Source organism: Eschrichtius robustus, chromosome 2, assembly GCF_028021215.1.
Source record: "Eschrichtius robustus isolate mEscRob2 chromosome 2, mEscRob2.pri, whole genome shotgun sequence".
Taxonomy (NCBI): domain Eukaryota; kingdom Metazoa; phylum Chordata; class Mammalia; order Artiodactyla; family Eschrichtiidae; genus Eschrichtius; species Eschrichtius robustus.
The window spans coordinates 101466665-101755022 of NC_090825.1; the positions used below are offsets into that span (position 1 = coordinate 101466665).

General features: G+C 38.7%; 3 protein-coding genes across 4 annotated transcripts; 2 read left to right on the top strand and 1 right to left on the bottom strand.

Moving 5' to 3' along the window:
- The first annotated feature begins 1755 nt into the window (after nt 1-1755).
- Nucleotides 1756-56418, top strand: SNX2 (sorting nexin 2). The gene is made up of 15 exons (XM_068535767.1): nt 1756-1904; nt 24824-24941; nt 29683-29846; nt 31216-31282; nt 31614-31657; nt 33086-33227; nt 37323-37401; nt 43129-43204; nt 44142-44255; nt 44510-44603; nt 45933-46138; nt 52894-53037; nt 54243-54323; nt 54448-54519; nt 56258-56418. Exons 1-15 carry the CDS (start codon nt 1797-1799, stop codon nt 56306-56308), a joined length of 1560 nt encoding a protein of 519 aa, XP_068391868.1. The 5' UTR covers nt 1756-1796; the 3' UTR covers nt 56309-56418.
- Nucleotides 56419-81022: 24604 nt separating this feature from the next.
- On the top strand, nt 81023-241401 carry SNX24 (sorting nexin 24). The gene is made up of 7 exons (XM_068535768.1): nt 81023-81144; nt 165161-165244; nt 178899-179003; nt 232518-232612; nt 233986-234018; nt 234539-234603; nt 239989-241401. The coding sequence occupies exons 1-7, from the start codon at nt 81085-81087 to the stop codon at nt 240054-240056; spliced, it is 510 nt and encodes a 169-aa protein (XP_068391869.1). The 5' UTR covers nt 81023-81084; the 3' UTR covers nt 240057-241401.
- Nucleotides 241402-253461: 12060 nt separating this feature from the next.
- PPIC (peptidylprolyl isomerase C) lies at nt 253462-267420 on the bottom strand. 2 transcript variants are annotated; one of them, XM_068535770.1, is made up of 5 exons: nt 267216-267420; nt 260816-260929; nt 260261-260354; nt 257185-257369; nt 253462-254107 (listed from the first exon to the last, which is right to left on the bottom strand). In XM_068535770.1, exons 1-5 carry the CDS (start codon nt 267330-267332, stop codon nt 253979-253981), a joined length of 639 nt encoding a protein of 212 aa, XP_068391871.1. In that variant the 5' UTR covers nt 267333-267420; the 3' UTR covers nt 253462-253978. The 2 variants fall into 2 exon arrangements, with proteins under 2 accessions (XP_068391871.1, XP_068391870.1); XM_068535769.1 differs by lacking the exon at nt 253462-254107 and adding an exon at nt 256186-256353.
- Nucleotides 267421-288358: the final 20938 nt, after the last annotated feature.

Below are 288358 nucleotides of genomic sequence, written 5' to 3' on the forward strand. Positions count from 1 at the left end.
CGTGGACCATGAGGAAGAGATTCCACCCTAGGGAGAGGAGGACCAAAGAAGGAGCCTGCAATCCCTGGATGAGCTCATGGAGCCTTCATCCTCCCACATGAGGGATAATTACACTGCATTTTTCTAAAGCCACTTTGAATGTGGTTCTCTGTTACAAGCGGCTGGACCTATATTTCAACTAATCCAAATGTCCAATAAAAAAGATATGCTGGGAATATAAATGACCATAGCATAAGACAGAAAGCAGTAAGCAATAAACAGAGGCACAGGTAAAAAGGATACAGAGAAGAATCACCTCAAGCCACAATGTGAGCTTTCAAAAGAGATTAAAGTTTCTGATCAGTGACAGGCCACAGACTGTCCATAGGTGGTGGAATGCAGGCCAGGGAATGTGCCTCAACATCTGATTGCCGACAGGCCGACGGCAGTGGCAATGGTGATGGGAGCATGACAGTGACAACTGGCCCATGCGTCCAACTCAGCCAGGCAACATTTGATACCAAGCAATGACTTGGTATACTTACTTAAATTAGTTATGGTTTGGGTTGATACTTCTTGACAATAATCATAGAAATTCAGAAATTTAGGGGTGGAAGAAATCCTAGCGACTAGAAAACCTTCTGCTCCAATACCCTTAAAAAAATAATAATTACAGTGATGCTAAGTAAGTCTGGCACATAGCCAGTAGAACCCAGGCCTTTTAACTCCCAGGCCAGTGAGGGCTGAGGGCTTCTATATACTTAATTTATAAAGAATCCCTGTGAAGATTTCTTCTCCAGCAAAATTGTAACTTCAGGTTGCTACCTGCAATGCCCTTTTATTTTTCCATGAACAAGCCTTGCATTGGCATAGCAATCTTTAGCTTTCAGAATAATTTCACATTTTTTCTCATTTGATCCTGACAGTAATCCTATGCAGTGAGGTGAGGAAATTGAAGCTGAAAGTCTTCAAGAGACCCTCCGACAATGAAGATCTATTAATTGGCAGAGGGAATTGCGTATGATGCTCTTACCAATCATCCACTAATTTTCCTAATTGTCATTTTTCCAGCCTTTCTGACTCTTACTTTATTGAGGAAAAATATTGTGTTCTGCCTTGTGATGAAATTGGAGTAAATCTCAGACAAGTTATTCAGGGTGGTTTCTGTTATTTGGAGCTGCATTGTCCAATAGGTAGCCTCTATCCACATGCAGACTATTTAGATTTAAATTAATTAAAATTAAGTACAACTTAAAACTCAGTTCTCAGTCACACTAGTCTCATTTCAAGTGCTCGGCCACCGGCTACTCTACTGGATGCTACTGATATAGAACATTTCTATCACGTCATAAAGTTCTATGGGACAGCCTAGAGTCTAAGAGACGCGTCTCTCTTCCGCCAATCCTCAATCTTGCCCTCAGTCTGTGCATAATCCAAGCCCAAAGACTGGTCCCCAAGCTCTCCCACTTCCTAAAGGAGATTTTAAAACTGGTAACGACAACAGAAATCGTTTGGCCTAGTCCTGCTAAGAAAGGGACATGGCAATAAACGTCCAAGATTCTTCCACAAAAGTCAGTACAGCAAGTGGGCGGTGAAAAGGTGGCCGCGACCCAGACGTGGAGGTGGAAAGAGAAGCAAACGGGCGGGGCTGAGCGCGGCGCGCGCCGGGCGGGCGCAGTCTCGAGGCCGGGGGCGGGGCCGCGCGCGGCGGGCCGGGGAGGCGGGGGAGCCCAGCGGCCCGCGCGCCAGCCTAGCCGTGCGTGCTCACGTGACAGGTCCGCGAGGTCTCGCTCGCGCAGTAGTCTGGGCGAGCGAAGATGGCGGCTGAGAGGGAACCTCCTCCGCTGGGGGTCGGGAAACCCACCGACTTTGAGGAGCTGGAGGACGGAGAGGACCTGTTCACCAGCACTGTCTCCACCTTAGAGGTGAGACCGCGTCGCCGTGGGTGCTGCGCTCCGTCGCTGCCGCGCGTCTCACCTTTCGGTGCCTTTGCCGTACCCCGACTTGTCCCTCCCCACCCCCCACCCCCAGGTTTGCAAGGACCTGGTTGGGGCGACACCTGTGACGCGGGCCCCACCTCGGGGACCTGTCACTGGGCTGGAGTTGGCCTGGGCGGCTGGGCCTGCTTAAGAGAGCAAACTGCGGGCCGGGGGGCCGACCTGATGCCCTGAGGGGCCGGGACCGGACAGAGCATCGCAGTGCCCTTTCCCCGTTAAGCTGGCCCTCGTCAGTGTCACTTGCACCTCTTCTTCCAGAGCAGAGAAGGTTTTGCCCTGGGTTCCCGCAAACCTCTCGCCGCGCTGCCGGGCGACCTCCGCAGCCCCTTTTAAGAGGTGCTTGCTTTTCCCTTCCCAAGGGAGGGTGTGCCTCCGAAAGCGGAGAGCAGTGAAGAGAGTGCTCAGTGGCCGAGGCGCTGGAGGGAGCGTGTGGATGCACTTTTCCCGGTCCTGGTCCCCTTCAAGGGGACTGCTAGTTCCCCTTGAGGGAGGTACCTTTTTTGGACTGTTAAATAGGTAAATCCATTTGACCGGTTTTGCTTGTCTTCTTTAGTTCCTAAGCTTTTTAAGGATCATAGTGTTGATAAAATATAAAGTTGAAGGGAGGGAATAGTTCAGGAAACTGCTGGGCGGTGGGGGAGGTTTTTGTTTTTTGTTTTTTAAGTTACCAGGGGAGAAATAAAAACAGATCCTCACTCCTTTTTCCTCTTTTCTCGCATGATCAGCGATCTCTGAAGCTAAGTGTTCCTGTTTTTGTCAGAGGAAACGCCCTCTATGAACTTAACTGTACTGGGCCTCCTGTATCCAGTTCGTATTTGAATTGCTTTGCCTTTGATGAGCGCACACACACTTCATAGCCCAACTTTCAGTGTGTGTATGTGTATTAAAATATAAGCAAATTTCCCAGAGAATTGTTTATCTTGGGCTGTACTTCCTTATAAACTGCTTTTTAGTAAGCTTTCCTAGCTTGTTGAACTCTGCAGCAAATCAATTGGAAATTACTGTAAAATACCCATTATTTGGCATTCACTTAGCTGAAACTGGGAACTTCCGGCACCCGTTTTCAGTACTGACCACATTCTGCTAATTGTATATGCAGGTTCCTGCCCAAACCCCACCTGTCCTCAGGATTATATGCTTCCTGGGGCTAGGGATAGTGCCTTGATCATCTTTGTTTCCTCACAAAATCTTGACCATTGATTGTATTTAGCAAATGTTTGCTGAATTAATTGTCAAAACCAGCATCCCCTAAGAATTAGTAAAAATTATCTTGCACAGCAAATTACCTTTTGGGGCCAATATCCTTGTAGTCCTTTATGTATACTCTACAGGTACCTTAACACGTATTGAAAGTTAGTGTCTATGCATGATCCTAAGACCTGTATTCCCTGTGAGGGCTACAAAGGTTTTCCACCAGCAAGGATCAGAATAAACTTAATTAACATAGTGTAAACTAGAATATTGTGAACACTAAACATTCTGTTTAATTGAAGTCTTTTAAAGTTGAGTAAAAGGAACTATCATTTATATTTCCCATTTGGATGGGACTTTTTAATAAGATATTTGACTTTTTTTCAGTAGAAGTCTACAAAATTTTGAGTATGAATAAATTTATTTTGGTTACTGCGTTATGAAAACTTTTTAAAAAGTTGGTTTTGATTGTTCATCTAAACCCCTTATTTCATGAGACTCATTCAGGGTATTAATTTTAAGGTAGTATAACTGTGAGACTTACAAATTCAGAACTTTTTTTTGGCTTTTCAAACTATTTGGGGTAGGATATATAGCAGCATTTATTAGTACACCAAAGCTGCTCTAAAGGAATGTTTTTTCAGTATGCTCCTTTTCTTTTGAATAGTGCTTCTCAAACTTCAGTGTGTAGGGGAAACCATAGGGTTCTTGTTTAAAATGCAGATGCCTTTGCCTCCCTAGAGTCTGCATGTTTTATAAGTGTTCTAGATCATTGTTTTTCAAACATTATATGTAAGTTACCTAGAGATCTTGTTAAAGCAAATTCTGATTCTGTAGGTCTGGGATAAGCCAAATTCTGCATTTTTAACAAACTCTCCTCATGACATTGCTTCTAGTCCGAGGACAACAACGAGTTGCAGAGCCCCAGGTGATGCTGACACAGGTCATCTGCTTTGAATAGTTATTACCTAAGCCGTAAATTGTTAAGAAAGGCATAAAAATTAATGTCTTTCTATTTTTTAAAAAAGTAAGCCAGAGTTTTAAAAATATTATTCATGTAGAAACTTTTTCATTTGAGGGCATTTTGAGGAAAAAAATCAGTTGAAATCCATGTAAGTGAAAATCAAATTATACACAGCTTCCATGTCATAATTGTTAAGCTTGTAATGACTATACAACTTAGTGTATATGTATGCTATGAGTATGTTTTTATCCCAATACTAGACTCCTTTCCTTTCAAAATTAAGAACAGTCACATCAAGCTATGTTCAGTAGCTAAAGCATATTTAAAACCCCTAGTGTATGTTTCTGTTGTGACTATGAAACAGAGTGGAGAAGGGCTGGCATGGGGGCAGGGAAGGGAATGAGAAGGGAAAAAATCTGGCAAAAGCTTGTTCTTTTTTTGTACCTGAGAGGCTTTACATTGTTTAGGAATACCACTTTCACTGCCTTTTTTTTTTTTTTTTTTTAATGATATAGTCCTAAGCTTAAAAGGTGCTTGCCCTAAGGCAGCATGAAGTAGTAAGACAACACCTTAAAAAGGTCAGGAAATTTATATTATATGCCTGTTCTTTTTTTTTTCTTTTTTGAATTATAGTTGATTTACAATGTTGTGTTAGTTTCACCTGTTCTTTTTTTAAACAGCTTTATTGAGTTATAATTCACATATCATATAACTCATGCATTTAGTATGTACAATTTTATGGGTTTTAGTATATTCACAGATACTACAACATTTTCATCACCTCAGAAAGAAACCTCGTACCCTCTCACCCCCGTCCCCATTCCCTAAACTCCTCTGCCCCCAACCTTAGGCAACTACTGATTCACTTTCTGTCTCTATAGACGTCCCTATTCTAGACTTTACATGAATGAAATCATGTAACATGTGGTCTTTTGTGACTAACTTCTTTCACTTGGCATAATGTTTTCAAAGTCTATACTTAATTCTTTTTTATGCCTGAATAATAATCCATTGTATGGCTATACCACATTTTGTTTATCCATTTTGTCTATCCATTTTGTCATTCATTGGACATTTGCGTTGTTTCCACATTTTGACTATTATAAATAATGCTGCAATAAACATTTGTGTACAAGTAGAATTGCTGGGTTATATGGTGACTCTACATTTAATCATTTGAAGAATTGCTGGAGTGGTTTCCCATAATGGCCACACCATTTTACATTCCCACCAGCCATGTACGAGGGAACCAGTTTTTCCACATTTTCACCAACATTTGTTATTATTCGACTTTTTTATTCTATCCATCATAATGCATGTGAAATGGTATCTAGGTGTGGTTTTGATTATATTTTCTTGAAGACATCTTTGCATGTGCTTATTGGCCGTTTGTACATCTTTGGAGAAATGTCTGTTCAGAGCCTTTGCTCATTTTTCAGTTGGCTTGTCTTTTTATTTTTTTTTATAAATTTATTTATTTATTTAAGTTTTGGCTGCATTGGGTCTTTGTTGCTGCACGCAGGCTTTCTCTAGTTGCAGTGAGCGGGGGCTACTCTTCGTTGTGGGGCGTGGGCTTCTCATTGTGGCGACTTCTCGTTGCGGAGCATGGGCTCTAGGTGCGCAGGCTTCAGTAGTTGTGGCGTGCGGGCTCAGTAGTTGTGGCTCGTGGGCTCTAGAGCACAGGCTCAGTAGTTGTGGCACACGGGCTTAGTTGTTCTGTGGCATGTGGGATCTTCCCGGACCAGGGCTCGAACCGGTGTCCCCTGCATTGGCAGGCGGATTCTTAACCACTGCGCCACCAGGGAAGCCCTGTCTTTTTATTTATAAGAATTTTTTGTATATTGTAGATACAAGTTCTTTACCAGATACATGATTTGCAAAAATTTTCCCCCATTCTGTGGATTGTCTTTTCATGTTCTTGACAGTGTTCTCTGAAGCACAAATTTCTTAAAAATTTGATGAAGTCCAGTTTATCTGTTTTTTATTTTGTTGGTCATGCTTTCAACATCATATATAAGCATCCCCTACCCAATCCAACGTCATGAAGATTTATATCTGTTTTTTAAATTAATTTATTAATTCATTTCTAATAACAATAACCTATTACGTGTCAGCATAAATCACGTTTTTAACAGAAAATATCTATATTTTCCAAAACAAGAGAAAATATGTGAGAAGAATGGCATTGTTTTACATTAAGTTCTTTTTACATAAATTTATATCACTTTTTTTTATTCAAAAAGAAAGTCACAAAAATTATAATCATCCTCATCAGTTCACTCAGTCCCATGTAATTAATTTTTTTTTCATCTTGATCTTTTGTTAGCACTTTTATGAATTCATCAGTTTTCCATTAGAGTTCTGAAAATGCTTATTCATTCGGTTCAGCAGTATTGTCAGTTACCAGAAACCTGTACTTGTCAGAGTCTTTTCCATGAATTCCATGAATATCTGTTTTCTTCCAAGAGTTTTATAGTTTTGGCTCTTACATTTAGGGGTTTGATTCGTTTTGAATTAACTTTTGTATGTGGTATGAGGTAAAGTCCAACTTCATTGTTTTGCATGTGGCAATCCAGTTGTCACAGCACCATTTGATGAAAAGACTGTTTCTCCATTGAATGGTCTTGGCATCCTTTCTGAAAATTGGTTGACTGTAGATGTTTACAACTGGTTCTTGTACTAACCTCAAATCTTAAGGTCAGCTGAAGTTAAGTTGAGAACCACAGTTTCCCCAACACTGTCACATGATAGTTTATAGTGCATTTCAAATGAAATTTCCAGATGGGAGGTTCACAGGTCTTAGAATTCCTTTCCCACCATGTAACTCTATGCCATAATTGCTCAGAAGATACTGTACTTAGTTGACTTCAGTAAATACTTGAGTATTTACTGTCTACCATACTTTTTAGATGATAACGGGAGTGCAGATATTAGCAAGATAATGCAAATCTTTGAGGACAGAAAATCTCCAGTGGAGAAGAAAGATGTACAGAAAACTCTGATACAGACAGACTGTGACTATATGATCTGAAAACACTGAAAGTACCAGTGAAATGGGAGCGGTTCTAACTCCTATCAGCGTTCCTGACACATAGTAGATGAACAGTAAGTGTTTCTGTTGGCTAGGAAAAGCCATTGAGATGGTAATATTTAAGAGAGACTTTGAAGGGTGGAATGAAATTTCAATGTGGGAGAATGGCACGTGTCACTTAAGGTTCAGTCCATATTTTAGGGAACTAGAAATAATTCTGAGTGGCTGAATATAGGATGCTACAGGTTAATGTGGTGAGATTGTGAACAGCTTTGAAATTTGTTTTGTAGGCACGTAAGAGCTCTGGAAGATTTTCAGGGCAGTAACATGATCACCTAGGATGCTTAATGTGCTAGTGGTCTGAGGGATAAATTTGAGTGTGAGGTATCATTGGTAGGTTGATGAGCCAGAGGTTATTTTAAATCTGAGGTTAAAAGCCTCAAGAAGAAAAATGCAAATAATACAGGAGAGAAAGAAGTTGATGCAATAGCAGATTAAAAGATAGACATCTTAAGACTTACAGTGTCTAGGGGAAGGAATTATAAGTTTATTTCATTTGGGAATAAGTTACACCAATGCAGATACTATCAGACAGCTAGAAATACTGGATGGACTAGAGATACAGATTCAATACAATTTATTGAACGGTGACACTAAACCAAACTAGTTTAGTAGAAATCTAGTCCTTGCCCTTATGGAGTATATGAACCAACAGGAGTCAACATAATAAACACACCTGTGTGAACAAGCACCTGCAATACCAGGTGATACATGTGTAATTGAAATATGCACATGGTACAGAAATAGTATAGAAAACTGGAGTGACTTAATTGCATAGAGATGATCTTTGAAACCCTGAAAAGTGGGTGACATTATCAAGAGAGCAAGTAGAGTAAGACTAAAGAGTCTTTTGATAAAGAACTGAAGTTTAGTATCTATTGTTCTAACACAACAGGTAGTAACAGCATATATCTTGTTTTCCTAATTCTGTCTTCTAATCTTTGGGTTGGCATCCAACTTTAAATGTTTTAATTTTTTTGAAAATTTCATTATGAATTACCTATGTTTAAGAGGAAAGACATTTCATGACCAGGTATTTAAAGGCAACAACATGGAAAATACTAGAAAGAGATTTATGACGAGGTATAACTCTAACTGACTACTTTCCCTGGAAGCCATTAAATATAAGGGTTTTAGAATGAACTATTTTTAGTGCCTGTAAAAAATGTTGTTCTATGTAGTTGCTTGAGGCAGAGGTGCTCAATTTTTTTCAGTTTTTTTCTTAGAAAGAATTGTTTTGTTTTGTTCTGGTTTTTCTTTTGGCCATGCTGACGGCTTGTGAGATCTTAGTTCCCTGACCAGGGATTGAACCCAGGCCCTCAGCAGTGAAAGCTTGGAGTCCTAACCACTGGACTGCCAGGGAACTCCCCAGATTTGTCCTTAATGTTACTTTTCAAATGCCCACTTTCCTATAAAATTGAACTCTGGTGTTTTTTTCCTGTGATGATAGTTTTTAGTTGTGATAAAATTTACCTCAGTAAAGTTCACTACCACCTCAATCAAGATATAGGACACTTCCATCACCTCCTAAAAATACTCTCATGTAGTTAACGCCTCCCACTCCCAGCCTCTGGCACCTACTGATCTGTTTTTTGCCTATAGTTTTGTCTTTTCCAGAATTTCATGTAAATGGACTCATATAAATGGAATTATATTTTTTATAAATAAAACAGTACGAAACTTCCTGAATGTAGCTTCTTTAGCTTAACCTAAAGTATCTAATATTTATTGATGTTGTTGCATGTATCAGTAATTCATTCCTTTTTGTTGCTGAATTTAGTATTCCATTGTATTGTGTATCACAGTTGTTTGTTGTTGAAGAATGTTTATGTTGTTTACAGTTTTGGGCATTAATGACTAGAGACGACATAAACATCTATGTACAGATTTTTGTATGAACAGTTTTCATCTCCTTTGGGAAAATACTTAGAAGTAGGATTGCTGGTTGTGTGGTAAATACATGTTTAACTTTCTAAGAGACTGCCAAACTTTTTGCCAGAAAGGTTCAAGGGAGATAAAGCATAGGGAGATGAAGTTAATTACTTTTAGTCTTGCAAGTTAATGGCTCTAGTAATAATATAACTCAAGTTATAATAATAACTAGTAATATAACTCAAGACCATGTCCATTAGGACAGTGTTCTCCAAGTCTGAGAATTGATAATATATGGTTTCATTAAAATGAAAGCATGATGTTTCAAGACAAAAGTATGTTATGGTATTTCCTCCCATCATAGAAGTTATTTTAATATTGAAGTTTTAGGGACTTCCCTGGTGGCACAGTGGTTAAGAATCCGCCTACCAATGCAGGGGACATAGATTCGAGCCCTGGTCTGGGAAGATCCCACATGCCGTGGAGCAACTAAGCCCATGTGCCACAACTACTGAGCCTGCACTCTAGAGCCTGCAAGACACAACTACTGAGCTGGCATGCCACAACTGCTGAAGCCGCACGCCTAGAGCCCGTGCTCTGCAACAAGAGAAGCCACCGCAATGGGAAGCTCGTGCGCTGCAACGAAGGGTAGCCCCCGCTCACCACAACTAGAGAAAGCCTGCCTGCAACAACAAAGACCCAATGCAGCCAAAAATAAAATAAATAAATAAATTTCTTTAAAAATATATATATTGAAACTTTATTCCTATTCAAAGAGTCACACTTTGTATGTATTATTGAGTGTTTGAATCCTGAAGGCTAGTCCGAAGGAAACTTCAGTGCATCTGGATTTGCCTGTTTTAGTCTCTGGTCAGGTTTTCATTCATTTTATCTCTGAAATCTAAAAAAATTGTAAAAGATTCTAAGAAAGAAAGAGGAAGAAGAAAAAGATAACTGCCAGACTGTTTTCTTCAATGATTGAGAATTCAGTTTTTCCACATCCTTGTCAGCACTTGTTAGTGTCAGTTTTATTTCAGGCAGTGGCACGCTTGGGGCTGGCTTATACTGGCTTGAAAGAACTGATCTTTAAATTATCAGGAATTTTGTAAACTGGTTAGTAAACAGCCATTGTTAAAAATTAAATTATATAAACATAAATAAATTATAGTAAAAAAACAAAGGTAATAAATATATAAAACTTGCCGCTTCCTAATTCCTTTACTATGTTTTACTAGTTTCTATATATGTCTGTTGTATCCGTATGGTGGAAAGTAACATATCTTCCTAGCTCCACATTCAGTCGGGAGAAATCAGCCACAGAGGGTATGTTTATGCCACAGAAATCAGCAAAAGCTAAAATTCAGGGTCTTCTCTCCCAAAGACCTGATTGCTAAACATATACCAGCATACCAGTGATTTTTAGCCGTTCTGCAAGGTATGTAGTGTTATCTAATTGTGGTTTTAATACACATTCCTTAATGGTTAATGATGGTGCATATCTTTTCACATACGTGTTCACTATCTGAAAATTGTCTCCTTTGGTGAAGTGTTCTTTCGTATCTTTTAACCATTTTAAAATGGGTTTCCTTATTGAGTTTTGAGAATTCTTCATGTATTCTGAATACACATCCTTTGCCAGATGTGTGTTTTGAAGATATGTTTTCCCAATCTGTGGCTTGTTTTATCCTTTTTTAATTGATAGTACTTCATATGTTACATATGAAATCCTTGGCTAACATTAACGCAAGGTCACAAAGGTTTTGCTTATGTTTTTTCTATAATTTTTATAGTTTTAGCTTTTATATTTGGACTTCAGATTGATTTTGTGTTTTCTTATGAGTTGAGATTCATTTTTTTGAATATAAATATCTTGTTCAACCACCATTTATTGAAAGAATCATTTTACAGTTTGTTTTATGGCTCAGAATATGGTCTTCTGTGGTAAATATTATGTGTGCACTTGAAAAGAATGTATTTAGTGTGATATTGGGTGGAATGTTCTATAAATATTAAGTTAGTTGATAGTATTTTTCAGTACATGCAACAAACATCAGTGAATTTCAGATGTTTTATATTAAGTTAGAGAAGCTAGACTTTAAAATTTCTTCATTGGGTTGTCTTTGCATCTTTGTCAAAAATCAGTAGAGCATATATGTGTGGGTCTATTTCTGGACTCTTTCATTGATCTTTTGACTATCTTTTTGCCCGTTCTATGCGGTCTTGATTACCTTGATTAACTGAGTCTTGAAATCAGGTAGTGTGAATCCAGTGACTTTGTTCTTTTCAAAATAGTTTTGGCTATTCTAGTTCTTTTGCCTGTCCATATAATTTTAGAATCTATTTATTGATTTCTACCAAAAATTCCTGCTGAGATTTTAATTGAGAGTGTAATGAATCCATTGATTAGTTTGGGGGAGAATTAACTTATTAACAATATTGAGCCTTTAAGCCATAGGTATACTATTTCTCTCCTTTTTTTTTTTCTTTTAGGTCTGTCTTGATCTTTTTCATCAGTGTTCATAGTTATCAGCATACAGATCTAGTACATATTTTATTAGTTTATACCTATTTTATGGTTTTTTGGTGCCTTTATATCCTTTACATTTGCTCATTGGTGGCATATTTACCCTGTTTTCTGCAACTGTTGCTAAACATTCTAGTTCTAGTAGGTTTTTTTGTAGAACCTTTGGGATTTTCTATATAAACGATCATGTTGTCTCTGATTAGAGTTTTCTTTCTTTCCAATCTGTATGTCTTTCTTTTTCTTGTTTTAATGCACTAGCTGGAACCAATATTGTAATACTGAATAGAAATGGTGAGAGTGGGTATCTTTTCTCCTTTCGTGCTAATAGGAGGAAAATATTCATTTTTTTTCTCCCTTAAATATGATTTTTTTGGGTAGATGACCTTTATTGGGTTAAAGAAGTTTCCTTCTATTTCTGGTTTTCTGACTTTTGTATCTCTGAATGATGTTGATGTCGGCAAATGATTTTTCTGCATCTAATAAGATGTTCATATAATTCTCTTTAGTTTATTGATAAACTGGATTATATTGATTGATTTTCAAATGTTGAAACCTTGAATTCCTGGCATAAACCCCACACAGTCATAATGTATTTATCCTTTTTATATATTGCTGCATCCAGTTTGCCAGTGTTTTCCTGCTATTGTGTCTGTGTTTGTGACAGATATTTGTGTGTCGTTTTCTTTTACTCGTACTGTCTGATTTTGGTATCAGAAATGCTTACCTCATTAAATGAGTTGGAGAGTGTTTCCCCCTCTTCTATATTCTTGAAGAGGTTGTGTGGAATTAGTCATATGTCTGCCTTAAGCGTTGACAGAACTTGCTAGTAAAATCATCTGAACATGTTGTTTTGTTTGCTGGACGATTTTTAACTTCAAATTCAGTGTATCTGATAGATACAGAAGTATTTCTTCTTGTTGAACTTTGGTGGTATGTGACTTTCAAGGAATTTGTCCGTTCAGTGTAAGCTGTGAAATTCATGGGCATAGGTTTTTCATAATACTCCATTATCCTATTACCGTATCTGTGTAGTCTGGGTAATGCCCCTCCTTTTTCATTGCTTATATTGGTAATTTATGTCATCTCTTTGTTTATTTATTCATTCATTTTAATCTTGCTAAAGGTTTGTCATTTTATTGGAATCTTTCCAAAAAATCAGTTTTTGGTTTCTTGGTTTCTTTTTTATTTTTTGTTTTGTTTTTTAATTTCATTAATTTCCTTCTGCTTGCTGTCTGTTTAGTTTACTCTTCTGTTTTGTCAAGCTTTGATCATTGGTTTAAGACTTTTTGTTTTTGAGTGCTAGTATTTAGCTATGTATTTCTCTGTAAGCACTGCTTTAGCTGCATCCCACAAATTTTGATACTGTGTTTTTGTTTTTATTCAATTTAAACTATTTTCTAGTTTCCCTTGTGACTTCCTGTTTGACTTATAGGTTATTTAGAAGTGTGCTAATTTCCAAAATTTGAGGATTTTCCAGATAGTTTTCTGTTACTGATATAGGTTTGTTTTATTAGTGTCAGAGAATGTTTTATGGTTCCAGTTCTTTTAAATTTGTTAAGGTTTGTCTGATGGCCCAGAATGTGATCTGTTATGGTGAACAGTCTGTGTACACTTGAAAAACATGTATATAGTCTAATGTTATTGTTGAAGTGTTCTCTAAATGTTAAGTCAAGTTGATTGATATACTTTTCCAGGTCTTCTCTATCTTCCCTTATTATCTATTTATTGTATCAATTACTGTAATTTAGTAGTATTATAATTTCTTGGCAAATTGATCCTTTTATCACATGATACCTCTCTTTATTGCTGATAATACTCCTTATTCTTAAGTTTATTTTATCTGATGTTAATGTAACACTCCAGCTCTTCTTTGGTAGCATGACATGTTTTTTCCATTCTTTTACTTTTAACTTACCTATGTCTTTAAAGTAGGGTTTTGTAGGCAGCATATTGTTGTGCATTGTTATTTTTGTACACAATATGGCCACTTCTGTCTTTTAATTGGTGTGTTTAGAATATTTACATTTAATGTGATTATTGGTGTGATTGCATTAGATCTAGCATTTTATTTGATTACTGTTTTTCTCTTCTGTTTTTCCCTCTGAAAACAGAGGGAAATAGATACCTAAACATTTACAGTCCAATTAGAGTTAATATTGTACTTTGACAAACAAAATTCAGAGCCTTACAACCATATAGGTCCATTTATCTTCTTTCTTTCATGTTATATTTCTCATGTGTATTACATCTCCATTCATTGAAAACTTTACCATTGTTATAATTTTTGCTTTCATAGTTATACACATTTTAAATAACTTAAGAAAAGAAAAATGGTCTATTTTATATCCCCAGTTACCATTTCTTTGGTTCTTCTTTTATTTCTTTTTTTTTTTAAACATTTTTATTTATGTATTTATTTGGCTGCATAGGGTCTCAGTTGCGTCATGCGGGCTCTTCGTTGTGGCACGCGGGCTTCTCTCTAGATGCAATGTGTGAGCTCCAGAGTGTGTGGGCTTAGTAATTGCAGCACATGGGCTCTGTAGTTGTGGTACGCAGGCTCCAGAGCACAGGCTCAGTAGTTGTGGCACGCTGGCTCTCTAGTTGTGGTGCACGGGCTCCAGAGCCTGGGCTCAGTAGTTGCAGCACATGGGCTCTCTAGTTGTGGCACGTGGGCACAAGGGCTCTCTAGTTGTGGTGTGCGGGGTCTAGAGTGCACGGGTTTAGTTGCCCCACAGCATGTGGGATCTTAGTTCCCTGACCAGGGATCGAACCTGTGTCCCTTGCATTGAAAGGTGCATTCTTAACCACAGGACCACCAGGGAAGTCCCAGATAGCAGCCATTTTTAATAATGAGGCTGCATCTAGTTTTCTCTGAAGTTGTCCTGTTTGGAGTTTTCATTTTTTTGGATCTGTAAATTAATGTCTTGCACCAAATTTGGAGAGTTTTTAGCCATCATTTCTTGAAATATTGTTTTGTGTTGCTCTTTTTCTAGGACTTCAGTAACATGAATGTTAGACCTTTTTATACTGTTTCACAGATCCTTGGGGTTCTATTCATTTTCTTTATTTTTTCCTCTCTATTACTCAGATTGGAGATTTCCTAATGATTTATCTTCAAGGTCACTAATTTTTTCTTTCAAGAACTGTAAAGGGTAAACTTTACTCTCCTGGTAAGCTAACAGATTAACTTGTTTTATGGTTGCTGAAGTTGACATGATAAAGGACTTTCTTACTCAAAGCATAGCAAGTATTGGGTTAGCCAAAAAGTGCCTTCGGTTTTTAAGTAAAAATAAAAGACACGCTTTTCATTTTCACCAAAATCTTTATTGAGCAACGCATTCACCCTTTTGTTCCACTACCTTCTGCCATTTTTCAGGCAACTTCATAATTCCATCTTCCCAAAACTTTTTGTCTTTTTGAGCAAAGAACTGTTCTAGGTGCTTTTTACAGTCTTCCAGGGAATTGAAATTTTTTCCATTAAGAGAATTTTGTAAAGACCAAAATAAATGGAAGTCCGAAGGTGCAATGTCTGGTGAATACAATGGATGAATCAGAACTTCCCAGCCGAGCTGTAACAGTTTTTGCCTGGTCATCAAAGGAACATGCAGTCTTACGTTATCCTGATGGAAGATTATGTGCTTTCTGTTGACTAATTCTGGACGCTTTTCATCGAGTGCTGCTTTCTGTTGGTCTAAATGGGAGCAGTACTTGTTGGAATTAATCATTTGGTTTTCCGGAGGGAGCTCATAATAGAGGACTCCCTTCTAATTCCACCATATACACAACATCACCTTCTTTGAATGACGACCAGCCTTTGGTGTGGTTGGTGGTGGTTCATTTCACTTGCCCCACAATCTGTTCCGTTCCCCATTATTGTACAGTATCCAGTTTTCATCACCTGCCACAATTTGTTTTAAAAATGGAATGTTTTCATTACGTTTAAGTAGAGAATCGCATGCAGAAATATGGTCCAGAAGGTTTTTTTCTGCTTAACTTGTGTGGAACCCAAACATCAAAGTGATGAGCATAACCAAGCTGGTGCAAATGATTTTCACCGCTTGATTTGGATATTTTGAGTATGTCGGCTATCTCCCGTGTGGTATAACGTTGATTGTTCTCAGTTAATGTCTCGATTTGATCGCTATCAACTTCAACTGGTCTACCCCACCGTGGAGCATCGTCCAGTGAGAAATCTCCAGCATGAAACTTCGCAAACCACTTTTGACACATTTGATCAGTCACAGAACCTTCTCCATACACTGCACCAATCGGTTTTTGTGTTTCAGTTGCGTTTTTACTTTTCTTGAAATAATAAAGCAAAATATGCCGAAAACGTTGTTTTTTCTTCCATCTTCAGTATTAAAATGGCTACACAAAAATTCACCAATTTTGATGTCTTTTTTTCAAATGCACGCTGATATGACAGGTGTTACATACCATCTAACAAAATTGTTTTGAATGAAGTTAAAGACAACTAAGTGCTATGACAGCCATCTTGTGGAAAAAAACGAACGAACCTTTTGGCCAACCCAATAGCATGAATATGTTTGTGACCATTTCCCTTGCCCCTCTCTTGCCAGGATGATAAATGGAGGGGCCCAGGCCAGTGTTGCACCAGCCTTTGGTTTGTGTCACAGCTGAGGAACCTGAGCTTAGGGAACCCAAATCATTTATAATAGGCAATGTCTGCTTGATCTTTGCTCCAGAGGATGCTTATACTGGACAGTAAACAGACCTGGTCTTTTGAGGGGAAAGAGATGCTGATGTCTTTCTTCCAAGGCTGTTTCCCAGAAACATAGGCTTCTCTCAGAGTTTTAGCTGTCTGCACTGTCACATAGTGGACTGGAGCTCAGCTTGGGCTACCCTTGTAGCAAAGCAATGAAAGAAGGGAGAGAAAATACTAATGAAGATTTCTGTCTCCTGCTCTTCAGGCTACTGGGCCCCCTTTTCCTGGTTCAGCTGGCTAGAAAGTAGATTTTCTTTTGGGGTTTTAGATGCTTTGTCATGCAGCTAAGCAATTAGGTGTGGCTTCAGGGCAGGGACAGGAGAGGAAAGGTTTGGGAAGCAAGGGGGAGAAAAAAGAATTTTCCACCTATTTTCTCCAGGTTGTAGGGGCCCTGGTGTTATAGCTAGATAGACAAAGTTTTTTTGTTTTGTGTGGTGTGTTGTTGTTGTTGTTTTGAGTCTCTTCACATACTCCTAGTGTAGTTCTGCAGTTGGGGCCATCCTCAGGAAAAGGTGGGAGAGAGAAGAAAAAGAAAAATCATAAAATTCATCCCCATAAGGATCATTTTTCACATTTTTGGCTCCCTCCCCAACCTGCCTATTTTTTACTTTTAGATCATTGTTTCTGTATTCTAACCAGAGCTTTTAGTGTTAATCAGTGGGAGAAAGAGGCTTAGGTGGGCTTCTTTAGTCTTTGTTGCAATCCAAAGCACTAGTTGTTTTGGTTTGTTTTTGTTTTTTTGTTTTGGTTTGGTTTTTTTTGAAGAGATATTAGCAACCTTGAAACTTTTAATAAAAATAATCTCTAGCAAACTACTAAATGATGATATAGAGGAAGAAAAGAATATATATTTATTAAAAACACTGATGTCTCCTCATTGCCTATCTCGGACAACTATAATTCTGATCACCCAGAAGCTGTCACTGTACCCTTCCACCATCACTTCCTTGTTTGATGGACCAGTCTCTCCTTACTCCTTTCCATCCAGTGGAGAACAACTCTTCCTTCACTCGCTAGGAAACTGAAAGAGACATGGAGAGGCAGGGGCAGAGATAAGTGAGTCCTGAGAGCCTTTAGTGAGTGACTGCTCCATGACTGCTCTGTGAGCAGTGGAGCAGGGCACTCCATGCTGCTGATGGATGGGCACCAGTAGAAAGTGCATGCCTCATAGTCTCCCCACAGTGGGGTGACTGCTGCCACCACAGCCATTACTGGCGTTGCTCACCCGTCCACACCATTCCCATCTTGTTCTCCACTCTCAGGCACTGAACTATGATATAAAAGAGTCTTTTTTGTTACATAAACATGCCAGTTTTTCATTCTCTGACTTTGATGTCAGAGAACAATGAATACCCAAGATATTAGAGTAGTATAAACATTCAGTTATGATAAGAATACGTTATAGGTTGTTAATAGTCTACATGTATTATAACTATGGACTGTATTACAATTTTTACTTAGAATACACATATCTATTTTAGAGAATTGAAGAGGGAAAACGTAGTTTCTTTTTGTTCAGATATTTAGCATTTCTGTTGCTTTTTCTTCATTCATTGTTTCCTCTTGTATCATTTTTCTTAAGCGTAAAGAATTTCCTTTAGTGTTTTTTTTAGACCTGTTTTATTGGTGATGAATTATCTTATTTGTACTTCATCTGAATATTTTACCTTTATTCCTGAAGGGTATTTTTGCTGTTTATAGATTTGTGGGTAGACAGTTCTTTCTTCCATCACTTTGAAAGTATTCTTAGACTGTTTTCTTAGTCTTTGTGATTTCTGATGAGAAATCTACGGTCATTTTAATTGGTGTCCCCCTGTAAAAATGGGTTTTTTCTCTCACTACTTTCATTTGTTTCTCTAATACTTTTATTTTTAGCTGTGTGATGATGTGTGTAAACATAGTTTTCTCTGGTTTTATCCTCTTTCAGGTTTGCTCCTATAAATTTATGTCCTTCAACTTCAGGAATTTTCAACCATTTCTTCTGTAAATATTTCTGCAAAAATTTTTCATCTGTCCAGGAACTTCAGTGATATGAGTGTTAGACTTTTTGATATTATCTTACAGACTCCTGAGGCCTTGTTCATTTTTTTTAAATATTTACTTTTTTATTTATTTGGCTGCGTCGGGTCTTAGTTGCAGCATGTGGGATCTTTTGTTGTGGCGCACAGGCTCAGTAGTTGCAGCACAAGGGCTCTCTAGTTGTGGCATGTGGGCTTAGTTGCCCTGCAGCATGTGGGGTCTTAGTTCCCCAACCAGGGATCGAACCCGTGTCCCCTGCATTGGAAGGCGGATTCTTAACCACTGGACCACCAGGGAAGTCCCCCTTGTTCATTTTATTCAACTTTTGTTTCACTATTATTCAGATTGGATACTTTATGTGGATTTATTTTCAAGTTCAATGACACTTTTTTCTGTCATCTTCATTCTTTTATTGAACCCATTCTGCGAACTTTTTACTTTAGATAATTTTTTGCAGTTGTGAAAGTTTCCTTTTTTTTTTCCTTTTCTTTTTTTTTTGGTAGTTTCTGTTTCTTTGCTGTGAGCATCTTTCTTTTCATTCACTTCATAAGTATTTACCTTTATCTCATGGAGCATGGTTAGAAAAGCTTTTAAAAGTTTGTTTGATTAATACTTCCAACATCTGAGCTGTTTTGGGGTTGGGATCTGTTGATTGTCTTTTCTCTTGAGATTTGGTCACAGGTTCATTACACAGGCATTAAATTATAGCAGTGAGTTGAGACTGACTATTTTTAAAGTTGCGTTTAATTTTTACAAATTTTGTTGCTTTGTTTTTTCAAAGTTATTATCAAGCAAGGTTAAGAAATGCAAAAAGAAATCGAATTAGGTGATTTTAGATTTAGAAATTGTGAAATAGTAAAATGTGTAGGTAAAAAAGACTATTATAGCAATTCTGATGTATTTATTGATCTATTTATTCTCATTAAATAGACAAAAAATGGTACTCAAGGAAATTTATGTAACCATAGACAAGTTAGTGTGCAGGCAGAACTAGAATCCAGAGTTTTGATCCCCAGGAAATTTTGGTATTCAAAAATAAAATCTTTGTTCAAAATGAAGTTGAGGGTACAGGTATATTATATGTAGGTCCTTAATGCCTGTATCTTATTAAAAACAAGTACAGTTCTCCCTCAGTATCCCCAGGGGATTGGTTCCAGGACATCCCACAGATACCAAAATCCCTTTTATGGAAGTCTCTTATATAAAATGCCATAGTATTTGCATATAATCTATATACATCCTCTCCCATATACTTTAAATCATCTCTAGATTATTTATAATACCTATGTCAATGTAAATGCTTGTAAATAGTTGTAAGTACAAGGTACATGCTGTGTAAGTGGTTGCTGGTGTGTGGCAAATTCCAGTTTTGCTTTTTGGAACTTTCTGGAATTTACTTTTTTAATATTTTCAATCTTCAGTTGGTTGAATCTGTTGGAACCCCCAGAAACAGGGCCGACTGCTGAAAACATTTATTTTTAATGAGTAGTGTCAGGAAACTGGATCACATGTGTAACTATTTCTCTTTTATAATGGCATATTAAAAGCATCTTTCTGTGTCAGTAAATGCCACTCTGCTACTACATTGTTTGAAAACTAGACTACTTTTTAGAGCAGTTTTAAGTTCACAGCAAAATTGAATGGAAGGTATAGAGATTTCCCATATAATGCCCGTACACATGCATTTTCCTTCATGATCAGCATCCTCCACCATAGTGGTACATTTGCTTCAATTGGTCAAACCACTTTGACACATCATAATCACCCAAGATCCATAGTTTACATTAAGGTTCACTCTTAGTATTGTACATTCTCTGGGTTTGGACGAATGTATAATGACGTGTTCACTGTTATAATATCATACAGAGTAGTTTCACTGTCCTAAAAATCGTCTCTGCTCTGCCTATTCATCCCTTCCTTCCCCAACCCACTGATCTTTTTACTATCTCCATAGTTTTGCCTTTTCCACAGTGTCTTATAGTTGTAATTATACAATATGTAGCTTTTTCAGACTGGCTTCTTTCACTTAGTAATATTTAAGTTTCTTCTGTATTTTTTCATGGTTAGAAAGCTCATTTCCTTTTAGTTTGAATAATATTCCATTGTCTGTATGTACTGTAGTTTATTTACCCATTCACCTACTGAAGAACATCTTCATTGCTTCCAAGTTTTTGCAATTATGAATAAAGCTGCTGTAAACATTATGTGCATGTTTTTGTATGGGCATAAGTTTTCAGCTCCTCTGGATGAATACTAAAGATCACGGTTGCTGGAACGTATGATAAGAGTATGCTCATCTTCTAAATGTACTGCCAAATTGTCTTCTATAGTGGCTGTACCACTTTGCATTCCCACCAGCAATGAATGAGAGTTCCTGTTGCTCCACATCCTCATCAGCATTTGGTGTTGTCAGTGTTCCAAATTTTGACCACTTTAATAGGTATATAGAATGTACCACTATGAGGTATAGTGGTGTCTCGTTGTTGTAATTTGCATTTATCTGATGATATATGATGTGGGGCATGTTTTCATATGCTTATTTGCCATGCTTTTATCTTTGGTGAAGTATCTTGAAGGTTTTTGTCCTATTTTTAAACTGAGTTGTGCATTTTCTAATTGTTGAATTTTAAGAGTTCTTTGTATATTTTGGATAACAGTGCTTTATCAGCTGTGTGTTTTGCAGATATTTTCTCCCAGTCTACAGCTTGTTTTTCCATTTTCTTGACACTGTCTTTTGCAGAGCAGAAGTTTTCATTTTAATTTTAGTGGAGTCTGACTTATCAAATCTTTCTTTCATGGATTGTGCCTCTGTTGTATCTAAAAACTCATTATGAAACCCAAGGTCATCTGAATTTTCTCCTATGTTATCTTCTAGAAACTTTATACTTTTGTGCTTTACGTTTAGGTCTGTGATCCATTTTGAGTTGATTTTTGTGAAGGGTGTAAGGTCTGTGTCTAGATTCTTTTTTTTACATGTAGATTTCCAGTTGTTCCAGCACTATTTGTTGAAGAGACTAATTTTTCTCCATTGTATTGCCTTTGCTCATTTGTCAAAAAATCAATTGGCCATATTATGTGGATCTATGTCTGGGCTCTCTATTCTGTCCCATTAATCTATTCTTTCACCACTACCACACTGTGTTGATTATTGTAGCCTATGGTAAGTCTTGAAGTCAGGTAGCTTCAGTCCTCCCATTTTGTTCTTCTCCTTCAGTAATGTCTCTTCTGGGTTTTTTGCTTCTCCGTGTAAACTTTAGCATCATTTTATCGATAGTCACAAAATAACTTGCCGGGATTTTGATTGGTATTGCATTGAATCTGTGGATCAAGTCAGGAAGAACTGACATCTTGACAATATTGAATCTTCCTATTCATGAATATAGAATATCTCTTCATTTATTTAGTTCTTTAATTTTGTTCATTAGAGGTTTTTAGTTTTCCTCATATGGATATATTGATACATATTTTGTTAGATTTATTCCTAAAGTATTTAGTTGTTTTGGGTGCTGATGTAAATGGTTTTTTTTTTTTTTATTTCAAATTCTGTTTGTTTGTTGCTGGTATATAGAAGTGATTAACTTTTGTATGTTAACCTGTATCCTACAGCTTTGCTGTAATTGCTTATTAGTTCTGGGAGCCTTTTTTGTCAGTTCTTCTGGATTTTCTGCTTAGAGGATCATGTCATCTGTGAACACAGAGTTTTATTTCTTCCCAATCTATACACCTTTTATTTCCTTTTTTGTCTTACTGCATTAGCTTGGACTTGCAATATGATGTTGAAAAGCAGTAGTGACAGGGGAAATCCTTGCCTTGTTCCTGATCTTAGTGAGATAGCTCTGAGTTTCTCATTAAGTGTGATGTTAGCTCTAGGTATTTTGTAGCTATTTCTCAAATTGAGGAGGTTCCCCTGTATTCCTAGTTTACTGAGAGCTTTTATCATGAATGGGTGTTGGAGCCACTCTGCTATTTTTATGTAGCTGTGCTTTAGGGTATTTCAGACCTTTCAGTATTATAGACAATCTGGTTGACAAACTTGTGGCCAATTCTTACACATATTTGTAATTATTTTCTTAGAATTCAGTTAACAGATAGTCATTGAGTGTTTGTGGCCAGGAACCTGATAAAAAGTAATAAGCAAAATAAGACATTCTTCTTTCCTTATAGAATTTGTAGTCTATAAACAGATAATAATTATAATATAGTGTGGTAAGAGAAATTATGGCAAAAGAAATAGATATGCTGGGAAGCATATATATCACTCACCTAACCAGACTCAGCTACAGATGAGATTGAGGTTGTCAGGAACATCTTCTAGAAGAAGCTTATAATAAAAGCTTATTTGTTTCCAAATTTCTTCAAGAAAAAATGCTAAGGTAAATAGAGGCCTACCTTTGTGAGAGTTTGGTCTATAAGCATGAGCTCCTGAGAGAAAAGAAAACCGCTTTTTAAAATTTTCCCATAAGGAATTTAAACTGTTTTTGAAAGCTCTTAAGAAATGTCCTCATGCTGTAGAGGATAGTTTACTCAAAAAGCTGATCAGAAAATCTTATGAATTAGGAGTGGCCTTAAAAGATTATTCCTCCTTAGGGGCTTCCCTGGCGGCGCAATGGATTAGACTCCACACTCCCAGTGCAGGGGGCCCAGATTTGATCCCTGGTCAGGGAACTAGATCCCACAGGCATGCTGCAACTAAGAGTTCGCATGCCACAGCTAAGACCTGGTGCAACCAAATAAATAAGTAAATATTAAAAAAAAAGAAGAAGAAGAAGAAACATGTCTCAGTGTTCCCTGGACAGTGTTTAAAAAAAGAAAAATTATTCATCCTACAAAAAATTTACTAATCATAAAACAAAGTTGATAATTTACTCTTACTAAAATTAAGAACTTCTATTCATCAATACCTACCATTAAGTGGAAAGGCATTAAGTACGGACTGGGAGAAAAATATTTGTGATACATATCTCACAAAGAACTTGTATCTAGAATATGTAAAGAATTACAAATCAATAAGAACAATAGAAAAAAATAGGGAAAATACTTGAAGAGACCCTTCACAAAAGAAGATATCCAAATGTCCGTTAATCATATGAAAAATTGCTCAGCCTCATTATTCATCTGGGAAATGCAAATTCAAACCACAAAAGATACACTCTACACCCTCCATAATAGCTAAAACGAAAAAGATGGAATATAGTAAAGTGTTGACAAGGGTATGGAGCAACTGAAATTTTCATATATTACTGGTGGGAATATAAATTAAATAACCACTTTAGAAGAATGTTTAGTGATATCTTCTAAAGCAGTACATTCACCTACCCTGTGATCCAGGTATTCCACTCCTAGGTACGTACCAAACAGACATTTGTTCACTGTTTGCTAAAAGATATATGTACTAGAAAGTTTATACAGTACTATTGGTAGTGGTATAAAACTGATAATGAAATTTGAAAACCCAAATGCCCATCAACAGTAGAATGGATCAATTGTGATGTATTTACACAGTGAAATATTTAAAGAAATGAAAATGAGTGTCCTATTATTACGTACAATATAGAAGAATCTCGTATACATAACATTAAGATCAAAAACCAAATACACAAGAATATATTTTGTATGATTCCAGTTCCATGAAGAGCGAAAACAGGAAAAACAAATCCATGTTGGTAGAAGCCTGGGTGGAGAGAGGGTAAAGAATGGGAGGGATCATGAGTGGAGCTTCTAGAGTTGACGATAATGTTCTATTTCTTGATCTGGGTGCTGATTACACAGGGATGTTGGGTTTGGTAAATATCTAGCTGTGCACTTTTGATGTATACAACTTCCTTCTTGTTATTTTTTTAAAAAAATAGTATTGGTTTTAACTATTACTATAAGAAAACTGTGATAAAACTGAAAGCTTTACAATCTTCATTCCATTTTGCTGACCTTTGTACTTTAAAAAGTACAAAAGTAGTCCCTTAGCTTAGTTGAAATGTAAATATTTGGGGGAGGGCATATTTTTAGATTGAAACTATAGAAATTTTAGAATATTTGTAGTCTTAATTCAACTACTGTTAAAGCTTCCTCTAACAGTAAAGTAGTAGTTTGAACTTCTTACTGTTGCAACATGTTTTCAAGATCTGATATTTATTATTATGTCATAATATTGTATACTGTGTAAATCGTTAAAATTTGTTTTTGTTAATTATAACTCAACATGGCAAATTAGTATATCTAACTGGGTGACTAGAAAAGATTTTATTTTTAAATCTTTAGTGACTTCTTCTTAAGAAAGGAGAAAGTGAGTAAAAGTATGTTTTTGATTCATTCTTACCCTCAAAGGAGGAACTATAAATAGCTGTTTGTCTTCTTCTTTTCTTATATTAAAGAGAATATTCAAGAGAATATTCTATTTCTGTAGTGTATAGAGATATAACAGACAAACATGGCAATCCACTGTCAATTATTGTTTTTTTAACAGTCAAGTCCATCATCTCCAGATCCAGCTAGTCTTATTACAGAAGATATTAGTACAAACTCCAATGGTCCAAAACCTGCAGAAGTTGTGCTGGATGATGACAGAGAAGACCTTTTTGCAGGTAGTTATAAATACCTTTATTTTTTTAAAAAATAATTGTCAAGTATAGCATATATCCTGTTAGAAAATATTCTCTAAAGCAAAACTGACATTTTGTGTAAAGTATTAGTGGTAGCTCTTCTTGTTACCGACTTAGGAGGATAGGAAATTTCAGTTAATTTGCTTTGTGAAAAATAAAGACTGTTGAAAGAAGCACGAATGTGATCCTTTCTGGTTTTAAGCATGTGAAAATAAGTCACACTAATAATTTGATTATTTTGATCAGTACTTGGACTCAAACTAATGGTTGTGGCATTCATACATTGAGAAATAGCAAGTGATTATATTTTCTTATTACTTACAAGTTGTCACAAAGCAAAATTAAACTCTGGATTTAAAAATCACTTAATTTAGGGACTTCCCTGGTGGCGCAGTGGTTAAGAATCCGCCTGCCAATGCAGGGGACATGGGTTCGATCCCTGGTCCGGGAGGATCCCACATGTTGTGGAGCGTCTAAACCCGTGCACCACAACTACTGAGCCTGCGCTCTAGAGCCTGCAAGCCACAACTACTGAAGCCTGCATGCCTAGAGCCCATGCTCTCCAACAAGAGAAGCCACCGCAATGAGAAGCCCGTGCACCACAAGAGAGAGTAGCCCCCGCTCTCCACAACTAGAGAAAGCCTGCACGCAGCAATGAAGACCCAATGCAGCCAAAAATAAATAAAATAAATTTTTTTTAAATAAAAAAATAATTTAAAACAATCACTTAATTTATAGTCTGTATATATTTGAAATCTGTTTTAATAAAATGCTTCAGTATTTACCACATGTTCCATTTTGATTGAATTTTAGGTGAGTAAATTGATGCTTCAGGAATTTATTTTTGATATGGGGGCAGGATTTGGTGTAGTCCATTCTACCTTTTAAAATATTGGACTCTTCAAAACAGTTATCTGTTTTAAGATTAAAATTTAGGTACAAATTAATGTTTGGATATTAAAAAGAAAAATCTTCCTTAGAATTAGTGACACAAATAATTAAAATAGTAAATCTTTGTGTGTTTAAGAGCTTAATTTACCTAAACTGACTTTCATGAGTTAAAACTTAATAATACATCCTTAGCTTTTATAGTGGTTGAATATTTAAACCATCCTGTATTTTTTTTACAAATTTTTTTTTTTTTTTTTTTTTGGCTGCGTTGGGTCTTCGTTGCCACGCGAGGGCTTTCTCTAGTTGTGGCGAGTGGGGGCTACTCCTTGTTGTGGTGCTGTGGCTTCTCTTCTTGTGGAGCATGGGCTCTAGGCTCACGGGCTTCAGTAGTTGCGGCACACGGGCCCTAGAGTGCGCGGGCTTCAGTAGTTGCAGTGCACAGGCTCAGTAGTTGTGGTGCGCGGGCTTAGTTGCTCCACGGCATGTGGGATCTTCCCGGACCAGGGATCGAACCCGTGTCCCCTGCATTGGCAGGCGGATTTTTAAACACTGTGCCACCAGGGAAGTCCTGGCAGGCAGATTCTTAAGCACTGCGCCACCAGGGAAGTCCCCTACAAATATGTTTAAAGATACAGTCCTCCATCACAGAGGTCTATATAATTTCCTGCTTGTTATATGAAAAGTTTTCACTGCAGATGAATTCATGTATTTTATGAATTCATGTCAGAAAGTTAAAAATGTGATACCAAATATCAATCATTTTCTTACCCCCCACCTTTTTTTGTAGCTACCTTACAACTTAGAGTATAATGACAGTTAACCAAAGTTGTAATATTCCTTTTTCTTTCCTTTCATGAACTTTTTTCCAGGCAGTCCTTAAAAGTTTTTTCATGGCATTTATATTTCAATCTGAAAGGTGACACAGGTTCTTTCTCTGCTGAGTAGGTGCTAATCTAAAATTGTGCCTATTCCTCTAATAGTAGAGGGTCATACATAGAACACTTGTATTATCCATTTTATTAAAGGATCTTTCACCTTTAAGTCTCAGAATTCTGTTAATGAGTGTGCTGAAACTCTAAAAACAGAACTGTGTGTGTGTGTTTGTGTAAGGAAAGAGGGTTTTCTTGTTTACAGTGTGCCCAGCTGATCAAACAGTTTGCCACATGAGGATTATACAGTGATATTTGCCCACTGAGCTTGATTAGAAAAATCTTTTTTTGGGTTTTAGTCTACCTAGTGCAGCCTATACTAAATATAATGATACAAATATGGTCAATGTCAGTGTTTGTTTTGTTTGTCTTTGTTTTTAAGGAGAGACATGGACTAAGCAGTAAAAATAGTTGTTTATTTTGTTACCTACAGACACTTTTTTATGCTTTATCTTTTATCTTAAACTCAGCTGCATTTCATAATGACATCATTAGGTGTTCTAAGACATGTATCAGAGGAGAAACTATAGATATTGCTCTAGTGATTTAGCCATTTGGTTTTAAAACCATAAGAAGATTAGATTGTAATTGGCATGTATGCTCATGTATTTTGGGTAGCATTTCAAATACTATTATGTCAGAAGTGGTATTAGAAAAAGTTCAAGCGTGACTTTTGTTACTGATATTAGCTTACTTACAGAGTGGTCACCAAATATGGGTGACTACAGAGCCCCTTTCCACCATTACTTACATCCTGCACTAAGCTACACTGAACATACTAGGAAACTGTCCTTGAAGAATAAGGGAGGGTGAGCAAATTGCCAATATTGAAATTGTCCTAGACTTTTAGAACTTGTTTCTGCCAGGGTATTTAGCTTATTTCACTTACGCTTTTCAGCAAATGATACCAATTCTAAGTTTAATGAGTATTCCTTTGTTTAAAAAATTCTCTGGTGTCTATGGTATGAGTGAAATATTACTTAGCTGACATTGACATAATCAATTTATACTTATCTGCAAAGTATCTCTTCCAAGGAAATGCTAATCTTTGTACTTACATATGGGGCATTTTATGGAATCTTTAGGTCTGGTTTTAATTAATTTTTGTTAATTTGTAGTATGTTAGATCACTTTTACTAAAATAATTTTTTTGGGGAAGAATTTAAAGCAAATTGTACATTGGTATGCTGAACCTAAATCTCTATCCATTTTATTTTCTTTTTTAAAAAATTTTTGCTTATTTTTTTATTGAGGTATAGTTGATGTACAATATTGTATAAGTTTCAGGTTATGACATAGTGATTCACAATTTTTAAAGTTTATACTCCATTTATAGTTATAAAATATTGGCTGTATTCCTTGTGCTGTGCAGTATACCCTTGTAGCTTATTTATTTTATGCATAGTAGTTTGTACCTCCTAATCCAAGAGGTAAGATACCACTTCAGGTAAATAACATGTTACTAGTGATATACTTTTTGAGGTATTAAAATGACTCACTGACTATCATTACTACCTTCCGAAACCTCAAGGAATGTAGGAAACTCAGGTTAGAAACGGCTGATCTGATCCTGTTTCCTTTATAGTCCTGCCTGCCTTTTCCTGGTAGCATTCTATAAGCCAACAGATTATCATTTTGGCCACTGATTGTAATTTTCACTTTTCTGGCTTTGCTTTTAGCTTATGCTATTATGGTTGACTCCTGAACAGTATGAGTTTGAACTGCTTGGGTCCACTAATACGAATTTTTTTAAATTAGCAGATACTACAGTACAACTTGTTCTGAGGTTGATTGCATCCAAAGATGTGGAACCTCAAATACAGAGGAGCCACATATATGGAGGGCCCAACTATAAGTTATACTCAGATTTTTGACTGTGTGGAGGGTCGGTGGCCCTAACCCCCATGTTGTTCAAGGGTCAACTGTATTTCTTTTTCGTGGAATGCTTCCCTCATTTTTTCTCTAAACTCATTCAGATCTTCTCAATTCAGTTTCGTAAAATATTCCTCATTTTCCCCAGCCTAAATTATTCTGTCCCACTTCAACTCAAATAATAGCGTTTATTCTTTAGTTCGTACAGCAATTAAATGTCTTGTAATTTTCTTTTTATTGTTCTCTTGGCTGTTATTTTTCTTTTATTATTATTTAACATTCCACATGCTTATGTCTTGTTTTCCCAACTAGATTATAAACTCCCTGAGGGCAGGTATGATATTTTACATTTCTTTATGGTTCTCCATTGCATTTAGCACAGTGTTACATAGCTTGTAGACATTCAGTTTATTGATTTGATTTGTTTTTAAATATATTTAATTTTAGATTTTTCAAATGAACGAACACTTTAAATGAAAACCTAAGCACCTATTTGTTTTGCGTCCTATTTGTGTATTCAGCTAATATCCAGTAATCTTTAGCGGTTAATTGCTTTAGATTACTAACACTGTGGACTTTCCATAACAAATTTTCAATCCCAGTTGGGATAGTTCTGGGCAGTTTTCTGCCATGAAATCTGTGTTCATATGTATAAAAGAATAGTAATGTTGGCCTGAATACAAGATTTTGGAAGGTAAGTTATCACAAGTATTAGATATATTACAGATCCAAACACAAATGAATATGGAATTATCCACATCATTGCTTTCCTACTGGCTTTATCCCTACCACTAGTATAGATAATTATGCTGACTTACTGGAATTCTTCCTAAAATCAACAAAGTCACTGTTGGTTTTAAAGTTTTGATAAACAATTAAGGAAGGATTCATAAATTATAACAATTATTTTAAAATAATATTTTGATATTGTGAATCATATAAAAATATTTTTCATAATTTATTGACTGCTCTGTAGACTATTGGGAGTTTGTTACCAGTGTCCTCAACTAACTTGTTTAATTTTTATCTAGAAGCTACAGAAGAAGTTTCTCTGGACAGTCCAGAAAGGGAACCTATACTCTCCTCAGAACCTTCTCCTGCAGTCACACCTGTGACCCCCACGACACTCATTGCTCCCAGAATTGAATCAAAGAGTATGTCTGCTCCTGTGATCTTTGACAGATCCAGGGAGGAGGTATGGAAAAATGTTCATCTTCTAAGTTAATATGTAAATAATACATTTTTTGTCCCCCACCCAACATTTCTTTACTGTTAGTCATTTGTAATCAAAGCCTTTTAGAAATGTTTGGAAAAGAACACTGAACTAGAGAGGTCAGGTGATTTGGCTTCTAATTTTATCCCACCCCTTTTTCATCCAGTAACTTGGGCACATCACTTTCCTTCTCAAGTCAAGCAGTTTGTCATTTGTGATCTCATGATGGTAATGTGTGCCTCTCAGTGTTCCTTCCTCTCTTGGTCAAATAAGGTAATGTCTGAAAGTGCCTTGAAAACTTAATCACAATAAAGTGGTATCTTGAGTAATTTTATTTGATAAAAGTATGTAATAAATGTTAATGGTTATGTCGGTAGAGTAAGAGATGTGTTGTGAGTGGAGAGGAAGCATGAGGACCTTCTAAGGTGTAATGATGGTGTTTTTTCTTAATCTACATTCTGGTTACGAAGATGTGTTTACTTTGTAAAAATTATTGAGCTATTTACCTAGGATTTATATACTTTGTGTGTGTTACAGTTCAAATAAGGCTTACTTTAAGAAAATCTGTACAGGAGGGCAACTTTGAAAAATATTATCATTAGAAAAACAGCCTTTTTTTTGGTAACCTTAGACTATTAATATTGCTTTTAAAATTTGCAAGATTTAAGTTTCTGTGTTTTCTTCTTGAAAGTAAAAAAACTTTCCCTCAGAACTGCTATTAATAAGGATTGCTTATTTATAATGGATAAAAAGTGCTTCTCTGTAGTCCCGTAGGTTTATCATTTTTCCTACTTCTTTTTTCAGTGAGCTTTATAGTGCTTTCATTGGCTTCAAGAAGAACATGTGTTTACTAGGTAATTGGTGAAATCATGATGCTCAAGTTGCTTATAATTCCTGCAAGTATGTAGGATTCTACTGGCAAAATTAATGGCTACCTCCTGGTTTTTAAAGAGGAGAGATACAACTCTGAAAAATACTAATATTAAAAAAAATCAAGGAATTAATTATTTTCATAATCTGAATCTGAAGATTGAGTATATAGAACAAAACATTCCACAATATTCCTACAGAAGACTACAACGTTTTCTCTACATCTGAGGAGTTGGAGGAAAACAAGATTTTCTGTTCCTTCTCCCAGTGATCCTTTTCCTGTTGTCTTTGTGTGTGTGTATTTTTTACATAGTCAGGAAATGTGAAAGCTTTTATTGTTTTTCATAAATGGAGTGCTGAGTGACTTTTCAAATTGATGTGACAGTGACCCTAATAAAAGATAGATGGTAAAAATTATAGTTATTAGTATTATGACAATAATATAAACTGGAATCTTTAATAACAAAAAAACATTTTCTAGATTGAAGAAGAAGCAAATGGAGATGTTTTTGATATAGAAATTGGTGTATCAGATCCAGAGAAAGTTGGTAAGTTAATATTTATTATATTTTGTACTTGCTCCTTTTTGATAATTAGCTTGGTGGTTAATGTGCTATTTTTAACTAAATGCATTGTTACAATATTAAAATGGTGCTTTTATTTTTAAACTTGTGGCAGCTTGTTTTGTTTTTTTCCCAGCTTTATTGAGGTATAATTGACAAATAAAAATTGTGTGTATTTAGGATGTACAATGTGATGATTTAATATATGTTATAAAATGATTACCACAATCAAGTTAATGTATTACCTCACATAGTTACCTTGTGTGTGTGCATGTGGTTAAGCTTATGATTTTTAATAGTTTGACTTTTCTTGTAGGTGATGGCATGAATGCTTACATGGCTTATAGAGTAACAACAAAGGTAAGCCTTTTGCTCCTTTAAAAAAATATTGAGCCCTCACCATGTGTAGTATGAGGATACTACAGTGATTAAGGTGTAAGTGATCACTGTCTTTACAAAGGTTATCATCCAGTAAAAGTTGCATATAAATAGCTACAATGAGTTCTGAGTGGTTTGGTGGTAAAGTATTCTGGGAGAGTATGCGGGAAGGGATCTAATCTAGGCAAAGGTAGGAGAAGTGATTTGGGTGGGAGAGGGGCAAAGGGATTTGCTTATGTAAAAGCCAGAAATCAAGAAAGCATTGTTCTTTCTAGGATCTGCAGGAAGTGGTGCCAGATTAAATTGTTTGGCAGTAAGCCTTCCTATATTATGAACAGCCACATTAGGAATTTGGCCTTCATCCTTAGTATATATAATGGAGAGCCATTGAAGAGGTTCAAACAAGAATGTGGTACAATTGATTTTTGTTCTAGAAAGCTCTCTCTGACTCAGTATGGATTGGGAGGATCAAAGTAAAAAGGTCTGGATTTCGAGTTAAGAGGCGGTTGCAATCCTTAAAGGGATTGTGGGCCTTCAAATCTTAGAGAGGATCTGAAACAGTCCTAGCTGTGAGAAGTGATTCTTAATACTGAGGAACTAGTTCTAGGGATGAGTGAAATAAATGGCTTCTTGTGATGTATGGGAGGTAGAATCAGTAGGGCTTGGATGTAAGGAGTGAGGAAGGGGGGATGCCTAAGTGTGTGTGTTTTTTTTTTTAATCTTTTTTGGAGTATAATTGCTTTACAATGTTGTGTTAGTTTCTGTTGTACAACAAAGTGAATCAGCTGTTAAGTATACATATATCCCCATATTCCCTCCCTCTTGAGCCTCCCTGCCATGCCTGAGTTTTTGTCTAGAGGAACTTTGTGATTGTTGGAGTGATCCTGGAGAAGAGACAACACAAGGGGAGGAACACAGTATGGAGTCAGATTTGTTAATTCATTGAACAGATACTTATTTATTAAATACCTTGGGGTCAGGCTCTTTTCCAAGGACTACAGTATAGTAGTAAACAACACAAAGGAATGCCCTTCACTCATGGAACTTATGTTCGAGCAGGGAAAAATATGGTGAAATTGAGGTGGCAGTGAGATTTAAGTGGAGGTTTCCCTTGGGCTATGTATTATTAGACTGAAGCTCAGAGGAGATCTGGGCCAGAGGTAAAGATTTAAGAATCATTAGCATAAATACAGGTAGAGTCAATGAGATGAGTTAAGGGTAGAATAAAGCAAACATTTTCTGTCCTCTTAAGTTTCTGTAAAAAAAAAAAAAAATCTATGATTTGGATTTTTTTCAGAGTAGATCAGTGTGTGTGATATGTATATATGCATGTTCACAATTATGTACTACATTAACTTCTAAAAAATTGTTTAGTATTCAAAATTTGAAATATCTCTTTTTCACTTGTAGACTTCTCTTTCCATGTTCAGTAAGAGTGAATTTTCAGTTAAAAGAAGATTTAGTGACTTTCTCGGTTTGCATAGCAAGTTAGCAAGCAAGTATTTACATGTCGGTTATATTGTGCCACCAGCTCCAGAAAAGAGTATAGTAGGTAAGTATGAATTTTTAAAAATTTATTGTTGTTACTCTTACTAGTTCAGTTTTAACTGTATAGATGTGCATATTCCATGATCATTCGCTGTCATGACATCTCAATATCTAGAGGTACTGAATTTAAGTATTCTGTTTATGATAGTCGTTCATCAACTGAAGAGTGTATAGCTAAGTTTTATTTTCTAACACTTGAGGATTTGATTTGTATAATGTAATGATGTTAAATATTTGACAAGGTGAAAGCAACTAAAAACCCTTTTAGGGTCATCAGAGTACCTTATTACTGAGTAACACTTAGAGAATATTCAGTATTATTAGTATATTAACATTTTTCTAAGGGTTTGGAGGTGTTTTGTGCTTAGCTATACATTGTACAAAAAGATTTGATCTAGCCTTGCTCACACAGGAGCTATTTAAACTCATCTTAGTTTATTACGTACTTCAATTTAACATTTAAAAACATTTCTACTTTTACAGGTAATAAAGGCTTACTTAGTTAAGAATATGCAGAATATTACAAAAGAGGAGGAGAACCTCCATTGTCCCATCATTAAAAAACATCTGTCATGTCTTAAAATTTTGTAGTATTTTTTCCAATCTTTTCAGTCATAGGTTTTTATTTATTTCTATTTTTTTTATATACATGATTATTATTCTGAAAAATATTCAAAATGAATTTTACTTATCTTTAAGTTATTTTTACTTTTTTAAACATTTGATTTGAAAAGCAGTTTTATCCATATCTTTTATGATTTTTGAAACCTGATATATTTAAATGTATTTATTATATTTCTCTTTTTAAATTTTTTTTTTTAATAAATTAATTTTATTTATTTATTTCTGACAGCTTTGGGTTTTTGTTGCTGTGCGTGGGCTTTCTCTAGTTGCGGCGAGCGGGGGTCACTCTTCATTGCAGTGTGTGGGCTTCTCATTGCGGTGGCTTCTGGTTGTAGAGCACAGGCTCTAGGCACTCGGGCTTCAGTAGTTGTGGCATGTGGGCTCAGTAGTTGTGGCTCATGGGCTCTAGAGCGCAGGCTCAGTAGTTGTGGCGCACAGGCTTAGTTGCTCCGCGGCATGTGGGATCTTCCCAGACCAGGGCTCGAACCTGTGTCCCCTGCATTGGCAGGCGGATTCTTAACCACTGCACCACCAGGGAAGTCCCTATTATATGAGAATTTTTAAATTGTATTTATTAATGCACTTAAAAATAGTAAACTCATTACCTGTTAACAAAAAAATTTTGTGAAAAATAATTTTTATAAGACAAAAAAAATTTAATAAGAGTGGCTTGCTTTTGATTTTTTGTTTTTTACATTTTCGCAAAATCTCTTTAAAAATGGTGGCTTAATAGAAAGTAGTTATATTTTCGTATCTGTTTCTACACTCTACCTGTTGTGATAAAACACATCATATAACTTCTGTAAAACTCCACTGAGCTCTCATGAAAGAATGGGAGCAAAAAAGACACAAATAGCAGCTTAGTATTATGAAGGTCGATTTTTGTACATATCCCCCACCAGCCCAAAGGGTCTCAGAAACCTTCCGAATATGCTAACCATATTCTGAGAACTGCTAGTCTAGTTAATAATGTTATTTCTCTCTCCTCTAAACTGTTGCAGTGGTATCTTTTGGCCTCCCATTATCTATGTAGTGAGCTTAAGTTTCATTTATCATAAATTATTTGTTATTAATATCCTTTTTTCTTTAAGTTGTACAACTATTTTTTTTTTTTATTAATTTATTTATTTTTGGCTGTGCCGGGTCCTCGCCTCTGTGCGAGGGCTTTCTCCAGCTGTGGCAAGTGGGGGGCCACTCTTCATCGCGGTGCGCGGGGACCCCCACCATCGCGGCCTCTCTTGTTGTGGAGCACAGGCTCCAGACGCGCAGGCTCAGCAGCTGTGGCTCACGGGCCCAGCCGCTCCGCGGCATGTGGGATCTTCCCAGACCAGGGCTCGAACCCGCATCCCCCGCACTGGCAGGCAGACTCCCAACCACTGCACCACCAGGGAAGCCCTGTACAACTATTTTTATATATCAAAAAAGAAAAAAACAAAAAATAGTTTTTCTCATTTTGATGGCTAGATACACTAGTTTAGTCCTTAAACATTGAGCCAGAAGAAAAAATTTTTTTAACTAAATTTTTATGCCCAAGTTTGTTGTGTTTCAAACTAATGTTTTGCCCTAATAATCTTCAACCTTCCACAAATTATTGAATTAAAAGGAGATTGAAAGATTTTGAGGCAACCACATAAAATGCAGTTTAAAAAAAAAAAGGTATAAATAAAGAAATTAGCAGGAAAAATAATTGTAGTTAAATAAAAGATGAAGCCAAGTTAAAGTTTCCTCTAAATGTGTGCATAAAGTCTGAACAATTATTGAAGGTGGGTAACAAGTTGTTCTGTGAAGTTCCTGGCAGAAAATCAAGTAGAGAAGCAGTCATTTAAAAAATTTCATATTGTCCATCAATTTTTAAAAATAAAAATGAATATATTGTCTAAGAAAAATTTTAAATATGAGAGGCCCTTTTAATTACATACCCAGTGGTTTTCAAGTAACAAACACAGTGGTGTAATAAGAATAGTAACTTCTCTTTCCTGGGAAGCTGTAACTGCCACTGAAGGAAGAGGGGTCTTTTCATTAGCATATAACTGTTACTGCTTTTATAGAACCTTAGTTGACTTAAAAACACTATTTTCGTGAAGCTTTTAAAAAAGAGCAACAAAGAAGTTGAAAAGTGTTAAGGAGTAACTGGTTACAGTAAGTTTTTATTTACCGCAGTGACCCATAATGGTTACTTACCTCTAGGAAGTAGCATGAGCAGAAGATCACAGAATTAAAAAAAGCAAAAACTTATATAGTGGTAAGGTTTTTTTTCACAAAAACAGAATATGTGAAATAATTAACATCCCACACCTAGTAGTCCTCTCAGGGTAGGTAATTTTAAGTGTTTGAATGAGTTTTCCTTTTCAAACTATTGTATTTCAGAGGAATTATGTTAAAACATTCATAGGTGATATATGGTTTTTCACCAGGTGTACCAACCTGAATAAGAATTACATGGTTTTACATGATCTATTTTTAAATGGCTTTATTGAGATATAATTCACATGCCATACAATTCATCCATTTAAAGTGTATAATTCATTATTAGCTTTTCATATATTCAGACTTGTGCATACCTCACCACAGTCAGTTTTAGAATATTTCTATTACCCCTTAGCCATCATCCTCTAATTTCCTCATCCACCCCCAGTCCTAGGCAATCACTAATTTGCTTTCTATTTCTATAAATTTTCCAATTCTGGACATTTTAAAGAACAGGGAATCATATAATACATGGTCCTTTGTGACAAGCTTCTGTCAACGTAGCATAATATTTTTAAGGTTCATCCATGTTGTACATATGTCATTACTTCATTTCTACAGAATCGAATTTTGAGAGTAAAAAGAACAGGGAAAAGAAGAAAAATCTGCAGTCTGATAGTAGTGTTAAAAATTGAAATTGCTAATACAGAAATGATTAGCATGATTTTTATTCTCTAAATTTGAAGAGTTCTAAATGTCTCTGTGAAAGAGCTCATTATTTCAAACTGTTATAAAACCAGCTATGATAAATAAACAAGAACATGTTCTTAGAATCTGCAACAGAGGAAATACTTAGCATATTAATGGATTACACTTATTTTTATTTTTCTAGTCCCCAAAGTAAAGAACGTTAATTATTGCTCATAAGAGATGAAAATATCAAATGTGCTTAAATTTACTAATTTGAACTCCATTATGCATATTGAAATGCAAATACATTTTAACTTAACAAGAGTTTAATGTATGTCAGATAAAGAGTCCAAACAGTTATAGGTTTAGAAAACTACAGACACAGCTCAACCTCTACTTTAGCTGTACTCTTTTAAAACTTACATTATAAGTACTTGCCATATACAGATATTAATTTCTCAAAACTATGATACTAGTTATAATTTTAGGAGCTTTTTTTCAAGTTCAAATTTAAAATATATTTTAAATTATGCAGAAATGATTATAAAAGAATGTTCCTCAGTAATAGAAAATCATGAGTCTTTCAATTTTTTCAAAGGCATGACCAAGGTCAAAGTGGGTAAAGAAGATTCATCATCCACAGAATTTGTAGAAAAACGAAGAGCAGCTCTTGAAAGGTAATTCTAATTAGCTGTGTTTTATTGCTCTCGTGTTTTTACTTCAGTAATGTAAGTCTAATTCCATTAAATGGCACAAGTATATTTTCAGTATTAAAATTCTCAAAGTACCACTTGATTACTCTTAGTAAGTGCTATAAGCTTTTATTAAGAAAATTGATTCATTCAGAAACACAGTACTGTATACTTGTTCCATTTTTATTCTCATTAGTAGTCTAACAAAGTAATACCTATTTTCATCTGAATTAAGTTTTCCTTTGAATTATTACTTGGTGATACGGAAATGTTACTAAATACAATGAAAAATTAGGTTTGTGCTCCCTCCTTCAATTCTTTATAATTGATTTTGACTTGAGTGTACAGAAGTATTAGTCATTGCTCGAGTTGACTGTATAGTTAAAGGCTGATAGATATATATGCTGTGCCTTGCTTTAGACTTCTTGACCTGACACATTTCCTATGGCTTTGAAGACTTGTGTTCATTGTGGCCGACTAAACGGGAAATGGATGGGAGGAATCCCACTCCCAGAATCTTAACATTTCTTCCTTGCTATGCTGAAAATGTGAGAAAACAAGTTCAAAACTATCTTAAAGCCCAATTTATAGTACATAAGTTGGTAATTACCTGCACTTAATACATTTTCTAATTTCGTAGTTTTTGTTTGTTTGTTATTTTAATTGAATTTGCTTATTTGTTCTCTGTCTTATTTTCTCTCTTGGCTTAAAATTAGTGGTTGGCATAGATAGGACAGATTTTAGGAAATAGTATATATATCTATAGGGTACAAATTATTTTGTAAAACTCTTTTTGAGGCAGTGTATTTCTGGGTTTTAGTAATAAATTGTTTCAATTTTAAGAAAATACCACAGTAAAGTCAGGTTTGAACAATTTGCAATAAGAAAAGCTAGTGTGCAGCTTAAAATCTTAAAGACTTAAAAGATGAGATTATGTGTATGAGACTCAGCAGTTACTCAGGAAAAGGATTTAAATTGCATCGAAAGAAGTTTAATTTAGGCATTAGAATTGATTCTCTTGTGAAAGAGGTCATAGAATGAGTGTTTTTAAGAGTAAAGGTAGATAATGTGCTGCCTTGATTTTGCTTAGTCCTTCCTGAAAGTATAACCATGACCTTTTGAGAAGCCTTTCCAGTCCTATTTTTCTATGAGTAAATTTGAAATATTTTGGATGGCATTCTTGATAAGGAACTTAATGAAGATTTATTGTACCAAGGGCATATAATTTGATTCTACATTCATCTTTCTTTTAACTTGAATGCATTGCATAGTACTTAAACCATATCTTCATTCACTGTGTAACACTGAGGAGAGTTTTAAGGAAATATTGAAGCTTGACCTAGTGCATATGTGAAGATAGTTTCTTACTGATAAATATTACTTGTTAAATACTGCCTTAGTGGAATTTGCAGTAGTGGGGAAAAAAAAAAAGGAAACAGTGTACTGTGAGTTCATTTGCATTAGAAAAGATAACTAAAGAAAATATAGGTGTAAAGGTACAGAAGCAAAGGAACTAGAATGATTTTTCTCAAGTGATTTTTCTGTGGCATTTCTTAAAATTTAAACATTAGAATAGGCATATCTGTGGATGTATAACCTAGTTGGATCTGGTGGGTCAAGGAAGTATTTCTTTGTTTACACTATCTTGAACAAAAGGATAAACATCTGGTATTGAAATATGAGAAGAGAAAGGGAGTGGTTAAGAACCCAAGTAATTCGCCTGTGCCACATTCAGTAAAGTAAGCAGAAATTACTTCTAAGTATCCCGAAGATCGCTCACTTGATTTTCTTAAGAGTGCTTCATACCTTACCTACAAGCATATTGAATTTATTTTATAGTAAGGATACACTTCTGTAAATATAAACTAAGAAATGTAAAGTAGCATTATACAGTGTGTAGCGTTTTAGAATCCTTTCTCTGTTGAAGCCTGCACTCCATTACACACTACACACTATCTGTGAGGCCTTGGACAAGTTATTTAACTTAAATTCATTGTTCCTTTTCTCTAAAATGTTAAGTGTATCATAACAAGCACCTGAAAACCCAACTGGCAAAGCCTGAACAGTTAGTGTCGGTTGATTAATCCATTCATTCATATCAGGAAGTTTGGAGGTAGGCAGATGTTTAGTATTATCAAATCCATCAGGAAATCCTATTGCTTCCTTCTGATATCTGGACAACCATTTTTTCACCCGTTCACTACTAGTCCAAATGTCTGAATTAACTGCGGTAGACTCCTCTTTGGTCTCCCTGTTTCCATCCTTGTACCTCTACTCTTTTTCCTAATATAGCAGCCAGGGTCATCCTTTTAAAACATGAATCAGATCATATTCCCACTCCTATTCGTCCACCCACCCAGTTTCAGTCAATAAAAGCGAGAGTCCTTATAATGACCTATAAATTCTTACATGACTTGCACTGCTCACTCTGTTACCTACTTGATCTCATATCCTCCTTGATCACTTTGCTCTAGGCCACACTCACCTTGTTGCTGCTCCTCAAAGATCCCAGGCATCTTCCCACTTTAGGATTCTACCCCCTACCCTGTCCCCACTGCCTAGAAAGCTTTTGTTCCCAGGTATCTGCGTGGCTAATTCCCTTACCTCTTTCAAATTCAAACATTCAGATGTCACCTTGCCAGTGAAGCCTATTTTGATTATTGGTTTCATTCTGACCTATTCTGTTTACATCGCCATCAACCACACCTTACACCCTTGATCCCATTTACTTGTCCTTTCTCCACTTGTCCTTTCATTTTTCCACAGCATTTGCCACCTTATCACATACTACATAATTTTTATGTTTATGATTTATTGTCTGTCTTCTATTACTAAAATTAAAGCTCCAGGGACTTCCCTGGTGGTCCAGTGGTAAATAATCCGCCTTATAATGCAGGGGACGTGGGTTCAATCCCTGGTCAGGGAACTGAGGTCCCACACGCCGCGGGGCAACTAAGCCCACGCGCCACAACTACTGAGCTCATGCGCCTCAACTAGAGAGAGCCCACATGCCACAAACTACAGAGCCCACGTGCTCTGGAACCCACAAGCCACAACTACCAAGCCCACATGCCCTGCAGCCTGCACGCCACAACTAGAAAGAAGCCCACGTGCTGCAACGAAGGATCCCGCATGCCTCAACGAAGAACCCGCATGCCGCAACTAAGACCCGACGCAGCCAAAAATAAATTAAATAAATAAATAAATAGTAAATAAATCACTTAAAAAATAAATTAATTAAATTAAATTAAAACTCCACTAGAGAAGGAATCTTGTTCTCTTTTGTTCACTGATACATTCTGAGTACTCAGAACAGTAACTGATGTGTAGTAAATGCTCAATAAATGTTGAATGAACAAATGAATGTCATCAAGGACCCAGGCTCTTTCTACCTGTCTATTCTCTCATTCTTAGCACACATGTCTGAGTCTTAAGCGAGAGAAATATCTTTAACTCTGTTCATCTCAAGCATTTTGTATAACCTGCTTTATTTTGTTTTGGTAAGTAAGTAGGAATTTGAAAGCGCTAAGTGATTCTAAATGTACCAATAACTTTTCCTTAGCACAAATCTCAAGAACAACTACTGACCACCTCTTGTTGAATCTGATGCTTATTTTTCATCAGTTCCATTGCATCTTCCACTTCTGTCTTCCTTCAGTGTTTCTGCTTCTCTCCATACCTCTTTTCATGTATTTTTCTTACATTCTTTTCCTTTTTGTTCTGTATCCTTCCTTTATATATCTCCAACCCTCTCTGACCTTAATTCTGAATTGATAACTATTTACAAATAGTCATCAATTTAAAACCCATTTTATGTTTCTTTTCTTAATTTTAACATTATGTAAGTTTAATACCTATTTTTAATGGTTAATTGCTCTTTATTTTCATGTAACCCTTAAGAAGAAAAGTTTTACCATCTTTTTCTAGAATATCATTTTCCAAAATGGACTCCTCAGATTGCTAGTATGTGGTAGGGTGAAAAAAGGAAATCTGTTGTCAATTGAGGTTTATAATTGTAGGGTGTAACAAAGTTAAACCAGGTTTTTTTCCTGCAATACTTCTCACAGCATTTAATATGCTACTGTTCATTATAAGTCTTAAAGAAAGGAATATGTATGTAATATATTTCAAACTTTCTTGATTGTAGAGCCAGTCTTTTTCATGGAATATTGTATGAGACTAGTATTCTGCAGAACTCACTTTACAAAGCTATTTTAGAATATAAATAGTATTAGGTATTTCCATTTAGGTTGAAATATTAGAATATTTCTTAAAGGTTGGGTACTAGATGTTTTGTCTTCCTGCTTGTTCATTTTACGAACGTCTGAGTGCTTGCTATTTATCAGCTGTTGTGTGCACTCAGATGAACAACTTACACAAACTGCTTTAAGCAGTACACAGTCTAAGTAACTAAATAACTCACCTAGAGTAGTACTGGAGAACTTCAGTGTTAAAATTGTAAGTAAAATTCCAGTGGGAAAATACCAACATTTCTTAAACTTACAGGATTAGTGTTCCTACTGCATCTCTTTTTTACCTTTATAAAGTAAGCCGCAAATACTTTTTAAAACCACAGTGTAGATTGCATTGTACATATCTATTAAATGCTCTGTTTCTGTTATAATGACTTCTTGTGTGGGCTGTTGACTTAAAGTGAAGTTTAATATGGTGTGTATTTTATTTAAATATACAAAAACAGAAGTTAACATTTAAGCAGCGATCAGTCATTTTAACCATTATATATAGTGTTTGACTTTAGAAAAGATTATCACTTTTTTTAGAAACTATTTTAGGCATACTTTATAATCTTGTAAAGAGATAGAAGTCATCACTGACTACATTTATGCTGCAGAAATAAAGGTATATTAACTGTTAGGCAAAATATTATAATTGAAGTATTACTGCATGTTATTAATCTGGGGAAAGAGCAATTTTTTAAAAATGGGATTAGATAAGTAATCAATGATCATCAAATAGTGAACCTTTTTTTTAATGAAAGATAGGTAATTTATTATGAATGTCAGGGCTGGACCTTTTCTAGTAAAGGAAAATTACTAAAGTTAGGCTAATAGTGATTTAATAATGATGTTTCTCTTTACTTTTTATTTATGTGGTGTCATATAAGAAAGACATCAAAAATAGCAAAACCTTAAAAATAAAAATATTGAAGAAAATTTAATCCTTGTCAAATAAGGACCAAAACTTACTTGATAATTAAAATCCGCTGCCAAGGAAAAAGAAATTGGTAGGCTGTTCTCCATTTTGGTAATGATGACAGTTTAAAAAAAAAAAAAAAGTTTGACTGGACTATATAGTAATATATATATTACTAGAATATATATAGTGATAACTGGAAACATACTGACCCACCAAAAGATAGCGTTATTTGATAAACTTACCTATATACCCTTTTATAACTCTAATACTTCGCAGTGAGAAGTTTGGTAAGTTATTTAACCTCTCCCCATTCCTACCCCCACCCCCTACCATGTCTCTTTTTACATAATTATGAATTTTCAAAAGATGAACGAAAAGCTTTTTAATCATTAAATTACTATAAGATTCTACATAATTAGGGTGAAGGCAAACTGATATGATAGGAGGCAAACAGAGGATATCTTTTTTTTTATTTTTTTATTTTTATTTTGTTGAAATAAGATTTAAAATCAGATGGTACTGATAAATAAAGGAGCATTTTATTCTTAAATCTAGGTATCTTCAAAGAACAGTAAAGCATCCGACTTTACTACAGGATCCTGATTTAAGGCAGTTCTTGGAAAGTTCAGAGGTATTATTTCTACTTTAAGTTTTTATATGTAAATGTTCTCATTTATGATTATCAGTGTAATAATTTGTATAAGAATAGGTGTTCAGTAAACAGTTGCATTAATAGATGGAATGAAGCAAAGATTTTTTTTTTGCTTAGTGCTTTAATTACCTTTAATTACTTTAAATTACTAGCAAAATATCTTCTTTGCATTGATAATTGTAGGATGATCATTCCCTTTCTTGAAAAATTAAAACCAGATTTAAAAGAATGGCTTATTAATAGTCTAATTCTGAATGCCCTAAGTTGTTGCTTAGGCATTGTGTTGAAATAAGTTTATTCAGACCTCATTTTAGAGATTGTTGAATAATGTGTGTTTGTGTGTCTACATTCTAATAGTCTTATTAAGGTTTTGAAGTGCAAATTTATGATTTGAAAGAGCTTTAATTATAACCATGCTGCTCTTTATATTTGGCACATTTTATCCTCTAATTGTTACTGTTTTGAGATTTGTTTTTAAATTTACTTGAACCCCAGAATTTTAAAAAAATTCAAAATCACACAGTCCTAACTAAGCATAAGGAGATTTTTCTCAAGACTTTCTTCTTTTTTCCTTATAAACAGTTTATTTCTGCTAGCAAACAGGTGGCCAGTGTTAAGGTGCTTGGCAATTTCTTAATATATTTTGACAAACAGAGTGTTGTTCCATCTAAATGTAAACGTGCAGAAGAAAAACAAATGGAAAGTCTATTTTTTAAGTTTTCCTTTGAGAAGTAGTGTATTTGAGAAATTAGATCTCACTATTGAAATGTATGAGAGTGAAGAAAATACAGCCTCCTTTTTTTCTTTTTTCTTTTTTGTTTTTCGGGGCTGTGTGTGGGGGCAGTCCCTTCTGTGGCCAGTTAAACCTCCAGGCTTTTAACCGGTTTGTTTGCCCTTATTTGTCATTCAATTCCAGCTGCCTAGAGCAGTTAATACACAGGCTCTGAGTGGAGCAGGAATATTGAGGATGGTGAACAAGGCTGCCGACGCTGTCAACAAAATGACAATCAAGATGAATGAATCGGATGCCGTAAGAGCTGATTTTTTGACTTGAATAATGAGATGAATTAATGAGCCCAACAATTGCATTTTAAAGCTGTACAAGTAGAAAATAGGATATTAATTTGCTTATTGAGTTTAGTTCTCAGCACATCAGTTGACCACCATGGTTATACATGGTTAATTTGTTGCTTTAAAACAAGGAATGTAGCTTGCTATTTATTGGTGACCTAATTTAAAGTGGTTTGTACTGGCTAAATTAGCTCCATTTTTCATTTTTCTTAGTGGTTCGAAGAAAAGCAGCAGCAATTTGAAAATCTGGATCAGCAACTTAGGAAACTTCATGCCAGTGTTGAAGCCTTGGTCTGTCATAGAAAAGGTTTGTTTGTCTTGTTATTTATATGTTTAACGCTGTAAGTTAATTCAGATATTTTATTTAAATTTTATTAAAAATGAACATTTTAAAGTTATGAATATTTTAAAGAGGATGTTTTCTGTTTCAACTTTGTTATTTAATATTTTCTGTTCCATTTTATGTAACTTCTAGTTTAGAAGGAGAAAAATCTTGAACTTGTAAAAGTATATTTTGAATTTTGGATTAAAACTGATTGATTAACTCTTTGTTAAACATATTTAATGAATGAATGAAGATGTCTTATTGGTAACTCTTATATAATTAAGGAATGAAATTTTTCCTTAAAATGTTAGTTTTGTACCTACATTTCCTAGAGAACTCTGGAGTATTTTCTTCATTTTTCAACCACCATATTTAAAAACCTGGAAGGGGGTGTTAAAAATTCATAGAAAACTTTAGTTGTAATTTTTTGATTCCATGGTGAGGTTTTTTGGTTTTATTTTTGAAGATTACATGGCTTTTACAATCATCTTTCTAAAACACTTAATAAGTAATTTAGTATGTGCCATTCCCAGCAATACATTGCAAAAAATAATTACAGAAAATCTACTGGTACATTTATTATTGAAAGTAACTTATAACAGTTTTTGCTATTTGTATTCTTTCTCTTAGGGAACATTTTATGGTTCTTTAAGAGAACTTTACGTAATGCAGAGCAACAGAGCAATCCAAGCAATATAATTGTTAGTCCTTGACATCTGTTTTTCTTTATTTGATGTATCTGAAATAATCATATTGAAAAATCTTTTCAAAAATTCTTAATATTTCACTATGCATTGTTGTTGCACACAAAGAAGAAAAGAATAAGATTTATGTGAACTGAATGTACAGTTTTACTTTGCTTTCCTCCTGTGAGCTAAATAATATTCTTATCAAAAATTATAGACATTATTTTCAATAGTAAATGTTTAAAGGCCAAATAATGTAGTATAAATCAATTGTGAGTGTTCCCAGTGCTTTCCATATGAAAAATATATTTTTTGTCTTTTTTAGGACTAGACAGAGAAACAGTGAGCACTTTAGGGGAGAAAGGGAAGGGAGATTATTATATTATTAAACATAGTTCATCCCCTGGGAATATAGGCAGTGGTTCTTTTAAATTTTCAGTAGAGCTCTGAGCAGTTAACATGTATATGCCCAAGGCATTTTAATGACTGATTGTTGCATGTTAATTATTTTAAAATATTTGAGCAGTTTGTGAATAGATAAAATTTAGAGCGACAGTAAAAAAATCAATGCAATATTGAAAAATTTCACTAGTGAACACTAAAAGTGAATACTTTTTTATTCCAGAACTTTCAGCCAACACAGCTGCCTTTGCTAAAAGTGCTGCCATGTTAGGTAATTCTGAAGATCATACTGCACTGTCTAGAGCTTTGTCTCAGCTTGCAGAGGTTGAGGAGAAGATAGACCAGTTACATCAAGAACAAGCTTTTGCTGACTTTTATATGTTTTCAGAACTACTTAGTGACTACATTCGTCTTATTGCTGCAGTGAAAGTAAGCCTTACTTTGTAATCTTCCTTGAATTCTTCATACTTCAGTGTTTTGCTTATAAGAAGAACATGGTATCCTATTAGGCATGCATTTAAGTGTGTAAATTACATACTAGTAAGTATAAAATGGCTTCAAGATGATTATTCATAGCTTAATATTCTCTTCCCCTATGACTTAGACAGTACAATAGACAGAATTGATGTTTTTAAGAGATCTAAGGATGCCAAATAAAATAAAACCATTACACACTTACTTATATATTTATATATAGAAGTTTGCAGCTAACTGATAGCATTTGTTTACTCCTTCTAGCATAAGCTGAAACTACCCACTGGATTCTGTTATCATTAGTAAAGTTATAATAAGAAGCAGGAAAAAACCAGGACTGATTATTGCATGAATATGTTTAACGGTGGCTTTGGCATGAATTTGGACTGTAAGCAAACATTCTGCGTATATGTCACCATCTAATTATAGACGAGATGGGACTAGATTAGATAAAAAATTGTGTTATCTAGTGGTAATGTTTAAGGATGAACAGTCTTAAGTTTCTGAATAGTTAAGAAAGTAATCCCATTAACGAATGAAAATTAGTATTTTATAGATAACTCCAATATTCAGATAATGAAACTGAACTGACTGTTATTTTATGTTACATGTTATGGAATATACTTTTTAAGATCTTATGGTGTCTTTGAATTACTGTTAGGAACATTAGTTCTCATGGAGAGTCGAGGGGAGCTGGAAGTTTACCTTGGATTCAAACATCTAGAAAGTTAAATTAGTATTTATAATCAGAACATTGATGCATTGCATATCATAGACAATTCTATTCTCAGGCTAATGATGACAGTTATTACTAGAGGGTTCTTAGCATTTCAGAGTGGTACTTTCTTAGGTTTAGGTTTGTCTACATTACCAATTTTGTTTGTATTTATTCTTAGGTGTTACTCTTTTAGTTTTTATTGGAGTGTAGTTGATTTACAATGTTGTGTTAGTTTCAGGTGAACAGCAAAGTGAATCCGTTATACATATACTTATATCCACTCTTTTCTTTTTTAGATTCTTTTTCCATATAGGCCATTACAGAGTATTGATAGAGTTCCCTGTACTATACAGGAGGTTCTTAACTGCTTATCTATTTTATATATAGTAGTGTGTATATGTGAGTCCCAATCTCCCAGATTATCCCTCCACCTCCCTTATCCCCTGGTAACCATAAGTTTGTTTGCTACATCCATGACTCTACTGCTGTCTTGTAAATAAGTTCATTTGTACCCTTTTTTTTTAGATTCCACATATAAGTGATATCATATGATATTTGTCTTTCTGAGTCTGACTTACTTCACTCAGAATGACAATCTCTAGGTCCATCCATGTTGCTACAAATGGCATTATTTTATGGCTGAGTAATATTCCATATCTTCTTTTTTATGGCTGAGTAATATTCCACATCTTCTTTATCTATTCCTCTGTGATGGACATTTATGTTGTTAGATGTTACTCTTTATATTCCTGGCGGTTAGTTTTTCTTTTCACCTATTTAAATATATTAATATAGATAGTTATCAGTTCATTTTATATAGGCAACTTGTGATATACAGAAATTCAGTTTACAGATCATGGTTCCTGTTTCTCACCTGCTCTCACCTCATTCCAGAGCTCCCACTAGCATGAGAGCTATTATTAAAAAGTATAACACCTGCAGAAAACCTGTGGGTTCAAAAAGGGACACTAGGCACTGTCTGTGAGAAGTAGTACCTGCTGAGAAGAGCTAACCTGGGACAAGACTCCCTGACAGGGTTGGCCTCCCTGTGTGTTGGATGCTCATCCCTCAAAAACAGCTTTTCTCATACTGCCTCTACCTTCTTACGGTTTTTTTACATTCCATGAAATTACAGTTATATCAGTGTTTCCCGGAATGTTTTCTTTTTTTTTTTTTTAATTATTAGCACCTTTAATTATTTATTTATTTATTTATTTATTGGCTGTGTTGGGTCTTCGTTTCTGTGTGAGGGCTTCCTCTAGTTACGGCAAGCGGGGGCCACTCTTCATCGCGGTGCGCGGGCCTCTCACTATCGCGGCCTCTCTTGTTGCGGAGCACAGGCTCCAGACGCGCAGGCTCAGTATTTGTGGCTCACGGGCCTAATTGCTTCGCGGCATGTGGGATCCTCCCAGACCAGGGCTGGAACCCGTGTCCCCTGCATTAGCAGGCAGATTCTCAACCACTGCGCCACCAGGGAAGCCCCTCCCGGAATGTTTTCTACATAACACTGACACCGAAAGATGTGCCACAGTCAGCTGAGTTATGGAGATAATGTATGCAATATCCCTGTCTTGCAGATTCAGAGTGCATTTAAAAAGCTCAGGACTGTCTAGCAGTAAAAAAAGACATTTAACTTTATTTAATCCAGAGGCTTCCAAATTCATATGAACAGGAATTCTTTTCCACTTAATATATTTTTACACATATGCAACACACTTTGGGAAATACTGAATTAGTGATTCATTGACTAAAAGAAGAGTTAAAGAGCTATGGTCAAGTTATACCTTAAGATGAATTAAGCTCTTTCAGATTGATTTTCTACTGAAACCTAGCCCAGGTCCACTTCATAAAGGAGTTGAGAAATTATGGAGTAAGATGACAAGGCAATTTTTATGGTCTTTATTTTTTGTTTGTTTTTTATTTTAAACTAATTCATTTGTATTTGAAAAAGTACATGCACAGAATAATTCTAACAACCCTAAAAGGTAAAATTTCTTTTTACTAAAACCTCTAGTTTCTCTTCCCTTGGTGAAATTCTGTTAGATGTCTTTACAGAATTAGCTGTGCACACTTATGAAGCTAATTTTCTCTTTGTTTTTCTTTCCTTCTTTCTTTCTGTGTTTCTTTTTCTCAACCCCCTTCTTCCTCCCTTCATCTCTTCCTTCCTTCTTCAAAAAGGCACATACTATATACACGATTCTTTGCCTGCTTTTTTTACCCACTCTATTTTAAAAAGGTCTCTTTATCAACTTACGTAAATATGTGTTGCATTCTTTTAAATGGTTGTATCATATTCCATCATTTAGTATATAGATGGACCTGGAATTATTTGATGAGTCCAATATTAAATATTAAGTATTTTGATAATAGTTCTTTGGGCATAAAATTCCTAGAAGTAGAATTACTTGGCCAAAGGGTATATGAAGTTTAAATTTCAATAAACATTGCCATATTACTGTCTGAAGAGGTTATACCTCTTTATACTCCCGCACCAATATATGTGTTGCTTCTTCTCCCACCCAATGATGGTTTTTTTTGTGTGTGTGTAAGTTTTAATTTCTTTAGTTATTGTGAATTTAAGCATCTTTACAAATGATAAGCCATTTGCATTTCTTTTTTCTACGAACTGTTTATGTTTATGCCCAGTTTTATTTTTTTGTCTTACTGATTTCTAATACCTGTTTAATACTATTCAATACTTAGCTTTTTGTTTTATCCGTATTGAGAGTACTTTTTAAAATGATGGTAATTTTGAAACTAGGAGTACTTTGGGAATTAGAATTTAGGGCCAAAGTGGGGGTACTGAGAACATGAGAAATTGGGGCCTTAAAGAAAGTGATGAAGTTCATCCACTCAGAATACTGCCCAGGCCTGGCCTTGTAGCCAGGGAACTCCTGTTTCCCTCTTTTGTACAGGCTCTGACATCTGGGACTCCATATTTTGGGTAATACAGTTAGTTAGCTCACGTGTATGAAGTGGTAAACTCGTTAGATGCATTTTCATATATTGGCCTTCTATGAGCCACTAGAGTAGGGTCAGGGATTGAGGGTAATAGCTTTCAGTGTTTTCAGCACTAGAATCTTCATAAGGAATTCTTACAGGGAATGCAGGTTTATAAAATATATAAAATAATTTTTTTGAAAACCAGTAGATGGATTCCCCAAGGAGTTTAACATCTTCATCGTTTGGCTGTAAGTAATCAGCATCCTTTCAGGACTCCAGGAATCTAGGCAGCATACTTTCAGATTCACTGAATTAGAATATGGTATTAATTAAATTAAAATTGCAGCCTCAAATTTCCTGGTTGGTCAGGAAAACTGCTCCACAACTGCAACCTTGTCTAACCTAGACGAGCTTGCATACAATTGCGTACCATAAATTGGTGGGGGATGGGGGGTGTCTAAAGTGAATCACCAGTGTAAATGTATCCCTCTTGTAGAAGAAGCTGGTTGTACCAGAGTGGATTAGTATCTTGACATGCAGAGGCATACATTAAGTTATGATTTGATATTTTGGGATTGACATATATACACTGATACATATGAAATAGATAACTAATGACAACCTGCTGTATAGCTCAGGGAACTCCACTTCGCTGTACAGTAGAAACTAACACAACATTGTAAAACAGCTATACCCAATGGGAAAAAAAAGAGACAGCATTTTTAGAAGATCAGGTATGGTTCTGATTCTTTTTTTCTTTTATATTCTGGTGTTACAAGGGTAGGAAACCAAATGAAGAAAAAGTTAATTCTTATGGAGTTAAGATTAATTTTTTTATCTAAAATAATCTGACTTGAGTAGCTTTGCCTTTACCATAGCTCCTATATCTGTACCACAGTGAACATGTGATTTCTGGAATATTATGAGATAATAAACCGGGCAGAGACCAAATTAGTTTAAGTTGGTGTATCACTGAAAAGGCCAGTTGATATATACTAAGAACTGAAGCAAATATTGAAATTAAAGGGCATTTTGGTTCGCTGTTGCACTGTATTGGTACATATTTTAAATAATCAAATTGTACAGAGGAATTTATAAATGAAGAGCTGATATGGCCATGTTCCTTTAAAGGAAAACTAGGCCTAAAGTCTTAAATTACTTTTAAAATTTGTGTATGTGTAGGGGGTGAGGCACAGGGATTGTTTATTTGTTTTAAATGATAGTGACTTTTTGAATGTATTTGTGTTAGATGTATTACTTTTGTGATGTTGGCCCAAATTAATTTGGCTGAAGCAAAATCAATTCATAATGAGAAATGTTTTAGGGAGAATGTAGTCTTTTAAACATAAGAAAAGCAAACAAAAAGAACAGTAAGACTCACTCACTGAGAGAAGAGAAATTATATGAGATGACAAATCTAGTAAAATGGATTTAAATGCCTATAGAGTGCGTTTAACTTACCAGTTTGCCTAGGATGTCTCTTGTCCTGGCTAATTAAAATGTGTACGGTCTTTAAGAACTCTGTGAATTTAGAGTTTTTAGTATTATTGCCCACATTTTCAAAATATGCTGTATGCTGTAAATACAGTCCAATTATGGTTTTTTCTGATTACTTAAGTTATTATTATTTGCACTTCTAGTAGAAATCTTAGAGTTAATCAACTATGTTTATATGTGTATGTTATCTAGAAATAATCCATAATAGTACTTACTAATTATTAAACATCCACTAGGTTAAGTCACCCTGCGTGCTATATACTTTTCATTTTATTTCTAGTCCATAAATCTAGATCTTATTTCACTCTTTTATATTTGGAAGAACTGTGGGTTATAGAAATTAAATGAATTTCCCCAAGATCATACAGTGACAACACTAGTATTTGAATCCAAATTTGATTTGTTCCAAAGCCTACATTTTGAAAATACACTATCTACTTGCTTTCTTCTTCACCAGGTTCCTATAACAGTGTGTATTAATTTACTGTTTCTTGATCCAGAAGCTCTCTATTCGGAATAAATGAAAATAACTCTGTTTCACCCATGTTATTAATGCTTGCTTCATTTGTTCAATTAATAAATACTAAAAAAAATGAATATATCCCCAACATCAAGCTAGAAAAGGGATTATTGTTGTATTCCAGTCTGTCCATCAGTTTTTTTTTTAATGAAATTTCTAATTACTGTCTTACCTTCATATTTCATTTCTTTCCTCCATTCACTTGCTCTTGCTCTTGCTCTACCAAACCCCTTGAAAGAAGTCATGGAGTTGCTTGAATTGTTCTGTTACGGTCTTTTTGTCTGTTTCTTCATTTAATTCTGCATACTAGATACATATATCCATTTGCGCTTTTTGTCTTGTGTAGGACTACCTCTCCCCCCGCCCCCCACATTTTGTTATATCTTTACATTGTTTTGCCTGTTCTTTTATTTGCTATTGGTAATCTCTTCCACCACATTTTTACTTTACTTTCCGTTATATCTTATCGCTTTTCACATTTCCTATTTTTAATTTTTTGGCATATTTCCAACACTTAAATCTGCTTTTGATATTTTAGTAGGGAAACTTTCAATTGTAAATATGACACCAGCATTTTCCTATTAAATCTTTCTTCAAAGCATAAAACTCTGTTAGAAATCTTATTATAAGCCACATTTTAAACCCTAAAGGTGGGACTTCCCTGGTGGTCCAGTGGTTAAGACTCTGCGTTCCCAGTGCAGGGGGCATGGGTTTGAATCCCCTGGTCTGAGAACTAAGAAAAAGAAAAAAAACCCTAAAGGCTAGTGAAATGGATTTTATATATAGTTTTGTTTTTTGTTTTTTTATTCTGAGCTCTTATATTTCATCCAATTACCGGGTTTTTGTTTTTAAGCAAATGAATATAGAACTCTGTTTTCTTTGATATTGGCATGTTTATTTTCAGTATCTCACTATATTAGAGTAGTATATAAGTACTTGGTTTTACTGTTTTTAGTACTATAGCACTTCTAGTATTTTGAAAGTATTTCAGTGTTAATTCCCAGTTAGTAATATTATGTCATTCACTTATAGGGTGTATTTGACCATCGAATGAAGTGCTGGCAGAAATGGGAAGACGCTCAAATTACTTTGCTCAAAAAACGTGAAACTGAAGCAAAAATGATGGTTGCTAACAAACCAGATAAAATACAGCAAGCTAAAAATGAAATAAGAGAGGTGATTAATACAAAATGCTTTATTTATCTCTTTACCCAAATTTTCCATGACTCATTCATATATGCATAATTTTTCATAAATTTTTTTCTGAACCATTCAACACTTAGCTATTTTTTCATAACTTAATGAACTGTTTTATAATTACTTTAACATTTTGATCATCATTAAAATCTCCAGATCCCTTTGTTACTTTCACATAATTATGGAATGGATAAAGAAGCGTACAAGGAAAAGATTTAAATTAACCTTGAATTAATAATCACACATTTCTTTTGAGATGGTTAATTTGATTTCAGATAATTACTTATTTTGTGTCTAAAATTGGTTTTAGAGATAGACTTGTCCCACGTGTAGCTGTCCAGGTGACATTATCCCCCATATATATGTATTATATATGGTATTTTAGTGAATCTGTATAAGTTTATTATAATTTATACACTTTTTTTGCCATGCTTCAATAAGGAAATTGAAGAGGTAGGACAACCTTTATATTACTTAAAGTAAATGTACCTGCTCTTTGAAGAGTATGTACCAGTGTTTTGGTTACATAGTGGGAAAATATCATTTCATTGCTTAAGTCTTCATTTATTTTATTTTAGCTGTTCCATTGGTCACTAATCACAACGTTTATTGTTTCTGTAGTGCATTTAATGTTTACGGATAGGTGTTCAGTAGACCGTAATTGCACAATTTTTTTTTTTAATCTGTACATTTCACCATTACAAAAATGTTTTTTAAATGTTTGTCATATAATTTTTCTAATTAATTATTTCCATGGGCATATAAATTGTGATGAACATGTATTCTTGAAATTAGCCAGTATTATTGATATATTTTGAAATAAAGGTATATAAAGAAATGAGAAAATTACACTCTAACACTGCTAAATTATTTGATAGTGAATTTTATACTCAAAATCTTTTCATCTAAATTAAGGTGTGGAGACTGTAGTTCATTAAGCACTAGAATATCCTGATCGTAAGTCTGACAGTAAAATATTAATGGAAATTAAGCTGGTGTGCATTTCCACTACTGGAAAGTTACATACACGTTTGAATGATGCCAAACTGGGCTTTGCCAATATTGAACTTTCAGGATTTTTAGGCACTGCATTATAAATCAAATGAGTGGTCATGACAGCTAGTTCTATAAATTTTTCCCAGACAAGATTAAAAAATTTGTACGTTTTTGTTTGTTTTTGTCAGTGGGAGGCAAAAGTGCAACAAGGAGAAAGAGATTTTGAACAGATCTCTAAAACAATTCGAAAAGAAGTGGGAAGATTTGAGGCAAGTATAATAATTTCACACTTTTCTTAACAACTTGGTCACATTTTGCCACAATATCATGGTAAAATCAAACTTGGTTTTGTACTAATGGACGTTTTTTTTTCCATGTATTGTACTTTAACAGAAACAACGAGTGAAAGATTTTAAAACTGTTATTATCAAGTACTTAGAATCATTAGTACAAACACAACAACAGGTAAGGTAATTTTTTATAACTTACAAACTTCTTCGAGAATTTGTTTTTGATATGCTTTTTTATTTTAAACATGATAATCAATGAAATGAGCTTTACTTGAGAAGTAATAAATGGAGTAGAGAAAACCAAAGACAGCAAAGGAAGAATGGTAGTAAAAATAACTGGAAATTCTCGGGTCCTTTTTGCCTCCACTGCTAACCTCTAAGAGAGAGATACTTTTCCCAGTTTTAGACTATGAGAAACACTCTGGACTACTTTTCCCTTTTTCTCAGTCTTCCCAGTTTTACTTCCCTATTGATCATAGCTGTTTGAGTACATTCTTGTAGTTAGTTCTTCTCTTCCATACCAGATAGAACTTAAATTAAAAAGTAAATTTTAAAGGTTTTTTTAAAAATATTGTTTTGATTTTTCCTTTAGTTTGTGTGGGTTTGGTGTTGATTGTATACTGCAAGTGGCATTTGTCTCCTTAAATAGAGAAAATCATGGATTTTAATGTTATATTAAAGAAAAGTCTGTAGCAAGATAATATCAGAGGTTTGTTCCTGTGTATTTTAATATAAATTTGAATAATAGATCAAATTATTTAATATCTTGAATAGAAGGATTTCTTCCTCCAATTCTTTTTAAACTATATAATATCAATAGATTAAATTTTTAAATTAGGTGATAACATTATATCTTCAAATTATATTTGTTTTTTATTTTAAATACTTAGTTCATAAAGTCAGATTCTTTAAATATAAAAAGAAATCGGGGGCTTCCCTGGTGATGCAGTGGTTAAGAATCCGCCTGCCAATGCAGGGGGCATGCGTTTGAGCCCTGCTCCGGGAAGATCCCACATGCCGCGGAGCAACTGGGCCCGTGCACCACAGCTGCTGAGCCTGCGCTCTAGAGCCCGCGAGCCACAGCTGCTGAAGCCTGTGCACCTGGAGCCCGTGCTCCGCAACAAGAGAAGCCATGGCAATGAGAGGCCCATGCACCGCAACAAGGAGCGGCCCCACTCGCTGCAACTGGAGAGGGCCCGCGCGCAGAGCAAAGACCCAATGCAGCCAAAAATGAAATAAATTTTTTAAAAAATAAATTTTAAATAAATGAAGCAACTATTCTGTAAAAAAAACAAAAAAAAGGTTATTTAAGCTTGTTTTTAAAGGAATTGTTTTAAACTTAATGTTAGTTTATATGTCAGTCTATTCTGTTCTCTGGACTCTGGACTATCCAGGAAAGACTGGCAGCTAATTCCTTCCAGTCTCTTTTCCCATTCTTGCTTGGATATTTTCTTCTCTTCCTCCTTTTCTCATTCTTTTTGGCTAGCAATAACATAAAATGTGAATGTCCTCTGAATTAGGAGATGTTATCACTTTATATTGGAAAAGCTCATTGCAGTTTTATTATTTAAGGTAATCTTATTTATTAACTTACACTGACAAACTGTTTCTATATATACAATTCATAAATTAAAGAAATCTTAAATTTTTTGGTATTAAAAAAATTTTTTTTCTTACATCAAAAACTAAAATTACCCAGGAGTAATTAATATTTTAAAATAATTTATATATGAATTATATTGACAGACTTAATATAAGGGAATTTAGATGATCCCTTTAAGAACCAGACTTTAGTAAATGTTAATCATTGTTAGTTATTTGTATAGATTTTTTAAAAAATGCTTCACAGGATATATTATATAAACGACAAAAAGATTATGAGAATGTCTTTTATTTTTTGTTATCATCCACAGCTGATAAAATACTGGGAGGCATTTCTACCTGAGGCCAAAGCCATTGCCTAGCAAGAAGATTATTCCTGTTAAGAAGATCTTGGATGCTTGTTCCAGTTATGCAGAATTCCATAGTGAAATCATCTAAAACCATCTAAATAAACCACTATATATTTTATGAATTACATGTGGTTTTTTATAAATATATATTCTGACATTTTATTACACGCTGCATGTCCTGACCCTCTTTGAATTAAGTGGACTGTGGCATGACATTCTGCAATACTTTGCTGAATTGAACACTACTGTGTCTTAAATACTTGCACTAAAAAGTGCACTGCAAGGCCAGAAAATTTTACAATATTTTTTTCTTCACAATATGTTCTGTAGTGTGTTCGCCCTCTTTATGAAGTGAATTATCAGCGCATTGGTTAATGTTCACTTATACATTCCTGTACGGAAATGATGATTTTGTGATTACAGTAATAAAATGATATTTCTTGTGAAGTATTAGTAACAGATTATTTGGGTATGTAAGCATATTAGGGATCTTTTAAAAGCATTTTAATAGGAAGAAACTTTTTCTTTTAGATATATATAGGTGATGCTATGATGACTAATTTTTTTAATTCACAGAAAAAACAACTCTTTCATTATTAAATGACTCGATGAAGGTTAATTAAGTTTTTTTATCTCTTGGTTCAACTTTGGGGAATGCTCTTGTCTTGAGTAAGGGAGTAAATAATTGTCTTTGCTTGTTTTTATCCATTCCTATTATAAGTGCCCAACTTAAGAATTAGAAAAAAATAGATGTTTCTGTTACAGGTCCTGTGGATTTTGCTCATCTTCTATTATCTTCAAAGTCCAAGACTTTGCATATATTTAATTTATTCCTTGCCTTTCCTTTGTTTTTCGTTTTAAACTAGAAGTAGATCATCTGTGGTCATCATTGACAAAGAATAGTGCCATGCTAAAATACCCTGTGATTTGATGAATAACCAAGGATAGTGCAAAGGAAATTTGAAGTAAAATGAAATTTGTCTTTGGCAGCCATCTCACCTATTTCTGTATCCTGTTTAGATGGCAATTATATAACCCTTAATGTTGATGAAAGTTTAATTTGTAACTGGCATCAGAGTTATTTTCATTTTTTAAAAAGTATTCTTAAAGATGCCCCTCTTCTCAGGCTTAACAACTGTATCTCCTTTCCAGAAGAGTAAGATGTTTTATGTGTAACTGAGTCCTTTCTAGCAGCGCACTGGATACAATTAATATATCCGAGTATCCTCAGGGTATGTTTGCTTCCACTTATTTTAGTTGAAATTTTAGGCCTACTGTAGGTGTTGTTCATGTTTATGATCCTGGAACCCAGAAGAATGCCTGATACATAATAGGGAATAATAAAGATTTGATGAATTGAACAGGAAAAAAAAAATCCTGGGTGATGCAAAATAATGTTTGCTGTCTTAAGAAGAAGGAGAAATTGAAGCAGAAATAGTATAGTCTTCTGTTGTTGCTTCTCTTGGAGGTAACTTTGATACGTTTAAGAAATGAGTAATTCCTATTAATATGTATCAGATCCTATCTCGTTGTCCTGTTAATACTGAGCAAAATATAGGCTTACTGGGAACAGTTTCACTACAATGATGACCTAGTATTAGGTACATAGATTACGTTTACACATAGGATAATAACTTATTCAAGCCCAAATTGTCCATTCTGCTGTGGTACATGTGTAATAACATTCAGTACCTCCAAATAAAATAATAAATATTTTCAGACTTGATCAAGCTGAAGAGAGTAACAGACCTGAATCCATTCCAGATTTCATTCCCCTTAACAACCTTTACTAAAAGATAAAGAGCCTGTTGGAAATTTCAAGTAAATTATATGAACTTCTGATACCTATGAACATTTTAACAGGATTTACTTTCTTCAACACTACGCCTATCTCCACCCATTAATTTTCACATCTCTTATTCATCTTACTAAAATACTTTCATTCTAAATAAATAGAACAACAAGAGCATTAATAGTGCTGATAACATAGTCTTTTAGTTATAAAGGTCTGAATTTTAATTTTTTTTTTCTTTAACCAGATAGAAGTTAAAAAAGGACTAAGGCAGCATAGTACAGTGGAACAAGCTGAATTTGGAGTCAACATAGTTGTGTTCAGTCTTTTATCACTCAGTAGCTGTGTGACACATCTATAAAACAAGAGTATAAAACTGATTCCTGAGGTGCCTTTCTACTTTAAAATATGTTGTTTAAAATACCAAACTTCAGTCTAAATATTATTCTATTAGAGAATCAAATCCTAATCAAAACCACCTTCTATTAATAAAGTAAAGCAAGGCTAAAGCAAAATAAATGTGTGTAAAAATATGATTTCTAAAATGTAAAATAAGTTTTTTTATTGTATTTTTTGTTGAGGTATTTTCAACTATCCATCTTGTTTTATACATATATATATTTATACTAGTGTCAAATCAAAATACCCTTGTTTCATTGTTGCTATTCTTTAAGGCTTTTTATTTTATTATTCAGATATAGCAAAGTTTTACAAATTCCCTGTACAAATTGTTTCATAAGTGGTTTTTAAATATAAAATAAATAAACCTCTTAATAAATCAGGTTTCTTTAAAGGAAGGAAATCAGATGAGTAAAGAAGGAAGATGATTATATCCCTTTAAAAAATACTTTTTGATGTCTAAGGGAATTATAAAGACTCATTTTTTTTTTCCTAAAGCATGTGACTAGTTATAAAGCTAAATGTCTACTTCACTTTCTTGTTATGGCTCCCTGCATGGGTAGTCACGTGATTAACAAGAGTCAGAACTGTATAGGATGAGGAAAAGTCATCCTGTTTTAAAGGAAGGAAGGTTGCTGGTAGGAGAGAAGATAACAGCTGCGAAAAAGGAAGTGCAGTCACTAGCTTGAGATCTTTGGTTGCATTTCCACATCCACTAGCAGGAAATGTGTATGTTACAGTATCTCTCTTTGTGATGTAGTCTCTTTCAAAGTATTGAAAAAAAGAATAGAATCACTATCACTTTCCTTATCCAAAATCCGGAATCAAATAAGTTTCATTTCTAATCCTCATAGTGAAGGATATGGTTTCAAGTAATAATGAAGATAAATGGTTGGCCAGACACAGAAACAGCAAGAAGAGGGGAATTAAAAGAGTAGTATTAAAATTGTTGCTTACTCTGCCTTTGTAATCAAGGCCATGAAGAGATGTCATGATGATCTGTGGATGTGGTCCTTAGAGTTTAGACCAATAGAAATATAATGTGAGCCACATACATAATTTTAAATTTTTCTGTAGCCAGATTTTAAAGAATAAAACAGGTAAAATTAATTTTAATTTTTAACCCAGTAGCTCCAAAATATTTTAACATGTAACCCAATATATTAAAAATTACTGTGATATTTTACAGTCTTTTTCATACTAAGTCTTCAATATCCAATGTGTATTTTACACTTTCATCATATATGTGTTCGGACTAGCCACATTTTAAGTGATCAGTTGTCACATGTGGCTAGCGGCTATGATTCTGGACAGTGCAGATGTAGACAATGCCGTGGAACTGGAAATGGGGAGTGAATCCAACAGCTGTTTGTTATTTACCATCCCAAATCCAGTGAAGAGTTCAAAACTAAATAAAAGGGACTAGTAGGTGTTGCTCTCAAAAGCAAGTACAATTCAGGTGCAAGACTTTATAGCACAGTGCTCTGCAAGCAGTGGTCACTCAGTATCTACTGTGAACAAGTGGTAGCACTTTATTGCCTGATGGAAACAGAGAGACTATATAGTACAACTTCCTTATTTTACAGATAAGCAAATTCAGAGCTTAAGTCATTATGATTTAACTGATTTTTCCTCTTAAATCTGTTAATCGTCTGTGAACATTCTTCCTTGAAAATGTATGATACACTTTTTGAGATTTCTCTTCTAATCATTAACATAGAATTCTAGGAAGTCCTTTGGTATACAGAGAATTGATTTCTTCAAACTGTTACTTCAGAAATGGCTGAGAATAGAAGATTATACAAAGCAGGGAAGTTGTGGCTTGCTCTCTAATCTTTTAATGCACGTGAAGAAATTAAAAATCCTCATCTTCCTTTCTCTTGTCACATAGTCTTTTTTTAATTCTCAAACAATTGAATATTTTTAAGTATTTTTCTTAATTAACTGGGTCAAATGGAAACTTTGTAATTAAGGACAATTAAGGTGAAGCTGCCCCCATGTTAATAAACAGAAAACTATTTTTTTAAGACCAGTTAATGGGATAAACTGCTTTAAGGGACTACTTTGAGAAAAAAAAGTTCTATTTTAAATTTATATATATGTAACTGTTTAATAAACTAAAATCAGACAAAGTTTAACAAAACTGAACAATAAATTGCTACCTTATTGCTTCCATAGTCAAGTCTTGAGTTATCTTGATTTTAACCCGTATTTATTTCCTAGATCTTTATTTCAACTGTTCTCACTATATGTGTGTATAAGTGTGTGTGGATTTATGTGTGTACATAAACGTGCATGTGCATGCGTGACAGGAGGCTTTTTAACCAACCTTAGTTTCTAAATTTCAGTTAAAAAGGTTTCTCAGCCTCTGGTAACTGAGACAAAGCAAAATGCTTATGTTTTCAGTTACATTGCTTAGGTGTCATTTTTTTGCCAAGACCAACTTGAGTTGATTATGTTTCTGAAATCTATTCCCTTCTCATTTCTACTTTGTCGCTCCACAAGATCTTGTGATCGTGATAAAGTCCAAATTATCCAGAATCTGGTTTCAAACCACTTTTCCTGTCTTGATCCTATCCCCTTGCCTTCACCCACCCTTGGCTCTAATCCAGTGATGCCCCTGTCTTGTGAGCATGCTCTGTCCTTTTCTGGCTCAATGCTGTTGATGTTTACCTTGTCTGAGTTATCTTTCTCCCCTTTACCAGCAATTGTTTAAATCCTATCCAGTCTTTTAAAGTCCACATCTTCCATATGTCCTTTTTAGTCTCCTAACTAGAAGGAAGCAAGGAACCTCTGGGTTTCTCAGCTGGACTCTAGTACTTTGCACCTTTCAGATTGGGCTTGCCAATGTCTGCCTTGCATTATAGCTGTCTTTCTGCTTTGAGGAGTCCGTATGCTTCTTGAGGAGCGACTACGCCCTTGTTACTTCTTGTAAAACCTAGTAGGGTACAGCCAAGAGAGTGTAATGGGGTGATTAAAAATACACTTACGCATCTAGCCTGACAGTTTGAACCCTGGCTCAAGAATCTACATCATTGACTTTGAGCAAGTTATTTTTCTCTAAAACTTAGTTTCCTTATTTGTAAAATGGAAAGTAATAATAGTACCGTTCAGGTGCTCCTTCAGGCGATTAAGCTGATTGATGTGAATTTCTCAGCAATAGCATGTGCTTAATAAATATTAGCTATTATGCATCCAGTAAGTGTTTACTGAATACTTAATCTCAGTCTGAACAAAGTACCTGCATTTTGATTATTTTACCAGTCTTTATGGCTTCTTCAGAACAATGGGTGTATATTTGACTAGGGTCTAGATGGGCTTACCAGAAGGGTTCCTTCTAAGAACAGTCTGCCCCTGAGATCTGCTCTTAGAGCCCTGAGGCTGAGGATCAGAGGTGAAGGGGAAGAATGCTTGCAGTCAAAATCCGTTTTTATTCAGCCAGCAAAAGTTTAGAACTACCCCCTACTACAAAGATACTCTAGTTAAATGAGCCTTGTCAGGAAGCTAGAGACCTTTAAAGAAGCTTGGGGACAAAGGAAAGAAGGGTGAGACAGAAATGTAGCAATTGCTTAGGGAAAGAAGTTTGTTTCCACACACAAACACATGTAAGAACCTTGAATATGCTGCAGACTAAGGGAAGTAGTAATCAATGAAGAAAAAACATGGAAAATAAAAAGATGATGACAGCAATTGATGGAACAGCAATCATACAGCCAACTGATGGTGAGGGCCTGACACTGCAGTGGAAGTAGGAAAAGATACTTTAGGGAGATGGAAATAAGCACGGACAAGCGTCACTCATTCCTTCATTCACTCATTCGTAAATATTTGTTCAGTCTCAACTGTGTCAGGCACTGAAGCAATGGATTGGGTATCAGGAAAGAACAAGAAAGTTGTCTAGGATAATGCCCTGACTTCTGTCTTTGATGACTTAGGATACTGCCTCTTTGATTAACTGAGATAGTATAGGAGGTATAGATTTGTGGAAAGATACACAGGCATGTTGTAGTTTTAATTGAAGTATAGGTTTACAATGTTGTGTTAGTTTCTGCTGTACAGCAAAGTGATTCAGTTATATATAGTCTTTTGTATTCTTTTCCATTATGGTTTATCACAGGATATTGAATATAGTTCCTTGTGCTATACAGTAGGACCTTGCTGTTTATCAATTCCGTATGTAATAGTTTGCATCTGCTAATCCCAACCTCCCCCCATGTTTTTGATGTACCTTTGGACATTCAAGATGAAAATGTATGAAAACATAGGCAGGACTAGGTATTGCACCATCAACTTAGAAATGTGAACATGCTCGATCCCTTAAAACCATGATTGTTAATGAATGCCTTCTCAGAGAACAAATAGAATGTGATCAGCCCACTGAGGACAAAATTCCACGTACAACTAACATCTAAGGGAAGAATGGAAGTGAAGAAGTCAAGTAGATGGAAAGAGCCTCAGGAAAAAGTATGGATGTTTCTTCCTCCGAACAAAAAGGAAGGGAAAGAAGGATATATTTGGAAATAATGCCTGAATGCTTTTATTTTCTTAGTGAAATGGGAAATTAAGCCATCATCTGGGAATGATATCAGCAAAAAAGCCAAAGAAGATTGGAGGCCAAAGAAAAATGGTAGATGTTTAGACAACAAATCAAGAAGGGTAAGAGGGCTATGGATGAGTACTGACTTTCAAATAAGTTTGGAAATTATGAATTTAAAATGAAGCCAAGGGACTTCCCTGGTGGTCCAGAGGGTAAGACTCTGCGCTCCCAATGCAGGGGGTCCAGGTTTGATCCCTGGTTGGGGAACTAGATCCCACATGCTGCAACTAAGAGTCCACATGCCACAACTAAGAAGTCTGCATGCTGCAACTAAAGATCCCATGTGCTGTAACTAAGACTTGGTGCAGCCAAAAATAAATAAATATTTTAAATAATAGATAAAATGAAGCCAACCAAGGGACTTCCGTGGTGGTCCAGTGGTTAAGACTCCATGCTCCCAATGCAGGGGGCCCGGGTTCGATCCCTGATCAGGGAACTAGATCCCGCATGCCACAACTAAAAAAGATCCCACATGCGGCAATGAAGATCCTGCATGCCACAACTAAGACCCAGCACAGCCAAATAAATAAATATTTTAAAATAAAATGAAGCCAACCAAAGAAAGTATCCACTTTTTTCAGCCATGAAAAAGCAGGACTTAAAACAGATTGTTGGATTCATTCAAGATTAGAGATTGTTGGTGTGTGTGAGAAAAGTCAAGGGGGAAGGGATTTTGAAATAAGAATTTAAATGACTAAAAAGAGAGATGAAGGCAAATGAGGTGACAGGCACAAATTGGGGAATGTAGATGTGGTGAGGTGAAAGAATCGTTTTTCTGGTAATGAGGAAATAAGAATGAAGAAAGTGGTCAAAGGAGGAAACCTAAGTTTCAGAAATGACATTAATATTTAGTGTATTGCCACTTTTTTAAAAGAATAACTTCAATATGACAAACAACTGCGTAGAGCTCTTTAGTAGTGCAATGAAGCTAATTTCTGTGGATTCCTTGAATTTACTTTTTGATTTGCTAAAGTATTGAAAGCTTTTTGCATATCAGCAGATAAAAATCGACTTTAATCTTCTGATTTTTAGATTAATGTTTATCTCATCAAATCACTACATGGACATAGTCTGAAAACTAAACTAGCATCGGAAAGGCTAATTAACAAAATACAGTGTTTCTGTGCCCCACAAACTGCAATTTCCCCAGTCCTTTTCCTCAAAGATAACCTCTTTCTACTCTTAGCTGTTTCTTCTGCCATTTAAATACATCACATTTCTAAGTAAAATGCATATCCTGCTATCGTTTGAATCACCAATTTTAGACATCATCCACTTATCTTTTTCATGGGAAATGAGTTTATTTCTCTTAGTCTGCCATCCGTCTGCTTCATACACTCATCTCCCACTTCCAATGCAGTTAAAATTTTTTGTTAAATCAGTATTCAACATTTGCATTTTTATGCCTTTACAAATATTGTTCACTGCTGAGAGTGATAGTATATTTAATCGTGATTTTCTTCCTTTTTTAAAAATAAACTTTATTTTTAGAACAATATTAAATTTACAGAAAAATTGTGAAGGTAGCACATACAGAGTTACCATATACTCTATACCTGGTTTCCCTTATTATTAACATATTAGTGTAGTACATTTGTTACAATTAATGAACCAATATGGATACATTATTATTAGCTAGAGTCCATAGTTAATTCAGATTTCCTTTGTTTTTGCCTAATGTCCTTTTTCTCTTCCAAGATTCCATCCAAGAGACCACATTACATTTAGTTGTCATGTCTCCTTCTACTCTTCTTGGTTGTTAACAGTTTCTCAGAGTTTCCTTTTTTTCAATGTCTTTCCTATTTTTTTCCCCTGAGGTAGAACATGCCTTGATTTTTTTCATTTGGTTGGTGCTTTTTTTTTTTTTTTTTTAAATCTGTTGCTAATTTTTTCCATGTCTTCCTACAGTCTCTTAGTACATTTCCCACAAGATCACTCAGATCAGGTAATTTAACCATTCCAATTGCTTTCCTTAGGGCTCTCTCTACTGAGGACTTCTGTTTTCTCTGAACTGGTGCTCTCTGGGCCTGTTGTGTCTCTGGATTTGCCTTGCTTTCAACTGTGGAATTGACTTTACATTTCTCCTGGGATCCATTCCCTATATCCTGGGTTTCATGCCTTCCTCCTTCTTGGTTTATTCTCTTGTGTTGGAATAGTATATTCTCCAGTAGTTTCGTAGGTTAAAAAGAAGATATGGCAGAAAGCATTGTGAAAGTAGCCCTCAGAATGTCTGCCTCTTGAGTCAGGTTGCTCCGGTCTGGACTGGTTACCTTTTTATGCCTGTTGCACAGACGATCCTGAAGATTCCCTTTGCTTCTCCCCTGGGTTGTATTTCCTGTTCTGTATACCCCACATTTTCCTCCTTCTTGATTTATTCTTTCATTTTGGTACATATACAGAGTAGGTTCCTGAAAATGATGCATAGAAACTATACTTGAGACTTAATTTTCCTTAATCCCTGATAGATAATTTAACACATTATATGTTAGAAATCATTTTCTCTAGAATTTTGAAGACATTGCTCCATTGTCTTGTACCTTCCAGTGTTGCTGTTGAGAATTCGAAAGCCATTCTGTTTTCTGAACTTTTGTATATGAATTGTCCCCTCACCGCCACCCCTTTCCAGAATATAGGACCTCTTTTATCTCCAGTGTTCTAAATCTCCTACGGATTTGCTATAGTATATATCTGTTTTCATCCTGTGTGGGTGCTTTCAATCTGCAAACGTGATATTAAGTTCTGGATGTTTTCTTGAGTTATTTCACTCATGATTTCCTCCCTTCTATATTCTCTCTTCTCATTCTGGAAGACTCATTATTTGGAAATTGGATGTCCTCGACTAATGATGTTATTTTTCTTTCTTATCTTGCATCTCTTATTTTGTTCTACTCTCTGAACTTTGTTCTACTCTCTGAGTGTACTCTTATTTTCTGATTGTTCCTATTTTTAAGTAGCTTCCTGTTCTTGTTTCATAGATGCAATGTCTTCCTGTATCTCTCTGAGGATATGAGTGATAGTTTACTTTTTTAAAGTTTTTTACACCTTGTTTCTGTTTCCTCAAAATTATTTTTCTATTTTTATCTCTCTCCCATGTTAGATGCTTTCCTCAGCTATTTGTTAATCCTTGGATATCTTCTCAAGATTAGCACTGGGAACTGAAAGCTGACTGGAAGCTCTGTCAAACTAAAAAAAAAAGTTTTTCCAGTTTTATTGAGGTCTAATTGACAAAAATTGTATACAATAAAGGTGAATGTGATGGTTTCATATAAATATACATTGTGAAATGATCACCACAATCAAACTAATTAGCATTTATTACCTCACATAGTTACCTTTTTTTTTTCTTCTCCACATCCCCATCCCCTCTGGTAACCATGAGTTTCTTCTCTGTACCTGTGAGTCTTTTATTGTATTGTTATGTTTGTTCATTTGTTTTCTTTATTAGATTCCACATATAAATGATATCATACAGTGTTTGTCTTTCTCTGTCTTATTTCACTTAGCATAATGCCCACCAGGGTCATACATGTTGTCACAAATGTCAAGATTTCATTCTTTTTTATGGCTATTATTGCATCATATGTATGTACATGTATATGTATACATATATACACACACACATATATATATACATATATGACATCTTTATTCATTAATCTATTGATAGACACTTAGGTTGCTTCCATATCTTGACTATTGTAATAATGCTACAATGAACATAGGGATGCATGTATCTTTTCAACTTAGTGGGGTTTTTAAAATTTTTCTTCAGATATATACCCAGATGTGGGATTGCTGGGTCATATGGCAGTTCTGTTTTTCGTTTTTTAAGGAACCTCCATACTGTTCTCCATAGTGGCTGTATCAATTTACATTCCCACCAACAGTGCAAGAGGGTTCCCTTTTCTCCACACCCTCTCCAGCATTTATTGTTTGTAGATTTTTTGATGATGGCCATTCTGACTGGTGTGAGGTGATACCTCATTGTACTTTTGATTTGCATTTCTCTAATGATTAGTGATGTTGAGCATTCTTTCATGTGTTTGTTGTCAATCTGTGTATCTTCTTTGGAGAAGTGTCTGTTTAGGTCTTCTGCCCATTTTTGGATTGGGTTGTTTGTGTTTTTGATATTGAGCTGCATGAGCTGTTGATATATTTTGGAGATTAATCTTTTGTCAGTTGCTTCATTTGCAAATGTTTTCTCCCGTTCTGAGGGTTGTCTTTTCGTCTTGTTTATGGTTTCCTTTGCTGTGCAAAAGCTTTTAAGTTTCATTAGGTTCCATTTGTTTATTTTTGTTGTTATTTCCATTTCTCTAGGAGGTGGGTCAAAAAGGATCTTGCTGTGATTTATGTCATAGAGTGTTCTGCCTATGTTTTCCTCTAAGAGTTTTATAGTGTCTCATCTTACGTTTAGGTCTTTAATCCATTTTAAGTTTATTTTTGTGTATGGTGTTAGGGAGTGTTCTAATTTCATTCTTTTACATGTAGCTGTCCAGTTTTCCCAGCACCACTTATTGAAGAGGCTGTCTTTTCTCCATTGTATATTCTTGCCTCCTTTATCAAAGATAAGGTGACCATAGGTACGTGGGTTTATCTCTGGGCTTTCTATCCTGTTCCATTGATCTATATTTCTGTTTTAGTGCCAGTACCATACTGTCTTGATTACTGTAGCTTTGTAGTAGAGTCTGAAGTCCGGGAGCCTGATTCCTCCAGCTCCGTTTTTCTTTCTCAAGATTGCTTTGGCTATGCAGGGTCTTTTGTGTTTCCATACAAATTGTGAAATTTTTTGTTCTAGTTCTGTGAAAAATGCCATTGATAGTTTGATAGGGATTGCACTGAATCTGTACATTGCTGTGGGTAGTATACTCATTTTCACAATGTTGATTCTTCCAATCCAAGAACATGGTATATCTCTCCATCTGTTTGTATCATCTTTAATTTCTTTCATCAGTGTCTTATAGTTTTCTGCATACAGGTCTTTTGTCTCCTTAGGCAGGTTTATTCCTAGGTATTTTATTCTTTTTGTTGCAATGGTAAATAGGAGTGTTTCCTTAATTTCTTTTTCAGATTTTTCATCATTAGTGTATAAGAATGCAAGAGATTTCTGTGCATTAATTTTGTTTCCTGCTACTTTACCAGATTCATTGATTAGCTCTAGTAGTATTCTGGTAGCATCTTTAAGATTCTCTATGTATAGTATCATGTCATCTGCAAACAGTGACAGCTTTAATTCTTCTTTTCCGATTTGGATTCCTTTTATTTCTTTTTCTCCTCTGATTGCTGTGGCTAAAACTTCCAAAACTATGTTGAATAATAGTGGTGAGAGTGGACAACCTTGTCTTGTTCCTGATTTTAGAAGAAATGGTTTCAGTTTTTCACCATTGAGAACGATGTTGGCTGTGGGTTTGTCATATATGACCTTTATTATGTTGAGGTAAGTTCCCTCTATACCTACTTTCTGGAGGGTTTTTATCATAAATGGATGTTGAATTTTGTCAAAAGTTTTTCTGCGTCTATTGAGATGATCATATGATTTTTCTCCTTAAGTTTGTCAATATGGTTTATCACATTGATTGATTTGTGTATATGGAAGAATCCTTGCATTCCTGGGAGAAACCCCACTTGATCATGGTGTATGATCCTTTAATGTGCGGTTGGACTCTGTTTGCTAGTATTTTGTTGAGGATATCTACATCTATGGTCATCAGTGATATTGGCCTGTAGTTTCCTTTCTTTGTGACATCTTTGGTTTTGGTATCAGGGTGATGGTGGCCTCGTAGAATGAGTTTGGGAGTGCTCCTCCCTCTGCTATATTTTGGAAGAGTTTGAGAAGGATAGGGGTTAGCTCTTCTCTAAATATTTGATAGAATTCGCCTGTGAAGCCATCTGGTCCTGGGCTTTTGTTTGTTGGAAGATTTTTACTCACAGTATCATTTTCAGTGCTTGTGATTGGTCTGTTTATATTTTCCATTTCTTCCTGGTTCAGTCTCGGAAGGTTGTGCTTTTCTAAGAATTTGTCCATTTCTTCCAGATTGTCCATTTTATTGGCATATAGTTGCTTGTAGTAATCTGTCATGATCCTTTGTATTTCTGCAGTGTCAGTTGTTACTTCTTCTTTTTCATTTCTAATTCTATTGATTTGAGTTTTCTCCCTTTTTTTCTTGATGAGTCTGGCTAATGGTTTATCAATTTTGTTTATCTTCTCAAAGAACAAACTTTTAGTTTTATTGACCTTTGCTATTGTTTCCTTCATTTCTTTTTCATTTATTTCTTATTTGATCTTTATCATTTCTTTCCTTCTGCTAACTTTGGGGGTTTTTTTGTTCTTCTTTCTCTATTGGCTTTAGGTGTAAGGTTAGGTTGTTTATTTGAGATGTTTCTTTTTTCTTGAGGTAGTATTGTATTGCTATGAACTTCCCTTTTAGAACTGCTTTTGCTGCATTCCATAGGTTTTGGGTCGTCATGTTTTCATTGTAATTGTTTCTAGGTATTTTTTGATTTCCTCTTTGACTTCCTCAGTGATCTCTTGGTTATTTAGTAGTGTATTGTTTAGCCTTCATGTGTTTGTATTTTTTACGGTTTTTTTCCTGTAATTGATATCTAGTCTCATAGCGTTGTGGTTGGAAAAGCTACTTGATATAGTTTCAATTTTCTTAAATTTACCAAGGCTTGATTTGTGAACCAAGATATGATCTATCCTGGAGAATGTTCCATGAGCACTTGAGAAGAAAGTGTATTCTGTTGTTTTTGGATGGAATGTCCTATAAATATCAGTTAAGTCCATCTTGTTTAATGTATCATTTAATTCTTGTGTTTCCTTTTTTATTTTCATTTTGGATGATATGTCCATTGGTGAAAGTGGGGTGTTAAAGTCCCCTACTATGTTTGTGTTACTGTCAGTATCCCCTTTTGTGGCTGTTAGCATTTGTCTTATGTATTGAGGTGCTCCTATGGTTGAGTGCATAAATATTTACAATTGTTATACCTTCTTCTTGGATCGATCCCTTTATCATTATGTAGTGTCCTTCTTTGTCTCTTGTAAGAGTCTTGATTTTATAGTCTATTTTGTCTGATATGAGAGTTGCTACTCCAGATTTCTTTTGATTTCCATTTGCATGGAATATCTTTTTCCATTCCTTTACTTTCAGTCTGTATGTGTCCCTAAGTCTGAAGTGGGTCTCTTGTAGACAACATATATACGGGTCTTGTTTTTGTATCCATTCAGCCAGTCTATGTCTTTTGGTTGGAGCATTTAATCCATTTACATTCAAGGTTCTTATTGATATATATGTTCCTATTACCATTTTCTTAATTGTTTTGGGTTTGTTATTGCAGGTCTTTTCCTTCCCTTGTGTTTCCTGCCTAGAGAAGTTCCTTTAGCATTTGTTGTAAAGCTAGTTTGGTGGTGCTGAATTCTCTTAGCTTTTGCTTGTCTGCAAAGGTTTTAATTTCTCCGTCAAATCTGAATGAGATCCTTGCTGGGTAGAGTAATCTTGGTTGTAGGTTTTTCCCTTTCATCACTTTAATTATGTCCTACCACTCCCTTCTGGCTTGAGGAGTTTCTGCTGAAAGATCAGCTGTTAACCTCATGGTGATTCCCTTGTATGTTATTTGTTGTTTTTCCCTTGCTGCTTTTAATATGTTTTCTTTATATTTAATTTTTGATAGTTTGATTAATATGTGTCTTAGCGTGTTTCTCCTTGGATTTATCCTGGATGGGACTCTCTGTGCTTCCTGGAGTTGATTGACTGTTTCCTTTCCCATATTAGGGAAGTTTTCAGCTATAATCTCTTCAAATATTTTCTCAGCCCCTTTCTTTTTCTCTTCTTCTTCTGGGACCCCTATAATTTGAATGTTGGTGTGTTTAATGTTGTCCCAGAGGTCTCTGAGACTGTCCTCAATTCTTTTCATTCTTTTTTCTTTATTCTGCTCTGCAGTAGTTATTTCCACTATTTTATCTTTCAGGTCACTTATCCTTTCTTCTGCCTCAGTTATTCTGCTGTTGTTTCCTTCTAGAGAATTTTTCATTTCATTTATTGTGTGTTCATCATTGTTTGTTTGCTCTTTAGTTCTTCTATGTCCTTATTAAACATTTCTTGTGTTTTCTCCATTCCATTTCCAAGATTTTGGATCATCTTTACTCTCATTACTCTGAATTCTTTTTCAGGTAGACTGCCTATTTCCTCTTCATTTGTTTGGTCTGGTGGGTTTTTACCTTACTCCTTCATCTGCTGTGTGTTTCTCTGTCTTCTCATTTTGCTTAACTTACTGTGTTTGGTGTTTCCTTTTCGCAGGCTGCAGGTTCGTAGTTTCTGTTGTTTCTGGCATCTGCCCCCAGTGGCTAAGGTTGGTTCAGTGGGTTGTGTAGGCTTCCTGGTGGAGGGGACTGGTGCCTGTGTTCTGGTGGATGAGGCTGGATCTTGTCTTTCTGGTGGGCAGAACCACATCCGGTGGCACGTTTTGGGGTGTCTGTGACCTTATTTTGATTTTAGGCAGCCTCTCTGCTAATGGGTGGGGTTGTGTTCCTGTCCTGCTCGTTGTTTGGCATAGGGTGTCCAGCACTGTAGCTTGCTGGTCGTTGAGTGGAGCTGGGTCTTAGCATTGAGATGGAGATCTCTGGGAGATCTTTCGCCATTTGATATTACCTGGAGCTGGGAGGTCCCTGGTGTACCAGTATCCTGAACTCAGCTCTTCCACCTCAGAGGCACAGGCCTGACACCCGGCTGGAGCACCAAGACCCTGTCAGCCACATGGCTTTCTCTTTTTTGTTCACACAGCTCCTGGGGTTCAGCTTTGGATTTGGCCCCGCCTCTGCATGTAGGTCACCTGAGGGTGTCTGTTCTTCACTCAGACGGGATAGGATTAAAGTAGCAGGTGATTAGGGGTCTCTGGCTCACTCAGGCCATGGGGAGGGAGGGGTACAGAGTGCGGGACAAGCCTGCGGTGGCAGAGGCCAGCATGACATTGCAACAGCCTGAGGCGTGCTGTGTGTTCTCCCGAGGAAGTTGTCCCTGGATCACGAGACCCTGGCAGTGGCAGGATGCACAGGCTCTCGGGAGGGGAGGTGTGGATAGTGACTTGTGCTTGCACAGAGGGTTCTTAATGGCTGCAGCAGCAGCCTTAGCGTCTCATGCACATCTCTGGTGTCCGTGCTGGTAGCCGTGGCTCGTGCCCAACTCTGGAGCTTCTTTAGGCGGTGCTCTGAATCCCCTCTTCTCGTGCACCCGGAAACAATGGTCTCTTGCCTCTTAGGCAGGTCCAGACTTTTTCCCGGACTCCCTCCTGGCTAGCTGTGGCGCACTAGCCCCCTTCAGGCTGTGTTCACTCAGCCAACCCCAGTCCTCTCTCTGGGATCTGACCTCCGACGCCCGAGCCTCAGCTCCCAGCCCCCACCCGCCCTGGTGGGTGAGCAGACAAGCCTCTTGGGCTGGTGAGTGCTGGTCGGCACTGATCCTCTGTGCGGGAATCCCTCCGCTTTGCCCTCTGTACCCCTGTTGCTGCACTCTCCTCTGTGGCTCTGAAGCTTCCCCGCTGCCATCCCTGTCTCCACCAGTGAAGGGGCTTCCTAGTGTGTGGAAACTTTTCCTCCTTCACAGCTCCCTCCCAGAAGTGCGGGTCTCATCCCTAATCTTTTGTCTCTGTTATTTCTTTTTTCTTTTGCCCTTCGTGGGGAGTTTCTTGCCTTTTGGGAAGTCTGAGGTCTTCTGCCGACGTTCAGTAGGTGTTCTGTAGGAGTTGTTGCACATGTAGATGTATTTCTGATGTATTTGTAGGGAGGAAGGTGATCTCCATGTCTTACTCCTCTGCCATCTTCAAGGTCTCTCCCCTTTTTGTTTCTTGTTACAGTCTTTGTTTTAAAGTCTATTTTGTCTGATGTAAGTATTGCTACCCCAGTTTTCTTTTGGTTTTCATTTGCATGTAATGCCTTTTTCCATCCCCTCACTTTCAGTCTGTATGTGTCTTTAGATCTGAAATGAGTCTCTTGTAGGCAGCATATATATGGATCTTGTTTTTGTATCCATTCAGCCACTCTACATCTTTTGATTGGAGCATTTAGTCCATTTACATTTAAAACAATTATTGATAGGTATGTACTTATTGCAATTTTGTTAATTGTTTTCTGGTTGTTTTTGTAGGTTTTTTTTTTCCTTTCTTCTTCTTTGGCTCTCTTCCCTTGTGATTTGATGACTATCTTTCATGTTTTGTTTGGATTTCGTTCTCTTTTTGTGTGTGTTATCTATTATACATTTTTGGTTTGTGGTTACCAGGAGGTTTATATATAACCATATATATAATTACCTTAAGTTGATGATCTTTTAAGTTCCAACACATTCTACCAACCCTATATCTTTACCCTCCCCCACAAATAATGTTTTTGACATCTTTTTGTGTTGTGTATTCCTTAATTGCTTATTATGGATATAGATGATTTTACTACATTTGTCTTAACCTTCCTACTAGCTTTATAAGTGGTTGATCTACCTTTACTGTACTATATGTTTGCCTTTGCCAACGAGATTTTCCTTTTGTAATTTTCATATTTCTTGTTGTGTTTCTTTTCTGCTTAGAGAAGTCCCTTTATCATTTCCTGTAAAGCTGGTTTGGTGGTGCTGAACTCTTTTAGCTTTTGCCTGCCTGTAGAACTCTTTATCTCTTTTTCAAATCTGAATGTTAGCCTTGCTGTGTAGAGTATTCTTTGTTGTAGGTTTTTTCCTTTCACCACTTCAAATATATCATGCCATTCCCTTCTGGCCTGGAGAGTTTCTGCTGAAAAGTCAGGTGACAGTCTTATGGGAGTTCCCTTGTATATAACTAGTTGCTTTTCCCTTGCTGCTTCTAAGATTCTATCTTTATCTTTAATCTTGCCATTTTAATTACAATGTGTGTTGGTGTTGTTCTGTTTGGGTTCATCTTGTTTTAGACTCTGTGTTTCTTGGACTTGGATGTCTGTTTCCTTTCCCAGGTTAGGGAATTTTTCAGCTATTATTTCTTTAAATAAATTTCTGCCCTTTTCTCTCTCTCTTCTCTTTTTGGGACCCCTATAATGTGAATGTTAGTATTCTTGATGTTTTCTAAGACGTCTCTTAAACTATCTTTATTTTTTTAAATCCTTTTTTCTTGGCTTAAAAAAAATAAATCTTGGGTGATTTCCACTACTCTGTCTTCCAGGTTGCCAATCCATTCCTCTATATCATCTAACCTACTGTCAGTTTCCTTCTCTTGTATTTTTAAATTTCAGTTATTATATTCTTCTGCTCTGTTTGGTTCTTCTTTATATGTTCTAATTCTTTGTTAACATTCTCAGTGTGTTCATCTATTTTTCTCCCGAGTTCATTGAACATCTTTATGATCATCACATTGAACTCTTTTTTTTTTTTTTCAATTAGGGTATAGTTGCTTTACAATGTTGCTTTAGTTTCTGCTGTACAACGAAGTGAATCAGCTATGTGTATACATATATCCCCTCCCTCCCACCCCCACCCCCATCTTTATTGGATAGATTGCTTATCTCCATTTGTCTTCGTTCTTCTGGGGTTTCATCTTGTTGCTTCGTTTGGAACATATTCCTCTGTTGCCTCATTTTGTCTCATTCATTGCTTTTATTTCTATGTATTAGGTAAATTGATTACATTTTCCGATCTAGAAGAAGTGGCCTTATGTGGGAGACATCCTATGGGGCTCAGGAGCATACTCCTTTTTGGTCACTTGAGCTATATACTCTAGAGGTGCCCCCTACATGGGCTGTGTGGGCATTTCTCTTGTGGTGGGCTCACTACTAGGTGGGGCTGGCCCCCAACTTATTTGGCTATCAGATCTTGCCTCATATGGAGGCTGTCAGCCTGCTGATGGGCAGGGCTGGGTCCCAGTGGGGCTGACTGCTTAGGACTGGTGTTGACCTGCTCCTGGGTGCATAAGCCCCTGGTGCTGATAGGCTAGAGGGAGGACTCCAAAATGGTGCTTGCCAGCATCAGTCTCCTTGTGGACGAATGAGCTCCCCAAAATGGATACTGCCAGTGTCTGTGTTCTCAGGGAGAGTATCAGTTGCCTCCTCCCTCTCAAGCAGGCCTTCCAAGATCAGCAGGTGTGTCTAACTAAGGCTCCTTTCAGATTACTGCCCCTGTACTGGGACTTGGAGTATGTGAGATTTTGCATGTGCCCTTTAAGCAGTGTCTCTGTTTCCCACAGCCCTCTGGCTCTCCTGTACACAAGCCCCATTGGCCTTCACAGCCACATGTTCTGGGGGCCTGTCTTCTCAGTGCAGGACCTCCGGGCTGGGGAGCCCAATGTGGAGTTTGAACCCCTCACTCCTTGGGGAGAACCTCTCCAGTTGTGATTATCCTTTTGTTTGTGTCATTGCCTACCCCAGGAATGTGGGTCTTGACTATACTGATCTCTACCCCTCCTACCAGGTCTTGTTGTGGTTCTTTCTTTATATCTTTAGCTGTGGAAAATCTTTTCTGCTAGTCTTCAGATCATTCCTATCAATAGTTTCTGTGTAAATAGTTGTAGTTTTGGTGTGCCTGTGGGAGGAGCTGAGCTCAGGGTCTTCCTGCTCTGCCATCTTGGCCACACCCAAGGCCTATCAAATTTGAATATCACTAAAGAGTAGTTTCATTGTGCTGTTTGTAGGGAATTTCCAATGTTGGTATTTCTAGCTTTTTTTCTCTTGGGCTTGTCAGATTTCCCAGAGAATATCTTCATGTTTTTTGCCTGGAAGGTAAAGGTGTAGCTACCAGCCTCTATAAGGTTTCAGCATTCATCATTCAATATGTATATGATTATTTACCCCCAGACCCCAACTATTTTTTGATAAGAGTTTCCATGCCCTCAGCTGGGCAAGTCAACTTCCGATGCAAAGACTCTCTTTTTTACTCTCTCTTGAGGAAATATCCTCTGGAATTGTGCAAAGGTGGAAGAGGGGATTAAGGGATTTTTCCCAATTCTCAGCTTTCATTCAATCTTCCTTCTTTTAGCCAACTACCTCCTATTCTAGAGGTATTTTCTGTTTCCTCTCACTGATCTTTTTGGATATTGTCCTGTGTGAATCAGGTTGATTTTCAGCTTTCCCACTGCTGGCTTTAATTTGGCTTTTTCTTGTTTGCTGAAAGTTACTTCTCATCTATCTGCTTTCTAGCTTATAAAAATCTTTTTGCTATTCTCTCTTCTCCTGCTTTTCCTATCTTTATGCGTTAAAAAAAAAAAAAGAGAAATTCCTTGTTGCAGTTTTACTGGGGCTAGATGGAGTGAAATTATGTATGTTCAATTTGTTATCTTAACTCAGAAATCCTAACATTAGTTTTTTGGTTTTTTTTTTAAGTGCAACATAATATTCATAGTGTAGGTACACCAAAATATTTTACCCATAATATGGTAGAATTTGTTTTTCTGCTCATGGTTATGTGTTAGCTAACCTCCACAATAGTCCCGATTAATTCTTGCCTCCTGAGACTCAAGCCATTGTATAGTGGCTCCCACACTAAATAGGCTAACCTTTGTAACCAGCAGGATATTGCAGAAATGATGGAGTGTGAATTCTTAGGGTAGGTGTACTTTCTGCCCTGAGCTCTTTTGGATTTTTTTGCTTTGGAGGAAGCCTCAATGTCTCCATGGAGAGGTCCAAGTGGCCAGGAACTGAAGCTTCCTGCCAACAATCAACATTAACTTGCCAGGCATGTGAGTAAACCACTTTGTGCATGGATCCTGCAGTCCAGTAGAGTCTTGAGATGTGGCCTTGGTGTACATCTTGTCCGCAACTTAAACTGCTCCCAGATTCCTGACCAACAGAAACTGTATAATAAGTACGTATTGCTTTAAGCAGCTAAAATTTGGGGGTAATTTGTTACTTGATAATAGATAACTCATAAAGATTTTTTTTCTTTTTCTTTTTCTTTTTTTGTCCACTTGCATGCTCCTGGGAATTGCGTGTTCACACTGTGTCCATTTTTGATTGTGCCATTAAGAAAAATTATGTATTCTTTACATATAAAATATACATTAATCCTTTGTCATATGTGTTGCGTTTATTTTTTCAGTTTATTGAACGTTTTTTAAACTTTACGGCCTTTGGTTTACATTAATTTTAAATCTTTATCTACTCTAATATAGTATAATCTTTCCCCTAATGTCTTTGACATTTGTTTTTTGTAATAAGACTTTGTCTGCTTTAAGGTTTTGTAGCTCTGTTTTTTCCTAGAGCTTTTTACTATATGTGGAATTCACTTTAAAAATGAATTTTACTTTTCTTTCAGATGGAGAGCCAGTTATCCATAAACTATTCATTACACCATTTATTTATACTATTTTTAACATTTATTAAAACTTTACTACTTAAATACTGATTAAAACTATTTAAACATTCAGCTATTTATTGAATAGCTTATTTTTTTACCCTCACAGCTTTGAAATACCATTGTTGTTTCATATTATGTTCCCATATATTAAGGGATTTATTTCTGAGCTATTTGATTCCCTTCGTCATTTGTCTAATTTTGCTCCAGGATTATACTGGTTTAAATACTATGGCTTTATAGTATGTTTTAACATCTTGTAGATTAACTTATCTCCTCTTTTTTTTTTTTTTTTTTGTTCAAACCTGCCCTGGCTATTCATTTTTCAAACAATCTTGTCACGTTTCTTAGCTGGTTGGGCATTTGATTGTATTAACTTTATAACTTGTTTTAGTGAAAACTTACCCAAGAAAATCAAAAAAATATTGATCCTTCCCATTCAGAAACATGGTAAAACTATTTTCAGATTTTCTTTTGTGTCCTTTAATTTTTTTTTAGTTTTCTTCATATGGGTCTTGCACATTTGTTAAGTTTATCTTTAGAAATTATATAAGTTTTTAATGTGTCATTAATGAAATCTTTTGGTTTTCCCTGTTATTTTCTAATTGGTTAATGTTGTTGTATAAGCAAGCTATTGAATATGAAATCTATTGATTTGTATATGATGATTTAATATCTGGCATCTTATGAAACTCTTTTATTAGTTCTAATAAGTTTTTAGTTGATTCTGTTCTATGTAGATCAATTCATCTACAAGTAACCTTAGTTTTATACCTTCCTATCCAATATCTATACCTCTTATTTATTTTACTTGTCTTTTTGCATTGGCTAGGGCCTCCAGCAGAATGTCAAACAATACTTGTGATAAAGTTATTGACACTATCCTTATGCTTCCTTGTATGATGTTGAATAGGATATTTGCTATAGGGTTGTGGTAACCTTTATCAAGTTAAAGATGGTTCTTGTTATTTCCAGCCTGTTAAGAATTATTAGGAAGAGGTGTACTGATTTATTAATGTTGTTTCAAAATTTATTTTCATACTCATTTATTTTGGTTCTTTTCTAATCTGACAATGTTGAGAAATACGGCAACAGATTTCCTAATGTTTAACTATCTTTATATTACTGGGATAAATCTTGTTTGGTCATGATATGTTAGTCTTATAACTGAATGTTGAATATGTAATATATTCTAGATAGATTTTGGTCAAGACTTCTAATACAAGTTGGTATTTAAAGCAGTTTATCATTAAGTTTGCTGAAATATACTTCTGCCCAATACTAGGTAAATGTGGTATTTTTAGTGTAGGGATTTCATACCCAGATTCCAGCAGAATTTTGTTATTTTTCTTATGTAATTTTCTGGCCTTTATTAACAGATTCTAACTGTTCAACTTCTTACATGTGTGCTTGCTATGTATTTTTATTAATGTTCTGAGAAGATATTTAGTTCACCTGTCACAGATTGTAGAGTCATACTAAAAGATATGTAAGAGCATCACAATAATACATTTGTCATGTTCTCTTACTTTAGTGCTATTCTCTTCTTTCCTTTACAGTGGTTACCCACAGAACTTGATTAGAAATTTAGCTCTTCTAATTATTAGCTAGTAATTTCATAGCTATTTATCCTTTCTGAGCTTTAATTATGCCATCTGAAATAACAAATTATAACAATTATAGCTGCACTGATAGACCCTCAAGAACACACCCACATATTGAGAGCTTGTATATATTTTCAGCAAGGCAAAATTAAATTATACTCAGCTATTAGTAGAAGACAGCAAAAAAGGAAGGAAAAAAAATGGATTCATTTGGACCATCTGTCACATCTTCTTGGACCCATACATTTCTGACTGTTAAATCCAATGGGTAAATAGGTGAGCCAAGCCAGACAAAAATATATATGGCAGGCTACTAGCAGGCTGTTGTGGAAGGATCGTATAAAAAGCATATTAAAAGCTTGATCAGCAATCTGTAGCTCAAGGATTTTATGATTACATAATCCTGGTTTACATTACACACTGAGATCTTAATAACCTGTTTCAACCAATCCTGAAATTGTTTGGGGGGTCTTCTGCCACAGGAACACTACTTCTTAGTCCTTGAAAGCCCTACTGTACATAACACTTCCTCATGGGGTTGTTATGAAGCTTAAATGAGACATGGGATGTAATAACATCTGGCATGGTACCTGCTGGTTTTGTAAAGATGAGTATTAAAATGCTTATATAAAGCTTTAACAAAAAATGTACCTGGCAATATGCCAAGAAGAGGATAAAAATTAATTTTTTTTAAGTACTTTCTCTAGAATCTAGGGGTGAGGCAGATAAATACATGGCACAATACCGTGTGATAGTCACCAGAGGCTTAAGGGAACTTACAAGCCAGGCTCGGAACTGAGACAGCATGGAGCCCACAGAGCTGTCTGGTTACATCTGGAGGTGCTGGCCAGTGGAAGAAAAGAGGAAGGCTACTCTGGTTATAGGGCACAGCCTATTCTGAGGCATGGAGTTCTGACAGGCAGACACATCCTGGAGCTGCAAATGTGTGGTGAGGAGGTGGGGTCTTCACCTGAGACTACTGTAGAGGGCTCTGCAGGGTCCAAGTTCTTAAAGCAAAGGGCCTGATTATTCCTCTTTTGCATGACTAAGGTCTCATCATAAACTTCAGAGTTTCAAGTTGAAATGCTCCCTGGCCTCAAGGGCAAACTGAAGTAGGCACAGCTGTTTACTTGCAGCCCAAGAAGCTTGCTATACAAGTCACCTTCAAGTTTCTATTCTGCCCTGTGCTCTAACCTAAGGAAGAAACTCGGAGTTTGCAAATGTAACCTGATAACCAAATTTCCTCATTGGAACACTTCATCTTTTAGGTATTTTCAGGTTATTATGTTCTGGCCTGAGGGGCAGATTCCAGCCCTCACCTTTCTTTTTTCTTTCTTTCTTCCCCCTCATCCCAACCCCGTCTTCTATTTTTCTCTTATAGTTAAAAAGCCCTATACAGGCAGGATTTTAGAACTGGAGCACCGGAATGTTTGTCTCAGTGAGCAGCCGGCTTTCGGGCTCTGTATTATAGCATCATTCCCAGGTTCGACGGCTAACTCAGAAGGAGACGCTGACCCTGGAATCGAAGGGAAACAGTTAAGTCTTGGTAGAAGTAGGGCAGGGTTCGCTGCTGTTCTTGCCAGCCGAGTGTTAAGGCGAAAATTCAACCAACCAAAAGCAAAATGCAGAGGCTCCATGCTTTTCTACTCCTTGCTGTCTGGCGATCTGTCAAGGGTGGTGTCTTGCAAATTGCAAGCCCAGCGCACCCTCGAGCCTCAAGGGCAGGGAGCGTCGGGGTGCGGCCCTGTACCCGGCGCGGTGGCGCGCACACCCCTTTTCTGCAGACTCACAGGTTTCCAGGCCCCGCCTCCTCCGGGCCCAGCTGATCTCTGCCGCCCTTTGGGCCTGAAACCCAGGGGCCCAGAGCCCCACGACCTCGGCTCCCGGTCCCCGGCTCCGGCCCCGGGCCCGCCCAGAGAGCGGCGGACGACAGGGTCCCCACGCCCTCGGCTCCCGGCCCTCGGCTCCCGCCCCGGGCCCGCTCCGCGCACTCTCTGGGTCCCGCGGGCTCCGGGAAGGAAGGTGGGGCGGCTGGGCCGGGGGCGGGGCGGCGGCCGCGGCCGTGAGCCCGCCCCCCGCTCGCTCTGCGCTGGCCGGCTGGCGCGACCATGGAGGTCTGCATCCCGTCCTTTCGCTACGAGGAGAGTGACCTGGAGCGGGGATACACGGTAGGCGCCGGCCGCGGCGGGACAGGGCCCCGCGAGCCGAGCCTGCGGCTGCTGAGTCCGGAAGGTTCCTCCGCCAGCCGCCGCCCCTGCGTGGGGTTGAGGGGTGGGGTCCCTTCGCTCCCCTCCCTTTCCCTCCCCTCCCCGGGCCCACTGGGAAGGCTGCGCCCCGGCGCGGTTGTCAAGGAAACAGGAGCCCCCTCCCTGGCGCGGCGGCGGCGGCGGCGGGCGCTCGGGGTGCCCAGGTTTGGTCCCTTCCCCCTCCCCGCCCCGCTCCCGGCCTCCGGGTAGGAGCGCCGGGAGTCGTGTCCTCGGACGCGGCGCTCGCCATTCTCCCCGCCGCCAGTCCTCCGGAGCCCGGGATGGGCTGCGTTCGTTTCTGGCACAGCTGCTCCTGTGTCCAGACAGAAGTGGCTTTGCGGGCGGGTTGATGTTGGTTTCCAAGTTCCGTAGGGATTCATTCAGATGGAAAATATGCTAATTTAAAAAAATCATCATTTGTAGAATTTATTAGCCAAAGCAAACACATGTGTTGCTTTTAGATGATTCCCAAAGTTTTGTTTCTTCTAGTTCTGCAGTGCCATGAAATGGCAAAAATCGGGTACTCACGGAGCACCTGTTCCATGCCTAGGACTGTGGTCTCTGAAGAATGAGAAACATTCTTGCTTTCAAGAATCCCTTGCTTTCAAGGATCCCTGCTTTCAAGAGTGGAGGAGTGGCAGGGAGGGCAGAGACCAGGGCCTGGAACCTTTGGGTAATAAGTTTAGTAAATGAACTGTAGGTAGTTGATTTCCCAGTGAACTTAGACAGCTTCATCTAGACAGTCATTGCTAGAGGGAGAAATGCCTCAGCCTGGGATAGACCTTGGAAAATTTTATTTCCATTTAAAGAACAGGTAGGCTTTGGGGAAAATTGCACAGGGCACTCTAAAGGGTTGTTATTTTATTCACTTATTCACTTGTTATTTTATTTAATTCACCCACTTGCTAAACTCCAGTTACGTTAGTTTGGCAGAGAAGTATTTTAATCTCTCTCTTCTCTAAAGATTATTGGGTTTTGGTGACAACTTATTTGGAACCTTGTGTTTTCGTAGTGAGGATTAAATCACCCTCTCAAAGGAATTTTTAGAATTAAGAGTAGTGATTGAAAAAAAAAAAAAAATCCAAGGAGTATGTGGGTTTCTAGAATTAAGTAGACTACTGGGTCCACGTATGCCAAAACAAGTTCTCAAAGTGCCTTCCCTTGGGGGAAGGGGGGGACTTCAACCAAGGAAGAGCTGAGCTCCCTGGCCGTTATTTATATAAATAAATGAATTATGAAATTGATTAAATATACTGTATCTTACTTCAGAAAAAGGGGTGGAGGAATGAACTTAAATTTGAACCTATTCAGGTCTTTTTCATTAAGCCCAAAACCTTGGTTGTCTTTCCTTCTTTCAGGTGTCTCACCTCTCCCATCAGCATCAACAGTCATGGAGGGCTTTCCATCTTTAGGGCATTCTGTTAGGACCTGGAGATAAACAGGCTGCTTGTCAGGGGCCTTGGTCTGAGTAGTCCAAGCTAAAAGTTAATTACCTCCCCAAATAAGCACTTAGGTGCATCAAAATGATTGGTTTTTTTCTATTAGAGTATCTGTGTTTTAACCCAAGTTTTCCTGTTTCTTTGTATTACTTGTGTTATGGCCAGCCATAATGCCACACTCCAGGTTTTGAATTAAACTGATTTGGAAGGAGCCTTTTTCTTGGTAGACTTGGTAGGTAGAAGATTGCTTATGTGAGGAGAGTTTGTGTGCTTTTTGAAAATTTACTTAAAAAAAAAATCCTAATTTATGTAGGTTGGTAACCATTTGTTAAGATACTTCTGTGAGTGCTTTTTTTCCTTTGTGAGTTTGTGAAGCAGATACTTTCTACCCTTGGCCAGCAGTTTTGGAATTGTACAGCAGTTTATTCATTCAGCAAACATTAACCGAGTGCCTGCTATATGTCTCTATTCTGGGTGCTGGGAAGGTAGCATCGAATAATATTTCATCTTTTTAGAAAAACCCAGAATTTAAAAATATCATCTCAGTTCCCTAAACAAGAAACTGGTAAAATAATGTATACTTTAGTGTAAAAAGTACCTTTTTACTTTAGTGATTGTGTTTCAAACTTAAGAAATATTAAACTGCATTCTAACAAATTCAGTGATAGGAAATTTAAAGTAGAGGATGATTTTTTCCTCCTTCTTGTCCCATGCCCTTAGGGATAACGCAGAGGGGTGCTTTCTTAGAGACTTTCCCCCCTATGCTATGAAAACATGTTTTTTTTTCTTTTTTAGAATAAATAGCAGGATTTCACTATAACTGTCATTGTACAGCTTATGGATACCTTTCTGTGCCAATACGGATAGGTCTGTCTCCTTCTTACTGGTAGCAAAGGGATCTTCCGCAGAAGGAATGCACCATAATTTGTTTACACAGATCTCTGTTGGTGGCCATTGACATTTGCTTCTAGTTTTTGGTAACTATGCCAAATGTTGAAATAAGATATCCCTGTACGTGCTTTTTTATGCCTACTACTAGGATTTCTGTAGAACATTAACTAGAAGTGGGACTTCTGGGCCTTCTAAGTTTTTATCAGTATTGCTCAATTGTTATTCAAAAAGCTTATACGAAGTTATGCTTTATGTATGAAGTAATTTACCTTTAAAGAGTGAATGTTTGCCCTTTGAACATTTAAACATTTACTGTGGGCCTGCACTGTGTTAGGTGGGGAATTGAAAGGTGGAAGGACGTTGTTGCTGTCCTTAGGGACTCTCAGCCCATGCAGCAGGGGTCAGGTGGGGAAGGGTTAGAGCGCTCTGATGTCAGCTGGAGTCCTGAGGAGGAACAGGGCAGTTCAGCTCTGCCTAGCGTGGTGTGCTCTGGGTGGGGGAGGGGTGCTCAGGAATGCTGACATTTGAAATCTGATGAGAATTTTGCTGGGATTGTGAATTCCAAAAAGAGGAAGCGTGGGGCAAAATTTCATCTCAGGAAAAAGGCATGTTAAACTCCCAGATTCACCAAAAAACAAACCACACCAAACAAAAAAAGGGCCACTTCTAAATCATTTTAGTTTACAAAGACGCAGGAAAGGATACCGTAACAAAATGCAGGTGAACCCTTCCCACCCTACCCCTACCCTCCATAGTGTGTTTAATATCTGTTTCCCTGCTAGGCTGTAAGCTCCTTGAGGCTAGGACAGTGTCACTCTCCGCTGCTGTATCCTTGTACAGGGCTTATCACATAGTGAAAATTCACTACATGTGTGCTGAATAAATAATGAATGAGTCTTCTAATAGGAGAAGAAAGTCAGAAGCTCAGTGATCCTGAGGCGTGAAGCAGCTCAGTGAGTTGGAGTGGGGTTGTGCAGTGATTCCTGACAGAGAGAGGTGTGTAGAGACCAGATGGCTAGACTTGAGAGCTATAAAGGGGTATGGACTTCAGCTTCAGAGAGTGGGAAGTCGCTGGAGTTTTAAGGAAGGAAGTAACATGATTAGCTTTGCATTTAGAAAGATGACCCTGGAGCATTAATCATGTAGGAGATGCAAAATGACCAGAAAGGAGAGGATGAGGGCTGAACTAAGGCAACTGGGAAAGGAAAGGGGAGGACTTAACAGGAATCTCCAGGGTCTGGTGACCAGATGTAAGGCAGCAGGGCGACTCCCGCGAATATGGGTGCCAGTGACCAAAACAGAACTGACATGTGGGCAGTTTCATTTGGGGGCCTGCTGAGTTTTTTGTGGCAGATGAGGCTATTTCATTTTGGAGTTCAGGATACATAGAGAGGTCTGGGTGAGGGGTGTGAGGCAGGAAGAGAAAGAACAGTAGGTGCTTTATAAGAAGGAAAGTGCTAGATATGGCTCACTGGCCTTGTCAGGTGAGGATGGAGAACAGCCCATTGGACATGAAAGGAAGCAGGTTCTGGGTGCCAATATAGGCTAGTATTGATATTTTCCATTTTCAGATAACATGGTTGGTAAAAACAAAACAAAACAAAACTAGAATTACCATTCATGTAACAACATAAAAGTTTGAAGGTATTAGATTTCATTTCCATAGCTGTAAAAATCGAGGCATTCAATTAGATAGATTTTCAAGTCCATTTTAACTGTATGTGTGTGACTGAGTGTGTTGTGTTTATACAAATATGTCTTTTTCTTGAGATCTGGACTCTTTCACTGATTTACTTTATATCATGCTTTTCAATAGATAAGGCAGCTCCATATATACACGATCATAATATTGAGATATATGCAGGGATAATTATCAGTTTAATATTTTCTAGATTAAAATACACAAATAGAACAATATAATGAACACCATTTACCCATTACTCACCTTCAATATTTTACAATACTTATTTCATTCACCACCCTTCATTCTTCCATTAAAAAAAAAATTCTGGAGTATTTTAAAGCAAATCCAAAATAAAATTTCACCTGTAAATATTTTACTGTGAATATCTGACAGGCAAAGACTTTTTTTTTTTTTTAATTAATTAATTTTATTTATTTATGGCTGTGTTGGGTCTTCGTTTCTGTGCGAGGGCTTTCTCTAGTCGTGGCAAGCGGGGGCCACTCTTCATCGCGGTGCGTGGGCCTCTCACTATCGTGGCCTCTCTTGTTGCGGAGCACAGGCTCCAGACGCGCAGGTTCAGTAATTGTGGCTCACAGGCCCAGTTGCTCCGCGGCATGTGGGATCTTCCCAGACCAGGGCTCGAACCCGTGTCCCCTGCACTGGCAGGCAGGCTGTCAACCACTGCGCCACCAGGGAAGCCCCACAAAGACTTTTTAAAGAAACATAACCAAAATGTAAATACTACCACAAGGTTAGCAAAACCTTAATATCATCCCAATTCTTAGTTGTTTTTGTTGTTTTTAACATAGCCATAGTGCACATATTGCCTTGGAATTAACAGTGGTCTGTGGGAAATATTATTATTGCCATTTTATATTTGTGAGAATGACACTGGTACGATCAAGGGGGCCTGGCCACGTCCACTCTCTGTTTACTTTCATCCTCAGAGTAGCTTCCACCTGGTGACAAAATGGTAACATATTGCAGATTAAAAAAAAAAAAAAATCGTATTCTACAAAATCCAGAGGAAGAGAGGGTGTTTCTTCAGAGCAAGGGCACTTTCCTTCCTTCATATCTCATTATCCCTAGTTAGTTCCTCAACCCATGCAGTTGCCAGAGGAATTCTGTGTGCTGATTGGCTGCCTTCACCATGATTCATGTAATCACTATGGCAAGGATAAGTTAACCAGATGGAGTGAAAATAGTTAGGGGGCATCCCTGGAGCTAGGAATGAGGTCAGGCCATTCCTGCCACCTAACCCTGTAGACACCTCAGTGGGAGAAGTTCAGAAGGGTAGCAAGACCACAGTGCCCACAACGATTATCTTCCAGTCACCCTTTATAAGCATCTATGATGCAGGAGGCCTTTGTGTAACAAGGACATAGCTGGCACAGTGCCTCACACGTGGTAAACTCACAGCATAGGCAAACATTAAACGTGTGTTGAGTGATTGTCAAGCATGTGTAAGATATGTTCCTTACCCTTGAAGACAAGAAATACAGTTTGAAAATATTCTTGAACATTAAGAAACAGAATGCTACATTCATTTGAAAATCAAAAATTTTACAAGAGGATTGAATTTTGCAGATATGGTGCTTAGAAATTGATCTATTCTTTTAAAATAAACTTTTGATTTTGAAATAATTTTAGATTTGCAGGAAGGTTGCAAAATTAGTACCGACAGTTCCGTATACCCCTCACCCAGTTCTGCTGTTACCATCATCCATTACCATGGTAACATCAAAATAAGGAAACTAGCATTGGTAACTTGTTATTAACTAAGCTCCAGACTTTTTGGATTTCACCAATTTTTCCACTAACGTGCTTTTTCTGTTCCAGGATCTCATCCAGGATACCACATTGTATTTAGTTTCATCTGCTTTGATGTGATACTAAGTAGTCCAAGTTGTAGTACACTGTCTCTCAAAAATGAGACAGGCATGTTATTAGATATGAACCTGTACCGATTAAATCAAATTTTGATTATTTCAGATGCTTCCTTGGAAAGTTTTGCCACTTGGCAAAACCCTATTTATAATATTCTACCAGTTTATGACAGAAGCTGACACAGCCTCACAGTGAAAAGCACAGGCTGTGGATGGACTCATGCTGTCTGCCTCAAACCTTGCCTGCAGCATTTAGCCTGAAGCCAGACTTTGGGCAAGCTACTGAATCTTCCTGTGTCTTATTTTCCTCATCTGTAAAAGAGGATACTAGTACAGACATACCTCAGAGATATTTCGAGTTCAGTTCCAGACCACTGCTTATTGCAATAAAGCGAGTCACACAAACTTTTTGGTTTCCCAGAGCTATAAAAGTTATATTTACACTATACTGTAGTCTATTAAGTGAGCAGTCGCATTATGTCTAAAAAAAAAAAATTTACATAGCTTAATTAAAAAATACCGTATTGTGAAAAGATGCTAACCATCATCAGAGCCTTCAGTGAGTCGTAACCTTTATGCTGGCGGAGGGTCTTGCCTTGACGTTGATGTCTGCTGACTGATCAGGGTGATAGTTGCCGAAGGTTGTGGTGCTGTGGCTATTTCTTTTTTTTTAATTTTTATTTATTTATTTATTTACTTATGGCTGTGTTGGGTCTTCGCTTCTGTGCGAGGGCTTTCTCCAGTTGCGGCGAACGGGGGCCACTCTTCATCGCGGTGCGCGGGCCTCTCACTATTGCGGCCTCTCTTGTTGCAGAGCACAGGCTCCAGACACGCAGGCTCAGTAATTGCTGCTCACGGGCCCAGTTGCTCCGCGGCATGTGGGATCTTCCCAGACCAGGGCTCGAACCCGTGTTCCCTGCATTGGCAGGCAGATTCTCAACCGCTGCGCCACCAGGGAAGCCCCATGGCTATTTCTTAAAATAAGACAACGGTGAAGTTTGCTGCACTGATGGACTCTTCCTTTCATGAATGGTTTCTCTGCAGCATGCAATGCCTGTTTGATAGCATTTTACGCACAGAACTCTTTTCAAAATTGGAGTCAGTCCTCTCACACCCTGTTGCTGCTTTATCATCTCAGTTTATGTTATCTTCTAAATCCGTTGTTGTCATTCCAACAGTCTTCACCAGTAGATTCCATCTCAAGAAACCACTTTCTTTGCTGATAAGAAGCAACTCCTCATCCATTGACGTTTCATCATGAGATTGCAGCAATTCAGTCACATCTTCAGGCTCTACTTCTAGTTCTAGTTCTCTTGCTGTTTCTAACACATCTGCAGTGAACTCCTCCATTGAAGTCTTGGACCTCTCAAAGTCATCCATGAAGGGTTGGAATCAACTTCTTCCAAACATCTGGTAATGTTGATATTTTGACCTCTTCCCATGAATCATGAATATCCTTAATGGCATGTAGAATGGTGAATCCTTTCCAGAAGGTTTTCAATTTACTTTGCCCTGATCCATCAGAGGAATCACTATCTGTGGCAGCTATAGCCTTCTGAAATGTATTTCTTAAGAAATAAGACTTGAAATTTGACACTACTCCTTAATCCATGGCACAGGCTATGGACAGATGTTGTCTTAGCAGGCATGAAAACAATATGAATCTCGTTGTACATCTTCATCAGAGCTTTTGGGTGACCAGGTGCATTGTCAATGACTAGTCGTATTTTGAAAGGAATTTTTTTTTCTGAGCAGTAGTTCTTAACAGTGGGCTTAAAATATTCAGTAAGCCATGTTGTCAACAGATGTGCTGTCATCTAGGCTTTGATATATTCCATTTAGAGAGCACAGGCAGGGTAGATTTAGCATAATTCTTAAGGGCCCTAGGATTTTTGGAATGGTGAATGAGCATTGGCTTTAGCGTCAGTCACCAGCTGCATTAGCCCCTAACAAGAGGGTCAGCCTGTCCTTTGAAGCTTTGAAGCCAGGCATTGACTTCTCTTCTCTAGCTATGAAAAGTCCTAGATGACATCTTCCAAGAAAAGGCTGTTGCATCTACATTGAAAATCTGTTGTGTAGCGTAGCCACCTTCATTCCTTATCTTAGCTAGATCTTCTGGATAACTTGCTGCAGCTTCTACATCAGCACTTGCTGCTTCACCTTGCACTTTGATGTTGTGGAGACAGCTTCTGTCCTTAAACCTCATGAACCAACCTCTGCTAGCTTCAAACTTTTCTTCTGAAGCTTCCTCACCTCTCTCAGCCTTCACAGAATTGAAGAGAGTTAGGGACTTGTTTGAATTAGGCTTTGGCTTAAGAGAATGTTGTGGCTGGTTTGATCTTCTATCCAGACCACTAAATCTTTCTCCATATCAGCAATAAGGCTGTTTCACTTTTTACCATTCATGTGTTCACTACAGTAGCACTTTTAATTTCCTTCAAGAACTTGTCCATTCACAACTTGGTTAACTGTTTGGTGCAAGAGGTCTAGCTTTTAGCTTATCTTGGCTTTCAGCATGCCTTCCTCACTAAGCTTAATCATTTCTAGTTTTTGATTTAAAGTGAGAGATGTGTGACTCTTCCTTTCATTTGAACACTTAGAGGCCAGTGTAGTGTTATTAATTGGCCTAATTTCAATATTGTTGTGTCTCAGGGAATAGGAAGGCACAAGGAGAAGGAGAGAGATGGTGAGTGGTCAGTTTGTGGAGCAGTCAGAACACACACAACATTTATTGATTAAATTTGCTGTCTTATATGGACACAGTTTCTGGTGCCCCAAAACAATTACGATAGTAACATCAAAGATCAGTAATCACAAGATCACCATAACAAACATAATAATAATGGAAAAGTTGGAAATATTGCAAGAATTTCCAAAATGTTACACAGAGACATGAAGTGAACAAATGCTGTTGGAAAAATGGTGCTAATAGACTTGTTCCACGTAGGGTTGCCACAAACCTTCAATTTGTAAGAAATGCAGTATCTGCAAAGTGCAATAAAATGAGGTCTGCCTGTAACTACCTTATAGGATGGTTTAAGGATGAAGTGAGAGAATCCTTACAAAGTGCAAGGAATGGTGTCTAGTTATGTTCGTGATTTATTCATATTATTTCAAGTAGGGACTGCCTTGAAGTTTACTTTTTTTTTTTTAAGTTCTGTAATGTGAATTAATAGTGTAAACCAAAGTCTAGGATAAATATTTGTGCTATGTAAGATAAACTCTTTGCAGAGACTTTGAAGTACTACAGAAGCAACAATTACATTTAACCAACTTGTATTCTTATTACAACTTTTGTCAGTTCAATTCAGGTTAAGTTTTCTAGCCCTATTTACTACATATTTTTTTCCTTCAAAATCACAGAGACTAGTATGTTTATATAAATGATTGGGATGTATTATAGCGGGCATGGAGATACATATTTCCCACCTTCTCTGTTCTCTTCCATCCCCCACTGCATCTCTCCAAAACAAGCAAACCACTGGGCTCATACCTTGTATTCTTCTGCTAGTTTTCCAGGTACTCATTCAGGTTTTTAATGCAATTTCCTGTTATTTTGCTTTGTATTTGTCAGTTCTGTTTTAATTTTCAATTGTTGTCTTGCTCACCCTCTCTTTTAAAAGTAATCACTTATTATGGAAAATTTCAACATCTCCAGCAGTGGAGAGAATAGTGACCTCTTTACTCATCTTTTTTTTTTTTAATTTTTAAAAATTTATTTATTTTATTTATTTTTGGCTGCATTGGGTCTTCGCTGATGCGCTGGCTTTCTCTAGTTGCGGCGAGCAGGGGCTACTCTTTGTTGCTGTGTGCGGGCTTCTCATTGCGGTGGCTTCTCTTGCTTCAGAGCACGGGCTCTAGGTGCGCGAACTTAGCAGCTGTGGCGAGTGGGCTCAGTAGTTGTGGCTTGCGGGCTCTAGAGCGCAGGCTCAGTAGTTGTGGCGCACGGGCTTAGTTGCTCCGAGGCATGTGGGATCTTCCCGGACCAGGGATCGAACCTGTGTCCCCTGCATTGGCAGGCGGATTCTTAACCACTGCACCACTGGGGAGGTCCTTTACTCAGCTTTAAAAATGATAAACTCATGGCCAGTTTTGTCTCCTACTCTTTCCCACTGCTCCTTGCACAGCCTCCCCAAGATTTCATTTTGAAGGAAATCTCCGACCTGTCAGTGAATATTTTCAGTTTGTATGTCTAAAAAATAAAGATTCCCCTTTTAAAATATAATCACAATATCATTATCAGATTATTTAAAAATAAGCCATAATTCATCAATATTGTAAATATCAATCCATTTTTACATTTCCTTAATTTTCCCATTCATGTTCTTTTTTTTTTTTTTAATGCAGCTTGTTTGAATTGGGATTGAAACTAGGTCTATAGAATGTGATTGCTTAATATATCTTTTTTAATCTATAGGTTCTTTTTCTACCTCTCTCCCTTGCTTTTTTTTTAACAATTAGTTTGTTGTATAAACTGTGACATTTGTCTCATAGAGTTTCCCACACTGGATTTTGCTGATTACATCCTTGCCATTACATCCTTGTCATGTGTAATATAAAAATATGAACACATTTTTCTGTTCCTTACATGGTAAAAAGGTAGAGGCTTGGTCATTTTCAGATTTGATTTGTGATGCTAGCAGCCCTCGAAGAACATTGCCTATTAATATTAATCAATATTAATTAATTAATTAGTATTAATTAATGTTAATTAATAAGGAATCTATTAATTCATTAGTGGTTGCTTAGCATTGATATACTAATTTTATCATTCTCTCTTCATTTATTGGCTTGAATACATGTATAAAGAAGGAACTTTGCCTCATAAATTAGTTACTCTGAAGCTTAGTTTTTATAGGAAAGGCAGGATAAATGCTTGATTCTTTCTCTTATTATTTATTTGTCAACATTATGGATTGGTTGCCTCCAAAGATCACAAACTAAAAGTGATCATAGAGGCTTTCTTTTAAAAATTAGCATTGTTATGAATTTATGTATATTAACATGTTTGATGTAGTTCAGTCCACTGCCTTTGTCATTCTTATATACTTTTTGTCCCGTCTTTGGTCATTTTCAAGTTTGGCTTTTTCACGTTGGGTGCTGTGTCTTTGACACAACCTCAGTAGTCTTTGATAACTTCCTTGCTTTCTGGTATAACAAGATATTCCCAGTAAATCGTTTACCTTTATTGCCCCAGATCTGGAAAAGCCCCTTTAGCTTTTTCTCTAAAGATTCCTGGTTACCTTTAGTGGGAAATGATTTAGAGACCACGATCTGGGCATGGGGTATATACAGTCGGCTTTCTGGATCTGTGGGTTTCACACCCATTCAACCAACCTAAACTAAACCTTTTTGCAGTTCATGGAATCGGCAGATGCCGAGCACACGGATATGGAGAGCGGACTGTATTTACTGTACAGTGTCCTTTGTTGTAAAGGACTTGAGCATCCACAGAGTTTGGGGCTCCTGGAACTCATCCCCCACAGATTCCAAGGGATGACCGCATTTGTGGAGGTCTCTAGATCTTTTCTGTGGTCAAGGAAGGAATTTATTTTGTTAGTCTCTTGTGTCTTCAACTGTGTCTCCTTTCTCCCACACTGAAAATCTCAGTACAGTTGTCCCTCGTTATCTGTGGCCCATTGATTGGTTCCAGGATCCGCTCTGCATACCAAAATCCCAGGATGCTCAAGTCCCGTGATCGGCCCTCCACATCCGCGGGATCTGCATCTCTGATAACACCAACTAGCTACCTGGTCTCATTTTATTTTGTATTCTTAGGGATTTTTAAAAAATTAATTTTGTTTTGTACTTGTGTAAAGTATCTACTGCATCAGGTTTATCTGCGGAAATCTAACTTCTGTTTATGTCCTATTCACTGTTTCCTTCCTCTGCCATTAATGCCCATTAAGAAAAACAGTTATGGTTTATCCTTATATTACAAATATATATACACAAATACAAATATGCTTGTTCCTCTACTCCTTTTCTTAGATTAAACAGTAATACATTAAAACATTTTCTTCCACGTGCTTTTTTTTACATAACAGTATATCCTGGAGATGACTACACGGGCATACGCAGAGATGCTGCATTCTTTTCTATAGCTCTTTGCTCTCCATTGTTGGCTGCAGTCAATAGCCTTGTCCATATGTCTTTTTGTATTTTTGTCAGTGTATCTTTAAAATAGATTCCTAGCAGTGGGTTACGAGATCAAAAGGTAAATGCATATTTAATTTTGCCAGGCATTGTCAAATTCCCTTCCTTGAATTGTGCAATTTTGCACTCCCATAGCAGTTTATGAGAGTACTTGTTTCCTCACAAGCTTGCCAATTGAGTATGTTGTCAGGCTTTTGGATTTTTGCCAATCTGATAGGTGAATGGTGGTATCTGAATGTAGATTCCATGTAGTTTGCTGGCTAAATTCTGATGACTGGATTGGGCATATTTGAAACATTCTTGTGTCCCCTTCTAGTTGTGCCCCCCTTTTTTGAAGAGAGTGTTGTGGGTATTTTAAATATGCTACTGTCCTCTTGTTGATTTTTATTAAAAACGCAGATTACTCAGGTATTCACTTAAAAATTTTTATTCTAAGAAAGAACCAGTATGTGGGTTGAGTCTCACCATCTGCCTTTTCTTAGTTCTTTGAATTTAGATAAATTTAGGAATTTAGAAATTGTTTTAGAAACCATGAGCTTCTCTCTCTTATACACCCTCCCCGTTCTCTTCACCTTGCCAGTGGAACTTAATCTTATTTTCAAAATTACACAAGCCCAGTAGAGCAACAATTCATTCTCGTGATTATTATGTGCCTCCTTTCTCGCAGGCATTACACTGGTATTGTGGGTGCAGGGTAGCTGACATGAGAGCTTGTTCTGGAAGGATGAGTGGCAGTTTGCCAGTTTGAGAAAGGGAAGAAGGTCATTTCAGGTTCAAGGAAGGGCCTGGGGAAGGGTGAGAAGTCTGGGTAGTGGGTAGGTGGTGGGGTGGGACTGGAGTTTGAAGGTTGGGTTGAGTGGTTTAGTGGGACTGTAGATCCCCAGGTAAAATTTTGTCCTGGAAGCTCTACAAGTAATGAGAGTGTTTGTTTGTTTGTTTGTTTTTAAGAGGAGAGAAATATCAGAGGTACAAATGACCAAAAACGTATGACAAGATAATTAGTCTCACTAGTAATTAAGGAACGGCAAAGTTGAAACCAAGTTTTTAAAAAATTCAATAGGCAAAGTGAAAAAGATTGATAAAAACCAGTACTGATGAAAATGGCGGTGAGGGGAGACGGTTCTTTACTGTCTGTTGCTGAGACTTTTCTACTGTTGGTGAGACTATAACTTGGAGACTCTGTTTTAGAGGTCAGTTTGACAATATTTATTAAATAAAATATTTATATAACCCTTTGACCCAGCCTTCCCACTTTTTGGTCTGTATCCATGAATGCACAAGGATATACATGTAAAGTTATTCGTTGTAGCGTTGTTGATAATACCAAGAGAAAATGGAAACAGATCACTCATTTGTTAAATAAATATTTAACAAATATTTACTGACTACCTACTGAGTGGCAGGCAGTAATCCACCTGTTTGGGATATAGCAATGAACAAAACAGGCAAAGGTCTCTCTTCAAGGAGAGTCAGTCGACAGTTTCTACCCTCAAGAAGCTTACATTCTAATTGGATGGGTGGAGAAGGGCAGAAATAAACATGATAATTAAATTATATAATATCTCAGATAGTGATAAGTGCTGAGTAAAATAAACAAGGGAAGGGGGATAAAGAGTGCCGGGGGGAGCATCAGAGAAGCCCTCCCTGGGAAAGTGACATTGGAACAGAGACCTGAAGGAGGTGAGGGGGGGAGTCATGAGGTTATCTAGGGAACATTGTCTAGGCAACAGGAACAGTGTGTGCAAAGGGCATGAGATAGGAATGTGCCCAGTGTGTTTTAGTTGTAGAAAGGAGTCCAGTGAGGTTGGACTGGAGTCAGAGAATAGGGGGTAATAGGGGATGAGGTCATAGGTAGTGTGATGGGGGTGGATAATGTGAGGTGGGGTGGTGGTTTGGGCAGTGCATAGCCAGTAGGTCTGGGAAGGAGGGATAAGGCTTTTACTCTGAGAGAAGGGAAGCAGAGGAATGATTTGATTCACCAAGTATGTTTTGATTACTAACCACATGATCAGTGTAGTGGCACTCTTCTAGATGCTGAGGACACAGTAGCAGAGAAAACAGATGGAAATCCCTGTCCTTACATGTTAGTTACGTGAGTTAACTTTGAAAAGAATCAGTCTCATTTCAGTGTGGAAAATAAACTATAGGAGGGTCAGGTACAGGCTGGAAGCTCAGTTAGGAAGCTATTGTAGTATCCTGCATAAAAGATGATGATGGCTTAGAACAGTTCTGTAGATGAAAGTGGTGGAAGATGGATGGATTCTGGACAGATTTTGATGATGGAGCCAACAGGATTCACTGATGGATTTGATATGGAGTGTGAGAAAAAATGAGGAACAGGACGACTCCAAGATATTTAGCTTGAGCAAATGGAAGAATGGTGGCACTGTTTACTGAAATGTGGATGAATTTGGGTAGAGCACATTTCGGGGGAAAGATCAGAAGTCCTATTTTTGGACCTGCTTGATTTGAAATGTTTCACCAAATATCTAGGCATCTTGTGGGTCAGTCAAATTGACATATAAAATTAACCATTCCAAGTCCACCCCTAACCAACTTGGCACCCATGTGCATCTCCTTAAACCACACTTAATCTCTTAAATTTTAGTTCAGTGGAATCATTGTTGTGTCTCTTGGTAGAAGCATAGAAACATTTTTTCCCCTTTGGAACTAAGACTTCTAGGCCAGCCGAACATAAATTCATGGGGACAGGAAGCAAGATTTTTGCCAGTGGGTCCCTAGGGGTAATAGTGAATTGTGTCACTCCCATTTCCACTTCTCTGTTCCTGGGTCCGTGAATCCTGGCTTTGGGAGAAACAGCACCTTATATTGGATGCTGATTCAGAGCATATCCACCTTCCTAGAGAACCTTGTCCCAGCCTGCAAGGTATTGCCATGTGGCTGAGACTGTAACTGAGTCTGCAAAAGGCCATTCCACCTTCTGTCAAACCAGTTGCTTCAGGATGGTGGGAAACACGGTAATACCAGTAATTCCACGATCGTGGGCCCATTGCATCACTTTATTTGCTGTGAAATTAGTTATTTGAGCAGAATCAATGCTGTGCTGCGGAATGCCGTGATGGTGGATAAGGTATTCATTCCATAAGTCCATGGATGGTAGTCGTGGCAAAAGCATGGCATGTATGGAAGGCAGATCTGTATCCAGAGTAAGGGTCTGTTTCAGGAAGGACAAAATATTGTCCCTTCCATTATGGAAGTGGTCCAACGTAATCAACTTACTACCAGGAAGCTGGCTGATCACCCTGGGGAATGGTGCCGTATTAAGAGCTCAGTGTTGGTCTCTACTGCTGGCACTCAGCAGTGGCTGTAGCCAGGTCAGCCTTGGTGAGTGGAAGGCCATGTTGCTGAGCCCATGCATAACCTCCATCCCTGCCACCTTGACCACTTTGTTCATGAGCTCATTGATGACAGGGGTGGCTGGGGAAAGAGGCTGACTGGTATCCACAGAACAGGTCATCTTATTCACTTGATTATTAAAATCCTCCTCTGCTGAGGTCACCCTTTGGTGAGCATTCACATGGGACACAAATATCTTCATGTTTTTTGCCCATTCGGAGAGGTCTGTCCACATACCTCTTCCTCAGATTTCCTTGTCACCGTTTTCCAATCATGTTCTTTCCAGTTCCCTGATCATCCGGCCAAATCATTGCTCACAACCTATGAATTGGTATGTGGTAGCACATCTGCCCATTTCTCCTTCCAAGCAAAGTGAACAACCAGGTGCATTGCTCACAATTTGCCCACAGGGAGGATTTCCTTTCACCATTGTTTTCCAAGGGTGTCCCTGAAAGGGGCCCGTATTGACAGGGTGTCTACTTTCAGGTGGTGCCTGCCTATGGTACAGAACCATCTGTAGACCAGGCAGAGGTCTTTTCTTCCTCTATCACCTGATCATAGGGAATTCCCCAAGTGGCCATAGGTTAGGCTAGGAGAGAAGGTAATGTAGCAGAAGTGGGAACCATGGGCATTTGGGCTACTTCTTCAAGTAACTTACTTGTGCCTTCACAGCCTTCTTGGGCCCAATCACATACGTACCACTCCTGTTTAATGATGAAATATTGCTGTGCATGCCCAACTTTTAGCCTGGTGAGCCAAATAGCACCCAGTTCCTGATGGACAGTTCAGGTTGCATTGTAACTTGGTCCTGGCTAAGTGTTCAGTCTCTACTCAAGCCCATTAGTAGGCCAAGAGCTGTTCCTCAAAAGGAGAGTAGGTATCCACAGAGGATGGCAGAGCTTTGCTCCAGAATCCTAAAGACCTGCACTGTGATGCATCTGCAAGGTCCTGCCGAAGGCTCCAAACACCATCCCCATGTGCTACTGCCCTTCTAGCACCATTGGATCTGCTGGATCATCATGGCCCAAGTGGCAGAGCAGCTTGAACCACAGCAGGACCTATTACAGAGCCTCCTCTTGTTCTGGGGTGCACTCAAAACTAGCAGCTTTTTAGGTCACTTGGTAAAGGGACCAGAATATGTTGCATCCAAAATCCAAAGAGGCCCACCACGTTATGGAGGGCAACCTGCTTTACTTAGTCTACCAGTTTAAATATTAATCTCATCTCAAAACTCTCACAGCAACACCCAGAATAATGTTTAACCGAATATCCGGGCACCTCATGGTAAAATTAACCATCACACTTCCTCCTAAAAGTAAAATTAGACACTTCATTCATATATAAACATTGTAGTGTTTTTCTCCTTTTTGTTTTTGTTCAGATGAATATAACATGAGAAAACGAGCTTTTATATTTTATTATCTGATATTTATTTTAAACTATGGTTTAGTTCTCCCCGCAGTTGGAAAGTTTTCTCTTCAAATACAAAGCTATGGAAGGTTTTTGTACCTTCATTTAAAAAAAGTGATCATAGTGCAGGGAATAAAAGTTTATAGAAATGGTCTGTTTTCCTTGTTTATTATTGGTGAACAATTAGATCTCACTGTCAGTAAAAATTGATGGCTGCAGCTTCCTAACTATTGAACTTGTGCTAATAAATGCAACAGTTGTTCATAATTTGGTGGTAAATGACCTTTAAATGTAGATGTTTATGGAGGCTGTCCTTGGGGAACAATTTAACTTCCAAATGACACCCATGAGTACTTGTTATCATTTAAATATGCTTCTTTTTGTCAATAGCAGAATAACAAATACTGGTTAGATTTCTAATGTTGATTCAGATACCAGGAAACCTGCTGAATAAATTAGTGTACATTTGATTTATATTGACCAAAATTTTTTACATTGCTGTGTTACAGGTCAAGGTGACATGCATTTAAATGCATTGTAGAGCAGAGGTCATGCTTGACTGACGTGAATGCTTACACTGTTTTTAATTAACTTTTAAATATTATCCTAAAATTCCTTCTCAAGTACCAATTGTTAGGTAGAGGGTTGAAATTAACTTAGGACGTTAGTTGAGACCTTATTTTGAAAGTCAATAATCTTAATCTTTCCCATAAAAATTATTGGAGTAAATTATTGCTACATTTTATCTTATAATATGTAGGGAAATCAGATCTGTTTTTTCCATCATAGACTCTGAATTCATTGTGGGTTTTCCATTGCCAGTTTTGCAGAAAAAATCTGAGATAGCACTGAAAACATTTTTCGAAGTAATGAACAAAGTCTTACCTAGTACAGGAAGTACTTTATCAAGCAAACGCATATTTTTTAGTAATAGGAACTTTTTCACTGATGTTGTTGTGTGTGCCTGGAGGGAGGATGGTTTTCACGGTGAAAATGTAGATTAATCTTGTCAGCCATTCATTAGTAGTCCAAAATAGTATATGTTTTAGGGAAGCTTTAATCAACACCTTACTTGCCCTTTGAGAGAATATCTTCACAGTGAATGCTGCTTCTTTTGCATATAAATATTGTTGGATAAAAAGCATTTTGCTTTCACTGTAGAATTTTTTTCACTTATGTCCCATGTAAAGGTTTACGTAATTCAAAAGTTTAGAACTGAAACGTGCAAAGGTTTTTATTCTGAACCATGCAGATTTGTTATTAATCAAAAAGTGTGCATTGGGAATTTCAGGATAACCTTCTGAGTTTTGCTTCTCAAGGAAAGGCAGCACAAAGCTCTTCTCTTTTAAAACTTCTCATGTCAACTTCTACAGCTACCCCCTAGAGCAAACAGGATAGCAGCTCTGCCCACCTCCAGTGAATGGCAGAGTCCTGGGATGTCAGGTTAGTTTCAGCCACACTGTAGCTTTCTGCCCAGGTTGCAATGCCCAGAACAGCATCAACCCCGTATGGTCCACAAGGTCAAAAAAAGTGACAGTGTTGAAAATGCCAGTGAGTGAGCAAAGGAAGTGGAGATAATAAAATTGAAAGTGGTGAGAGAATGACCCATGTTGTATGTGTGTATGAGATGAATCATTCAATAGTAGGAACCATTCTGAAGGACTGAGGGGAGAGTCAGGCGGCATTTCCCATAAGTGGAAAGGCAATTGTGACTGACGAACGGAAAGACTTTTAGGTGTCATCACCAACCTCGGGAGAAGGCAGGGAGTCTGAGAAAAAGGCTAATCGTCGATGTGATGGTGCTGCTGGTGGATGACCCGTTGGGATGCCATCCAAATGAGGGATTGAACTTCTAGTGCAAATAATTAGCTGCTAACGCTGTGGTGCTCAGCTCTTGCTGCAGCTTGGAGTCACCTGGAGATCTTTATAAACTAGAGATGCCTGGGTCCTACCCTCAGAGCATCTAATGGTTCTGGAGTATGGGTTGAGCATTGGAACTTTTTAAAAGTCCCTGGGTGATTCTGATGAGCAGTAAAAGTTAAGAACTGCACTAAAAATATCCCCACGATGCTTGTGGAGATCATTAAGGGAGGTTACTTGCCCCAGCACATCTGAATAGGGTAAGTCAGTGGTTCTTAAGAGCTTCTTCAGGCTCCATCCCCAGAGATTCTCAGGTGATTGGAGCCCAGGCTTTGGTAGGTTGAGCTCTTCAGGTGATTTTAATTTGTAGCTAAGCCTGCAAACTAAGGAGGTGGCTTACCCTGTTTTGAAAAAGATGCCCTGTAGAGTGTATATTTAGCATGAAGGAGATATGTCAGCTTTGTTTTAAAGCTTTAAAGGACTGATTTACATTCTGATTCAGCCAAAGTGCACCTAAGACTGAGCCCTTAAAACACTCTTAAGTCTTTGGATCCATAAACAAATGAACTTAGAAAAAGCTTTCCTGATGTCAGCTAGTTTGAGGAACTTCTACGGAGTGTCACTGGTAAGCTTTGGAGCCAGACAGACTTGGTACCACATTCTGGCTTGTAACTTCCCAGCAAGGCAACTTGTGCAAGTCATCACCCTCCCTCTGTTCCCTAAAGTGCTGACCTCGGTTTTCTCTCAAGGATCTCAAATTAAGTATCAGCCTCATAGCAAGAACGCTCTGACCGGGGCAGCTGTTGTTATTTCTAATCCTTCTAATTAAATTTTTGCCAATACAGGTTAATATTTCATCATATATTTTACCTTTCTTTCATCTAGTGTTAAATTTTTTTTCACCTTTGAGTAGTTTCATATTTAATTCACTGCTTTAAATGAATTATTGTTTTTTTATGCTCTTAGATTTTTATTTATTTTATTGAAGTATAATTGATTTACAATGTTGTGTTAGTTTCAGGTGTTACAGCACAGTGATTCAGATATATATATATATATATTCTTTTTCAGATTCTTTTCCCTTATAGATTATTACAAAATATTGAGTATATCTATTTTATATATAGTAGTGTGTATATTTTAATCCCAAACTCCTAATTTATCCCCCTCCCCTTTCCCCCTTGGTAACCATGTTTGTTTTCTATGTCTGTGGATCTATTTCTGTTTTGTAAATAAGTTCATTTGTATCTTTTTAAATGAATTTTTGTTTGTTTGTTTTTTGGTTTTTTTTAAATGAATTATTTTTAAAAAGCATTATAGCTGATTCACTTTGTTATAAAGCAGAAACTAACACAGAATTGTAAAGCAGTTATACTCCAATAAAGATGTAAAAAATTATACTGCAAAAAAAACTGTAAAAAAAAAAATATTATCAAAAGACCCTTGCAGTGCTTTCAGATTAGAGAATGACATCTAAAGTGTGCTTATCACCTCATATGTAAAAACAAATGAAGAATGTTGATTATGTGGTTAAACAACCGATTGTTGACAACTGCTATTTATTTATTGATCACTGAGTGCTTAGATGAAATTCCAGCCACTCTTCTTCACTGTAGACTCCTAATAGTGTTTGCAGGTAAAACTTTGAATTGTTTTCCTCCTTTCTCCTGATATAAGAAGGTCTTTTTAGAAGAAGCCAGACAACCAAACCGAAATCTGTAAGTGTGTTAGCATATGGCTCTGTCCTGGCAGTGGGGCTGGGCCAGTCCCCACCCAGACCCATTCTTGTGTGCTTTTATCTGAGCAGAAGTAGAACTTTTGACTTCTGACTCATCAGTGTTCAGGTTTAGCCAGGTTCAGATGACGCCAGTTTGAACGAATGTCACTGTAACCTGGAGTTTTGTGTTAGAAGCTCTTTCTGCAGTCAGGGTTTGTTCCTTCAGTGAGTTGCGGTTTTAGAAAAGTTCTGTGGAGTTCGTCTTTCTGTGACCTAGAGGATCCTAAACGCCTGGCTGTGGAGGCTGACAGTCTGCTTTATTGGAAGTTTAGCTCAGAGTTCACGTGATTAGGGTGAGTAAGTTCGTGTACCAAGCGGGGCTGGCAGGGAGAGCCCGGCACAAGTACCAGGCACAGGCCGGAGCCATGAGAGGTGGCGGTGGGTGAGGGCTGGGTGAAGGCATGGAGGTGTGGAGTGTGAGGCACAATTTCATCAGCCCCAATATTTACTTACATTCATTTATTCAGCCAGTGGTTCTTTTTTTTTTCCTTGTGTTTGGCCACGTGGCTTGGGAGATCTTAGTTCCCAGGCCAGCGATTGAACCCAGGCCCTCAGCAGTGAAAGCACAGAGTCCTAACCACTGGACAGTCAGGGAATTAGCCAACCAATGGTTCTTTTTTTCTTTTCTTTTTAATACCTTTATTTATTTATTTATTTTTGGCTGCGTTGGGTCTTCATTGCTGCACGCGGGCTTTCTCTAGTTGCAGCGAGTGGGGGCTACTCTTCGTTGCGGTGCACGGGCTTCTCATTGCAGTGGCTTCTCTTGTTGCGGAGCACAGGCTCTAGGCACATGGGCTTCAGTAGTTGTGGCGCGCGGGCTCAGTAGTTGTGGCTCATGGGCCCTAGGGCGCAGGCTCAGTAGTTGTGGCGCATGGGCTTAGCTGCTCCGCGGCATGTGGGTCTTCCCGGATCAGGGCTCGAACCTGTGTCCCCTGCACTGGCAGGCGGATTCTTGACCACTGTGCCACCAGGGAAGTCCCCAGCCAATGGTTCTTGAAGGCCTACAGTACACCAGGTGCTGTACTGGGCCCTAAGGTTGCCATCACTTTCAGCAGTTTCTTTCCAAGACCCTCAAGAAATCCCAGAACTCTCTTTCAGAAAGATTCTTCCTGTTTGTGAACACTGTGTACACTTGAGCTATAGTTAAATCAACTAATCCTGTATTGCTCCATGGAGAGCTGAATGTATAAATACAGTTACGTTAACAAGCTTCAATATGAGCAAACTGTTAACTTCAGTTTTCTTATCTTTAAAACAGGTGAACGATAATACCTAACCATAAAGTCATTGCCAATATTAAATGGCATGAGGCATGTGAACTACCTGGCAAGGGTCTCAGATTACGTTTAGTGCAAAAAGAATTACTGTTGTAATTAGGCCTCTCTCTGCCTTCACAACCTTGGCTCAGTCCTCCTCTGAAGGCCAGGTACCAGAACACAGTCTAGAAGCCTGTGTGAAAGACAGCTGGGAGCGGGGTCTCCCAACAAGTTTCCTTGTTGTCTAACACATGGGGGAACCAGGGAGCATTAAATGGGTGCGATGGTCCAAGTAGATGGGAAAATTGATGTGCGTCCTTGGGTGCTGACAAGTGTCAGCGTGTTGTACTTGTTCTGATACTGGCCCATGCAGCATTAGAGCCAGCCTTTGTGAATCAGGCAGTTGCTTATGTTTATTTTGTAACCTTGACCTCCTTGAGAGAACTTTCTATGAGAAGGGAAGTAGCAACACTGTTGAAGAGTGGACCTTGGATGACACCCGGCCACTTCCTAACCATGTGTTTAGCAGTCCCCAGTTGTTTAAATGCTTTGAGCCTTGGTTTCCATAAATAGGCATACTAGGAATGCTTTATATCCATTTGGGATTGTTTTAATCAAGTGAAATAATAGGTGTAAAGCCCTTAACATGTGGTTGGTTCTGTAGTAGTTAGTGTTGGCATTTGTTTCTAAGAATTTAAATCTTTATGTTGGATTTCTATAGAGAGTTCCCTAAGTTAGGCTTGTGTGGGATTCCTGATTTGAGTACATTGGATACTGTAAACCCCTCTCCTGTTCCTTCACTTTACCACCAAAGCAAAACAAAAACAACAAAAATAATGCCTTTCAAGTAAACATTTCATAGAAATTCCAGTATGGCAAAGGGATTTGGGGTTCATGAAGTTGAATTAGAGTTTGACCTGTGTTTATTTTATTCATGAACTATTTAGGATTTTCTCATGTCCAGTAGACACACTCTGTCAAAACCAATTAATGATAAAGTTTTACCAAATGCAAAATACAGTGCCATGAAAAAAGTTTACTTAGAACTCCAGAGAGCTTGAATATTATGACTTCATTTATTTTTTTTTATACACATCAGTGTATACATGTCAATTCCAATCTCCCAATTCATCCCACCACCACCCCCATTCCCCCACCGCTTTCCCCCCTTGGCGTCCATACGTTTGTTCTCTACATCTGTGTATGACTTCATTTTTATGGGGAAAAAGTAGATGAGTCTTATGGATTGCCCATGCAAATATGCACTTCTAAAGAAGTCTTCTTTTAATATTTTGCCATCATTTGCTTGAGGCATATGCAGTCTAGCAGTCTAGCGGGAGTGCAGCAGGGCAGAAAGTGTCTGGGCTTGAAGGTAAGCCAGACCTGGCTTCTCACCTGGACAGGTGTCCTAATGACTCAGTCTCTTCATTTGTAAGGCTGGGGGAATGCTGGCACTGAGAGTTGTGAAGATAAAAATGTAACTGAGATAACAAATGAAAAGCACATACTATGGTGTTGGACGTACACTAAAAAATAGTTGCTGTTACTATCCTGGATCTAAAAAACAGGAGGAGAATGATAGATTTCTTTATTGCGGCATCACATGAGAAGCACGCGTTTTACCTTTTCTCGTGTCTTCTCTACCTCTGGCCTGGGCATCCCTGCCCTCCTGCTCAGTGCCACCTGCCCAGGGGTCCGAAGTCTCTTGGAGTCGACACTGCATAGGAGGAAGCTGTTTAGCCTGCCAGGTAGATTGCATGTCGTAAGCCTTCTGTCCGGAGATTGTAATGAAGCCTGCTGTGATTCTGGTGCGGTGAGAGGTGCGGTGTGCAGAGTTATACTTGATGGGACCAAAGTGCCAGCAGCTCCAGTGACCAGGATTCCCCCTGAACCAGTTGGATCCGAAGGGCTCTGGTCTTGTTGCTGCCCAAGTGGTCCTGGTGGAGAGGCATCATGCTAGTACCTTTTGGGATGTTCCTGGGATTTGGAGGTCAGAGTTGGAAGCCATGCACCCAGTTCATTGGGGGTTGATTTAGGAAACCAAAAGGAGTTTTCCAGTATCGTTATTAAACCCTGGAGAGAAACTTGAAACAGAAACTCAGTACAAAGGATAGCCCATGGGAGAGTGAGTTTTGGTAATTGAAGGAAGTGTTTTGTAAGCTTGAATGTCCAGTAATGTGCAGAGTTAAAATACAGGGAACATTTTCATATTGAAAATGGGTACAGAACCAAAAGTTCCAGGAACTGGCTTATTAAATAATAATGGTGAAAAATGATTTAAAATCTTGTGTGTGTGTTTTAACGTTAGATGTGCAAAAGCTAGACTAAGTACTTCTTTTGTTTGATTTATCCAGTTTTTGCTTCCTTTGGCTGCCCTGGGTCTATGCAGGAGCGCCTCCTGGCATGATGGAGAACTGTCGAGTTGTGATCTTTCCTCCTGAATTTCTTGTGCATGATTTTATATTTAAACCTTTATAAGCAGTTCCATTGATGTTCTTCAGGTGCTATACAGATTGTTCTTAAATGAATGTGAGTAGGCCCTGGATTCTTAAGTTGACTACAGTACTGTCATTTTCAAAGTATATGTTTATTTTCCAGTTTTTTTAGATTTGGAGAGTTTTTAAAAAACAATACTTGCTTTATGTTAGTAATGTATTCATTTTCATTGGCCATTTATCATATTGTCAGTTTATAAAAATAAAGATATATTAGTCTTTGAAAGCCCCTTAACATATTTTGAACTGATCAACTGCTTAGTTAATATATTTGTAACATTGTAAGATAGTTAACTTTCAGGGATAGTTCCATGAAGGATAGGTAGAGATTATTAAAGATCACTGCCATTTAACCTCTTGTGCTTTTAGTCTTAGCATACAAAGGAAGGAGAGCATTCATCTGTTATAAAGTAGCATAATTAATCTGTATAACTTAGTAAATCTAGTCTTCGAATCCCTGCTTGTTGCCAGCTACGGGCAATTGACAACGATAATGCATGATTCCAGCCCTCAAGGAGTTTGCAGTTTAGTTCTACACACATGACAAATGACACAGCACCCATGAAGCAATAATGAGTGCTTTATGGTAATACGTAGAAAAATAGCAAGTTGTATTGAATGGAGATTTTGAGAATGACGTCAGTGAGGAGTAAAGTACCAGGAAGACTTCCTACAAGAAATGGCTTAAGCTGTGTTCTGAAGCGTAGGTAGGATCTAGATAAGCAGATGGAAAGGATAAGGCTTCTGTGAAGGAACCCCTCCCCCCCAAAAGGTAAAAACATGTAAATGAACATTATGTGACGGGGGATGGGAAGAGAGCGGTGTCCAGTGTGCAGGAGGTAGTGGAAGGTGGAAGGTGCAGTATTCTGGGTACATGGGGCAGAGCCCGGTGGCAGAGGTCCCTGGGGAGGACTGCCTTTTCTCTGTTTCTCTTGGACGGTGGCAGCCACCATTGTTGAAGTGTCAGAGTTCATTCCACTTTTGACGGGGATTGGGGAGAGGAGGGCACATTCTAGAAGGTGGGATGTCTGAGTTGCTTTGGGGGGGTGGTGGTGGAGAGGAGAGAATGCCTGTCACTAGCATCAGGTAAGGATGGAATTGGAAACTTTGAAATATGATAACTGTGCAGAAGTAAACAGGGCTGCAGAGCATATTTCTGAACAGCCAAGTGACATGAAAATGAGGACATCATGTTGATTAAACTTACCTTGATGTACAGAATGTTTCCAAAGGGGGGTGATTGGAGTCCTCTATGAGACTATTGCCGTGGACCAGGCTAGGGTAGGGGGATGGAGAAGTGACAGGATGAAGGGACAGTGCCATAGGGTGGACATGAGGGATTCCAGAACAGTGGGCTTCAGAAACTGTCTAGAATTGGTAGCTAAAAAAGGTAAATAAAAAATTGGCATTGACATATATACACTACCAAATATAAAATAGATAACTAGTGGGAAGCAGCTGCATAGCACAGGGAGATCAGCTCGGTGCTTTGTGACCTCCTAGAGGGGTGGGATAGGGAGGGTGGGAGGGAGACGCAAGAGGGAGGGGATATGGGGATATATGTATATGTATAGCTGATTTACTTTGTTATACAGCAGCAACTAACACAATAATGTAAAGCAATGATACTCCAATAAAGATGTTAAAATAAATTAATTAATTAATTAAAAAAAAATTTAGTCCTCCACCTCTGATCGCTTCACTTGGCACTTTCTGCCCTACATGCCTGAACTGCTGCCCCCATCGCTCAGTTGCTGGAGGCCCTGGGCTTCTCATGCCTCTGAATCTCACGTTCTTCTGCCTGCAGGAAACCTATCCTGCTCTCCCACCCCCAGTTGTTTAGCTTGTGTTTTCCGTTTGTGAACCAATTCCAGTTTCACTTCCTCCTAGTAGCCAATGACAAGATTTTCACCTTTGCCCAAGAGTTTGCTTCTTATTCCTTTGACTGTGTCTTCATGTTCACTGTTCAGATGATGCTTGAGACTCAGTGTGATTCTGGACAGGAGAGGCAAGGGGAGGGGGCTGTTACCTGAAAACTGGGTTTGCCTCCTGGTGGGTGTTGAGCCAGAAGATACATCCAAACCAAGGATCGGGAGAAGGAAGGATGAATATTTGCAGCAAGTAAGGAGAACACCAGGGATCTTTCCCAAAGCAGTGTCTCCCCTAACAGCAAAACTGGGGAAGTTTTAAGCTAAGGGTTCATGCACATTCATGAAGGGGCTGCAGCAGAGAATTCAGCATAGAATTGGGGCAAAGGTCGACAGAGTCCAACAGACGGGTCAACAGAACTAGATACATAGGTTTTGTCCCTGTCTTCCAAGTGCCTGGTTGGTCATCAGTCCAGTTGAAGCACGTGGGTAGGCGAGGCCCCCTGTGTGGTTAGGGGCCCAGCAGCTGTTCTAGAGAGAACAGAGAGGTCAGGAGGAAGAGGTGAGGAACCTTTGAGGAGCAGTTTCAGTGGGGGGGATGGAAGTCAGATTGCAGTGAATTAGGCAAGTTGGAGAGAGTGAGGACAACGGAGTGTGGACCCTTTCAGGTGCTTTGACAGTGAAAGGAGGGAAAGAAAGCACAGCAGCAAGAAGGAAGGCAGGGTCAGGTAAAGGCTCTTTCTAAATCAGAACACTGACAGTGAGTATTTCAAGGTCAAGGGGAGAGGACAGGGGTGTGAGAGCCTGAGGATTCTGAAGGGAGAAGGAGTGTAAGTGGAAAAGAGGCTTCCTGCAAGGCTGACTGCTGTTCTTGGAGTTGCTTTTCTTGTCAGGTAACCAGCTTGTGCCAATGACTCAGCCATACAAAGTTTGGGATTAACGGGTGAGTTTAGAGCACATCATCTAATGGAAATATAAAGCGAGCCACATATTTCTAGTAGCCATATTTAAAAAGGTAAAAAGAAACAGGTGAGGGCTTCCCTGGTGGCGCAGTGGTTGAGAGTCTGCCTGCCAATGCAGGGGACGCGGGTTCGAGCCCTGGTCTGGGAAGATCCCACCTGCCGCGGAGCAACTAGGTCCGTGAGCCACAATTACTGAGCCTGCGCGGCTGGAGCCTGTGCTCCGCAACAAGAGAGGCCGCGATAGTGAGAGGCCCGCGCATCGCGATGAGGAGTGGCCCCTGCTTGCCGCAACTGGAGAAAGCCCTCACACAGAAACGAAGACCCAACACAGCCATAAATAAATAAATAAATTAATTAATTAAAAAAAAAAAGAATAACCTGATGACATTTTAAAAAAAGGAAAAATTTATAAAAAAAAGAAACAGGTGAAATGAATTGTAATAATATATTTTATTTAGTCCAATAAATCCAACATATTATTTAACTTGTCATCCATATAAAATGATGAATATTTTATATTTTTTGTAGTAGCTTTTTAAACTGGGAGTGTTTTACATGTAGAGGACACCTCCCTTCGGACTAGCCGCATTTCAAATGCCCAATAGCGGTTTGTGGTAAGTGCTGCTATATTAGACAAGCCAGATTTGGAGAGTAGGAGGGGTCCAGTTTACAGCAAGACATGTACTGAGGCAGGAATCAAGGTATCCACTTTGGGGAGCTGAAATTTTATGTTTTAGATCCTTTAGCTACTGATGAGAATTTAATCTCACTATTCTTTGTCTCTACTGTCAACCTGAATACTCTCCAGGCTCTTGGTTTCTGCTTAGATGAGATATGTTGGGCTTGTGTTCCACCTGGCCTTAGGTAGATGGAGTTGTGGAACTAGGAAGCCGTATTCAAGGCAGCTCAAGTCACTCTTCGGGCTCAGTTCCCAGTTGCTACCACTTAGTAGCTGTGACTCACTGAGCAAGTTACTTACTTTTCCATGCCTCAGTTTCCTGATCTCTAAAATGGGGATAGTAATGACAGTTTTTATTATATGAAATTCTATATGCATATCATAGCGTTGTTGCAAAAATTAAGTGTGGAGGGTTGACCTATACTCAAGGCTTAACAGATTTTAAAAGGGGATGTTTAGATTACTTTATTTGAGTCAATGTTAATCATCATTATAGATTTTTTTAAAAACTTTTCTGGAGACTAGAACTTTATGAAATGTTACTTGACATTGGAGTTTAAACAAAAAATCTTGTGTTTTTCTTTGGAAAAGTATGAAAGCATAAAGCTTCACATTTACTTAATTAAAATACATGGAGCAATAATCAATCTATTATCCTTAGGAGCCACCTGAAGTTGGGTGATATGCTCTTTAAAATCTTCCACAAGTTGCTTTCTTCAATAGCAAACTTGAATTTGGAGTCTCTGGTGTTTCTGAGCAGTGCACTGACATAAGGCAGCTTGGTTCTAATTGCATTCCAAGTTGGGAAAACTTTTTCATTATGAATATCTGAATGAGAGCTGTTAGGATGGAGCTGGAGATGAGAGGAAGGGGAACAAGGGAAGTAGAAACCTTGTAAGAGCCACTGCCCATGTGCCCGTTATCTGTCAGTCAATATCCCATTTTTCAAATGAGTTTTTGCAATAACCAGATAGCGAGAGCACATCCTTAAGTGAGGATTGCAGGAACCTGCCTGCCTGCTTTGTCCAGCTCACCCTTTCTAACTGAGCTCAAAGTTGACTTTTGCCTATAAAAGTGGAAAATGGGCCTGATAAAAATGTTTAGTCTGCAGGGCCTTGTTTTATTTATCACATCAGAAAAGAACAATGTTTTGTTGTGTTGTGGTCAAAATAGAAGCCGACCTTGCTTGTTCACAAAAGCTCAAATCCTGGAGATAAGGGGGGCAAAATAATAGAGTACAATGGAAAGAGTAGAGTGTAATTATTTGTAGCTTGTCAAGTGAAGCCCTTTCAAGCCCCAAGTGATTCAAATCTGGGAACTCTGCACAATTCTGTAAACTAACCACAACCAGCATCAGAGAAATCTCCCCTGGCCTGCAGACAGCACTGAAATTGCATCAGTTTGTCATGCACTGAGCATGGCAGCCTCACACAATATCATTTGGTTGCAAATGGGCCTGCCCCCAAAGCCCTGAAATACATTCTGTGGTATCTGACTCTTGGTCTGCGATTTGTCATGTCCCTGCTGCTATCAGTGTACAGTAATTTTAATAGATTCTGATGGCTTCCTGGTAGAAACACGGGATGCATCTGGTTTGGGCATAGGACTCTGAAGAGATTCTTCTGGCGGTAAACAACAGGATTGCATGCCGAAAAAATTGGAGGTGCATTTTATTTCATTAAAAATTGGTTTTAGGTTACAAGCTTGTGTTTTCTGAATTATTAAAAAAAAATTCCCTGCACAGTTTAATAGCTGTAAAACATATTGCTTGTTTTTAATCTTTAAAGTAGTTAACTCTTTAGAAATGTATCGCTGGCAGCAGTGTCCAATTTTAGCAGTCCCAGCTGTAAGCGTGAATGAGTGTAGTAAATGTAACAGTTTATTTAGCCCCTTGCTACTCAGTATGTGGTCCATGCAGCAGCAGCATTGCTGGGAGTTTGTTAGAAATGCAGACTCTCAGGGCCCACCCCCGACCTGCGGGAGTCACTCTGCATTCTCACAAGATCCCCAGGAGATGCCCCTGCACAGGAAAATTTGAGAAGCTGAGAAACTCAGGCTTAGAGCACAGGCTTCCGAGTCAGAGAGGGAGAGCTGTATTCAGATTCCATCTTCTGACTTAGTGTGTTTGACTTTGGGTGATTTGTGCTAGGCTTCAGATTTCTCATCTTCAGAGTGGGGCTTATATAACTACATCATATGGTTATTTTGAGGATGACATTAAGTTATGAATACGTAGAAATATAAGTATCTCTACCTATACCTCTATATGGTGCCTGACATGGAGGGAACATACAATAAATGAAAGATGGATAGTGGTGCCTCTGTGTGTGGACTTTGCCTTAAGAGCGTGAGAAATCTAATTGTGGAATAACTCACCTGCAAATAATTTCCACAGTAGAGGGATGATGAATGTTGTCGACGAACTGTGGCTGAACTTAAGTCTCCCTCCTCACCTCACATAATCCCCTGTCGGTTCGCCTTTGTCCCAGAGTGTCATCCTGTCATGATTTAGAGTATATGGCAGAGCCATGGACAGTGCTAGCTACCTGGAAAGGTGTATAAAATGCACCTGCCGATTCCTGGAGGCTGGGCTCAGTCCCATCTCAGCATCTGCCAGGTCCTGGTTCGAGAGCCCGCCCCTCGGCGCCTGGCCTCCTGGCCCTGACCCTGGCCCAGTGTGGAAGAGTCTCCTGCCCTCATCTGTAGGCCCTGTGTTCTGGTCCCACTGTGGGTGCTCAGGGCTCTCTGTGTTCCCAAACCCTCCTGATTGTCACAGGCGGGGGCGGGGGGCAGCACTTTTTCCTAGTATGGACCTGTGGGGAAAAAATACAAAGACAAAAAGTAACAGCCCGATATAAAACAACTTGTTTTTTTTTTCTTGGAAAACACTATTTTCCCCTCCCTTCATCTCTTTCTCTTGTTTCCCCCTCCCAATCTCTCAATCTCTGTCTGTAAATGTAAAATTTTCAGCTCACTGGCTTTTAAAATTATGACTAATAACATAAAACTTTAGTTAAATCACTCAAAAGTATAATTTGTTTCCATATCTGGACCAGTTAAGGCAATGGGGATGGGAAGGATACGGGAGAAATGGGAATGGGTGAGGAAGTGGGGCCGGCTGGGCACAGAGACAGAGGGGTGGAGTGTAGGAATGGATGGGGCAGAGCAAAGGACAGGAGAGCAGAGAAGGAGAGATGGAGTACAGAGCAAGGAGCGTAGAGACAAGAGGGGGAGTCAGCTGGGCTGCCAGTGTTTGTTCAGTGTCAGTTAACTGGCTCGTCTGTGTTTCAGAAGGTAGGAGGTAACTGCCCCTCGACACAATTTCCTCGTCTTGAAACTGCCTGTAAAATCTTGCATGTTATGTGTATGTATGTTTCCAGGGAGGTCTGCAGATTTTCACATCTGTGACCTCAAGAAAGGCTGAGAAATCACTTATTCCAAATCACAATTCCAGACTACCTTCTCGCCAAAGATGAAACCTCTCTTTAAGTTGTATTTCTGTGTATATGATTTCCTTTTTTGTTAAGCAGTCTTATTCATGTAGCATCTTTCTTTTTTTTTTTTTTAAACTGATTTTTTTCCCATGAATTTATTTATTTATTTATTTATTTATGGCTGCGTTGGGTCTTCGTTGCTGCGCGTGGGCTTTCTGTAGTTGCTGCGAGCAGGGGATATTCTTCGTTGCGGTGCACAAACTTCTCATTGTGGTGGCTTCTCTTGTTGGGGAGCACGGGCTCTAGGCGCGTGGGCTTCAGTAGTTGTGGCGCACGGGCTTAGTTGCTCCGCGGCATGTGGGATCTTCCCGGACTAGGGCTCGAACCCGTGTCCCCTGCGCTGGCAGGCGGATTCTCAGCCACTGCGCCACCAGGGAAGTCCTCGTGTAGCATCTTTCTGTATTTGTTCTTATATATAGTTTGTATCTAGCTAAATCTCTTGATGTGTCTTGAAATGAACAAATGGCATATCTTCCTGAATATCGTATTTTTTTCTTTTCAAGTTTTAAACTAATGTGATGAATTGGTTGCTTTAGAGATGGTTCACTTTTGTCATAACTCTCTGAACTTCTATTAATGTTTGTGCATTACGTTAAAGAGTTAGTGCATCCAGTAGGCTTTCGGAACTGTCAGAAATGTATTACCCAAGATTGTCACATCACTGATTCTTATGTTAGAACTCTGCTTGGATAGACTCATAAATATTTTTGTGGTAATCTCATTGGTTGTATAGAGGAAGCAGCCTTAGCGTCAGAGTGTTAATGACACTATTTGATTTATTCAGTTGAATATATGTGTCCATTTTAACTTATGAAATTAGAATTTGGAAGTCTCAGATGTGAAACACATTTTCTAACTTTTCCTTGGGTTCCTATAGGAATAAGTTGGTCTGATATGAATCATGGATCGTCTCTCTACTTATTATTGTTATATTGAATGACCCTCAGTTGTTTCTTTATCTGACAAAACATACGTCAGACAATCCATTTCTCTCAGTAAAGTCTGTACTCAATAATTATAGCCCCAACTGCACTTGACTCATCTTAAATTTTAATAATGCAGAATAAGCAAGAGAGACTGTGAAGTATGTCAGGTGAGGATTAAGAGAAAGGTTCTGACAGAAGAGTCGGCAGGTGAGATTGAACACAGACCCCTGAGCAGAGATGCTCTCCACTCTTGGTACCCCCACAGCCCTACCCCCTGCTCCTTGATACCTGTTATTCAATATCAGACCAGCTTATTAAACAGAGAGAGGGCAGGTCGTAGAGGTAATGGGGCCAGAGGGAATATATTTTAAACTTTATTTTGAAGTAATTTCAAATGTACAAAGACGTTGCAAGAATAGTACAAAGAATTCTCATTTCTTTCTAACCAGATTCATCAATTTTTAAAGCTTTACCACTTTTGCTTTATCATTCTCTTCCCTACATCCCTCTTTTTGTATATGTAATCTTTTTCTGAACCATTTGAGAGTAGGTTGTGTATATTATACCTCTTTACTGCTCATTAGTTCAATCTGTGTGTCCTAAAATAGGAATATTCTCTTCACCTAACCACAGTGAAATTGTCAAATCAGGAAATTTGACATTGACCCAGGATTATTTTGTAGTCTGTATCACAGATTTGTCAGTTGTCTCCATAATATCCTTTAGAGCATTTTTTTTTTTCTCCTGGTACAGTATCCAGATAAGCATTACGTTTAGTTGTCATGTCTTTTTAGTCCCCTTTAATCTGGAACTCTCTCTCAGTCTTTCTTTGTCTTCCATGACATTGTCATTTTTATAAAAGACAGGTCAAAATAGACTGTCCTTCAATTTAGCTTTGTCTGATGGCTCCTGATGGGTAGACTCAGGTCATGGATTTGGAGCTGGAAATCTCCATTAATGTTACTATGTCCTTGTTAGGGTGGTATCCTATCCAGAGGCACATGGTATTTGTTTGCCTCTAATTGGTGATGCTAGTTTTGAGCACTTGGTTAGGTTTTGGTGGTTTTTACTGTTGTATATTTACTATTTTTCCTTCTGTAATTAATAAGTAACATTTGGAGAGACATTTTACAATTATATAAATGTTCTCTTCCTTATCAAATGGTTCCTCCCTGATTCAGCATCCATTGATGATTCCTGCCTGAATAAGTTTTTACTGTGTTGTTGGCAAAATGGAAATTTTCTAACGCCATCATTCCTTCTCTTATAAGGAAGAGGTTTCCCTTTAGAGCGGCTTTTAAAAGCATGGACTTACAGCCCTGTCTGGACCATTAAGTCCCCAATGTTATCCTTTCTTTGACTATAATTGATTATTTTTAAGGAAATGAGCCCTAGATATGCAGTAAGTTTAATCATAATCTTTTCTTATACCTATTCAAAAACAATTATTAGTTAAAACTTTCATCCCTTCAATAACTTCCTGCAAGAATTTAAAATAAAATTTAAATAATGCAGAAGGGTGTGAAATAAAAACTAAAAGCCTCTTTTCTTCCCTTTCTCTGATCTCTCCTGGGTAATAGTTTGGTATATCCCCTTCAGACAGAAGTGAAATCATAACATACTTATTATTTTGCAAATTGCTTTTCCAAATTGAGGATTTACGTATCAAATCTTTTTGACCTTATAAAACTTTACCCAACATTTTTTACCTGAGGATATTTTTTTTTTCCGGTTGGAATTGTTCAGGAGTGTTAACTTTAAACTACTTATTTTATTTATTTGAATATTAACATATTCTATTTTTAAAAATACTGATTGGTAGGTAACTTTAAGAACTCTCTAAAGCAAAGTGTTAAATAAAAAAAGCAAGTTACCAAAGCGTTAAATAAAAAAAGCAAGTTAAATTAAAAAAGCAAGTTACCAAAAAGCTATGTACAGTGTAAGACTGTGGGGAAAAATACCAAATCAACTTTATTTCTGCAGGTACATATACACCAACTTGATAATCATAGTTACCTCTAGGGAAGATACTGTTTTAGAGGAGGGAAAATGTGGGAATTTTAACTTTGTTTTGTTTGCATTTTTACAGTGACAGTATATCCATATTAAAAAAAAATACAATCTACTTTTTAAAAGTGTAAGTTTTGCATTACCTCAAATTTTCATTTGTCTCCTCCCACACTTATTGGTATTTCAGCAATAATGCATCCTCCCAAAAAAGACCTCTCATTATTCTGGAGAAATATTACTAGATCTTCAAGTCTTATTAAAAATTAAATTGGCTTTGGTCTGATTTATTTACATATAGACTGATTTTTTTTTCAAACTCTTGTTATTATATTCAGCTATATTATTCTTTGAATATATTTTTGGGGCTGGCCAGGAAAATTAATGTTTCTGTGAAGAAATGTGTTGTCAGTAGTAGATATTGACTTATAAGCAAACACATAAGAACAAAGTATGTGTGTAAGTTGGAGACCATCTGGTGACCAAAACGATGCTTCTGTCAGTGAAATAGGAATTGTACGTTTAAGAATATGAGTGTTGTGAGGTCAAAGGCATACGTCTTTATAACATAGTTAGCACCTACAAACAATGGGGTAGTCCTTGTAGCAAACCTATTTCTTTTTATTTTTTTCCCCCAATGTTTAATTTTGAAAAAATATTGATAACACAGTACAAAGAGTACTTATATTCACTCAGATTCACCAGTTGTTAACGTTTTGCCACCTTTGCTTTGTTCTCTCTCTCTGTCTCGCACACACACAGAAACACACACACGCTTATATTTATTTTTTTATTTTGGGTGAATCCTTTGAAAATAAGTTGCACACTTACTTTCACCCCTAAATTACAACATTTCACTCCTTTGACCCAGTGGTTAACTGGAATAATGATCTTTGGCCTGGTTAAGCTATTAAATTGATAGTTGCAAAATGATGATGTTTCTAATTCCATCATTTCTTCCACACTTATTAACTGGCATTCTTCTGTGAAGAGGAGCTTCTCCCCTTCCTAGTTCTCCCCTCATATCTCTATAGACTCATGGATATTTTTTTTAAGTAGAAGTTTTTTCTAATGTTGTCATTATTCTTTGTAATGCCCAAATTGTCCCAAATTTGTCCCATGGGATCTCATTCAATTTGACTCTTGTGTCCTTTTGACATGACCGCATTTGTCTTTGATCACTGTTTCTTGCTTTCTGTCCAACAAGATATGAAGGTTCACTGTGGACTTTCCCAATTTGAAACTTTTCCCATGGATACCTGCTTCTTTTTAGTGGGGAATAGCATCTAGAAACTAAGATATGGATGCTAAGTGTCCTATGGTTTATCATTGCTACCAGACCCTCTCAGTTGCTAGAACTATGAAATATATTACATATATACTTATTATATAGGCATATATATGTGTATATATCTGAATATATACTATATATCATACTCATATGAGTATATACACATTTTAAATTATGACTACATTTGATGTATCTTTTTCTTCTTCATACATAAAAATTCCAGCATTTCAAGCCCCAAATTATTCTAACATGAAGCCTACCAAATAAAATTTAAGACCTTTATGCAATCCTTTTTGTATTAAAATATGTCCCATTATGTTTGTGTAGTTAGAATACTATGTTCAAAATTTACCTGCATTATTTACTCTATATTGTTATGTAAAAAAATTTAATGTACAGTTAGGTTATTTTCTCTGTTTATATTCAATTTGTGGGTTTTTCTATCTTTTTTGTTTAAATTTATTAATATATAGAACAATTAATTTGGTTCAAAACTATATAAAAAGGTATTTTTGGAAAAGTCTCGCTCCCTTTGCCTTCTATGCACATGTCTATAGGTAACCAGTGTTATTCGGTTCTGGTTTATACTTCTTGTGTTTCTTTTTTGTACACACACTCTTAACCTAATATATCTCCATCTCTTATTATATCTTCATTCCTTATTTTCCCTTTCATAACAATTAACATACTATATGTAACCTTTCTTCCTTGATGTTTTTTTTCAGTCAGTATATCCTAGAAAACGCTCCGTATGAGTTCATAAGAATACTCCTCATTTGTAATGGCTACAGGGTACTTCATTGTGTGGCTAGTCTCCTAAGGATGGGCATTTGGGTTTTCATTATTTTGCTCTTACAAATAATACTTTTGCGGCAATTTTTAAATGAGCAACTGCTATGGACACAGCATTGTCTTAGTTCTGCTTTGTGATATAGTAAAAAATAAGGTTTGTTTTCTGCCCTTGAAGTGTTATAGTCCAGTGGAGGGATGTTTTTAGAAGTGGGCTAGGAAGAGAAATGGCCCGGTATCTAGTAGTTTAATATAATCTAGATATTCTCAGTAATTTTTAGTTATCTGACTGCACATTCTCATAGAAACAACATGAGACAAATATATGGGAGCACATATTATGCTGTTGTCTAGCTTCCAAGTAAAAATAAAAGGAAACCTTTTAAGGTAAGGTAAATACTCTTCAGTAAATCAACATTAAGTAATTTTATTGAGCTACAAGTGCTAGGTTTCATGAAATCATTTTAGTTTAGCCGCACTTTCTAAAAGTAAAATATAGTTAGGGAAATTTTTCTCTTATTGGTATTACTCAGCCAAAATGGGAAGTCTCTTATTTATTTTATCTTTTTTAAAAACCTTATATCTAAATTTCATTCCTGCATAGTAAAAACACATATGGTTGCACAAACCATTCATGGTTTGGAGGGACTTGTTGCCTTGGTTTTCAGAGAATTTGTTTGACTTTAAAATACTGTTTTTAGAATCACGTATTTAATCCAAATTCCTTTTTAGTCTCATGCAGTAATTGCATGGTATTACAGAATATTTAATGTACATGTAGACGTGTACTCTGAATGTGTTGGCATTGCTACATTCGTTGTAAATTACATGCAGTGAGTTATCCATATGTGATGATTACCATTTTGGTTGTTGGTTTGTGGTTATACCTGGACTATACATCTTGGCTCAGGGAACCTAGGAATTGAGCACATGGACATGGTTACAGTTTTCTAGTCGACTCTGAGCAGTATTTGGCCTCTCTCTTTCTGAGTTCTCCTTCCTTATTGTGTAGATTTGTCCTACCCTTGTAACTGCCCATTGCCTCTTCCCACCTTGACATTCATTCTGCCATGGTCAAACCCTAAAACCTATAGGAATTAATTTTTAGAGAGAGTTTCAAATAAATATTCCCTATATTTAAAGGACAGTTTTGTAAGTTTTGTTAATTTGTTTCAGAGGTAGTTTCCATTTTATTTTAATTAGGCCAACACCCCCGCTTCCCAAACCTACAAAAAGCTTAGAGATATACAGTTTTTAACAGTTGTAGAAGAAATGGAGATCTTTTGTTTTTAAAATACTTTAAAAGAAAGTAATATGTATCTGTAATAGAAAAGTTATAAGACAGAAAAGTATAGAGGAGGAAATAAACCTAGGGGATGGGTCTAGCCATTAACTTGTTCATGATAAAGTTATTCCATTTGTATTAATTTTAGGTAAAACACATCTAATTTTAACATGATACCATCTCTAACTAATGTAATACATGATAGGCTGGTTTAAAGGTCACATAATTTACTGGTGGAGAAGAGAGTTCATTGTTGTTTGGATTTAGGCGTCAGCCCCCCTGAGATAATTCACACCCTCTTGCATCCCACATCTTGGGCCAAGGGTGTAGGCACCCTGGTGTCCTGGTGCCTTGACACAGAGCCTGGGCTGTGTTCTTTGTGTTAAAGACCCTCAGCTGGGGGATCAGCTGTCACCCCTGTCAGGGGAGACCTCTGCATAGTGTGTTCCATGAGTGCCAGCAGTTACGCCCTTTCCAGGTCAGTGCTCTGCTTCACCAGTTGTCCCTGCCACCTTCCCCATGTCTCTTCCAGCTAGCCAAAGAAAACCTCCTCTTCTCCTCATTTGAGCCAAGATAGGGCTGTTTTCAAAATAAATTCCACTTGGAAACAAAGGCAAAGACCAAATATACAAGCAAAAAAATGCAGCAGGATAGAAATGGATGAAGTTATGAAGCAGAGTTTTTTGAAATCTTAGGATAACGAGGTAGCAGATCTTTGGCACATGCGTTGTAATTTTCCTCCTCCTTTTCCATGGCAGACGTTGCTAATCGATCCCAGTGCTCTTTTCTGTTGACTCAGCCTTGGAAACCTTAGCACTACAGTGTAGCCATCCTCAGTGATCTGATTTGGTATGTGAGATGCATATCCTTTTCTTAAGATGCATTCTGTCAACAAGTTGACTTCATAGTCAGAATTTACCAGGCACATATTCGTGGCATTCTGTCTGGTTCTGCCTGACTGACGGTATTTCAGTTGCGGCTGGCAAGGGCTCGTCTGCTCTCATACTTTGGTGGCCTCCATGGCAGCCAGCCACCATTCCTATCATCTCGGAAACCTCCTGTCCTGTACCAACCCTTCCGTTTCTATTTTAAAGTTAGACCACCTGTAGTTTACCAGATTTCTCATGGATGCTCTATTCACTTGCCCATATTTTTCCCACCTGCTTCGTCTAGAGTTTATTTCTCTCCCTATGGCCAGATTCAACATTAGCACATATACAATCGGAAAAAAAAAAAGTCTTATAAGTCTTGCCTTGTTTCTGTGATAGACCACAGCTTATTTATAATAGGACACAGTTTATTTATAATAGCCCACAGCTTGTTTATAAAGCAGCTAAATCTCCCAACTACTATTTTCTTGGTTTATATAGTTTTAAAAAATTATCATGTTATGTGACTGCCCTCAACCAAACATATTGACTTTATGAGGTCTGAGGTTTAACTCCAGCCACCAAAAATAAATGCTTATGGCTTTTGGAAAATGTGAACTGAACGCTTAAGTCTCCAGAACCCCGTTGTGTGTCATTCTCACAGCGCTCAGTAATTTAAAATTGAAAGCCAGAAATGGGGACTTTCCTCTAGCTTATTTCTAACGTTAGATCAATACAGAGTTTTAGAATATCGTACTTAACTGAAGTGTCATTTAACATGAGGGGCATGAACATATGTATTTCAGAGGTCTCTGCTTATGCGTCAATTTCAGATCTTGTCTTCTTTGCCTCATCAGTAATGCCAGTAGGTGTCACTGTGTGCATTAAATGGAAATCAAAGCTGTCATTAAGCGAATTTCCAAAATTAAGTGTCATTACAGTTTTTTTCAAAAAGAGAGCGACTCCAAATATTTAGTTGTAACAACATAAGAGTATTTTTTAAAAATCTCCTAACAAGAGGCAGTGAATAAATCTGTGTGGGTACAAGTACATACACGTTTGCACCTGAAGATTTTTTTAAACAAGTATTTTTAGATACTCTCCATATTTATTAGGCTGCTTTTCAGATTTCTAAATTTTTCTGTAACAGGAAAATCTGTTCACTGATCATGTTTCTTATAATATTAGTAGGACTTAATTCTTTAAATATCTGAAACTTTCTGTGGGTTCACTCTTCTGCTGAGCCCTTCAAAAAAAGTGAAAGTATTTGACTTTTTGTCTTCTGTTGCTTTGGGTGGAAAATAAAATGCTCACTTATTCATTTACAAGACTTTGATGTTAAGATCAGCAGTATCATAGAATCTTCTCTTCAGTTTAGTAATTACAAATCGAGACTATACAAATGTTCTGGAAAGCTCTATGTGTGTGTATTGTGATCTGTTGGGTGAAGTACTTATGTGATTTTTTCTGTTCAGCAGTGAGTTGATGTTACCTTCATATAGAGTGACTTAGAGAAGATTCACAGTGAGTGTGCCTGTGTGAAACTTTAGGGCATAGAGGTACTCCTACAGAGTCAGTGTTAAATTGCCTTCAACCTTATTTTCCCTGATACACATCGTAAAAATGGAGGTGTATTCTATCTGATGGCAAGGGGAAAATTGGCTGCAAGACATAATACACATGCAATTAAAACGCAGTGGGGCTTACTCAGAATCCCTTTCCATTTACAATTTTCTTTTTTTTTTTTTTTTTAATTTTATTTATTTATTTTTGGCTGTGTTGGGTCTTCGTTTCTATGCGTGGGCCCCCTCCAGTTGTGGCAAGTGGGGGCCAGTCTTCATCGCGGTGCGCGGGCCTCTCACCATCGCGGCCTCTCTTGCTGCGGAGCACAGGCTCCGGACGCGCAGGCTCAGTAATTGTGGCTCACGGGCCTAGTTGCTCCGCGGCATGTGGGATCTTCCCAGACCAGGGCTCGAACCCGCGTCCCCTGCATTGGCAGGCACACTCTCAACCACTGCACCACCAGGGAAGCCCTATAACTTTCTAAATAATAATCAAAACCGAACTTCCTACAGGCAAGGTGGTGTAGTGCAGCTAGCCATGTGCCTGGGGTCAGAGGGTCAGGCTCTGGCCAGTCCATCAGCACTCCCGGTTGTGTATTTATGGGCAGAGTTCAGACCAGGGAAAGAAGGGGGCGGTGGTGGTGTGAAGGTTGACTGTGGGTTTAGCTGAATCAATAACATTTTATTTCTTAAAAGTAAAGTGAAATCAAAGTCAATATGGAAAAATGTAAACATCTGTCAAATCTTGATGATCGTGGATGTGTCTGTTTATACTGTTTTCTGCCCAGAAACTTGGGGCTAATTGGTCAGGTTGGAGGCCTGGACATTAATAATTTCAAACCATCCTGCAGATCACTAATTTACAGCCAGGTTTGAGAACCATTGGTCTACAGGGGTTTTTGTTAACAAGCAGGTGGGCCAAATGTGGTGATGATCAGGGCAGTTTCCAAATCAGAGTCCAGGAGTTGGAGGCAAAGAACCTTGTAAGTGGTTCCCATCCTTTGGTGGATGTGTACGTGTTATTTGGTGGCTAGAGGCTTACTGTGTGTATGCATTATTGGTGGCGGCTGTCCTGGCCATTTTTGAGAACTCTTTCTTGATGTGAAAACTTTGCTCTTTGCCATTCCTGGTGGCATAACTTTCACCACCTCCTGCCAACCTCCACCATGAGATCTCTGCTTCATCTGAAAGAGCCCGGTCTTCTCTGCTCTTTCCCTGCTGTAGTCGTCAGCGTCCACCTGGAAGGGGTCGTGATGCCTTTGGAGCTAGTGTGGTACATCCCCTGCTGTTGGTAGGGTTCTGGCGTCAGATGCTCTAAGGGGAGGGTTGGTGCTGGCTGTAGCGTCAGTAGCTTCAGTGGACTTATTTCTTCAACTATCGTGAAGTCAATGGAAATTTACTACTGCACCAGGAAAAAAGTCTTAGCATATAGTCTATTAGTTATGCTTCTGTTGAATAATATAAAATTCCTTCAACAGTTACTTGAGCTTCACTGTTTGCTGGGTGCTTCCTACAATGATGAAGGAATTCAGTGAGATCTTAATCTTCAGGACAGCATACGCACTTGTGAGGATAATTCTCATAGCAGAGGAAGGGGAAACTTTTTGAAGAATGATTAACTCACAGGTAGAAAAAAACCAAGGGCCTTAGTAGAAGCAGTTTTTAAAATGTGAAACATAAAACCTTTTAAAAATTAGGAGCAGGGAAAATGCAATTCTATGCATTAGAAAGTAATATGTTTAAATTTCGGGTCTGTAGGGCCATGTGGAAATGGGTATCGTGTGGTATCAGTGTAACTGGAAGAAGATAAAATCTTACCTGTCAAAGACCTGAGGGCCATAATTTTTTTCCTTTACTAATATAAGCATTTTTTTTTGAGTGGGAAAAAAGAATCTAGATATTTTAAAAAGACAAAACATTGCTAGTATTTATTATGAGGAACTATTCCATATGACCTAAGTGTTGGAAGTCTTGAAATTTAGCTTGTTTTCTTTTCATTTAGCTAGTATTTATTATGTTCCTACTTTATGCCTTGTACTGTGTGACAGTAAGGAGAATGTAGAAGATATATAAAATATAAAAGTTTCTTTCCTTTTGGAATATAGCCTATTTGAAGAGATTACAGTTACAACAATGAAAACCAATATATGGTTAAGGGCAAAGTACAAAGAGATAATAAGTGGTCTTAAAATTTGGGGAAGATCAGCCTGGTCCAGAGGGGCTGGTATGCAGTAGATATTTGGGCATTCCAGCCTCATTTACTGCCCATGTCCTGGGCCTTGTTGCTCCTATGATGTCTTTGTTCCCTACTGACTCCAATGGAAGGTTTACCTGGCTTCCAACTTTTTTGCCTTTGTCTCCTGTCATTGCCCCGTGGACTCCACAAATTTATCTTTCAGGATCTTGACCCTCCATCCTCTCCCTTAGAGTGTCTCGCATACTTGTTCCTTTTCTGTCTGACCCTGGCCTCTGGAAGTAAACACAGTGCCCTCCTCCACTGTGGCCTATTTGGAATCACTCTGCCCTGTCTTACTTCTTACTGGGTGTCTACATCTCGATATCCTGTAGGTACCTAAGTTCAAGATGCCCCAAACTGATTTCATTATCTCCATTCTTTCTCTCTTCCAAAGACAAACAATATTTTTTTGCCCTCTGTATCTTTGAGTCTGGGTACCACCATCCACCCAGGTTTCCAACGTAAAGCATAAGGATAATCATTGTCTCTCCCTCGACTGGGCATTCAACGATTTACCAGAAGTGTCTATGGCCCCGGGTCCCTGCTCCCGGTCTCCTGCACCTCCCCTGTGTTCTCAGTGGTGACAGTGCCACCTCACTCTTCTAGGGGAGCCTCTCCCTCACTGTGTCCCTCCACGCCTCTTCTGAGTTTGCCTTTCTGCTGCCTCTTGGCTCTCTACAGTCCAAAGCTGAGACTTATGGGTATGAAAAGGGGTAAGAAAAGCCCCTTCCTGATCTTGTCCCAATCTGCCTCTTAACCTCCTCTCAGCAGTACCCTCTCCCCTTACCTCCCCTCCCCCAAGACTCAGCCAAGCTTCACCTCACACCAGTTTATTAATGTCGTGCAGATCTATCATATCAATTCTGGATCTCTGTCTTTGTCCTTGTTGTTCCCTAGTCCTAGGGCTGTGTCTGCCCTGTAGACAGAGAACCCAGTCAACACCCAGCTCAGACATTTGCTTCTCTGCAGATCATTGCCTAACTGCCCCAGGTAGAGTTGTTTGTACTCTCCTCTTGGCCTCTACTGTATCCTGTTTATGTCTCTTTTATACCAGTTTTTGCACTGTGTTATAATCAGTGAGCAGGTGTGTCCCCCTCACTGGTCTATGAACTCTGACCTGCAGATTATGTTTTATGCATCCACTTATGTCCCATGTGCTGGGCACCTACACGGTGTTCAGTTCATCTTTGTTGGATGAAAGAAGGGCCACATTGAATGGATTTTTAAAACCTGAGAAGTTTTTGGCTATATATTTAATGTTGAGTCTTGTTTCCTAATTATCCTTAAATTTTGGTTTACTGTAGTATATCTGCCCCGTGCGCCTGTAATTTAAAGCACAAGTACTTTTTTTAAAATAAATTTATTTATATTTTTATTTATTTTTGGCTGCATTGGGTCTTTGTTGCTGCGTGGGCTTTCTCTAGTTGCGGCGAGCAGGGGCTACTCTTCATTGCGGTGTGCAGGCTTCTCATTGCCGTGGCTTCTCTTGTTGTGGAGCACAGGCTTTAGGCGTGCAGGCTTCAGTAGTTGTGGCACGTGGGCTCAGCAGTTGTGGCTCGCGGGCTCTAGAGTGTAGTCTCAGTAGTTGTGGTGCACGGGCTTAGTTGCTCCGCGGCATGTGGGATCTTCCCGGACGAGGGCTTGAACCCGTGTCCCCTGCACTGGCAGTCGGACTCTTAACCACTGCGCCACCAGGGAAGCCCTAAAGCACAAGTACTTTGTGAGTCTGTTTGAGAAGGGTATGTTTCTAAATTTTCCTACTTTTGATAACCTGCTTTGTTCCATTTGTGATGTGGTTCCATCTGGTGGACTACTGTTCTTGATTGAAATACTCCTTTTACTGTACAGATGCATCTGGTTCTCTTCTTTTCCTAGTTATACAATATTTTCCAATAACTACATTAAGAGATGTCCAAAAATAATGCATATTAAAATAAAAACCATAAATTTATGAGTATTGTGTCTGGTTGTGGCACAGTAGGGACAGGAGACCTCATTTTGGTTTTTGCAGCCCTTGTAAAGTCTTGAGTTATGTGGGTTTAGTTTAACATAGTTTTGAAACTAGAGCAAGAGAAGCTTGAGACTAATCGGTTCTTGAAGTCACCCAATGGAATGCTTAGTCTTTAAAAAAAAAAAAATTATAATATCTATTTCTTAATTATTTTGAGGTCATTAAATGTCTAAATGGCTTTTTTACAATCCAAAACTATATGCTCCTAGGTTTGAAAAAGTGTCTTGGGCTTCCCTGGTGGCGCAGTGGTTGAGAATCTGCCTGCCAATGCAGGGCACACGGGTTCGAGCCCTGGTCTGGGAAGATCCCACATGCCACGGAGCAACTAAGCCCGTGAGCCACAATTACTGAGCCTGCGCGTCTGGAGCCTGTGCTCCGCAACAAGAGAGGCCGCGATAGTGAGAGGCCCGCACACCGCGATGAAGAGTGGCCCCCGCTCGCCGCAACTAGAGAAAGCCCTCGCACAGAAACGAAGACCCAACACAGCCAAAAATAAATAAATAAATAAATAATAAAAAAAAATACTGAGGCTGTGCTTCCAAGCCATTGTCACGCTCCCGACCACTACATTCTTAAAAAAAAAAAAAAAAGTGTCTTATCGTTACAGCTTTGTCTATATTTTATAAACTCTTAAATTATTAGTAATTTACATAGTCATCAGTAATTTGGCTTCATGTGTTTAATCCTGTTCAACATGCTGTTTAAAATGAACTTTGTGACCAAGGAAACACAGTTATGAATGCCTAATGTTTCTTGATAATAAATCTGAGATTAGGTTTTCTTTTGATTTTGAGTTAAACTCCATGGAGTTTAACTGGAAAAAAATGCCACTGTGTTAGGTCATGGGCCATGTGGAAGAAGACAACCTTGGTCTCTGGGCATCTGCCCACCCCTGAGCTGTCTCACCATCGGCTTCTGGGGCCCTGGTGAGGGTCTTAGCTCCAGGAGTCATTTTAAGTGAAACATAGATATTTCAGTTCAGAAAAGTTCTTCAAAGTCCTTAACTTCTTCAGTGGAAGTATATGTTAGAATACAGTGTATATTTATAACCCACATTCCAGCCGTATAGATGTGAAACAGGACTCCAGTAGGCATGTTTGATTTCAAGGGTCTTTTTGTGGGTAAGTATCCTGATTTCACTCGGAGGTTATCAGCAAGGGGTGAAGGGAGATGGGAGGCAGGAGACTGGGAGGTGGGAAGGGTGTGTGGGAGGGTTAGTTCCTGACAGTTGGGTTCATTCTGCCGGTGCACCTGAGAGGTGCCACCCCCCGTGAGAAGAAGCCTATGATTCTATGTCTTCACTGTATTGATTAGGGGTGGCCTGTCTCAGCCAGGCATTCTAGAGGTTCAGCAAATACAGGCAATACTGGTTAACTGCATCCAGAGATCTTGATCGTAAAGCATTGCAGCTTGCCCCTGGGAACACTTATTTGAAGATCTGCCAACATTTTCCAAGCACTAGTTTAAGGTCCTTCTCACTTTCCAGCTCAGATATTACTCCTGTCTGTAAGACAAAGTTTGTAATTTTGGTTTTCATATTCACAGACATTACTTAAGAATTTAAGTTTAAATGAATTTCACCTGACCATCCAATAGCTTCCTTGGTTAAATTCCATCCCATCAGTTATGTTCTAGTCCATTGAGTTGTGGATGTCTCGGGTTTAATCATTCAACCACAATTAAGTACCTACTATATGTCAAGGTCTCAGTTAGGCACTAGAGACAGTCAGAATAACAGCTAAGAGTCAGGGGGGAAGCTATGTATATAAAAACAAATACATATAGAACAATGAACCACAAAGACATCAGGTGTATATAAAGAGCTTTAAGACCACAAAATCTGCACGTGGTGAGATGTTCCTCTGCATTCTTAGGGTGACCACAGAATTTATCATCCAAACTAACATGCTTTTGAAAGTAAAAGGGCAGTGCCGATCATTGTGCTGCGATACGGGCATTAAACCTGGGCTGTCTGGGGCTGGCGGGGTGCATGCTCGCTCTCTCCCCTTACCACCTGCACTGGCTCGCTCTGGGTTCCACCATGCTGCCGTGTCTATTTCCTGTCCTCATGCACCTTACAAGATTATATGTAACGGCTGTCGTGTGCCTTATTAATTGTAGGTACAGCAGAGTGGCTCTGATTTGAGTCAGTTTTTTGCTTCCATTTAGGAAGCATTTAGTGCATGAAGCAAAAGTATTTGGAAAATAACATATGGTCTGTGGTTCACAAGCAGCAATGAGTTACAAATGCCCTGAGGCATACATTTGGTTCAGGTGATTAAAAAAGATTTTATTCTAGTGATCTCAAAATACAAAAAAATGAAGCAGAAACATTTTATATGGTGCGATTTTTGAAAAGTCCAAACTTACAGTATTTCTTGAAATACCTGACATGTTTGAAATAAAGGCACTTAATACCTTTCTGCTTTTCTGTTACATGTTTTCATTATGCAAGCCGGTGTTATAAGTAAAAAGTCAGAAGGTACGCCAGAAAAGCCCTTGTTCAGACCTACGTAAATCTCCCCCACAAGGCCTGGGTAGTGCTGGCGTTGCCTTCCGAAGGGAGAGTGATCTGTGTGCGTTCATTTCAGCCACTCCACGTCATGCTTGTAGCTGGCCTGGTGCTCTGCTGGGCCCTGAGGATGCTGGAGTGGGGGGGGGACATTTTGGGGGGAGACGAGGCCTCTGTCTTCAAGGAGCCTCAGATCTGAGGGTGAGGCCCACCATAAAGCAGGCAGCTGAGTCTGAGCAAAGTGTTACTGGAGCCCAGAGGAGAGCAGTGATCTTTGCCAGAAAGAAAGAATCAGAACCTGGGTGAGGTGGGGAAGTAGAGTTTTGCCAGCAAGGAAGCTGCAAAACTGAGTTCGAAAACCCCCTTCTTTTTCAGATTTCATTTTTTCTTTGTTAATCTATGTACTTCTCGTTCCCCTTTATTCCATTTCTTAAAATTTATTTATTTTATTTTTATTTTTTGGCTGCGTTGGGTCTTCGTTCCTGTGCGCAGGCTTTCTCTAGTTGTGGCGAGCGGGGTCTACTCTTCGTTGCGGTGCGCGGGCTTCTCATTGCGGTGGCTTCTCTTGTTGCGGAGCATGAGCTCTAGCCATGCGGGCTTCGGTAGTTGTGGCATGAGGGCTCAGTAGTTGTGGCTCATGGGCTCTAGAGCGCAGGCTCAGTAGTTGTGGCGCACGGGCTTAGTTGTTCCACGGCATGTGGGATCTTCCCGGACCAGGGCTCGAACCCGTGTCCCCTGCATTGGCAGGCAGACTCTTAACCACTGCACCACCAGGGAAGTCTCTCCATTTCTTTCTTTTCTTCATGAACCCTCTGCCTTGAGTGTCTTCTGTCCTCCATCCTTTTATTTTATTTTTAAACTGAAGGTGTTCACAAGGAGGTGGGAAGAAAGGAGTAATAACATTTATTAACCAATATTCTTAGTATTGCGTACTATGCTATGTAGTTTACACGCATGATCTCATTTACTCCTCAGAGCAGTTCTCTAAGGTTTATATGTGGTCCGTATCTCCTTTTATAGGTGAGAGGAAAATGAGGCTTGCAGAGGTTAAATAATTTGATGGGGGCCATACAGGAGGTGGCAGGGATGGGATTCGAGCCCATCTCCTGCTCATTCAGTGTACTGTGCCTGTGATCCCTGGGTTTGGATACAGGCCACCAGTGCTACAAGGCATGATTTCAGTGGTGCCCACACCTTCAGTAATGCTGATAGATAGGGAAGAAAGTCATTCCCATTCCCTTACCTTTTCATCCTACACCATTGGCCCCACCCCCCCCTAAAATTTTTCCAAAACCTTTAACTTGGCTTTACTTTGCTAATTTCTTTTTCTAAGGACTGGAGAGCAGGCTTCAGGCTCAGAAGCTTCAGCAGGAAACATGATTTTAAAACAAGTGTTTCTTTTCATACTCACCTTAAAGTTCTTTTTAACTTTTATTGAAGTAAAAAGGCTATTTAAAGAAAAATACTGAGACCAGATAGGATGCAGATGTGGACGGGTTGTGCAGGTGCTGTGGCAATGTGTAATTTGGGAGAACATGCCTGCCTCAAGGGAGGAATTAAAGACAGAAGATGAAAGCCAGACAACCCTCAGGGTAAAGTTTTAGCATTTTTTCATCTAGGAGTCAGGGAGGGCTGGTGATTCTGTTCCATTTGCTGCCTTTTCTTTTTCTTGTATGTTGGTGGCAAAATGTTTGGAGTCTACTTGGCTTAATGATCCTTCTTTCAGACATGTACTGTTTATAACTTTATAGTCACCTCTCTGCCTGTATTCAAAGAAATGCCCATTTAAATTTCTTTACCCAGTGGTATAAAAGTTTTAAACTACATAGTTATGGCTCACTAAGTGCTAATTCTATTTTTCTTTTTTTAAAGGACTGCACAATTAGATTTTAGTAAGATTGAGATTTCAGTGTCTCTTGGTATATTTGTCAGGACAGACTCACAAGCAGTTTGCAAGCGTCCATGAACAAATCAGGTTAGCAATACATTGAAACCAGTGCAGATAGATTATCCTCATCACCACGGAGACAAAACAGTCAGGAGATGAGTTTGGTGCAGTAAGCACAAGTGGCATGATATAATGAAGTTGTATTCCATTAAGCTCTTGTGTACGGGGAGCAAAATGTCATCACCTGAAAGTGGCTGCATTTCTGTGATACAACCTCATCTGTTCCGTCAACTAGTTTTGCTCTGATCAATAAGCAGTTTTCTGTGGCCTTTCACTGCTGTCAGATGTCATTGAGTGATGTAAATGCACGTCAGAAACTAGAAACTTGACAGCTCACCCAGAGTGGGAAGGGAGAGAGAAGAGGGAAATCGCTGCAAAAGACATGGTTGACAGCTGACATCTCCTCGGGGTAACTGATTGGATACTGTAGCAGCCAGCACTTTCCCCATATAAACACGAAGGAAAATGATCCCAGAACGTGCAAAATACAGAACAGATGTCTTAAAATAATTTAAGGGGAAAAGTATTATTGTGAACTGTAGCATAATGATTGTGTAAATTGTTTAGGTAAAATACATCAAAAAAAATTAGTTGCTGTTCGTTTTTGACTAAGAAAACTTTAGCCAAATGAAAATATAATATTTCTAACCATTTTCTCCATCGCCCACTGCCAGAACTACAGTTAGGAAAGTTTGTGTCAGTGCAGAAAGAGATGTAGCCAAAAAGACATTTATTATAACAGTATCCATGTAAGAGAATATTATGTAGTGATAAAAGGAGGGAAAGGACAGTCTTTATATCCTCATATGGGAAGGTGCCAGGGTCCATTGCTAAGTGAAAAAGCAAGAGGTAGAACAGTGTGTGATGTGCTGCCTTTTGTGTAGAAGGGAAGGACTTAAGGCTGACTCAGTTCAGACGTGAACATAGCAAGGCTGAAAGAACCTGTTCACAGCATCTGGTGCGGGACGCGGGATGCGGGGTGTGACCTAGTCAAAGAGTGTCAGAGTTTCAAGGGAGGCTTTACTGTATATGTTTTCATATCTTTAAAAAAAACTTAAAATCATATGAATGTGTTACCTATTCAAAATGTTGAATTATAAAGAGATGTTTCTTTATTTCACATATGAAATTGTCTTAAATGTGCAAAAAGAAATATAGTAGTTACCATATTTAACAAAGGACACATATTCCAAGAGCAGTCTGATTAGACTCTTCATTACCAAAGCGACTAAAAGGCATTCAGATGTATTAAATGAGGGTCATTAAATACTAGTTCAAATGATTTTAGTAGCATTGACTAAAATTCAGGGACACTTAGGTCATGAAAATAAAAAAAACCTGTTATTTGTTGAGTGCTTACTATATGCCAGACACCATGCAATGCACTTTATAAATGTTAACTTACTTAAATCCTCACAGAGAAGCTATTATTTCTACTTAACAGATGAAAAAGTTGATGCCCAGTGAGTTTAAATAACTGTAGACACACAGCCAGTAAAGCTGGAGTTTGAACCTGGGTTTTTGGTCTCCAGAGTTAGTAAGTCCAGGGTCTGAGTCGCAGAGTGCAGAAAGCTGAAAGCAACATGGGCATGTGTAAACGTGAGGACAGTTGCCTTAGCCTGTCCGTGTCGTCGGGAGTAGAGTGCAGTGTTAAATATTGGGGATGTCCTCCGTTGCCCAGGTTTCCCTGTTAAGATGCCTTCTGCACCATTTCCATATCCTTCCAGGTCCCATTTCAGTCATCATCACGTGCTTACAGTTAGTTAATCTGTAGCTCTTCTCTGAGTTCCAAGGGGGAGAGACTGTGTCTTTTACGCTGCCCTGCTGTATGCCAGCTCAGAGCCTGATCCATGGAAGTACTTAATAAATACTTGCTGAGGGAATGACTTAGTTTAAGAGGCAGGCCCTGTAGTAATGACTAGATTACATTACATTGGTGTGGTTATCTTGTGCAAACTACCTAATGGAATAATCCTTTCTAGTACATGCTTTTCGCTAATGAGGAATGCAGCTTTGAGGCCAGAGTGGATTGAGGGCTTGTAGGTTCAAGGCAGAAAGATATCAGTTTATTCTATAAATAGTGAACCATCACTTTACTATTAGGAGTAACAACTGTAAAGGGAGAAGATTAGGAAGTTAAAATCACCAGAGATAAAGTTTACTTTGACAATGGGAAATGTAATTAAAAGAATCCAGTAGAACAAAGTTGCATCAGAACTTCCACCTTACCACTGTGACGTTCAGCATTTGAGGAGCTCTTTGCTTCGCGTCTGGGTGTCTTGAGACACCCCCTCTCCTAGACTCATCCCCTAGGAAACAGCCCCGGCTGCTGCTCTGTTCGTGGCCACCACATCATTACCACTCTCTTTTACTTTTGAGGTTCTTTTCCTCTTCATTTCAGGACCAAGATTATAAGAATATAGCAAGGGGTTCAAAATAGGCCCATCCCCACTGCTCCTCCAAGGCCCAGCCTGAGGGAAGACAGGTTTTGATGGGTGAGTGCGGATAGGGTAGGGGAAGGATACTAGGTGGGAGGTGGCCCTGCTGAGCATGGAGACAGAGTGGGTGGTTCCTGGCCACCTCTCCCTTTAATCAGATCAGGTGGAGAGCAGGGTGGGGGAATGCTGCTAAGGGATACATGGAAAACTCTGCTTTGGATATAATCAGTCCCTTCCCCACCCATCCCCTTTTTAAGACTGGCTTTGGGTACCTTCCCTGTCCTCAAGTACTTCCCACAGTGCATGAATAGGCTACACATACATGCGCCCTTGTCCTCTTCTCTCAGTCATGTGCTGGGTAGGAACCAGACCCTTGGTTGGTACTTCTTTCTTAAACTTCAGAATTGTGTCACCAGCTGAATCGTTACATAGTTTTGATGGAACCCAGAGTTGATCATTGTAGCATGGAATCCCAGTCATAAATGGAAGCACTGTTTCATGCTGATGAACAAGAGCCTAGAGCTTGTAGATCATAACCCATCTTTACCTGCATCCCTATCATCAGATACTGAGCATGTGGAGTTAATCTGGGGACCTCAAAGTTTTCCCCATGCAGTATCCTTTGTAGGACAAGTGAAATAGTCCTAATTCTCTTTCAAAATTCTATTCGCTCAGTGGTCATACCCCAATGGTGATTCTGGCATTCCTGTATCCTTTGACTTTCTTCTCTTTTCCATTTCACCTAAGCAGGCAACTGACTTCACTTTTTTTTTCTTCTTTTTTTTAAAAAACATCCTTATTGGAGTATCACTGCTTTACAATGGTGTGTTAGTTTCTGCTTTATAACAAAGTGAATCAGCTATACATATACATATATCCCCATATCTCCTCCCTCTTGCATCTCCCTCCCACCCTCCCTATTCCACCCCTCTAGGTGGTCACAAAGCACCGAGCTGATCTCCCTGTGCTATGCGGCTGCTTCCCCCTAGCTATCTATTTTACATTTGGTAGATTATATAAGTCCATGGCCACTCTCTCACTTCGTCCCAGCTTACCCTTCCCCCTCCCCGTGTCCTCAAGTCCATTCTCTATGTCTGTGTCTTTATTCCTGTCCTGCCCCTAGGTTCTTCAGAACCATTGGGTTTTTTTTAAGATTCCATATATATATGTGTTAGCATACGGTATTTGTTTTTCTCTTTCTGACTTACTTCACTCTGTATGACAGACTCTAGGTCCATCCACCTCACTACAAATAACTCAATTTAGTTTATTTTTACGGCTGAGTAATATTCCATTGTATAAATGTGCCACATCTTCTTTATCCATTCATCTGTTGATGAACACTTAGGTTGCTTCCATGTCCTGGCTATTGTAAATAGAGCTGCAATGAACATTGTGGTACATGACTCTTTTTGAATTATGGTTTTCTCAGTGTATATGCCCAGTAGTGGGATTCCTGGGTTGTAGGGTAGTTCTATTTTTAGTTTTTTAAGGAACCTCCATACTGTTCTCCATAGTGGCTGTATCAATTTACATTCCCACCAACAGTGCAAGAGGGTTCCCTTTCCTCCACACCCTCTCCAGCATTTATTGTTTGCAGATATTTTGTTGATGGCCATTCTGACTGGTGTAAGGTGATACCTCATTGTACTTTTGATTTGCATTTCTCTAATGATTAGTGATGTTGAGCATCCTTTCATGTGTTTGTTGGCAATCTGTATATCTTCTTTGGAGAAATGTCTATTTAGGTCTTCTGCCCATTTGTGGATTGGGTTGTTTGTTTTTTTGATATTGAGCTCCATGAGCTGTTTGTATATTTTGGAGGTTAAGCCTTTGTCAGTTGCTTCATTTGCAAATATTTTCTCCCATTCTGAGGGTTGTCTTTTCATCTTATTTATGGTTTCCTTTGCTGTGCAAAAGCTTTTAAGTTTCATTAGGTCCCATTTGTTTATTTTTGTTTTTATTTCCATTTCTCTAGGAGCTGGGTCAAAAAGGATCTTGCTGTGATTTATGTCATAGAGTGTTCTGCCTATGCTTTCCTCTAAGAGTTTGATAATGTCTGGTCTTACGTTTAGGTCTTTAATCCATTTTGAGTTTACTTTTCTGTATGGTATTAGGGAGTGTTCTAATTTCATTCTTTTACATGTAGCTGTCCAGTTTTCCCAGCACCACTTATTGAAGAGGCTGTCTTTTCTCCATTGTATATTCTTGCCTCCTTTATCAAAAATAAGGTGACCATATGTGCGTGGGTTTATCTCTGGGCTTTCTATCCTGTTCCATTGATCTATATTTCTGTTTTTGTGCCACTACCATACTGTCTTGATTACTGTAGCTTTGTAGTATAGTCTGAAGTCAGGGAGCCTGATTACTCCAGCTCCGTTTTACTTTCTCAAGATTGCTTTGGTTATTTGGGGTCTTTTGTCTTTCCATACAAGTTGTGAAATTTTTTGTTCTAGTTCTGTGAAAAATGCCATTGGTAGTTTGATAGGGATTGCATTGAATCTGTAGATTGCTTTGGGTAGTATAGTCATTTTCACAATGTTGATTCTTCCAATCCAAGAACATGGTATATCTCTCCATCTGTTTGTATCATCTTTAATTTCTTTCATCAGTGTTTTATAGTTTTCTGCATATAGGTCTTTTGCCTGCTTAGGTAGGTTTATTCCTAGGTATTTTATTCATTTTGTTGTAGTGGTAAATGGGAGTAGTTCCTTAATTTCTCTTTCAGATTTTTCATCATTAGTGTATAGGAATGCCAGAGATTTCTGTGCATTAATTTTGTATCCTGCTACTTTACCACATGCATTGATTAGCTCTAGTAGTTTTCTGGTAGCATCTTTAGGATTCTCTATGTATAATATCATGTCATCTGCAAGAGTGACAGCTTTACTTCTTCTGTTCCAGTTTGGATTCCTTTTATTTCTTTTTCTTCTCTGATTCCTGTGTAACTTCCAAAACTTTGTTGAATAATAGTAGTGAGAGTGGACAACCTTGTCTTGTTTCTGATCTTAGAGGAAATGGTTTCAGTTTTTCACCATTGAGAATGATGTTGGCTGTGGGTTTGTCCTCTGTGGCCTTTATTATGTTGAGGTAAGTTCCCTCTATGCCTACTTTCTGGAGGGTTTTCATCATAAATGGGTGTTGAATTTTGTCAAAAGCTTTTTCTGCATCTATTGAGGTGATCTTACGGTTTTCCTCCTTCAGTTTGTTAATATGGTTTATCACATTGATTGATTTGTATACATTGAAGAATACTTGCATTCCTGGGAGAATCCCTACTTGATCATGGTGTATGATCCTTTTAATGTGCTGTTGGATTCTGTTTGCTAGTATTTTTGCATCTATTTTCATCAGTGATATTGGCCTGTAGTTTTCTTTCTTTGTGACGTCTTTGTCTGGTTTTGGTATCAGGGTGATGGTGGTCTCGTACAAAGAGTTTGGGAGTGTTCTTCCCTCTGCTATATTTTGGAAGAGTGTGAGAAGGTAAGTGTTAGCTCTTCTCTAAATACTTGATAGAATTCACCTGTGAAGCCATTGGGTCCTGGGCTTTTCTTTGTTGGAAGATTTTTAATCACAGTCTCAGTTTCAGTGCTTGTGATTGGTCTGTTCATATTTTCTATTTCTTCCTGGTTCAGTCTCGGAAGGTTGTGCTTTTCTAAGAATTTGTCCATTTCTTCCAGGTTGTCCATTTTATTGGCATAGAGTTGCCTGTAGTAATCTCTGAGGATCCTTTGTATTTCTGCAGTGTCAGTTGTTACTTCTTCTTTTTCATTTCCAGTTCTATTGATTTGAGTCTTCTCCCTTTTTTTCTTGATAAGTCTGGCTAATGGTTTATCAATTTTGTTTATCTTCTCAAAAACTCAGCCTTTAGTTTTATTGATCTTTGCTATTGTTTTCTTCATTTCTTTTTCATTTATTTCTTATCTGATCTTTATGATTTCTTTCCTTCTGCTAACTTTGGGGGTTTTTTTTCTTCTTTCTCTAATTCCTTTAGGTGTAAGGTTAGGTTGTTTATTTGAGATGTTTCTTGTTTTTTGAGATAGGATTGTATTGCTATAAACTTCCCTCTTAGAACTGCTTTTGCTGCATCCCATAGGGTTTGGCTCATTGTGTTTATGTTGTCATTTGTTTCTAGGTATTTTTTGATTTCCTCTTTGATTTCTTCAGTGATCTCTTGGTTATTTAGTAGTGTATTGTTTAGCCTCCAAGTGTTTGTATTTTTTACAAATTTTTTCCTGTAATTGATATCTAGTCTCATAGTGTTGTGTTCAGAAAAGATACTTGATACGATTTCAGTTTTCTTAAATTTACCAAGGTTTGATTTGTGACCCAAGATATTATCTATCCTGGAAAATGTTCCATGAGCACTTGAGAAGAAAGTGTATTCTGTTGTTTTTGGATGGAATGTCCTATAAATATCAATTAAGCCCATCTTGTCTAATGTGTCATTTAAAGCTTGTGTTTCCTTATTTATTTTCATCTTAGATGATATGTCCATTGGTGACAGTGGGGTGTTAAAGTCCCCTACTGTGATTGTGTTACTGTCAGTTTCCCCTTTTTTGGCTGTTAGCATTGGCCTTATGTATTGAGGTGCTCCTATGTTGGGTGCATAAATATTTACAATTGTTATATCTTCTTCTTGGATTGATCCCTTGATCATTATTTAGTGTCCTTCTTTGTCTCTTGTAATAGTCTTGATTTTAAAGTCTATTTTGTCTGATATGAGAATTGCTACTCCAGCTTTCTTTTGATTTCGATTTGCATGGAATATCTTTTTCCATCCCCTCACTTTCAGTCTGTATGTGTCCCTAGGTCTTAAGTGGGTCTCTTGTAGACAGCATATATACGGGTCTTGTTTTTGTATCCATTCAGCCAGTCTGTGTCTTTTGGTTGCAGCATTTAATCCATTTACATTTAAGGTAGTTATCGATATGTATGTTCCTATTACCATTTTCTTAATTGATTTGGGTTTGTTATTGTAGGCCTTTTCCTTCTCTTGTGTTTCCTGCCTAGAGAAATTCCTTTAGCATTTGTTGTAAAGCTGGTGGCAGTGCTGAATTCTCTTAGCTTTTGCTTATCTGTAAAGGTTTTAATTTCTCTGTCAAATCTGAATGAGATTCTTGCTGGGTAGAGTAATCTTGGTTGTAGCTTTTTCCCTTTCATCACTTTAAATATGTCCTGCCACTCCCTTCTGGTCTGCAGAGTTTCTGCTGAAAGATCAGCTGTTAACCTTATGGAGATTCCCTTGTATGTTATTTGTTGTTTTTCCCTTGCTGCTTTTAATATTTTTTCTTCGTATTTAATTTTTGATAGTTTGATTAATATGTGTCTTGGTGTGTTTCTCCTTGGATTTATCCTGTATGGGACTCTCTGTGCTTCCTGGACTTGACTGACTGTTTCCTTTCCCATATTAGGGAAGTTTTCAACCATAATCTCTTCAAATATTTTCTCAGCCCCTTTGATTTTCTCTTCTTCTTCTGGGACCCCTATAATTCAAATGTTGGTGCATTTAGTGTTGTCCCAGAGGTCTCTGAGACTGTCCTGAATTCTTCTTATTCTTTTTTCTTTATTCTGCTCTGCGGTAGTTATTTCCACTATTTTACCTTCCAGCTCACTTATCCGTTCTTCTGCCTCAGTTATTCTGCTATTGATTCCTTCTAGAGAATTTTTCATTTCATTTATTGTGTTTTCATCCTTGTTTGTTTGCTCCTTAGTTCTTCTAGGTCCTTGTTAAACGTTTCTTATATTTTCTCCATTCTATTTCCAAGATTTTGGATCATCTTTACTATTATTACCCTGAATTCTTTTTCAGGTAGACTGCCTATTTCCTCTTTATTTGTTCGGTTTGGTTGGTTTTACCTTGCTCCTTCATCTGCTGTGTGTTTCTCTGTGTTGTAATTTTGCTTAACTTACTGTTTTTGGGGTTTCCTTTTCGCAGGCCGCGGGTTCGTAGTTCCCATTGTTTTTGGTGTCTGCCCCCAGTGGCTAAGGTTGGTTCAGTGGGTTGTGTAGGCTTTCTGGTGGAGGGGACTGGTGCCTGTTTTCTGGTGGATGAGGCTGGATCTTGTCTTTTTGGTGGGGAGGACCACATCCGGTGGTGTGTTTTGGGGTGTCTGTGACCTTTTTATGGTTTTAGGCAGTCTCTCTGCTAATGGGTGGGTTTGTGTTCCTTTCTTGCCCATTGTTTGGCATAGTGTGTCCAGCACTGTAGCTTGCTGGTCGTTGAGTGGAGCTGGGTCTTACTGTTGATATGGAGATCTCTGGGAGAGCTTTCGCCATTTGATATCACGTGGACCGGTAGGTCTCTGGTGGACCAACATCCTGAACTCGGCTCTCCCATCTCAGAGGCACAGGCCTGACACCTGGCCGGAGCACCAAGCCCCTGTCTGCCACTCAGCCAGGTACGTGGGGAGTTTCTTGCCTTTTGGGATGTCTGAGGTCTTCTGCCAGTGTTCAGTAGGTGTCCTCTAGGCGTTGTTCCACATGTAGATGTATTTCTAATGTATTTGTGGGGAGGAAGGTGATCTCTACTTCTTACTCCTCCGCCATCTTGCAGGTCTCTGACTTAGCTTTTTTTTTTTTTTTTAATTTATTTATTTTATTTTTTTGGCTGCATTGGGTCTTCGTTGCTGCACACAGGTTTTCTCTAGTTGTGGTGAGTGGGGGCTACTCTTTGTTGCCGTGCGCAGGCTTCTCATTGCAGTGGCTTCTCTTGTTGCAGAGCACGGGCTCTAGGCATGCGGGCTTCAGTAGTTGTGGCACATGGGTTCAGTAGTTGTGGCGCACGGCCTTAGTTGCTCCGCGGCATGTGAGATCTTCCTGGGCCAGGGCTCGAACCCGTGTCCCCTGCATTGGCAGGCGGATTCTTAACCCCTGTGCCACCAGCGAAGCCCTGACTTCACTCTTGATCCAGCATTGATAGAGCCCTAAGGATGCCTTCTGCTTTTGCATTCTCCTTCGGCCAGCCTTTGTAGTGTCCCCATCCCCCCACCACCTCTCCCCTCACTTGCCCCACACTTCCACCCCTACTTTTTCTTGATTGGTTTTGTTTCTCCTGGGAACACCTGCAAACTGCCTTCATTGCCCGGGAGGGGGCTCCACACATTCCAGGTGAGGTAGAGGACGACCAGCCCTCTCTTTCCCTCCTTAGACGAGTGCCCACACACCTACAGTGGTTTTCTCTGTTGTCTTAACCAGCAGAGCAGCCTTCTCTTGGTCTTGCATGGATGAGGAAGGGAGAATAGCCTTTGATGAGAGGGTTCTTAAAAGATCCTAGTGACTTCATTTTTAAAAGGCCAACTATCCAACTTTTAAAGGCTGAGTTTTGTAATTTTTATATGACTAAGTTCATTTTTAAATTGACACATTGTAATTATAAAATGCTTAAATGAAAACGTAAGGAACGTAAAATTTTCAGTGTGACACAGAACTTCGGAGAAGACTTAATCACTTCCTACTCAGTCTTCCCCATCCACTCCAAACTCTTTGGAATCCATAGTTTTGCAGTCAGCAGGATTCTTCTGCACATCTGATCAAGTCGGCTCCTGCTTCAATCACTGAGCAGCTCCTCATTGCTCATTTGGTAAAGGCCAGTCAATCTCTAGTGTGGCTTAAGGGGCCTGCTGTGGTCTGGCCCCTCCCTACCTAAGGACTATTCTTGATACTCCTTCCCCCCCCCCCCAACAGCCCCCCACCCCTCGAGCTCCAGTCTGACAGTCTGGCTGCTCAAGTGAATCTGCTTTAGTTAAGTAACCTTCCCCCTTGGCCCTGTCCACCTCCACTCTCACCTCTCCCTGAGGTGTCAGGTCTGTTTCTGCACCACTTTCTCAGGAACTTAGCCCTGACTGGGATGTCCTATTTCAGCCTCTCAGTAGTCTGTCCTTTCCCACAGAGCATTTATAAGACTATGCATTGTGCTGTTAGTTCACTGTATGCCCAGTGTCTAGCACATGTTTACACGTAGTAGTGATCAGTACGTTTTCACTAAATAAATAAATAAAGCAACTAAAGCCAAAGTGAGAGTAAATGACCTATCCAGGAGAGCATGGCTACCTAGTATCAGAATTAAGACAAAACCCACAGCACTTTTCACTGTGTCTGGATTTTGTTTCTTTATTAGGAGTCTGTGTCCACACATGTGACTTGTTCATTCTGATTGCGTGAGGAAAATGTGCTCCTGACTCTGTTTCCAGGGATCTCTGCTTTTTGTTTCCAGCTCCTCTGTGGAGTTGGATCCTTCTGGTACATTTTCTGTGGCCCCTCTAAAGGTTCATCACCAGAGCCCTGCTTTGTTCTCTTGGTGTTTTAAAGCTAGAAGTTGTATGTTTACCCACTTTTCTTAATTCTTTCAAGTGACTATTTCAGATTTAGTGTTTATAATTATTTGTGCTTTTGTGTTTTAGAAGCTTTTACTCTGAGTCTCGATCTTGGTGCTTCCTTGTAAAATGCTTTTCTTTGAGTAGTAGATCTGGGGTCTTTAACATTCTGCAACTCAGATTTTATGTTAGCTACTTCTCTGGCTTAATGACACCCCTGCCCTTACTGACTCACTTTAAAGACAGGGGCTGTTTGCTTAACAGTGGCATGTAGTCTGTTTTCCCAAAATACAATCACTGACCAGAAAGTGGGTTGAATAGTAATCCTTCTTCACACAAGCTGCCTGGAAACTGTCAGTTCAGCCTTATCTGGTGGGTGATTTGGGATGTGGGCTCGTCATGCTTGCATGGCAAACTCTAAGTCATGATCCTTTTCCTCAGCTTTAGACTATACAGAAAATTTGCTAGCTGGCCTTAATTTTGTTATTGAGATTGACAAAACTTCATTGTGATCCCTTTACTCACTTGCTCTGCAAATACTTGAAGACTGCATTTGCTCCCCCTGGGTAAACATCTTTCCTTGCTCCTCAAATGCCACAGGGAAAGACCTCTGGTCCTGCCGTGGCTTCTCCATGGAAAAGACTATCTCATGTGACAGTGGTGTTCTTAAAATGTAGCATCCAGAGTGAAGGGTGCTTCAGTATGGACATAGTATACAGGTTTTCAACTTAGAATTAAAGGAATAAGTGTATCGTTTGTTTGCCTGATTGTTTCTGTTCTTCATTTTTTCCCTTGACTTCAAATTTGGTTCTTAGACCTTCATGAAGGAGGATTTGAAGAAAGCAGTGCAGTGTGGTTTTGAGTTTGCAGATGTTCCTTCAGATAATGGTGGTAGTGATGATGCTGAATATAAATTTTAAGGCCTTGTGTAAGGACCCTGTCCAAAATCCATTAGCACAGATTTCCGGAAGTCATGAAGGTAAGTTCTTCACATATCAACTAAATTCATATAAGGTAGAATTAGAGTTGTTGCTGTAGCTTTCTGGTAAATTGCAGGCACCATTTTGAGTGGTGCTGACAAACCAAGGGACATCATTAAGAGAAATGAAGATTTTTCTGGAGAGTGAAAAACGTCACAGGGACAGGGCTCCTATGGCCTATTCACTAATTAATTTTGTGGAAAGGCTGCCCATGATCATATTCTGGAAAACAGACCGCTGATTAGCTATGAGACTTTTGAAAAGTCATTTACTTTTCTCATTTGCAGTCTTCTCGTGTGTAAAACAGTGATAGTAACCTGCTCCTTCTGCCTCTCATGAGTTAATAAATAATATCACAGTACTGAGATAAGTATGTTCAGTGATCGCTACATGACTACGAAATGTTTCAGAGGCGTTTTGGTTTGGGGACAGTGGCTCCATTCAGAGTTTGTTGTTTGCCCAAGGCCAGTGTTAAGTGACCGAATAATGAATGTTCCACTGTTTGCCTATAGATAGAAAGCCAAATTATATAGTTTGGATGACTGTCAAAGAAGCTGTATCCTCCATTCACATGTGCAGCTTATTCCTTAGGACATTTCGGAAAATTAATTTGGTTTATGTCACTGGAATAGCACTTTTACATATTGCTTTATATTATTAATATTCATTATATTGTCCTTCTTTACTAAATTTTAAGCTTTGGAAGCTCTGTGTGTGTGTAGTACTGAGCCTAGAAGAGATTAAGAATTTAATAAATAGTTCATAGAACTTTAGAGCTGAGAGAGCACTTAGTAGCCATCTAGTTTAACATTCTCACATATTTATAGATGGTGGGAAAAAGGAGATCCAGGGGAGTTAAGTGGTTTACCAAAGTCACAGAGTCCTGGAGAAAGATCAGAATGTAGTCTTTCTGAAATGTCCTTTCCTACTCTTTCCAGCATAGATCACTGCCTTTGAATAAAGTTTCAGTGCAGGTTAAAACTTGTGTTTTAAGAGAGCATGCTTTATATACTGTTTTAAATATGTCTCTCCATATACAGATTCAAGGGTGTATATGTCTAATCCATAGAAAATTTTATTTTATACTCTTAGTGCAATTACAGCTTTTTGCCACTTATTAAGACTTCAGAAGTACAAACCTGTAGCTCAGTAATTGCTTTCTTGAATCTGCCTTTAATAATTACATTTAGTAAAGCTGTATCGAAAATTAGAAAGGCAGAGACTAATGGAAAACTAGATTTTTCACTGAATTAGAAAGCAAGACAATCCATATATTGACAACACTTCAAGTTGAAACAGATCAGGAAAACTATTTTGGACTGTTTGTGCAAAGAGGCAAACCTGGGCCTGATGCGCAGTGGCACCCGCATTTTATGGAAGCAGAGAAACTCTAAGAGATTTCATGTAAATTGGATGTTGAGAGGAGAGAGTCCAGGTCTTATTTAGATGTAAGTCATTTGAATCTTTTAAAGCCAGGAATTTCTCCTTGGTACTAACGAAGAAGTCAAAAATGAAGAATTGTGTTAACGAAGTAGGAATATCTTTGAATTAAAAAAAACACAAAACTCAGTTGGAGGTCATATCTTGCACACAGAAGAAAACCTGAACAGGAAAGTAGTGGAGGGCTTGTTTTGACTTACTTTTGTGGGGTTTGGTGCAGTGTTTTGACTTTGTGGCCAGAAAAATTAGTCATTTTAGTTATATTTATGTCAGAAAGCATATTAAAGAGATCCCAACAGTAGATTAACTCAGGGTGGTTCAGATATCAGGAAAATAATTAAAATGAGATATAATGATGTTAACTAAAAAAGCAAAACAAAACCGGTACCTCTTCTTCACCTGTCAGATGGACAGTGTGCTTTTTGCACAGTAGCAGGAGAGGGGCCAGCTTGTAGCCGGCTGACGGACTAGCTCCCCACTGGCACCAGACTGGCTACAGACTTCACACACATTGGGACCCAAAGAACCCTTCTCATACTGTGGAGGCCCAAGGTTATAACAACTTTAGAAAAATGCCTTCGGAAGGACCTGATTTTATGTTCACTTTATCATGGCTATCCTAGCTGAATCTTTTTAACAGTGAACTGTTGGCCACATCCATCCCTTCCTGAGAGTGAGTGCAAGTGTTTGCTCACAACCTCTGACAGTGGGATGTTGTATGTTCCCCTCCAAGGCAAGGGAACACGTCTAGAAACTAGAGAGCTCAGGTAGATAGTTCTATACAGGTTCTACTGCATTCGCTTGCAGGCTGAGGCAGAAAGAGGGGTGAGCATTTTGTAAAAGAAAAAGAAGCGGTGGGATGAGAAGACATGAGAAGTGAGCAGAGGGCATGTGGTCCAGTCTTTTTGAAAGCCACTGTCTGCCCCACGTAAACCTGGGGCTTACATTTGATACAGCCCTCTGATTTCACAGCCAGAAATTACACACAGGGACTTCTCTGGTGGCGCAGTGGTTAAGAATCTGCCTGCCAATGTAGGGTACTCCCAGTGGTTCGAACCCTGGTCCGGGAAGATCCCACATGCCACGGAGCAACTAAGCTCGTGCGCCACAACTACTGAGCCTGCACTCTAGAGCCCATGAGCCACAACTACAGAGCTCTCGTGCCACAACTACTGAAGCCCGTGCACCTAGAGCCCATGCTCCGAAACAAGAGAAGCCACCACGATGAGAAGCCCATGCACCACAACGAAGACCCAAAGCAACTAATAAATAAATAAATAAATAAATAAATTTTAAAAAAGAAATTACACACAGGGTAGAAGAGTTAGGGAGGGTGGGTAGGGTAAAGAGCAGGCTTGTCTGCCTTGAGAACTGAATTTGCTGTTTGGTAAGAGAGAGAGAGTGTAAGACAACTAACTAAATAGAATCTGACCCTGAAGGTAGTGATTTTTGAACAGTAGGGGTTAGCATGCACGGTTAGTTGTGAATGCGTTAACATGTGTTTGCCCTGATCAGTGTGTAAAACAAAGCACAAGAATATGTGCATATGGCACAGTCTCTGCCTTAGAGTGGATGTGGAGAGAAATATATGTGACAAAGCAATACACAGTTGTTACGATATACATAAGTAAAATAGTAAGATGTTAGAAAGCATCTGGTCAACCCCCGTATGTTATAGATGATGAACAGGCATAATGCTGAGAAGTGATTTTTCTGTCTGTATGGCTAAGTGTCAAAGAGGGACCTGGAACCCAGGATATCTGATTCACAGCTTATTTTTCTCATTAGAGAATATTTTCACTCAAAACTTAAGAAAATGGTTTGAGATATAAATCTTCAATGCAGAAAAAAATTGGAGAAAAAAATCTTGACAAGTGAAAAGAAGAAAAAACATTATCCATCCCTTCAAAACATTTTGGTGTGTTTTTTTTTCTTCCAGCTCTTTTGGTACATACACATATCCGTACACTCTTATGATAATATATTTCCTTAAACATGAAAATGTACTCTCTCTATAGCCTGCTCTTATTTTTAAAAATTTTAACAAGATTAACCATCTCATTTCATGTTAATACATCTTCTGGGACATGATGTGCTATGATTTATTAATCATTTTTCTACTAAATATTAGGTCGTATACATTTTTATTATTATGAAAATACTTTTTCACTTTTAAAAGTCATATTTCAATTTCAGTTTGGTGCCACTGTGTTGAAGAAATAATTCATATCCACTTATGTTCACATATTAGTTGAGAAATAATTATACATTTTTTGTTCTATGTCTATTCTTCATATGTATCTTTGCAGATTAATTTACTTTTGCAATATATCCCATGAAAAGTTGCATAATGAAATGAATATAACTCTTCTACTCTCAACTATGTTTAAATTGGATATACTATTTATCTCTGAGGGCGAAGCAGCTCTTCTGTCTGGAAACGCTTTCATGTGTCCATATTACACTGATCTTGTACATTTTAGTTTGTAAAATTTAGGATGGCCTTGGCAAAGCCGTGGTGAGGAGTAGAATGCTCAAACACTCACAGAGCAAATGTTTGGAAAAGGAATGAACGAGTGGTGGCTGGAGGTGTTAGTTCCCTATCTTGTGAACCATTTTTTTTTGGTCTGGGAAAGGACTTCACCAGAGAGTTTCCTTCAAATCTGTGTGTTGTGCTCTGAAGGGGAATGCCTGGCACGAGGTTCACAGTTACACTGGCTCTGCCTGTGCAGAAACACTGTGGCGAGAAAGAAGAAAATGATCATGTCCAGTTGATGGAGGTAACTTAATTGTGAGTGTCTAGCACATTAAATCTAGAGATAAGGCTTGGAGAAGAAGCTTTATCCTTCCTGCCCTCAGGAGCAGTTTTAGAGTTTTCACACTTTGGCTGCTTTAGATTTAGCTCAGGCTCTTGGGAATGGCAGGAATTAGACTTAACGCATTTTCCGATTCTCCGTAGAGACCACCTATATCACTAAGGGAAAGTGACCCATACAAACAACAGAATCTTGCAAAATGATTATATTTTTACAAGTCAACACCTTTTCTTGAATCCATTGTTCTTTCTTTAAAGGAGTCAGGCAAATTAAGTGATTATGACATATCTTGTTACTAGGAGAATCTCTTTGTTTGGGATAAAAGAAATCAATACAAGAAACTCTTGGAATGTCCTTCTCTTTTTTTCCTCTTCAGCAGTTCCTAATATATGGGCTAGAAATGCTGATTCTACGTGAAGAATGGCAGTGATACACGCTGAGGCCTGGCCTCTTTAGATTCCAGACTTCTCTCTGAGAGTCTTTGGCATTGGTGTGCGTTATATAGATTTAGAAAAGTTGGTACTTGGTTAAACACACAAGTTTAGTTACAAATTTTTCATTAGGTAAACTTAGTTTTTAAACAATCATGTATCAGTGCATTTTTAAAAGTAGGTTAGCTTAAATGTTTTTTTAACTTAAGTATAGTTGATTTACAATGTTTTGTTACTTTCAGGTGTACAGCACAGTGATTCAGTTATGTATATATATGTATTCTTTTTAGATCCTTTTCCATTATAGGTTAGTACAAGACATTGAATATAGTTCCTTGTGCTGTACAGTAGGTCCTTGTTGATTATTTTATATATAGTAGTGTATATATATTAATCCCAACCCCCTAATTTATTCCTCTACCCCCTTTCCCCTTTGGTAACCATAAGTTTGTTTTCTATGTCTGTGAGCCTATTTCTGTTTTGTCAATAAGTTCATTTGTATCTTTCCTTTTTTTTTTTTTTTTTGATTCCACATATAAGTGACATCATATTTGTCTCTATTTGGCTGACTTAACTTCACTTCATATGATAATCTCTAAGTCCATCCATGTTGCTACAAATGGCATTATTTCATTCTTTTTTTATGGTTGAGTAATAGGTTAACTTAAAGTTAGGATGATAAATAAAAGCTCTTACTAAGTTAAGTTCTGTGATGCAACTTTATCATCTGCATATGCCATCTTCTCAGTGCTGCCCACTCTGACCATTCTATTTAAAATTACAACTTTCCCCCCAGCACTCCCAGTTCCTTTTACTTGGCTCTGTTTTTCCCCTCATACCAGGTAATCACTTTCTAAAACATACCGTAAAATTTACTTATTTTTAAAATATATCTATTGTTATCTGTCTCCCCTGCTAGAATGTAAATTTCATGAGGGCAGTGCTCTTTGCCACTTTACTTCACTGATAGATATCAGGCACCTTGAATGGGAATTAGCACATAGTAAGTGCTCAATAAATATTTGGATTAAAGCAATGTTATCATCATCATCTTTTTTTTTTTTTTTTACAGTGTAACAGTTTTAAACCAAACATATATTGGGAGAGTAAAATACTTGATAAATGCTTTTTTTTTTTTTTTTTAGGAAGAATTAAAATATGGAGTTTTGAAAGAATGTTGAGAACTCTACAGTCTTTAAGAGCTTCCTTTCTTTGCGTAGATGGGCATTTTAAAACTGTGGATGTGTGCCCTCTAACAGCTGTTTGTAGAATAGAACCGCTTCTTTCCCCTCAGCAGGAACAACAGGGTGCCTCTTCAGGATCCTTGATTGTAGAGCCTATAAAATGGTCTGCATTTTTCTAGGGCACAGATTTTGATCCTCTCTACCTGCTCCCTGCCCATGTTTCAGGGCTGAGCAGCAGAGCTTTGAAACTGGCAGGCATATTGCAAACTGCCTGTGCCCAAGTAACCTTCCTCTGTGGGGTCCAATGAGTACCATAAGTTCAGTATTGAGAGAACACAGGAGGATCTTGAATCTCATCTCCTTGATGCCTATAGAAAGGATCCGACTCGTCATGCATGACCAGTAATTCTCCACCAACCAAGCTTACCTTTGCACCTTTTTGGGTTAAAAAAGTAATTATCTACCTATTTCTGTTTATCTATCTGCATATATATATTTATGTGTATATGTATGTATATCTATATAGAGGGAATACTTTAACTTTTGAATTACATGATTTTTTTGGTGAGAATATGTTTTTTAAGAAATAAGCATAGCGCATCATAGGACTTCATGGTGTGTTAGAGAAGTGAAGGCTATTAATAGCCTCAAATTCCATTTACATTTGAGAGAAACCCAGTGATATTTGGGAAGAGACTAGAATGTGTAGAGCGCCAGTCATGTGCCAGGCTGGGTGCTAAGTGCTTTATATACCTCGTCTTATTTATTTACTCTATCACCAGTCCTAAGAAATAGGTATTATCATCCCCACTTTCCATATGAGGAAATTAAGGCTCCAAGTGGATAAGCGGTATCTGTAAGGAATCACAGCCGGCAAGTGCCAGATCTGGGTGTCTGGGGTGGAGTGGCATTCTTTCCACCATATCGTGTAGCTTCTCCCAAATGGTACTAATTATTCAGACTGATAGCTTCTTTTTAATAAAAGGGCTGTATTTCAAAGCTATTTTCATAGCTCTCGGGCCCTCATGAACAGTATTCTTTTGATCAGCTGCAACAGACTTTCTACAAGAAGCCATCTTATTCCGCACTGTCTGCCTCTGTCATGTCTAACTGACTGATTGTTCTCTCTAAGAAAAGTAACTCATCTTACCCTTTTCACTGTCAGGCTGCTGAGCTGGACTAAGGTGTAGACATGTTCTTCCCAGTGTGTTGTCCTGCCCTTTGTTACTTGCTCACTTTCCTTCCTCATTTATTTCCTGTATTCACCTGCTTTGTCGCCAGGTGCTCTTCAAGGCAGTGGGGATACGACAGTGAACAAAATAGATGAGGTTCCTGTCCTTAGGGAGCTTATAACTTAGTGCGGGAACAGACAATAAACCAACAAGCTGACCAGCCAGCCAATTGTGTGTGTGTGTGTGTGTGTGTGTGTGTGTGTGTGTGTGTGTGTGTGTGTTAATGCCAGACCATGGTAAATGCAAAGAAGAAAAATAAAGCCAGGTCTGGGGGGTAGAGAAGGGTGGGGGGCTAGAGTCACTGTTTTAGATGGAGTACCTAGATAATACCTCTCTGAGAAGGTGACCCGGAACAGCAGTTGAACAAAATGAGGGGAAAGCTTTCTAGGTAGAAAAAAAGCACTGCAAAACTTAGAGTTGGCCTTCCCAGAACAATGTTTTTAAATATAATAAAATCACATTAAACTATTTTTAACTACAAAAAAACCCCAAAAAAACGAAAACCAAGAAAACGTAGAGTTGGGGATGTGCTTGATACGTTTGATGGTCAGTAAGGAGGCTGGTGCGGATAGACCAGGGTGAGTAAGAGGGGTGTGTTAGGAGCTGAAGAAAAGAAGGGGGCTCTGAAGCTGGCTGGTATAGGGCCTTGTGGGCTGGAGCAGGGACTGGAATTTTGTTCCAGGAGTGATGGAAATCCATCGGAAGGAGTTCAGCAGGGGAGTCACATGATCTGATGCCTGAAAAGGGCCGCTGTGGCTGCTGTGAAACGCAGATTGTTACAGGACAGGAGTGGAGCAGGGAGACCAGCTGGGAGGCTGTAGAGAGAGCTCTCGGGCCTGGATGAAAGAAGGACTTCAGATTCGCAGATGACACACGTCTTGGCAAAAACACTGGCTCCTGATTGGATGACAGCATCAATTTTCAGAAATGTTACAACATCCTTGTATGATGGGTTGAAATGGACATGATCCTATTTAACAGGTCATTTGTAAGCCTGACCTCAGTTCTCACAATCACTTGTTCCAGAACTCTTGGGAAAGACCTGAAGTTTTATTTGACCTCCAGGGCCCTGTGATCCAACAGTGAGATATGGCTTCCAGAAACATTCAGAAAAATACAGGTCGAAGATATGGAATCTTAAACTAAGGTGGAGGGAAGTCAGGGTTCCTCTAAGTCTTAGTGGTCAGGCCTCATCAGGAATGCAGGGTTCTGAGTGGGCACTGACAGAGGTGAGTGCAGAGGCTACCACGTGTGTGCATTGCAGGCTCAACTAGCTCTGGGATGGGGAGAAAAGTACCTTCTCCCTTGTAGAGATGGATGGGTGTGGTGAGTAGGTCACACTCCTGAGGAATCATCTCTTTCCCTCTCTATCCACCAAGTCTCCCACCCCCGTGCTGATAAAGAAACAGTTGTAACAATTACTAGATGTTAATAACGATATTAATAGATAACATTCTTGTTTGAATTCTTGCTAAATGCCAGACAATATGGTAAATTATTGACACTGATAATCACATTTAATCCTGACAACAAACCTATTTGAAAGGTACCATTATAAACTTCATGTTATAGGTGGGGAAACCGAGGTTTGTAAAGCTTAAATAACTTGCCCCAAATCATGGAGTGTTAGCCGAGCCCAGAGGAGAGCAATAGAAGACACAGGATTCAAACCCAGGCAGTTTGATTCAAGAGCCAGAACTCTTAGCCACTGTGTTATACTGCAAAGCTGCTGGGTGAAATAAAAATATTATTATTGTAATTTATGCATATTATGGGCTCAACAGGGTTTTTTATGAGTTGAAATCTATCTTTTATACTGATTCTATGAGAAAATCTGTGCTGAGTTTTGAACTACCTCAACTATGGATTTGGGAGACACAATCCATTCACTAATTGGGAAATGGCTATATATCCCCTCAAGTCCTGGATTCTACAGTTTAGGGGGAACAGTGACAAACTATATTTTAACTGGAAGGTGGTCAGTAGTGCAAGACCTGAAGACCAGGTCTTCTGAAGGACAGCTAGAGGAGCTAGAGAAGTTTAATTTGGAAGGGGGAGACTTTGAAAAAGTAGCAAAGGTTTCTCATGCTAGAATGGAAAACAATAAGCCCTGATAGGATCTCAAGACCTCAAACTAAACTTCTCTTCCTAGGTGGTCAGATCCAGTCTTCTGATTTTAGATCACATTCACACTTTGATGATTCCCAAATTTATATTTCTGGCCAAGACCTCTCCCTAAGCCCCAGACGTGTTAATTCAGTCCTACTGAACATCTCCACTTAATGTCTATCTAACACGCATCTCAGACTTAACGCGGCCAGTGCAGGGCTCCTGTTTGCCCCCAAAGACTGTCTTCCCAGCTCAGTTACTGGCACCACCATCCTTCTGGTTGCTCAGGCCCCAAACCTCACCATTATATTTGATTTCTCCTTTTTTTTCTTTTTTTCTTTTTTTTAAAGAAACTCCACATCCAGTTATCCGCCTGTCCTGTTGTTTCTACTTCCACTCACCTCTCCCCACCACCGCTCAGACCTTCCCTTTAACTCTTCTCCCTCCTCATCACTCTCGGCATATAAACATGTCAAGCATTTAATCTTCCACGTGTCTGGACCACCCTGCTCCCACAACCAGATATTCTCACTTCTTTCAGGTCTGTGGTAAAGGGAGGGATGGGCCTCCCAAAATGTTTACACCCTAATGCCCAGAACCTGTGAATATGTTTCCTGACATGCAAAAGGGACTTAATGGATGTGATGAAGGTTAAGGACGCTGAGATCACAGAGACAATTTAGATTATCTGGGTGGGGCCAATATAATCCCATGAGTTTTCCACTTAAAAGTGGAAGAGGAAGCAGAAAAGTAGATCACAGAAATGTGACATGAGAAAGTCTTGATCCTCTGTTCCTGGCTTTGAAGATTGAGAAAGGAGACCATGAGCTGAGGAATACAGGTGCTTTCTAGAAGCTGGAAATTTTGCCCTTAGCTGATAGCCAGCAAGAAAATGGGACCACAGTCCTACAACCACAAGGAGACAGAAACTGGTTTTCTCCCAGTGAACCACCAAAAGGAACCCAGCCAAGCCAATACCTTGATATTAGCCCAGTGAGACTTGAAGTGGAGAAACCAGTCAAGTGCACTGGACTTCTGACCTATGGGACTGTGAGATAATGAATGGGTGTTGTGTTTGTTACAGCAGTAATAGAAAACTAATACAAGGTCTCTGCTCAAATACACCTTTATCAGTAAGACCTTCCCTGACCAGCCCATATACTAGCCATATACACTCTCATCCAGCCCCTCTCTGTCCTTATTAACTCTGATTTATTTTTCTCCGTAGCACTTATCATCAGCTAGTGTGCATTTATTTGTGTGATTGTCTTTGTCCTCCTTCTGTTAAAATATAAGTAAGCTTTGTTAGGGATCTCTGTTTGTATTGTTCACTGTTTTATCTGCAGTGACTAGAACTGAGCCTGGCACATCCTAGAATTAATCCTTGTTGAGCAGTTGATGAAGCTAGCCTTTTGTTTCCTCTCCAGCCTCTTGCAGAGATGCTCTTCTTACAGGCTGGCTGTACTGCCCTCAGCTTCTTCCATCCTCTTACCTTCTGCTTCAGGGCCTTTGCACATGTTCTGCCTATAATGCTTGCGCCTCCTTTTTGCCTACTTTTACTGTAGATCTATTCAGAAACAGCTCCTGAGAGAAAGCTCCCCTGATCCCTGAGAGCAAATCTTGTCCTCTCTTATACACTCACCATTTTTAAAGTAAGTGTTTCATATTGAGTATAGCTCAGATACCTTTTTATACTTTTCCTTTATAATAATATAAAGGCTAGGACTATGAGTTTGCTCACCATTGTTTCTAGTGATAGAATTCCAGGGCTTAAGATTGTGGAGTTTGGAACCAGACTGTCTGGGTTTATGAATCAGCTCCTAGCTCAGCTCCTAACTCTGAAGTTACGTAACTCACTCTGACTTGGCTTCCTCACATATGGGGTGGGAATAATAACAGTACCTACATTATAGGATCTTGTGTGGACTAAATCAGTTAATAAGTGAAAGTGCTTTGAGCACGGCATAGTCCATAGTAAGCACTCAAAAATGGTAGCTGCTGCTGCTGTTGTACAGAGCATAGCAGAGTGCTTGGCACATAGCAGATGCTCAATGAATATATATGGAAATACAAAAATGAATTTCATAAGAACTTGATAGTTGTATTAAAAAGGAATAATTATCATTTATTAGATTTACTCCAGTGTAACTTTAGAAGGCAGAAATTTGATTAAACTTTCTCCTAATTACAAGAATGATATATGCTCTAGTGAAAACTGTAGATTATAGAGAAAATTATAATTTGTAATAAATTTATAATAAATTATAATAATTCTACCACTCAGACATCATTTTGACCTATTTCCTTTGTTATCTTTTATGTATATTTTATATAGGCAACAGCATAGTATGCATAAAGTATTTTATACTGCTCTTTCAATTAGTATTATATTACAAATGCTTTCTCAAAACATCCTTGTAGGTTCTTCTTGAGGATTATTGTCCCCTAAAAAAATTCCATTGGCGCACATAATACATATTTATATGAAATAGTCAAGAGGAATACATTTGTTGAAAATTAGAGAGTGTGACTGTATTTTAAATAATACGATTGTGCCACTTAGATGATCTGTTTAAGGGGAAGGTATGGAATACAGTGATGCCTGACGTTCCAGAAGGCTCTGGGATGGAGGTGGAATTTCACTTGACTGATGAAGTGAGGCTAGGAGGACTCCTTGGCAGAGGGAGACTTCTGCGTGAACAGAAGCCCTAGGTTAGTCAGTGCCTAGAGTGGGGAAAATATAGGAAGGACTTGGCTGATTGGCTCCTGCAGGAGAGCTGTGGGAAATAAGATTGAATTGACGTGTTGGGGCTGGTTCTGGAGGATTTGGGAGGGAGGTGAAGAGTTGCTCCTTTTTGCAGAAGCCAAGAGCTTGTGATAAGGAGACACAGTCTATAACTAAGTAGTTTGAGAGGAGAATGATGGATTGTTTTGCTCCTCTGTATGAAAGCTATTTCAACCACAAATCCATTCCTTAGGCAGCCTGTCAGGAAGGCTGTCCTCAAATACCCATGGAAGCCCTTCTGTTCTTCCTGCTGGCATCTTTGTCGACCACTTCACAGTTAGCAATTCTTCATTCCATTTCAGAGCATCTTACAAAGCGCCAAGACATTTATTATCTGACAAACTAATACAGTAGACATCATTTTATCATTCTTATTTTATTAATGAAGATACTGTGGCTCAAAGATACTTAGAGATTTGCCCAAGTTAGTAGTACAGATAAAACTTATCTATTTTCCTTCTTTCAAAGCAGGTCATAAAATAGAATAATAAAGCTCATAAAGCATCTATCTTCCAGAACGCTTGTTTAGCACAGTATGTGATTTATTGCCATAACAATTCAGGTAAGCAAAGAACTAGCAGCATTCACATTTTATAGAAAATCTAAGTCAAAGATTTTGACTAGTAATGATATTGAAACTAATGAAAAACTGTGTTAACAAATCAATATGTATGACCTGACGTATTTGAGTGCATTGTTTCCCTCACCCTGAATTGATTGATTGGTTTTGTGTCATAGATATGGCTGAAGAGGAAAAGAAAAATGTAGACTTTTCATAATCAAGTAATCAGTTGGGGAGCTAAAATTAGTCGGTAGTAGGGATTAGACTGAAAACCTGTAATTCTATAAATATCAATAAACTCAACAAAATATTTCCTTTATAACCAGAGAGATTTAAAACAAAAACATTTAGCAGAGGTTATGTCATTTTTAGGCTATCTAAAAGTACTTCATATACATGCAAAACATTTCAGCATAAACATGTAAAAGGAAAAATAAAATGTCTAGTACCTTCCAGAACCAGAAGTTAGTTGAAAAGTTGCTAATTTATTTTAAGCACTGTTACTCTAAGTAATATATCTGAATCTCTATTTCTTGGTGTCTTAGAAAATCTCTATGTCCCTCCAGTTAGAAATATGAATTGAATTCACTCTGCTCCTGTATTTCACTCCCCTCCACTCCATTTTCACTATGTATATGATTTTAATTTCATCATTAAAATTATAACTTTATATTTGTTACTCTGTAATTTGAACCACTTTCTTCATCCACCAATTTTTAAGCAGTGTCCTTTGACTGCCAATTATGTAAGATGAAAAGATTTGGACCCCATTTACTTCCTTTACACCCAATTCCTCCCCCATTCATCTATTTTCTGCTCGTTATGCCATTATTTTTTACACTGACAAAAAATATTTACAGTCTGTTCTGTAAAAATAATTGTCTTCTGTGTTGTATAGATTGATTTTAAAAGCTGAGTTCAATAATTAATGTTCCCAATATTATAATTATATATGTGTGTGTACAGATATTTATATTTTCACTGTGTAATCAAGTTTTTGGAACTGTAAGGAAGGAAATGTAGCCGTATAAATTACTAAACCTGTACTGCTCAGTGGAGAATATTTCAAGCATTACTTCAAATGGACACTCTTATTCTCTAAACTGTACCAGGTCATGTTACATTTATTTTGCTTTATATTTGGAACTGTACCTTGTATACAGTGTTGTTAGTTGGTTTTCTTGGAATTCCTAAGCACTTTTTTTTTTTTTTTTTTCTTGGCAGAGAAAGGTGAATGCTTTGATGCTGTCACTAAAACCTTTTTAATGATAATAGGTGTTAATCATACCCATTTTCTTCTTGAAAGCATTCTTCTTGGAACCCTTTGGCTTCTTAATCTAATTTGAATACTTTTTAGGTTGCATAGCTGGCATTTTAGTATTCCCCCCACACCCCCATATTGTTTGTAGATTAGGTCCACAGTTTCTTGGCTTCTTTTTTGAATTCCATTTAAAAAAAATCTTCAAAGAGAATTTCCTGAATGTGTACATAGTACATAAAATACTCTCCCTCTTGCATGTCTGGAAAGAGCACTTTCCTGTCTTCCTGGTAGAAAATTTGCCTGGATATGGAATTCTAGGTTAAAGATCATTCACCATCAACCTTTGAAGGCATGTAAAGCCAAAATTTGGAACCAGGTTTCCGATGGATTTCTGTGGATTCTTTTGTTACTCTATAAACCAGGCTACTTCAACTACAAGCCTTTCAGTTGTAGAGGAGAGCCTCGGGGCAGCCTGTGAGGAGGCCAGCTCCAAATGGCCATGAAACCACTGTGTGCTTTCTGCCGGAGTTGTCCTCAGCTTCTTAGAGTAGCAGCCACTTTATAAAGTTGTCTTTCTTTGTACTCATTTACTCCTTCCCTGGATCAGAGTCTTTGATGATAACAAAAACAATGGCTGGCCTTTTCTATTACTGTATTTTGAGTGCTTAATTTTGGTTAATCTTTCCATTGGCAGTGCTATGTCTTCAGTAATTTTTTTTCGAAAGGCTGTGTGGGTTATTTGTTTTCTGAGTTTGCCCACAACTGAGATTGACTTTTTGATGCCTTCTCATGTGAATAATAATTTGCATGATTATAAAATAATATTCTCATAAAATTCTGCAGACATTGCTCTACTTTTCGGGGAGCGGGGAGGCATTTAGTGTAGCATAGAAAAAGTTTGGTCATCCTGATCTCTGTTCCTACTTTATTCCATCAGTATATTGGCAGTACTTTTTTTTCATTGTTGTAATTTTAAAAGATCCAGAATATTAGGTATATTATTTTCCCTGGGAGATGGTAAACCCTTTTGATCTTTCCAGCTTAGGAAACAGGTTTCTTTTGTCTTTGATGTTTGTTCTTGCTCTAATTTTGTTTTTGTTTTTATTATTTTTGTTCTTTTATCAGTGATTTTAATCATTTTGAGTCCTTTTTGGTATCATGAATTTTCTTTGTAAAGAAGAATCATATTAAAAAATGTATATGTACACACAAATTTAATCAGGCCCAACTCTTACACAGCTGTTCTCTAGTGGCAATTATTTAGAGAACTGTTCTTCTTTAAGCAGTGGTTTATTTGAAGCAATATGTTTTTCTCTTAAAAACATTTTAAAATTTCTGAAATTTAGGTGTTTTCAAAGATACGGAAAAAAACGTTGTTGGCAGCTTCTCCACAACCGAAAATAGTATAATTAAATTAATAATATCTCGCAGTTTGGCATCTTAGAACAGAGGAAATTTGATTTAAGGCTGAGTAGGAACAAATTAAAATTGTACACTAGTTTTATTGAATTTTAAATTTAGTCATCAAATATCATAAAAATTTATGATTACAGGGTCTCTTATCATCTTTGCCTTATTTAAAAAAAAAAAAACTTTGTGTGATGTGAATTAATACCTTTGAGAGCTTGGCCCTCAATAGGCACACATTAAATCACTTTTAGAGATACAACTTTTTATAGCATCTAAATAACAGCCTTTTAAATTTTATCTTTCTTGCTTATGCCTACTCAAGAAGGAGAATATGTTGATTTCAAGCCCAGAGTTAATATTTGGTACATCTTGTTCTAACTGAACAAATACTAAACAAACAAACAAGCAAACAAAAAATATATATATATGAAAGGTCACTAAAACTTAGTTTTATATAGAATCCCCATCTGTATTTGGAAGGCACTTAAAAGTTATTTATTAGACATTTTTATTTAGGAAAACTTTTTTTTTTTTTTTTGCTTTTGTTGAAAGTAAATAACTTTGTAAGGTATGAGCTTCTGAAGACAGAGATCATTCAACCTGGAATATGGGTTAAGTCCATCTTTAGCTTAAGTTTATTTTGTTTTTTAGATACATTCCTGAAAAAAGTAGGTGTAAACCAAATTATGAAATATTTTGTCATTGATTTACAGTTTATTTTCAGAAATGTTACTGAAAAGGAAAAAAAAATTGGCTCTAACGTGTAGTCAAAACCACACTTACAAATTGAAATCTTCTCTTTAAAGTCGTATTTATTTTTCTTTTCAGTTTGAAGACTAAGGACTTAATGTTTAGGGCTGTGGCTAGAATTTAGTCACAGGAACAATATAATTTCTGTTTTTTTAAACAAATCTAAATGAAAACCTTAATATGTTTATTTAGTTACACGAAGCTTCCTTAGCTTTACACTGAGGAATTTCTGGAAATCTCTGAGGGCAAGGATGTCTACAAGAGTAGAGGCCTAGACAGGTACATCAGGTCTCTGTGATTTTATGTGAGATAGTTGGAATGGAAACCTATGCCACTATAAACACTGGTCAAAATATACCCAATTAGTTCTCACTTCCTAATCATATTGTCAAAGTGATGAATAGGCAGTGTTGATCAGGATTGGCCAGGCGTTCCATATCCTCTTGGTGGCAGGGTGACTTCGTACATTTGAGGGGATAAATTTGGCAAAATTTTTGGTAATTTATCTTATATATGTATGTGTGTAAGTACATGTACAGGAACAAGGATGAGATATATCTCTCTCTCTATAGATACATTAATCATTAATATATGTAAATAAAATATAAGTATATAGAGAGACATATAAACATATGTTTTATATATATTTATATATAAGTAAACATATATAAACATATTAAAAAATATACAGTGCAAAATACTACAGTAACTTAATATCCATCTTAGGGTCCAAATTAAACAAAGTATGGTAGCAATCGTACATGGTAGTACTATGTATCCAGTAAAGAATGAGGTATGTCAAAATGTGCTGATTAATGAAGATGTCTGATATGTATTAAATAAAGTAAAAAATAAAAGTAGTAGAAAAAATAAAGTAGTAGAACTATATGCTATAGCTCTAGTTGTGTAAGAAAATAAAATAACTTCTATTACATGTACACATACAGAGCTTATATGAGTATAGACAATTTCTGAAAGGATATTTAAGATACCTCTTAAATTGGCAAGGACCTATACAAGTCTCTTATGTAAGAAACATACTTTTCAGTTTACATCCTTTGGACTTTTTGAAAATTCTTTTGCATAAGCACATATTATTATTATTTTTTTTAATAGATCTTTATTGGAGTATAATTGCTTCACAATACCATGTTAGTTTCTGTTGCACAACAAAGCGAATCAGCCATATGCATACACGTCCCCATATCCCCTGCCTCTTGAGCCTCCCTCCCATCCTCTCTATTCCACCCCTCTAGGTCATCTCAAAGCACTGAGCCGATCTCTCTGTGCTATGCTGCTACTTCCCACCAGCCAACTGTTTTACGTTTGGTAGTATATATATGTCAATGCTACTCCCACCCCCTGTCCTCAAGTCCATTCTCTATGCCTGCCTCTTTATTCCTGCCCTGCAACTAGGTTCATCAGTACCGGTTTTTTGGTTTTTTTTTTAGATTCTATGTATATGCGTTAGCATACGGTTATTTGTTTTTCTCTTTCTGACTTACTTCATCCTGTATGACAGACTCTAGGTCCATCCACCTCACTATAAATAACTCAATTTTGTTTTTTTTATGGCTGAGTAATATTCCATTGTATATATGTGCCACATCTCCTTTATCCATTCATCTGTCGATGGACACTTAGGTCGCTTCCATGTCCTGGCTATTGTAAATAGTGCTGCAATGAACATTGTGGTGCATGTCTCTTTTTGAATTATGGTTTTCTCAGGGTATATGCCCAGTAGTGGGATTGCTGGGTCATATGGTAGTTCTATTTTTAGTTTTTTAAGGAACCTCCATACTGTTCTCCATAGTGGCTGTATCAATTTACATTCCCACCAACAGTGCAGGAGGGTTCCCTTTTCACCACACCCTTTCCAGCATTTATTGTTTCTAGCTTTTTTGATGATGGCCATTCTGACCGGCATGAGGTGATACCTCATTGTGGTTTTGATTTGCATTTCGCTAATAATTAGTGATGTTGAGCATCTTTTCATGTGCCTCTTGGCCATATGTATGTCTTCCTTGGTGAAATGTCTTTTTAGGTCTTCCGCCCATTTTTTAATTGGATTGTTTTTTTCATATTGAGCTCCATGAGCTGTTTGTATATTTTGGAGGTTAATCCTTTGTCTGTTGTTTCATTTGCAAATATTTTCTCCCATTTTGAGGGTTGTCTTTTTGTCTTGTTTATGGTTTCCTTTGCGGTGCAAAAGCTTTTAAGTTTAATTAGCAAAGGCCATACAAGCTGAGATTTGGAACCACAGTGTAAGGAGACTGAGGGGGTGGTATGGATACAGATCCTGACAAGAAAAGGTAATATAAAAAGTATTTTTCTACTCTGTAGAATTGTATGCTTTTTATATAGATCAGTATTTACTTGAGAGGAGCACGGGCTCCAAATAGTTAGGGGTAAGGAACTCATGCTAAGACCGCCACCACCCCTCTGCCCAGGGTCCTCTGTTCCTGCAAAGGCCCTCCAGAGGACAGAACCTTGGGAGGAGACTGGATGGAAGGCATTGTCCTCACTCCAGAATGTTTCTCCCACTTGCACGTGTTTCGTTTCCCCCAGTGAACAGGACTATATAAGGGATTCGGTTCATTGGGAATCAGTATTGTGCAGTGATTAAGAAGCAGATTCAGGAACCAAATTGCTGAGTTCAAAATGTATCAGTAGCTACCATGGGCAAGATACTTAATCCATGCCTCAGTTTCCTCACCTGTAAAGTGGAGATAATAGTACCTATCCCATGTGGGGTTGTTGTGACAATTAAATGAGTGATTTTCATGGTAAAGGAGCTTGGAGCAGTGCCTTTATATAAGTGTTATAAAAGTCTTTGTTGTTATTGTTGTTGTTGTTATTATTGGTGTTACCATTTGGGAAAAATTACCTAAATACTTTAAAAATAATAATTAAAAATTTAACTGACATTGAATTGTACATTGATTTTGTACATGCTACTTTACATAGAACATATTTACATAACTGAAGTATATATGCATTGACTCACTCTTATAGGGTTGGTTATTTATAGAAATATTTGAAAAATTGGCTCTCAAACTTATTTTTCTTCCTTTTCTATGTATTGTCTCTGTTTTCTGGCTGCTTTTTCAGATTTTTCTCTTTCTGAATGGTTTTAAACAATCTGATTCTGATTTGCCTTGGATTTTTGTTTTTTATTTTATGTTTCTTGAGCTTGGGTCCATTGGTCTTCCTGGATCTGTGGGTTTATAGTTTCTATCAAATCGAGAAAATTTTGGTCAAGATTTCTTCAAATATATTTGTCTTTCTCCCCAGCCCCTCTCCCCCGTCTCACCTCTACCGTGAGGACTCCAATTACACGTGCATTTTGATGTGTAAAGTCATCCCATAGTTCACAGATGCTCTGTTGATTTACCTTTTAGTTTTTTCCTCCTCTATTTTGTTTTGTACAGTTTCTCTTGCCAGGTCTTTAAGTTTACTTACCTTTTCTACTGTGGTGTCTCACCCACTATTAATCCCATCCAGTGTTTGGTTTTTTTTTTAAATCACAGACATTTTTTATCTCCTCAATAGGACCCAGACCTGTTGTCTAAGTCTTTTTTATAGCTTCCATACCTCCACTTAACATAGTCAACCTTTCTTCTAGATTCTTTTTTTTTTAAATTTATTTATTTTATTTATTTATTTTTGTCTGTGTCGGGTCTTTGTTGCTGTACGCGGGCTTTCTCTAGTTGCCGTGAGTGGGGGCTACTCTTTGTTGTGGTGCACGGGCTTCTCATTGTGGTGGCTTCTCTTGTTGCGGAGCACAGGCTCTAGGCACACGGGCTTCAGTAGTTGCAGCATGTGGGCTCAATAGTTGTGACTCGAGCACAGGCTCAGTACTTGTAGCGAACAGGGCTTAGTTGCTCTGCAGCATGTGGGATCCTCCCGGACCAGGGATTGAACCCGTGTCCCCTGCACTGGCAGGCAGACTCTCAACCACCGTGCCACCAGTGAAGCCCTCTTCTAGGTTCTTGAACATAAGAAATTTTCTTATAACGATTTTAATGCTTTTGTCTACTAATTTCATCATCTGTGTCATTTCTGGATTAGTTTCTATTGATTGTTTTTTCTTTTTATTATGAGTTGAATTTTCTTGCTTCTTTCTGCTTAGATGCTAGACTTTGTACATTTTATCTTGTTTGGGTGCTGAATATTTTTATATTCCTAAAAATATTCTTGAGCTTCGCTCTGGCATGTGGTTACGTTACTCAGAAATAATTTGCTCTCTTCAGGTCTTGCTTTTAAGCTTTGTTGCTCTGGACTAAAAGAGCTTTTAGTCTACGTTACTTTAGCTCCACTCCTGAGACAAGACCCTTCTGAATTCTCTAACGAACACTTCATGAATTAAGAGGTTTTCTACCCTGGCTTTTGGGAACAGGCACTGTGCCCAGGTGTCTAAGCTCTGAACGCTGCTCTCTCTAATCTCTTCTTGTCCTTGGGTAGTTTCCCCAGTCTCATGTGCTGCTGAGGATTCAGCTGAATGCTGGAGGGAGACCTCTGACAGGTCTCAGGAGTTCCCTCTGTGTGCAGCTCACTCCTCTCCAAAAGTCTCCCCTGGGAACTCGAATCACTATGGCTTTCCCTCACTCTCCCCTCCCTGTCCTTGACTCAGGGGGCCTCATGGCTCTGCCTGGGGTAACCTTAGGGCTCACTCCGCTTGTCTCCCATCTCTCACTGTCATTCATTTCCTCATGTCCAATGTCTTAAGAGTCACTTTCCCCACATATTTGTCCAGTTTTTTAGTTGTTTCAAGTGGCAGGGTTACTGCTCCCTGTTACTCTATCTTGTCCAGAAGTGGAAATCACCCTGCTCTAAGCTCTACCTTAAATTTTAAAAAAAAATTAAAAAAGGAATAAAAACAAATAGTCCTTGTCTACCCACCCCCAGTCTGAAATTCCAGAGGCAGCCACATTCAACTCTCGTTACACGTTTTCCTGGTGTCGCTCTAGATTTTGTACCTCTCACTGCCCCTCTGTTCAGAGAGGCCTCCTCTTACCACACTGTCTAAAACAGCACCCTTGTCTAGCTCTGTCTCATCACTCTGCTGTATTCTTCACTGCACTTTATGTGTTTCGACTTTACCGTATTTGTTTATATGTTTATGATTGGCCTTCCTCACTAGAAAGGATGTATGCTCCATGAAGACACGAAGACTAGGCTCTTCTCTGTTTTCTTCTCTGCTGAATGAATCCTCAGAGCCTAGAACAACTCCTGGGCACATTGTAGTCCCTCAGTAAATATCTGTTAAATAATTAAATGAATGAATGCCAGATACTGTGCTGCGTGTTTTCCAAACATCATCCTTTGCTGCCCCCACCTTAGAGGTAGATAACAACTACTAGGAGCTTGCCAGGAAAGCCAAGAAAGAAGAGGGTTTTCCTGGCAGCAGGGAAAACATGTATCAGAAACTATTAAAAAAAAAAAAAGTCTGGTATGGAATTTAGGAACATAAGATTTATTAAACTGATTCCATTTCTTGCTTCATTTATATTGTCATGGAAATTCTGATTAAGCAACTTCCTTTCCAAGGTGTTTTCCCAGAATTTAAAAGAAAAAAGTCTTAACAGTATTACGTATATTGTGCATTTTAAAAATGGCAACATAATAAAAATATTAGAATTAAAATTTATCACATACTTTTCCCTATGTGTGCACGTGTGTGTATGTATAATACTTCCCCCGCCTTGCACCCAAAGTGAACTTAGCGATTGTGAAAAGTAACTGTGGACCTTGGTAATGGAGCCATCTGGTCGATAGAAGGGATGACATTCCATGAGACAGCTGCTGTGTAATGTGTCTTATCCGTGGCTTTCAGGAGGGGGCACCTGAGGGGCAACCTAGTAGGTTGAACCTTACCGAGTCTTCAACTTTCTCCTCCTTCTGTGGATTCTTCAGCAAACGTGCCAATTAAAGTGATGGTTTTTGTGATGAAGCCTCAAGTAACTGGGCTCGAAACGTAACTTCATTTATTTCATGTAGCTCAGCAGATGGAAACTACTTTCATTGCTCCCACATTGTCCTGATTTAAATCTGGGACCTGACACTAAAAAGAGGGCTCTGTATGCTATTAACCAAGCCCCCAGGTTGAAGCTGTGCTTCTTTTGTTGGTGTTTCTCAGGGTGCTTTCCTCATTGTATTCCTGGCTTTGAACGGTCTTTGCAGAAGAATAATTTTCTTTAGTGAACTAGTAAACAAATTTTTTTCTAAAAAATAATGTACGTATATCCGAGAGTTTGAAGCATATGCATATGTTTTTAGAAGAAAATATTTTCACTAATTCGCCAAAGAAAAGTATTTTTTAGGGGGATTTCTTGGGGAAAAAAACAGTTGATTAAATTGATAAAAATTTACCACTTTAATAAAAGCAGGTTTCTTAAACTGAGTCATGGAACAGAAGATTTTGTTTCTAATTGGAAGGAGTGCAAAAATATGAACACATTTTATGTTTGATGATATAGTTTCTGGCTTTCCAAAAAAGTCGTATTTACATATAAGGCAGAAATATAGAGCCATAGAGATCTATTTTCATAATGAAGGTGTGTGACCTCATATCTCATATTCTAACTTTAAGTAGTTCTTTTTAGGGCTAAAGTAAGCCTGCTTTTAACACTCTTCAGTGTCACATGACCTCAACTTTAGTTTCGTTTTCTTCAGAAGGGCAATTGAAATGGGAACCCAGGCTTACTAAGTCATGGAACAATTCCGCTTCATCTTGGTGATGACAAACTCTCGCTCAGCAAAGCAGGAGTCAAAGACAAACTCTAGGAAATAACAGAGCGCCTTCTCTTCAGCTCCTGTCAAGCAGCCTTCCCCCACCCACTTTAACATCGTGTTCTCATGAGCATTTCATAATATTCCTCATCCCTTGTTCCCCGTCTTGACCCACTGACCTAAGAATCAAGAAAGTGTCATGTTAGTGCCTACTAATTAGTGCACCCAGAGAGCCTTTTCATCTGGCCTTTCAACCTCCTGGAGGTGGGAGCACAAGCTGTCACTCGTATCACGCAGGGAAAATGAACCTTTACTACATTTTCCCTGTTTTGCAAACAGCAGAATTAGCCAGCTGAGACTGGAGATGAATATGCAGGTTAGAAAGAAATTAACCTAAAAGGCACTACTGTTTGCATTCTTGTCTTAGAGACGACACAGCACTGCCGGCATTGAAATACCCATAACGCAATGCCGTGGGCCTGCGATTTTTGCCCGACTGTCGCTGTGGCATCACACTTGTATTTCAGCGCCATCATATGCATTTGGTGAAGTAATTTTAGGAGAGAAGGATTCTCTGATTAAAAAGTTAAGGAGCATTTTGAGGCATTTAAGTTGCCACTGTTTTTAGACACGTTTGTGGGGATACTGCCATTTGTTAGTGAGCATTTGGCTCCAGGGCTCATTAATCAGTGCTGTTGGGCCAGGGTCTCCTGAGCTTTCTGGGTTTTGGGAGATCAGCTACTGTAATTAAAGGGATGAAATATATCATGGTCACAAACTTACCACATCAGACAATTGAGGGTTTGGAACTGGTGGAATTAACCTTTTTTATTTTTTTCTTAGGTGTTTAAGATAGAAGTGCTAATGAATGGAAGAAAACATTTTGTTGAAAAAAGGTACAGCGAATTTCATGCCCTGCACAAAAAGGTAACTTCCCCCCACCCACCCTTTTCTCTATAAGGCAGATGGGGTAACACTAAGCCTGCTTTCTGTAGTTCCTAAGAGCTTTAATAGTTCTTGGAACAGGTTGACTTCTTTTATCATGAAGTAAATTTCCTTTTAAAATAAATTGTTCCATCCTTTCAAGGTGTGCTTTCAGAGTAGGTGGGTTTTCTGTTAAGATCTTTTGCATAAATAGATGTGTGACAGCAAGCTGTTTGTATTATACTGTGCTGGGTATTGTAGGTTCAGAAAGAATAAGACCCAGACCCTATTTTATCCATAAAATACACTTAATGTGTTTTACACAAAGGAAAAAAAAAAAAAGAAATGATCATTTTACAGGAAGAAATTTATTAAAATCAACTTATACTTACATATACATGGAAAAAAATATACATGTCACATGTATTCAAGGACTGCTTGGGGATCATGTAAAGGGGGATCATAGCTTCTTTTGAATTATAAAGGCCGCTCTATAAGACTGGTGTTTCATTTCTCAGCTCCCTTTCATTAAAAGCCTTTGATAAAAGAAACAAGAATGCAAAAGGAATAGCTGAGTTTTGGGAGACATGGTCAGTAAAGAGTAGAAGAGGTAATAATTTTTATTTTCTACCAAAATTTAATGTTTTGAAGGTTATAAATTAGTATTGAGGTGATGAAATTACCTTAATAACTAGAAATACCTCATGAAATTGCCCAGAAAATCACCACATATGAGTTAATACAGTTTTACCATTTTTTCTTTTGTATACATATATATTCACATCTGTGTATATATAATGTGTATGTGTATATATATATATATATATATACTTCCTATATACGAATATATATATTTATACACACACATATACAAAATGTATGGCACAGTTCAGTTTCTTCACTTTTGTTACTTTGTTAGGTAAGAAGTTAGTGGAAAGATACTGAGTAAGTATGTTCAGAAAGAATCTATTCTTTTAACTTCCTTAAGGACCGCTTAAATTTTCTGGAAAATGTCAGTGCATAAATGATGTGATAGTGTGCTTACTCTGTCTTAAAAGCTCTGTAGCATTTTCTAAAATTAAAATTTCTTACTTTTTGGTAGTCAGGAGAATAGAGTATTGAGTAAAAACTTTACTGTAAAAACTGTAAAGTAAAAACTCACTTTATTGAGAAGTGAGTGAGCCTCCTTCCCTCTGTTTTCTTTTAAAGAGGAGCCGTCAGTTATCTGTACACTTTTCCATTGGGATGGCAAGGGATAATTTACCTTGAATTTTCCAGTTAAAATTGTGTCACATCCAGGTTTACTTCCGAAAGAAGCAACACAGGTGAAATACAGATTTAGGCTGGGTGTTGCCAGCTGACTTTACAAAAGCCCTACCCCTCAACCCGGGGCCTCAAAGAGAAACAAACATGGAGTCTGGGTCTCACGTCCTTCTCAAGGATTTCTGGCTTTGTTCCCTTGTTTATCGAGGAAACAGATTCTAAAGAGATTTCTGCTGGGTACCTCATGAAATAAGTCTGTACAATGGGATTAAAACCAGAACTCCTCCCCCTCCCCAGCCTCTGATGCTAGAGTCTGGACCAGGCAGCCTGTCACATGCAAGCCTCCTTCCTAACCTGCCAGGTCTCCATTACCCCGACACAGCCCAGCTGTCCCCACCAGATACTTGGGGACCAACTCCACACAAGGCACAGCTGGGTGACTGCCGATTAGGCCCGCCCTGGGCAAGAGGCTGCCCATGCTTCTTACGAGTGGAGGGTGACTCACTCTGCTCTCTTCTCTAATACAATTTATTTTCTCCTGCAGAAGAGGACCCTTTCCCCAGTGATTACAGGCAGTTCTTAGATTCTCACAGTCAAAAAAAATTTCTAGATTTTCTAGGACTCTTCTCCCAACTTCTGCAATTCTGTTAATAATTTTAGCTATTCTTAAAATTACATCATCAAGTCTATTAGAATGAAGAGAGTAGAAATTCTCAGATCTCTCAATTTTGCATGTTTTTGGCAGCCTCATTAAAACATCCTTACAGGGACTTAGAGAAAAAAATAACATTGTGGGGCAGAGTTTTAGCTGGCAGACACTAAATCCTGCGTGTTATAGAGCAGAAAGGGGCTTCTAGAAGTCTCCTTTATTTGTCCCATTTTATAATTGTATTAGATTTGGTGAAAAGGTAACTTATTATAAAAGACAATTAAGTACAAATAATGGCAGGGTGTAAAAATAAACATAAATCTATAATCTTGACTGTAAAGTTGTGTGTTAAGGAGGATTGAAATGGGCAAAAAAATTAATCAGAATACACAAGCTTTAGTGATTACTGCTGCCACCTTGTACAACTTTATCCTTTTATTAGAATTTTGGTACCCCAGTTTCCATATTTGAATTTTGTGACGTGCTTTGAATGTCCTGTTTTTACATGAAATATCTTCCCTTTAAATTCAAGTTAAATCTATTCCTGTTTAATATTTTTGAATATTCAGTTATTTCTGCAGTGGATGCCATTTGCTCTGTTGCCAGTGTCCTGATTTCTCTTACACTTTACATTACACTTGTTAAAGTTTTTAGCCAATGTCCCCAAGTTAATTCTAAAATCGTATAGGAACTATTAATAAGTGCTTTGTACCTTTAGAATAGTAGTTGCGTGGCTCATCTCCATATACCACAAACACACAAAAATGCCTCCTGGCTTATTGTCAGGCTCATTTTGAGGCAGAAACTAAAACCATTACCCATTTGACAGTTCATCTGGTTGTTTGAAGTTCTTGATGATTACTACTTCTCCCAAACTTTTACAATTTTTGATATTAAAGTATGAAAACAATATTCTCATCCTCTACACTTTTCTTAGGATTTCTTTCTAATTTTTGGAAAAATTCAAGAGTTTTATTTATTTATTTTTCCTATATGCTTTATTTTTGTCCCCTCAAGTAAGCTTAGATTTTTAGATTATAAAGCTAAATCTTGCAGAAAGTTTGGGGACAGGAGAAATAACTCCTTGTTACCAACATATATTTCTGCTATGCTAATACAATTGCTATTTTCCTTCTTTTCTTGCATTTTTTTAATGGAACAAATGCTACTGTGCTAGAGGGGTTCCTTCATGGTGGTAATTATGGTGTAGAAGTTAAGTGCGGAAGCTCTGGCAGCAGAATGTTCCTGAGCCTGCCTTTACCTCTTAAGTCCGTGGAGCAAGTTGAGTGATCTTTCTGTGCCTCCGGTTCCCCCGTTTTAATATGGGAACAGTGAATGTGCTAACTTCACAAGACTGTTTTCCAGACTAAATGAAATCGTGTGCATTGCATGGTCAACTTCTAATGATTGATAGCCTTCATTACATATAACTTTTATTTCCATTTTCAAGACTGTTTCCTTTAAGCTAGATTACAAAAGAAGCATTCTCTGTTAAAGAGTATAGATATTTTTACAGCTCCAGTTATATATTACCAAATTACTTTTTTCCAAAATGGTTATAACAGATTTGTAATGCAACCAGCAAGCATGAAAGTATCTCACCAGCTTTGCATATTACCCCGCCCGATGATATGTATTTAGCAAGCAATATATGTCGCCTTTTTGCTGTTTTAATTGGTATTTCTTAAGTTTATGATTGTAGTCCCTCTTTTTGGAATTCTCTTTATGTGCTTTCCCATTTTTCTGCTAGGGTCTCTGTTGTTTTTGATCATTAGTTTGCATGGCCTATTAATAAAATATTAGCCACTTGATGAAACTATTTTTCACCATGGTCTTTTTAATGTTGGCTTTGATATTTATTTTAATTTGCAAAAGTTTTACATTTTTATGGTCTCTAATATGTCAGTTTCACCCTTTCAGACTTTATGTAAGATTAGTTTTTCTTCCAGAGCTCTGGAAGTATTTGATTTCACTTTCTTTTAGTTTTTCTAGATTGGTACTTTCTGAAGTGTGAACTTTGGGTGACCTGAAGCCGAAGAGTATTTATTAAATTGCAGATTCCTGGGCACCACCAGGCATGCTGAATCAGAATCTTTGTGATAGAGCCCAGTAATCTGCATGTTAAACCAGCATCCCAGGTGATCTTAATGCCTGTTGAAGTTTGAGAATTCCTGTTGTGTCATTATATTTTTAAAGGCATCTCTTAGACACAACCCTCCCTACCTCCCCCTTCATCACACACTGAAGACACAAGGTGTGAAACCTTGGAAGTCTTTCCTACCTTTCTCTTATCTTTCACTTCCAGGGTGTCAGCAAGTCCTGTTGATTCATTCTTCCAAACTTCTATAATAAGCACCATTTAATTTTTCATTTTGTACTTCTACCATCTCAGTCCAGAGTCTTGCTACTTTATGTAAGTATTTCTTTAACTGTTTCTCATCCTTGTCTTCTTATTCATCCTCTGCTGCAGGCAATTTTCCTAGAGCACTATTTTCATCTTCATTTTATTGCTCAAAAACCTTGAAATGTGTCTGTATTATCTACCAAATCATGGACATTGACTTTTGAGACCAGTAATCTTAAACTGTGCATTAATTTTCTATTACTGTTGTAACAAATCATCACAAACTTAGTGGCTTAAGACAACACACATTTGTAATCTTACTCTAAATGTGTCGGCAGGACTATGTTCCTTCTGGGGGGCTTTAGGAGAGAATCACTTTCCTTGCCTCTTCCAGCTTCTAGAGGCTGCCACTTTTCTAGGCTCATCGCCTTCTTTTGTCTTCAGAGCCAGCAATCGCAACACTCCAGCTTCTATTTCCATCGTCACATCTGCTGTCATCACATCTCCTCTCTCTGACTCGGTCACCTCTGCCTCCCCCTTGAGATTACATCGGGCCTACCTGGATAATCCAGGATAATCTTCCCATCTGAAGATACTTGATTTAATCACACCTGTAAGGCAATGCGTTCACAGGTTCCAAGGATTACGATGTTGACACCTTTGGGAGGACCATGATTTTGTCTACCACAAACCCCTTTACTGGCCAGCCTTATTTCTCACTGCTTCTCCTAAGAAAAAGTTAGTGGCAGCCAAGCCCGTCTTCCCGGTCACCCCAGTATATGAAAATCACTGCCTCTCTGTCTTTGCCATGCTGAATGTCCTTCCCTCTGTGTTCTCATCTATTCAAACAAAACTAAAATGTTTCGGGTTCTTCTTCTTTCATGTGAGTTTCTTTTATTCCTTCATCTCTTTGTTCTTGGAACTCCTTTTCCATTTAGGAGATTTCTACTTAAACTTAAAACATCTGAGATAATTAAAACTTAGTTATCCCTAAGCTTTGTCTAACTAGAAGATATATTTTAAAAACTAGCGACCATGTCCTTAACTAGATTTATCCTGGTGATCATTTTGTATTGTATAGAAATATCAAGTCACTGCCAGGAACTAACATAGTGTTGTAGGTCAATTACACTTCAAAAACAAACAAACAAACTCATAGAAAAAGAGATCAAATTTGTGGTTACCAGAGTTGGGGGTGGGGTAGAGGGAGGTGGAATTGAATAAAGGCAGTCAAAAGACACAAACTTACAGTTATAAGAAAAGTTAAGTCCTAGGGATGTAATGTACAACATGATAAATATAACCAACAATGCCGTACATTATATATGAAAGTTAAGAGAGTAAATCCTAAGAGTTCTCATCACAAGGAAAAATATTTTTTTCTTTTTCTTTAATTTTGTATCTATAGATGAGACAATGGATATTCACTAAACTTACTGTGCTAGTTTCATGATCTATGTACGTAAAATCGTTATGCTGTACACCTTAAACTTATGCAGTGCTGTATGTCACTTATATCTCAATAAAACTAGAAGGAAATAAATAAGTAAAAGTAGGGACCATGTCTTATTTTTTGTACCTTCCTCACTGTCTGTTAGTGTTGGGCACTTATTAGGCATTAAATAAGTATTTGGCAAATGGGATATTTGGAGAATATTATGCACTTTTATGAATTGCTGGAGGAATGCTTTGGTCAACAAGAACAGTTTCTACTGTGGGAGTTTAGTTCACTGTGAGTCTAACCCCAGGTTACACTTGCCCCTGTTTCGTAGCTCTGCCAGTACCAGGTGGGAAAACACCAGCACCACACTGAAACCAGAACAGATCCCCACCCTGTTCTTCTGTGGTCACTCTCAGCAGAATATTTTCAAAAAAAAAAAAATAAAGTTATAGGGTGCTCTCCTCACGGCTCAGGCCCAGGCTGTGACAGGGTGAGAGCTTTCTCTGTGACCCCCTGCCCTGCACCACAGGCTGCACCCCGCTACAGCCAGGTAACTTGCACCGTCAATGGGGGTCCTGGAAAGAAGCTTCCCTCCCAAGGCCCCATTCCCCGGTGTGGAGAGGAAAGCCTTCCCTGCATGGCAGACTGCTGAGCCCAGTTTGCATTGCCTTGCCAGCTGTCAGTTCCAGCCCAGCCTTTTATTCACAAAAGTTTCAAGGAAATATGGTGCTGGTTCATTCCTAAATGAATGAGTTCTTGTGACTGCCTACTTTTGGCTTGAGTAGAATATTGCATTCTCATATTTAATTTAACGAAGTCCACATTTCAGAAGAACCAAAAAACTGCCGTATGGGGCTAAACCAGGGGTACGGCACCTCGTGAAGTGTCTCTAAAGGGAACCCTGAGGAGGTTGGGCGACAACACGGAGTAAAAGATTGAATGCTACCCCAAGTGTCCCCCACGTCTTTCCTTAACCTTTTTTCCCTTTTTCATCTTTTTATTCACGTGCTTGGGAAAAGTATTTCTGTTCCTTTCGGTGGAAAATGGTTGCTATCACCAATGTGTATGTGCAGCAGGTCTTTACGAAGTAAGTTCTGTGTCAGCTCCTCTAACAGTATGAGAAGGGAAGGGAGTGGTCATGCCAGGCAGAGGGGATTGTGTTTGTGGTATCGTGGAATCTGGTCACTATCTGCGGGGATCAGAAAGGCCGTTTGGCTGGACGCAGTTAATCATCGGATGGAGTGGCAGAGGGGTATTTATCTTGTAAGCAGCTGAGCCCTCCTGGAGACATATTGCCTTGGGTTTGTCTCTCCTCATCTAGAGCCCTTCATTACTCACCTACAAACGCTGTCACCGAGCCCAGCAGCTATGATGATCGGCTTCCTCAGTACTCCTGACATAAATAAAAAGGAAACATCTTTTCAGTACTATATCTTCAAGATTTTTTATAAGAAGGAGAGAGAGACAGATAATGGAGTTGATTTTCTATTCTGAAATGTAAGAAATGTTGTGGTGCAGTAGTGTTCAAGAAGTTTCTTTTTGTTTAAAGTGAAACTTAATAAGCTTTTTACCTCCAAGTAATTAGCATTTTCTGGCTTTGTTCTTGTTTGAGAAATACCTCAAATAGTGTGGAGATGAGATATGTATTTATTCCCTTACAGATAATCATAAATTACTCCTCTCTCTCTCTCTCTCTCTCTCTCTCCCCTCCCCCAATACTGAATCAGTCTCATCAATAAATTAATATATTATAGTATTTCCCATTGAAGGAAATAGAACTCACCTTTGACCCCATGCTTCCCTCCCATGTTCACCCCCTTGCTCTCCTCTCAGTATAATTCCTGGGAAGAGGAGCCTCTGCCTTCCCGCTTCCCGCTCTTCTTTACCCAGTGTCTTTGACTTTGCAGTATCGCTCTGCACAGTCTGATCATGCCCCTTCTAGAAACGCTTCCCTGACTCAACTTACCATTTCACCGCCTCCTCACTGTTTGCCCTGCCTCTCTTCCCTGCCCCTCAGAGTTGGATGTCTCAGACCGTGGACTTTGTATTAGTTTTCTCCTGCAGCGTAATAGATTGCCACAAATTTAGCAGCTTTAACAACACAAATGTGTTACCTCAGTGTTCCCGTGGGTCAGGAGTCAGGGCACAGGTTAGCTGGGTTCTCTGCTCAGGGTCTCATCGGGCTGAAGTCAGGTGTTGCCAAGACTGTGATCTCATCTGAGGCTTGGGGTCCTCTTCACGTTGTCATGTCCTCGTCTGGGTAGAATTCAGTTCCTTGCAGTCATAGGACTGAGGTCCATTGTTTTCTTGGTGACGGTTAGCCAGGGGTGGTTCTCCCCTCCTCGAGGCCACCCTCAGTTCCTAGCCATGTGGCTTTGTCATAACGCACAGCTCACTTCTTCAAAGCCAGCAGTCTGCCGGGACTGGGTTTCATAAAGTGGGACCTGATCAAGGGATTGCCTGTCTCGTTGTGTAATGTAACCCAACCAAAGGAGTGACTATCTCACCACATTCACAGGTCCTATCCAGACCCAAGGGAAGGAATTTTATAGGCATGCGCACCACGAGGCAGCATCTTGAGAGCTTCTCAGGATTCTGCCCCTCACAGACCTTTTCCTCCATCTGTACCAAACTCCCAATGTCATGGCGTCTAGTTCCATGGCTCTCAATACCACTTAGATATTCTCACTCCCAGTTTACAGACTCATATACAACTGCTTGCAAATTATCTCCACTTGGATGCCTGTTGGGCATCTCTGACTTGAAATCACCAAAACAGAACAATTGATTGCTTTGTGTCAGGATTATCTTTGGTTGGATATAATAGAAACTTGACTAGGTCCCTTAAACAAGTGAGAGATTAATAATTCTCACATTGCAAGAAAACTAAAAGCAGGCAGTCCAAGTTGATGTATCGATTCTGTAATATCTATGTTCCAAGCTCCTTTTATCTTTCTGCTTCACCATCTTTACTTTAAGCATGTGACTTTCACCCTCTGGTTACAACATGGCTGCTGTCCCTCCAGGCATTGTTTCCACATTTCTGGCAGAAAGAAGAGACAGTTTCTCTTTTTGAGGAAAACAGAAGCCCTACCCAGTGGACTTAAACTACATTTCATTAACAACTCTGTCATATTATAAAGGAACCTGGGAAATCAAGATTTTTTGCTTAGCATATTGGCCCTCTGAATGACACTGGTGTTTTTTTGCTTGTTTTGTTTTGCTTTATTTTACAAGAAGAAGGAGGGAGTGAATATTGGATAGGCAGCTTGCAGTATCAGCCATATCCCCACTGTGGTATTCGATTTTGCTGCAAGTGACGCTAGAACTAAAATAATGGTCCTTAACAGTGAGATACACCTTTATTTCTCTCTCACATAAATATCTAAGGCCGGTGTGGCAGTTTCATGGTCCTCAGGGACCCAGGCTTTCCTCTTGTGGTTTCCCTCTTCTCCACACAAGGCTTCCATCTCATGGTGGAAGGTGACTGCTCCAGGTCTAGCCGTTACATGGGCAAGTCAGCCAGCAGGAAGGAGGAAAGGAAAGAAGGAACAGTCCTTCCCTTTAAGAACACTTCCTGAAAGTTGCATAGACATGTCTGTTTACTTGCCTTTTGTCCAGAATTCAGTCATACGGCCACACCTAGCTTCCAGGGAGATTGGGAGATGTGTTCTTTATTCTGGGCGGTCATGTACTTAGCTCAAAATCAGGAGTTCTGTTCTACAGAAGACAGGGACGGTGGATGTGGGGAGATAAATAGTGTCCTCTGCCACCTAGTCTAAAGCTGGCATTCTACCACCTTTCAGTAAACAGGGCGCTGCCAGCTGAGGTCAAAGACCTAAAACAGTCAAAGCCTTGGAGTCATTCCGATCACCTCCACTTTCCACATACTCTGCAGCCTTCTGCTTCTCCCCACCTCCACTGCCACGGCCGTAGTCCACGCCACCATCCTCTTTTGCCTGGACTCCTGCAGGAGCTGCTGACCGGTCTCCTCCACCCGCTTACAGCCCATCTTGTTCATAGAATCTAGCACGAGCTCTTTAAAGTAAAAATTTTATCAGATCATTCCCTTGCTTAAGACATTCACTTTGCTTCCCATGTAAAATGATAGGCAAATTCCCTCTGCTGCAGTGTCCCTTCTCCAGCTCCTAACCTGGCTCCCTCCCAGCATGATTCAGGTGACTCCTGAGACATTCTCACCTCACACAGGCACTTCCCCAGCTGCCCCCCAGCGCACACCCCCGTCTGTTACTCTCTGCCCTCACCCTGTTTCATTAACATGTTTATTGTTTTTTTGTCCATTTCCCGGTATGCAGTCCCCATGAAGGCAGGAGTGTTCCTAACACATAGGAGGAGCTTGGTGTCTTCTGTTCCATGACCTTCTTCAGGGGCTCTTTGTTTACCCTAGAACGTATTTTTTCTGATAGACAAAAGAATAATGTACTTTAACAAATCCTAAATTTATCCATCTTCTCCATACTGTCTGCTACATGGAATCCACCTTCTTCCTGGAGGTTTTTGTTTTAACCTAGACTGATAGTTCTCTAGGCCTGCTGTGCTCAGCTGCCCTCGGGTTTCCCTTCCCCATGCTGATGGGGTAGAGCTATGAGTCCTGATCCTATTTTTCTTCTTCCTTGGTTTAATTTCTCAGTTTTCCGGAACTACATGCTCAAATTTGGGTAAAAGAAGGCATGGGAGGTAAACTTTCTCTCACACTTAATTGATGATATTCTGGTTATAAAAATCCATGTCAAATGGGATCTTTGGAGCATTGATCTTCTAGCAACCACTGTTGCTGGTGACAAGTCAGTTGCCAATGCAGTTCTGCTTCGTTTGCCAACTAACGTTTTTCCCTCTGTCTTCTCTCTGTCCTTGATATTCTGAAATCTTAACAGATAAATGTCAGTAAGTGGTGGATCCTTTTTTATACATTATGCTGGTACTCAGTAGGTCCTTAATCTGAAGACATATATTAGGTCCTATAAAAATTGCTTTTCTTTGAAAATGTCTTCTATTCTTTATGAAAGGCTTATTACTTTCATATTAAATCTCCTAGATTAATCCTATATGTGTTTTATCTTTTCACCTACCCTTTCTCTCATTTTGTTTATTCTACACTTTGAGAGACTTCCATCATTTTATATTCTACCTCTTTTAACTTATTTCTCTGTCATTTTTTTAAATTTCTGTAATCTCTTTCTTCTTCTCTGATGGTTTCTTTTGCATAGCAACCTGTTCTTGGTTTTTTTTAAAACCTGTTCTTGTTTTATAGAAGTGATATCTTCTCAAATCTCCCTGCAGATATTAAAGATCTCTTCTGTTATTTGATTTCTCTGTTTCCTTTGGGATTAGTTGTTCCATTTGTTTTTCTTGTCCTTTCTCTTTCACAGTGCTGGCTTTCCTATGAAAGTGATCTTTGATTGCCCATCCAGTTATTCTGGGTATTTGTCACTGGTTCCTCTGCTTTGGGTACATAAGTCTGGTCCCTCTGTAGGGTGTGTCAACTTAAGGGCTTCATTATAGGGAATGAGGGTAGAGAGGCAGATATTAGGCTGGGGACCCCATGAAAACCAGAATGACTAGAATGGCAAATACCCTTCTTCAACCCAGACACTTCATTCAGTTTCTTTAGGAACACTGACCCTTTTTTTACTGGGTGAGGGTGTGCGTGCTTAGGGATGACACCGGGCTGCTAGTCATCGCTGTGGTCTTTGGCACAGGCTAGGGCACAGACTGGTCCCTCTTCCCACTCCCTCCTCCTCTTATGCCCGTCCTGAGCACAGAGCCTCTCAGGCTGCTGAGACGATTGATGTCCAGACCCTTTGTAGTCCCTTCCTGAGGAGGTCTGGGCTGGGGCTTCCTCTGCTCCGGTGTTTTCTTTATATCGTGCTCCTGCTTTCCATCTTTTAGAAAGCTGTTAATCTCTTGCTTGGTGATTGCCCCTTCCTCCCTGCCCTGTTCTCTGTGTTATTCTGAGACCTATTCCCTTTGGCCTTTTTCTTTTTTTAATATCTACTAAGACTGAATTCAGGTATATGAAACAAGAAGTCCAAATACCAGTAACCTTAAAAAAAGAGGGAGGGGGGCTATTTTTTTCCTCTTAAAAAGCAAGTCTGGAGGCGGGCAGTCTGGGGTGTTGTGGCAGCTCCAGGCGGTGTGCAGGCACCGACTCCTTTTTTCTGCTTGGTCATCTGGGCACCTGTCTTCCATCCTAAGAGTTGCCTCATGGTGGCAAATGGTCACAGCGACTCCAGCCATCATAGTCGCATTCTAGGCAGGAAGGGGTGAAAGGGGAGTAGTATAGAAGGTACCAGCTAGCTGAGTCTGTTCCACTTTAAAAGAGATTTTACGGAACGCTTTTCTCAGTGACTTCTGATTACCTTTGGCCTCCACTCTCTGCAAGGGGGTGTGGGAAATTTAGCTTTTTAAGCTGAATTTAGCTGAATGCAGTATTGTTTCCAATAATTTAGGAGTTTGGTGAGGAAGAAAAGGAGGATAGATTTGGGCTTGCAGCTAATACTTTCACAGTGTTCTGTTAGTGGTGCTTCAGGTGTGGAGGAAGAAGGCAAGCACGGGCTCAGCCTAATGTCTTGAGCTACAAGTGCTCATCTCTGAAGTGCACAAAGACCCCTTTTTCATGGTGCGCAACAAATTTCAGCTTACAATGGTTAATGAAGATATGCTTATGTATGAGAACTTCTTTTATTACGGTTTTAGATGCTGGGGTTTAGCTGTGTGCATTTTCTTAGAGGTCATTATGCCATTTCTTTGCACGTGTCGTAAAAGAGCAGTCTCAGTTAAGTTTTCCAACTTTTTACTCAGAGCATTAAATGTCTTTCCATTTTAGAGGCAGTGTGTGAGCTTCGTCTGTGTTGCCACTGTAACAAGTTAGCATAAACTTAGTGGCTTAAAACAACAGAAATTTATTATCTTATACCTCTCAAGGTCAGAAATCCAAATTGAGTTTCACTGGGCTAAAGTTAAGGTATCAATGGGCTGTAGGAGACAATTCATTCCTTTCCCTTTTCCGGCTTCCGTAGGTCAGCGGGGCTCATGACCCTTCCTCCATCACCTAAGCCAGTCATGTAGCACCTTCCAGTCTCTCCCTGACCCTGGTCCTCGTGCCTCCCTCCCGATAAATGAGGATCCTTACGGTTACATTGAGCCCACCTGGATAATCTAGGGTACTCTCTCCGTTGTAAGACACTTAATTTAATCAGATATATAAAGTACTTGGCCCTGTAAGGTAATATTCACAGATTTAGGATGCGGATGTGGTAGGATGCACCTGTGACAGGCAGCTCTAACTCAACGTTCGATAGAATTTTCCTTTATCTATATAGTCCCTTAAGACTGCTGCCCAGAAAGGCTTAGCTGAGAACATGAACAAAATTTAGACCTAATGCTTAGGCATTTTGGAAGGATCAGTCTTTCCTTTTTAGAACTTTTTTTAATAGAACTTTTTTTAATAGAACTTTTAAGAAACTCTCCATATGATGTGGTCTAGTTCATATGGCATTTCCAGGGATGATGGATATATACAATTGCATTCTGTTTTCCTTTTTTATGTGAAAAATATGTGGAAAGACTTTTCATCAGAAAAGTACTTCTTCCAACTAAAATTTTGTTGTATTAATTGATTTTGGAAATTATAAACTTCTATACTTCCTTTGTAATTCATTTACTGAACTCTTAATTCTTCAGGAAAAATAATTCCCATCTGAAATGCCAGATGACGTATAACAATAACAACAACTACCAAAACAAAGAACTCTTGTCCTGAAACCTGAACATTTAGGACAGCTAAAGAAAGAATTTTTGATGAAATTTCAGTGTATATATATTTTCCTCTATCTTTTTATTGGAGATAGCAGTGGTTCACTTCCTTTTATTGGCTTTTCCCTCAAATAATGTCATTATAATTAAAAGAGATTTTCTATGTTTTTTTCTGTCTTTATAGCTTAAGAAATGTATTAAAACTCCAGAAATCCCTTCCAAACATGTTCGGAACTGGGTTCCAAAAGTCTTGGAACAACGACGACAAGGTTTGGAAACATATTTACAGGTAAGATGTGTTTAGATCCTCAATTAATGTATTGTAGCTTAAAGAATCATATATCTCAATATTTTTTTCTCAGAACTTATGGGTGAGATACGGAATATATCAAGCAACCAAACATTCTGAGTGACAAGGAAGTTCAAAATTATAAATATGTTGTTGGTTGGTTCTTTTAGCTTTAGTTAAGTTCTATTTAAAATTGGTTATATGGATTCAAGAAGTGAAAAATTAGTATAAAAGTAAAAACCGATGCAGAGTGGTCTGTTTGTTTTTTTGTTCAGCCCGACAAATTACTTTCTGTTTTTTGTTTTCCCCTCCAAGATTTGCTGCTTCTTCGTAGCATTCCCAGCCTTTAGGTGTTGAGTGTTGAGGAGATAATGAGAGAAACTGCATTTTCAGTGGGCCTGGCTGGTACACCTATGGAATCAAATTGAGAACGAGTATATAAAAATTACTTCTATTGAAGTGCCAACTTCTTTGAAAATTAAAATGTATGTTTTTAAAAGAATGCAGAGGATGCTCTTTTCTGTAGCTAAGAGGAGCAAACAGAACTACCTAAGTAAGATAAGACAAAGCAGTCTCTCTGCCAAGTGACAGAAAAAGCAAAAGGAAAGCGTGAGGTGGTGTCAGCTTCTCTGAGTTTTAAAACGAAAAGGGCTAGTGGCCTCAGGTGAATATTCAGTGTAGTCATCAGTAATCCAAAGAGCACTGCGTGAGGCAAGTGCTGAGAGAAGGGTTGGGGGGCTGTGGAAGCCTTGTGTTCACCAGGACACCTGAGTCCACTTGAGGGGCTGACGCATGAGACTGACTGAGGTGAGCGTGGCCAGGAGGGAAGGGGTGGGGAATCTTGGCTCTCAAAAAATGAAGAGCTGGACATCACCTCGGAGTTCTGAGTTTACTGCGATGATCTATCCAAGACATGTTGCATCAAAGAAGTTGGCAGCCATGACTGTGTTCATCCATTGCTATCTTCATCACCCCCTTCAGCGTTAACCCTTGGTGGATTTTATTTGGGTGGGCAACTGTGGACTGTGTGAAGCCATATGCTATGTCCTCTACAGAGCTTTTCTGGTTGGTTGTGCCTGAATGACTAGTAACTAGAAGCTGAGGAGAGGCTATCGCCACAGGCTTGTACTTAGCAATCAGTTCACAGGACTCTCTCCCAGTAGAAAGATGCCAAGAGTCCATCCCTGGTCTCCTGCAGTTTTCTTGGTCTTTACAGTGTTCAAATAGGAAAGCTGACATGTGGAGGCCCTCTGAACCACAGAGGAGGGCTCTCTTCACTGCCTTTGTTCTTCTGCTTTGGGGTGTGGTGGATGGATCCTTCACTGCCTCTCCCTGGCAGTGAGAGATTAAAGGAAGTGGAGACCACAAATGACAGGAAACTGTGTGGCCATGTGCCTTGAGACTCTGTATATGGAGCTATGAGACTTCCAGAGCCTCGGGCTACACTGCAGAGCAAAACCAAACCAAAAGACGAGACATTAGATGTTGTATGCAAAGGGTAAAAATGCATGTTCTCTATAATTAAATGGAATAGGTAAACAAAGCATTCTAATTTGTAAGCCAGATTTTCCACAGATATTATATATCTTCAAGCTTTAGTTCTGAAGAAAGCTTTGCTCTTTTTCCTGCCATTGTATTTGACACATGACTCCCATTACTACTCAGTGTAAACATTTTAAGTTGTTTGTACTTTGGATATAAATATATGGGTAAAATCATCTGGCATAGAGAGGAGTTTACAGTGACACTCAAATTGAGCTTAGAATTTTCTATTCTCAGAAACAGAGCTTGAAAGATGTGGTTGAAGGACTGAGAGGGCTTGTTTGCTCTTGTGCATTTAATATTCAGTTTGTTGTCAGTTAAGTCCTGATGGAGTTCAAGGGCACTTTTTCTCTTCTCCCTCTTCCCCCTCTTCCCCCTGATTCTATTTGCATGCCCTGGGAGCCGAATGGAAGTTACAAAGATGAGTGTGGATGCTTGATCGACCCCCAGTGAAATGAAAACCTTGGCTTAGGTGTCATTTCTTGATAGCGTTTGGTGTTTAAGTCTCTTTGGAAGTAAGACAGTTATCACTGTTCCTTCTGCTCACCTTTGTAACTCCAGTTAGAATCCCACTCACCCTCAGCACCAGTCTGAACCCCTGAGTTTAAGTGCCACTAGCACTTCTCAGCAGGCACTATCGTGCAGCGAATCCGTCTCAGCTTGAGGTACGTAGGATGGCCCTGTCCAGGCCCGTAAACCTAAGAAAGTATTAATACCCTCAAGCCATAGCATCTTAAGCTCACAGGGAACTTAGACCTTATCTAGTCCCGCTTGTCTCCTGCCCTTCAATTAAGTTCATGATCATCCCTCTGGTCTCAGTTTACCACCCATAAAACAGGCAGATTAGCTCTTGGAAAGGCCAGAGAAAACTCTTCCTTTTGTTCAAGAAGCAACTAGTACACTCTAGACCATGGATGGATTCAACACACATTTCCTAAGTTACCCCACACCGCTCTTTTATTTTAGAGATGGAGAAACTGAAGTCCGGTGGAATTAAGAAACTTGCCTCACTTCCTAAGTATGTTAGTTAAAGAGATGGGACTGGAATTTTAGTTTCTTAACTTCCAGTGTAGGCTCTTTTTGTTATACATTGTAGATTTTCTAAATCAGGAGAAAACTTTGAGACTTGAGGTAGAGTTTTTCTTAAGGATATAATAATAAAAGTAAAGGAAAATATAATCATAAACCATCACAATTTAATCGGCTATCCCCAACTTCCTTGATCAATAGAATTTTTTAAAAATCTTTGATTTGAATATTTAGAATCCTTTGAAAATTGTGAGTATACATCTGTTTTCTGTGTTAAGTCATCTGCATAGAAACAAAAATCTTAAGAATAAATTAATTTGGTTTTCCCAAACTGATTTGACCATCAGACATGGTTTATATAATAGTTTTATCTCCTGGTTTGAAGTGACTTTCCACCTTTCCCGAGACCCCACTGAAACAAAAGTATAAAAACTTAAAAAGGAGGGACTTCCCTGGTGGTGCAGTGGTTGAGAATCCGCCTGCCAATGCAGGGGACACGGGTTCGAGCCCTGGTCCGGGAAGATCCCACATGCCACGGAGCAACTAAGCCCGTGCGTCACAACTACTGAAGCCCGCGTGCCTAGAGCCCGTGCTCCGCAACAAGAGAAGCCACCACAATGAGAAGCCGGCACACCGCAACGAAGAGTAGCCCCCACTCTCCGCAACTAGAGAAACACGCAGCAACAAAGACCCAACGCAGCCAAAAATAAATAAATAAAATAAATAAATTTATTTAAAAAAAAAGAAGTCATTAAAAAAAAAAAAAACACTTAAAAAGGAATAAACCCCAACAGTTAGGTGGTGGATGGGCAAGGAAAAGAGGGCATCATCAAAGGAAGAAAACATTTTAACAGTTTCCTGGAAGATGGAATGTTCTGGGAGCATGTGAATAGATGCAACAAAGCAAAAAGCAGGGCCCAAGCTCAGCCGTGAGAGCTGCGGTGGGTGCGGGAGATGGCCCGCCCACAGCTGTGCTGGAGAGGGAGCTTCTGGACTTAGAGCTGGCAGGTGAGGCCGAGGCCGAGGTGAGCAGTGAAACTGAACACATGTGGGTCATTCAAGGTGTACACATGGGACGGGTGCTCAGGCCACTTATTCTGTGCAGAATACATCCTGATGTTTATGACCACGCCAAAAAATTCGTAGGACTATTTTCTTGAAAATGAAACAGCACAACAAAATACTAAACAGAATGGCTGAGAAAGCTAAAGCTTCTAATGTGGATATTAGGGCCCCCAAGTTGACAACCCCCTCCCCATCCCCTTACCTCAAGGAAAAGCCCACCATGTCTTTCCACACTCAGAAGGAAGCCTGTGGCGAGCACTCCTACTGACCTACGAGCAGAGGAAACCCACCGAAGCTGCTTTCTGCAGTGAGATCTGATAACCAGGGATCACCAGGCATTGAAGAAAAAGACCAAGATGAACGAAAGCACTGACTCTTCAGGAAGGAGATAATTCAGAACACAACATATATCTTAAAAATTGATTTAATATATCTAGAGAGCTTCTCAAAGGTATTACATCCAAAAGATGACACTAGGATACTATGTAAAAGGAACAATCGGAGAGCACATGAGAATTCTTAGAATTAGTTGTTTTCTCCAATTGAAAACATTCAGGAGTTGCTCTCTCTAGTTGGGAAACTGTTCCATAGCGTACAGAGACAAAAGTTGCAACAGAAGACAAGAGACACAGAGGACCAATTCAAGTCTAATGTCCTCTTTCATTCTGGAGGCCCAGAGAGAAAGAAGAGGGGAAAATACAAAAGTAGGGAAGAGAGTAATCAAAAGAAAAAACATTTGAAAATTTCCCCAAACTGGAGGATATGGGACTTTACACAGACAAGGTTCCATAAGGACAGAGCACAACGATTGAAGAAACCCTCTAATGCCAGACATAACCTGGCAACATTTCAGTACATCAGAGATGAAGCCCACAATCTTACAGAAAGAAAAAACAAATGGTCAGCAAGGTTGAGGTTTAGCTGTGGCTTCATTTATTTATTTGAGGCTGGTTTAATGGTCAGGTCCCCTGCCATTCTTCAGTAGTAGCTTTAAATTGCAAGCTCGTATAATTTTTAGACAAAGATTTTTTACGGAAATTTTGTGTACATCACTTGTGCTGTTTGTTGAAATAATGTGAAATTTATCTTTCTGAGAAAGGGACCCACATCTTAGGTCACTTAGGAAAAACAGTTATGTTTTCATCCTTTTCATAAGGAGTGAAAAATAATTAAATGTACAGTGAGTTTTGGGAGCTGAACAGAAATAGCTCATAGCAACTCATGACTAAAGATAATCGAAGCTAATATTAATCCCTAAAAAAAAGTTCATTCAAAGAAAACATTGCCACAGCTGGGGTTAAGCTGTTTTGTTAGACAGTAGATGCAGAGTGCTGTCTTCAGAAGACCCTATTGACCTGACTAGCCTGCCCCTCATTTGTTATTTAAATTATACTATGCAGTATAATGTTCCGTTTGGTCAGAAGTCTGCGCTGGATTAAACAGTATTGTATTTTTAACTTCTCCAGTAGTGCATGAAACATCTGTTAAAATTGACCTTGTGTGCTTGCAATATGTGTATCCTTGAATTCTTGAGTACAATGAACTGTATAAAATCAAATGAAGTTTTTAAAGCAAATCTCTTACATCTTAACTTGGCTGCTTACTCTATAAGGAGAAAGGTATATTAAAAATTCCCACATGTTTTTATGATAACTGATATAGTTGGGCTTAGTTCAAGCATCCATCTGTTTTTTTTTTAAATAGATCTTTATTGGAGTATAATTGCTTTGCAATACTGTGTTAGTTTCTACTGTACAACAAAATGAATCAGCCATATGCATACATACATCCCCACATTCCCTCCCTCTTGCGTCTCCCTCCCACCCACCCTATCCCACCCCTCTAGGTCGTTGCAAAGCACCGAGCTGATCTCCCTGTGCTATGCGGCTGCTGCCCACTAGCTATCTGTTTTATATTTGGTAGTATATATAAGTCCATGCCACTCTCTCACTTCGTCCCAGCTTACCCTTCCCCCTCCCCGTGTCCTCAAGTCCATTCTCTATATCTAAGTCTTTATTCCTGCCCTGCCACTAGGTTCATCAGTACCACTTTTTTTTTTTTAAAGATTCCATATATATGCATTAGCATATGGTATTTGTTTTTCTCTGACTTACTTCATCCTGTATGACAGACTCTAGGTCCATCCACCTCACGACAAATAACTCAATTTTGTTTATTTTTATGGCTGAGTAATATTCCATTGTATGTATGTGCCACATCTTCTTTATCCATTCATCTGTCAGTGAACACTTAGGTTGCTTCCATGTCCTGGCTATTGTAAATAGTGCTGCAATGAACATTGTGGTGCATGTCTCTTTTTGAATTATGGGTTTCTCCTGGTATATGCCCAGTAGTGGGATTGCTGGGTCATATGGTAGTTCTATTTTTAGTTTTTAAGGAGCCTCCATACTGTTTTCCACAGTGGTTGTATCAATTTACATTCCCACCAAGAGTGCAGGAGGGTTCCCTTTTCACCACACCCTTTCCAGCATTTATTGTTTCTAGATTTTTTGATGATGGCCATTCTGACCAGTGTGAGGTAATACCTCATTGTAGTTTTGACTTGCATTTCTCTAATAATCAGTGATGTTGAGCATCTTTTCATGTGCCTCTTGGCCATCTGTATGTCTTCTTTGGTGAAATGTCCATTTAGGTCTTCCACCCATTTTTATTTTCATACACACACACTGTATTTTAGTTTTACAAGAAATAAATAGACTGACACCAAGCATTGTACATGGATGACCACAACAAAAGCAACAATGATTGCAATTACCAAACATGAAACACACTCATACTATGTCATAATATTGACATTCAGTCCAGTAATCCTCCACTGTAACAGCTCCTTTACTTTGCAGTGAAAATTGATTTGTATATTCTTTGCCTCTGAGTCCTTGTGGGATTTTTTTTTTTAATTCAGACAGAAAGTCACAAAAATTATACTCATCCTCATCAGTTCACTCAGTCCCATGTAATTAATTTTTTTTTTCATCTTGATCTTTTGTTAGCACTTTTATGAGTTCATCAGTTTTTCATTAGAGTTCTGAAAATGCTTATTCATTCAGTTCAGCAGTATAGTCAGTTACCAGACACCTGTACTTGTCAGAGTCTTTTCCATGAATTTCTTGAAGATGAAACCCTTTTGTAGGAATATATTTGCAAAAGCATCAGAATACACCCAGAACTGTCTGTAAATGACAAAAGACTTAAAAATGACCACTGTTAAAGATTTGATGAAAGTTCATAATAATGCAGTTGACAAGAAAATTAGTTATTTCTGAGATATACATTTTAAAGTAATAACTAGGATTATGACTTATAACATTATACCAGAACATATAAGATTTTTAGAAATTTCATGTAATGTCTGAAACATTTATATTAACGTATTTCCATACAAATAACCCAATGAAAGTTTAGTATTAGTTGTTTTGTTTGTTTGTTTTTTTATACTGCAGGTTCTTATTAGGCATCAATTTTATACACATCAGTGTATACATGTCAATCCCAATCGCCCAATTCAGCACACCACCATCCCCACCCCACCGCAGTTTTCCCCCCTTGGTGTCCATATGTCCGTTCTCTACATCTGTGTCTCAACTTCTGCCCTGCAAACCGGCTCATCTGTACCATTTTTCTAGGTTCCACATACATGCATTAATATACGATATTTGTTTTTCTCTTTCTGACTTACTTCACTCTGTATGACAGTCTCTAGATCCATCCACGTCTCAACAAATGACTCAGTTTCATTCCTTTTTAGGGCTGAGTAATATTCCATTGTATATATTTACCACAACTTCTTTATCCATTCGTCTGTTGAAGGGCATTTAGGTTGCTTCCATGACCTGGCTATTGTAAATAGTGCTGCAATGAACATTCGGGTGCATGTGTCTTTTTGAATTACGGTTTTCTCTGGGTATATGCCCAGTAGTGGGATTGCTGGGTCATATGGTAATTCTGTTTTTAGTTTTTTAAGGAACCTCCATATTGTTCTCCATAGTGGCTGTATCAATTTACATTCCCACCAACAGTGCAAGAGGGTTCCCTTTTCTCCACACCCTTTCCAGCATTTGTTGTTTGTAGATTTTCTGATGATGCCCATTCTAACTGATGTGAGGTGACACCTCATTGTAGTTTTGATTTGCATTTCTCTAATAATTAGTGATGGTGAGCATCTTTTCATGTGCTTCGTGGCCGTCTGTATGTCTTCTTTGGAGAAATGTCTATTTAGGTCTTCTGCCCATTTTTGGATTGGGGTGTTTGTTTCTTTAATATTGAGCTGAATGAGCTGTTTATATATTTTGGAGATTAATCCTTTGTCCGTTGATTCGTTTGCAAATATTTTCTCCCATTCTGAGGGTTGTCTTTTGGTCTTGTTTATGGTTTCCTTTACTGTGCAAAAGCTTTGAAGTTTCATTAGGTCCCATTTGTTTATTTTTGTTTTTATTTCCGTTACTCTAAGAGGTGGATCAAAAAAGATCTTGCTGTGATTTATGTCAAAGAGTGTTCTTCCTATGTTTTCCTCTAAGAGTTTTATAGTGTCCAGTCTTACATTTAGGTCTCTAATCCATTTTGAGTTTATTTTTGTGTAGGGTGTTAGGGAGTATTCTAATTTCATTCTTTTACATGTAGCTGTACAGTTTTCCCAGCACCACTTATTGAAGAGACTGTCTTTTCTCCATTGTATATCTTTGCCTCCTTTGTCATAGATTAGTTGACCATAGGTGTGTGGGTTTATCTCTGGGCTTTCTATCTTGTTCCATTGATCTATATTTCTGTTTTTGTGGCAGTACCATATTGTCTTGATTACTGTAGCTTTGTAGTATAGTCTGAAATCAGGGAGTCTGATTCCTCCAGCTCCATTTTTTTCCCTCAAGACTGCTTTGGCTATTCGGGGTCTTTTGTGTCTCCATACAAATTTTAAGATGATTTGTTCTAGCTCCGTAAAAAATGCCATTGGTAATTTGATAGGGATTGCATTGAATCTGTAGATTGCTTTGGGTAGTATACTCATTTTCACAATGTTGATTCTTCCAATCCAAGAACATGGTATATCTCTCCATCTGTTGGTATCATCTTTAATTTCTTTCATCAGTGTCTTATTAGTTTTCTGCGTACAGGTCTTTTGTCTCCCTAGGTAGGTTTATTCCTAGGTATTTTATTCTTTTTGTTGCAATGGTAAATGGGAGTGTATCCATAATTTCTCTTTCAGATTTTTCATCATTAGTGTATAGGAATGCAAGAGATTTCTGTGTATTAATTTTGTATCCTGCAACTTTACCATATTCATTAATTAGCTCTAGCAGTTTTCTGGTGGCAGTTTTAGGATTCTCTATGTATAGTATCATGTCATCCGCAAACAGTGACAGTTTTACTTCTTCTTTTCCAATTTGTATTCCTTTTATTTCTTTTTCTTCTCTGATTGCCGTGGCTAGGACTTCCAGAACTATGTTGAATAATAGTGGTGAGAGTGGACATCCTTGTCTTGTTCCTGATCTTAGAGGAAGTGCTTTCAGTTTTTCACCATTGAGAATGATGTTTGCTGTGGGTTTGTCATACATGGCCTTTATTATGTTGAGGTAGGTTCCCTCTATGCTGACTTTCTGGAGAGTTTTTATCATAAATGGGTGTTGAATTTTGTCAAAAGCTTTTTCTGCATCTTTTGAGATGATCATATGGTTTTTATTCTTCAGTTTGTTAATATGGTGTGTCACATTGATTGATTTGCGTATATTGAAGAATCCTTGCATCCCTGGGATAAATCCCACTTGATCGTGGTGTATGATCCTTTCAATATGTTGTTGGATTCTGTTTGCTAGTATTTTGTTGAGGATTTTTGCATCTATATTCATCAGTGATATTGGTCTGTAATTTTCTTTTTTTGTAGTGTCTTTGTCCGGTTTTGGTATCAGGGTGATGGTGGCCTCATAGAATGAGTTTGGGAGTGTTCCTTCCTCTGCAATTTTTTGGAAGAGTTTGAGAAGGATAGGTGTTAGCTCTTCTCTAAATGTTTGATAGAATTCACCTGTGAAGCCATCTGGTCCTGGACTTTTGTTTGTTGGAAGATTTTTAATCACAGTTTCAATTTCATTGCTTGTGATTGGTCTGTTCATATTTTCTGTTTCTTCCTGGTTCAGTCTTGGAAGGTTATATACCTTTCTAAGAATTTGTCCATTTCTTCCAAGTTGTCCATTTTATTGGCATAAAGTTGCTTGTAGTAGTCTCTTAGGATGCTTCGTATTTCTGTGGTGTCTGTTGTAACTTCTCCTTTTTCATTTCTGATTATATTGATTTGAGTCCTCTCCCTATTTTTCTTGATGAGTCTGGCTAATGGCTTATCAATTTTGTTTATCTTCTCAAAGAACCAGCTTTTAGTTTTATTGATCTTTGCTATTGTTTTCTTTGTTTCTATTTCATTTATTTCTGCTCTGATCTTTATGATTTATTATCTTCTGCTAACTTTGGGTTTTGTTTGTTCTTCTTTCTCTAGTTTCTTTAGGTGTAAGGTTAGATTGTTTACTTGAGATTTTTCTTGTTTCTTTAGGTAGGCTTGTATAGCTATAAACTTCCCTCTTAGAACTGCTTTCGCTGCATCCCATAGGCTTTGGGTCGTCGTGTATTTATTGTCATTTGTCTCTAGGTATTTTTTTATTTCCTCTTTGATTTCTTCAGTGATCTCTTGGTTATTTAGTAACGTATTGTTTAGCCTCCATGTGTTTGTCTTTTTTACGTTTTTTTCCCTGTAATTCATTTCTAATCTCATAGCGTTGTGGTCAGAAAAGATGCTTGATATGATTTCAATTTTCTTAAATTTACTGAGGCTTGATTTGTGACCCAAGATGTGATCTATCCTGGAGAATGTTCCATGCGCACTTGAGAAGAACGTGTAATCTGCTGTTTTTGGATGGAATGTCCTATATATATCAATTAAATCTATCTGGTCTATTGTGTCATTTAAAACTTCTGTTTCCTTATTTATTTTCATTTTGGATGATTTGTCCGTTGGTGTAAGTGAGGTGTTAAAGTCCCCCACTATGATTGTGTTACTGTCAATTTCCTCTTTTAGAGCTGTTAGCAGTTGCCTTATGTATTGAGGTGCTCCTGTGTTGGGTGCATATATATTTATAATTGTTATATCTTCTTCTTGGATTTATCCCTTGATCCTTATGTAGTGTCCTTCCTTGTCTCTTGTAACATTCTTTATTTTAAAGTCTATTTTATCTGATATGAGTATAGCTACTCCAGCTTTCTTTTGATTTCCATTTGCATGGAATATCTTTTTCCATCCCCTCACTTTCAGTCTGTATGTGTCCCTAGGTCTAAAGTGGGTCTCTTGTAGACAGCATATATATGGGTCTTGTTTTTGTATCCATTCAGCCAGTCTATGTCTTTTGGTTGGAGCATTTAATCCATTCACGTTTAAGGTAATTATCGATATGTATGTTCCTATGACCATTTTCTTAATTGTTTTGGGTTTGTTTTTGTAGGTCCTTTTCTTCTCTTGTGTTTCCCATTTAGAGAAGTTCCTTTAGCATTTGTTGTAGAGCTGGTTTGGTGGTGCTGAATTCTCTTAGCTTTTGCTTGTCTCTAAAGCTTTTGATTTCTCCATCAAATCTAAATGAGATCCTTGCCGGGTAGAGTAATCTTGGTTGAAGGTTCTTCCCTTTCATCACTTTAAGTATATCATGCCACTCCCTTCTGGCTTGCAGAGTTTCTGCTGAGAAATCAGCTGTTAACCTTATGGGAGTTCCCTTGTATGTTATTTGTCGTTTTTCCCATGCTGCTTTCAATAATTTTTCTGTGTCTTTAATTTTTGCCACTTTGATTACTATGTGTCTCGGCGTGTTTCTCCTTGGGTTTATCCTGTATGGGACTCTCTGTGCTTCCTGGACTTGGGTGGCTATTTCCTTTCCCATGTTAGGGAAGTTTTCGACTATAATCTCTTCAAATATTTTCTCTGGTCCTTTCTCTCTCTCTTCTCCTTCTGGGACCCCTATAATGCGAATGTTGTTGCGTTTAATGTTTTCCCAGAGGTCTCTTAGGCTGTCTTCATTTCTTTTCATTCTTTTTTCTTTAGTCTGTTCCGCAGCAGTGAATTCCACCATTCTGTCTTCCAGGTCACTTATCCGTTCTTCTGCCTCAGTTATTCTGCTATTGATTCCTTCTAGTGTAGTTTTCATTTCAGTTATTGTATTGGTCATCTCTGTTTGTTTGTTCTTTAATTCTTCTAGGTCTTTGTTAATCATTTCTTGCATCTTCTCGATCTTTGCCTCCATTCTTATTCCGAGGTCCTGGATCATCTTCACTATCATTATTCTGAATTCTTTCTCTGGAAGGTTGCCTATCTCCACTTCATTTAGTTGTTTTTCTGGGGTTTTTTCTTGTTCCTTCATCTGGTACATAGCCCTCTGCCTTTTCATCTTGTCTATCTTTCTCTAACTGTGGTTTTTTGTCCACAGGCTGCAGGATTGTTGTTTTTCTTGCTTCTGCTGTCTGCCCTCTGGTGGTTGAGGCTATCTCCATGCTTTTTTATTAGTCCCTTTTTTTCTAAATTTTTTCTTTCCTTGCCTGCTTTTGGAATGATGGCAGATTTTTTTCCCTTTTTCTCTTTCCATTTTCCCCCCTGTTAGTATGTATCTGTTCTTTTAGTGGTTACCTATTATCTTTAGTTTCCTCCTGAACATTACAAGGACCTTAGAATGTTTTAAGTCTGATCACCCTGGATGTAGGATTCTGGGTTGACAGTTCAATTTTTTTTCAGCACTTGGAAAATATTGTGACAGTTCATTTTGGCTCCTGTGGTTTCTGATAAAAAATCCACTCTCATATTAATTGTTTTTCCTCTATATGTAAGATGTTATTTTAAACTGGCTGTTTTCATAGTCTTTGTGCCTAGCTCAACCTCTGGCATGTTGAAGGCAGGGTATTTTGTTTATTTTGTTTACTGAAACAGTATTATTGTTCAAATACTGTCCATGCATTTAAACAGCTCTGGGCACAGAATAGGTACTCCATAAATGTTAGTTAAAGGAAGGAAGAAATATAGAAAGATTTTGTGCTTGAAAAATAAAAATAAAATGGCAGTTTTCAAGATTTTATCTTTGTCATTGGTTTTCAGAAGTTTAATTATGATGTGTCTTGGTTTGCATTTCTTTTAAGTTTTTCCTGTTTGGAGTTCTCCCAACTTCTTGAATCAGTAGGTTTATCTCTTTTGCTACATTTGGAAGTTTTTAGCCATTATTTCTTTGGGTATTTTTTCAACCCCTTTCTCTTTCTCATTTCCTTCCAGGACTCCAATAACGGAAATGTTAGATTTTTTATTATAGTTGCACAAGGGCCTAAGGCCTTTTTTATTTATTTTTACTGTTTCTCTCCATTGGTCAGATTAGATAATTTCTGTTGTTCTATCTTCCAGTTCACTGATTCTTTCCTCTGTTCCTTCCATTCTGGCATTGAACCCTTTTACTGAGCCTTTTCTTTATGCTACTGTATTTTTCAGTTCTAAAATCCTTACTTGATTCTTCTTTATAGCTTTTATTTTTTTGCTGAGACTTTATATTTCTTTTTTTTTTTGGCCACACCATGCAGCTTGTGGGATCTCAGTCCCCTGACCAGGGATTGAACCGCCATGGCAGTGAAAGTGCGAAATCCTAACCACTAGACCACCAGGGAACTGAGACTTTTTATTTCTTTGTTGAATTTTTCTATTTTTTCCTTTTGTTTCAAATATGTTTATGATTACTCATTGAAACATTTTTATCATGGCTGCCTTAAAACCATTATCAGATAATTTTAACGTATCTCTGTCATCTCAGTATTGGCATGATTGACTTTTTCATTCAGTTTGATCTTCCAGATTTTTGATATGATGAATGATTCTGATTGAATTCTAGACATTTTTGTATTATGTTATGAGACTGGATCTTATTTAAACCTTCTGTTTTAGCTGGCTTTCTCTGACACTGCTCAGTCAAGGCAGGGGATTCCACCTTGTGTCAACCATGTGAAGATGGAAGACCAGGTTCCCTACCTAACATCACTGACAGCTGGGTTGGGAGGAGTGCTACTCATCACTGCTGTAAGGATGGGAGTTCCAGCTCCCCACATGGTGGGGGCACATTACTGGCAGGTGGGGATGAAAGTCCTGGCTGCTTTCGTGGCTTTCTCTGACACCACACCAGTGCTGGATTCTTCATTACCAGCCTCAGAAGGGTTGAAGTCTAGGCTTCCCACAGGACTTTGCTGGCATGAGTAGAGGTGGGCCACAGTTTCTCCTGTGGTGTTTGGCTGGAATAGAGTGGTTTAGGGTCAGAGAGTTTTCTGTCTTGCTAGGCTATCTCTTTTATGGTCCTTTTGCTAAAGGAAACAGGATTTTATTGGGACCTTATTTGTCTGCATATGTTGGTATTTCCTGGTTGCTAGCTTTTGCTTCTCCAAGTCAAGATATATGAGGCAAAATGAAAACCCAGGAAAGATAAAGCTCACCACTGTGTCATTCCTCAGGTCCTGGAAAGTCTACTTTCTTCCTTCAACCTTTCATAATCTTTTTATGTTTACTTTATATACAATGTCCAGTGGTTTAATTGTATTGGGTTGGCCAAAAAGATGTTACGGCAAAACCCGAACGAACTTTTTGGCCAACCCAATACTTAGCAGGAAGAATGGGGTAAAGTATATCCACTCCACCTTATTGGAAGTAGAAGTCCATCCATTGATTTTTGAATTTAATATTATGGTTTTTTGTTTCTGTGAGTTCTGTTTGCTTTAGTTTTCTTCCTAATCTGACTGGGTTTTAGGTTTTTTTTTTAATAGTCCTTCTATTTTTGCTCATATTTTCAAACCTCTATTTTATCTCTTTAGACACATTAACTCTCATTTTCTCAGGAAAAATGGTCATCACAACCTATCATCTGAATTCAATGGACCATGTTTAGTTTTATCTAATTATAAGATATTTTATGAATAATTTACAGCAATTCATATTAAGAGAAAGGCAACTTCATTAGAATTTTTATCAGAATTTCGACATAGCAAATCCAAATTCTTAGCCCATATTTTCCTGATTTTTAAAGGGCAGCATCCTTTGACAGTACACCTAACTGCTCATCAGCTTCTATGCATGAACATGAAACATAAACCATCTTGTAGGTACTGATTCCAGATTTTAAATTCATCTCTAATAGGTTCTAGTGTATCATTGTTTCTGGTTCTTTTCTTTGGACATGCATTGTTAAAGTCCAAAACCTGAATGGTTAATAATTTTGTTGAGGAGACAGTGGCTAATATCTTTGCTACATAATTGCAAAATATTTTCATTTTTAGATTTACAAATACCAACTAGAATGACTAAATCAATAAAATTTAAAAAAAAATTTTGTATTATCTGTTTCCTTCTAGTCATTTTTGTATACCCTTTTGTCAAGTAAAGTAAAGCATTTGTCAAATAAATCTTGGTACAGAAACATCAGGATAAGTGAAAGAATACTGTTCCACGTTGTTTTAGTGAAATGAGGTGGTCCAGGTTCTTGATGCAAAGTATTGTATGGTAAAACAATTCTTATACATAATTAGAACTACCTCTCTGCCTTTTGAAAGTAATCTGTCACTTTTCTCTGATTCATTTAGAATCTTCTTTTTATCTTTGGTGTTATTTCATTTCACTGTAGAACTTTATTACTATAGTTATTCTGTATCTAGGTGTATTTTTTGTAGATATTTTTAATTAATTTTTTGAGGATTTTTTTGAGTGATAATAACTGATATCTTCACAGATCTAAGTTCACTGTTGTTTCTGCTGGCTCTTGCTCATGGTGCTTTGTTTCCTCATAGTATATGTGTGTAGTTTTAAAATTTTTTGTGGGGTTCTTTTGTTTGTTTGTTTTTTTGGTTTTTGTATTTTTGGCTGAGTATCTTTATCTTTGGGATTCTTTTTTCTTTTTTAATGACCAGGACTTAACTGAATTTACACATAGAGTTTTGTGGAGATTTTTTTGTGTCTTTTGTTTGTTTGTTTGTTTTTTGCTTTGCTGGTTACCTAGGAGCATTGTCAACTGAGACTTCATAGCTGAGGGGGTTTTTTTTGACCGCCAGAAGGCATTAATTTAGATGCAAACTTGTGAAGGGGCCAAACTGTGGTTATAAGTTCTCAAAGGACATTTCTTCTCCTCCCCTTTACTCCACAGGACCATTCTTCACAGTGGATTTGTTTCTCATTCTCCCCTTCCCTGGGGAGAAAGCAGCTTTACTTGGAGCTCATCTTTTAGATCCTCCACACCCACCTACCTTGAGCAAACCTTAGGCTTTATCTTCATTTCCTTTGTCCATACACTCCCAAACCAGATGCTCAAAGTTACAGAGTTCACAGCATGTCCACAGGACAGAGATATGTGATTTTAGGATCTTAATGATTCCTTTCCAGGATAATTTGAGCCTTAGTAAGTATTAAACGCTAAATTACTCTTCACAGTTAGCCAGGATCTACATTGGAGACTACATACTTTCCTATAACACATTCTTCAAACATACATGGAGAGGTTTGGGAAACAAGTTGAATTATTTTACTGACTATAAGATTTTATTTGACAGTGTTTGCTTCCCAAATCAAAATGGATTTTATATTCTATTCATTTAGGGGTGAGATTGTGGTTATGCAGGAACCTCTGGTAGGGTCCACCTGTGGTAGAAAGTGACTAGTGGTACAGATAGTGCATTTCAACTCAGGCCAAGCTGGAACATGCACCTTTATAAAATGCAGCTGTCATACTTGTACACACGTGGTGTAGAATAGACCTTCAATGTTCCCACAAGATAATCCCCAAAGAGGATGCATCATGACCTAAACATTTTTTTTTTTAATTATATAGCCTGTATGTAGGCTTAATGTTATGGAGTTCACAGAATAATAGTCTCTTCAGTTTGCCTTTGACCCTTTTTAACCACCCCCCAGTGCCTCAGAAGACATTTTCTTGCACAGTAGGCTGCCTTCTGACTTCCACGGGGCATGTTTTCCAGCCTGTTATCTTTCATTTCCACGAGCTTCTTTACTGAAGACAAGATTCTGTGGTAACTTGGTCCTCTTCCCTATTATGCAGCAGAAACTGCTTCTAAAGTGCTGGAATAGTGTTTTCTTTTGAAAAATGTTGGGTTAACAGCTGCTTTGCTGTCTCATCACCTGTTGCTACATGCCAGTGCTTGACAAGGTCTCAGTTACCTCCAGAATCAGGTGGTCCTGAAGCGTCAGGCCAGCGTGTCCGATACCACCGTGATGTCTTCTGAGAAGTGCTCTCTTTCACTTGATGAGCAGTTTCTGTACTAGTTGCCCTTAACCATTTTGTGAACCACATTTTCTTACTTCCACACTAGAGTATGTTTGTGAACTTAATTTTCACAACTGTAAACCACTTATGAATTTGACATTTTACTCTTAAATTACTAAAAGTATCTGTTTTATGGCCAAGAGCCATTTTATCATTATATATTTTCACCTTTTCTTCACTTCTTTAGAAAGTACCGGCAGTTAGTATTCTGTTGGGGGGACTTTTATTCTTTTGGGGAGTCCTATATAGACCCCCAAAGTTTTTTGGTTTTTGTTTGGAATCTCTCCATGAGAATTGTAGAGTAGGCATAATTGAGCAGAGAACAACAGACTAAATTATACTGAACTGAGATTCCATTTTTAATGTTTTCATTGTCCACTTACCAGAGAAGGAGCTTCCTCTTGTTCGTGTCAGCAGAATTGCAAACCACCACTTATCAAACTGCTGGGATTGTGAGCAGCCAGGACTGCAAAGATTAAGTTTAGAACAGGTTTCTAATCAAGATGTCAGATTTATAATAATCTCTAAGTAGTTAGTTTTACTTCTTAAAGGAGTTTTCTCATTATTGTTATTCATGTAATCATAGATAGCTATAAAGATAAAAAAAATCTCTTATGTAAAATAATTTTATTCTTTCTTTTTCTCCACCTTTTATTTTTGTGGTTTTTAAGTCATACGTCTGCATATCTGTTCCTAGCCATTCAACTCTGGCTGAGGACTAATTGAACATTTCTCTTTTAATCCAACGTTGGCACGGAAAAGGCCTTAACGAAGCTGAGTAAACTCAGAGTACAGCAGAGAAGCCCTGTGCCAACTGATGGCCACCCTATCCCTTATAGCCCATGTCCTTAGAATTTTGAGTTTAATTCACAGATTAAGAAATGATATAATGGCAGCTTCGCTTCTTATAAATGACTCTCTTAAACTGCAGCTGAAGAACAGGACCTTATGTATTTTTTAAAAATAAATAATGAGCTTTTATTATCCTCGACAACTGAAGAAAATCAAGCCTGAGATCTATGGCGTTAAGTAGCCCCACTATGGATGGTGGAAGACCTTATGTATTTTTTTGAAGGATGTACAGTTTGAATTTCATAAAACCCCTGTAGAAGCCTATAGAAGTAAGAGTATCTGTGAAAGTCCTGCTTGTAACATGAGACAAACTGTTCTTTGTTCTCGTTAAAGATTGTGAACAGTGCGTTAAATAATATTAATGGCTGGGACTGTCAGTACTTAACAGTACTTTCCTTGTACAAGTGATTTTATTGATTGATACAGACTCAATGTAACGGGAGCAGATTATTTTTACTGATTTTATCGAAACCTTAACCAAGTTTGTTAGTGCACCACTTATCTTTAAATAGATCTAGATGATGATGTAGATTAAGAAAAGCAAACCACCATCCATCTCTTTTTGATCTGTTAATAACTTAAATCCATCATTGCTAGCAAGTGTTTTCAGATTCTGTTGTGCATACGTTTCTCTTGTCCTCGGTTAGAAATCCTATAACTTTGTTTCAGTGGTTGGTTTTTCATGCAGGAAAACCCTAACCACTTATCCAGAATTTGGCAGACAAGTTTGTCATCATAATTGGTGAAGTAATTGACAAAATGTGAAGGAAAAAAAAAACTTTAGAAGTCTCTGTTATTAAATTTCATTTTTGTAGGCAGTAAGCTATAGATTTTTAGGTTTTATGGTAGTTATGTAAGAGTTTTTTGTGCTAAGTTGAAAACACTCTATGAAGCCTAATTACACTCTAATTACTTAGGACAATGTATGCTATTTCTTCTCATTATACTATATTTTAAAGGTTTTGCAGCTTAATTATAAAGAATTGTGCTGCTTAATTTCAAATGCCTTTTTTCCCCAGTGATTTGCCTGCTTCCCATTGATCTCAAAATAATACTTTGTTTAAAATAATTTTTAGTGCAGAAAAATGTAAGTTTCTGAAACCAGTCATACATGTTATTTCTTTAAAGATCACAGTATACTTTCCTTTCAAAAAAATAAACCAATATTTAAAATTTTCTGATGATGTACTCTTGCTCACCTTCCATGGATAAGCCGAGTGGAAGCCTGTCCTACATAACTATGGATAATGAGCCTTCATAGGTCAGATGGGTCAGTGGAGGTGAGATCAGTAATGGCAAATTGAGAAGTTTTAGGAGCCTCAGAAACGTTTATGATTTCATGGAGAGGAACCTGTGTGAAAGAAGGAGATGGAAAGAAAATATGCATTCCAGTGCTCTGTGGCCCCAAAGCTTTGATCAGGCTTAAAACTGAAAACTTTGTGAGTTATAAATCTATGAATTATCAGATGTTGACCACCTGGTTTGGCAGTCTGTACTGATTTAAAAAATACTCTCAGTAGTCATTAACTAAGGTTCAATGCCCTAAACTAGAGCGCCGGGTTAATAAGATGAGTGTTTTGGGTTGAGTCTTCCTCTCGAGCCTGCTGTTCTTTGGCAGGGCTCAGGGCTGATGCTGTTTCTAGAAAGAGAATGGGTGAGAACACACAGACCTGCCCTCATTTCTGGGAAGCCAGCTCAAAGCCCCTTCTAGAAACAGGTATTCAGTAGTTGGTGATGCCATTTCATGCACATGGAGAGAAAGACAGACAACCTATTACTTTTTCTTCACATTCAAACTTCTCTTAAAAAGTAGATGGTTTTATCTGACAAAAACTTAACACCTTGAGCTAGCATTATATTTCTGTGACTATCAGTTTCTTTAAGGTAGCTACAGTGGTCTTGAGTCTCTCTTTAATACTGCAGTTTTCTATTCAGAGAAGATTTTAGGAAGCCCGACATTATTCTTGAGATATTTTTGTATTTTATCAGATTTGTATATGATGGATTCATGAATTTTTAAAAGAATTGGCTTTTGTAGTGAGGTTCACTTTTAGTTTGATGACTGTAGTTTAATCAAAGGAAGATCATAACGTATCTATTCTATGGTCATTTATTTTCTGATCTTAGTCTATTTCTTCACAGACGTCAAGAGTTCTCTCCTTGCAGGTTAATATATTTTTAGTATTACAGTATTTTTTGTTATTGTTCTGATTTACACGTATGTTCATATTCAACAACTTTGAAAAACACAAAAGAATAAAAATAATTGTCTGTAATTCTTCCACGTAGACCACTGGTTCTGAACCAGGGGCAATTTTACCTCACAGTGGACATCTGGTGATGCACAGAGACATTTTTGGTTACCACAGCTGAGGATGCGGGTGCTGCTAGCATCTAGTGGGTAGTTCAGGGAAGCTATCCATCCTACAGTGCACAGGACAGCCCCAAACAAACAGGCATTTGGCCCACAATGTTAGCATTGGCAAGGATGAGAAGCCCTGATTTAGACATCTCAAAATTATAGTGTGCTTCCTTTGTCTTTTTCCTATGCATATTTTTAATCTTATATTTTAAAATACTTGTTACATCATCTATAATGCTTTATAAACTCTTTTAAAAATATATCACAAACATTTATCATGTGTTAAATATTCCTCTAAGAGAAGGGTGGTTTTTTTTTTCATGTTTTAACTTTTATTATGGAAATTTTCAGCATGTAAAGACCAGACAGAATAACGTAATAAAATCTCAGATACTCATCACCCAGCATCATGGTTGATAATTAACCATTATCAGCTCAGGGGCAGTCTTACCTCATCTATATTTTATCCTACTCTCCCATGTTATTTTGAAAAAACTCCAAGATATCTTATTTTCATCTATAAATATTTCAGTATGTATCTCTAATAGATAAAGATTCTTTTTAAAAACAATTTTAACAAAGGCTTCATAATATTTTACCCTATCCTGTGGATACATTATAATTTATTTAACCAAGAGTCTACTGTTGAGTTTTGGGATTGTTTCTAGTTTCCCCCTAAAAAAATTTTTTTTTAATCTTTATATGGCATATTTTCCTTGTTCTACAGGTGAAATAGAAAGTGTACAAACTAAGCAAGGCAAGAATGAGCACAAGACCCTTAATTTCATTAAGCAGTGTGTAACTGGTAAAGATTAATGTACATATCTCTTGCTAATTCTTTCCAATTACTTAGTTCATATAAATTCCCAAGCCTGGTTAATTATGCTGAAGTCAGGTAGTAATTTTGAGCAGTGTTCCAACGACAAGGGAATTTTCCTGGTAAAACCTTGCCCTCTCACACAGACTCTCAGCAGATTAGGCCCTCAGCCTGGAGTCCATTCATTTTCTGCTCAGGCCTAATTGCTGCCGACTGGCTGCCACAGGTACCTGGATAGCCTGTGTTTAAGGAGGCAGGGACTTCTGAGAACAAATCAGGAAAGATTAATTGTTTGTTTTGTTCCCTCCCAAGAGAAATGGGGGTGCTTAATCAAGAAAAATAATTTCTTCTGTTGATTTAGCTTATTTGGAGAAAAGATAATCGTGTAAAGCTAGGTGCAAAATGATGCCTTTTATAAGAGGTATTGCCACTTACCTACACAAGAGACAAGGATACAGGGAAATAAATGTGAGACACTGATGAAATGGATGAGGATGGCTCACATTTCTCATAGTAAGTAATCTGGCTGTTGGGCTTTTATTTATACCAGTAGTGCTAGCTAGTATTGTCATTTGTTTTGTCTGGGTCTTCGGAAATCTAATCAAGGAGACAATAGTGTAAAAAAAAATCAACAACACTTTTCCAAATTATTCTTAATTGCTGGAGTATAAAGTGAGCTAAATGCTGTGATGTTTCCAATTAAGGGACCTGTTTTAAGCAAGCAGTATTAAATCTATCTTTCCCGATCTGATAAATAAGCAGTCAAAGAGCAGAGCAGATTAATTTAGAGCCATTAGTTCCAGATTCCTTATAACAGGTAGTGTGAGCCAACATTTATTAATGATTTTGGGCAATTTTTGGCATGGTAACTGTGTCACTTGTATCTTCTGGTCAATCGAAAAAGGAAATTGATTAAATGTTATCATATTGCTTATGATTTTTTGTACCCCAAACCACTTGCTTTCCAAAATCTCAAGTTATATGAAAAGGACTTTTGATATGTTCTAAATCAAAGTTTACCTTTGACTCTGGAGGGTGAAAGGGAGTGAATTAGAAGAGAAATGTGTATTGTCCCTCTGACAGGAAGGGATAGAGCTATAAACACAAGAGTGTCTACACTAGGCAAGAGTCGGCACAATTTTTTCTGTAAAAGAACAGCTAGTAAATATTTTAGACAATGCACACTGTACGGGCTGTCACAGCCTTCACCTCTGCCACTGTAGTGTGAAAGCTGCCGTAGATGATATATAAAACAAGGAGAGGGGCTGTGTTCCATTAAAACTTTATTTGTAAAAGCAGGCAGCAGGCCAGATTTGGCCCTCGGGCTATAGTTGACCCCTGGACTTAGAGGCTGGTAGCAGATTGGGGTGGATGGGTAACCGCAGAGGGCTGGAATGAAGAGCATGGCCTGGCATCAGGTGGATGTGGGTTCAGAGTCCTGAATCTCTACTTGCTGCCGTGTAAGCTAGGGTAGGCAATCAACTTCTCTGAGCACTAGTCACCTTTTCGGTAAAGAGGGATAAAAAGATATACCTCATAGAGTTGTTAATGAGGATTACATGAGCTAATATACATGAAGCATTATCCAGTTCCTGAAATAGAATAGCATACAATAAAAAATACCTATCATTTTTTTCCCTCAGATCCAGGTTATATGTGACACATTTGTTTGCCCTCATTTTTCTGAAATCCCAGAATATTCCTGGGACTCCAAGGAGCCACAGGGATTAATGCCTAATCTTAATTATCTAGCCATGAAAATTAAATTAGAAAATATTCTTTCAGGAACCCATCTAACCAATTCAGCTAAAACCATGACTAATTCAAAATGCTTTTGGAGGCCATACAAGGCAGAAATATTGAAAATGATACAGAATGTTGTCACTAGGAAGTGTTGGTGAAATCTTTTATCCATTCACTCCCTTATTCATTACAGTAATTCATAAAAATAAACACTTTTTCAAGACCTGTTCAGGATCAGATACTCTGCATCGCACTTTACATTTATTATTTCACGGTCCTCACCACCGTCCTTGCTCAGTAGGATCGTCTGGTATTTGAAGTCAGTCTGCTTAAATACAGACCGTTTTGTATAGGATGACATGTGTAAGCCTCTTTGTAAAGTACCCCCGTTTTCCTCAGTAGACAAAATAGTAGCAACCAGCAGGCAATTTGGTTTGAACTTTTTAAAGAATCTGCTGGTCAAGAGAGAGATCTGAGGAGTGCTGGGGTGGGACACCTGTCCCTAGGGGAGCAGTGCATGTAGCACTCTCGGAAGCAGGTCTCCACGGTGGAGTGTACCTGATGACCCGCTGGGGTGCAGGAAGCAGTCATGCAACTTGCAATTACATTGATTTTTAAAAATCTGATAAAGAAGTAAGTTAAGCTTTATTAATATTGCTGTACAGGGAATTCCCTGGTGGTCCAGTGGTTAGGACTCAGTGCTCTCACTGCCTGGGCCCAGGTTCAATCCCTAGTTAGGGAACTAAGATCCTGCAAGCCATGCAGCGCAGCCAAGAAAAAAAAAAGAAAAAAAAAGTGCTGTACAGACCGATAACTGGCCCTCTTGTGAGTCCAAACATCAGTCAGCCTGGGGTCCACAACCAGACGCCTGACTCTGGTGCCCTCGCTTGCTTGAACATTCTAGTCTGTTGCAGTTTGCAGTGCCCGATTAGGTGGATTTACGGGGTATATTACCTACTTGCAGCTAAATCTCACAGAAGACTCAAGTAGCTTAATGAGAGCCCTGGAAAGAAACCACAGATTGAAGACAAAGCTAGAAAGTGCTAGCCCAGGTGCATGGCGAACAGCAGGAAGATGGCAGCACGGGTGCCAGCGCTGCTTCTGTTGCTGCAGGCTCTGCAGCCCTCCCTTAACCTGGCCCTTCAGACAGCAGGCCCTTGGAACACCAGGTGGGAAGGAGGGTGGCTTTTGAAAGAACACAAGCCTGGGAGGGAACACAATAAAATTGGATGTTTGAAAACTTTTCTATCATTGTGGGATTTTGTTGCCAGAATTAACGTGTATAACCTGAAATTCTCTCTAGCCCCCTTAAAACTTGGAAACGGCATTTTCTAACCTGTTCAAAATCTTTCACAAGAAGAGTTTCAGTGGGTCTTGGACCCAGATTTTTTCTAAACGCAACATTTTCCAGTTGTTCTGTAAGAACAACTGTGTGACATCAGGAAAGATTTCCTGGCCACATTTCATTGAAAAGTCTTAGTGCTACTGGAGAATGGAATTGAAAAAATTAGTATTAGGATTCAGTAAGTACAGCTGTTGGATCTATTTGTCTTTCTGAGATACTGTTTTCTACAATAGCAGTCATTAAAACCAAATATTATGAAATAGAATTTTCAGTCACTCTTGAACACAACGGAGAGAAATCACTGTGTTCCAACCTAAGAGAGCTGCTAGTCAATCACGTTACTCTCATGTTGAAATACCATTATCTGGAATTTTTAATAAGAACAGAAATGTTCTTTGTATCATTAATAAATACAACAAAGGAAAATCTGTTTTAAATGTTAGTTCATCTTTATATTACTTTAAAATTTCCTTTGTGTGTGTTTTAAATAGTACGTAATTAATACCTTTATTAGTACCTTTACATCATGTATAATTAAGTAAGTATTTTTTAGGGTGGGGCCTCAGCCCTTTATCCTTTGAGACGTGTACGATGAAAAATGTTCGGGAGGCATTGCCCTAAGGCACTGCTCCATGTCACTGGAAGCCCCTGTTCCATTCATGCCAGTGTGTTTTAAGTACGTAAAATGTGTTTAGAACTTTTTTTAAAGTATTCTTCCTGCGGTACTTCCTTCTGGTGTATTGGATAAAGCGCTCTATTTCTAAAATTATTTATTTTAAAAGGCCTTTCTCAATGCAGAATTTGGCAAACTCCCATTTTGCTTGTGGGGTGTAAATGGTGGGCGGTTTTCAGGCTGGATGAAGAGGCTCACCTCCACACACCTGAAGCCGAGGGAATTGTGGTTCTGATGGTTGGAATTAAGGTCTAAAGAAAGTCTGAAAGTTTTTAAAACATTCTGTGGCTTTGCGTTCTCTACTTTATCTTGTTCTGATTTACAGAATGAGTTTTTCCACAGGGGTTGCTTTCTTCCTCGGTGGGGAATTGTGGCTTTTATCCCGTTTCCTGTGTTCCCCACCCCTCGTAGCGATTCGAGAAGGCTAGTCGTGGCCTCTTGTCCCAGAGTGCCTTTTAGGCAGCAGGCACACCAATAAATTGAATTCTCCCCGTTTTCTCCCTCATCCACCTGGGTAGGAGGATAGGGTCACAACATCTGAACAGAGGATAGGATGTTGGAGCTCTGATCATCTGTCTCTGTTACGATTTCAAACCATTCGTGATAGGAGACTCACCTCCTTCCTTACATTCCGCACGCACAACCGAATTCAGCAACATCATGCCCAGGATGCTCTTGAGCTTATTTCAGCTGTTATGTTCTTTGCCTTGTCATCCCGCTGTTGGAGACTTTCTCCACAGAGCCTCTCATACTGTGTTGGAAAAATCTGGGCCATTCTTAGGTTCCTTTATGAAATCACCCTTTCACTAAAAACAGTCCCAGGACTGTGTCCTGGAAGCTATTCGTGATCAGTCAGAGGTGTGATTTGCTCCCTTTCTCCAAGATCGTCACGGTAGTTTCCTCAGGAGCTCTGGCTACTCTGTGTAGTTTCTGGGTCAATATTTCTTCTCAGCTTCATCTCTGATCATGATACCCACCTACCAAGAAATTATTTCATGGCTCCTTGTCAGCTACTAAATGGTGATGTTCTTACGCCAGGTGTTCAGAATTGCAGCCTTACTCTGCATGGAGCTTACGTGCCAGCCACACTAGCCTACTAACTGCCCCTTGTCTTGGCTCTTGTGTTTACCGTACCCTGCACCTGGTACACCCCCTTTTCTCATCTCTGTTTACCAACACATCCCACAAAGCTCATTTCCAGTACCTCCTGTTTATGGGTCCTTTCTCAGTTCTCCACACCCAGATGTAATATTCTCAAACCCTAATGCACTTTAGTTGACCGTTATCCCATCCCATTTTACCTTCCGTTACAGCTCTTAGGGTACTAACTTTATTTCTCCATACCCGGTTATCAGTCCTGCATGCCACCCATCTGGCCTCCCCCAGCATCTCCTAACTTTAGCTCAGCCCACCCTGAATGCTACTTCAGGACTGCCAGATAGATAGTTTGGTTTTAATGGTATTTGATGTTATTCTCATTCTTCCTTTTGTTATTTTTGTCCCTCTCTGATAGTTTGGGATAGAATATTAGATTCAAATATAAGGAATACTGACTTTGATTATGCAGTATTTCATTGCATGATATTCTCTGAGTTGATAGTGGTATTTTTGTATTATTTGTTATGTGCAACATTTAAAATTTGGCTACATGAAATTTAAAAATTCTATTCAGCAAAAAGTCAGCACAAATTCAAATCATAAGACAAATAGACTAAAAAAATGTACAATATATACGACAAAGGTCTAATTCCCACCATATGCAAAGTGCTTTTATAAGTCACTAGGGCGAAAACTATCAAATAGGAAAATGGGCAGAATTCATTCATTAAAAGATAATTACAGATGGTCAGTAAAAAAGAGAAAAATACTTTATTATTAATCAGAGAATAGTATATTAAAATGAGATAACATATTTACTTATAGATCTGCAAAGATCTATAAGTTAAACAAACATTTATACTGTTAAAACAAACGTTTATACTCATTGTTGGTAAGGAGTAAACATTCTCACATACCTTTAAGGCATCTACCAATTGTGGCAACATTTTGGAAAAACAATTTGGCAATTTCGTTTCTGAATTTATCCAACAATTATTCTTGCATAATTGGGCTATGCTGTATGTAAGGCATTTATTTCATTTCAATATAATTACAAAAGTTTCCCAATAAGAGTAGAATTGGTTAAAAGTATTAGAATATCCATACAGTAGAAGGCTATACAAAATACTCAATAGCAGTTCAGAAGAATACTGTAATTCTATATATACAGATAGGAAAAGATGTCCAGGACCTATGGACTGATACAGAAAGAAAGAGAGAAAGGGAGAAAGAGAGAAAGAGGGAGGGAGGGAGAAAGGAAGGAAGAGGGGAAGTTCTCCAGAGACAAAAAAATTTTCAAGTAATGCTTTTTCTTATGATCAGTAACATTCACAATTTAGAGCTCTGTGAAGACCAGAATACCGGAAAATCTTATAATCAGAGTTATAGAAAACAAGCAAATAAAAGACCTTTTTTTTTATGGTTGAAGTTTTTAAAAGCCTTTTTAAAGTATAAGAAATCTGTGTTATTTATTCTCATAACCACAATTTTTTATTGTTATTCTTTTTTTGGCAAGACAAATCACATGAGTTTAGTAATCCTGCAGTATTATCACCAGCCAAATAAGAAAATTTGCTGTAGAAGTGTAAGGATGACAGTCACTTTTCCAGACTGATGCTATTTATTTTTCATTGGCACACGAAAGGTTGCTAAGAATCTCCTGGTCAGTTTCTGCCAGCCCTTTATGCCGGTAATTGCATTGTTCCGTGTCTTTATCGAGGAATCCCTTGCCAGTAAATTTTTGGGAGGGACAAGTGTCAAGGATGAGAAGCCACAATGAAGTACCCAGGACTGAGCAAAGATTACACTACTCAGTTCATTCTACAAAACTTGTCAGTTTGCTGCCCAAATAAATGCCTCGAGTGCGTAAAAAACGGAGCATAGTGACCCCAGGAAGAAAAATCAATTGCAATTCATATTTCATATGTCTGTAATTGCTTGTGAAAGCATGGCAGCGGTTTGTTTGCAGGGCAGCTTTTCCTCTCCTGTTGTTTCCTTTCTTTTCTCGGTTCTAATGGTCACGTCTTTCATGTGCTCAGATTTACAGTGAAGCAAAATTTGGGGCTTTTTTTTTTTCCACATCACTATTCTTATTACTGGTGCCCTGTACTGGATTTGATCCGTGCATTGAACTGTAGACAGACTAAGACCATGCACTAGAAATGGCTAGTTTGCTTTGTGATTCTTGAAGGTTTGGGTGTTTTCTTATTTGTTCATCCGTTTTGCTTTGAGGTGAGAAGGGGGGTTGTGGAAGGAATCATCTTTCATCAGGAGAGTTATTCATTTATTAGGATTGTAAGCAACAAAAGTGAATTTTGTGTGTGTGTGAAGGTGATCTTAAATGCTTTTTTTGTTTTAATCAGAAGAGGGGATTCATAATACCTGCTAATTTTGAAAATCACCCAATCCGTCTACCTTATCAACACTCTTGCTCCAGTACCCCCACCGCAGTTCTTTCTCATGTGAAGCTACTTTTGGATTCGTAAACCTTCTGCGGACTGAGATGTCATAGGGATGGAGAAAATGCTGCTCACTTTATGGATTACTGTTAAGTCAACAAAACTTTGGCAGCATTGATTAACTTGACAGTGAGTACAGCAGTACATTTATCACTTATGGCTGTGCTGTAGAAAATCTAATAAGAGGCAAACAATTCCCTTTAGAGCAGTAACAGGTTCACTGTGGCTAACGGTGCATGCACTGGAAATTTCTGCCTTTAAATTATACCCTTGCCGCTGGTTGGGTCATTGACTCAAAGCTACTGCACTTCTGTAGTCATGCTGTTGTTATTAATTTTATCACAGTTATTTGATTTAAATACATATTTAAATTTTTATGTATATGTAGTGTTTTAAAAAAGCTGAGTAGATGAATTCAATACAGTTCTAGAATGATGATCTTAAATAGCTAGAAATAGAGAGTTCTATTGTATGAAGCTAGGAATATCACAAGGAAATTACTTCCCACAGTCAATGCTATGTAATTTAGCTTGTTTCATAAAGGAGAACTTTGAGAAAATTTTAGTCTCAGCTAAATACTTTGTAAAGAAAAGTACTTATGATAGCGTTTGATGTGAAATTACTACAAACATGTACTGATAGAAATTTGGTAGGATTTTTCTTTTTTTTTCTTCATACTGAAGATATCCCATTAAGACTTTAAAATTTATTTTCTTTCCTTCTATGTATTAAATAGCATTACTCATTTCCCCCACATATCATTAAGATGTTTAACAGTGCACTTAGGTAAATACGAGAAAATAGGACAAAATATGTTTATTGGATAACACTAATTATATCTAATGACCGGAGAGGTATGTATAAGTGTGAGGAATTTAGTAGATCAGGGTAAGGAGCAAAAAGGTTAGGTTTTTAAACTTGTAATAGTTATCTAGAAAACTAAAACTATTTGATTAATAGGTAACTGTTGTCACTTTTATAGTAATCTGAAAATATGCTAAAAAAAAAAAAAAAAACACCTTGTCGGGGCACTTCTTATTTCACAGGGCAAGGTTTTTCTTTCTATTAAACTGTATTTTAGACTTTCTAGAAAGGTATCTAATTTATCTTTAAAAAAAAATTCTTGTGTTGTGCTTAAATTCACAATTCAGCTGAAGAGAGCTGGTCGGAATGGAAAAAAATCCATTTTTTTAGTGCTTTGTATTTTGCTAGGAAACAGTCTCGAATTGAGGGCTTTTTTATACAGTAGCATCTGTGAGATGATATAGTTTTCTTTGTTGGGAGAAAAGTATTCTGCCTGAATCAATTGTCAAGAGGTTTACTATAATAAGGCAGCTTGTGGTATGACTAAAAGAAACACCGTGCACAAGAAATTCCCACAGCAGTTTGTTTTTAGAAGAAAAACTGAGTTCACCTGAAACATGAATACATTGAAAACCAGGACTTAATAAGACAGAGCTTAGAAAGGGTTGCTGTCCAAAGGTCCGTGTCAGGGATCTCATCCAATATCTGTCTGTGAGATTCTAAAAGGCATATAAACCAAAATTACTTTTTCTTGAGCTTTGAGAAGTACTGGCCTGAATCAGTAACATTCAAGCCTGTTGATGTTAGTGTTTGGATTTAATTCAGTGAGAATGTGTTCTCCTTTTTAACCTGCAGGGTAAACGTAAGGTACCTCCCTTCTAAAAACAGTCTTTTCTGCCACGTTGGCCACTCTGGATTTCACAGGTTACAATAAGAGTGCGCTCACACTTGCCCTGGGGAACAGAGGCCGGGTATTGATTAACTATCACGCTAGCATCAGAACTACTCTTAGGATTCCATTTTTTTGTTGTTTTGCATATTTTATTGATCAAAGTGGTAAATGAGCATCAAGCGTGCAAGAAGACGATGAATTGTTTACTTGCATAAAATAACCTTTCAATAAGGGAAGATGCATGGCTTACACTTTGGTTCTGTTCTGCGGCCCGAAGCAGATGGCATTCAGCTGCTATTGATTTGCTTCCATAGTTAAGGAGCAGCCTGCAACCCTGCATGCCCACTGCATTGTGAGAAGGGGTGTAGATTTGGGGACCAGAATGGCAGCCAAGAAGGACTGACTAACCTTCCCTAAAATCCTAAGGAAAAAAAATCTTATTTGGAAACCATGAATGTCTACTAAAATGGAAACTTGAATTAATGTAATCAGATGTGTGCTGATGCTTTTAAAGAAAACATTTGTGGTCATCACTTATGCAGGTGTCGCCAATGAATAACAAATAGAGTAATAATCACAGAATACGAATTTTAAACATATTATATTTAAAGAAAGCTAGATAAAAATTTTCCTCCTACCTTTATAAAGGGTAGAATTATATAATCTTCGGATGTACATGTAATGTCCACTGCTGAGCCTTCTGGCCTTAACATAAATGTACACAAAAGTTGTGCTGACAGCCTCCTTATTTACAAGTTGTGTGATCTCCATTTATACAACAGTCCACCCATATCCTTTGTCAGCAATCACATTTGGTTTTAAAATGTCTTTCCATAATAGGTGGTTACAGATGTTGAATTTATAAATATTTTCCTTGAAGCTGTGTCCAACAATGATTTTACATCTCAAAAACAAAGGATAGGCTGACCTACCAATTGTGGCTTTTTTTTTTTCCCTTCCAGACTCATGAAATACTGAAAACCACTTGTCAAAAACAATATGAACAAATGGTAGATATATTTACATAATAAAACATGTATTTATTATTCAGTAATACACATACTAGTCAAGCTTAGCTAAATAACTTAATATTTTCTTGCAATTTATAATTTTAAATATGAGTAAAATATTCTTAACAAGAATTTATAATGAATCTGCTTGCCCGTAATAGCAGAACTTTGCAGACTTTACTGGGTTCTTTCTCGTAAATAAACTGTTATTACAAATGATTGTTCTGAAAGCATTTTCATATGCTTTTCAATAACTGTTATTCTTTATAATGGAAATGTTTTATTATAAGCTATGTTCCTTCTTTGTGGGGAGAGGGGCAAGTTCACTTCTATTGGTCCTGCGTAAATGTTAGCTCTATCTCTTCCCTCCTTCTACTCCTACCCTGGTGATAAAAGTTTGGGAGGTAAATTTAACAAAAAGCAGTTGCCTTCACATTTCTTTTTCTTCTCTTCTTCTAATACCAGAAAACCCAACTAATTTCTCAAACCTTTCACACAAGGGACAAGCTTGGAGGGCAGAGGGCTTTAAGGTGAAAGAAGGCATGCTGGAAATGCTGGCGTGTTGAGTGGCTTTTGTGCCCTTATTGGTCACCACCATGTTTTACATTCTCTGTGTCGCTTCCGATGTCTAGTGTGATGCAGAGAATACCTACTCCGTGCCTCTTCTGTGAAATACGAGATCTCATTTCCAAGGTAGGGAGAGAAGACTAGTTGGCATCAGGGTTGTCAAACTCAAAAGAAAGTTGGAAAGAGAGTGTGGCGGGGAGCAGGACATGTCTGGGAAAGGAGAGCCAGGCCAGGGCCTCTGATTTTGGCAGTGCTCATGCCTTGTCTCAAACAAACGAGAACTGTGTTTGTGAAGCCAAAAGGTAATCAGCAGGCTGAAGGTGTAGATGATACTGTAGGAGAGATACTAGAATGCTTCAAAACCAAGTTACCAGCACAACATTTGCGTGGCAATGTGTCCATGGTGAAAAAAATTTAAGCAAGATGGTTAGGATCATCTTGCTTAAATCCTAACCCAAGGTTAGGATTGATGGGCTCAGTTAGTTAGTTGTAGTTATTGAAATCAACTTAAAATGCCTCATTTTGAACTTGTCCTGATTCAGGCAAGGCATGTAATCTGGGCCAATTTAATATGTTTTTAGCAGGTAATTACTATTTCTACCTGACATAAAATTGTGTATACAAAAAGTGGTATGTTTAATTAGTTTTTCATTAGAAAAAAAAAAATCCCCCTATTCCATTCTCTTGGCAACATCTAACACCAAGTATCAGCCGTATTTAACAATCTTTTTGCTGACCCAGGGAAAACTTCGTCAGCATCTTACAGTATTTATTTAGCCGAATCAACTGACAGACTCTTGAAGGTCAACTACAGGAGAGTGAAAAGACAGAAGAGATACGCTTTTTAATAGCTTTACTGAGGTATAAACTACATACCATGAAATACCATAAGTGTACAATCATTTTTATTAAATTTATAGAGTTATAATAGCACAATCCAGTTTTAGAACATTTAGCACAATCCAGTTTTAGAACATTTCTATCACCCCCAAAATTTTCCTCATGCCCACAGAATCTACTTTTTTGCCTACGCATTTTGAGCAACTCTTATTATAAACTTGAGAAAGCAAATACATGTTAACAATTGGTGGTACCTCCCTTTTCTTATTCGTTAGTCTTTGAATCTCATTAGTGTGCTTCAGGTTTAGAAGGTGACTCATCCTTGCAATGTAGATCATCTTGAAAGGTGATAACTCTATCTTTTTTTTTTTTAACATCTTTATTGGAGTATAATTGCTTTACAATGGTGTGTTAGTTTCTGCTTTATAACAAAGTGAATCAGCTATATGTATACATATATCCCCATATCCCCTCCATTTTGCATCTCCCTCCCACCCTCCCTATCCCACCCCTCTAGGTGGTCACAAAGCACCGAGCTGATCTCCCTGTGCTATGCAGCTGCTTCCCACTAGCTATCTGTTTTACATTTGGTAGTGTATATAGGTCCATGCCACTCTCTCACTTGGTCCCAGCTTACCCTTCCCCCTCCCCGTGTCCTCAAGTCCATTCTCTGCGTCTGCGTCTTTATTCCTGTCTTGCTCCTAGGTTCTTCAGAACCTTTATTTTTTTTTTTAGATTCCATATATATGCGTTAGCATACGGTATTTGTTTTTCTCTTCCCGACTTACTTCACTCTGTATGACAGACTCTAGGTCCATCCACCTCACTACAAATAACTCAATTTCGCTTCTTTTTATGGCTGAGTAATATTCCATTGTATATATGTGCCACATCTTCTTTATCCATTCATCTGTTGATGGACACTTAGGTTGCTTCCAGATAACTGTGTCTTAAAATGTGGCTTTTGGACCACCAGACAGTCAAAAGAACAAAAATAGAAGGTAGGAAGTGGGCAAAAGGAAAGGCAGGAAGGCAGTAATTAAACTCATTCTCTTTGGTGCACACATTTGTTTTCCAGGCAAGAATGGCTGGTAGATAATAGAAACCTCTTCTGTACTAATTTCATCCCTGACTCCCCGATAGGAGCGAATGCTACTGGAAAGAGAGGGGGTACTTACACTGTCAAGCAGCTGCTGCATTTCAAGCCCCTCCAGTGCTCCTACATGTGATAGAATTGAACTGAAGGAGGTGTTGTGTAGATCCCACTGCTACTTATTCACCTGCTGAAGACTGCAGTCTCCTTTCTTTTGAACAGTTCTTTTAGCACGTTTGATTGTATTCCATTTAGCATGTAAAAAGTAGTATTTTGCAGCAAATTAAACTGCTTTATGTATTACAAAACTTTACATTTATAGGCAACTTAATTATTTTGCTACTGGAAAAAAAGACCTATGGGTCATCTAAAATGATAACTGATAACAAAAGCATTTCTCATGGAATGGGTTTTGTAGTTATCAGAATACATAGCGTACTGTCAACAGCTGAGAAAAAGATGTCAATGTTCAATAGATATTTATTGAGCATCTACTGTGTGAGCTGCCTAGCACAGAGCAAATTATTTACACCTAACCCTTGCCTTTGAGGAATTTGGTTTGGCCATTCAGTATCTAAACAAATAACTACAAAGTAGTATTTGTGTTTAGAAGATATGTATACAAAATACACAAATACTAAAGGGATCAATTTGGTTTGTTATGTGGATAGTTCAGAGAAGTTACTTAACTTTCAACAAGCATTTTAGTAGAATAAAAACTGACATTAAATTTGAAAGTAAGAATAACAAAATTTAAATTTTTCCACAGGGGAGTTTCCTGTATTATCGACAATGGACAATACGTTAAGTATATACCTATTCATTAGGTATATCCATTTTGAAAACTATTAACTCTTTTTTTAAAGCACATTTAGTAATAGCAGTAGTAGTGCTAATAATGATACAAGATATCACTAGTTATTGATAAAATAAAATAAAATTTTGAATATTTACTACCAAATCTTGCCTGTCAGCTTTACTAAGAAATTGAGGAAATTAGAATAAAAGAAGGTTCTATTTTCAGCGAGTAATATTTTCTTCTCAATACTTAAAAGAATAATTATTCAATTAGTCCCAGAGATGGAAGTAAATGAAATTCATGTCTACTCTTTTTTATTTATTTATTTATTTATTTATTTATTTATTTATTTATTTATTTATTTAATTTTATTTTTGCTGCATTGTTTCTTCGTTGCTGCCCGCGGGCTTTCCTTAGTTGCGGTGAGCGGGGGCTACTCTCAGTTGCGGTGCGCGGGCTTCTCATCGTGGTGGCTTCTCTTGTTGCAGAGCACGGGCTCTAGGCGCGTGGGCTTAGTTGTTCCGCGGCATGTCGGATCTTCCCAGGACCAGGACCCGTGTTCCCTGCATTGGCAGGTGGATTCTTAACCACCGTGCCACCAGGGAAGCCCACATGTCTGCTCATAATAAGGAATTCAAGTGAACTTTCCTGACGTTGTTGTTTGCGAGTGCAATAATTTAGGTTGTATTTTGATTGTTCTTTAAATTCCATTCCTTTATTTTTTTTCTCTTAAATGTTACTTAAATTTTGCATGTCTTATTGACTTCTATGTAACTAAAGGGCATCTTACAGTTTTTCTTCTCTTTTGTTCTTTGCCTGCCTTAAGGCAATTAGAACCTGTGATTTTTAAGCACTGTTGAATGTTTGGCTCTACCCTATACCATATACATAAAATATAAACAATTTTCCTTAGAGTCTGTTCATCTCAAAGTCAAATTCATTTGAGTCATTGATCAGAACAGACTTTCAGGCCAAGACCAGGAGTTAGCTTACAGCATTAGCATGACTGGTCACTCAGACTTCATCAAGATCCTTCAAATACAAGCAGCAAAGTAATGCGCAATTATTTTAAAACTATGATTGTATTGCTTCTGTTTTTATTTATAGTGAAGTAGGTATACTTGAAAAGGTATACTTTGGGGTTTGCTAAAATTTCTTACTAATTGTGGTAGTCATTCATCAAATTAATAACAGAAGGCCACTGAAAAATCATTGAGATCCATTGGTTTGGTATAGCATCAGCATCCGTGTTTTTTCCAGAGTATCCCTCTTTGCATTAATTAGTGAAGAAATGCCTATTCTATCAAAACTGGGTTTACTGGTGGAAAGTTCAGTTCAAACACAGATACAGATCCATCACCCTTCTCTCTGCAGCCTGTTCCCGCCTTACACGTGTATGATCATTGCAGCAATCTGTTGCAAGTCTCAACTAGAAAGGGAGTTTTTCCCTGAAAATATAATTAGTCAATTAGTTTTTAAGCACTTAAACATTTCAGAGTGTATTCTAAGATCAGCTACCGTACAGCAAAAAAATTGCATTTTTTTTCATCCCCCCCCCCCCCCGATTTATCAGATTGATCCTTCTTTTATCTCTGCACAAATGACACTGTTAGTGGAGCTGGGGATATCTAAGCTTAAAGAAGCTCCTAAAAGATGAGAACATTAACCTCAAGTGCACTGGATTCCCTGAATGTCTTGCATTCTCCTGCTCAGTCTTGAAGTGAGCACCTGCTGTTTAATGTAATTAGTTTCAAAGGGAATGTCAGATCAGTCCTCAGGAGTTTACTCTGACCCAGAAACCCTCGTAAGAAAATATCAGCGAGACGAAACAAGAAAAGTTCTCACAGTTGGGACGCTCCTTCTCACTGCGTCATTCGTTATTCAAGGGCATGTTTTAAGAGTCCTCTTTGCTGTCTCGCTCAGTTATTTTCTGGTTGCAAAATTGTGCTCAAGACAAAATTGCTATAGCAGGTAGCTATTTTCCTCTTCTCAAAATGAAGACATGATGGGCTGAGTACAAAAAAAATTAGAAAACATTTGAAATTTTAACAATAGTTTTTAGTATTTCTTATGATAAGATTTAAAAATTAAAGACAAATTAAGCTTGTTAATTTTCAACTTACATTTTCCCATTAAAAAGTGTACTGAACAAGGCTATTTCCAGTTTCTCTTTTTATCCTTATTGATGTTCAGCTTTATGAGCTGTAATAAAGAGGTTGAAAAGGGTCTCATTTGAGTAGCAGGATAAGTCTGACAACGAATGGCAGCATCACGATTCCATTTGGTTTATTTTCCCTAAGACTTAGGTGAGCAATTGCTTAATTTGTTGGTGATTTGTAAGCCACTAGTCTCATGACCCTCTTTGTTTATTTCCCTCTGTCATCCACCTTGGTTGAGTCTTGCTGATACATTCAGCCACACCCTGGCTGAGCTCCAGAGCTTAAGGGAGGGGCTGTGGGCCCCCTTCTTACCAGAGGGTGAGAGGGGAGCAGCTCACCCTTGAAGGACCAGAAGGTTATTAAAGAAGGAACTGCAAGTACCCTTTAGGGAGACAGTGCGACTTGGAACCAGTACAAGGCCTGGATGCTCAACTCACCTACCTCAAGGGACAGACTCTCCACCTTAGAGGATCTGGGCTTGGTGTTATTAACAGCTAGTCGTTTAACATCACAGAATTAGTTTTCCCATAAAATGCTCTTGATCTTATCTACCTCAAAGGTGGTGATGAGAATTAAGTGACCCAGTATATGTGGGGCCATTTAGCAAGCCATAAAATATTATGCTGATATCAGATATTACTGTGTTTTTAAAAATTAATTAATTAATTTTTATTTTTGGCTGTGTTGGGTCTTCGTTGCTGCACACGGGCTTTCTCTAGTTGCGGCGAGCGGGGGCTACTCTTCGTTGCCGTGCGCGGGCTTCTCATTGCGATGGCTTCTCTTGTTGCAGAGCACGGGCTCTAGGTGCGCGGGCTCAGTAGTTGTGGCTCACAGGCACTAGAGCACAGGCTCAGTAGTTGTGGCGCACGGGCTTAGTTGCTCCACGACATGTGGGATCTTCCCGGACCAGGGCTCGAACCCGCATCCCCTGCATTGGCAGGCGGATTCTTCACTGTGCCACCAGGGAAGCCCCAATATTACTGCTTTTCTTAGCAAATACCTTGCTTAATTTCCTGACTGTCTATAAATTCTTGCTACAACATTCTGTAGCAGCTGGGCCTCAACTACTTTTGGTAACGTATTTGCTGGGGTGGTACTTGTTATCTCCCAAAGTATAACCTTCCATCAGAGACTTCAGTTACAAAGTTTCTCTTTATATTAAGCCAAAATTTGCCTCCTCAGTGTTTGCCTGTGTTGGGTTCTGCCTCTGGAATAACCCTCATGCATTCAAAACACTGTTTTGGATGCAGAGGTAAAGGGTGAATAAAGCAGGCTCAGTCCTGCCATCTTGGAGTTGGAGTTGAAGGGACAAAAACCAAGTAAACTTATAAATAAAATAATTGCAAGCACTATAAGGGAAACAAAAAATAAGGGAGCAAGAAAAAGATGATCTGGGAGTGAGAGCAAGTGCTTGAGTTTGAGTGGTCAGGGAAGGCACCTCTGAGGCGACATTTAGACCAAGACCTAAGACTGAGGAAAGTTAACCATGTCAAGTATGAGAAGAAGGCTAAGGGAACAGCAGATGTAGAGGCTGTGGCAAGGGGCATAGGCCCACTGGTGGCTCTGAAGACCGCTCCGGCTGTAGCTTTATGAGCGAGTGGGAGAGGAGCTCCAGGTGACGCGGATGATAGGCTGAATGTGGAAGGTGAAGGGAAGGAAGTTTCCGCTTTGGCAGCTGGGTTGCTGGTGCTCTCATTTGCTGAGGTGAAGGAGGTGGTGGAGAAGGGGATGGCAGGTTTGTTTTTTTTTTTTTTAAGGAAACAGTAATTTCTGCTTTGCACATTTTGAATTGAAGATATCTTTAAGAAGCTCAAGTGGAGATGTTAAATAGGTATTTAGTTCTATGAGTCTGGAACCCAGAAGAAAGTTCCAGCCTGGAGATATGAATATGCATCTCATCAGCATAAAGGTTTTAAAATCCATGGCGGTTGGTACATTCAGATAAGACTGAGGAGACAAGAGGGCACTGGCTAAGCCTTGAAAAATCCCAACATTTTGAGGTCAGGTGGAAAAGGAAGAGGTAACAAAGGAGAGTGAAAACAAGATAGGAGGAAACCGGAGGGTTGCAAAAACAAAGAAAAGAGTCTTTCAGGAAGTGGGAGAGGGGTTGTTTGGCTGAGTGCTGGCTACTCAGAAGTTGAGTATGTTAAGGACAAAAGTGGCCATTGAATTTAGCAACACAGAAGAGATCTGTGACCTTGACAGGCTGAAAATGGTGGAAACCAAAGCCATTTTTGTAGAGGGTTGAGTAATGGATGAACTGGAGATAAGAAAAGGAAACAGCATCTGTAGAACAGTCATGAGAACGTATGCCATGAAAAGAAGCAGAGAAGTAAGCTATGTTCTCTGAGAGATTTTTTCGATTTGTTTATTTTGTTCTGTGAGATACTAGAACATATTTGTAAGCTGATAGGAATGATTCAGCAGAGACGATAGAAAGATGGATGGATGGATGGATGGATGGAAGGAATTAGATAGTGAATAGGCAGAGGAGGTAAGGGTTATAACTAAAGAAATATTTGAGAAAGTCAAGAGGTGGGCTGAGAGCCAGAGTATAACTAGAGGAGTTGGCCTCTGAGAGAAGGCGTGGCACTTCCTCCACTATAGCAGAAGGAGGAAGAGAGGATGATGGAAGGGTAATGTAGACAGAGTAGGGGTGAAGATGAGGGACATCAAGTCTGGTGGCTTCTGTATTCTCACTGAAGTGTGAAGACTGTTTCTCAGCCTAGGGGGAGGGTGGAGGAAGGGGTAAGGGAGATTCAGAGAGAAGAGGAGGAGGTATGAAATGGATGATGGTGGTTCCTCTAGAGCAGTGGTTCTCAAAGAGTGGTTCCTGGACCAGCAGCGTCAGCATCACCTGGGAACCTGGGAATTTTTCAGAAATGCAATTTCTAAGGTCGCATACCAGACCTACTGGATCAGACACTTGGGAGGCAGAACCCAGCAATCTGTGTTTTAACAGGCCCTCTAGGTGATTCTGCTGCTGGCTAAAGTTGGAGAACCATTGTTCTAGAGAAGAGTAGCAAGACAGTACTTTGTAGATAAGACCTTGAATTTAATGTGAAACCAGTTTCTTTGCACTGTGTGGTTTTCTTGTGGTGTTTAACAGCTGGGGTTGAGGCATGGATAAGGGATGCCAGGATTCAGCCAGAACTGAGGGATTCTGAGCACACAGAGAGGGGGGCCTGACGGGGTTGGAGGCATTTCAGGGAACTGATTATGATGGTCAGTCATGGAATCTGAAGCTGGACAAGGAGCACTGAAAAGTCAGAGGGGGCTGATGGAAATGAGGAATCTCCAGATCAATGGTTTGGAGGTTTCACTGATAGGGGGGCAGCACCATTGCAAAGAAGGGCTCTGTATAGCACAGCTAGGTCATGTCTGACCTCATTGGTCCACAGAGATAGTGCTTTAAAGATCTGACTAAAGGAGTTCTGTGTAAAAATTCCATAAAACTGATACTTTGGCCTGTGTGCGTGCATTAGTGTATGCATTACGAGGCCAGGAAGTTACAAGAGTTGGATCTTATGCAAAGCATAAACTTTTTAAAAAAAATTAACAATGACACAAGTAAAACCATATAAGAAAATGTTTACTTTCTTTAAATCAGCTTTTTAAATTATTCAGCTTCTGTGATAGATTATTTTTATTCATCTTAAACTACTGCTACTACTAAGAATCATAATAATAAATAATATGTATTCAGTACTTACAGTACAGTAGGCACTGTGGCAATTTCTTTATAGGCATGAGTCTTATTTCATCATGACTACAACCTCTGAGGTAGATAATATTATTGACCTTGAATAAGCACGGAGGACCTAAGAAACTTACCTATGATTAATTTTAAACAATCTAAGTGAATAAATGTTCAAAAGTGCATACAATTCTTGTAAACAGAAACAACGTATTTACCATTTCTCCGTAACTATAAAATAATAAGGTGTAGTGGGGCTTCCCTGGTGGCGCAGTGGTTGGGAGTCTGCCTGCTGGTGCAGGGGACACGGGTTCAAGCCCTGGTCTGGGAGGATCCCACATGCCGCGGAGCAACTGGTCCCGTGGGCCACAACTGCTGAGCCTGCGCGTGCCCCGCAGCAGAAGGGGCCGCGATGGTGAAAGGCCCGCGCACCGCGATGAAGAGTGACCCCCCCGCACCGCGATGAAGAGTGGCCCCCGCTTGCTGCAACTAGAGAAAGCCCTCGCACGAAACGAAGACCCGAGACAGCCAAAAATAAAATAAATAAATAAAGTAGCTATTAAAAAAAAATAATAATAAGGTGTAGTGTTCACTTGACCAGTGGCCACCCCCAGGTGATGACAGCCAGCTGAGCCTTGGGGAAACATACACGAAAAAGAGTTGCTGGCAGAAAATAGGAGCTTGCCTGTCAGGTGCTCCCTGGTGCCTCCCTGGATCCCTCCCTGGGGCATAGCTGGGCCAGGCTGGGGGTAAGCGTGGTTGAGTAGACCACTACCTGGGATGGTTGGTCTGGTAGACTAGTATGGTTAGTGTGTAGGCCTGACAAGGTGTCCAGGTTGTGCATTGGTCCCTCTGTTGTATTTGTACCCTTGTGTTTCTCCTGTATCTCTGCCTAGCCCCAGTGGTGTCTGGCTTCTCAGCAGGCTGTGTACCAGGGACAGCCATGGGCAGGGAGCAGAAGTGAATCCAAAAATGTTATCTTCAGACACCAGAGGCACATCTTCCAGCTTTTTCGTCTTCTTCTTTTTTAATAAGTTAGTGTTTTACCCTCAAACTGCTAAGGTCTTCAAAATATAAAACTTCTGCTTGAAAATGTATGTAGTCATTTTAACTTGCTAGAGTATCAGTGTAAATCTTTGCTATCTCCCTTTAATTGCTCTTAATAGAAAACTGTTAAAAGATCATAAAATTTGTGATTAAAAAGTTAAAGTAGAATTGTATTTTCGTCCACCAGCCAATGCTAAATTATTCCCTCTGGGTCACTTTACAGTGATTTGGACAATCCTTTGTAAAATAAGTTTAATGAAACACTTTCCATCTCCGTAGGGATACTGTCTGTGATTTGGTAGGATATTTTTCTGGATAATCAGCTTACATTTTTATTTGTTTAGTCTCATCTCATTACCTATATGCTTGATTTCTTTACTATTTGGTAATGTGTGTTCTTGGCACCTGCTGTGTTAGGCAGACAAGTTTTTCATGTATTTGTCCTTTTCTTGCTTTTTATAGACAATGCAATGTATGTGTGAATCTAATGGCTTTTTGATTTTTCATAGACTATTCTTTATGTTGTGGACTTTTTTAAAGTGGTAAGTTAAAAATAAAAATATCAGGGTTGGTTCTTTCCTCCCTTCCTTCCCCCCTTCCTTCTTTCCTTCCTTCCTTCCTTCCTTCCTCCCTCCCTCCCTTCCTCCCTTCATTCCTTCATTCCTTCTTAAAGTATTCTACCCAGTATTAAAGTAGTGAATTAAAAGTAAAATAGCAGAGTTGGGTTTTTCCTTTTCTTCTCTCTATTTGTTAAAATATTCTACCCAGTACTTTGCTCTTTGGGCCAAAAATTGGACTTTGTGATCTGCGGAGGCAAGAAGTCTGTATCATCAGGGGTTTGTGTTCTACCACAGGTAACAGTCCAAATAAAAGGACTTAACTAAAAGTGGGGTTTCTCTTTCTCAGGCATATTATTTCCTCAAGCGTTACTAGTGGTGGGTAATTGTGGGTTTTGTTTCCGTAGCTCAAGATCATCAGGGATTGGATCTCTTTGATTCTTTTGGCCTTTCCCTTATGATCACAAGGTAACATATGAACTCAGAAACTACGCTCATGTTCCAGGAAAGAGGGGAGGGGAAAGGGGTGAAAAGATGAGGAAAAAGATGAGGGCCAGCGGAGCCTGACCGTTCACTTTTAGGGAACTTTTTGGGTCTTTTGCATCCGGTGACTTCCACTGACATCTTAGTGGCCAGGTCTGCAACACGTGGCAGGGGAATCCGGGAAATGTGGGAGTGGTGTTATTGTCATTGTTTTTTGTTATTCCCGTTTGCTTTTTTTAGCTTGGCAATTTGTCAATCCCCCCCCCCCAAAAAAATTGGTGCTCCATTAATAAGGAAGAAGAGGAGCATGGATTTTGGGGTAGGGAACCAACAGTCTGTGCCACAGCCTCCAGTGGCAGAAGGCAGGCAGAGAATTCAAGCTTAAGTGTAGAGTAGCTTTCCCTGCAGTCATTCTCTGCCTACTTCCTGGGAAACCTGGGAGCCTATCAGAAGAAGGCTGGTATAATCTGGAACCCCTCAGAAAAGGGTCCATGTTCATTGTTGAGTGTAAATCCCTAGATAGACATCGATAATTTAACTCCAAGTTATGGGAGGACTTATTTCAGCATCAGATTTGGGGGAAGGACCAGAGTAGATGTGTTCTTCTTTCCATGGACTGAGAGCACAGGCTCCTGCTTGGACGTGATGCGGTGACTAGCAGCCAGGTACATACAGACCCACTCTCTCTTCTTTCATGCTGTCGTATTCCATCTCCCTTGGTGTAGTCCTTTTGGGCTACTGTTAACCCACCTGTGTATTTTATGTGAACAATTTCATTAACTGCATTTTTTGTTGCAGCCAAGAGGTCAAGGACGTCTTCCCCACTTCCTTTATTATTTCCTATATAGACTTGTTTTTAACTTTAGACCTATGAACCATCTCCACAAGGGCCACTTTTCATTTTTGGTACATTTCTCTGAGGACTTGCTACTGCTTCTCGGAATAAGTCTCTGTCTCACTCTCTAGGTGCTTCCCACTAAGTGTTCTCACTGAGTACCATGCACTATGAACTTTCAAGTTCAGCCTCATTCAAGGTTCTTAAATTCATGTAAAACATTAGTTGCATAACTTTAGCATATAAACAGGAGACTCAATGCAGTACTTACACCTGGACAAATATAAAATACTGTTGGTGGTCTTCATTAAAAATTTTAAAAAGATATTTGCCCAGTACACTATGTCTTTAGCTATAGTGCAGTGAGAATGTGTATACCTCGGAAGGCCTAATTGATCTAAACTACACCTCTTGAAACTCAGCTGTGCTGGAGCTGTGTCAAAGTGCACAGTATGTGAAGAAAGAGAATGCTAAATAAATCAGAGGAATAAAGTAGATAGTTGGAGCATGTTTAAGGGACTTGAGAGAGCAAATTGTTTTCAAGCACTTTAAACACTTTAAAAACATCAATTCCTGAACACACATAGGCTATGCTAATTGTAAATCTTTCATTAAAAACCAATCTCCAGAGGCTTTCTCCAGGCAACATCTTACAAGCCTAGTTCTGATTTCTATTTCTTCTTTAAAGTAAAAAGATAGCGCTTCCATAAGCATATTCTATAATTTGCATTTCAGTTGGTGTCTTACCATATTCTTTGAATAACTAAATCGGTTTTGGTTTGCTTTGTAATACATGATTTTATTCAAATGTATTAGTCCCCTGATTTTAGTTTTGACTTATAGGTAAGTAGCTAGTTTATTATTGCTTTTAGAATTTTTTTTTCTCTATTTGAAGATCAAGAAAATGCCTCATAAATCTGGTGTTATCTAGAATGTGTAATTGAGCCACGTTGTTCTTCAACATATAGTGAGGTAATTTAATGGATCAAAAGTATGTAAAATATGGCTTTAAAGCATTTTACCCAGTCAAAGAAGAATTGAGCAGGTCAGAAGTTGCCAAATAGGTTTTGAAATGTTGTGAGGCCAGATAATTTTGGTCTTTGCTTTTGCTTTATCCTCAGTTTTTTTTTTTTAATATAGGACAGAAATTAATGGAATTTATTGTTCAGAATTCTTCTTGGAGTCTTTATATACTTATAAGAATTAGTTGCGATGTTAAGCAAAAATTTAAATCCAAAGAAAATTAGAAATGTATTTTAAGGGAGCTAAATTTCAGTGGTTCCATTAAATTTATCTGTGGGTTCCATTAAATTTATAAATACAGTAGAAAAATATATATTGGAAAAGATAAAGGATTCCAATAAAATTTACTAAGAAAAGAATTAAACTATGTAGCCCAGTGCTGTTGTGCATGCAGTAAACATCAGTAAATATTTATGGAATGAATGAATGACTCAGTGAATAGGTACATCTGTAGATCAGTAGTTTTAGAGCTAGGGAGACCTAGGTTCCAGTCCTGCCTGACCCCTTACCCTTTAAGAAACCTTGTACAGGTGATTTAGACTTTCTGAGCCCCAGATTCTTCATAGGTAGAATGTGGATAATGAAAGTATGTCATTGTTTTGTGAAAATTAAATAAGATAAAGAGCCCAGCACAGACCAGGAGTTAAATAAATATTGTTGTTATAAGCTATATGAAAACTGCCTTATGTGGTCGGTTAAAATTGTTGAAAGTTAATATGACTCAATCCAGTATTAATCATCACATCACATAAAATGATTCTTTTATTTCACACATAAAAAATGATAACTTAGCCCAACCTGAGGGTCTCAGGAATGTTTTCTAAGGGAGGTAACACTTGAGCTGAGACTTGAAGGAGAAGTAGGAGTTGGCCTGTTGAGAAGAGGTGGGAAGGACATTTCTAATAATAGAGCTATACCCTAGTAAAAGGATAACCAAGGCTAAGGTAGCCTATTTCAGTAGTGTTGTTTGGATAGATTGGGCCTTACTGGCTCTTATAAACTCTTTATGCACTGTAGTCAGAGTAATAGTCTATTGACCTAGAGCTATATATCCTTATCAAAAAAAAGTTTGAGCATAATTCTTCAATATAGGCATATTTAATAATGTTTTTTACACGTACTGCTATAAATCCATTAAAAATTAGAAATGATAGTTTTTTTATTTTTTCATTATTTTTTATTTTAAATCTTTTTTTTATATATTTTCAATCTTTTTTAATATGTGTTTTTCTGAATCACAATTAATTATCTTGTTTAACTCTCCACATCTCTGTAACCCACTTTGGAGACCATTGGCCTATGAAAATCCGTTGAATATGGACAAAAGTTTTCCTAACAAAGTTTCTCAACCATGTTTCATGAGAGTTTAGGGTTTATAGTTTCTGTATCTTCATGATCTCATGCCTCCAATCTAGAAAATTAATATATCATTTCATAAAGCTGACTACATCTCAGTCAGGGCTGTACTTCCTCAGAGCAGAAGCAAAACCACTTGGGGGGTGGGGGAAGGGCATTCCCTGAACCTGGCCTAGCCTTTCCCACAGATAAAGCCCTGCAGAAGATGAGCTCATGAACCTAAACTACAAAACAGGAGAAAATGAACAGCCATGAGTGAGAGACACAAAAACAGGATTAAATCCCAAGAAGTTCAAGTAAAAGGACAATTGAATGGAAACCGAATATTAGAATGTCTAAAATAATTGAAAGCATAAGAAAAGATCATGAACCTAAGAAAAGCAGAACAGGCAGATATGAAAAGGAACCAAATATGAAATGAAAATCTAATGGTTAAAATTAGCTCAGTAGATTAAGAAGCTGTTTAGAGACAGCCAAAGAGAGGCTATAATGCACAGTCACTGGATCCGAGGAACACCACTGCTGTTCCAGTTGTAGTCAAAATACAAATCATCCTTCACGTGACGCGGAAGCCCTGCCCCACCTCTCCAGCTCAGGCTCTCCTACTTTATTGCTCAGCTTCATTGTTTCCTCAGGCACAGCCTCACTGGCCTTTCAGTTTTCCTAATGCCACGCTTCCACCTTCCACAAGTCTTTGAACACATTGTGTTTTGGACAGTGTGCTGTGCTTTGCATCTGAAATACCCCACTCCCTTTATCCTATTAGCTCATTCAACTCCCAGCCCAAGGGTCACTTTCCCAGGGAAGCTTTGTTAGTACTTCACAGGTTAATAGGGTGCTTTTTTTTTACTGTTGCTTAAAGAAGGGATTTACTTCCCTTTAAGGTACTTATTTCAGTTTGTAATCTCACATTCATCACTGTGATTATTTGAAAACCATCCATCTCCCCCACTAGACTGTAAGTCCTGGGAGGACAAGACCATGTTTGTTTGGTTACCCATTGTGCCAGTGGTTGTACTTAGTACCTGGTAAACAAATATCTTTTTTATGAATAGATATTCCAGAAACACAGAGGACATAAATTTTAGTATTAAAATAGTTCAAAAGATGGTTGGTTTTCCAGTTGCTATTGTTCCATGGTTAGTTTTATCTTTTTAGCCATATTATCAGAAACTAGATTTCTTCTGTCAAATCTTTCTGAAGCCAAATGACTTTGTTTCTTTGCACAGATTCTTTACCGTTTTAAATGGGCCCTTGTCAGCAGCCTTCAGCTTTTAGTGCAAGTCCTCAGATTTCTTGCAAGATAGTCTGTAAAGCCCTGTGAAACGATAGCAGATGTCTATTTGAATCTATGAATGGTGCAGTTTTCACCAGACACCGAGGAGACGTGTCTTGGGAAGGGTGGCACACACAAAGAAGGATGCGTGGCACACTGGGTTCTTCCAAAGCACATCTGATTTTTATTTTTTAGGTGGTCATGAGCCTTCGTTAGATCCATTTACCGGCTGACTTTTTTTAAAAGTGTTCCTTTGGTAACCTTACTGTGGTTCATTTTGTGAAATTGTGAGCAAGTGCTGGGGAGGGGTAAGTGGAGGACTGAGGGCGGCAAAGCCTCTGTGAGCTGGTAGGTTTTGTTCCCAGAGGACAGGGACACGGCAGCCCACTTACTGCCGTGAGGAGGTATTGATTTTTCTCCCTCCCTGTTCTTAGCTGCACCTCTGAAGCAGGTGTGGTGTGAAGCATCTTTCCTGGTGAAGAGAGGAAAAACTGTCATGAACTTTGTCACCTGAACCGTCGGGCATTTCAAACCAAACAAGGTGGAATAGGAAAAGAGCTTTCAGGACTCTTGGAAACCTCCCGACTTAGTTCAATACCCTAGCTTTTGAGACTGAGAGGTTCCTTGCAGTTGATAAAAAACCTTGATAGACAATGGGAAGAAATGTGGTGGGTTGTTTTTTTTTTTTAATGTTTTGAAAAGAGAATAAAAAGATCAAATCAGTGAAAACAGCGCAGCTTTGTGCAGTGATCGTGGAAGGTTAGCAAAGTGGTCTTGTCCAAGTTTTCAGCAAGATGTTCCGTTCCTGTTATAATTGGCTGCTGGGTAGGTTTGGACCTAACTAGAATGCCAGCGTTCGATTTCACCGTGTCCTCGGTGGAGATATGTCACCGTTTATGCTCGCCTTAGTGACAATTTTCTAAAATGGAAACTCATGGGAAATCATTACAGTGTTTATATGTCTCCCTTGTCGGACGGCGTTATCCTGTGATATTTTACCAGTGTTTTCCACTGCATGATGGCATCTAGCGAAGGTTAAGGCAGAACAGGTCCCTCTGTAATTTTGTGACTACATTTTACTTACTGAAGAAGAAAAGATAACTGACAATTAAGTATTTGGGATGTCACAGAAAGAACATGTGCAACTAATCAATGGTATCCTTTGGGAACATGATTTTATACAGCTGATAGTGTAGAAAAATCGGGATTTTGTGATTTGTGTTACATGATGATAATTGCACCTTTTCAATAAAAGAGACATTTCTCCTGGAGTAAACATTGAGCTGGCGAAGGGTGCTGCTACCAATGCTATTGTTTTTCTGCTCCCTTTAGGCAATTTTATAGTAAATATTTTCATCGAGATTTTTTTTCCATTCTTTTTTTAGAGTGATATTTCTGGTCTATAATAAGGAAAGTTATTTATTCTTCTGTAACTGAGTAACATGGTTGTAAAGAATAATAATAATTTTTTTCTTCTTACAAGGTACACTCAATTGCCCATTTTAATATCTATCAGAGTTGGATATCGTCTTAGCAAAGTCTATTACATAATATATCACACACTTGTTACAGTTCTTTGATTTAACCCCATTTCCTTTGTGCATCTTAATAACAACCTGATTTTTAGCCTGTGTACTTCCTAAGTGGTAAATTGGCCGGAAATTACTGTGGTTTTCTGTTAATTCTGTAGCATCTCCAGTCTGCATGTGTATGAAAGAGCAGCTAAGAGATGTTCAGAACCCAGATATTTAGAAGCTCTTATGATTCCTACTCTTCCCATGCCTGTGCCACTTTTCCTAGCTTTATGGCACAGGCTTCAGCCAGAGATAGATTCCTTCTCTGCTGGTTTGGACAGTAGTTTCTTCTTGTTCCAGCAGCTTTGGAAACTGCCACCCTCCTTAGCAGAATGGTTAGTTAACTTAAAGACCACATTATCTCCTTGGTCCTCCACCACCTCGTTCCATGCTTGGTACCCACTGTTGAGTGACCTCTTCATATGGACACTATTTTAATATTTTAGTCATTTTCATTGCTTGCCTCTAGGTCTTCCTGAGTTTATTCTTATTTCCCTTTCCTTGGGGATTAAATAATATTGCATTTAGTGGAGTGAGAGGGTTGCTCAGCTCATTTTACACCTTTGTGGAAGCAGGACTTTCTTGCTGACCTACCACTTGTGACCAACAGCACTTGTGACCTACTCTCCAACTTGCATCTGGAGATTAATTAATTCTGCCTCTTACAGTATTTGACTCAGTACTTTAACCTGTAAGATTTAATGGGATTATTTCCAACTTTTTCTCCAACTTGTTATGCTCATTTTGAATTCTGACGTTTTACTGTGTAAATTAGCTACCCAGCCGTGCATTCCAACTTGCATGCAGTGTCAGGACTCTACCATCAGAGTAATTAGTTAATCAGTTAGAAAGCACCAGGCCTGGGACCTATCACTGCCCAGTGGTTCAAAAATGCCCATCTCATAACAGGTGTGGCTTACTAGTGCTTCATCAGCTGTACTCTGTAGAAATAGACTTTAAATCTTACTTCCCCTCCTTTTTTGCTAACTTTGGGAACCTTCAGCACCACAGCTTATTGAATTCTAGAGTTATATTTAGAAGACGTAGAAGCCATAAATATGAACTGCTTTCTAAATCCGGTACAGCAGTAGATTTGGGGCTTTCAGAAAAAAATCCTTCACCAGACACGGCCAGACAAATATTTTCAGCCACAGCCTAAAGCTGAAAGCGCTCATGAATTCTAATAGCAAGGCAGCACACACTCCAGCGGGGTTCTAATTGACAAAGAGGTAGAAAACTGAAACAAGAAGGCTAGCGTGTCCTTTGGGGAGCTGGCATCCAGCACGGGCCCAGCGGTGCTTCAGGCTCCAGGCCAGGTGAAAAGTGTGCCCAGCGGCGTTGCTGCCACATCAGAGCTACAAGCAGGCATCTTTGGCTGGGCTGTCAGGGGCCTACTGGACCCCCTACCACTGGCAGCACAATTATGTATGTGTGTGTATTTTTCAGCAAGCAAGATTCTCAGCTTTCATCATTTTCAAAGGGATCCATGAATCGTAGAGGACTAAGAAGCTCTGTTTGTTAGATAGACAATAATCCAAACCTCCGAAACCAATAAAATAGATGCTTGAGAATTGATACAACAAAAAAATTCAAAGGAAACAGAATTAACACTTATCAAATGCTAATTGCATGCCAGAGACTCTTGGAGACATCACCTAATCCTCACGATGACCTTTAAGGTAGACAGAGGAGATACCCAAACCCAGGTCTTGCTCTAAAGCTGCATATTCCCACTACACCACTTGCCTCTGTAAAGAATGAAAATGACCACTCAATTTACCATTGAAGATAAATCAAAAATAAAGATAAGCAAGCTAAAACAACAGGGAAATATTATTTGATATTTAAAATGTTGTTTATATATGTGTATATATATGTGTGTATATATATATATATATATATATATTTTTTTTTTTTTTTTTAATCAAAAGCTTATCTAGTGAATAGGTCTGGTGATTTAGACCAGACTGGGGTCCCAAGCATGTGGGATGGCACAGGGTGCAGCGTCAAGAAGGAGTGGTTCTTCTTGAGTGGAAGCTTTTCAAGAAACTGAAGAGGATTTAAATGAAACAGTTGTGAGGCCCCACTTCACTGATGGGTCACTCATGGAATGTGGTCATGTGTTTCTGAACCAAAAGATTTGGTTGACCTAATACATTTTCTCTGTTGCATCTCTGTACTAACTAATGAGAGTCATTTCACTTATACATATGTATTAAATTAGGTAAATTCTACTCTATTATACTCTGTCTCTGGGCTTAAGTATTAATTATTTTCTTACAAGCCTTCGTAGCACAGTTTAGGAGACATTCCCTCCGCAAAACCGAAAGCTTGACTAACACCCTCCCCGCGCCAGTGCTGCTTTCTTACAACTGTAAATCCTGAAATCCACATTGGTCATTGTTTTATAGAAAATATTATTTGAGAATATTCAGTGAACATTTAACAAAAATGCTCACAAATTTTTGAAGTTTTCGATATTCTTTTTTTCTAGTATATCTGACCTAAAACAACATGATCATCTATTTGGAGTACTCTGGGGAGGCTGAGCCGGATTAATTCCCATCCCGGTGTTGCAGTGTAAACAGCTTTTTGCTTGTCTTTTGTCATTAATGATCACGCTGTAGATGTAGTCAGTGCATTGTAAGCCAATCTGTCAAGGCAAATAAACAATTCACCTTGTTAAAATTCCCTAAATCTTGCATTAATAAAACGAAAGTAACCCCCCGAACACTCAAGAGATGTCTTCCTCCATACTGCAGTGATGGATGACATGTCTAAAGATCCTGGAAATTAAGTAGTTCAGGTCATTAAAAGTGTCCCACACTTGTTATTGATTTAATTTATTTTAAAAGATGGGGGTGGAGATAATAATGGTTACCCCCTCCCCTGTTTTTTTTTAATCTGAAAGCTACCACTTGTTCACGTAATTAAAACTATTGCCAGGGTGAACAGCTCTGTATTTGTTACAACATTAAGCTTTATTATTCAAATAGGTATTATCCTCTTCAATAGATATCTACAAGTACAAGTCGATAATCATTGCAACTTGTACTATGGCAAAAAAAATTCCTTGGAACTTCATATGTATCATGATTCCTAGAACCTTTGATTTTGGGCACTGAAATAATGACCTTCTGGGCACTCCAAAAATATTCTCGGATAGATAAAAATTTAGATGAAAGCCAAATGAATTGAAGGAAAGAAACAGAAATAGTAATGGAAGAATGCCCCTAGATTGGGGTTTTTTTTTCTCTCCATTTTATGAATTTTTCATTTTCCTACTTTATAATCAAGAAAAAAGTAAACATTTTAGAAAGATGGAGGGATGGATGCGAAGGCATTTAGAGAGTGCAGATTCTGTGTCACTGTATTCTAAGGCAAGTTTAACTTATGTGTGTGTTTACTTGTTTATCACCACCACCAGCCCACATTCTATTGACCTGTAGTATTCACTGCCATATCCCAGTGCCTAACATAATAGGTGCTCCGTAAATATTTGTTTAATGAATAAAGTATTACCCCAAATATCTTTATTTTCCTCTTTTTTATTTCTTAAACTTCAGTGGGTACAATGACCATGTAAGGAATAGTAAGAGCCCCAGACAAGGCTGGATCTCCAGATTACCCCTCTCCAGGGCCTGAACAGCAGGACAGTTGAGCACTAGTGTAGTACAGAGGTCAGTGTGCTAGCACTGGTGATCTCTGTAGTAGCTTATTCCATTTATATGTCCTGAACTGGGTAACAGAATTCCAAAACATGGTGAGAAATGGGGCAGCTCCAGAAGTAAATTATGGCTAAAAACAATACATTATATAGAATTATGTGTATACAAGAAACACACAATTTGACCTTTTTCATGTGTTATGTATCTTTTGCATCACCTTGCATAGCTGTTCCTGATCAGCTGTGTGAATGACATTTCAGCATCAATTCTCATTGGGTTTTTTTTTGTTTTTCTTTGGTTTTTTTTAAACATTTTTATTGGAGTATAATTGCTTTACAATGGTGTGTTAGTTTCTGCTTTATAACAAAGTGAATCAGTTATACATATACCTATATCCCCATATCTCTTCCCTCTTGCATCTCCCTCCCTCCCACCCTCCCTATCCCACCCTTCTAGCTGGTCACAAAGCACCTTGCTGATCTCCCTGTGCTATGTGACTGCTTCCCAATAGCTATCTATTTTACATTTGGTAGTGTATATATGTCTATCAATTCTAATTGTTTTTTAAACAATATGTACTTACTGGGGGGGAAAAAAAGTCATGGTAAATTATAAAAATGACCCTTAAGAATAGTTACATTAATTTTAGAGATTATTGCACAATGTCTGATGCTTTTCCCATGGTCTTTGTAAAAAAAAGGGGGGGGGGAGCAAATATGCAATCATTTCTCTGGCAGACTCTTTCAAATATAAATATATATGAAAATGCACTCTTATAGTTCTCTATTAGATTTCTCCTTGAAATTGCATAATTTGGATACCTGAGAACTGACATGGTTATGCCATTATGGCAGCTATTTAGCAGAGCTCCCTAAATGGCAGAACTCTATAGATTTTTTTTTTTTTCATCATATACACTGATTTACACTTAGTGGCAAAACTGTTACTGACCCTTTAAGTGGAGCTGTCCAAATAGCAATAAATGTCAGTTGATCCTATTGCTGAAACAGGTGTTAGCTGAAGGATCTTGACTAAATCGTCCAGTTAAAAAAGCCATGTATAGTATTTCCTGAACAGTAGTGGTTTCTTGTAGGTAGACACACACACACACACACACACAATTTCAGATCACTTTATCACTAAATAAGGAAAACTTGATGTAACTATCTTAGCAGTATTATTGATGTTCCCAGGTTTTTTAAATACTAATTCTGGATTAGAACCTCCATGAAGGCAGGAACTGTGTCTACCTGGTGCCTGGCTGTCTTGCCCCCCGTCAGCATCTGAAGTATATATAGTAGATGCTCCGTAAATGCTGCTTGGGTGAAAGAATAGATAAAATGGAGCATTTGCTGACACTGAATAACGTGTGTGTTGGCCTAAATTCTTGGTGGGTGAGATGGGTAATTTTGCTTTTGGGTAATAATGCTGGTAAGAACTTTGATGGATGATTATGACTTTTCAAAATAGTTTATTTGATTGATTGCCTAGCAAACTTCACTTTCTAATTGTTTTCTGCTTTCACAGGCCGTCATTCTAGAAAATGAAGAACTTCCCAAACTGTTCCTTGATTTCCTAAATGTGCGACATTTGCCCTCTCTACCGAAGGCAGAGAGCTGTGGGTAAGAGTTGTTTACCTATTGGACATGTATCTTAAGTTACTTTTCAATCACTTATTGGCCTAACAAATAACACGGGTGGTGTGGAGGGCCAACCTGGCCACACCCATTCCTTTGGCTTGGGACAGCACTCGCTCGCCCCCTGCTTGTAGGCAAAGGAATTGCTCCTGAGTCTTGTGGCCAAGCAACCAACACTCATTAATTCAGGTTTAAACTTGAAGAATTGACTTTTTAAATTATACTTTTGTATGGAATGATGTTACATGATGGGAATTATAAATCTAGATAGCTTGTTTAGAGACTAATGTTTATTTGTGAATACTTGTGCAAAGTCTATATCCCCTTGGCACGTTTATTCATATAATTTTAAAGCTGTAAATGATCTTAGAAGTGATTTTATCCAACTCGCTTCATTTTAGAGTTGAGCGAACTGAGACACAGGAATAAAGTGCCTTTCCTAAGATCTCTTGCCTTGTAGCTGGCAGAGCCCAGGCCTTTGGCGTAAGCTCTTTCCCCACTGTCCTGCTGCCTCTCCCTCAGGAACTTCTAAATGGGGGGCTGCAGATCCTAATCCCTCTCTACCAAGAAACCAGACATCTGATATCAGCAGCAACTGGGAAAAGTTCTTCTGAAGAATTAACTCTGAAACAAGCCACTCGCCCAGCTCTGGGCACCTGTGTTGATCTGGCCTCCGAAGGCAGTCGGCAACATCTCTTACATGTTAGATCTATTTACAAAGAACCACGTCACCACAAACTCTCTGCAGATCCAAGTTGGGGAGAGGGTTCTATCCATTTTCTTGCTGCCTCCAGACCTGCCTGAATGACCCACACTAACTACAAGGTGTTCAAGCCAACCACACCCAAAGTTGTGTTAAAACCCAGCCATCCGCTGGATGAGAGGCTAACACCTGTCACAGCTCCCTCGCCAGCAGTGTGTACTCGGGGCCACTTTTCAGTCACCCCAGAACAAGAATCGTACACCGCACGCGCCAAGTCATATGCCTAGTCAGTGCTTCCTGTTCCAACTTGGTGCATTCGCTGGGAGGTTGGGCTTCATATGTGGTTGTGTATTTTTTAAGAAGAGATAGTGGGAATGAAATGAGTGAAATCTTTTCTCCGTTATATAAGTCCAAAAGCAAAACCATAGGATTTCCGAGCGATCTCCAGGAAAATTGAAATTCAAGAATATTGCAGCCTTAGGGTTCCTTAGAATGAGGCATCAGACACGCTGTGACTCTGTGAAGATACCTAAGTCTCTTTTCAAAATGTCTCCCAATTCAGAGCTCTAAGAATACTGGCTATTTCTTCCTTTGTTGACATAAATACTGACCCAACTTTTATGGTCTTCTTTTCTTTTTTAAAAAAAAAATTTAGATCTTTTGATGAGACAGAATCTGAAGAGTCAAGGTAAGAACAAACACCAGTCAGGAGTTATACAAGCCAAGAATAGGACTAAGGTTTTGTTAAACATTTAATTACCATCATCTAATTGTTTCAAGTCAAGATTTTCTTGAAAACCTTTGCTAGAAAATTGATTTTAAGATGATAAATATTTGATGGGAAGTCACAGAAGTAACCATTCTATTTAAGGCTAGAGGAATAAAGTCCTACATTATTTCGTACAAGTAATAAGAATACATTTCATCAGTAATCGTACTACAAGATTTTTTTTTAAAAATCACTTTGCAGCAGTGATTTATGGTATAGAGTGTATATCTGCTTCGAATTCCACAAAGACATGTTTGGAAGATGAGCGCACCGCTGGTTTGTTCCTCCAGCTCTGCTTGCTATTATTCACCCCCACCGTTAGATACATAAACCTTGAGATGTCCCCACACAGCAGTTTGATCCCCTCAAAGCTAGTTTGTAGTGTTTTCTGTTTACCATCGTCCCCTGATGCTGACATGCCTGTTCTTGACCTTTCCAGCAAACTGTCCCACCAGCCGGTGCTGCTGTTCCTCAGGGATCCATACGTCTTGCCTGCAGCCAGCGGTAATCAAACCTGTCATCTGCTAACAGCTCTTTACTGATCTGACCCTGCACCACATAAACCACGTTTTTAATACAGGTCTAACAGAGTGACATTGGTCCAGGGCTTAATAATCTGCCAATAAACCAGTGCTCTTGGTGTAAGAGACATTCAGAATTTTAATTGGGGCAGGCCTTTCAGGAGGAAATGTAATTCTTCTTTCTCTCTTGCCAGGCTGTTTTGAATTAGAGTCATAAGAGGGAAAGGTATTTATTGTCCTTAATTTTGGAGGTGGTGTTATTTTGGCCTCTGCTGGTTTTTATCTAGGGTTTGAATCCAAGGTTCCGCTCCTTTTTTAAAATGCTTCTTTCCAAAAGCTGTGTATATACATTGCATGCGTATCTCCATTTCCATTTAGATTACAGCATCTTTGACAGTCAGATACACATTTTTAAAAGTTGTATCTTTAAATATAATGAATTAATTTAAGCGTAAATGTAATTCGGTATTTTAGCCCGAGTCCTTTCTTTGTGCCAAGAAATTTAAATTATTCAGAGTCCCTCTCAAAGTGTTCCGATACGCAGCTCTTCATGAGTACATTCTCAGACATTAGCTCATTTAATTTCCTTAGCAACCTTATGAAATAGGCAGGGCAGGTATCATCATTCGCTCCTGAGCAAACTGGGGCTCAGGGAGGTCCCTGATTTGCCCAGTCTCACGGGTCTGGTGGGCGGATCCCTTTTTGCCTAATCTCTCCTTCTGTGCTCTTTGCATATAGTGAATTTTCAGCCTTTGTTTCTGAGAGTAACTAAATAGCATAGCAGCTAAATAGCAATAGATAAATTATCTGTGGACACCATTCCTACATTCTGACAATAAAACCTTATCACCAGCAAGAGAGAGGAGACTGCTCTCTGTGGCAGGGATGCTTGTGTGCTCAGATCACCCACTTAGCTATCAGTTTAAAGAAGGCCGACTAAGACACAGCCCCGCTCTGTTGAGGGACCATTCTAGAAGAAAGCTGCCTTTGCTATACGACCACACACGAGTATGGTCTCGTAGTATTTTCTCTATAAAATCCCTTCAGTGAGGAATAATCCCCTTTCTTTAACATTTGCTTCCCATGTGTAACAAATATGCCTGGTGTGTATGTTGATATTATGTTAACAAGATGTTACATTTAACAAATATTCATGATGTAACCTAGTCTAGATTAAGTGGGCAGTGTTTTTTTTTTTTTTTCCAACCAAATGAACTTCTTTTTTTGTTTTTTTTATACAGCAGGTTCTTATTAGTCATCAATTTTATACACATTAGTGTATACATGTCAATCCCAATCTCCCAATTCATCACACCACCACCTCCACCCACCACCGCTTTCCCCCCTTGGTGTCCATACGTTTGTTCTCTACATCTATGTCTCAGTTTCTGCTCTGCAAACCGGTTCATCTGTACCATTTTTCTAGGTTCCACATATATATGTTAATATATGATATTTGTTTTTCTCTTTCTGACTTACTTCACTCTGTATGGGGCAGTGTTTTATGAAGTATTCTTACTAGCTTTTAAAAATGGTTCCACAAGTACTTTCTCCAGGTATTGTTTCTGCTCAGATATTTTAAGCATTTGACTGAAATTCCTATAAAAGTGTAGAGAGTAGAATGATCACTGTGGACTGGAGTAGCCAGGGTGCTTTCTGGAAGAGGGCAGATATTTTGTGATCCTTAAATCCGATTCATCCAGCTTCTTAAGCAGCATGTGCTATGCACTTGGCTTGACCATGAAGAACTGGAGGAACTTTCTGGCAAAGAGCCTCAGGGGCGAATGTCTGGAGTTAGAAAGAATAAGAAGTATGGATCATTGGTAGAATATTGATGTAGCTGAACAACTTGCACAGAAAGGGGATTCCTTCTTGAGAGTAAATGTCAATCATGAATTTGATGTAAAGGACGGAATGAGGTATGAGAGAGCCAGCCACTACATCTCCTTTCGTGGAACTTTGGCTGAGCCCATGTCATAAATCAGATTCCTATTGTCTTAGAAGTATTATACTAGTGATACATTCTTGAAACTCTTTAGCATTTAATTTAAAGATAAATTTTACTTGCATCACATGTTCGTGTTATAAGGCCTCTTAACAAAATGTTGAAGTTTCTGTTCCAGATACAGAATCTGGAAGTACCTTCACAGATACACTGGCGCCCATAAAAATCAGAGGAGTGTCTGTCTTTAAAATTCTGACAGTTAAACACTATCCTCTTATAAAATGCTAAAAATAAAACATTATTCTCTTAGCATGTGCTTTTTGGCCTTCGTTTTGAGTTTTCTGGGGAATTCAAAATAACTTTGGCTCAGGTCCCCAGCGACTGCAAGGTGGCTAAACTCCGTGGACTTTTCTCATTCCTCCTCCTTGACCTCTCATTAACTTTAGCCACTGGTGACCACTTTCCCCTCCTTCAAACACCATCTCCCCTTGGCTTTCCCACCTTTCTGCTTTTCTTCCAGACTCTGGCAGCTCTCCTGAAGGCTGACCTAGACCCTCTGCTCTTCTCATTTTACTTTCTTTGGAACAGTCTCCTTGCTGTGGCCTTGATGGCCTTGAGTATACAGCTGAGTCACAATACTATTTTTCCATCCCAACCCTCTCTGTGAGCCGCAGACTCTCACCGTGGTTGACAAGGCCCGCCGTGGGCTGGCCCTGGCCCACGTGTCTGCCGGGACCCCCTCACACACTCTGGTGCAGTCACACTGCAGTTCTTTCTGGGCCTCAGATGCGCTGAACTCTTTCCCCGCAGGGCACTTGCTGTTTCCTCCTCCTCGAACCCTCTTGTCCTCACACATTGTTGGCCCTCTCCTCTTTCAGGTGCAGCTTCAGGGAGCCTTTGCTGGCTCTCCTTTCAAGTAGCCTCCAAGAGCCCCTCCACCCCCTTACTTTTTTTTTTAAGCTTCACAATAAATGTTTATAAAAATAAATGAAAACCAACAAAAATAACAACAAAACCTTTCCCAAATCACATTCCTTCTCATCACCTCTCAAAGGGAAGCAAAGGCAAGGGCAGTTTTCTGAGTAATTTAAGCAGTGATGGACATTGTATCAAATGATACACGTAATGAAGCCAAAATCCAGTTTAGAGTGGAGTAAACTGTAACAGATGAGAAAAAAAAAAAAAAGACCTCTGATTATCTCATCAGTTACTAGTTGGTGGACCTCATTATAAAATAGCTCTATTCCATTCACTTTTCTCAGAGCGCCCTATTTGCTTCCTTTAGAACAATGATCACAAATTGTGTTGCCTCCTCTCTCTCTCTCTTCCTGTTGCCTTCACCCTCTAAATCTCCAGCATCTAGCATATGCTTAGCGCTTGCTGGACAGTGGGCACAGGGCCTGGGCATGCTCTGTTCCCTCTGTGGGACTGCTCTTCCTCCAGACACCCTCACAGCTGGCTGCTACAGCACTTCACTCAAATGGCATCTTTGCACAACGGTCCTCCTTTACCTTCCCGTCCCCTGTCAGTCTCTGGCCCCGTGCCCTGCTTTATTTTTTCTCCTTGCCTTTAAACCACTGCTTGACCTATTAGAGTGCTGTAGAATTACCCAAAGTATTTAGTGTTATTTTCCTTTTTGCCCTTTTTGCTGAACTTACTGGTTTGAATCAAAATGTTTACACTAAATAAGCTTATGATATAATTTCACTAACCTTAAGCAGACTCTTATATTTTGAGTGGTAAAGGATAAATGCGTATATGCTGATGCATGTAATATGTCTAATTTGGGCATTTTATTGAAAATTAATCGACAGCTTCATTTATGGCTATTGGTATCAATACACGTCTGCGTGTGAGAAACGTGTTTAGAATTAAAATTAACTTAGCTGAGTCATTGCTTTTGATCGGGATCTAAGTATGTAGGTATAAGTCCACTGCAAACTTTTAAAGATATGTTTTATTAAAAATTACGTGACTTCATGTTGGGTAAAAGCAAACATTAAGAAATCAAGTGAGTGTCATCAGCCAAAAGTAATTGCGTACTTGCGTATTGGAGATATTTTAAAAACACATTTTGTTTGTTGATTCACTTGTCTCCCTGACTAGCATATAAGTTCCATGGCAGACACTGTTACTTACTTATATTCCCAGTAGTTAGGCAGTGCTTGGTATGTGATAATAGCTGGTACTTACCATGTGCCAAGTTCAGGTCCAAGCACTTTGTTTCATTCATCAATTTTTACAGCAGCCTGTTAAGTAGGTAGTGTTATGAAATCCCTCACTAGTACCATCGAATGCATCACCACTCTGAACTCGCTCCAGTTGCTCTCTGAATGGCAGCCACAGTCATCTTTTCAAAACAGTTCGTTGCTGTCTCACTCTGCTTGAAATCCCTCAGTAGCTTCTCATCGCTTTCCAGATAAAGCCAGAATTCCTGTCCATTCTTACCAGGCTTGAATTGCCCCCCCTGCCCGTACGGCCACTCCTCTTGCTACACTTAGCCTCAGGCTCCCGCCTGCCACAGACTTTCCACCTGGTCAGCTCCCTCTCCTGAGCCCTCTCCTCCAAGAGCCAGATGAGGTCCAATCCCCTTGTAAGTGGTTTTATGTAGTAGGTACTCTGTAGAGGTTGAATCAATCAGTGAACATGTTATTTGGAAGCTCAAAGTATTGGGCCACTTAATTTCCTCATATAATAACTATACTTATTTAAATCCTAGATATAATTATGTGCAGACTGAAGTTTATAAATGAAAATTCTGAACCATGTGATAGACTGGTTCTCCTGTTCAAGTTATCTGTTCCTATTTTACCTGCTGTGATAACTAAACTGAGATACAACGTAACATGCACCTCTGAATTTCCTATAAAAATGTAGCTGATCTTTTCAAGTTTGACAAGTGTGGCTTTTGTCAGGAATCGGCCCCTATACGTTAGGAAGGCAGGCCCCTGTCCTCCTGCTCTCTAGAAGCTGGTATAATAGAACAAGCATACTCAAGACAACTTGGACTAAACGCCACTGTAAACCACAACGGAAAAACTGCAGCAAAGTATTCCCAGTAGAAATCTTGGAATTCCTTCAAGTATATTGAGATTTTGTTAGAAATTGAATTGCCAGTGTAATCCATCTTCCTTGGGAGAAAACATTCAGATAAAGAGCTGGGGCCTAGCAGCATTAACCATTAGAACATCCCTTAAATCAATAAGCTACAAATCTGGCCGTGCATTCCTGCAGCGCCTGGTGGTACACTCAAGTGGCTCGAGGCCGAAGCAGCATGACTGATGGCACATCCGAAACAAGGGCAAACTGTATGGTGATGCAGATCCCTGAGTTATGCCTAGGCCTTACCTTGTTACGTTCTACGAGATGCACGTATGTTTTATTGATGTGCATAAGAAAAGCAGTTTTACTTTTGTTTTTCAGATTTTCCAAATGTGGTTATTGAAGGAGTTCTCCATGGGATATTTTACCCTCATCTACAGCCCAGGTAGAAATCCTCCATGGCTAGAAGAAGCTGAAGCAAGTTTCGAAGTCGTAGTCAAGGCAATCGATACCTACCAAATTAACCTAAACTCTATGACATAATGGCTCTCGCTAGTGGTAAAATTCACAGCCGCAGCTTAATTCAGAGCAGGGACATTTCCATTAGAATGGTGCTTTTAAAAATAGAAACTGAACCAGGGCGGTGCTGAGGTTAAGGCCAAGTGTTTAAGAAGTAGAATGTAGCTGCCAATTTAGAAACCCAGGGAAAGGAAGCTAAGGAAGATCTTTGGGAGCTCCGAGCGTAGCAAAACAGTTACTCTCTGCTTCAGTCACGCCATTTGCTAATTGAAAATCTTATCCCGAATCATAGTGAGACTGATCAACTTTGGTAGCTTTTTTGTTCAGATTTTATGACACACTAATCTTTTCATCATGAGATTTTTCTCAGCCAGTGAATGGATAACATTCTGAAGTGCTGGCACCAGGAGAGCATCGCAGAAACACACTGTGCTAAATGTGAGGAAGGCACTAAACTGGAAATGAAATTATACTGACAAAATTAGGGCACTTTTAAAATCATGGCATTTTAATTTACATTACAGTGGAGCTGCGTCATATCCAGGGGTTAGCTTCTAATGTCGGCACATAAGATAAAATGGGGTCTCAAGATTATCCTTGAAAGCCCTTTAGAATGGTGCCATATTGGAAATCTCCATCCACGACAGCCAGTTTTTCCTCCGGTGTTGGAAGAGGTAACTGTTTCTTCCGTTGAAGTTGTTGGTGTTTAGGGGCTATTTTGTAGAAAAAAACACATAACTTTGAACACTAGAATGATACTTAGCCTTGCAAGATAACTGAGGGAACACCAGATTGGAAACACTCATCTTGGTTTACTCGAGGGCATGCATTCATTGAATAGGTGGTATAATTGCCAGATTGATTGTTATTTTCCTTATTCCTTATCATTTCCTTTTCACTGATCTCATGTACTGAATTAAATTAAATGTGTTTATGATATAACTCCACTGTATATCTTACAGACATTCAGATTTTGAGTAGTAAAGGATAAAAGCATATATGCAGCCTGTATATATGTGCCATATTTGGACATTTCCTTGAAAACCAGTTAATAGCTAGCCTATTTACGGTTATTAGTTAATAAGCTTCTGTGTGGGAGAAAAATATTTAGATATAAAACTAATAATTAAATCATGGTTGTTGATTAGGATCTAAATATACAGGTTTAAAGCTTGCTGCAGACTCTTAGAGATTTATTTATGATAGATGTGTTACTACATGCTGGAAATAAGCAAGAACTAAATAATCAAGTGTCATCAACCAAAAATGACTGAATAGTCAAGTGTTGGAGATATTTTTTAAATGTTTTTGTTATTAGCTATTTTGAGTTAAATAAAAACGAAGAACAAGAAATGTTTGGATATGTCTTCTACTGCCAGGATTTTATTGGAAACACAAATTGTGTCTTGTCTCTTTATACACACACACACACACACACACACAAACCTTTTCACATATTCATATAGACATTTATTTCTAATCTGACAAGGTAACTGTTAAATTACCTCATCTATTAAGCCAATAGGTACTCATTAAGTAGTTGATTTACCAAGATAGTAAGGGTTTTTAAAAAAGATAAAGCCCAAGAATCTTTGGTAGCACACTACTCAAGAACTTTGGTGGCACTACTACTCTTTTTTGAGAATTGATTTTTTTTTTTTAGTGATGACTTTCATTTCTAATTTTTATTTAAATGTTTAATATTCCATTTCGATTCCATTGCAGGACATAGAAACCACAATAGGTATTTTAAGCAGAATGGAATAATAAGAAGCAGTGCTTACAGAATCTTTTGTAAGGATGAGGGGAATGAACTCCTGGTGGGTCTCTAGACACGACTTCCAGAATGCTCCAGCAATTTCCAATACCCGCCTGCCAGGGGAGCTACAGCCTCTGCCTTTAGCAGGAATTCAGGGAGCTGGGAGGCTGCTACTGAAGGTATTGAAGTCAAAAACAGCACATGTAGCTTCGATCCAGGGATCAGCACGTAGGATCAGGAGGTAACTTACCACCATGACTACCTCATGGCAGCACCCAGGAAGCTGGCGACTGGGCACTAGAACAAAGTGTTCAGCTGTCACCACCTACACCACAGTTGCCTCTCAACGCCCATGACTTTGCTTGTCAACAACCGCAGCCTAAAGCAGCAGGAAGATGGTATTCACCCACTTCCATCTTTTACTCTTACAGCTCATGAAAGCACATGCAATTGGCAGAACCTTATTCTTGATCCCCAGCTTCAAGGGAGTCTGGGAAGGAGTTGGAACTTTCTGGTCTCAGCACCTCAGAAATGCACATTGGAAAGAGGATGGAATATATTTCCACAGTCAAAATTTTAATAAGAACATATGAAAGGATATACAAAAAGAAAAGTCTTCTCCCATCCTGTCTCCTAGATTCCCACTTCCCCTCCCAGAGACAACCACTGTTCTTGGTTTACAGGTATACTTCCAGAGATATTTCATCCACATGCAAGCAAATCATGTATATTTAGTGTACATATATTCCGTTTCCCCTTTTTTATGAAACATGGATATTTCAAAGCATGGATTCATAGCCAATAAAGAAGTAAAGAGTAGAGGGAAGAAAACAGAATAAAGAAGAGGAAAAGAAATCCTCTTACCGCTTAAGCCAGGATATGGGGACAGCCCTCACACCCCCTTATCCCCCAGTTCTTGGATTTGATGGTTTGCCTGGGGCTGATCTCAGAATGTCCCCCAGTTGCTGTTGTATGCAGAGTCTTTCTCAGGCCTAACCTCCATCACCTGGCCAATTTGCATATGGCAGCCCTGGTGTCCTTTCTCCTGATGGTCTCCTCCTCTCCCCCATTTCAAACAGCGGGCCATGTATACAAATGGCACCAGTAACACTGTGACTATCCCCACATGGTAAATTCTTCAGTCATTTCACTTTGAAAAGTATAGAAATCTCACGATCACAGTTTAGGAATAACAAATGGCTTTCATCTCATTTGTCAACTCTGATCAATTGATAATGGCTCATAAAGCACTCAGGTAAGGATTCTGACACACCGATTTGAGTGGATACTATCCAAAGAAAGAAAATAACAAGTGTTGACAAGGATGTGAAGACTTTGAAACCTTTATACATTGCTGGTAGGAAGTAAAATAGTGCAGCCTCTGTGGAAAATGGTATGGCAGTTCTTAAAAAAATTAAACATAAAATTACCACATGATTTAGCAATTCCACTTCTGGATATATACCCAAAAGAAGTGAAAACAGGGACTCGAACAGTTATTTCTACACCCAAGTTTTTGACAGCATTATTCACAACCAAAAGGTGGAAGCAATCCAAGTGTCCACTGATGGATGAATGGATAAAATGTGGTCTATACATACAGTGGATTATTCAGCCTTAAAAAGGAAGGAAATTCTGACACCTGCTACAACATGGATAAATCTTGAAGACATTATGCCAAGTGAAATAAGCCAGTCACAAAAGGATGACTACTGTATGATTCCACTTATTTGAGGTACCGAGAATAGTCAAACTCATGGAAACAGAAAATAGAGTGGTGGTTGCCAGAGGCTTCGGGGAGGGGAAAATGGGGAATTAGCGTTCAATGGGTTTCAGCTGGGGAAGATGAGAAAGTTCTGAAGATGGATGATGATGGTTGCACAACAGTGTGAGTGTACTTAATGCCTCTGAACTATACACGTAAAAAATGGTAAATTTTATGTCGTGTAATTTCACTGCAATTTTTTAAAAAAGCTTTTTAAAGAAAAGGATTTTGAGTGAATACAGGCTCAGTGAGTAAGAGTATAGCAACCAATTAGTGATATTTGTCTAGGGTGCAGGAGGAGTTTGGGCAAACATACCAGGTGCTATTCTCGTATCCCTGGCAACCTCTGAGATTCTAAAACAATAGTTCTAAACCAGAGATGTGCATCAGAATCACCTAAAGCTCTGAATCAATAAATCTGGGCTGGGGTCTGTCCTTGGGTACTTAGAGAAACTTCTCAGTTGATTCTGATACACGTGCAGGTTAGGAACCACTGTTTGAGGGATGTGAGAGATGGTTTATGAACTCCCCTTCTTTGGTGATTATTGGTTTTCCTACCTCCTGCAGAATCTACTATGAAAAGAACAGCAATTCAACTCTCAGAGTATTGCATGTGGCCATGGGGAGGAGGGACTTGTCTTAGTCCATTCTGGCTGCTGTAGCAAAAATACCATAGACTGGGTGGCTTATAAACAACAAACATTTATTTCTCACAGTTCTGGAGTCTGGGAATTGCAAGATCAGGGCACTGGCACATTTGGTGTCTGGTAAGGGGCTCTCTTTTTCACTGTGTCCTCACATGGCGGGAAAGGCACCAGGGATCTCTATGGGGCCTCTGTCATAAGGGCACTTATCCCTAATCACCTCCCAAAGGCCCCACCCCCAAACATCATCACATAGGAGATTAGTTTTCACCATATGAATTAGGAGGGGGTGGGGGGAGCAGACACAAGCAGTCTATAGCAGGACTCTTTGAAGAAGCAGCAAGGATGACAGACAAGTTTGGGTAGTGGTTTCAATAGACACCCTATGTGAATATATATTCATTTACTCATCCACTCATTCAGTGAAATGCATTTGAGATTTCTCGCTGCACTAAGGCATGGTATTAGTTATCTAAAAATAGAGGGCTTCCCTGGTGGTGCAGTGGTTAAGAATCTGCCTGCCAATGCAGGGGACACGGGTTCGAGCCCTGGTCCCGGAAGATCCCACATGCCGCGGGGCAACTAAGCCCGTGCGCCACAACTACTGAGCCTGCGCTCTAGAGCCCGCGAGCCACAACTACTGAAGCCTGTGCACCTAGAGCCCGTGCTCTGCAACAAGAGAAGCTACCGCAATGAGAAGCCCTCACGCTGCAACAAAGAGCAGCCCCCACTTGCAACTAGAGAAAGCCCATGCGCAGCAACGAAGACCCCATGCAGCCAAAAATAATAAATAAATAAATTTTTTTTAAACAAATAAAGAATAGAGACAAAATCCTTGTTTTCTGAAATTTTTGGCCATTTACTAGGGAATGTCTCCATTTAACTGAATTGGATGTAGAGTTCAGTGATTAGGACTATCTTCTCCAGTCTCTCTACTCAGCTTCAAAGCAATCACTTTCATCTTGGCTTTGTTTTGGTTTTCATCCTTGATGATAATTATAGATTTTGAATTCAGCAGCAGAAACCCAGGGAAGTAGCAGACACTAACTCAAAACAGAAAATTCTGCAACATTTATGTTTTCTGTCCATACAGATGCAGAGTGACGGTCTGGATTGGTGATGAGGGTGAAGAAGTATTTATTTTTGTGTGAGGGGGAGGAGGGTACATTGAAATGTTAAGCCTTTGGAGTACATGTAATTGACTGTAGAAAATTTTGTTTTATATTCTCGGAGTATAATTGTAAATCTGACCCATAAAATGTGAAACACTTTGTCTTCTTCTACTCTAACATCAGCCATGGTGCCATCAACAGTGTCTCCAGCCCTGATATTCTCTTCACTTAGAGGCTCTTACGTAGTGAGCTCCTCTGGGCGCCACATGTTGTGAGACTAAGCCTTTTCATACTTCATCCCACTATAACTGGACAAAGCTTTTACAAACCTTTATAGAAGAAGAAAGCAAAGATTGGAGTGACTAATAAGTAGCTAACATGATAAAGCACTCATTTGGGCTAAGTTCTATCCACAGATTATCCCATTGAAGCCTCACAACATCTTTCTGAGGTATGTATTCTTATTTTTCCACTCTACAGTGAAAAAAATGAAAGTAGAAAGGCAAGATAGCTTGACTAAGGCCACCAGTTAATAAAGGGGATCAGGATTTGCACTGTTGATCCCACAGTTCAGGCTAATCCACCCCCGCCCCCCGTCAGCCTCACGTTAGAACTGTTGGTATTTATGTGCATTTTTGAACAACACATGAATAACTCAGGTCGGAAAGAACTAGTATTGTGACAGTTGCTCATCTTTCTACACTACATTACAAATCAGAGTGCTTTCGCGTCTCCCTTGATTAAACCAAGCTCTGTGCTCTCAGCTGCAGCCTCCTCCCAGGTCTCTCTGCTTCCACTTTTACTCTAATCCATCCTCCACATGAGAGCCAGAGCCATCTTTTTAACATGTCTGTCAGATCATGTCACTCTTGCTCAAAACTATCCAGTAGCTTCCATCCCCACTTAAAATCGAAACCCCTGCCACCCTCTCCCAATTTCCTCGCCCTCCTCTTCCTGGTACTTATCTCACTGGCGACGTTGGTCTTTCTCTTCCCAGGACTTGCCAACCTTGGTTCTCACTTAAGCCCTTTGAACCTGCTGGTCTCTGCCTGAAATACCCTTCTCACCTCTCATCAGAAGACTGGCCCACTCTCACATCAACTTAGATGTCCCCTCCTCCAAGAGCCCCTCCACGTCACCCAATCTTATGTGGCACCCCAACTCTCACCCTGCCCCATTATTCTATCATAGCACACTCGTATTCTCTCATAGCAGTTACCACCGTCTGTAATATGCTATTGATTTGTTTAAGGTCTTTCTCCCCCTCCAAAGAGCATGAGCTCCCTGAGGGCAGGGGCAGCGAGCGACTTGTTTACCCTGTTTCTCAGTGGGGGTGGGGAGGTGCGGGAGTAGATCCCAGAATTGCTGCTGAAGGAGTGGGTGGCCTGCAGCCTGTGTTCCCATCAGGCCCCTCAGAGCTGGCCACACACTTCACAGCAGGGCCTTCAGAAACGTTTGCGGAGTGAACGACCTTGCAATCAGGATGTGCTAACATCTTCCCAGGTTTGCGTAATGATTCATTACCTCCTGATTGTTCTGAAACAGTGGTTTTCTAAAGTTTGCTCACCAGTTTGATACATAGAATGGTGATGGCTTGAATGATTTCTTAAACGTCTGTCCTTTACAAATGAGTTACTAAGCTAATTCAGTGATTAAAAACCATGGTTTTGTGACATCTCAGGGCAGTGGTTTTCAAAGTTGGAACCTTGGACCAAGGTGATGCATGAGCATCACCCAAGAACTTGTTAGAAGCACACATTCTCAGGCCCTGCCCCAGACACTCGGAGAATGGGACCCAGAAATCTAACAAGCCTTCCAGGTGATTCTGATGCACAATAAAGTTTGAGAAGCGCAACCCTTCATGTTGCACATTTTAAAAATATTTTAACTTTTTTTAATTAAAAAAAAACCTCACTACTTCTAGGAGGAGTGGGCAGAAAATCAAACAATGCCAGATGGTTACTGCAGAAGGCTGATAATACCTTTAAGACACCAGCCCATCAGAAACTCAACAAAACCAGTAAGGTATTTTAAATGAAGTAAAAGATAAGAGGTATCTTACCCATAGAAATTATCTTCTTTTACATAAGCTTTTATATCTGGTATCATGGTAATTCTTTTTCATCACAGAAGGCATCATGGTGTCATTCTAAATCATTGATATCTTTAAATGTGAATCTGAGTAAACTAGAATCCTTGACTTCATGGAACTTATAGAATAATGTGATATTAGATGGGTAAATATGCCCCAAAATGTGTCATTATAAAGTGTGTTACATGCTATAAAGGAAAAATAAGGAGGTTTACTTATGTGCAGGGAATATACCTAACTTAGGCTTGGGCAGGTCGAGAACCTTCTCTGAGTTAGTGACATTGAAGTAGAGACAAAGGATGTTGGAGGAATTAACTGGCAAGAATGGGGGAAGGGAGAGGGTGTCACAGAGACACCAGAAGGTTCCAAAGCCCAACCAAGGAGAGAGCTTCAGTCAGGGTCCCCAAGGAAAGGGGTGAGTGTAGAGGATAGTGGAGGGCTGGGACTGGATCCCACAGGGCCCTCCTTGGGACATGGCATTCAAGAGTCTGGCTTATAGCCTATGTGCAATGGGAAACAATTGACTGGTTTTAGACAGGAGGGATTTGATCTATTTTTTTATTTTATTTAGCTTTATTGAGGTATAATTGACAAATAATGATTTATTTTGTTTGTTTATACCCATTTATATTTATCAGGCATGAAATTTTTGAAAACATGAATTAAAAAAAATCCTCCAAACAGTTCCCAGTGTCTGCAGCTGCATGGAAGCAGAACTAGGTGCAACACTGACTGACCAGCAGAAGGAAACTAAGCTAGACTTTTCTCATTGTGGTGATTGATAGATTTATGCTGCTGAACTATTTCTAACTTCGTGCCTTGTTCACGAGGGTCAGGAATATGCTCTGTAGCCAGGAACAAAGCCAAGCACAGAGAGCAAACCTGTGACTTTGATCACAAAGGGCATCATGTTATTACCTAACTGGGTTTACATGTGGCGGAGCCATGTGATGGTGCAGTTTTCTCATTGAACCACATAAATCGCCCAACAAATGAGGATTCAAGTGTAAAGGTTTCCAAAGTGGATACCATGACTTCCACAGTACTTACGACTCGAGAGAGAGTGGTTTCTCATCACTTCTCGGGTCAAATCCACACTGCTCAGCTCAGGCCTGGGCCTCGCCAACTGCCAGCAGCTTGGCACGCTCATGACCATGGTGTGTCACCCAAGGCAGCTGCCACTCACCACGGACACTGCCACTGAAGGCGCACCACCACTTGGGGCTTTCCTTTTCCTGTTTGGCACCCACATCATTTTTGCCAGTCTACTTCTATCACGCCCTTCTAACCTCAACTCAGAAAATAAAGAGGAAAAGTTTATTTTTTTTGAAAAAGGTAACAGTCTTTGAAAAAGAGTAGAAACAGTCAAAAGGCAAAGGCCAATGTTTAACAATATTCCTAGTCCTGAGAGAGTTTAAATACCTCATAGTATAATTGTAGGTGGATTATTTTTGGTTACCGATTCTGAACATACTTGTTGAGCATCAGTTATGCGTGAAACACTGTCTCGGGGGGAGATGAGGAGTGTGATCTAATCCCTGGCCGAGAGCAACTTCCAGTCCGAGGAGGAGATAGGAGACACCCAGGAAGTAAGCAGTTAGAACACGGTGTGAGGAAGTTTCCAGTGAAGGCTCGTCGAGGGAGGGATCCCAGGTACTGAGTCCTGAAGAGTGGCAGGGAGCAGATAGCCCGGCGGAGGCTCACTAGGCAGAGAGAGCAGCTTGTACAGGCTTGGAGGCAAGTCAAAAGTCCTTAGGTCTTTATAAGAGAGCTGTACTTCCAGGATAAATCAAGTCTTGACTTTCTCTGCTCCAGGCTGACCAGTTCTTACTCCTCTCCTCAAGACATTCTGTCCCAGTGTAGGTCTTGGTGTCCAGAAGAGGCACAGGAAGGAGATCTGTGTTTTGTGTCCAGGTTGGAAGAAAAAGATTCAGGTTTTCAAATTGAGATATCTATCGAAGTGACAGGACATAATATTTACCACCTAGGACAGATGGTGACCATAGTTTTAATAGCACTTTAAAGGCCCAGTGTGCTTCAGGAAGAAAGTCCTTCACACCCTCTGAAAAAAGTAATGGATGTGGAAACTTACAAGACTTCTAATAAAACTTTAGAAGTAGGCAATAGAAGGGATATTGGCCTGTTGAGTCCCTTCCAAATCCTCCAAATTTGTGACTCCCGAGCATTCTGATGAAACTAGTGATGGGCTTACAATTCCATTTATGGATTTTGTAATGTATTTTGTTTTGACTCTTACTATGTGTCAGATGGACTTTTTTCCCCCCCCCGATGGGACTTCTGTGACTAGTCACTCTAATTCTGCATCAGTGCCAGTTGTTTTTCCATCACTCTAGAATATCAGTAACACTAGCAAATCTCCAAGCAGGTGATGCTGTATCACACCTAACACTTAGACTTGGCCAAAATCAAGTCCATGAGATGAACTGCAGACAAGTAAAAGCCGTTATGTACTTAACAGCACCAAAATTTTCCATTACAAATAATGTTTTTACTTTCTCTTACTTAAAAAAAAAAAAAAAAAGTGCCTTGAGGGGGCTTTGAATTTCTAAGCCTTCGAGATCAAAGATTTCTTCAGCTGCCTGAATTATAGAAATGTTGAAAAACAAAAACAAATCCTTTTCCTGCTATAAAATCCTTGCCATATTTTTGTCTTTATGTAATTCAAAACAGCTGAACTAAAAAATGAGGTTGAGTTCTAAAAACTCATCAGAAATGGAGTAGCCAATAATTTTGCAAGTGTCATTCTAATTAATCTGACCCAAGAATAAATCTTACTAAATTCTTATCTGATATTCCAGAAAATTGCTAAATAGCACTTAGAATTAAACAACTTGTGGCTAAGGATACCAAAATGTTTAAATTGTTTATTAAAGTGATTCAAGACTGAATTATAATAATGTGGGCATGGCGGTGGTAGCAGCCAGTGTAATTTTCCTGTGATTCCACACACACCCTTTGCTACGTATGTGTCCTTTTAGCAGCATGATTGGCAAAATAGTGAGCTGTTTATTTCAAAAGCCTTTGCAGAACACATAGACCTTTTTATAAAGCAATAGTTTATATGTAGTTATCAGTTTGCTGATGTTTTTAGTATACAGCCTGACCCTCAGGATAAACTGCTTTTAGTAGGGGGGTGACGTTAGCTCATTGATCATCTGGGATAACAGACACCCTGACAGTTTGCTATACCTGTGCACTAGTGGTCTCAGAATTTCAGCACTTCCAAAATGAACCAATTTTTGCTTTATCACTAGAGAGATCTCATTATGCTCATACTAATGAAAAAGCTTGATGGCAAATATGGTAAAAAGTACATGTCCTTATGCATGGAGGCGTAGCAATGGCTTATGTGCTTTCTGACATTTGAAACTTAAGGCACTTTATATGTATGAGGACATTTGTTTCCAATTTCCTCCTGTGTTACCTTTAAAAAAATTTTTAATAAGTTTTTTCCTAAGTATTGTATTATAAAGAAATACACTCTAGAAAAAAAATTAGAAGACAAAAAAGTAAAGAAAATATAAACATAAGTTTTAAAAATCCCACCATTTGCATTTGTTTATACGTCAATCTACATTTTGTTGATTTTGCTTTATGAGAATGTATTTACATAATTGAGATCGTGCTGCAAACAGAATTTCTACTTTTTTCTTTAAAACACGTTACTCTTAAGTTTTGTAGCATCAGTCTTAATGAATGCATACTACTCCATTATAACCATTTTGGGACATTCAAGTTGCTTCCAGTATTTTTCAATCATAAACAATTCTGCAATTCACATCTTTATACATAAAACTTTTCCAATATTGCTGTATTAGACAAAGACTTTAGGTTGTAAGTCACAAGAAATCAATTCACCCTGGCTTAAGCAAAAGAGGAACTGTATTAGCTTGGGTAATTAAAAAGCTCGGGGTAGAGATTGGCTTCAGGCATGGCTGGACTTAGGGGCTCAGCAGTGTCTTCAGGATTCCATCTTCCATCTCCTGGACCAGCTTCCCTTTGTGCTGATTTCACTCTCACGCCTGCTGCTTTACCTCTTCCCATAAGAAACAGCAGCTCTGTCCTAGCATTTCCAGCAGAACTCCCACAGTTGAAGCTCACTGATATGACTGGGGTCAAACATGTAACTCTGAGCCTGTCACTGGGGCCAGGACAACGGAATGTTCCGATTGGCCTATAGGACCCCCTGCTCCCTTTCCCACCTCTCCCATCTGACTCCTCCACCACCCTCACTCTGCACACCTGGACCCTTTGCTGTTTCTTGAACCCACCAGTCTGCCCTTCATCCAGGGCCACTGCTCTTGTCCCCTCTGCCTTGCTCACTCTTCCCCCAATGTCCCCATGGCTTGCTGCCCTCTCACTTCCTTCAGGCTCTACTCAGGGACTGCCCTGATCACCTCTTCACTCTCTAGTCTCTCTCCCTGTTTCTCTTTGTAGACTTATGACTACCTCATGCTCTGTTATATATTCACGTGGTATATGTGTGAATTGTTTGTCTCCTTCCATGGGAACCACGAGGGCTGGCAGTTTCGTTTGCAGCTCTCTCCAGCATCTAATATTTATCAAGTGAGTTAATGAATGAGTTTGCCAGGCCAGGTATGTACCCATCTGTAGGGTCAGCCCACCCTAAGGATAAGAAATGACTGAAAGGATGGTGTGATTCCTCAAAGAAAACAGGTGGCCATCTCCGGACCAAGGGGGACTGGTTGCCAGACTGTCCATAACATTGTCACGCTTTCAAGTTCAGATCACTGTCTACGGCAAAGTCCCAGGAGCGGGATTCCAAAGGATGCGAATGTTCTGAGTTTCCTGGTAAGTACTTTAACCCCCTATAAAAGTCCTCCTCATAGTAGACAAAATAGTCTTAAATGCAGATCACATCATGGCCCCCCCAACTTAAACCCGATAGCTCCCCACTGTACTGGGAATAAAAGAAGAGCTCTGCCCTGGCACCCCAGGCCCCAAATGCTCCATTATCAGCCTTACTCTCTGACCTCTCAAGCTGCAGCACACTGGCTTTCTCTTCTGCCCTGGAATCCACGCATTCCACCTCAGGACCCTCGTGTTATCTCTCCCCTCTCTGCCTGGAAGGCCTGGATCACAGATCTGGCCTGACAGCCGCCGCTTCTCTCTCCTCAGAGTTCAGCTCAGATGTCCCCGCATGAGACCACCCAAACAGCACCCCTTTCCCTCACCTGGGCCTTTCCAGCAAACCTGGTGTGGTTTCTTTACAGTGTCAACACCCTTTTATTTGTTACCTCATTTATTCTGTCTTCATCACTAGAATGTAAGTTCCATGATGCCTTTTTCTCGCTGTCCACTGTTGTATTCCCCAAACTCAAAACTGGTACCTGGCATAGCAAAGGCCTTTAATAAAGTTTTTTTGGAAAAAAATAACAAAATGCTCTTCAGAAGGATTGTAGCAATTAACACCCCTATCAGCAGTAAGAATGCTCATTTCATCTCATCTCTCATTGAAGCGGTTTTCTTAGAATACAGCTCAAGAGATGTAATTTTGGGGAGAAGCAATGGGGCCGTTTCACAACTACCACTCCCATTTGAACAGAGATCAGGCACACTCTGGTATGTTACAACAAGGCCCCACCAATAAGATTTTACTTTCCCATCTAGTTTAAGTACAGCCCGAATCTTCATCCCCACTATGTAAGTGAAGAAAGACTCCTTTTTGTTGCAACTGGACTCAAGGGAACTTTCTAAACATGTTACACTGAGTAAAAATTAGTGAATAATCAGCTCAAGTATTTGGGATATGGTTGGGCGTCATTTCTGTGCATTCCCATCCCAAATGATCCAGTTGTGCTAATATTTTGACTTACAGAACCCTCGCTAATCTTTCATTATTAACATTAAAATGCATATATTTTGTACATTACTTTTTGTTTTAAAGCACTTCAGGTTAAAAAAAAGTCTTGCAAAAATAATTGATCTACATAAAAAGTATTTAATATAGAGAATACCAGAGCACCTTTCATCAGGTAAAAGTCCCTGTGACATATATCAGATAATACTAATCAAATCTCCCTTTACCTGAAAAGAATTTCTGTTTGAATACAAAGTAATAAACTTCTTGTTCCCATCTTTTTTCAGACAAATCTTCAGCATCATTCAATTTGGGGGGGGTCACAATTAATCCAGCAAAGAAATGATTGTGTTCTTCAAAAGAAAATAGCCAATACAAAGTTTTCTAGTTTAAAAACAGCACCATTGGAGGAAAGGGATGTGTCTTTTAAATGCAAAGTCCCTAAACAAGTGATTTACCAAAATTCATGCTAACTAAACTTTGAGTGGTTGCTTTCTATAACCTTCCTGTGATCCGGGGTAGAAAATAGAATAAAGTTAAAAAACAAAGCAAAAGAGTAACTTTTAAGAATCAACACACAGACACACACACACACCACCCTGGCAGAGCGTGTTCTTCTTTGTTTTCTGCCAATTGTATCACCAGTCAGCGACCTCTACCACAAAGGGTGTTTTCACATCTATCTTGCCACTGTTGATGATGGAGCAGTCGGTGAGTGGACGGTCACGCCCATCGGTTGCCTGCAGTTCTATGGAGTGGACCACTGTCTGGTGAGAGAAAAGTAGACCCATGGATCACTTCTGACCAGCAACTGTGCTGATCAAGAGGTAAAATCAATGTGAAGTCTGAAAGCCCTAGAGGGAAATAAGTTGTTTTTGCTTTTTCTATAATTACAAAAACCATGCAAGATAACTATGGAAAATTTAGTCAGGAAATTTATATATAACAGAATAAAATTTACCCACGAGCTTGCTAATCAGAGAGCATATTTGTGTATTTCCTCTCTTCTTTTTATTAGCATTTTATATTCTAAAAAAATTAGATATTTTTGCAAACATCTAGCTCTAATGAAAAGTATTTCTATTCACTTCTTACAACCCAGCTTAACAGTTAACATGGAGTTTGAGACAATTTCAGCTCCACTCTATAAGAGGTCTAGGCATAAGAAAATGAGCCAGAAAGCAGATTTAGTAGTGGAGCTAGTTCTGGGTTTGCCCATTTTAAAGCTGACCCCAGCCAGTAATCTACAGGTTGAGTCTGGTACTAATGTAACCCCAACGCTGCAGTGGTGTAAAAGGCCCCTTTCTCTACTCCAGAAGGCTTCGCAAGCTCACGGACTAACTTATGTCACATAGTGGGCAAGGACTAGGCAAGTGGACTTCTGATGAGTTTCCCAAACAGGGTTGAAACAAAAATAGCAACAAAGTCTCTGAGCGCTTTGGACATGGTGTCAGCTAATCCAGTCTCTGGCTGACTTAGGTTAATTTAAGATAATAGACCAGCACTCTTCTAATAATATCAATAATATATATTTCTAAATTGATTGTGTGTGTGGGTTCATATGTGCACATGTGTACCTAAAGCAGCAGCTACACATCCGAATTACCTGTGGCACTTTAAATACTGCTTATTTAATGGTTAAAATGGAAATTTCTATGTTGTGTATATTTTACAATTTTTTTTTTTTTAAATTTTATTTATTTATTTATTTATGGCTGTGTTGGGTCTTTGTTTCTGTGCGAGGGCTTTCTCTAGTTGCGGCAAGCGGGGGCCACTCTTCATCGCGGTGCGCGGGCCTCCCACTATCGCGGCCTCTCTTGTCGCGGAGCACAGGCTCCAGACGCGCAGGCTCAGTAATTGTGGCTCACGGGCCCAGTTGCTCCGCGGCATGTGGGATCTTCCCAGACCAGGGCTCGAACCCGTGTCCCCTGCATTGGCAGGCAGATTCTCAACCACTGCGCCACCAGGGAAGCCCTACAATAATTTTTTAACACGCTTATTCGCGGGCCCACCTCTGGAGGTTCTGATTCTGTAAGCCTGGGGTGAGGTCCAGTGTTAATAAAGCTACCCAGACAATCTCTGGAGGGTCAGGGGATGGAAGTCAGGAGATCCTGAAAATTCCTTGAAACTATATGAAACACCACACTTTTTTTTTTCTTATGGAGAGAAAGTTTATGGTTTTCACTAGTTTCTCAAAGTAGTTTATGACTCATAAAATGTTAAAGACTGTTTGTCTAAGACCAGGCAGCAGATCTCCCAGGATGCATACCAGTGGTGGAAGGAGGTTGGTACACCAGGGCACCAAGACATAAGATCCAGAAGACTAGAAGAGAAACCATGACCAGAAGAAGAAAGCCCCAAATGCATACTCTTCATTTTTCTTACAGCCTAGCATTATGTTGTATTCAAAAATACTCATTGAACAAATGTTTGAATCAGTTTACATTTAAACTACTTAGAAACTGGTTAGACCCAATGGTTGAAGCTCCAAACTGGTTTAACACATGCATGTCTACGTTTAGCGCATTTAAAAAGCAAAGTTCAATAAGAGACTTGAGGAGTGCTAGGATTCGTTACCATTTAAGAATAGATTCTTTTGAGGACATTGAGGCTTATGAAAATATAGGCACGTCCTTCACTGTGATGGGACCTAAAGTGATATATTAAGTGATAGGTATCTACCCCGTTTGCCTTTCATCCCTCTTGCTAATGAGAATTATTTGACAGCTCTGGTTGAACACCTCCTTGCCTTGTAACGGAGGTTCTGAGTCAGCCGGCTCAGTTCCTGGCCTTTTGTCGAGTAGAATCAGAATAACAGGTAGAAGTTGTGGAAGAACTGCAACGAGCATGATTGGTTTGTTTACACTTGAATGAGTTCACATGAAAACAAACAATGAAATGTGGAAGAGGGAAGGGAACCGAGGATTGTCCAGGGTTGTGTCGGGCAGACCTTATAGTTGCCAGTTGAAGAGCTGGAAGAGCATCTTTGGGCAGTTGCTAAGGAGGAGAAATGCTGGGAATGGAAAAGAATGAGGATTTTAAGAAGTCTTTCTATGGATTATGAATTGGACCCCTTTGATATTCTTTAAGACACAGCAGCATAAACTTGAACTCTCTTTAGGAATTTTGGTTGTTATACCGTGTGTCATTGAAGGTGACTGTGTCTGTACTAAACCACATGGGGCTCAGGGGTTTTAAAAATATTTTATTTTGAATTGTGGTAAGAAACACATAACATAAAATTTGCCATCTCATCCATTTCTAAGTGTACAGTTCATTAGTTTAAGCATATTCACACTATTGTGCAACTAAACTCCAGAACTTTTTCATCTTATAAAACTGAAGATCTACAGAGATACCCACTGAAACTAGCTCCCCATTTCCTCATCCCCCCAGCCCCTGGCAACCACCATTCTGCTTTATGTTCCCGTGTATTTGACTACTTTAGATACCTCATTTGAATGGAATCATACAGCCTTTTTGTGACTGGCTTATTTTCTTTAACATTCCAAAGGTTTATTCATGTTGTAGCATGTGACAGGATCTCCTTCCTTTGTAAGGCTGAATAATATTTCATTGTATGTACATATGGGATTTTATTTGAGTTTCCACTTATTTCAAGTGTGAGATGAATTAAGTACTCAACTTCTCCCTGTCAAGACCCCAGCTTCTGCCCCAATGCTCCTAACAATTAAAAATACCACACCATATATAATTTATTCACCTTTGAAGAGGCCAGTCAGCATATAATTATGGCTCTCTAACAAGCACATTTGGAGATTAAATCACTACGAGTACTCTCATTATAAATCTTTGAATGAGAAAAAATAATACATCAAGTTACCATTCCATCAATGACTTTTCCAAATACCACATGTTTGCCATCCAACCAGGTGGGCTTGGTCAAGGTGATAAAGAACTGAGAGCCATTGGTGTCAGGCCCAGCATTGGCCATGCTGACCCACCCAATGCCGTAATGCTTCAGTTTGAAGTTCTCATCTGGAAATGTCTCACCATAAATGCTTATACCTGAGTGAGACAAAACAAAAAGGGGAGAGACAACAGATGTTCTATGAAAGTAAATTCTTCAAAGGGGAATATAAGGTTTGAGTAGATTGGTTAATAGAACCCTGTAGGAGGTGGGGATGGGGAAAAGATGGTCAAATATAAGGAGATATAAAGCAGAGGATAAAATTAACTCCTTAATGGGGACTTCCCTAGAGGTCCAGTGGTTAAGATCCCATGCTTCCACTGCAGGGGGCGCGGGTTAGATCCCTGGCTGGGGAACTAGGATCCTGCATGCCGCGCAGCGCGGCCAAAAAAATTAAAAAAAAAAAATTAACTCCTTAAGGAAACAGGGCATCAGAGACCAAAACAAATAAACAAAAGCCTTAAGTATAACACAAGATGGGAGGATGCCCTCTGGCCTCAAACCAAGACCCAAACCCTGAACAAGCAAGTCAGTGATTTCACTCCGAAATGAGAAGGAACTGAAGGTCAGGATGACATTGTGAAGCCCAATGGAAAGGTGGATAAGCCAACCTAGTGGCTCCACCTCTGTCCTGAGGTTCAGGTCACTTGTCCTGGATCACTCCTACCTCTGCAGCCAACCAGAGTACAAAACGCACTTAATCTACACCCTTAGTTAATTCTCACAACAATCCTATAGAATAGGTTTTCTCTTTCCCATTTTGAATGGGAAACAGAGGTTAGCAAACTTGAAAACAGCAGAGTAGAACTTGAACTTCTGGCTCTAACTCTGGTTCTCTAAGCACGAAGAGCCTCAGCACTGAGAACAACAGCGTAAGCCTGGAAGTCATCAGGCTTGATGACTTCAGGGCTCATCAGGATACAGAGGGTCACAGCAACTGGCAGCACCCAGGGAGCCAACCTTGAACGGAAGAACCAAAGGCAGGCATGGGGGCTGGAGATCAAGCACAGCAGCAGGGAGAGCAGAACACGTTTTTCCTATAAAACAACAGTACAGACCATGGAAAGTATCTGCTCCATCCTCCAACACCCTGAGTGCCTGTCACACCCACCTCCTCCACTGCAGGGCTCCTTATCCATTGGTGGCCAACCTTAAAGTCCTGGCTCAGTTAGCTCTTGTGTTATCTCCTTCTTACTATGCAGTACTTGTGAAGGACCAGGCAAAAATTCTACTTCCTTAAGCCTTGGGTCTCACATAGGTGTTTTTCTTCATTTATATACAACCAAAACTTCTTCATAGCTAATGTAGTTAACTTTTAAAACACGACATCTAGAAAGTGTTGCAGTAGAGGAATTAGTAAGGACATTTTGTGAATCCTAATTATCTTCCTTCTTAAGGTGTTTACATCTTGCAATATACGGCTTTTGAATGAATAACTAGATATTTTAAAAACTTCACTCCTTTGTAATTGTCTTATATTTATCTGAGTAATTAATACAATATTTAATAATTTAAGGAAACCTGACTGTTTTTTTTTTTCTTTGTAGACTAGATCAAATATAATTCATCTTACCAAGAAAAAAAAAATCCTGGCTCAGTTAGAAGGACCAGAAGTGGATACCAAAGGCAAGCCATTTATAGCTGGTTGGTAAGTGACATATGAGGTGGCCTGGCAGGAAAGTTTTGCCTATAGAGAGGTCTAGGCTAAATTTAAATGATCCAAAAGGTCCTATCTACAAAACTCATGGGAGCCCATACACACACACAGAGCAGGGAAAGCAGAGAGAGAGAGGGGCACAGGAAAGAGGACACAGTAGAGCTCCATCACCATTCTTTGCTGGGCCCCAGGCAGGGCGGTGGAGTGCCAGTCCTGAGGGGACCCGTACTGGAGCTGCAGGCTTTTCCACCGAGACCCAGCTCTGCAGCAGCTGGGCTTGCTACCCTCAGCATCCTCACCAACCCCAGGAAACCAAGTAACCTGAACATGTTCCTGTGCTCCATTCTACATCCCCATACCCGGCAGCATTTCTGCAGGGACTCAAAGTAATCCTCCTGAAGTGTCTGGCAAATCCAAACATTGAATGGCACCCATTTTGTTATTTAAAAAATTGCAATAAACATAAAATTAACAATAGTGCTTGAAAATGGCTTGTTTCTTTAAAAAGTTAGCAATTTAATATCCACCAAAACCAGTATTTGCTGAATTAAAAATCTTAAACCTGAAGTAAATTTAAATTCTGTGTGGTTATATACTGTGTGTGTGTGCTCAGGAACTCACTACATTTCTGAGGAAAAATAGTCCAGGGAGCTGGGTAGCTGGAATCCTCAATGAGAAACAATAAGCTCAGAGATACTTGAAACTCTATAAATCGAATTATTTGTATTTTACAGAATTCTAATTTTGTTGATAAAAATTAATGTATACTGTAATTTTGACAATTTGTCTATTACTTAACTTTTTTATTATTGAAAAAGCTGACAATAAAAATGAAAGAATTTTGAAAGAAGGAGGTAAATTCACCTATAATCCTGCCACCTAAGTACCAGCCTCGTCATTCTGGCATGATGTCCCCAGACCCCCTCCACCAACATGCACGTCTGCAGCTGGCTGCCACCCCAGGGTACACAGTTTTTCAGTCTACCTTTCCTTGCTATGACAGACATCTTTCTGTATTACTACATACCAGAAGTCTAGGATCTTAAGCACTGCAAAACAGCCTACTAAATGAATATATCTCCACTAAGGAAAGATAATGAACACCAAAGCAATACTGTTAAAAATTAGGAGGCCTCACTCATTCACACCTACCAAGATTTTGTTAGATAAGGCCCCCTACCCCAACTCAATCCTTCTTGAAAAATTAGTCTGGTTGTCTTTATGACTTTGTTCCTTAAATCTGGGAATTCAATATGCTGGGTAAATACATCATCTTAACCTTAGGTTTCACCTGGGTAAGCAGGAAAGGAAAAATATTAGAGACAACTTTACCGCCAGTGCCATCTCCACTGGTGAAGTCTCCTCCTTGAATCATGAAATCTTTGATGACGCGATGAAATTTGCTTCCTCTATATCCATATCCTTTCTAAAGAGATTATGTCAATTGAATACACAAGTAGATATAACCCATACTGTAATATAAACCCCAGTGTTTATCTGGAAATGACAAAATGAGAAAATTACACGAAATACCTACAGAACTAGATGAGGTGCCTGCAATAATTTACTGATAGAAATTTATCATTAGCTGACTGAAAAGTAAATACATAAACTATAGAGGTAAAGTATTAACATGCACAAGTAAAAAGAGAGAAGTCTGCATTTTCACTTGATGACTGTTTCCTGTCAGTTTCTAGAACCCTGAGGAAACTGAGGGCTTGAAGAATAGCGATTTTCTAGGAAAATAAAGTAAAATATTGCTAAATGTCTCAAGTTCATCTCATCTACTAATTTAATACTTATTTTCCCAGAATACATCTTTACGTTTGGCTTAAAAGAAGGAAGATCTACTTCTGTGCAGTTAAAGGGAATAAAACTGAGACATACCTCTCCTGTTGCCAGAGCGACAAAATTTTCCACAGTCTTGGGCACAACTTTTCCAAAGAGGCCAATCACAATTCTGCCAACATCTTTATCTCCAATCCTCACATCAAAGAAGACCTGCGTGTGGTTGAAAGGCAGAGCAGAAGGTTATAATGTGAAAAAGCCACAATACAAGGTAAGGGAGCATGATAATCTGAGAACTGATCCACATGCAAGGGCCCTGCCCACCAGTATTTTATAAAGGAGCATGAAGGAGCTATTTTATGAAGGAGCATGATATAAATTAAAGGAGCTCTGAAACCATCTTGTGGGTGCATTTCACTCACAAATATTCATTCACCAAACAGTTACAGAGCACCACCTCTAGGCCAGGCACTGTACTAGGAACTGGGTTTAAAGTTGGACTCAATACTGTCAGAGTCAGCCAGTAATGTCTTCAAGAATTCCTCTCCCCTCCACAACCCAGACCAGCACTGCTCTGGCCTCCTGTTTCCTAGCTCTGTGGACACAGGTTAGAGTGGAGACTGTTGGTCTTCTGAGAGGTAATGCTCTCCAGTCTTGGCAGGAGGAAAAAAAATGGTGAGGAGAGAAACAGTCTAACCATCCAGATTTATTTTTTTGTAACTTCGAGCAGTGCTAAATTCCCAATGAGTGCTGAGTAGACATCTGCTGTCAAGGGGACCGTGAAAGATTATCACAACACACAACACTCCTCCAGAAGGCCTGCCACTCACGTGCAGACACACTAAGGCACCAGGGCCACAGCTGCACCCAAAGTACAACAAACATTACACTCAGGTCCTGACAGAACCATTTACCCTGTAAACTCAGACACCAAATTCAGTCATCATGTCCCCAAAGTTGCACATATACAACAGTTTAGAACAGAAAAGAGCAAGCACACATCTGGAAGTGAGTCACTTTTTTTTGCAGATAAACTTTTAAAAGCTCTCTTGGACTGTTTTTTTACTGTTTCATCTGAAGTGAAATTACAAACGTCTTGCTTCACAAATCACTGTGTTGAGATGATTTTGAGATAGAATGCTTGAAAAGGCCATGGAGTCAAAGGGCATTCTATTAGTGAATTTAGATTATACGAACCAATTTACTGTTTGAATGGGTAAAAAAGACATTCAAGAGATGGCTTTAAAAAATATAAGAAGGGTTGTCAAAGAGAAAAGATGTGGTACAGTTTAGAAAAATCACGAAGTAAAGACTGTCAAGCTCTAGTTCAAGACAAGAGCTTCTGTCAATACATCAGGACGTCTGTCACAGGATGATGTGGTATTTTGCAATTTTACATGGCCAAAGCAGCAAAGACTGTATTATTATTTATATGGTAAAACTTCATAGAATGCACAAAAGACGGTGCCCTTGAGATTGGGCAGTGCAGTGGAGTAGGACAATTCAGGAAGCTGCATTAACACCCACAGGAGCCCAGCGTGCAGAGCTGGGGTCAAAGAGAAGCAGGTTCTCCAAAGGGATTTCTGAACCAAGGAGTAAATTCAATAACAGGCAATAATGAAGCAGCACCGGGACAAGAATTGGGTATGTAATCATAAAGAAGCACCGTATAAGACACTAGAAAAGTCTATCAGACTTTTAAAATAAAGAAGAGGAAATAAAGCCTGTGAACATTTCAACAGCAAAGAGAATCAAATGTGGGAGGGCAGCATAAGAAGATGAAGAAAAAGTGTCTGTCACCCAGCGTAACTCTTCAGTAAAAATCTTATTTTCTTACACGCAGCCTAGCACACATATTAATGTGATTTTTTTTCCAAACCACAACATCCTTCAACTTCATGCGTGATGGCAAGAAAATATAGCAGAGTTTCCCTAACTCTAATGGAAATGATGAAATCAAATCTTATTGTCAACAAGTACTTGTCAAAGATCCATGCAGAAGGCAGCGTGAGGGTACAAGCTACTGGAGGGAGCCCCTGTCCTAAGGGAGCTTATGTAAACAGGCCAAGTAAACGAACAACCATAGCACAAGGCCCCAGGTTACAAATGCCCCAAGAACACTGTACACCCACTGTTGTGGAGGAATGTTAAGGCTGAAGGAAGGCATCCTGGCGAAGGTGTGATGGGAGGCAGGCCTGGAAGGAGGGGAGCAGCCTCCAGGGACAGGGATGGGCAGTTCTTTCTGGGACCAAAGTACTGAGGCAGGAAAAATGATCCATGTGCAGAGAAGCAACACAGCCCTTCTGACCGCAACCGGCTGGCAAGGGAGACTCTCACCAGTTCCAGAGGCAAAGGAAGGATGCCAGCTAAGAGATCCAGCTTTTGTTAGGCAACACTAGGAGCATGAAAGACAAAATTTCAATTTGAGGCTGTGTTCACTTGGACTGCGATTTATGATGAATATGGCTCTGTCTAGGCAGGGAACCCTTAAGGGGTAGAAACGGTGTTTTTAGATTCCCAGCGTCAGCTCACGCAGGTACTCAAAAAATGCTAAATAGTTCAATGCCAGTTGATACGAAATGAGGACCAGGGCGCACACACACCTAGACAGAGGGTGAAGGTGGGCCCAGGGTGGCTGCCAGGCAAACCCTCTCACCCTGAGATCATCTGTGACTTTGCTGCGTGTCCTTGGGAACAGGCCCCGTGCTAGACAAGGGGTGGGGCTGCAAAGTCCCTACCCTCCTGGAGCTTACCCTCCCACAGAAGAGAAAGCACACAGATACTCGCTATAATATAATGGGAAGTCAGGTTTTACAAGAAGATATGTACAGATAAAATGTCACGGTTAGAGGTGATGATTATCTGTGGAGATCAGGGCAGGCTTCCTGGAAAAGGTGGCACTTGAATTCCATGTTGCACTTCAGGAGCTGGCCCCTCAGTCACTCCGTTTTTCCCTTGAGGCTGCCCTTGAAAGTCATTTGAAAATTACGGGGGGACTTCCCTGGTGGTGCAGTGGTTAAGAATCTGCCTGCCAATGCAGGGGACACGGGTTCGAGCCCTGGTCCGGGAAGATGCCACATGCCGTGGAGCAACTAAGTCCATGTACCACTGAGCCTGTGCTCTAGAGCCCGCGAGCCACAACTACTGAAGCCCACATGCCTAGAGTCTGTGCTCCACAACAAGAGAAGCCACTGCAATGAGAAGCCCGCACACTGTAACAAAGAGTAGACCCTGCTCGCTGCAACTAGAGAAAGCCCGCACACAGAAATGAAGACCCAACGCAGCCAAAAATAAATAAGTAAATAAATTTATTTTTAAAAAAATTACAGGGCACTGGAGGTGGGGAGAGACAGGGGAAGAGGCAAGAGGCACTCACATAGCCTGCCCCAAACCCTTGTAGGGTTAATCCTGCTTCCATTTCCAAAGTAACTGGGGAAGACACCAAGTACACGAGCTGTGAGGTCCAGGAAACTGTTCTCAAACCAGCTCCACCACTAACTGGCCATGGGACCTTGGGCAACTCTGAGCTCCTGTTCCTCATTGTACCCAGATGATGATTCCTCTCAGGGCTGCACTGCCACAGGAGGATTAATAAGATAACACAAATAACACTAACAATTGACCTCTTAAATCAGGAACTTCAATCAGGGCTAAGCATTTTACATGCTTTAGCACATCTAATATGCAAAACCCTGCAGGTAGGTATTATTTCCCTTTCCACTTACAGAGGAAATAGAAATGGAATAGAGGAGGAGCCTCAGACATTAGGTAACTTGCTGTTACCCCAGCTGAAGCCCCTTGGCCACTCCAAGAGCTGCAGAAAGTGCCAGCAAGTTGTGACATGAGTGCAGCTGGAAAGATGGCAGCATTATTTTCTACAGTCTCAGGGCCTGACCCTGCACAGAGCCCATGGCATCTGCTGGAAAGTGCGGGGCTGCAAACACTAACTCGGTGGATTTTGAGACCAGTGAGCTGGAGCCCCAACCTGAGGCTCCATGGCTGGGCAGGAGGCTGAGGTGGCAGCTGGCAGCAGGATTCGTGGACAAGGTGAGTGCCATTAAAGGGCTCTGGGGGGAATAGCACTTCACACCTCTCATTTACAGATTCCTGTTTTTAAACAAAATCAGAGGAAAAGGTAAAGACTGCTGGGGAAAACAATACACTAGAGTGATGGCCAATTAATCTACTTTTCCACACTCAGAGAAATCATTTTTTAACGTTTCCACTTTCCAATAGATTAGTTGTTTTAAAATGTCCGCTGAAAAAGTAATTCAACAGAGTTGAAACTGTGGAAGGACATGCCTACACAGTTTTTAGAACGTAATGACAAATGGGCTGGGAAAAAAGGAGATACATTGAGTGACTCTTCCAAAAGTAGAGTGCGTGAAAACTCCCTCAGTGACAGCACCCTGGACTTGGGGCGAAGATGTCCCAACTATTCCCCTCTTGCAGCCACCAGCTTCCTTCCCTCTCCTCGAGGTTCCCAACTGCAGCTCCACACTCCCAGAGACTGTGATTACTGATTACTTGCTCTGGGGTGGTCTCTGCACTGGTAGGTCTAAAAGCTTCCCAGGTAAGCCTGTTCCCAGATACTATAGGTGACGTTCTCACACTAACAAATTATTCGTTGCATATCTGAAATTCACATCTCACTGGGCATCCTGTATTTCATCTGACAGTCCTACCCCCTTTCTCCCACCCTTATCTAAACAGTCAGCAAGTCCTGTTAGTTACACTTCAAAAGTCGATTTCTAGTCCCTCCCTGGCTCCCCATTTCCACCATTACCCCCGCTAATCCAAGCCACCACCATCCAGATTCTGACCTGGAGCCCTGAAGACCTCCCAAGTTCACTCTCCACTGAACAACCACAGTAATTGTTTAAAAGCATATATGAGATCATGTCAATTCCATGCTTACAACCCTTCAGCAGCTATAACTGCACTTAGAATAAGACTTCAAATTATGAGAATAATTGCCTTAAAACCCATACTCCGAACTGTGGCCCGGAAGGCACTACCTGATCTTGCTGCTGCTCACCCCCTAACCTCATCTCAGGCCACTCCCCCTCTCATCCCTGGGCTGAAGCCACACCGTCCCTTCTCCATCCTCTGAACATACAATGGCTTTTCTGTCTGGAGGCCTTGCATATGCAGTTCCCTTTGCCTCCTAAGTCTTTGCCAGGCTGTTTTTTTTTTTTACCCTTCAGGTATTTTTAAATGTCACCCAATCTATTTCCGGGTGTATTTCCTTCATCATTTCATCACTTTATGAATTTTATGTTTAAGGCTTATCCCATGAGACCCAAATAGTATCTGCAGATTGGAAGAACCCCCCCACTTCCCCCCTTCAGCTATGTGGCCTTGTATAAGCCGTTTCCCAAAGCTAGATAAGCCCCAAAGATCAAGGGGCTGGGAGGAGAATCAGTGATCAAAGCCAGCAAGGTCAGTTTATCACCACACATACCCCGTAGCACGGCCTTTCTGTTCACTCTTAGGCTACATCAGATGTTGGGCTGAACCTCCCCCGCCCCTTGTCCTCCCCCCTCCTCGGTGGGTTGTGTGGTAGAGGATTTAAGCATCCAACAGTATCATTTCTACTAGCAGACACCGGACCGATTGTTAGGGCCACCTGCAGCTGCCCCTCCTTCCAGATTCCAAGACACTCCTGCCAGTGGGTTTTCTAGAAGTGGTCATCAAGGGCCCCAAATCATCCCCTCCCTCCTTCCCTCCCTCTATCTCTCCCTGTACCCTCCCATTATCCTCTAACCTTGGCTAAATATGGTGGGGAAAGACCTGAAGCTGTAAAGACCCAGTCTATGGCAGATGTACCCCCACCCCACCCCCCAATCGTGATCAAAAGGCTGGCCTCAGTTATACAGGAGCCGCCTGTGCCGTGCTAGCACCGTCCCCACCAGCCGCCAGAGTCTGAAAAGCGCACCTCTCCCTCCCCGGGGAGGACGGTCGTTCCTAAGAACAGGAAAAGGAGGCTAGCCCTTGATTTCAGCAAGGCCACGTAACGCCTGACCCGACCCCACCGCGACAGGGGCTGGACCTGGGATCTGCCAGGTCAGGTGACACCCGCGGCAGGCGGCCCAGCTGCAACCGCTCCGCTCGCAACGCGTCTCCTCCGCCCGTCCCCGTCCCTCCCGCGTTCTTCCTGCTTCTATTCCCTAGTCCCCGCCAAGGCGAAGGAAGTACTCAGCGGTCTCCTTCCTGAAGAAAGGGCCCGCCGGTTCCGGAAGCTTCTCCCAACTCCCAGGCAAAGTTCAGACAGCCGGCGGCGGGGGCGGACTCGGCCCAGCGCCCCCAAAGTCTCCCGGGAGAGCGCGGCCCCCCCGCGCGCGGGCAGCCTCCTGCCACCTAGCCCCCCGGCCGCCTCCCGTCCTCTGCGCCCGGGAAGCCCCCTCCTCGCTGCCCCTGACCCTGAGGTTCCAGTCCCCAAAGCTCTCCCATCCCCTCGGCCAGCACGAGGGGAAGCTGCTGCCCGCCGCCCGGTCACCTTGGCCGTCACCGAGGGGCCTCGCTTGCGGACGCCTGACGCTCCCGCAGAAGGTACAAGAGCGCTGAGCCCCACGCAAAGCACGAGAGGTACCAGCAGCCGGGGACCCGGGCCCATCGTGAGCGGTGGCAGCGGGGGCAGCGCCTCGGGCGCAACCGCAGGTTCCGGGACCGCGGGTGGGACTCTCGGCCGGCTGCGCCTGCGCGCTCCCGGTTCGGGGCGGGGGGGGGGGCGAGGGTGATGGGGATGGGGCAGTCGGGGCAGGCCCGGAACCTAGGGCGCCTCCTCCCAAGTTCAGCCCAGCGACCCGAGCTAGGGACTCGGAGAGGCGCGCCACGGAGGGCGCAGCCGAATCCAACCACGCAGAGGCTGCTCTGGGCGCCGGCATCCGGAGCGAGCCAGCGCTGCTCGGGTGCGGCGGGCTCGGCCCGGACCCGGGAGCTGAGAGGTGCGCGCTGGGGTATCGCCAGGAACTTACAGTGTAGACGCGTATTAAACCTGATGGAAAGCCGAGGACTCTCCGGGCTCCGGGTCCTCCTGGCAGCTTGCGCGCCGCAGGGCTGGGGACTCTGCGGACGGGTCCCGGTCTGTGACCGCAGCTGCCCTTGGAGCAGCCTCCGTCGCGCCTGCCAAGTTCCAATGTTCCATCAGAGGCTTTAGCTAAGTTTTGGACGCCTCTCAGAACTCTGGGACCCCGGATGTTTAGACTCGATTACGCATGATGAATGGCCTCTCATTGAGATGATTCAAGTTGGGGATATAATTTTTACAAACTTAAGAATTATGTTTAGGAAAGTTATTTAATGACATGGGGAAATGCTCATATTTTTAAATGGAAAACTCAGTTTGCAAAATCACATAGAAATTCGGATGTCAACTGTGAAAATAAATCTATAAAGGCATTTTAAAAATGGAAAGAAATGTACCAAAACATTTACAGTAGCTATGGTGATGGAATAATAGATTTTTGTTTTCTTTGTAATTTTCTGATTTCCCAGATGTTCTACATTGAGCATGTAAGTATTTTATAATCAGGACAATGTTGTTTTAAAACTCAATGCTTTTTGCATTAGAACTTCAAAGAACTTTTTTATTTTAGTGTAATAGCTCCAAAATTAACTGCAAATTAATAATAGTATTCTCTTGGTTTTCTTAGGGGCTAGTGCCATGACTTTCGAGACAAGATTTTACTTGGGTAAGCAGATAGGATTCCTATATATAACTAAGTGTAGATCTCAAATTACCCTGGAACCTTCCAGTGTATACAAAGAGTAACCACCACTTTTGAGGGTTGGGCAGAACACTTCTGAACTATTTTGATGTTTCAGCCCAGTGAAGGATCTAATGGCTTTCCTTATCACCTCCACTCCACATAAAGAGGGAGTCCCCCTTTCGTAGCAAGCTAAGGATATCAGAGGGCTTATGCCTGTATTTATTCCTTTTGATTCAGATCTAGTACAATGTCTGGTGTATAGTGATTCCTCAATAAATATTTGTTCAGTGAGTGAATGTGTCTACTTTTTAAAAATTTTATTGGGAAGATTAATACAAATAAAGAAAAGTGCACAAAATGTAAATGTACAAATCAACGAATTATCACAAAGCAAATGCAGCTAGAACCCCACCCATCTAAAGAAATGAAATATTCACCAGCTCTCTAGAAACTCCTCTTGTACCCACTCCCAACTACTAACACTTTCTTCTCCCTAAATTAACCACAATCCTGACTTCTTCCAATATGGTTTAGTTTTGTTTTAACTTTGTGTGAATGGAATCTTATGTATTCTTTTGCTCAAATTTGTTTGTGAAATTCATCCACGTTTTTGGGTGTAGCTATTTTGGTTCATAGCACAAGCTAGGGGTCGAATTTTTTTTTCCATATGAATTCCACTTGTCTCAGCATAATTTATTGAAAAGTGTCTTCTTTACTTACTGCTCTGTAATGCTACTTCTGTCATGGAACAAGTGTCTCTACATGCATGCGTCTGTTTGTGGGCCCTCTTTTCTGTCCCATTGGTATATTTGTCTATCTTTGTGCCAATACCACATTGTCTTAATGAAAATAGCCTTATAGTAAGTCTTCATATTTAGTAGTACAAGTCTCAGCACTTTGTTCAACAGATTTTTGGCTATTCTTGACCCTTTCTGTGTTCATATAAACTTGAGAATCAGCTTGTCAGTTTCCATAAACTGGGATTTTGATTGGAATTGCATGGCGTGTATACATCATTTTGGAAAGACTTGGCATATTTGTAATATTGAGTCTTCCAGTTTATGAATGTGTCATATTCCTCCATTTATTTAGATCTTCTTTAATTTCTCTCAGTAAGATTTCATAAGGTCTTACACATATTATGTTAGATTGATTTCAAGGTGTTTGGTTTTTGTTTTTTGCTATTATAAATTATATCTTTTTAAACACATATTTTCCTGTTTTTTGGTATTACATCATAGTAAAATAAATTTTGTTTATTAATCTTGAATAGACCAGTTTGTTAAACTTATTAATTCTAATATTTTATCTGTGAATTATTTAGGATTTTCTACAGAGACAACTATATTATTCATGAATAATGACAGTTTTACTTCTTCCTTTCTAATCTTTATACCTTTTATTTCTTTTTCTTGCCTTATTGCACGGCCAGGACCTTCAGTACAAAAAGAAGTGACAATAGGGTGAGTCCTTGTTTTCTGGATTAAATTTTGCCCCCAAAAGGGTACGTTGAAGTCCTAAACCCCAGTATCTATGAATGTGACCCTATTTCCAAATAGGGTTTTTTGCAGATGTAATCAAGTTAAGATGAGATAGTACTGGAGTAGGTTGGCCCTACTGCAATATGACTGGTGTCCTTGTAAAAAGAGGAGTGACAAAGACACACAGAGGAAGACACCATGTGAAGACCCTAGGAAACTAATAATAAACTTGTCCGTCCTAATGCCAGAAGGAAAGCTTTCAATATTTTATAATTAAGTCTGATAGTTGCTGAATGTTCTTTTGGGTGGGGATATTCTTTTTTGACTTAAGAAAATTCCTTTTTTGGTCCTACGTTGTTAAGAGGTTTTATCATGAATTTAATCAACATCATGTATTGAAATCAATGAAAATAATCAGATGATATTCCCTTAATCTGTTAATGTGGTGAATTGTATTGATTTTTAAATCTTAACCTATCGTTGCTTTCTGGAATATGCCCAACATGTATTGACCTTTTTTCTATTGCTGTATATATATATAAAACAAACTTAACAAGAACTGAAAAAAGACATTGCTTCTGAAATGAAGTTCAGGAAAAAAGAAAACAGTAAATAAATTGATTCTGGCTTTCCAGTTCAGACCAAGCAAATCACCAACATTCCATTTTTATGTTAATGGGTAAGTTTGTTATTCTTAAGTTCAGGATATTTGCATCTATATTCACAAATCAGACCAGTTTAAAAATTTCTTTTTTGGAATTTCCTGTCAGTACTTTTTTTTTTTAATCAGGGTTATTCTAGCACCTTAACATGAATCGGCAAATGGTAGGTGTTTTTCCTGTGCTCTGAAAAGACTTGTGAAAGATTGCCATTATTTCTTCCTTGAATGTTTCTTACAAGCCATCTGTGCCCAGAGTTTTCTTTATTGTAAAGTTTTAAATTATAGGTTTAATTTTTTAAATGGTTGAAGGATTATTTAAATTTTCTATTCTTCTGTCAGTTTTTACATGTATATTTTGAGGAATTTGCTTCATTTATATTTTAAAATTTACTTACATAAAGTTATTTAATATATCTTTTTATAATTTTGTAGGTCTGCAGGACTTATAGTCAGGTCTTCTTTTTTCATTCCTGACATTGGCTATTTATTTTTCTTTTTTCTTCAACAGCTCCATCAATGGAGCTGATGATTATATGTTTGGTTTGATTTTATTTCATTAGTTTATGTTCTTAACTTTATTTCCTTCCTTCTCTTTCTTTGAGTTTAATTTCCTATTATTTTCTATGTCCTTGAAGTAGGTTCTTTTTTTTTGCACTTAGCAGTATGCATTTATATTTCCTCCATGTCATTTAATGGCTTAGTAACTCATTTGCTTTTATTGCTGAATAACACTCCATGGTATGGTGTACCACTGTTTATCCATTCACCTACTGCTTCCAAGTTATGGAATTATGAAGTTGATTGCTTCCAAGTTATGGAATTATGAATAAAGATGCTATTAACTCTGTGTACAGGTTTTTGTATAGGTGTAAGTTTTCAACTCCTTTGGGTAAATACCTCTTAGAGTGATACCTGGATCGTATGGTAAGAGTATGTTTCATTTTGTAAGAAACTGCCAAACTGTCTTCCATAGTGGCTGTACCATTTTGCATTTCCACCAGCAATAAGTGAGTGTTCCCGTTCTTCCACATCCTTGTCAGCATTTGGTGTTGTCAGTGTTTTGGATGTTAGCCATTCTAATAGGTGTGTGTGTCAGGGGCAAGTATTTTAGCTCTCAGTGTTGTGTAAGCCAGATTCTTCTTTTTATTAATCCATGAATAACAACATTCCTGAGAAGAAAGAATCCTGAAAACTAAGACACAAAGAACTTAGGTTATTTTTTTCAATTTATTTAAAGTAAAAACAAAACCAAAAAAATAGATACCCATTTCTCCCATCCCTAACTGCCACCTCTGGCAGTCACCATCTGTTCTCTGTATGAGCTTAGTTGTTTTTTTTGTTTGTTTGCTTGCTTCTTTTTTTTTTTTTAAGATACCACCTATAAGAGATCATATGGTACTTGTCTTTGTCTGACTTACTTTCCTCAATTCATCAATTTTTTTAGCCTTTCTTCTTTTATTGCTCTATGTGCAATTAAAATGATAAAATTCCCCATAAGAAGCACAACTTTAGATGCTTTCCACATCTAAAGTTTTGATATGTAGTATTTTCATTATCATTCAGTTAAAAATATTTTCTAATTTACACTTTAGAAAAAGGCCGTGTTACTTAGAAGTGTAGCACTTTATTTCCACAACATAACATTTTAAAAATCTTTTTGTTAGTGATTTCTAGCTTAGTTGTATTGTGGTGAGAAAATATACTTTTTATTATCTCATTCTTTTAAAACATATGGAGAGTTGGTTTATGACATTGGATCTGGTCTATTTTTGGGGGGTAACTGTTTCCCGTGTATTAAGTGCATTCTGTCCTTGCTGGACTCAATAGTCTATGTATTAGATCAAGTTTGTCAATCCTGCATTTCATATCTCTATCCTTACTGACTTTTTATCTGCGTGTTATAAGGGTTATAAAAGTTACTATAGGAGTGCATTAAAATCTCTCATTATGACTGCAGATAGTCTATTTCTCCTCATAGATCTGTAAATTTTTCTTTATGTGTTTTAAGGCAACTTTATTGAGTGCAAAAAAATCCAATATTATTTTTCAATAAATTGAATTTTTTTGTAATTATGAAGTGTTGCTGTTTACTTCTAGTAATGTGTTTTGCCTTAAAGTCTGATAGTGCTATAACTCACCATCTTTCTTTTGGCTACTGAATGCCTGGTTTATCTTTTCCTATGATTCTACTTTCAATCTATCTGTCCTTATAGTTTAATATATTTCTTGTAAATAGCATAAATTGTTTTTCTAATGAAGTTTGGTCATCTTTACCTTACGTAGAATAGGTAGCCTGTTTACACTTAATGTATTTACTTAACATGTTTGTATTTAAATCTAATGTCTTCATATTTTATTTCTATTGGTACCCTGTTTTATGTTCCTCTTTCTCTCTCTTCTTGGCTTACTCTGAGCTGATGGAACAGATATTAGTATTCTGTATTCCTCCTCTACTAGTCTGACATTTACTCATCCTTTTAATACTGTTTCAGTAGTTTTACTAGAGATTACAACATGCAGTCTTGATTTTTCAAAGCCTAGTGTTACCTGTTAGTCTTACTCTCTTTCTGGATAATGTAAACCCTCAGGACACTTTACTTCTATTTGCCTTCTCTGCAGTTGTATGCAGTTCTTGTCATGTATTGTATTCTTACCCCCACAACACATAAAAATCAGTATTGCCTAATAAAATCTTACACATTCAGATTTATCCGCACATTTACATTACCTTTGCTCTTCATTACTTCCTGTATATCTAACTTTATACAATGACCATTTTTCTCCTGCCTGAAGAACTCCATTTGGTATTTCCTGAAGTGCTAGTCTGCTGAGGAGAAGTTATTTTATTTTTATCTGGAAATGTCATTCCTGAAGGATATTTTTGTTCAGTATAAAATTACTTCCTTTCAGCAGTATGCATGTGCCATTTCTTTTGACTTCTAGTTTCCATTATCTCTACTGAGAAATCTGCTCTTACTCCTTTGGAAGTAATCTATCTTTTCAAAATCTGATTGATTTTAATATTTTTCTCTCTATATTAGATTTTTAAAGCAGTTATACTAGAATTTGCTTAAGCGTAGATTTCTTTCTATTTATCCTGCTTGGGATTCATAAGGCTTCTTAATTCTGTGACTTGATGTCTCTTACCAGCTTTAGAAAACTCTCAGTCATTAACTATGCAAAAGTCACTTACAATCAGTGTTACTACAAAATACAGTTACTTTCATTTGTGTGCATTCTTTATGGTCTTTTTCACATGTTTCAAAAGCACTTGTGTGATATAATCATAGTGTAAATTGTATAATTAAAATTACTGATAAAATGTAAGATTAATATAAAATGTATACATTATGTATTGCATGTATGTATTATAAAAGGGATTAGCCAGTCTGTTGGCAGTTATCTTTTGTAGTGTCAAAATAAACAATGGAGGTATATATTTATAGCTTGCCACTTTTGTTGTAGTTTTGATTCATCACAAAGAAAGAGTGCTTTCGAGTGTGAAATTTCACAATTATCTAACTTAAAGAGTGCTTACTAATGATTTATGAGTACCAGAGACTACAGTTTTATCATATTTAGGGTTTTTTCTAGTATATCATAAGGAAGTTTTACATTTCTGCTGCTTTTAACATAAATGTGGCTCTCAAAGCTACATTTCAGTGTCATTCAACCCTTTATGTTTTGTCCACTGTGTTAACTTTTTTCCTCATTTATAAATAATGCATTAGTTGAGTCAAATATTACCTTCCCTCAAATTACAATGAAACTTTGCTAAATTAAATTCATGTTTAGCAAATAAATGCCTAAGGCTTTTGTTGATTATAGCATTTGAATGGTGAGTTTTTGCCTGGAAAATTTCTTTCAAGTGTTAAGATGAGAGTGCAGTCACCTTAGATCACAGAGAGGCACTGGGGTCTGGCTAGGACTCAGTATTGGAATGAAATTACTGGGCCTCTCTCCATCTTTAATGTGCATAGCACGTTTTTTTCTAGAGCTACTTATTTACTCAAAGGTTCTCCCTTCGTGGACTGCCCATGCCAAACTTCAGTGAAAAAGTCTTAAAGGAGTTAAAAAGTAATCTTGCCTTTATTTGCTAACCAGGATGCCCCCATTCGCACCCTCCCAGACCTCCTTCGCCAACCAGAAGAGAAGCAGTAGCACTGACTTTTGTTGACACTTACGCACGCTAGGCACTGGGGTACAAAAACGAAGATTCGAAGATGCATGGTTCCTGCTCTCAAGGATCTTCAAAGGTAGGATGAGTATATGAAATGGGTTTAAACTATGTAAAGTGACTTTTTTTCATGCCAATCAATGTCCCTGAGAGTATGAGGTGGAGATTCAACCCACTGAGAAAGACTGCAGAAGGGAAATCTCACCTTCATTGAGTTCCTACTATGTGCAAGACACTTGCTTACAATATCCCCTTTAACCCTGTGAGCTAGGGTTGTTAGGCACAGATAAAACTGAGGAATTGAAGTTCATCTGAAACTTTAATATGCCTGTTTCTATGAATTTCAAGTGTGAAATTTCACAATTATCTAACTTAAAGTCAGTGGTCAAAAATGGTTACTTTAGGGAACATAGAAGCATAGTTGAGTTTGAGTATGATGACTGGGATGGGAGGAGAAGTGGAGATCCAGTGAATATGGTTCTTGCAACTTAAAGTGAAATAAGAGATTGATTGAACACTGATTATATTCCAAAAATTAGGGAAAATCTATTTAGTTGAGAGAACTAAGGTTGAATGCTATGAAACCCTAATGATTCCTACTTCATCCTGCATTGACCTGAGTGCTGGATGTGTCTACCTCGACAGGCAACCTTTTATAAAATTCTTTGGAGGCAATCTGTTATTTAATTGATCTGCATATTTATGTTCACTCCTATTCACTGTTATTTACTATTCACCAAGGCTGCCAACTTTTACAGTTTGTTCCTAAACCTTTGCAGATAGATGTGTTTTATGTAACAGTTACGGAGTCCATTAACATGAAGCACTAAAGCACAAAAAAGAAATGAAAGAGATTTATAAGCATATGAAATGCCCTCACCAGAGACAGTTGAAATAATAAATCCAAAGTCAAAGGAACATTTGTGAAGTTACTACAAGCAGATTTATCTACTTCAAAACATGTTTTGTGGGACTGAATCATACCATCTATTATGCTTAATTTAGAAGGTAAAATATACAAATTGACTCTCATTTATTGGTTTAACGATATCTCACTGTATTTAAGGAAACCTTACTATTGTAGAAGAGAGAAATCTCACTTTAAATACTTCTCTGTCATTTGCATTCTTGGTGACAGAATTTGCCTTAGTGATTTTTCTTTAAAAATTGGAAATTTGGGAAAGCTTAAAATATTTGTATTTTTAAGTGACATTAAAAGACTTCCAGCACTACTGTTTCACAAAAATACCCAGTTATGAGCCCAAGTGCTGGTAGCAACAGTAGTCTAGAGGGCAACTTTTCCTTGGCTGCAACTTGAGCTATAATTAGTATCTTCAGAAACAACATCATCCCCCCCACCAAAAAAAAAAGTTGGCAAAGTAAAATGGTGGCATCTATTTCCTCGTTAAAACATCAGATTGACAAAGTCCATGTACTACTCTGTTTCAAAAAGTTCCAGCTCTTTTAAACACTGGCATTCTTATCATTTTGTGCATTCAGTGCTGGCCACTGGCTAACAGTGTCTGCATGGATTTCTCCTTGAATATCTTTCTTCCATCAACTGATAAGCCAGTCTCTCCTAGGATTTCTGGTGAAGAGCACTGCTCAAGAAAGAAAGCTGGTAGTACATATTTGAAATTGTTGCAGACAACATTCCTTCTCTTCTTGTTCAGTTTGTTTGTTTCTATTTGAAGGTAAGTCTAAAGGCTACTTACTGAGCTTTCAGGTTGAGATGGCCCTGGCACCAGAGTGGGAGTTTAATAAGCTTTCCTTGGAGAAGAAAGACACTGACATTGTAAATCTAGCCTGTATTTGCTGTCGTAGGGCTAATCCCTGGCCATAAAATTAGAGTCAAATATAAAATAAACGGCAAGCCACTGTTTTCACATCAATCTATGCAAACAAGCTAATGTATTATTTTAGGAGTGAAAACAAAATTCTTAATTGCTCCTTAAACATGTGGTAAAATTCCTGTATGTACAAATTTATTTTTACAATAAAAACGTTAAAATTCAAGAAAAGAGAAGGAAAAAATCATCAAAGTCCTAATCTCCCCAAATAAATACCTTTAATGCTTTGTTGTTTTTCCTTTCAGTCTTTTGGTTATTCTGCTCATCCAACTTTGCATTTTAGTTTTTCATTGAGTTCAATTAATACAATGGTCTCTGGGATGTCTTTTATGATGATCTGTAAGTTATGAGTTTAAAACACGTTTTTGGAAGACATAAGATGGTTTACAGAAATGAAAAACTGTTAAGTATTGTCTCTCCTGCCACAGCAAAATTGTTCAAAAGAAAAGATTTTTGAATCTTGTAACCACGGCACAGTCATTTTCAAAAGTAGCAACTGAAAATCAAATTTGAAAAGGAAGTGGGAAGAAGGAAAAAGAATCCCCAGCCCAGGCAGGCACAGGTGTGGAAAGGCGCGCATTTCTCAGGTAAGCCCTGCACGCTCACCTGCTCTCTGGATGATACCAGCTCCTTGCAAACCTCAGCGCTCCCTCTGTGCTGCTGCCACCGACCAGGCCCAGCTTTAATCCAGCGCCTCTCAACTGGACAGATAAGAATGGTGATGGCTGGGGAAGGGAAACAACTCCGTGCAGGGCTGGCTCTGTCACCAGCAACCTGAAGGGGAGCAGCCCCTCAGGGCTGCCAGGAGGGCAGTTCCCCGCAGGGGTGGCCACACTCAGTCTGTTCTCAAGCATAAGCCAGGTGAAAGTTTTGAAATAAGGGAGAAGGGAGGATTTTTACCTCTCTTTCTACGAAGGGCCCATCATAAACTGATTTGAATGAACTGAAAAGCCCCTAAGATTTCCATTCAATGAGGGAGCATGCCAGAGACACTTGAAAACTATGACGTTTTCAGTAACAGGAGCCAATAGAGTCCTTTGAGGCTTAATGTAGGTCCTGGAATTCTAGACTCTTGTGGCTTGGTGGGGCTTTTTGAAGGTAATATTTCTGTTATGAGTGGATGACTTTTAAACTACAATTTAAAAAAACTGAGGAGCTTATTCATTTCATTATGAAGTGGTTACTGAAAAGTCCTGCCTTCAACTACAGTAGTGCAAAAATCGTTTTTCAATTTTTCTGAATTCCAAGAAAAACAGCGGGAAATTATTAATCACAATGATGGTTGTGTTTGCCCTGTTAAGAAGATTGGTATTGAACTTGGAATTTCTGTATCATCACTGAATCCTTAATTATTGTGTCAGTTCTGAATTTACCTCCTGTGTGTGATGGATTGTTTAGTGACAACAGATACTGTCCCCCTGCCCCTCCCCCACGCCCACATCCCAGGAGGCACTCCCTTTTTTAGTGTGACTTTGGGGCTCATCTCATCCAGAGGTAGTGTCCATTTCTCCACTCCCTTGAATTTGGACTGGCCTTGTTTGCTTTGACCAATAGAATGTGGTGAAAGTGAGGTGGTTTGAGTTCCTACATGGCCTTGCAGTGCTGCCCGCACTTTCCAGAGCACTGGGAGAGATGGGTCTCTCTCAACCCGAGGCAATGAATCTAGCCTACAGGAGACTGAGAGACCAATGGAGCAGAATTAGGCAACCACAGCCAGTACCAACTACCAGACACATGAGGGAGGCCAACTTAGACTGCCCGCCCAGCCAACCAGCTAGCTGCATGCAGCTGTGTGGGTGAACAAAAACAAGACCAGCAGAGGAACTGCCCAGCCAACTCACAGAAGAATGAGAGATAATAAGTTGTTGTTTGAAGGCACTAAGTTTTGGGGGTGATTTGTTATGCAGTAATAGATAACTGATACAACCCATCAAACCTTTTAATCTGCAATTATGATATAGGAGCTCATTTGCTTAAGGGAATCCTTTGTAATTCCTCTGCAATTTTCTGTTGTTCCTCAGGTAGAGAGACAGGCTCCCTGTGTAAGGAAAGCTATTTACTTTCTTCCTCTTCTTCTTTTTTTTTTTTTTTACTATTTTAAGAATTGAAGTATAGTTCATTTACAATGTTGTTTTAGTTTCAGGTGTACAGCAAAGTGATTCAGATATATGTATATATATTATTTTTCAGATTCTTTTCCATTATACGTTATCATAAGATATTGAATATAGTTCCCTGTACTATACAGTAGGTCCTTGTTGTTTATCATTTTATATATAGTAGTGTGTAAGTCCAAACTCCTAATTTGTCCTTCTTAATAAAAGAATACGCCAATCTTCCAAGGTTAGTAAGAGAGAGAGAATGTCATGTAGGAAGGGCTACTCCTCCCCTTCTCTCTCATCACTGTCACCACCTTAGCATGGATACAGACCCATTGCCAGGGAAAGCTGGACCTACACACACACACACACACACACACACACAAACACACACACATGCACACACACATACACATGCACGACACACATATATACATATATAAAACCCAAGGTCACAGAGCTAATGAGGGTGGATCTTGCATTCAGGCCCAGCAGACTGGCTCCGGAGTCTGTACTGTTAACAACTGTACTCCACTGTCACAGAGAGTCATGTATGGTGTCTCCTAGATGTGGCTATCTTAGGAGCCCCTCAGGTACCAAACCATTCTAGCAGATTCCCTGCTGCATTAACTCCTTATCTATCTCCCAGCCTGCCTCCCTGGCCAGACACTGTTTTCCCTCCACCATCCAGGAACATCCTCCTGTCTAGACTCCCAGAACCCAGGCCCAAAGGTGGGAACTCCTTCATCCCAGATGAGTAATGTGGGGAGTTCCCATTCCCTTTAGGGTGGGGTGGATATTGCAGATGCCTCACTCAACACCCTTTCTAACTTCCCTCTAGTGTTCCTTCTTGTTCTGGGAGGCTGGAATGCTAAAACTACATTCCCCAAGACTCCCTTGTAAGTAGTCTCAGCATGTGACCTGTCTTTCACCAAGAAGACACACTGCTTAGGATTAGGAGACAGAGATGACCAGTGTGAGTAATGGCTCTGCAAAGAGAGATCAAATCTGACAAGTGTCATGAGTGAGGCACCTGGACTTCCTGGTTCAGCTTTGCTGGCGGTTTTGGAATCCATCCCTGGTGTCCAGGGTGTGGCAAATGGCAGTGGCAGGGAAGTTTCACGAACAGTCCGGTGCAGTGATTGGCCATTTCTCACGGTTGCTTTGGCACTCGCTAACAACCAAGCCCAGTTCTCTAGCCTCTCCAGAAATTCTATAAAATACCTAATACCTGGTTCAAATAGCAAATGTTGGGTCAGGGCTAGGCTGAGCCAGCAACAAAAAGTCGACCCACAGAGACCTCAGGTCTTACCAAAAATGAGGGAAAGAATCCACATCTGGAGAGCAAGATCAAGTTGGTTGAAGAAGAAAAGAAGCCAGGATACCAGGTCCAAATCGAGCTATCTAGACAGCATTTAACTGAGTCAGGAACCCTGGCCTCCTACCACAGGCTTGCCATATACTCATTTTAGTGGCACAATATATAGGACATGTCTTAAATATAATCGGTGACCTTTTCCCCCTGCGGCATGAGGAAATGAGGAATGATATCTCCTACCCAGATATCAGAGAGGTTTTTAGAGATTATTCTTTGGATCTCTCACCTTAAGAATGAAATAACTTTCACTCTGAATAAGCTAACGTCAGATCAAGAATTCATTTTGGTTTAAGATATAAAATGAGTCAAAGGTAATTTGTTTCAGTCAGCCAGTATATCATTAAAAAATGTTTCCATTCCATGTGTTACTTTATAAGTAAGATAAAGTAGAGCCAATGGGAAGAAACAAAAGCAAACCAAAGTTAAGTTATTGCTTCTGATGAGGTAAACCCTGTCCAGAGGAATTGTCAAGGACCAGCTTTTCTCTGATTGACAGGTGGGGGTGGGGTTTTGGGAGGGGAGGGAACCTTATGGGGTGAAGGAGTGTACTGCTGCAAAACACAGCTTGTTTGTCTAGGTGTAGCACTGAACCACAACTCAATCCCCATGGCATCCACCTTGGGAGAAGCCCAGGCACTTGACCAGCAGTGAGGGATCTTTTTACATCATGCCTGGCATTGGCTGCATCTCCCTGAAGGGAGAATGCCCAGACTTTGAGAATGTCATTCCTTAGGGCTTCCCCTTTATCCTCTTTGCCCATAACAGTGCAACAAATATGCTTTAAAAAAACAATATATTTGACTGAAGATTTTTCATAAACTCTTTCCTCTTGCCCAAATTCTTCTAGCTAATTCTGAGATGCCATTTGCAATGGCCAGTGGCCCAGGTATCTGACACTGACTCTTTTAACAGGTCTCTTTGTGAAACTTAGAGGGGGGAGACCTAAGAGGAAGTGCAGGGTGTTACAGATGACAGTCGTTTGGCACTTTCCACATTTTAATTCCTACTTCTTTAATGAACAGGCACTGAAAAAGTCATTGCTTTGAGGGACCATCTTCTTTCAGTTGTTCACACGAGGATCCATACATGTTAACTGCATGACTGTAGATTGCAGTGGCTTTCAGCTGTCCTACAGAAATCTACAGATTAATGTGCATCTAAAATATTATAATCTAGACTTTGATTGTTTATGTAAAATATAAAAGGGGACTGATCAGGGTTTGTTTATATCAAACACTCAATAAAATGTCATTGATTGATTATTTTCAACTTTTATTACTACATATGTCAGCGTCAGGGTTTTTTCCTGGAACCGTCTCTCCCGTTATTTGTTTGGTTGCCCTTTAAGGGGGATTTAGTCTACATTTATCCTTTTTCCACCTAGTGGTTTCTATTTTCTCTGTTGGAAGTTGAAACGTATAATATCACGTACAGTAAATTAAAGTTTTTCTGTTCTCTCCTCCTTTTTTAAACATTCCTTCCCTTTAAAATTTGGTGCCTCTGGTTATTACCTCATGGTTTTATCTGATATGGCTACTTTAGCTGATTAGAGTGGTTATTTATATTAAAAGTATCATAGTTATCTTTATCATATAATCTTGAATTATATACTTTACAAAATTTGTGCAATGTTTTTAATGGAGTAGAAAAAAATCACAATAGAGCTTCCTAGATGATATAACAGATTGAACACATTTGCTTAATTTTGCTCCCTCCTGAAACCCTGTGAAAACTACAGTAAAGTGATTTAAAATAAAAGACAAACTCATCAGGGCCAGGTGGATGCAACAGGAGATAACAACAATTTTGCAAATTGGAAAGCAGATGTACAGCAGGCATCTTTAAAAATGCAGGAAACTAAATTCTAAACCTGGACTGGAGAAAGCGGAGTACCAACCTGATTTCTATGCACAGTCGGTCCTCAGGAGGCAGTGCAGGGACTTCTGGAAGAGCCAGCCCCCTCCCAGCCCCGCAGTGCGCTGGAGGTTTCTTCCCTGCAGAGAGGAAACTGAGGCTATCTGGATTGGCGGGTGCCAGGCAGTGCTAAGGGCAGGGCTACCATATCAAAACAGGGAAATTAAGCAAATGTTTGTGCTCTGAATGATGATTCAGCTTTTTTTCATATTTAACTCTCAGAATACAGGAAACCAGATGTTGACCTTCTAGACAGGAGAAAGAGAAAAGTATTCCAGCTGGAAACTGCCCAGCCCTAGGGGAAAGACCTAAACCTACTGACATCCAAAGTTCTCCAACAAACAACCTCAGCCAGATCATTTTACAGTGAAGTGCAATATGGATAAGCCCAAACCAAACATCTCAAAACTTCCAATCAGGTTCCCCATATTAAACATAAGTAGACAGTCAAGGATTGCCAGATATCTGCGGGATGTCATGAACCTTGAAGGTAGAAGCTAAAATGAACCAACAGGGAAAAAGGCAATTTGGAGAAATCGGAAGCAGTGCAGAGAAAAGAAAACAACAAAACAAAACACTTAAAAGATCATTAATATCCTCAGAGAGTTAAGAAGATACTGCATTTAGGAAACAGATGCTATTAGGCAAAAACAAACAAACAAACCAAAACCCCTGAAAACCCAAGCACTTTTAAAGAACAAAAACCAGTTTTTAGCAATTAAAAGCATAATAGCAGAAATGGTATTAGGGTTGGAATTAGAAATATTGAAGAGAAAGTTGAATAAATTTTCTGGAAAATAAAGAAAAAAAGACAAAGAAGGGGAAGAAAGCATCAAAAAAAAGTTCAAAAAAATTTCCCAGAATTGAAGAACATGAATCTTGACTTAATGGGCTCACTAGATGTCCAGCATCACAAATCACAGTGATCCACATCAAAGGACGTCATGCAAAAATTTCAAAATAGGAGTAAGATTCTACAAGTTTCAAAAAAGGAAAAACAAGTCGTGTGCAAAGGATCAGGGATCAGAATTATTTCAGACTTCTCACCTGCATCACTGGAAGCTAAAAGACAATGGAGGAATGACTCCAAACTCTGCAGGAAAATTATTTCCAGCCTGGAATGCATTGTCAGCCAAAGTATCAACCAAGTGTAGAATAAAGACATTTTCAGACATGAAAGTTCTAAAGAATTTTACCTCCCATGCACTGTTTCTCAGGAAGCTCCTGGAGACTGTGTTCCACCAAAGCAAGGGAGTAAATAAGCCAAGAAAGAGGAAGACATGGTACACAGTGCTCGGAGCTGGATCACAGGAGCTGGTGACGGGAGTCCTCAGGATAAATGGAAACAGGAGGACATCTGCACACCAGGTGAGTAGTGAAAACAGTCCTGACTGGAGCAGCGTGACTCAAGAAATAGAAGTGGTCCTTTATGCTTTCCTTTTTTCCTCATGAGCCTGTTAGAGGCTCTGTCGCATCAAGACAAGGGAGTACATCAAGCATGAGACCAGGAGACCCGGAATCTAGACTTGGAGATCGGCAAAGGCAGGTCAAGGATGACAGCCAAGGGAGAGTGGAGAGTTCCAGGAGGGAGGTCTAAAGACAAAAACCAAAACCAAATCTATAGATAGATAGATATATTATAGCTATAAATATGTCAGTAAAATGTTTTAAAAGGCTTTTGGAAGATGTCGAAGGAATGAATAAGAAACTAAGCGAAGAAAGTAAGCAAATGAAAAATAAAGGCAATTATTAATTTCAGGAAAAACAAAGATTATACAACGTTGAATATATTTAAACAAAAAGTGTACTATAATGACACAGAGTGGATGTGAGCTGTGAAACAGTTGGATGGTGGTGTAAGAAAACTAAACCCTCAACAACCGTAAGAGAAAGTCAGGTGATAATGTCTAAAACAAGGGAAGCAAAGATAGCATAATTTTATATTTAGTATTGCTACATAGTATTTAGGAGTGAAGTGCCATGATGCTTCCAACTTTTTAAATAATTTATCTAAAGTGTATGTATAGTTTTATATGTATATACTTATTTGACATTTTTTTCATAATGAAAAATTAGGGATAAAAGTCTATGATATAGAAAATGACGATGTATAAACACTGGAAGCAACAGATCAGAGAGGAGCTCCCGGAATACGGAGACTAGGGCTGTGGTGAGAGGCAGGTCAGGGGCTGGTGTTTTTTGGTGAGAAGGCTTTTATTTGTTACTTTTTGACACTCTAAGCTATGAGCCTGCCTCACTTAGAAAAAATTTAAAATTTGTTTAAAAAGGAAAGGAAAAAAGGACTCACAGTCCAATTACATTCTACCCCTACTAGTTTCATAACCATGGGCAAGTCCTTATCCATAGAAGACCGTGGGGTTCTGAACTATTATATGAAAAAAGTTCAACTACACCCTCTACTTCAAGTCAAAACTGCTGATTCTTTTATCAGACACAAACTTACTTGTTTATTTAAACTTTGTCTTTCTTCATTACTTTAAATTTTTTACGTCTAAAACTTTTTCCAGATTATCAAATTTTGTTGAATAGAAAAATAATTCTTAATAAACATTACAAAAAGGATTTAGCTGTTTGTCACAAAAATGTGCACTTAGACTTGAGTTTATCCTCTTCACTGTCAACAAGAAACCTGGTCTTCCTAGATTCCTGGTCTCTGACATGGAAAAAAATATGGAGCCTGTGTAACAAAAATAGCTCAAATGTAGAATCACTTGGGGAATAATTTGGACTTACATAGTTAAACGAAAAATCTCCAAAGTCATATTTGCCAGAATTACATCCAAGAACAACGTTTTATTTAGCAACTAACTGAGATGAATAGCAGCTTCAGTAGCTCTAAGCAAAGGCGCTATTCATCAAATTTAAGGACACAGGCAAAGGAAATTGATTCATTTCTGGACCTGATTGAGTTTCCACAGTTAGATGCATTGGAGGGAGACAGGGCCTGAATGCTTCAATTTTGTGGTCATTGCCTGCATGTAATCTGGTCTGGAACACCCCACCCTTGTGTCCTCAAGTCCAACCAGGCTCCCCCCATGGAAGAGGCTCTTATCTCCATGCCACTTTTAGAATAATCAATGAGATCTTTAATAAATATCTGAGATCTTTCAACGGAAGTACAGCTTTCTCTCAGGAGATGCCGGTGTGCCTGAAACAGCAGAAGCATGAAATATTGGAATACCTTGTGAAAGGGAGGGCCTTGCGCTTAGTCGGTGCTCTATCAATGCTTGTTAAATCAATTGAAGGTCTCACGTTAAACTTATTATGTTTGACACAGTTGTAAGACTTATTTTCACCTCCTCCCTGTCATCCTGAGAGTCTGCTTGGGAGCCAGAAGAGCTTACTGCTGTGGCATGTTATCACTGCCACTTCCATAGTTCTTTTGAGTATTTGAGTCATATTGGCTCAGTGTCTCAGCTCACATCTGGAGGGTAAAGCTCTGTGGAGGGAGGCACCACATCTGTCACCTTCACCCTCACAAGGCACATGGGAGGAGCTTGGAAATACTTGGTAGAGGAGCAGGCTTGGTTCTGCTTTTTCTATTTTCACCACCTAGGAGGTTTGTTTGATGTCAGAATGCTAGGTTCCTTAGTTAACACATTAACTTGGGTTTGTAAGCTTTGCCCTTGGAGTGAAAAGACCTGGGTTTGAGCCCCAATTCGGCCTATTAACTGTGGGACCTCAGACAGTTAAACTCTCTGAGCTTCTGTGTCTTAATCTCTGTAAAGGAGGTGATAATAACACCTTCTTCACAAGATTTTGGTGAGAGTTAAATGAAATTATATATACATGTATATGTATATAAAAATGTATATGTATGTAAAATCTAGTACAGCATAAGTACACAAGAATGTTAAATCTCTTCTGTGCACGGATCAAGCTACTGATGTGTAGTGTAGAACTCCTTGGAAGTAGTAATAAGGGGCTGCAAACTATTTGTGATAGTTCAAAAAGGCTAAGGATTGTTATATTTACTTATTATAATAGCAATGAAAGTGTTAAGCTTTTTGGGTATCAACTTGCTGACTCATGCTAGTCAGCGATGTCTCTTGGTACATACATGTCTCAGCTTAATTTAAAATGGGAAAATGAACTATTCAGGTATGTAACTGAGTATAAAAACTCAAAATATGGAGTTTATGAGGTGTCCTTGGTTACTTGCAACTACAATGGAAGTTACTCAGAAGCATGTGTTGGTTACTTGGTTACTCAGAAGCATGTGTTTTGGAGCTGGCCCTCAACTCAAGAATTTATGATGAGCTTACAGAATTTGGGGAGCTGAAGTGTTTGCTGCTGGGCACTCCAAGTGTGTTTAGCAATAAAACTAAAACAGTTTCACCACAATAAGAACACACGTGCTGGCTAGACTGAGCTGTTGTAACTTTTCTTGAAACTCATAACAACTACGTATGTATAGTTCATGTGAGAGGATTTTATTGCAAATTACTAAATAGTGGATAATGAATAATTTTACCACAGGCTTTTATTACTAGATGGCCAGAATCTCACATTGGCATGAAATGACTATGGCATTCTAAAGCAAAATAGAGTTATATTTATATAGTCCAGATTATTTGTGAAATCCTATAAACTCTCAACTCTCTTGTATTTTATCCTTTAAAATGTTTCAAGAAATTATCAGCTAGTATACTTTGGGGAGATAGTGTAGAGATATAAAATCAGAGAAAAGAGACTATTTACTAGCATCATAAATATGTTATAAAAATCCTAATGATTTCATCATACTTCCTTTGTTTATTACCACATTCTTACCAAATTCCTATGGGACTGCTGATGGTATGAGAGAAAGAAAGAAAAAGAGAGGAAGAGATCTTTTGATCTTTGGGTAGTATTTCCTAACTCCTTTAGCATGCGGATGATTTTATGTTATTTTGTGTTGTTAAGTCAAATTTCCCATTTTCCTTATCTGAACTAGACTGAAGCCAGATTGAAATTTGGGAGGGTATTTTTTACTAAGAGGGAAATTAAACGTTAAGCCATTGCAACCATAAATCCTGTTTACGTTTCCTTAAACTAAAGATGTTTTTACTCCTCCAATCCATATTTTTATCATTACTCTGTTGAATATATTGTGAAAATCTGCTCCACGGAAGATAGATATACCACAGGTAACCATGTATCATTTGTGCCTGTTGGGCATTTAAAATACTCACATTTCTGTCACCTGTCCATAAAGAATTTGTGAGATGTATTTTATCTTCCTCTCCGTGGGTCAATTATCTAATGAGACTTGATACCCTAAATAAAATTTTAAGATGTTGCCTACTTATTTGGATAAGAATTATCTATTTTAATTCTTTGCTTGCAAAATGTGAAATAATTAAAAATAGAACTTTGTGAGTACATTTATGGCAACTTGGATCTTACAAAAGTATGAAAGGAAGCTTTCAGTTTTCTTACTGAGTGTACATTTTAAGGACTGTTACCTCAATAGCAATTATAGCTAACATTTTATCACTGTTACATGATATAAATATGTAATAAACAATATCTGACATTGTTTCTACAATAACCCTGTGAAATAGATGGTACAAATATTATCAGCCTTATTTTACAGATAAATAAGCCTCAGGAAACTGAGGCAAGAGGGATTTTAAGTTACTTGCCCATAGTGAAATGGCTAATAAGTACTAAAATCAGGACTCAATCTCTGGTCCTCTTCCTCCTAGTTCTGTATTTCTTTTTCCCTTTTTAAAAAAATGAGGTGAAATTCACATAACATGAAATTAACTATTTTAATGTATGTGATTAGATAACATTTAGTCCATTCACAATACTGTGCAATTATTACCTCTTTCTAGTTTCAAAACATTTTCATCACCCCAAAAGGAAACTCTGTACCCATTAAGCTGGCAACCACCAGCCCCTGGCAACCACTAATATGGTTTCTGTCTCTATGGATTTACCTAAACTGGGTATTTCATATAAATGAAATCATATAATATGTGACCTTTTGTGTCTGGCTTCTTTCACTTAGTATAATGTTTTTGAGGTTCATCCACATTGTACTTCATTCCTTTTTATGGATGAGTGATAGTCCATGTTTTGAATGCACTACAATTTCTTTACTCATTGATGGGTGTTTGTTTGAATTGTTTCCACTTTTTGGTTTTTGTTAACAGTGGTGCTGAGAACATTTGGACATCTGTTCAAATAATGCTAATTATTGTTAATGACTATTTGGATTGTTTCCATTTTGGGGCCATTATGAATAATGCTGCTATGAACATTCATGTTCAGGTTTTTGTGTGAGCATATGTTTGAATTCTCTTGTGTACATACCTAGGAGTGGAAATGCTGGGTCATATGATAATTCTATATTCAACTT

Coding starts and splice junctions, on each gene's coding strand:
- SNX2 (XM_068535767.1), top strand. CDS start 1,797: ATGGCGGCTGAGAGGGAACCTCCTCCGCTGGGGGTCGGGAAACCCACC. Junction 31,283..31,613: donor ATCAGATCCAGAGAAAGTTG/GTAAGTTAATAT, acceptor CTTTTCTTGTAG/GTGATGGCATGAATGCTTAC. Junction 44,604..45,932: donor CTTGGTCTGTCATAGAAAAG/GTTTGTTTGTCT, acceptor TTTTTATTCCAG/AACTTTCAGCCAACACAGCT.
- SNX24 (XM_068535768.1), top strand. CDS start 81,085: ATGGAGGTCTGCATCCCGTCCTTTCGCTACGAGGAGAGTGACCTGGAG. Junction 81,145..165,160: donor ACCTGGAGCGGGGATACACG/GTAGGCGCCGGC, acceptor TTTTTTTCTTAG/GTGTTTAAGATAGAAGTGCT. Junction 234,019..234,538: donor ACAGAATCTGAAGAGTCAAG/GTAAGAACAAAC, acceptor TGACCTTTCCAG/CAAACTGTCCCACCAGCCGG.
- PPIC (XM_068535769.1), bottom strand. CDS start 267,332: ATGGGCCCGGGTCCCCGGCTGCTGGTACCTCTCGTGCTTTGCGTGGGG. Junction 257,370..260,260: donor CAGTGGAGATGGCACTGGCG/GTAAAGTTGTCT, acceptor TGTCTCACTCAG/GTATAAGCATTTATGGTGAG. Junction 256,354..257,184: donor GAAAAGTCATTGATGGAATG/GTAACTTGATGT, acceptor TTCCATTCCCAG/CATTTCTCCTCCTTAGCAAC.